This window comes from Trachurus trachurus (assembly GCF_905171665.1).
Source record: "Trachurus trachurus genome assembly, chromosome: 18".
Classification (NCBI taxonomy): Eukaryota; Metazoa; Chordata; class Actinopteri; order Carangiformes; family Carangidae; genus Trachurus; species Trachurus trachurus.
Window position 1 is genome coordinate 8,523,093 of NC_139909.1, and position 225,000 is coordinate 8,748,092.

Genomic DNA, 225,000 nt, shown 5'->3' on the forward strand with positions numbered 1-225,000 from the left:
CATGTCTTTTCTTTTCTTTCTGTTGCTTTAATTTCCAGCAGCTCTGCTCCCGTTTCTCTGTTTGTTTCATTGACTCTGTGTCGACTCTGTTATTTCAGATTTCAAAGATGTATTACAGTCAGACTTCTACAAACACACACACATCGAACTCTCACTTTTTTTATTGCCTTGAGGTCATGAAAATAGAAAACCTATAAAATCAGAGCGTTTCTTCTTTGATGCTGCTTGCAGGAGGAAAAACAACCCACGTAAAGTACATGTGTGTGTGTAGCAAGCACACAAACACACAAAATCAACTCTTAACTGAACATTTATAATTAATTTTATCAATGAAGGCTCAGAGAAACATGAAAGAACCTCCTACACATTTTTAGTTTTACTCCTCGTCCAGGCCAGTTCTGTTGTGTAACGTTATCACCACCACCGACTCCCACACAGAGAAACACACAACGCTCCGAGGACGGAGACGTGTAGGAAGCTCAAGGTTTAAAGTTGGACTTCTGAAGGAGATAACATAAGCGTAAAATGAAGAAATCAGCCCTCTAAATTGTATTATTGTGACAGATTTTAAGGGTTTAAGTCGACAAAGACATTTTGAAAGGTGAAATTTAACATTGACTGAATCCAATTACAGACAGAAATGTACAAAAATGTTTTAACTTTACAGAAATGCTCAACCTTTAGAAAAATGTCTTTACTTTACAAAATGTCCTAATTTATCAAAACTACCCTCACTTGACAGAAATGTTCATACTTTTACAAAAATGTCCTTGCTTTACAAAAATGTGCTAAAATGTCCAAACTTTACAAAATGTTTTCAATTTACTAACATGTTGTCACTTGACAAACATTTGTTACTTTACAAAAATGTCCCAACTTTACGGAAGTGTCTTGCTTTTACAAAAACATCCCCGCTTTACAAACATGCCATCATTTTACAAAATGCCTTTGCTTTACAAAATGTTTTCAATTAAAAAATGTCCTCGTTTTACAAACATCAATTTACTTTACACACTCAATTTTACAAAAACATTATTGCTTTACTAAATAGTTACCACTTAAAAACATCCTTCCTTTACAAAAACATAATTCCTTTACACAAATATCCTTACTTTACAAAAACATCCTTCTTTTACAAAATATCCTTCCTTTACAAAAACATCCTTCCTTTACAAAAACATAATTCCTTTACACGATATCCTTACTTTACAAAACATCCTTCTTTTACAAATATCCTTACTTTACAAAAACATCCTTCCCTGACAAAAATGTCCTTCCTTTACAAAAATATTCTTGCTTTACTAAATAGTTACCACTTAACTAGTGTCCTCAGTTTAAAAAACATCCTTCTTTTCTTTACAAAAACATCCTTCCCTTACAAAAATGTCCTTCCTTTACAAAAACATCCTTATTTTACCAAATATCCTTACTTTACAAAAACATCCGTCTTTTACAAAATATCCTTACTTAACAAAAACATCCTTATTTTACAAAATATCCTTACTTTACAAAAATATCTGTCTTTTACAAATATCCTTACTTTACAAAACATCCTTATTTTACAAAATATCCTTACTTTACAAAAATATCCTTCCCTAAAAAAAGGGCCTTCCTTTACTAAAACATCCTTCTTTTACAAAATATCCTTACTTTATAAAAACATGTCTTTTACAAAATGTCGTTACTTTACAAAACATCCTTATTTTACAAAATATCCTAATTTAAGAAGACATCCTTATTTTACAAAATATCCTTACTTTACAAAAACATCTGTCTTTTACAAAATATCCGTACTTTACAAAAAAGTAATTCCTTTACACAAATATCCTTGCTTTACAAAAACATCCTTCTTTTACAAAATATCCTTACTTTACAAAAACATCCTTCTTTTACAAAATATCCTTACTTTACAAAACATCCTTATTTTACAAAATATCCTTCCTTTACAAAAATATTCTTGCTTTACTAAATAGTTACCACTTAACTAGTGTCCTCAGTTTAAAAAACATCCTTCCTTTACAAAAACATAATTCCTTTACACAAATATCCTTAAGTTACAAAACATCCTTATTTTACAAAATATCCTTACTTTACAAAAACATCCTTCTTTTACAAAATATCCTTACTTCACAAAAACATCCTTCTTTTACAAAATATCCTTACTTTACAAAAACATCCTTCCCTTACAAAATATCCTTACTTTACAAAAACATCTTTCCTTTATGAAAATATTCTTCCTTTACTAAACAGTTACCATTTTACAAGATGTCCGCACTTTACACAAACTCTTGCCTCTGTGCAGACCCTGACCATCCCTCGTCCTTCTTTTAAAGGACACAATTTGCAGTTTTTCTTCTTGTGGAAAAAAAAAAAAAAAAAATCATTGCCTCTGACGCTTGGTTGCGCTGCCGCCGGCATCGTTACCACAGCAACCAGCCATCCCATCCATTTTTTCTGGGCCAAACAGGCTGGATATATAGACATTGAGTGTGACTGCAGTGAGTGTTTTCTCTTTCCTTTTTAAACTTGTATTTCTCCGGGGAGCTTCACTACGATTTACATTCACACAGACACACACACACACTCTTCTCTCAGTTCTTCTTCCCACACTCGGCTGCTGCAGCGTTCAGTCGCTGCTCAAAGGGAAAGTGTTTGGTTGATGTCGACAGGAGTTTTCTTTCCTCTGCACCACAACAGAGACGTTTCCTAAACTGTCAGTTTTATAGGTCTGAATCTCCCCCTGTGCTTTTCTTTTGAACCATTTAAACCCAAATAAACATCCATTCAGTAATAATAATTCACCACTGTATTCATTAATTCCTATTTTGCTGAGTTGTACTGTTGCTTAAAAACACATCATCCTGCACTTCTGCATGTTCACTGATTAAAGGACTCTGAAGGTTATTATAGCAATGAACATGAATCACTTAGAAGTTCACTAATTGAACACAGTCTCTTATTTTCTCTTCATTAGCACCAGATGACTTTACGTTTATTAGGAAATTACGGACCCGTAAAATGAAGTGTCACCTTTCTGTCCATTAATCGTTTAGATTACAGTTATCGTAGAAAATAAACAGCCATATTCTTATATTTTCATCAATAATGTTTCTCATTAACTACCACATATGATGTGGCGGCTGAAAGAGCAAATTCAACATTATGAAACAATGAATATTAATTGATGTAATAAACCACGTGTACTGTACATTAGCTGAGGCTCATGGGAAAGTCTTTAAACTTTTGACACTAGATGAACAGTTTTAAGGTCAAACACAAATTAAAACATCAACAACAGAGAATGAACAAATGACCTGCTAGGCATTTTTTTTATTTTTTTTTATAAAACTCATCTTTATTGATCCATTTTCATCCATCCATCGCCATTTTTCTTCTCATTTCACCGTGACAATATTTTCTGTTTTGGTCTTATAAAAAGCTGAATATGTACATCCTCTTTGTATTTACAGTAATTTACATGATTACACCATCATCATCAACATCATTATCATCATCATCATCGTCGTCGTCAGGACAGCGGCAGCTCTCTCCGGAGCCTCACACCTGCAAAAGGTCAAACTTTCCTGGAAATAACACCGGCCCTGAAATAAACCACTTGTTGCCGGGGGAAATATCACCCAAATCTCTGCTTATTGGCTGGAGGTGTTGCCTGGCAACAGCAGCTTATCGGATTAATATCTGGTAAGAGTAGTTGTTTTTATTTTTTAATTATTTTTATTATTAATATTTCATAAGATGAGGGGAGAAGAAGGGATTTAATCTGGAGCAGAGTGTTAAATCACAGGTGTCTCTATGGAGGCAAAGAAGGGACAAAATACAGTTTATATAAAGTGTGACATTAAAAAACACGTTTTTGTTTTTTTTTAAAGATTACCCTGTGGAAACTTTTCAAACGGGTTAATGCAAGCCACATAAACTCTGTGTGTTTAAATATTTTAATGCTATAAATTCAGTGTATTTACATTTTTAGGCAATAAAGTCGTAGCTTAAAAGAATCTGTCGCCTTTTTTGCCTCCACAGCTTTTTAGTAAAGTGATTTGACCCTCAGCTGCAGGAAAGAAATGACGGTGAACTAATCGTTTGATTCATCATTTCTCTGTAAAATTTACCCCAACTTAGCAAATATTTGATCATTTCAATATTGATTATTTCTAATTTCATACTCTTAAAGTAGGTTTTCGAACTTTACAAACAAATTAATGTGAAGAATAATTTTCTCATAGATCATCTAAAGGTTTTGGAGTTTCTGTCTTGACATTTAACAGATAAAAAGATGAATTGAGACATTAGTCACAGATTAATCAATAGTAAAAAATAATTGTTTGTTGCAGCAGAGAGACAAAGATTCCTCATTATGAGCGAATCATTGGAGCTTGTAGCAGTGAATTAGATTTAAAGTGCAACATTAACGCTGCTCGGTCTGTCTTTAAAAAAAAACAAAAAAAAAACATCTGTAAAGGTTGAACAGTTGCAGATGTGCGACTCCGGCTGAAACTGGATTTTACACGTTTGTAGTTTAGTCGTCCGTCTTTTCTGGATGGAAAAAAAAACAAAAACAACAAAAAACCTTTTTTTTTTCTCTTTTAAATTCCCCAAACTTCACCTCACCAGACGATTTTCCACGTCCGGCTTTACAGTACTGCAGCGGCCGAGACACACGCAGGACGGGACGGCGTCGCTGCGTTCAGGGAAGCGGCGGCGGAGAAACAAAAAACAAACGCTCGGCTGGTTTCGAAAAACAATACTGATCTGAAAATCTTGAGGTTCGCTTTCCGTAACGTTTCGGTCTCAACCAGGGCCGTTGTATAGGGGAGAAAGGTGATGATAACTCTAGGGGCCCATAAAAAACCCCAGTAGTCTAATCTTTGTATGACTGATTTATTCTGCATAAGACCCTGACTAATACTCATAGTACACTGTAAAAACTCAACATCTTTCCAAGAATATTTGTCTTATTTCTTGTCCAAATGTCTCATTTCTAGTCAAAACTAATCTCTTTTCCACTTAAAATGAGACTCATTACCTAAAAATTAACTTGTTTTTAGATAATTTTCACTTAAATTCACAATAAATAGAAAAATCTGCCAGTGAAAGTAAGTTTTTTGTGTTTGTAATAAGGAAGAAAAACTTGCTCCACTATCAGATTTTTTCTACTTATTCCAAGTGAAAATATGCTTATAAGAAGTTAAAAGTGTCTAAAAAACAAGCTACTTTTAATATGATGTGTCTTATTTTAAGTATAATGAGATTTGTTTTGACTAGAAATTACATTTTGACTAGAAATAAGACGAATATTCTTGGTAAGATACTTGAGTTTTTGCAGTGTAATGCTGCATTAGCATCAAAACAAAGAAGGCTAAATAAAAAACGATAATACATACGTAGTCCAAAGAAAAAAAAAGGAAAAGTTAGGGGGAGGGGCCCACTTTAGTATTCTTTAAGGGGGCCCAGAATTCCTAGCAACGGCCCTGGTCTCAACATTGTTCGTCGTCGCCGCCACCGTCCCACGTGTGGTATCTCGAGCCGTCAAAGATTTGGTTCATTTGGATTGGTTGGTTTCTCAACAACAACAACAGCAACGTCCTCATTGGTTCATCAGCAGCAGTAGAAGTCAATGCCCTCGACCCCCCCAACCCCCCACCCCCAACCCACCCTAACCCCAGTTTGGTTACATTCAACCATCATCATCATCGTCGTTGTCCGTTTATTAATCCGCCATTTTTCGTCCATTTTCATCCATTTTCGTCAAACATTCGTCCGTCCACGCAGCTTCGTCAGGTTTCTCTTCGTGACCTTTTTGTCCTTTTTTTTTTTCCTTCTTTTTTCTTTTAAACGTTCTCCCAGAATGCAGCAGGTGTTTTTTTTTGTCCGACTGTCTCTTTCAGCCAATCAGGACGCGCGTGTTGTAACATTCATACCTGTCTGGTCGACTGTCGACTGTCTCTACTTCTTCTTTTTTCTTCGTTTGTTTGTCTTTTTTTTGTGTTTTTTTGTCTCTTCAATCCGTTTCCTTCTTCTTGTCGTCCAGGTCGAAGTCCAGCACCAGCAGTTTGGTTTCCTCCGTCCCGTTCCTGCTGCCGGCGGCGCACACCAGCCGAGTGTCGGACGCTCTGATTCGCCACACCACGCCGCCTGTGGAGAAGAAGAAGTCGTGTGATTGGTTAAAGCCCCACTGTGTAACTTATTTGGCTTTTAATTGAGGTAGACTCTGCATGATTTGTTCAGACTTTTTCAGATTTCTATTGTAGCCTTGCACTATTTTTATTGCAAGTCCCTCTGTCTTCTATTTTTCTATTGTATCTGTCGTATTTATTGTTTCTGGCTGTGATTATTAGCTATTACCTTCCATTAGGACCTAATGTATCCAGTCACGGCAGCTTAGTATTTATTGTATGTATTCATTGCTCTTTACACCTTTGTATATTGATGCTGTTTCTATTGATTGTATGTTGATATTTAATATTTGAATTCCTCACACCCAGACATGTGGGAAAGTGATTGGTTTGTGCCACACAGCCACTCCTATTTAAGATGGCTTCCTGTGGTGGCGCAAACATTTGCTTGAAAAAGGTCTAGCACCGAAACGTTGCAATACAATAAATTCTGCAAGTTGGCCATGTGTGCGGGAACTCTTCTTTTTCCTTTTAATTAGCAAAAATCAAATATTGTTTAATAAATACGTATTTCACTGAAGTCGATTCACACCCACATACTAATGAAAGCTTTCTGGTACCTTAGAATGAGTTGTTACAAGTCGTTACAAATACATAAGTGGGCGACGCACCGAACCGAGGCGGCCATGTTGCATCGCCATTTTTTTTTTACGCCGAGTGGCAGCGTGACCGTAGGTAACCACGGAAACTCAGCGGAGCTGTCGGCTCGGGGAGAAAGTTTTCCAGGTAGCGCCTGTTAAAACTGTCACCACTGTGTAGTGTGAGGAAGGACGGAGGCACTGATGTTGCATTCAGGTGCAGTCAGGCAGACGGCCGTCGGCAAACCAACCGGATGTCATTTTAATCGACGAGAGAAAGACGGTAAAACGTGGGTCAGGTAAACAATACCACATCACCACATAGACGCTTGTTTATCCTGTTACATGCAGCGTCTGTTGTCTGTCTGACATCTGCCCAATTTCACGTGAATGCAACATCAAGAATAATAATTCTACTATTTTGGTTATTTTGTTTTAATTTTGTTTTTTTTCTCTCATTAATTCATTTGTTATTTTATTTCGATAAGATACATTTAATTTTACTTATTTATTTTATGGTGAGGTTCTCGATAAACCCTCCTAGGGTTTCTAACCTCTCCAGCACTGTTTCATTGTAGTTTATCATATATTATCTATTGTATATTTTCTTTCTTCCATGTGATATACTCCTTGTTTGTAATATTTTAAAGTGCAAACAATAAACAAACAAGAATACGTTCTGATATACAACCGCACCGCTAGATGGGGGGAATTCCTACGTATTATACCTTTACGAACTCAAAGAGACTGAGGTTCTGGTGGTTTCTCTCTCTCTCTCTCTCTCTCTCTCTCTCTCTGCTCACCTGATCCCCGGCTCTGCAGCGCCACCACGTCCCTCAGCCAGGCGCCGGTCCGCAGGTCCCACAGTTTGACCGTCCCGTCGTCGGAGCTGGACAGAACCAGACCTCGGCAGAACTGCAGGCAGGTCACCGCCGACTGGTGCTTGTTCGGACCTGAGAAGAGAGAGAGAAAAAAAAATGGCGTCCATGTTTAGACACAGGAAGAGGATGAAGCAGATGGACTGGACTCAGAAGGACGAACGCTCTGTGGATTCACTCAGGGCGGGTTTCAGACAGATATGGCTCTGGTTCTGGAGTCTTTAACCATGGTGCAATAGGTGGAGCCAATGTGGAAGGACGTTACGCAAGTAAAGGAAGGAAGTAAAGGAAGTAAAGACAACAGTGGCAACAGTTTTGCCGTCTCTGTAATCCTTCTTCAGCTTTGTTCTTAAAGTTTATTAATTATTTGTCCAAAGAGGTTCATTATGTTTGTGTTCAAATACACTGCCCGTCCAAAAAAAAAAAGAAAAAAAAGTCACCACTTGGATTTACTACACTAAGCTAATAGGTAAGAGTTGGTTAATTATGGCATGGATGATTATGTTTCAGCTGGCAACAACTGATGCAGTCTCATTTCTTAAACAACCATGTTAGAAGACACGTCCTGTGGTCATGGAAAAGATGTTGATCTGTTTCAGAAGGGTTGAATTATTGGCATCAAGCAAAAACTGTCCAACGCATTATTAAAAACTGAAAGGAGAGTGGGGAACCATCGTCTTCAGGAAGAAACGTGGTCCAATGTGACCACAGAGTCCAAACCATTGAGGATCTTTGAAAATTTAATTCAACTTGGACGGAAATAAATGTTGTGATATTGCAGAAGAACGATGTCACAGCAAATGCCTGTTGTAATCAAAGCTAAAGGCGGTCCAACAAAATATTACAGTGTGTGACTGTTTTTTTTGGGATGGACAGTGTATTTAAACGTATATAAGAACTTATTTAAACGTATATAAGAACTTATTTAAACGTATATAAGAACTTATTTAAATGTATATAAGAACTTATGCTTAACTATTAATTATTTGGTCCGGTGTTTAGTTGGAGTGAGCTCAGCCTTGGCCGTCTCTTATGAATGACTTTACTTTATTATTTACTTAATTCATACAACTTGTTCTTTCTTGTTCTGTTCTGTTCTTGCTCTGTTGCTTGTCTTGAAATTCTGTCAAATATTTAGTTTCCTCCGCAGATTATTTTCCTCCATGTTGTCAGTCGCTGCCTTGATGGAGCAGCATCAACTCTGGTTCTTGTTCTCCTGAGGATGAACCCTGACAGACTTCATCTCTCCATCTTTAATACTTTTTCTTTTCTTTTCTTTTATTTCTTTATGAAACGTCTTCACATCTGTTTCATGTTCTGAACTTGTTTCTGTTTCTGCTTCTCGTTCCCCTGAGGATGAATCCAAACAGAAAACCTGCTGAGTTCAGCCTCTCCCTCTCTCTCCCTCTCTCTCTCTCTCTCTCTGTTATTTTTCACTGTGGGGTCGTTTCTCTCTCTCTTTCTCCTCCTTTTTTTTCTCTTCATCCTCCTGTTTTTTTCCACTTTCTATGATGAATCACCTTTATTTCCCGCTGCCTCTGTTCCCTCGTCTCCTCTGTCTCTATAAATAAAGTTTTCATCCCCACTCAACACATCCCTCCACGCTTTATCGCCCCCTCCCCCTTCTCTCCTTCATCTCCTCGCTCCCTTCCTCTGCTGTTTCCTTCATTCCTTCCTCCCTCGTCTTTCCCATGATGCACCTTTCTCTCTCCCTTTCATCCTCTCCCTCCCATCCTCTCTCTCTTTCTTTCTTTTATCCTGTCATTCTCTTTCTCTCCCTCTTTCTTTCTTTCATTCTCTCCCTCTCTTTCTCTCTCCCTCTGCCACTTTCTTTTTTCTTTTATCCTCTCTCTTTCGCTCCCCCTCCCTTTCTTTCACTCTCCTTTTGTCTCCCTCTTTCTTTTTTTTTCTTTCATTCTCTCCCCTCTCCCTCCTTCCATCTCTCTCTCTCTCTCTTTCTCTCCCTCTGTCCCTCTCTTTATTTCTTTCATCCTCTTCCTCTATTTTGCTCCCTCTCTCTCTCGTTCATCCTCTTCCTCTCTTTTCCTTTCATTCATTCTCTCCCTCTTTCTTTCATCCTCTCCCTCCGCCTCTTTCTTTCTTTTTCTTTCTCTCTTTCACCCTCTCCCTCTTTTGCTCCCTCCGCCTCTCTTTCTTTCATTCTCTCTCCCTCTGCCACTTTCTTTCTTTTATCCTCTCTCCCTTTCTTTCTCTCTACATCTCTCTCTCCCTTTCTTTTTCCTTCTTTCATTCTCTCCCCCTCACCCCTTCTATCTGTCTCTCTCTCTCTTTCTCTCCCTTTGTCCCTCTCTTTCTTTCTTTCTTTCATCTTTTCCGTCTCTCTCTCTCTCTGCCTCTTTCTTTCTTTCTTTCCTTCATCCTCTCACTCTTTCTTCCCCCCCCCCTCTCTCCATCTCTCTCTCACCTTGCAGCGTGTGCAGACACTGCCCCGTCCGGACGTCCCAGACTCGGACCGTGGAGTCGGCGTTCCCGGACACCAGGATGTTTTCCCGCAGCTCCATCCCGCTGGTCAGCGACTGGTGGCCGGTCAGCGTGTGGACGCAGCCGCCTGCAGAGACACGAGGACACGAGGGCGAACGGGCCAATCAGGACTCAGGGCTCATTTAAAGGCACAGTGCGTCGCGTTTTCAAAACAACAACATCAACAACAACATCAACTGACATCAGAGGTGTGACCTCACCGTACCTGTCTCCGCGTCCCAAACTCTGATCGACGTGTCCAACGAGCCGCTGACGACGAAGGCGCCGTCAAACTGTGAAGACGGAGAAACGACAAGAAAGTTTTATATGATATGACCTCCACAATAAAAGTCTGTTATAATAATCACACTTTTATTTTGAAGTTCTCCTATATAACTTTCACAATAAAAGCCTGTTATAATAATCACACTTTTAATTTGAAGCTCTTCCTTCACTGATCTTGGTGTGTGTGTGTGTGTGTGTGTGTGTGTGTGTGTGTGTGTGTGTGTACCTGTAGCGAGTACACCCTGTTGGTGTGTCCCTGCAGTGTGTGTAGACACGCCTCGGTCTCGGGGTCCCACACCTTCACCATGTAGTCGTAGCCGCCCGACACCACGCGGCGCCCGTCGTACTGCACGCAGCGCACCGCCGCCACGTGGCCCGTCAGCACGTGTTCACAGCGGCCGGTCGACACGTCCCACACACGCAGCGTCGTGTCCCGAGAGCCCGACACCACCCTGAGACACAGAGAGAGAGAGAGTTACATCACTGCAGCGTCGGCCAATCAGCTTCCTTCAACTCTGAGTGTGTGTGTGTGTGTGTGACCCAGTTTCATAATGTTGTTATTATTGTATGTATTTGCTATGTAAATGTGAGTCTGTATTTAGCATGTAAATGTGTGTTTACACTTCCTGTGTGTGTGTTTGTGTCTATGCACTGTGTAGATGTGTATGTGTGCGTTTGTCTTTGTAGATGTGTGTGTGTGTGTGTGTGTGTGTTTGGCCTACAGTTGTGTTTGTGTGTATGTGAGTGTGCCCACACTGTAGTTAAAGTGTAGTTTCTATTAATTGTGATTGTGTAGAGACAGTTGGTGTGTAGTTGTGTGTTTCAAGTGTGTGTGTTTGTATTTATTATTGTGTATTTGTTTTAGTGTGAATGTATAATGCATAGTCGGTGTGTAGTAGTGTGTGTATTTACTACATGTGTGCGTTTGTATCACACTTAGGAGTGTGTTTATGTGTATTAATTGTGTTACTGTGTGTGTGTGTGTGGACAATGAATCAACTCCAGTGTATTAAAGTTAATCTTGTTACCACGGTGACCAGCGGTGGGTATGTGCGTCATAAAGCGTAGCCTTCACAGTGTAGATAGAATGTATGAATCAGGTCTGTGGGTCTTCCTGGTAGTCATGGAGACAGAATGTAGCAAAGCAGCGGAGTGTTCCGGAACTCTGCATGTGTAAGAGAAGAGAATGGAATGGAGGAGAGAGGGGTGGAATGGAATGTTACCTGTTGCCGTGGAGATGCATGCAGCGCACGGTGGACGTGTGTCCGTACAGCGTGTGGACGCACTCGCCGCTCTCGGCGTCCCACACGCGCAGCGTCCGGTCCGTGGAGCCGCTGATCACCGTGGCGACCGCCATCTGACTGCACCACACGCCGCCGGTGTGGCCGGTCAACGTCCGCAGACACTGAGAGAGAGAGAGAGAGAGGTGGTCATTAACTGTTTAAAGGGACAGTACGTCACTTTTTTTTCATGTTTTAGTCTTTTTTTCTTTAAGTATTTATTAAAATTCTGGTGTAGGAGCCATGAATTGGGTTTTCTGTTAGTTAAAGGGATAGTTCAACATTTTGGCAAATTGGCCCATTGCCATAATCCCTATAGTCATAGCAGTAGGTTTGTTACCTTTAATTGTCAGTGCAAGCTATTTTTAGAACGGCGGAGCAGAGCCGTGAGCTGCTCAGAGCTACGCTACGGAGGCTCATGGGATTTCTTGGTTTCCCTCATCAAATACACAATCCAACAACTCCACAACGCTCTGGTGGACAAGTTGTGACCTGCACATTCACCACGCTATGAGATAATAACACAACGTTACCAGACAGAGTTGTTTTAGAGGTAAATACAGAGACTGTTGATGAAAAACTGTCCCTGAAGGAAACACACATCAGAGGTTTTGCATGAATTTACCTCTACAACAACTCTGTCTGGTAACGTTGTGTTATTATCTCATAGCGTGGTGAATGTGCAGGTCACAACTTGTCCACGACAGCGTTTTGGAGTTGTTGGATTGTGTATTTGATTAGTTTGATGAGGGAAACCAAGAAATCCCATGAGCCTCCATAGCGTAGCTCTGAGCAGCTCACGGCTCTGCTCCGCTGTTCTAAAAACAGCTTGCACCGACAATTAAAGGAAACAAACCTACTGCTGTGACTATAGGGATTATGGCAATGGGCCGATTTGCCAAAATGTTGAACTATCCCTTTAAGCTTAAGAGTTGTTTTGGTGTTGTTTATTTTGAATATGATTTAGTTTATGTGATCATTTCAGTAGCAGGTCACATCATTATGGGCGGGGTTTAGTACTTATGTTCACCTGTTGCTTTTCCTTTGTTTCAGAGAGAGAGAGAGAGAGGGGCTGAGCGTGGGTTGCCGTACTTTTTGTTGACCGCTATATTTTTTGCTCTTTTTCGTTGTTTTAGTTGATCACTGGGATTACTTTGCTTTAGTTTGTACACTTAATTATGAGTTAACCTATTTTGTGTTTGGTTAATAAACACTTTGATCTTTAGTTCTGAATCTCAGTGAGTTTCTTTTTGATAGTGCATCTGACAATCCGGCCCATGCTTAGCCTCTCAGCTAAGTCGCTACAGCTGGTATGATGACAGGGACTGCTCTCAAAGGAAGTCTCGTTGTATGGACGTGTAAAAACGACAATAAAAGCATCTATCTATGACGACCAATGAAAAGTGTGAAAGCAGCCTGATGATGTCACAGTGATGTCAGCAGCTCTGGCTCAGAGGATGGTGGTGGATCATGTAACAGCTGCATCTCTGAGCCCCGCTCCTCTCCTTTATTCATTTATTTATTAACATTTTTATTCTAATATTAATTAAAAAACTAATTTTGTCTGTAAACTGTATTGTTTCCATGTTACTATTGGATGTACAATGACATGGGCTGGGATGTAGCAGGGATCAGACTCAGCCTCTGTTGAGTTGTTGCTTGTCAAATTACTTCCAATAAATAAAGTTAATACAAATTAAAACAAAAATTCTACTTTATGCTGTAGTAGAAATACTATTGTTCATTTTGTGTTATGTTGGTTATTTTATTTCTACAAGTCTAAATTACTCATATACACTGTGAACATGAGTCACTACAGGTTTTAAATCCTGAGACTGATAAATAAATCCAGTCTTAATTAAACCTGAATTCAGTTAAAACCTCAGAAACATCCACAGCTCTCAGTCATCCAGTTCTTCTTCTGGGAAAAAGCTGTTTTCTCTACATCCAGTGTGTGTGTGTGTGTGTGTGTCTGCAGGTGTGTGTGTGTGTCTGCAGGTCTGTATGTGTGTTACTGCAAAAAGAAGTATGTGTGTCAATATTTGTTCCACTTTCACAGCTGCCCTTGAAGGACACACACACACACACACACACACACACACACACACACACACACACACACACACACACACACACACACTCACTCGAGAGAATACAGTTTCACCTTGGAAGGTGTTGTGTTGGGGGTTGCCGCGGCAACGGAGGAAAACTTTGCCTTGGCAACTGTTGTCCTGGAAGACACTGCAGCAGCTACCGCCGTTAATTAACGTGGCCGTGTGTGTGTGTGTGTGTGTGTGTGTGGTATAGTGTAGCAGCTGTATGTAGAGACAAGAGGAAACACACACACACACACACACACACCATCCCCGCAGGCTACAGATGAGGGTGTGTGTGTTTTTCTTTCTGCAGGGAGCAAGAAGACACACACACACACAGAGCAGGTGTGTCCGGTTCAAGAATGTTTCACCGAAACCAGCGTCTGAATCAACGAGAGCGTTTGTTCTTCTGATGACTCATGATGTCACTTCCTGTGGGCTCAGATGACCTCACACTCTGCGCTCGTTAAGTGGGCGGAGCCACTCGATACCGACGATCGTCCAATCACAGAGTTTCAAACTGCGTCACCTGACCCGTTAACTTCAGGTTAAACCACAAACTGGAAAACTGGATCAGTTCACTGAAGCTGCAACAACCTGATTTTAATTTCCTGCCGCTGCAAAGGCTCATGGGAATCAGGGATGAAACTGTTTGATTCCAACTCACAAGGTCCCGATTCGATTCGATTTCAGATTCAAATCGATATTGATTCATTTAGAGATATTTCAGGTTTGCTCGGTTATGAAAGAGATTTTCACAGAACTAAGAAAGACATACTGTAACTCTGTAACCTGGTGCATTGTCAAAAATATCAATGTTTACATAAAGAATTGGCCCAAAAGCAGTTACGTCAGTGTTTTTCAACCGTGGGGTCGCCTGAAATGTCTAGTAGTTGATCAAAATTACTGGTAAAGGTGCGTTCACACCGGACCTTTTATTTTTGTCGCTGTCGCTCGTATCGCTCGAGTAGCATTTTCGCTTTGATGACGTCATGCCCACTGCCATGTGTCTGTCTCTCCGAGCCCCAGCGATGTCGCTCAATCGCGCGTTTGCATTGACTTAACATTTAAACTCGTCGCTCGTTCGAAAAACAAAAGGTCCGGTGTGAACACAGCTTAAAAATATTTTTTTAACCAATTACAATTCCACACCCAATCTTAAACAACTGTATTCTATACTTTCACTTTCTCGAATATAAATTGAGTTCAAATATGCAATATCTGAGCTGGCGCATCTTGATTGACGGCACAAATTTTAGTGCAGTCACGAGATCGCGGAGTCGCCAGGAATTTGTGATGTCAAAATGGGGTCACGGGCCAAAAAAAAGGTCGGGAACCACTGAGTTAATTACGTTAATGCACGTTTATTTAAAGCAGATATCAGCTTCACGGCCGTTTCGGCTAATGCTGCGTTCAAGGCAGGCTTTTGAAACCGTAAGTTACAGCTTCAAGTCACAACTACGACTTGGTAGCGTTCCAGGTAACCCGTAGCTCGTGTTTTTACCATCCTGTTGTCTGTGAAAGTTCCCTATAACGGCCACTCGTAACTTCCGACCCGTGAACTCGTACCAGATCGAACTGGTATGACTTCACAGGAAGGAAAAACACAAAGTACGAGTTTCTTTGAACGCACCATGAGTTAGCAGCCCCCGCCCTTGTCAGGCATCAATTGGTCCTCGTGCTACGTCACCACATTCACGAGCATCCCTTGGCTGCACACACAGCCCTTCATGCCGTTCTCTCTCCTCATTGGATAACACTTGTATCCCACAAGGAAAATTTTCTCCTCGGGTTACAGCAGAGCAGAGTGACGGAGAGACTCGTGTTTAGGCTGAAATACTTCATGTAAGTGATTGCTGACGGAAAATAGGACTATTTAGGACTTATATTAACAAAAACATTCCACTGATATCTGCTTTAACATGACCCACTACAGAAGTAACCAGTGCAACTCCTTCAGGACAGTTGTGTAGAACTGAACAAAGGAGGAAACATGAATTTGTAAAGATTTAAAAGATCGATCGAAGGATTCTATGATTCGATATCAGATCTTTTCAATAAAAATCGATATGAATGGAAACCCAGCCCCCTTGGTGTTAATATAGAAAACTAGATGTCAGCATCAGGATGTCGTCTTTAAATGACAATTTGTCTATAAAACACGACAAAAAACTGTTGTGTGTGCTCATCAGCTGTGAAGTTCAGAAACATGAAATCAGTAAAATGCAAATTTATGCAGCAGAGTCTAATCAGAGAATCTACTTCACATGGACGAGCTGTGGTGGAGGTACGAAGCTCACACACACACACACAGAGGATATATTCAGTTATTTTTAATCCTGAATCCACTGTGTATGTGTGTGTGTGTGTGTGTGTGTGCATACTGGGCGTGCACGATACCACAATACACACAGTCTAAGTGAAGAGAGAGAGAGTCTTCAGACACTGAGAACCATCTCTTCACCTTCTGCACACACAGGATGTGGATTCAAACAGCTGCTCCAGGCTGAGTGTGTGTCTGTGTGTGTGTGTATATGTGTGTGTGTGTGTATGTGTGTGTGTGCAGTGTTTAAATCGACACACCCTGACTAACACAACTGGTCCGTCTGCCTCCGTCTCTCCTCCTCTCCCTCTCTCCTCTATTCAGACATTTGAGCCGAGCAGTTTTCTGTTAGATCTCACTGACCTACATAAACCTCCATTGTATTATCATTTTCTAATTAAGGTCACATATGAAGCTGCGTCACACACACACACACACACACACACACACACACACTGGACATGACACAGCGAGCCATTATGTGATGGTCGACAGCTCACATCAATTAATTTTCTCTCTTGACAGTGAAAATGAAAACGTCCCACTTTCAAACGATGTCATTAAACGTCTCAAAGAAACGATTCAAACCAAATATTTTGTGTTTTAGGTTAAAAAAAAAGACTAAAATTATCAATTATTTGTCAATATAGTTGCCAAAAGAATATAAAATCTTATCGATCTCCTAAAGGACGACGCGTCCTCACGAGTCGACACAACCTGCTTTTTAATTCTCACCAGCGTGTGGCCACAGCTGAGGCAGCAGAAAGTCCTGATCTACATAATCAATAAGTCTGACTCTGACACACACAGACACACACTCAACGTCCTGCACATTATGTTTAACATGTGTGTATTCTCTTTTTATATTTACTTGGAAACATTTCTTTTTCTGTTTGTGGTACAATTTCATTTTCAACTTTCAACTTTTTTCCCTTGACATATTTGATTTCCGTTTTTTTTATTTTTTACTTTTAACTTTATTCCTGTGACTTTAAGCGTTTCTTTTTCTGTTTACTCTGTTTTTTTCCCATTTATTTGTATATTTCTTCTCTTTACTTTGTTTCTTTTTCTGTTTACTCTGTTTTTTTCCCATTTATTTGTATATTTCTTCTCTTTACTTTGTTTCTTTTTCTGTTTATTCTATTTCTTTTTCCGTTTATTTGTATATTTCTTCTCTGTTTCTTTTTTAAGGTTTTTTGTATATTTCTTCTCTGTTTTCTCTATTTCTTTTCCCATTTATTTGTATATTTCTTCTGTTTTCTCTATTTCTTTTCCCATTTATTTGTATATTTCTTCTGTTTTCTCTGTTTCTTTTTCCGTTTATTTGTATATTTCTTCTCTTTACTTTGTTTCTCTTTCAGTTTATTTGTATATTTCTTCTCTTTACTTTGTTTCTTTTTCTGTTTATTCTGTTTCTTTTCCCGTTTATTTGTATATTTCTTCGGTTTTCTCTATTTCTTTTCCCATTTATTTGTATATTTCTTCTGTTTTCTCTGTTTCTTTTTCCGTTTATTTGTATATTTCTTCTCTTTACTTTGTTTCTCTTTCAGTTTATTTGTATATTTCTTCTCTTTACTTTGTTTCTTTTTCTGTTTATTCTGTTTCTTTTCCCGTTTATTTGTATATTTCTTCTGTTCACTTTGTTTCTTTTTCCGTTTATTTGTATATTTCTTCTGTTCACTTTGTTTCTTTTTCCGTTTATTTGTATATTTCTTCTGTTTTCTGTTTCTTTTCCCGTTTATTTGTATATTTCTTCTCTTTACTTTGTTTCTTTTTCCATTTATTTGTATATTTCTTCTTTTTACTTTGTTTCTTTTTCTGTTTATTTGTATATTTCTTCTCTGTTTAATTTGTTTCTTTTTCCATTTATTTGTATATTTCTTCTCTTTACTTTGTTTCTTTTTCCGTTTATTTGTATATTTCTTCTCTCCATTTACAGGTGTGAAATGATTCTGTGTTTCTTTTTCTGTTTTCCCTTTTTTTGTTATGTGTATATGTGTGTTTGACGATATGTAGTCCTGCTTGTGTGAGTTCTTGTGTGCGTGTGTTATTGTGTTTCACCGTGTTTCCACCTCTCTGACATGGTTTTAACTACACACACACACACACACACACACACACACACACACACACACACACACACACACACACACACACACACACACACACACACACACACACACACACACACACACACACACACACACACACACACACACACACACACACACACACACACACACACACACACACACACACACACACGCTGTCCTACCTTTCCTGTGATGGCCGACCAGACTTTGAGTGTGTTGTCGTCGGAGCCGCTGACGATGAGGTCGCCGCTGAACTGGAGGCAGGTGATCACGTGGTCGTCGTGACCTTTCAACACCTGCACGGACAAAAAAAGCTTTAACGACACTAAGTCCACGTTTACACATCAAACACACACACACACACACACACACTCTGCTCTGCTCGGTTCAGTCACTCTGTGTGTGTGTGTGTGTTCTGTCATGTACCATGGGCTCCCGTGTGTCCCCCTGCCTCCAGTTGTTCTCGATGCGGTGCTGTCGGATGTAGGCCGACTTCCACGGACTGACCGCCGCGCCCGGCCGCGCACACTTCCTACGGCGAGACGACGCACTCTCCGAGATACCTGGAGAGAGAGAGAGAGAGAGAGAGAGAGCTGCATCAATCCATCAAGAGAAAATGAACTTCATCCGTCACAAACATGGACACTTTTAAACGTAGGCTAAAAACCCATCTTTTTAATCTGTCTTTTATGCTATAGTCTCATAGTGATTTTATTCTATTTTACATCTTTATACTCTTTCTTATTGTTATCTTTCTCCTATTTCTATCCCGCATTTTATTCTATTCTATTTTATAAAATGTTATTGTTGTTAAAAGTTGTTATTTTATTTATCTATTTTCTATTGCTATATTTTATTTTTTGTTGTTTTTAATCTTCGTGCATTAGTCTCCATGCTTTTTCTTGTTTTACCTCCTATATATATATACTTTGAACGGCATCTATTTGCTTTGAAAGGTGCTATATAAATAAAATTTGATTGATTGATTGACACTAAACCAGCCTCCTATGAACATTTATAACTCACTATATTGTCGCTATAGTAACAACAGATCGGTGTCAGCCAATCAGAAGAGGGGAGAGGAGGAGACTCTGAGCTTCTGTTTTCTGACTGAGCCAATAAAAATAAGAGCAGATTTCAGAATAAAACACTCAGAGAAAAAAAACAATCGTGCAAAGTGTTCGATGGATGTTTAGGTCCAGGTGGTGGTGAGGGGGCGGGGCTTTGTTGTGACATCACAAAGTGACAGGGAGTCCTGACGGCTGGTTTTTTAAGGCTCAGTTTCTGAATACAGGCTGTGTGCATTTCTCTGTGGACTGATGCTTTGATACTTTCACAGTATTAATATAGAACCTAGAGCTGCTTTATAATCACACTACACATGGACATCTACCTTTATACTGTATGGAGCTTTAACACAAACATCTACCTTTATACTGTATAGAGCTTTAACACAAACATCTACCTTTATACTGTATGGAGCTTTAACACAAACATCTACCTTTATACTGTATAGAGCTTTAACACAAACATCTACCTTTATACTGTATGGAGCTTTAACACAGACATACTGTACCTTTATACTGTATGGAGCTTTAATACAAACATCTACCTTTATACTGTATGGAGCTTTAATACAAACATCTACCTTTATACCGTATGGAGCTTTAACACAAACATCTACCTTTATACTGTATGGAGCTTTAACACAAACATCTACCTTTATACTGTATGGAGCTTTAACACAAACATCTACCTTTATACTGTATGGAGCTTTAACACAAACATCTACCTTTATACTGTATGGAGCTTTAATACAAACATCTACCTTTATACTGTATTGAGCTTTAATACAAACATCTACCTTTATACTGTATGGAGCTTTAACACAAACATCTACCTTTATACTGTATGGAGCTTTAATACAAACATCTACCTTTATTTTGAAGGAGCTTTAACACAAACATCTACCTTTATACTGTATGGAGCTTTAACACAAACATCTACCTTTATACCGTATGGAGCTTTAACACAATCATCTACCTTTATTCTGAAGGAGCTTTAACACAAACATCTACCTTTATTCTGAAGGAGCTTTAACACAAACATCTACCTTTATTCTGAAGGAGCTTTAACACAAACATCTACCTTTATTCTGAAGGAGCTTTAACACAAACATCTACCTTTATTCTGAAGGAGCTTTAATTCAAACATCTACCTTTATTTTGAAGGAGCTTTAACACAAACATCTACCTTTATTCTGAAGGAGCTTTAACACAAACATCTACCTTTATTTTGAAGGAGCTTTAACACAAACATATACCTTTATACTGTATGGAGCTTTAACACAAACATCTACCTTTATTCTGAAGGAGCTTTAACACAAACATCTACCTTTATTTTGAAGGAGCTTTAACACAAACATCTACCTACTTGACTTTTAACTATAAAACACAACTTAATTCTCAAATCATAATGAATTTTTCTCTGTTTCTGAAAATATTGCAACACTTTTTGTGGATTTTTTTCACTCAATTATTGAAATATTACACATTTCACTGTATGAATGAAGCTTTAACTTGACATATACACGACGTAGAAGTACTAGTGGGTGTGACTCAACTCGGTTTACTTTGATCACCACGTAAACGTAAACCCAGCAGCAGCAGCAGCAGCAGCAGCAGCACACCTGACAGGACTTGAAGCTGCATTAGTATGTAACCTGGCTGGCGCTGTGCTGGTGTTTCTACTAGCAGCATTTACATTCTCGGAGAGTAGCGAGCGAGCGCCGGCCGGCCCGTTCCCACCGGTACAACACCCCTAACAGAGTGTTAGTGCAAAATATAAATTAGCCTTAGTATTTATTTATGAAGCCGGTGAGGTGCAGTTAACGCCGGCTTCATTAGTATGGCTGCGGTGTGGCGCTAACGTGAGGTAGCCTCATTGGTATGGCTGCTGAGCGCTGGCAGTGAATCTCGTCGGCTGATTGGCACAAAGCCCGGAGCGAAGCACACACACACACACACACACACACAGAGAGAGAGAGAGAGAGCCTCTGCATTGCGCTGAATGAAGGAGGAGTGACTGGCTGTGTGTGTGTGGCTGTATTTGCATGTCACACTCAGGTTAGAAAGCTCTATACATCCAGTAAAAAGCTCCTGTCTCTATTTGAATCCTGGTTTTCATACATAGACACACCTGCAGCAGCCGGCGTTTGTCCTCTCTCCCTCCCTCCTTCCCTCCCTCTTTCCTTCCCTCCCTCTCTCGCTACCGCACCTCCACCTCCTACAGCTGCAGCTCAACATGCAACCGTTCCTTCCTCTCTTTTCATTTCCAAGGTTTCTCTTTTTTACGAGAAGTTTCATCAAGCCAAAAACACACCGCAAGAGAACCGGATGAGGAGGAGGAGGAGGAAAATATCAGCCTCGAGTCGCCACAATTAAAAGAAAAACTGCATTTCTGACAAATATTTTACGACAAATTCCACCGAAAAACCGACAATAAACCAAACCAATTTATCTCATTCCTCTGAGCCGAGGAGCTCCACTGTTTTCCAAACACCATTAAAAACACATCAGTGAGCCACACACACGATCCTTCATTATCGTGAACACACGCTGCTGTAGTTTATTTAAACTCCCAAAAAAGTCCCACGACGAGCAACAAATGCTCTCTCCAGCCCCCAACTGTGTGTACTCATCATCTGCTGCTGAGAATACACCTCAAACTATTTATTCTACGTCATTATTTTACATCTAAATTCCTACAGCAGAGCCACACCCAACACAGAAATGAAGAAATCTGTAAATCTTCCCATAAAGAAGATCGAATTTTCTTTTTCCCCTTGAAAATGTATCTACCCCTAACTTCCATGAAGGACAGAATGTTTTTAAACCCTATGAATAGTCATTTAGTCAAGGTATTTGGTATTTAACGCATCGATATTAGTTTGTATTTTATGTTTATATATATAAAGAATGTAAACTTTTCCTCAGGCGACTAAATCCACCAAATTCCCAGAGATGATATCGAGGACACGACCTTGGTGCTGAAATAATAAACAAGAGGGAAGTGGCACTGCACAGTAAATGGAACAAAAATCTCTCATCGTTATTCATATCTTCAATCTTCTTTATAAATTGATGTTGAATGCTTATCTTAACAAATAAATGTTGAATGTTTATCTTGAATTTTCACACAATATTGATTTTCTCTCTTTTTAATTGTTTTATGTTGTTTTTTTTCATTCTGTAAATTCAATTTATGTTGAATGTTTGCTTTTTGGAGGACCACTTGACAAGCCCTTAGTTTTTTTTTTGGGTTTCTCCGGCACATTTGCTTTATCTACTGTATACTTTGTATGTTTTTTGTTGTTGTTCCACTTTTTAATATGCTGTTTTATACACTGCTCAAAAACATAAAGGGAACACTTAAACAACACATTGTAACTCCAAGTATATCACACCCGTGTGAAATCAACCTGGGATGATAATTTTGATTTACATTGATCATTTTTATGTTATTTTGTTCTCAACACACTCTACTATTATATATATTGAATGACGATTTTAAACTGCAATATTTCATTAATTGAGCTCTAAGATGTGTTGTTTAAGTGTTCCCTTTATTTTTTGAGCAGTGTAAATCTTTTATGTGCTAATAAATACAATACAATACAATCAGATCAATCAATTCAAAGCCCAACACAAAACAAAAAAGCACAGAGTTAAGACAGAAAACAGCAGCAACAAAAGACACAACAGTGAAACCAGCATTGTGTGTGTTTTGGTATGTGCAGAGTGTTTGTGTTTGTGTTGTTGTTTACCTTCCTCGCGGCACTTCTCCCTCCACAGCAGGTTGTCCTCGGCCAGGATCCTCCAGTAGCGGCAGGTCTGGGCCGCCTGCAGCAGGTCTCTGGGAGCCAGGAAGGTCAGCACGTACAGGGCCAACTGCAAACACACACACACACACACACACAGAGTCCACGTGTTGGTTACATCCTCACCCCGGATCGGTTTGTTTCCTTGTGTCCAAAATTACAAAATATAACAAAATATAACACCAAATAAACATCAGACAATAATAAACACATCTCCAGACCAACAGCAACTGGTATTCTTCAAATAAAACATGCGTTGGGTCGGACAAAATATTGTCTGCCAGGGACAGCATTCGTCTAGTACGGTAGTTCCCAAACTTTTTCACATCAAGGACCCCTAAATTGACACAAAGTAGACCATGGACCCCCATTGGACAAAATTTTGAAGCAAACACCAGAAATACACAAATATTTGTTCTGAGACCGAAGAACATTACTTTGTTAGTCCAATGTACGTTCAAATTAGGGTCAATGGTGTGAATTTGGGGAAATATTGTAGAGAAATTGGTTCAATTTCTCCAAAAACATTTAAACATTTCTAGAAAAAAGTGGTAAAAATTCTCCCAAAAAAAAAGGAAAAAAAAAAAAAAATCCAAAAAACAGTGGTAATATTTCAAAAAAGAAAAAGAAATAAACACTTAAGAATTTTCTAGAAAAAAGTGGTAAAATTCCTTGAAAAAAAAAGTTTTTAAAAAATTCTAGGAAAAGTGGAAAAAAACAGAAGATTCTCAAAAAAAAGTTTTAAAATTCTAGAAAAAAAAGTGAAACAATTTCAAGAAAAAGTTGAGGACCCCCTCAACTTTTAATTTTTTTTTTTCCATTCTAGGGAAAGTGGTAAATGTCTAAAAAAAAAATAATAAATTAGACAATTCTAGAAAAAAAGTGGTAAAATTCCTCAAAAAAAGTTTAAAAAAAATACTAGGTAAAGTGGAAAAAAAAGAAGATCCTCCAAAAAAAAAAAAGGTTAAAAGTTGACGACACCCTCAACTTTTAATTTTTATATTTCCATTCTAGGGAAAGTGGTAAAATGTCAAAAAAAAAAAAAAAAAAAGATTCTCATAAAACAAAACAAAAAAAAAAGTTTAATTCTAGAAAAATAGTGATAAAATTTCAAGAAAGAAGTTGAGGACCCCCTTGAACCCTCTCAAGGACCCCTGGGGGTCCCCGGACCCCACTTTGAGAACCCTTGGTCTCGTTTATGCAGCTCTAAAGGTGTTTAGTGTGTGAACCTCTTTACCTCTTTGGGCAGCAGGGAGATGAAGTCTCTCTGGAACTGCGGCTCGATCACCTGCATCATGTGCTTCACCTGGTTGGTCTCACACCGGTCGATCAGCTCGTCCAGGGCCAGCAGCCGCTCGGGGCCGCTCCACGCCTGGAGGAGGAGGAGGGAAGAGGTGATTAGATCTGTGTGTTTATATACACAAGGATAAGATATATCTAATCATTCTGTTTTCCATTTACTTTTAACTATTTATTCTCATGTTTTCCCCTTTACTTCCCTGTGACTTAAAGGACTTCTGTTTCCATTTATACTTCCATTATACTGCCATTTCTCTAGTAATAACTATTTTGTTTAATTTCTTTTTCCATTTACTTCTAAGCATTTGTTTTTCCATTTAATTTCTAGAAGTTTCTTTTACAATTTGACATTTAACATTTCTTTTTCCATTAATTTTTACGTTTCCGTTTCCATTTACTTTTAATCAGAAACATAAAACTGTGAATGTTGTTTTTTTCCCCCTTTACTCAGTTTCTTTTTCCATTTATTTTTTAATTTCTTCTCTCTAACAATAGGTGTAACCCTAACCTTTTTTATGTCAGATTTCAAGTGTTTCTTTCCCCCCATTTACTTTTAAACATTCCTCTTTCCATGTATCTGTTCTTGTTCTTCTGTGCACATGTGTTTGCCAGGACATAGTGAGAGTTTCTTTGAGAGCGTGTGTGTTCGTTCTTGAGTTTGAAAGTGTTTCCGCCTCTCTGAAATCGTTTCAACTTGTTCCCCCAGCCAGAAAAGAGAGACTTATGTTTTTCATTTGAATGTGCATGTGCATGTGTGTGTGTGTGTGTGTCTGTGTTTGTATGTTTTTTTTATTAGTTACATAAGAGCGGCCTACAGGCGTGTTTCTTCTGCCGCTCTGTGTTGTCGTGCACCCAGCGGAAGATGCTCACACACTCACTTTATACCAAAATGCAGAACATCAAGGGGAAAGCGGGTGCATTTTATGGCGCTGCAGGACGGGAGAGTCTGTTAAAGGGATAGTTCACCCAAAATTGAGTGAAATTTCACTCATTATCTACTCCCCCTCATGTGGACTAAGGGCTGGGAGAAGTTTCAGAGTCCTCCGTGGCTTCTCTGAGTTACAGGGGGTCTCGGCGTAGCAGTGCATGTCCATATGACGGTTGCAAATGGATACCAACTGTCTTCGTAACAAAAAGACACACCAAAAAACATCCAAATACCTCCATGATGAACCAGGAAGACGAGCTTCCGCTACAAAACAAGCTTGAAATATAGACTTATTACATTTTTTTCGGGACAATTTCGCATTTCGGGGCTTCAATACAAGACGGACATTACATACGAGCAGCATGGAGGTATTTGGATGTTTTTTGGTGTGTCTTTTTGTTACGAAGACAGTTGGTATCCATTTGCAACCGTTATATGGACATGCACTGCTACGCCGAGACCCCCTGTAACTCAGAGAAGCCACGGAGGACTCTGAAACTTCTCCCAGCCCTTAGTCCACATGAGGGGGAGGAGATAATGAGTGCAATTTAAATTTTGGGTGAACTATCCCTTTAACAAGGAGTGAAAGATGTGGATTCACTAAATGTGCAACCAGTGTCTCTTATTATGTTGGAAAATACAAAAATTTTATTGAATTTAATTAAAACTACAATGTATAAAACCATAAATCATCCTATTGGCTCCTGTCTTGTAAATGTTGTAGTGGAACAGAAGCAGCTTTAGATGTGGTACTGTGTGTGTGTCCGTGTGTGTGTGTGTGTGTGTGTGTGTGTGTGTGTGTGTGTGTGTGTGTGTGTGTGTGTGTGTGTGTGTGTGCTGACCTGGAACGTGTGAAGCCAGTCCTGAAGGCCGTTGGGCGGCGGACCCGAGGTGACCCGCCGCCTCTGAGCCGAGTGCCCGTTGGCCAATCGCAGGTCGCCGAATGTGGTGGGAGTGGCCGGAACCAGACTGGCGGGACTGCAGAGAGGAGCACGACGGGGCGTTAAAATACCCACAATGCAACGTGACTGTTTTTGGTGGTTGATACTGGGGCTGCACGATACATCGTCTGAGCAACGCCATCTTTTTTTTTTAGAACATGTCAACTTTGTTATTATTTCTTGGCCTGAACCCGGCCAGGAGAAAAAGGAAGCCAGAGACCCGATACGAGTCATTTGTTTATATTTAGCCAGTGATGGGAATAAAGGCCTTATGTAATAAAGGTGTTACTAAACTGTTACTTTAGCGAGTAAGCAAAAAAGTTACTGTTTCCCCTGTTATAACACAGTTACTTATAATAAAATGCACCATTACTTAACTCAAGAAGTCGGTGCAAGTTTCCCTCATCAAACTCATCAAATACACAATCCAACAACTCCACAACGCTCTGGTGGACAAGTTGTGACCTGCACATTCACCACGCTATGAGATAATAACACAACGTTATGAGACAGAGTTGTTTTAGAGGGAAATTCACGCAAAACCACTGATGCATGTTGCCTTCAGGGACAGTTTTTCATCAAGCAGTCTCTGTATTTCCCTCTAAAACAACTCTGTCTGGTAACGTTGTGTTATTATCTCATAGCGTGGTGAATGTGCAGGTCACAACTTGTCCACCAGAGCGTTGTGGAGTTGTTGGATTGTGTATTTGATGAGTTTGATGAGGGAAACCAAGAAATCCCATTAGCCTCCGTAGCGTAGCTCTGAGCAGCTCACGGCTCTGCTCCACCGTTCTAAAAACAGCTTGCACCGACAATTAAAGGTAACAAACCTACTGTTAAGACTATAGGGATTATGGCAATGGGCCAAATTGCCAAAATGTTGAACTATCCCTTTAATATCACAACATAAATATATATTACATGTTAGTTTTTCCCAACATCGTGCAGCCCTATTTAATACTTATGCAGAGGGTGAACTGTGTGTGTGTGTGTGTGTGTTACCTGAGGTAGCCGTTGCCTTTGCAGTGTTTCTTCCCCGAGGGGAACGGCCGGCCGTCTGGACCATGATCCAACTTCCTCTTCATCTGAAGGTCGAGAGACAAAGACACACACACACACACACAGACACACACACACACACAAACACACAAACACACAGAGAGAGAGAGAGAGAGAGAGAGAGGGATGGTGAGGCCTTTGCAATCGCATGGTGACTCACTCTACAGGTCCGTCACGCATCTCGTCGTCGTTGTCGTGCATGGACGAGTTCATTTGTGTCACCTGAAGTGAGTCGGTGCCTTTGTGTTTGTGTTGCTGTTTGTTTTTGCTGCTCGTCGGTTTCCTCATGTTTTAATGAATGAGTTGTTTGTTTATACAGGACGACGTGGCCTCGGCCTCCGTGACTCACTTCAACACGTCGCTCGCAATCTCTTTCATCACGTCACAAGACAAAGATCAACTCCACCGTCGCTGCTGCTGCTGCGAAGATGAAGCTGTAATTCTAACGTTTCATAAACATCCAGATCTATAAAACTCTATAAAACCTTTTAGTTTAAGTCGTTTTTTTTTCTACTTCCTGGTGTTGATCTCCGTTAACTCCTCTGTCCAGCTGCCGTTACAGACCAGACTCTACAATATGTGTTTGTAAAAGGCTGCGAAACAACAAAACCATTATATAATTTATTATTATTAAACAATATCAGAGACAGACTTGGAGATACTTCATTGATCCCAATGGAAATTCAAGTATCCAGTAGTGCAGATGAACATATAATATAATATAATATAAATATAAAGGTAGGGTCAGACTGGTGTGGGGTTTTTGGGACCGATATCGATATTAGGGAGTAAAAACTGATGAATCGTCTAATACTTCACCTTCTGTTTACATTAACACACGTTTTTTTTGCAACAATCCCTCAAATAAGATTCAAACATGTGATAAATCTGTACTGGAGACTCAACACTTCACTGTTTAACAATAAATAACTTTGATTATTGAACACGTCCTCTGTGTGCAGCTCTGCAGTAAACTCTGAATCAAAAGAAAAAAGGTGAAAATCCACAAATGAGTAACTGAGCAAATCTATAGAAACAAAGTGAATGAATGACTTGACTTGACTTGACCAATGACAGGATGCCATTTCTACATTTTCATTACACTTGATCACAACCACTGGAGTTCTAAAATGAAACCGGGAGAAGCTGTGTTTCGTCATATTATGTTGCAATAGCCTACGATGAAAATAGGAAATCATGATGAACTCAAGCATGTTAATACATCTGCGTTGAACAACTTGGTCCAATTTATGCTTCAGGTTACCTCATGTATTCTTCTATAATCATGTAAAAAACTATATTATTCCTCTTTATCATGTTAACACATTTACATTGTACTACTAATATACATTTCTACAATCATGTTTAGGATGAATGATCTTATATGTCCTTTTCGGTAACACTTTATTTGATTTTATCAACACTCATTAATCACATAAGGCTTTATAACAATAAGCATAACACATCATAGAGCATTTTATAATGGCTTATAAGGTCAAGTATTATAATAAGAGTTATAATGCTCTATAATGTGTTATGCTTATTGTAATAAAGTCTAGAGTGTTAATAATGATAGTTATACACATTTATAAGACAATTATAATGCATTATAACTATATTTATAATGCATTATAAATGTGGGCATTGTCAGTGAGTTACTAACAACTATAGCGTATTATAATACCTGACCTTATAAGTCAAGATAAAATGCTTTAAAGTGTGTTATGATTACTGTTATAAAGCATTATGATCATTTCTGAGTGTTTATAACTATAGTTATACAATGCTATAACTGCATTATACCTCATAAGTATGGTTATAATGAGTTATAGAGGATAGGCGTCAAGTAAAGTGTTACCTAATTGGTTGTATAAATGCTGTAATGATATAATTGTTGCAATAATTGTTTGATTTAATGTGAACCAGGAAGAATAATAGTCTTTATCTCTATGGAGACTAATGGGGATCTAAAGGACAATAAACTATAAACAATACATCAGACAAGACGGTTTGTCGTTTTTGTAGTTTTTAAAAATAGGTTCTTATCAGCCACCGTGAGTCTCCGATCAGCTGATTGATCGGTCGCGCCCTCGTCGTCTCGGTTTCATGACAGAGAGAAGAGAGGTTTGACTTCTCATTCCTCACATCAATGAGATTCTTTTCTTAGTATTTCCTGAACCTGGAAGTTTGTTTCAGCTTCACCTCGTCTCTCTGATCCGATCTGAACGTCAGATGTTTGTGGTTTTCTGAAATGTTACAACAGTTGTTTCATGAGGAGATGCAGATAAACTAAACTGTGTGAGTATTGTAACGGAGACGACGCTGGAAACTCCTACGCTGTGAGGGATCCACAAACACATCGACCCAGAGTCTGAATCAGCTCCTCTCTCCCTCTCTCCCTGTCTCCCTCTGCGACTCGCCCTCAGTGAATGAACGCAGGAATGCAGAAAATCGGAGGAATGTCGCCGGTGCAGCACGGGTCTAAAATAGAGCAGCACACGCTAACGGGGCTGCACACACACGCACACACACACACACACACACACACACACACACACTGGAGGCTCTGTGTGTGTGTGTATGTGTGTTGTGTCCTTCTTCCTCTTATCAGTCCAATGCACAGTTGTACTTGTGTGGAATCAAACCTACGATCACACATGGCTCGTCTCTCTGACCTAAACTCATAATCTGCTTTTCATTTTCTGACTTTTCCTTTTTTTTCATGTGTGTGTGTGTGTGTGTGTGTGGCTTTAATACCAGCTGTGGCGTCCGTCTGTGTGGATTTCATTAAACCCAAAAGAAAAAAAAAAAAGAAAAAAACTTGACTTGGGGGTGAAGAACAAAATAAAATGTGTTTACTGTTAAATCCAGACCTGTGAGTTGGAAACACATGTGTAGTTCACTTCACATTATTCCTGCATTAAGACGGATTCATTCATACACATTATTATAGTGTTTCATGCTGCTTTAAAATGTGTATTTCTTTCTTTTTTTTTTTTTTTACAGTGCAGAGAAGCAAAAAGCATCAATTTATTGGTGTTGTGTTCTCTGTGTCATTTCAAAGCAGGAAATGTCGTTTTCTCAGGTTTCATTCATCTGGTTTGAAGCTTCAAACTCTATAAACTGAGGCTTTTTATCTCGTTTTACATCTTTAGTTGTGTTATTAAAGCACATGGAGCCTGAGCAGCACCGGCCCACTGACTGGACATTTGCATTTTCATGTTGCAGAGAAGCAGAGGAGCAGAGGAGCTGTCACGTCTCATCATGGGTTTGGATATGAAGAGGCTATGGAATCTATGATCTGATCACAGTTATTGATCCAGAACTTTTATTCCCAACAAGATTTCAACAGATTTTTTTTACAGTTTGCAGCACTTTTTTCCCCCAAAAAACTGATTTTTCTTGATTTTTTGAGGCTCAAAGTGCAGCAGACAGACACCTTCCACAGAGCCAATAACCAATAATCAAAGACACACACACACACACACACACAGACAGGAGAAGGTAAAGAGAGAGGGATGAGTAGCCTCTCTCTCTCCTGGTTCCGCAGTGGTCCATCACATACACACAGACACACACACACGAATCCGCACACACACACACACACACACGCTCTCCGCTGTCAGAGGAGAAACGCCTCGTCATCCCCGCGACAACCTTCAATTCCTGCACGAACAGCTCAGCTCTCTGTGTCCTGACGCCGGGGAACACGCGTGTCAACCACTACCAAGACTCTCAACCAATCAATCAAACCAGTTTCCGATAATCAATAGCTAATAGCCTACTAGTCTACTCACTTTGTAGAAGATGAGCTTCAAGGTGCCGTAGAAACCCATGGCTGCGCCCCGGTCGGTGAAACCCTCCCGCAGACCCGAGGAGCGTGAGAACAGGAATAAAAAAATGAAATAAAATAAAATAAAACGGGTTGAGGTGAAAACGTTAAATCCACACGTCCATCGATCCGCGACGTCAACAATCCATCCGGTCAATCAATCAATCAATCGGTTACAATCGATAGAGAAGAAGAAGTGTTGTTAATGGATATGATCAGCAGCTACGGGTGGGTTGAGTCCGTGCAGGCAGGGCGCGTGCTGCTGCTGCTGCTGCTGCTCCACTGGAGGAAACTGACTGACTCTCTCTCTCTCTCTCTGACTCTCTCTCTATGTCGCTCGACCTCCAACAGGAACACGCAGGGACATGTCTCTGTCCGCCGCGCGAGGGAGAGAGAGGGGTGGAGCCGCGCGGAGGTGTGTGTGTGTGTGTGTGTGTGTGTGTGTGTGTGTGTGTGTGTGTGTGTGTGTGTGTGTGTGTGTGTGTGTGTGTGTGTGTGTGTGCGTGCGTGCGGACAGACAGAGCAAAGCAGCACGTTCCGATGATTAAAGTTAACAGGAGAATGTTGCGTGTGTCTCATGTTGTGACGTCGCGGTTCTAGAACGGACACACGACACGACGTCGCTCATTGGTCAGCAGCTCGATACACTGTAGCTAACGTTCACATGAACATGAACGTTCCACTGCAGGAAGCTCAGCTGGGAAACATGTTGGGTCCAAATTAAAAATGTATAGAAAATACAGTAACGTCTTAAAGGGACATTGTGTAACTTCTCCTGTTATCTATTCAGGAAAATCGATTATTTGGTTCAAAAGTCTGTTTTTCATTAAAGCAGAAGTAAGCGATCCGGTCGTTTTGGCTAACGATGGAGTTAGCAGTCCCCGCCCTCGTCCCTACGTCACCACATTCACGCGCATCCCTTGGCTGCACACACAGAGAGGACCGCCCCTTTATGGCCTCGATATACTTGCTGCTTGATCAAACGTACGCGTACACGTCGCGTCTGTGCCGGTCTGTACATATACTTGTTGCAGCACTACACAGCCAAAACGCACAATACCGGTGGTCTCCACTTGGGGCAGACAACAGAAATATAAACCGGAAATTGTGAGAAGCCCCACGATCTGTCACCAACTATATTGACAGGCACCTGTCACTATGTAATAGCTTGGAAACATCGAGTTTTGCACCAAGTCTGTCAGCCTCTCTTCAGAAGTTTCCACCATTGCTCCGACAGTGACTGTCTGTTCTGGTCTGATCTCGTCACCGTGTTCATTCACGAGCGCCTCTAGCGGTTATGTCATTATTGCAACTCGCGCACGCGTCGCGTCACCTCGCGTCGCGTCACCTCGCGTCGAGATGTGCGTTCGGTCGCAGCCGACGCATCAAACGGACGTAGGATACACGTGGCAGCCATGATGCGCTCGCGTACGCGTAGTTTACAGCAAGTATATCACAGCCCTGCATGCTGTTCTCTCTCCTCATTGGATAAAGGTTGTAGGATACAAGGAAAGTTTTCTCCTCGGCTTACAGCAGAGCAGAGTGACTGACAGACCCGTGTTTCAGACCAAACACTCTATACAAGTGATTGCTGTCGGAAGATAGAACTATCTAAGACTTCTATTAACACAAATATACCGCTTACTTCTGCTTTAAGTTAAGTCAAGTCTAGCTCAACAACACAGCTCATCCCAGCTGTATCTCTGTTAGCATCATTAGCTCATTCTGTTTCTAACAGCAAAACTCACTTGTGACAAAGTGTCTGTTCTGATTGCAGTCAACATCTCTCCCTCCACCTTTTCCTCCATTATTGACCTCCTGCAGGTTCAATTACCTCCCACACACACACACTGCATCACCTCCTGCTACCACCGGCATCAGTGCTGCCTCCGTTCGAGCAGGAAACCCTCGAACGCAGCAGCCGGACCGTCACACATCACCACTATCAGCACTGATCAATCAGCCCAGATCAATAACTAATTGAGAAAGTCAAACAGCAGCTGTTAACAAGACTGCAGAGAGCACAGAGCAGCTTCACCCACGTTCATGTTGGTGCACAAACTCAACTCTGGAGCGTCTGAACCTACATCTATTATTATTCATCGGCTAATAAACAGAATCAACGGATATCACTTTATTTAGGTGTAAACCGTCATCAGTCTCATCAGGGAGGCATCTGATTGGTCCAAAAACCACTCTGCAACAGGTCGACAAACTCAAAACAGTCAACAAATATATACAAATATTATTTAAGACCCAAACAAAAACACCTTTGAACTTTATTTTTTTAGAAATAAAGTGCGACGCCAATTTCTTTTGGAAAAAATTATCGCATCAAATCAAGATACTAAGGTAGAAATGCATAACAAAAAATGGGAAAAACTTACTTTTGAGTGTATGTATACTAAGTAGTTACTGTTAATTTAATTTTAGTAGTTTCACATCCTTTTTTTCTTGTAGTTCTTTGTTCTTTTGTTTTGTTTTATTTTTCTTGTGTGTGTTTTTTGCTTTTCTGTCCTGTTTTGGTCATGTTTTTGTTGTGTTGTTAGGTTTGCTCTGTCTTTTGTCTTCTGTTTGTCTGTTTATACATTGTATATGCCTGTTCCCATTAAAAAAAACAAACAAACAAATAAACATGTGCATCTCAGTAAATTAAAATATAGAAAAGTTTATTTATGTAACTAATTCAATTCAAAAAGTGAAACTAATAATGTCTTTATTTATTTAATTTGTTTTAATTGTAAAGATTATGGCTTCACATTTAATGAAGACCTAAAATTCAGTATCTCAAAAAAATTGATTATTAAAAAAAAACCATTTTTGATATCATAATGTTCATCTATATTCATTCAATTGAACTTGAACTATTTAAAATGGACTTTTCCATGATATTCTCATTCATAGAGATAAAAAAAAAAGAAAATAATGACATGTTTTTGACCATTAACCAAAATATTTGACAAATTTAAATGACGACTTCCTGTTGACGCTAAAGTAAAAGGTCAATTATTCGCCAAATATTCATCACTGTCGCCTGGAGCCGGAGCAGAGGCAGCGAGACCGGACCGACCGGAAGGATCAGCTACTGGAAGACACACACACACACACACACACACACACACACACACACACACACACACACACACACACACACACACACACACACACACACACACACACACACACACACACACACACACACACACACACACACACACACACACACACACACACACACACACACACACACACACACACACACACACACACAGACAGTAATTTTCCTAAACACACACAGGAGCCCAACAGGGGGTTGAAGGAGGTCGCAGCTTTCTCACAGCTGATTGACCCTAAAGGTCGTCACACTGAAACTCCTACAGAGGAGGAGGAGGAGGAGGAGGGGGAGGAGGAGGGGGAGGGGAGGGGGGAGATAATTGGGAGGTCAGACCTTCACCCACAGCCTGAAGAGACAAAACACACAACACCTCCAATCTGTCTCACCTGTTCAACACCCTCCTCCCTCCCCCTATCTCTTGCTAAACTGCCATGTGAAAACCACATGTTGTAGTGTATGGACTGTATTTTCTATCTAGTAGTTGCTGTAGATGCTGTATAAAGAAGTAGTGGTAAGTACCTGTTTTAATGTGCGTAGTGATATGTGGTAACATCTGGTCATGAGTAAAACATGTTTTAAAAAAGGAAGTAGCGGCGGACACAATGTTGCAGCTTAAAAAAGGGATAGTTCAACATTTTGGCAAAGTGGCCCATTGCCATAATCCCTATAGTCATAGCAGTAGGTTCGATTTTTTACCTTTAATTGTCAGTGCAAGCTATTTTTAGAACGGCGGAGCAGAGCCGTGAGCTGCTCAGAGCTACGCTATACGGAGGCTCATGGGATTTCTTGGTTTCCCTCATCAAACTCATCAAATACACAATCCAACAACTCCACAACGCTCTGGTGGACAAGTTGTGACCTGCACATTCACCACGCTATGAGATAATAACACAACGTTACCAGACAGAGTTGTTTTAGAGGGAAATACAGAGACTTCTCGCCAAAAAACTGCCCCCGACGGGAACGCGCATCAGCGGTTTTGCATGAATTTACCTCTAAAACTAGCCGACAAAGCAGCCGACATTCACCACGCTGTTTCCAACATGTGATCATTAGATGAAGATGTAAAAAAGCTTCTTTTTTTCTTCCTTCGGTGGAAAAAAATCAACATTTCTAAAGTCGTTCTATCTGGATGTGGTTTTAGTTTGGTGTGTGTGTGTAAGGACGAAAATTGGAAGCAGAAAGTCGGAGATGTTGAATTCAGATTTATGACAATAGGAGAAAAAGAAGAAGAAGATGAAGGAGGAATTAGGACCAGATTTGAAGGAAAAGAAAAGAAGGACGTGTGGCAACACAGAGGAAGGAAAGAAGGAAAGAAGTGATGAGTGAGAGGAGTCCAGAGTGTTTTGATATTCATCAGTGGTCGAAACTGATATGACACACACACACACACACACACAGATATAGAGATTTACAGGTTAACAGGGCCAGAGGTCAAAGGTCATCCAGGCTGTGATTATCCTGATTGAGATGGGGGAGGAGGAAGAGGGGGAGGAAGAAGGGGGAGGAGGAGGATGTGGATCGGCGCCAGAGGGCGGGGTCAGAGCAGGTCGGGTGATTGACAGCTATGGCAAGCCGCCATTTTAACATTTAAGCGCCAGACTGGATGTGTGTTGCAGATATCTGTAATTCAGTTTTGCCTCTAGTCAAAAAGAACATTTCCGATATCCGCAACTACGTTCTTCCTATAGGACAAATGACGTCACTTTTGCCATTCATATGTATGGGGTTTGTCATTACAGATATCTACAATTCAGTTGCAGATATCCGCTATGTGAATTGCAGATATCTGTAACTGAATTACGACTAGTACTAATTCCAGTTTGAGATATCTACGATTTGATTCTGACGAGTCATAATTCCAGTTCAAGATATCTTTAATTCACCTCAATTAAAGATATCTACATGTCCCTTTTCAGATATCTTAAATTAAGTTTTGACTAGGCGAAATGACGTTGTAGATATCTCAAACTGGAGTAAGGAATAGTCGTAATTCACTTACAGATATCCGTAACTCACATAGCGGATATCTGTAACTGAATTGTACATATCTGTAATGACAAACCCCATACACATGAACGGCAAAAGTGTCATTGTCCTAGGAAGAACGTAGTTGCGGATATCTGAAATGTTCTTTTTGACTAGAGGCAAAACTGAATTACAGATATCTTGAATGAAAAATCCAACAATTCAAAATGTAATTACGACAAGTCAGAAAGACGTTGTTGATTATCTACGGATAGTCAAACTTAGCTTTTAAATGTTAAATCTGCTTGCCATATGACAGCTGCTGCAGGAGAGAGGTAAAAAAAACAAAAAACAACCAAAGTGTGTGTTTTTGGAGAGGAGCGCTTGGTTTTTACACATTTGCAGCCAAACAAACAAACAGAGCATCAGAAAAAGGCAGCGACGAAATAATTAAAAAGGTTTGATCCCAGGATTCCCAGGCTGCATGCAGGGAGTGAGAGATGATTAATGAGATAAAAACAAAACAGAAACAAAAAGCAGAAAAACAAATGTTTCCCTCTGATCGTCAGGAAACACAGAGTCTGACGGAGTTGAATCGGACTTCAGACGATTGTTTCCTGGCTGCGTTTGCTCGTGTGATGAGAACAGCCAGTTTATTGGTCTGGACACTTGAATTGAAACACATGAAGCCTCGTCCGGAGCTGTTGGACCAGAACGTGTCATAATCGACCTGCAGGTGGTTCTAATAGATGTTTCTCTACCAAATATTAAAAACACATGTCGCTATCAAACAGTCGAGTACGACACCGACACAAACACCTCTCTGACTGGATTTGGATTACATTAGACCAGGCCTGATCCTAATGTCTGGTCCTGAGTGAACGTCTTGAGAAGTTGATGCCATCCAACAACTCCAAAACGCTCTGGTGGACAAGTTGTGACCTGCACATTCACCACGCTATGAGATAATAACAGAACGTTACCAGACAGAGTTGTTTTAGAGGGAAATTCAGAGACTGCTTGATGAAAAACTGCCCCTGAAGGCAACGTGCATCAGCGGTTTTGCATGAATTTCCCTCTAAAACAACTCTGTGTGGTAACGTTGTGTTATTATCTCATTATCTCATCTCTAACGATCACATGTTGGAAGCAGCGTGGTGAATGTCGGCTGCTTTGTCGGCTTGTTTTAGAGGTAAATTCATGCAAAACCGCTGATACGCGTTCCCATCGGGGGCAGTTTTTCATCAAGCAGTCTCTGTATTTCCCTCTAAAACAACTCTGTGTGGTAACGTTGTGTTATTATCTCATAGCGTGGTGAATGTGCAGGTCACAACTTGTCCACCAGAGCGTTGTGGAGTTGTTGGATTGTGTATTTGATGAGTTGATGGATGAGGGAAACCAAGAAATCCCATGAGCCTCCGTAGCGTAGCTCTGAGCAGCTCACGGCTCTGCTCCGCCGTTCTAAAAACATCTTGCACCAACAATTAAAGGTAACGAACCTACTGCTATGACTATAGGGATTATGGCAATGGGCCGACTTGCCAAAATGTTGAACTATCCCTTTTGCAGTGGCCGAGTCTAACAGAACGTTACCAGACAGAGTTGTTTTAGAGGTAAATACAGAGACTGCTTGCTGAAAAACTGTCCCTGAAGGCAACGCGCATCAGCGGTTTTGCATGAATTTCCCTCTAAAACAACTCTGTCTGGTAACGTTGTGTTATTATCTCATAGCGTGGTGAATGTGCAGGTCACAACTTGTCCACCAGAGCGTTGTGGAGTTGTTGGATTGTGTATTTGATGAATTTGATGACGAGGGAAACCAAGAAATCCCATAATGAGCCTCCGTAGCGTAGCTCTGAGCAGCTCACGGCTCTGCTCCGCCGTTCTAAAAACATCTTGCACCGACAATTAAAAGGTAACGAACCTACTGCTATGACTATAGGGATTATTATGGCAATGGGCCGACTTGCCAAAATGTTGAACTATCCCTTTAATGTTTGTGCTCCTGAGTTAAATAAAAGTGAAGTGAAGTCATCGCGACCTCTCGTATATTTAATGATATTTAGATGAAGACTTTATTTTCTTAAACTCTCTTGTTCGTTCTTTTGTTTCTCCTCCTCCTCTCCATATTTCACATGTCTGTCTCAATAACGATCTCTCCCTCCATTCCTCCATCTCTCTCTCTTTCTCTTTGTTTTCGTCTCCACCCAGTCCCACTGTTAACTCTCTCTCTCTCTGTCTCTCTCTCTCTCTCTGGTATGCAGCAGCAGACCCACTGAGTCTGGGCTCGGCCTTGTAAAACCCCAAACTCTGTGTGTTCTGCATTAAAACAGCTGAGTCGTTCCCACACTCCAGAAATGTGTGTGTGTGTGTGTGTGTGTGTGTGTGTGTGTGTGTCTGAGAGCAATAACATCTTAAAGTGTGTGTTGACAAAACCTCTTCTGCATGTATGAGGAAACATGGGTGTGTATGTGTGTGTATAAGTGTGTATAAGTGTGTGTGTGTTTTATCCTCTGAGCTAACTACTGTCAGACACTGGAAACAGAGAAAACCACTTCAAAGACGTACACACACTTCAAAGGCCGAGGCAGATGTGGCTCCAGTGTGTGTGTGTGTGTGTAATGTGTGTATATATGTGTATGTGTGTGTGTGTGTGTTTGAGCCTACGAGTGTGTGAAGAATCAATATGGAGCGCGGATCAGAGGAACGTGTGAAAGATTGATCAGAGCTTCAGGTTTCAGAGACGACTCAACATCCACCGAGTCCAGTTCACTTAGATTCACACACTTACACACACACTCCGACTCAACGACACACACTCACACACACATATACACACAAGGGGTCGGAGGTCACAAACACACTCACTTAACTCTTTTAAAACATAAACTATTGTGAAGAGAAACTAAATGAAACCATCTTTAGATACAGTTAAAACACCTTAAAGGTAAAGTTTATTGTAAAAATCTGAATATAGCCTACTACTAACCCCATTTTATGCACTGGACCTTTAAAGGGATAATCTGGTGTAAATTTAACCTATGGTCTAACGCAGTGGTTCTCAAACTTCTTTACATCAAGGACCCCAGAATTGACACAAATTAGACCACGAACCCCCATTGGACAAAAAATTGAAGCAAACACCAGAATTACACAAATATTTGTTCTGAGACTGAAGAACATTCCTTTTTTAGTCGATATACGTTCAAATTTGGGCCAATGGCGTAAGTTTTTGAAAATGTTGTAGAGAAATTTCTGGAAAAAAGTTAAAAATTCTCAAAAAAAAAAGAAAGAAAAAAAAAAGTTGAACATTTTTCTAGAAAAAAGTGGAACAATTTCCCAAAAATAATTCTAGAAAAACAGTTCAAATTTCTCAAATAAGAAAGGAAAAAATAAGGAAAATTTCTCAATTTGCAGTTTTGCAAAAGTCGCTACAACTAGAGAAGCTAGTGGTCGGCAGACTTGATCTCTTGCGGTGTTGGGGTCACAATGTGTTAGACCATGGGTTAAATTTACGCCGGATTATCCCTTTAAGTTAAAATTTTCCTTAAATTAACGTTTCACTCTTAAAGTTTCCTTAAAACATTCACTCAGGACTCAAAGGTATTTTAATTATCTCAATCTTCTACTTAAGAAATCCCTTAAAGTCAGTTATAAACCAAACACCTTAGTGAAAAACCCTCAGGCTTAAGGAGAAATGTTAATATAAGGTTTGTTATTTTGTGCGACCGACCAGCCTCAGGCAGGCTGAAGATGCCGTTTCCCACGGCAACAGCCTCCTGTCAGCAGAACGGATGCTGTGGTCACTGACGGGATCTAAACACACGGGCCGAGTGTGTTTCCAGGGGGAACGATTAGAGAGGTGCAATGCAGCAAACAACAGGTGCTTCATAAAGCAAATAAACACTGTGGCTGCAGAGTGTGCGTGTGTGTGTGTGTGTGTGTGTGTGTGTGTGTGTGTGTGTGTGTGTGTGTGTGTGTGTGTGTGTGTGTGTGTGTGTGTGTGTGTGTGTATCAATAATGGATGCAGAGAGTGTTGCAGGGATGTAAGGGACTTAGTGCTCATGTATATTTTAATGAGGAGCTCCGTGTGTGTGTGTGTGTGTGTGTGTGTGTGTGTGTGTGTGTGTGTGTGTGTGTGTGTGTGTGTGTGTGTGTCTCAGGGGAGAAATCGAGTGTTAACAATCAGGACAGAGGAGGAGAGGAAGAAGAAGAAGAGAATACGTTTCCTCCCTGCGATGCATCGACACGTTCAACAGGAAGGAACCAAACATATGAGCTGTTCGCAACGTTGAGACGACGTAAATCCTGGTTTTATTTCTGTAACTTTAATTTTCTAAGGTTGTTTTTTCAAAATAAAAGCCTTTTAAACATTGCCTTTTTTACTGTGTGGCCTCCACAGTATCAGATATTTAATCACAACACTTTGAAAATCTAGTTTCCCCTCAGTTTTGCCTCTCAGGCTAAACACACACACACACACACACACGCACCTACCTAAAAAACACTGATACACTGAAATATCGCAATATTTTGTTACGCAATACTGTATCAATATTCAAAAGCACTGAATCGATTTTTTTTCCGAACATTTCACATACAAACATTGAACGTAGTAGTAGTGAACGTAGCTCAGTCAAAAAGGGGGAAAAAAATCGCAATATATGGTGTAATTGATAATATTCAGTGTTACAGTGTCCTCTTCTGTTTATATTATGTTCTGTTATGGTTTGGTTATATTGTCTAGGCACACTATTATACTTATTATTGCAGAGAGTCCAAGAGGAAGCAGGAAGTAACACTCGCATGGGACCTCAATTTGGAGGTCTGCTGATTTTTTTAAATGAAATGCGATGTTTTAAACAGGTTAAGGTCTTTTTTTTTTTTTAATGACACAATTCAATCAGATCACGAAATAAAATTTTGACTCCCATTCACTTACATGGAGATTTTTTCTGAATTGAGGTCCCATGGCGAGCTTCTTTTCCACTTCCGCTTGGACTCTCTATAATGAATTGCGTTATTAAGCTGCTCAGAGCTACGCTACGGAGGCTAATGGGATTTCTTGGTTTCCCTCATCAAACTCATCAAATACACAATCCAACAACTCCAAAACGCTCTGGTGGACAAGTTGTGAGCTGCACATTCACCACGCTATGAGATGATAACAGAACGTTACCAGACAGAGTTGTTTTAGAGGCAGTTTTTTGGCGAGAAGTCTCTACATTTCCCTCTAAAACAACTCTGTGTGGTAACGTTGTGTTATTATCTCATAGCGTGGTGAATGTGCAGCTCACAACTTGTCCACCAGAGCGTTTTGGAGTTGTTGGATTGTGTATTTGATGAGTTTTATGATGAGGGAAACCAAGAAATCCCATAATGAGCCTCCGTAGCGTAGCTCTGAGCAGCTCACGGCTCTGCTCCGCCGTTCTAAAAACAGCTTGCACCGACAATTAAAGGTAACGAACCTACTGCTATGACTATAGGGATTATGGCAATGGGCCAATTTGCCAAAAATGTTGAACTATCCCTTTTAAACTTGTGCAGTGGCCGAGTCAGGAGGTCGGATGAGGAAGGAGCGAGAGAAACAACATGAAGACGGAGATCAGAGGAAGACAAACAGGAGGAGGGAGGGTGAGAACGACGGGACTGAAGGTTTTACTGGCATTCTTCAAGTGTCGCCTTACACACTGTAAAACACAGAGAGAGAGAGAGAGAGAGTGTGTGTGTGTGTGTGTGTGTGTGTGTGTGTGTGTGTGTGTGTGTGTGTGTGTGTGTGTGTGTGTGAAAAGGAGAAAAGGAGAGAGGACAATGAGGAACAGGTGCTGCACAGATACACACGTGGAGCCGCGACACAGACGCTCCCCCTCCCGAACCGACCAATCAGAGCGCGGGAGCTGCCAACGTCAGGTTACCACGGTGACGACGCAGTAGACGACGAGAGCGGAGACTGAAGACTTTTTATTTGTACAACAAGTAGCACCTGGTCCGTCCGTGGTTACAACAGCACATCCGACTGTTTTAATGGATTAAAGGATAATTACCGTTTTTTTTTACAATCTGGACCTTATTTCTAGCATAAAATACGATTTAATCACCCAGATAACTTTGGTGTCAATGCATTAAGTTGTTCCGACGAAATTAGCTCCAGCCGAGAGCCGCGTATATCCGTATAATGCGAGAACACGGGGCAGCAGAATGCAGCCTCTAAATAACACATTATCTGCTGCGAAACTCCTTAAAGCAGCACTAAGTAACTTTTCAACCTTCATAAAATATTTTCATAACTTTTGTGATGATACATCGACTTACAACAAGTTGAATGACACCTCTGTCGTGGTCTGAGGGGGTCTGTATCTCTTTCTCTGGCACTAAGCAGCTTTGAGGAGCATGGTAGGAACCCGGCTCTCACTTCACTTTCACTTTTGCGAGTCACAACAAGGAGGGAACAGGCAAAACGGCACTTTAGCAATGGATTATGTTTGTGTTTTCACTTTGAAATGATCCACTGGAAACAGAAACTTAGTTTTGATGTCTTCTGTTAATTTTAATGCAGGATATTTACAGGGCTTCACGCTAGTGTTCATGGGAAATGGAGTCTTCCTTCAGGCAAAACACTACCGCTTTGGTCCACAGGCGCCGTCAAACTCAACCAAAACTGAAAGTTCTTTAGTACTGCTTTAATTTCATCAATATTTAGTTCTGATAGGCTAGTGCTGTTCCCCTCTGAGTCCGGGGTTAGCTGTTATCAACATCCGGGGTCTGTAGGTTGACCTACTGACCTCTGACCTGGATGATGTCATCTCCGACCACGGCTAACTTGCTACCGCTAATGCTATGGTTCATTTCTGCGTGTTTCCGACTTGTCAGAACAAAATGAGCAGCTGGATGAAGTTCAGCTTCCACAGGCTTCCTCTCCTCAACCTGGACTCACTAAAGCTCCGGCTAGTTGTATATATATTATATATATATAATATAATATTGGTGAAATGAACAAGTTTCGCTGCAGATAATGTGTTATTTAGAGGCTGCATTGCGCTGCCCCGTGTTCTCGCATTATACGGATATACGCGGCTCTCGGCTGGATCTAATTTCGTCTGAACGACTTGTAATGACACCAAAGTTGTCTGGGTGAGTAAAAGATCGTATTTTATGCTAGAAATAAGGTCCAGATTGTAAAAAAAAATGCTAATTATTCTTTAATGAAAGAACTGAAATGCAACGAATCGTCTGCGTTTTCTATCAAAGTGGATGTGATAAAGTTTGGGTATTGATTGACTGATCGACTGATGATTGATTTTCTCAGTGATTCCAGCAGATCGGATGCTGTTGCCACTGACGACTGTTTAGAAACTCTAATATCATGAGTCAAGAACCAAAAACAAAGTGTCTTCAACACTTTAACACTCTCTGAATTGTTCAAGTTAAAAGTTACATCCCATCTGACTGGCACAAAAGTATAGCAACTAACTACTAGGCCTACACACTGCATTAAGCAGAAGGGTCTAGTCCAAAAAAAAAAACTTCACCTGGTTATCTCTCACACACTCACATACACACGCACACAACGATATTGCTCAATTTAAAAATAAAAAAAAAGACGATATGCTTATACACGCATCTCATATCGACGGCTTTTCTGGTCTGATGTTTATCGCCCGGTGAGTTTAGAAACTAGATCCTCCACTTCGTTCATGTTAGCAAAGACAGTTTAGAGCAGTAAAGTAATGCTACCTGTGATGCTAGCGCCTAGCGCCGCTGTTTCTGTCTTCTCCCTCCCACAACAACACAACAACACAACTTTTCCTCCGGCTCCCGACATTGGTCTGAAAACAGCGGTGTTGGGCTAAATGAAATTAGCCCCAATGACCAGAGTAAACCAAGGGGGCGGGACATGACGCCTGTCAATCATTGACCCTGCGTCAGCCCGCTGCTGATTGGTCAGAACCGCTCGGCCTGTGGGCTGAATCAGAGTCCTGCATCGGGTCGGATCCCCGCGGGTATCCGACGGGTACCCCGCAAAAACGGTGTTCAACGGGTGGATAAACTCTCAAATGAACGCGGGTGGGAACGCGGGTCAATGTGTGTAGGCCTACAGAGAAAAACTCACGCGCAGCTGCACGAACCAGCGTAGCAAATCTTTTTTTTTTTAATGATTCGGGAGATTTCCTGATAGTAATAAACGATCTTTGGCCGCTCCTGTGACCGCTCACAGCTTTCCCTTTGGATTTTAGTCTGTCATGGCTTGACCGCGCGGCTTCTGGGTAAAAGCTACAAACACACCGATGGGATCAATGTAAAGGCTGAAGTGTCCTGCTTTCATTAAAAAAAGAATTACGTCGCTATCATTCTCCGTTCCAGAAATAGACGCAAAAGAGTACACCTTTTTTTTTTCTCCGGGGCTATACCCCTGTTATCGCCGGTGATGACAGCTATCTCACGGGCAACGGGTCGGGTAACGGGTCTTAATATTGACGGGCGGGTCGGATCCGGGTTGAATTCAGAAATAATCACGGGTGGGGCGGGCGTGGGTTTCCAAAATTGGACCCGTGCAGGACTCTGGGCTGAATGAATTTAGCCCCAACAGTCGGTCAATGGCGAGGGCGGGACATGGCACCTGTCAATCATCCACAGTCGGACAATTAATGAGAGCAGACTCGGTGAGCTCGGGCTGATTAGAATTAGCCCATTTAGAGATATCCTGTGTTTTTCTTGAAACTATTTAAAGCGACAACGAGGAGTTTCTATTTGGTTATAAAAAAGTCTCATGTTAATGTGGATGAATCTCCGCTACCCACACTTGTTAATGGGCCCATTTTCGATAAATACATCGTTTTGTCTCTATCGTTATTTTGTTATTATTAGTGGTGGTGGAGATGCTGGTCGAGCCGACCAGCTTTCTTTACTTTCGGTTTCGTGGCGAGTCATGAGAATAACGCCGCCGAATCGCCGTTTATGGTCGGAACTACGACGGTATGTGATCGTCTTCCAACCTCTGACTTTAATTCTTGATGAATGAAAACATGAGTCTGTCTTGTGCCGGTCAAAGAATTTCACGGTGCGCGGAGGCTCATAAATGTAGTGTGAAAACGCTTCGCTTTTCCAAAACTCCTCGTTGTCCCTTTAAATGTGGCCTGTCTACGGATCGCTGTGTGAACAGCTCAAGCTCCTGAAGTGACCCGCATGCGCAGTTGATCATTGATGACATCACGCCACAACAGTGTTTATGGAAGCGAACATGGCAACGGCAACTGGTATTGTAGGACTTTATGGCATAATGCTAAAAAAAATATTCATGTCAGATTCGAACCCTGGTCTCCCCACTACACTATCAACCTTGTTCTGATATCCATGTTTTGATTCTGTTCCTGGCTCCCGCCTGTGGCACACTTTTTTTTTTTTCAATCAACTTTATTTGTTATTCATTGACAAAACAGTGCAGCGTGGGTCAGAATGACGTCAAAGTCGCATTAAATGCGACCTGGCTGTTCAGATTGGGGTCGCATTCAAAAAAATTTGATTCGTATCCGATTCAGTACCACAATTAAAAAGTGGCCTAATTCTGATTCGAAAAAGTCAGATTCAATGCGACTTGTGCTGTTCACACTGTCAAAAGCAAATCAGATATGGGTCACATGAGCGAATAATTCAGGATTCAGGCCACTTGTAACTGCAGTGTGAACGTAGCCTTAGAGATATCCTGTGTTTTTCTTGAAACTATTTGATACTGTTGCCACTTCCGATTTCACTAAGACTTATAACAATCTGTTGTATATTATTTAGAGAATATTTTTCCTCATCTTTTGTTGTGTAATGCCGACACCGCTCTGTCTCCTGTCACTCTCTATGAAGTGTCCAGTAGAGGAGACGAGTGTGTGACGGTTCAAACGTTCAAGAGTTCAACCGGACGTTCAACGACGTGAGTCACTGAACCCGTTCGTCCCTCTGAGTCTCTGCTCTGTAACTCACAGATCGCAGGTTCAAAACCTCCGTCCTGCTGACGAGCACAAGACTCCAGGAATGCTGCCGCAGCTCGAGGTATTTCTGTGTGTGTGTGTGTGTGTGTGTGTGTGTGTGTGTGTGTGTGTGTGTGTGTGTGTGTGTGTGTGTGTGTGTGTGTGTGTGTGGAGTGCGCTGACTCGGCGAGATCGGCCGTCGGACCTAACTGGCTGGAATGCTGCCCGGCGCTGGAATGTGACCTTGTGCGCTCACACACACACACACACACACACACACAGATGGGTATGTGGGTGTGTTAAGGTGTGTATGAGTGGAATAAAGACACACCGACACCATTAGGAGATGTTTTTCTTCCTCCTATAAAAGGTCGACTCCACATCAAGACGACTCTGCGCTCAGTTTGTCCTCCGATCGGGGGGCGTGGCCTGATCCCCCGTCGGCCACAAACAAGTCATTCTTCACTGTGTTGTATCTGTTGTGTTGTATTGTGGTGGTTTTACTGCTTTTACGCTCTGATCTGGACTCAAAACGATCAAACACGTTTAATTTTTATGTTTAAAGGGGAACTACACAACTCAACACAACTAACCCTCCTCTCCTTCATGTGCATTTGTTTTCAATGAAGCCGGTGAGAAATCAATCCATGGAGCGGTGGATAACGTTATTTATCATCTACCATGTTACCATTTGTGTAGTCTTTAGAGCCATTAGCCGTCTTTTATTGACAAATTTTACTTTTTTTCTGTTTGAACTTGTTTTATTGGTTTCATATATTGGTATTTTATTGCATTTTATGTATTTAAAGTCTAAAACAAGTTGTTTTAGAGGGAAATGCAGAGACTGCTTGCTGAAAAACTGCCCCCGACGGGAACGCGCATCAGCGGTTTTGCATGAATTTCCCTCTAAAACAACTCTGTCTGGTAACGTTGTGTTATTATCTCATAGCGTGGTGAATGTGCAGGTCACAACTTGTCCACCAGAGCGTTGTGGAGTTGTTGGATTGTGTATTTGATGAGGGAAACCAAGAAATCCCATTAGCCTCCGTAGCGTAGCTCTAAAAATATCTTGCACCGACAATTAAAAGTAACGAACCTACTGCTATGACTATAGGGAGTATGGCGATGGGACAATTTGCCCAAATGTTGAACTATCCCTTTAAACACTGGAGGATAACGGCTGAAATCTGCCCCCATCTCTGGACGTATATGGGCCGGACTCGGGCCGAGGATCACATGATGTTTGATTCCACTTCCTGAGCTCCATCATGGTCAATAGTTTCAGATTTTAGTTTTCCTTGTTTAGAAACAAGGAAATTAAAGTAAGTTACGACTTCAACTGTCCTCCGTCACCACGGCGACGCTGCTAACCAGCCAGGATCGTTCGGTCCCATCTGGAGAGAGTGTCCCACCGTGTTACAGCTGTTTCTCCACTGACGCCGATTAGTGTGTGTGTGGGGGAAAAAAAACCGAGTCACAGGACGGCGGTCACACTGAGCAACATGAAATCAACTCTTCCTGCTACTCGTCCTCGTCGGCATCGGCAACGGACGAGGTCGACGGACAGGAAATGAACCGTGACGCGTTCAGGATCATCCGTCGTCGTTCCTCCACAGAGGAAACACCTCAATCAGGACCCTGTGATGTGTGTGTGTGTGTGTGTGTGTGTGTGTGTGTTCACATACCGGACGTGCCACTGCTGCTCTAATGTGCTTGTGTTCACACCAGTCATCTGACCCTAGCATGATCAGTGTGTGTGTGTGTGTGTGTGTGTGTGTGTGTGTGTGTGTGTGTGTGTGTGTGTGTGTGTGTGTGTGTGTGTGATCTGAGTGAATTATCGAACAGATTGAATTTGTCGACGTAGAAAACTGGTTTACAACAAAGATAAACCTCTGACCTGAGCATTAAACTGCATTAATATACTATAGGCCTAATTCCTGCATGTGTATGTGTGTGTGTTTGGTTAAACTATCATTGTGAGGACATTCATGTTGTTACAACTTCAAAAGGCTGTTTGATGATTCATACTTTCATAATCAAAGGGATAGTTCAACATTTTGGCAAATTGGCCCATTGCCATAATCCCTATAGTCATAGCAGTAGGTTCGTTACCTTTCATTTCTTGGTTTCCCTCATCAAACTCATTAAATACACAATCCAACAACTCCACAACGCTCTGGTGGACAAGTTGTGACCTGCACATTCACCACGCTATGAGATAATAACACAACGCTGATGCGCGTTGCCTTCAGGGACAAGTTTTCATCAAGCAGTCTCTGAATTTACCTCTAAAACAACTCTGTCTGGTAACGTTGTGTTATTATCTCATAGCGTGGTGAATGTGCAGGTCACAACTTGTCCACCAGAGCGTTGTGGAGTTGTTGGATTGTGTATTTGATGAGTTTGATGAGTGGAAACCAAGAAATCCCATGAGCCTCTGTAGCGTAGCTCTGAGCAGCTCACGGCTCTGCTCCTCCGTTCTAAAAATAACTTGCACCGACAATTAAAGGTAATGAACCTACTGCTATGACTATAGGGATTATGACAATGGGCCAATTTGCCAAAATGTTGAACTATCCCTTTAAAGGTTTAAAGGAGCCGGGGAATGTGAATTATACCAACGAGTCTCACAACTATAGAGAGTCCAGTGTGTGTGTGTGTGTATAATCTCCCATATGTGTAGTAATCTAGAAAAAAAATGCTCTTAGATTACAGAGCATGTCTCCCCAGATTAGTGCCCTAGATTCTCAGTCCGCACACACACACACACACACACACACACACACACACACACACACACACACACACACACACGCACACACACACACACACACACACACACACACAGGGTCAAATCAATTGTCCGTCATCAGATCTCATCTCCACGTCGCTGCCTCTAGTGGCCACAGACCAGAACTGCACCGCCACCGCCACACATGAATTAATTAACCATCAGTGTGTGTGTGTGTGTGTGTGTGTGTGTGTGTGTGTGTGTGTGTGTGTGTGTGTGTGTGTGTGTGTGTGTGTGTGTGTGTGTGTGTGTGTGTGTGTGTGTGTGTGTGTGTGAAGATGAGAGTTCCCATAGGAGCAGCAGACTTCATATCCCATGATCCCGATGGAGCGGCGAGTCGTGTGAGGAATCTGAGGAATGTCGACTGCTGCACATTCCTGCACACACACCTACTGTCTGTGTGTGTGTGTCTGTGTGTGTGTGTGTGTGTGTGTGTGTGTGTGTGTGTGTGTGTGTGTGTGTGTGTGTGTGTGTGTGTGTGTGTGTGTGTGTGTGTGTGTGTAGAGAGTAAGAATGTGTGTGTAATAGAAAATGTGGCTGCAACTAACAGTTAAATTACTGTCATTGATTAATTGACTGATTTTGTGTCAGTCACATTTCAGGAAATTGTCGTTTAACTTATTATTACTGTTTCATAAATGAGGCGTTCAAGTACCTTTTGTTGAATCGTTAATGAGAACATCAGATATATATTTAGTCTATGATCAACTCTCACAGTTTAACTCCTCTGAAGTTTAGTTTAAGTGTTGTAATGTACAACCTCTTGCTATTAAACTGTTTAACTGTGTTTACTGAGTATATTAAGTGCTAAAGACATGTACATATGTGAATTATTATTATATTTTCATTTATTCTTATTCCATTTCATCTTATTTATTGTATTCTGTTCATATTCTGCTTTTATTTGAGCAATAATAGTTTATTTATCCATGTATATCACACTTTATGTTGATTTCTCGTACGATTCAAAGATTTAAACTTCCCTCTGGGGATTTATACATTCTTACATTTTATTCTATTTCTCTACCTTGCACAAGCTATGTGATTATTATTTCTTTTCTGCAATTATTTGTTTGATCAAGGTGAGGTCATGTCCTAAGCCTTTCGGGTTTCAGACCTCACCTGCACATTTCTTTTCTTACTAGTAAGAGAGATAAGTAAATGTTTCGTTCTATTTTATATGTGGGAATAAATAAAGTCTAAAAAGTCTGGGGTTCAATAAAGTGTTTCTGAACCTGAACGCAGCACGACGAAGCCTCGACTCGATGCGAACGGCAGCAGGTCATGTGACGCTACTAGTGTCGTTCCATTGTAAAGAGTGAAAGGCAGACAGACACACACTTTCCCCCACACAGACACACACACACACACACACAGAGGGAGCAGGTGGCGTTTGGTTTGTTTGTAAAGACGACCAAACAGCAGACACAATGGCACCTGAATGCCACACACACACACACACACACACACACACACACAGACGCTGATGTCATCGTCCACCACACACACACACACACACACACACACGGACAACACAACAGGTCAGTGTGTAACCAGGCCGTCCAGTTGTTTGGATGTATTATTCTATCTGATCAGATTTTTAATAACGGATCAAATCAAATCAAATCTTGAAAATGAGTCGTTTCAAAACTAAAATCTTTGATCCCAGCAGTTTGGTGGATTCAGGAGCAAAAATGTGATTTAAATTAAACTCAAACTGGTCAAATAAACAACATTTATAATGAAGTATATCAAACATTTATTGATTCAACTGAGTTTTAAACCATTGGCGTGATAAAGTAAATAAAGTTAACGCTCGATTATTTCACAAATGAAGAACTTTTCCCCAACTACTGGATCATTTAATGACATTTATTTATTTATTTTTGACTTATTTTTACTAACGTGCTATGTTTTAAATTGTTTTATTGGTTTTATATAGTGTTATTTTATGTTTATTGGTTTTATTCCGTTACATTTTGTGTCTTATGCCGATTTTATGTTTAATTTTGGACAGCACTTTGGTCCATTGGGTTTTTAAAGTGCTTTATAAATAAAGCTGGTATGGTATGGTATAGTATTTGGAGTTTGAATTTGACACATGGAGAAATATTCACAATGTATTTGACTAATGTGCGGTAAATTTGTTTATTTTTAATGTATTTAAACTGCCAGACCAGATACAAACACCCCATTTTTTAAACGAAATCAACTCTGAGTGACCAGATAAGTCAAAGTCTGGCTGTTTAAAGACATAAAAGAAACAAAAAACAGCACAGAAAACAACACAAACTGCCCCTTTACACATTTACACTGAGCTTTGAACAACTGGGATAAAAGAAAAGACGGATCACGTGACCCTGGACGGAAAAACAAGGAATTTTTTTACAGATTGAACCTTTAAAACAGCTGGGCCGAGGTCGCCCCCTGCTGGCCGCTGCCTCGCTGCACAACCAGCCGATCCTCCACAGCTCAACCCTCAGAGACGATCGATCAGCCGATTGATCCATCGACCAGAATCAATATTTAATAACTCTGAGCTTCAGATTCAACAACAACATAGAGAAGTTTTTCAGAACTTTTCCACCGTAGAAACATCTAAAGTTTAAAGTTTGACCATTTTCTTTAAAAACCACAGAGACTCAGAGAGAGAGAAACACTGTTCTCATGTTAAACGTCCGACTAGAGAAGAATCAATAAGTTATAAATCGATCAATTCAGAAACTCTTCAGCTTTTATGAACTCATTTTGAAACTGTAAATGCTGATCTAATGAATTCACAGTGAGCTGCATAAATACAATAAATAAGACGTATAAATGTTCATTATTTCCAACATATTGATAAAAAAACACCTCGATCGAACAAAGTATTGATAGCTTTCCTTTTTTTTATATATATATTTTGTGTCTTTTCTGTCAGTTCTTGTGTAAAATGTGAAAATAAAAACAAAAACTTTAAAATAATCACTATTTATTTTGGTGTTAAAGGGATAGTTCACCCAAAATTGAAATTTCACACATTATCTACTCCCCCTCATGTCGACTAAGAGCTGTGAGAAGTTTCAGAGTCCTCCGTGCCTTCTCTGAGTTACAGGGGGGTCCGTGCAGCAGTATTTGTCCATATAATGGTTGTCAATGGATACCAACTTTCTTTGTCCAAAAAGACACACCAAAAAACATCCAAATACCTCCATGCTGCTCGTCTGTAATGTCCGTCTTGTATTGAAGCCCCAACATGAGAAATTGTTCAGAAAAAAATTAAATAAGTCTATATTTTAAGCTTGTTTGTAGCGGAAGCTCCCAGTGTTGCTCTGCTGGAATCTCACGCGATTTGCAGTGAACCCTTTTTATCTCATTGCTTTTATTTATTTACTCTTAACTTGTAGGAAATTTTGCTCTTGGTGTTTTTAATTCTTCTTTTTTAAAACTATTTAATTATGTGTTTTTAGTTTCATGTTTTTTACTTTTTATATTTATTTAATGAACTGCAGCACTTTCTGTCGAGCCCAAGCTGTCTCTTGTTTTATGTGTATGTGTTCTTTTTAAATGTCCTGTTTATGATTTGATTGTTCGTTTTCTGTTGTTTGTTTAACTCTCGACTGCAAAACTAGTTTACCCTTGGGTATCAATAAAGTAACCTGAACCCTAACCTGAACTGAGACACTGGGAGCTTCCGCTACAAACAAGCTTAAAATATAGACTTATTTAATTTTTTTCGGACAAATTTCTCATGTCGGGGCTTCGATACAAGAGGGACATTACAGACGAGCACTATGGAGGTATTTGGATGTTTTTTGGTGTGTCTTTTTGGACGAAGAAAAGTGAGCTCGTTCGCTACCGTCATATGGACATGCACTGCTACGCCGAGACCCCCTGTAACTCAGAGAAGCCACGGAGGACTCTGAAACTTCTCCCAACCCTTAGTCCACATGAGGGGGAGGAGATAATGAGTGCAATTTCAATTTTGGGTGAACTATCCCTTTAAAATGATCAAACATTATTTTGCGTGCACCTGCTTCTTTATGGACGTATTCAAACAGGCCAATCACGTGCGAGGCGAGCGGTCTTACCTGGCTCTGCAGGTGCAGCGACGGTGACGTCACCTCCTCCTCCTCCTCTTCCTCCTCAGCTTCCTCTTCCTCTTTTCCCTCCTCCTCCTCCTCCTCCATCCCTCCGTCCTTCCTCTTCCTCTCCTCCTCCTCCTCCTCCTCCTCCTTCTTCTCCTCCTCCTCCTCCTCCTGCTGCTCTTTGACGTCCTCGTCCTCCGTCCGTGTGATCTGATTGGCCGTTTCGAGGTGGGTGGTGCCAAAGGGCTCGGACGGACACGACTCGTCCTCCTCGATGGTAACTATGGCAACTCTGACTTCATCCTCGCCGTCGTCATCGTCGCCTCCTCCTGCTCCTCCTCTTCCTCCTCGGCGCAGCGAGCAGGACAGGAAGGGGGAGGAGTTAAAGGAGGAGGAGGCGGAGATCGGAGTGTGTCCACCAATCAGCTCTCTCCGCACTCGGTCTTTGAACCCCTTCGCCTTCATCCTCTCCTCCTCCTCCTCTTCCTCCTCCTCATCTTCCTCTTCTCTCCTCCTGGATGGAGTTATCACCGTCTCCTCCTCTTCCTCCTCCTCCACTTTAAGCACACAATCCTCTCTCTCCATCTTTTCTCCACTCGTCTGTTTCTTCTGTCGTTCGTCACAGAGCAGCGGCAAAGAGATGCATCCTGAGGAGAGAGAAGGAGATAAAAGATCAATAAAAACACATAAATAATAATAATAACAACAATAAACCACGGCCATCACAGTTCTACTAGGGGTGGGGAAAAAAATCGATTCACATAAATATCGCAATATCTTTTTTGACGATTTTTAAATCGATTTCTTTTTTCAAAAATCAAAAAAAAAATTGAATTTTTTTTTAATATTGTGCAATGTGCATTAGTTAGCCTTTTTTACATACAGACAGTACAGGTTTTGAAAAGGGTTTAAGTTCACTTTATAATGGAGTATGTTCATTTATAGGCTCCTACAGTATTTGTGTGCAGATAAATGTTAAAAATGTAGACTAAAAATCGAGCGAATCTGCAATATCGTAGAATCGCAATTCAAAAAATCGTAGAAGAATCTAATCGGGAGAAAAGCATATCGTCCCAGCCCTAAGTTCTACTGTCTTCTATTGGTAAAATACAGCTGCATCTCAATAAATCTGAATATCAAGGAAAAGTTCCGACCATAAACGATGCCAACTAGCGATTCGCCGGGCAGCGTCCGGGAATCAAAACTAGAAAATGCTGGGCGAGTCGACCACTAAATAATAATATAATTCAAAATAACTATGAAGTCAAAACGATATATTTATTGAAAATGGACCCATTAACAAGTGTGGGTAACGTAGATTCATCCACATTAATATGAGACTCTTTCATAACCAAAAGAAAACTCCTCAGGGTCTCTTTAAAAAAAAAAAATATTGGTCTTTTGTAAAATTCAACTTTTTTTGAGATACTGAACTTTAAGTCTTCATTATATAGCCTATAAGTCATTATAATTGAAAGAAATAAGATAAAGACATGAAATGTTTCATTCTGTGTGTAATGGATCTTAATAAGGTATTAGTTTCACTTTTTTCATTGAATTACTGACATAGCTAAATAAAGTTTTGAATATAAAGGGAATGTCTGTATCTTTTAGCCTTTTGGAGATCATGTCAACTTCCACTTGCTGTTCAGATTAACAGATATTTTGATCAGGAGTGCCTAAACTTTAGCAGGACACTGTAGTGGTAGGCTACATTTTTCTCTGAGATGCATGAAAGTAAAGCTTAGTTTAGTTTATTTCGGTCTTTCGTTTGATACAACAGCAGCAGCAGCTTGCAATAGAAATTACACTCAACATTAGTTAGACAAGGTCCAAGAAAATATGACAAAACAACTATAAGCAAAGGAAACAAAGAAAGAAAGAAAGAAAGAAAGAAAGAAAGAAAGAAAGAAAGAAGCCGTTCAATAGACATTCAGAAGGAACTAAGTAGTCAGTTATAATAGTGTGTAGTGTTTGTAGTGCTACACTGTTACTTTGCAGTATCTCAAAGTTGTTTAGTGTCAGTGAAGTTTCTGTAAGTTTATTCTAAATTTAAATCGCTATAATGTGACTAAACTACCGATACGAGGCTTAAAAAACAAAGTTAAAGTGAAGTTTAAAGTGTTAAATAAAGAACCAAACTGACCTTTTAAGCACAGAAACTTTTAAACTGCAGCTCCTCCGGACTTTAATCTTTAAACACCGGTGTTTCTCTCTTTCTCTCTCTTTTTCTTTCTTCTTTTTTTTCTCCAGAGCTTCAGTTCTTCAGCTCGAAGCTGAACAACAACACGACCTCACGCTGAACTTCTCCGACTCCACGTTTTTTCTTTTTTGCGTGTTTTCATTACAAACTAAAGAAAAAAAACAACAACTAAACTTCCCACCGCTTTGAGTTTTTTTTTTTTGTACCTTCCTCTTGCACATGGACCTTTGTTTGGCGCGTAGTAATGACGTCACGATTACGCGGTTTTCTTTTCTTTTTCCTTTTTTCCAAAACAAACTGTTGATTTCTTCTTAACGACGTCGAAATACAACTGGATGTAAGTCATTTACAATTAAATGTAGTTATAGCTCATAGTTTGTTAGGTTGTAGTTTATTTAACAGCTTGTAATCATATTAAAGATTTTTTTTTTAAGAAGACACTCCAGCTTAATTATCATCTTCAATCCAACAAAGCATAGTCACAATGTCTGCTTGTTAATTAGTTTTGAGGTTACAAAGCTACAATTTAAAGGAGAACAAAAGACAATATTACTTTTTCTTTGTTTCCTTTCCAGTGATGAGTGATGAAACCTACCATTAATATTACTAAGCATTAAGATTATATTGGAACCTGCATTTTGGGCTTAGATAAAGAAACAAAAGCAACAATGAAAGGGAAAACACATGCTCAGAACTGTTCATTATAAATAATAAGTTGCTGTATTGCTTTATGAGACTGTGACTGTATGTAATGTAATGTATAGCTTTGCAGTTTGAGGCAAAATGGCCCTGAAGCGTGTTCATTTGTAATTTCGGACAGGGAATCAACTCAATAAACCATTAGAGCCATAAGACCTGCTCTTGCTCATTTACAGCAGCTAATTAGTGGCAGTGAAATATTCATTAGGGTGTAAAATAAGTGAATATTAAAGAATTGACTCAAAAAATTACGAAAAACACACAACAATGTCAACAAGGAATAATACTTTATTAATTAGTATATAGATTATGTATTTATACATATATTTATCAAATATTACCTACATGTATACATAAATAGAGACAGAAACTTACAAATATCCTCATATTAACAAACTTGGCACCGCAGACTTTTCCCAGTGAGTCAGACACTGTTGGTTTGAATCAGAGACACTTTAAATATCTCCTCGTCTAAACTAGTCACTATTTTTTAAAACTACATGATTCTCAGTGATTTAGCAGTTTTTTTTTAATTTTCTCTCTTTCTTTAATAGTAATTATAATAATGATATAATTTTAATTTCAATCAGGCCAGATGTACAGAGATTCCTCAGCTCGGTTAGTGAAGTTAAAGGTGCAGAATCAAAGAGGAATTTAAGACATAAAACAATGTTGTTTAATCAGAGGGGAGACAGCCAGGAAACACCCTGCTGGGGTTCAGTCACATCACTTAGACCATAAACACTGAAGAAAGGACAATTATCTTTTCTTTATTTTTAAATCTCATCACATATTCATGGATGCATATTTATTTCCTTCCCTTGTAAACCACCAATGTGAAAGCACTCAGAAAACCTGCAGAGAGTCCAGGTATGTAAAGGTTCATGCTTGGATCCCATGAGGCCTTACTTTATTTTTAAATGCGTTATTTTCTCAGGGACACAAAATAATTATTAAAACTCTCTGAACACTGTTGCTTTATGATGTCAGGGAAACTGTCGCTGAGCTCTAGAAGAAAGAAAAAATTGAGAGTCACCTACACCTAAACTTGGCAGATATATGAAAGTGGGTCTGGTTACAAAGTAAGAACTAGCAAACACCAAGAGAAGTGCAGAAATCTGGGGTTATTAATGTTACACAAGTCTCAAGTATATGGCTAAAGAAGTAAAACAGGGATAAAACCACTGACTAATTTATCTATGATATTGGGAATGCTGAAATGTCTCAGTTTCAATAAACACGTCCATGATTGACAAACTGGTAGAAGACATCTTTGACTTACGAGGAGGAACCCTGTGTGTTTAACAGGTGCTACAAATACCACTAAGGCTGTTGGCTTTTAAATAGAGCAAGGCTGTCTTCAAAAGACACATATCAAGTGAGTGCATGTAGAAGAGAAACACTGCATTATTAAGAACAGACTGCAGCAACAGAAACAAGTATATAAAGGTACGAACACCTGATGTATTTCATGTATTCCCCTTGTTTCCAAGTAAGTTTTGAACGTCAGAATAAACCACTTCCAACTGAATTGGCATGTTGACCAATTGTTGAGGGCTAATGTGACTGACTGACGTTAGCATATTGCCAGCTGATAGTGTGTTAGCATCCCTGCAAGTAGTCATGAAGTCGCCAAGCCTCTAAAGACAATAAATTTCTCTTCTGAGGACCCGAGAGTGTCCTTAATGTATTTCATGTTGGAATGCATTGACAATTATCACTTAGATCAACAGTGTTTAAAATGAAAAACACCCGGAGACAGTTTATTCTTCATCCTTCAAGAGCAAATAGCTGCACATAATGTAGTTCTTTCAATTGAAATCTTTGTAACAGTGTCTGTGCTTTGTATTGGAATGTGACTCCTTTATTTCTCCAACTAAACTTGACAATTGTACCAAGGATCGCATCATCTTTCTTCCTTTTTTTTAGTGTAAGAGCCTACACTTCATAACGGAATATATCCACTGGCTTCCCTTTGACCTCCAAAGAACAAAGAAGGAAGGTACCGCCCAGAGTTCATTCATGTTGTGGGATGCATGCAGCCTTATTAGATCTCTCCTGTTATCTCCAGGTCGGCTTTGTGGCTTTGGCAGAGTCTTTAGAGTGGCTGGACTTGTCGGAGAAGCTGCCGCTGTCGTTCCTCCGGTGTCCTTTGGGCGGAGTCAGGGAGTCGTGCGGGGCGAGGGCGAGGGCTGGGCGAGGGGACGCCCAGATGCTCTGAGTCCTCCGCAAGGACGAGTTGGAGAGATCTGAGGGTGATCTGGAGGCGGCGGAGACTCTCATCGAGCCCGTTCGGGTGAAAGGCGAAGAGATACCGGGTGGGGCGACGGAAGAAGATTTAAGGGAGGAGTCCGAGCTCGTGTGGGGTGAATGGGAAGGAGGAACAAGCGTGGTGTTGGTCCGTCTGAAGGAGGACGAGGCGGTGCTTCGGGCAAAACCTGGAAGCGACGATGATAAAGACGTAGAGGCTTTGTGCAAAGGGGTGACGGGGGCACTGATGCTGCCGCCACCGCCGCTTCCTCCGCCTCCCTGTCCTGCCTGAGAGAGAGCTCGCAGTGTGGAGCGACACATCTTCTCCTCCTGCGGCGGTTTGGGTTTCGCTACCGGTTTTCGAATCGACGGCTTCCTCGCCAAGTCCTGGTTCTGCATCTCCCGCGCGGGTGCCGGAGCACCGGAAGTCTTCTGCTCTTTTGAATCCTTGGGGTCCGGGGTCTTGTGGACGCTGGATCGTCGGGCGGATGATCTTTCCACTCGCCGGAGAACGGTGTTGTAAGGGTTAGGGGCGGCGACGGTTAGACCGTTGGGCGCTGCAACGCTAGAAGATCCACGGACGGGAGGCTTCTCAGGGCGAGGAGTTGTTGTCCGGGTGATGTGCACGACCCGCCTCATGCCCTGTTTCTCGGAGTTGGTGAGCGTCCTGACGGGTCTGGATTTGTTAGTCGTGGAGGTGGCGTTTGGCGTTGCGTTGGGTTTCGTCCCGGTAGGTCGGGTTTTTGAGGTAAGGGTGTTCTTGGCGGACGGTTTGGACAAAGGTGCTGGCTCCGTCTTTCCCGGCGCGGTAGAGTTTTTATTGGTCGCAGCTTTGTTTTTACTCTTGACATCCATTGGTTGTCTTTGGAGGGTCGCATCTCTTGGGTCATTGGTGGAGTTTGCTGCTTCCTCCCGTCGATTGGCCGCTTCTTTACCTTCCTCGCAGGCATCTACGGTGAGAGCGGGCGCTTTGTTGGCCGACGCCGTGGGCCAAACCTGAAGCGACGGGTCATCGTCACTGCGCGAGACAGGCACTGGTTGGCTGCTGATGGGTACAGGCACTGGCTTTTCATTGGCCGGCTGAGGTTCTGAGGGCGTGCGATTGCGATTGGCCGAGCCAGAGGAGGAGGATGGTGGCTGGTTTCCTCCCTGATTGTCACTGCGACACTGATCTTTGTCAGTTCGTACGTGTGCGTTGTTGTTGTCGGCGTGTGTGAGTTCAGCGTCAGCCGCCGCCTCACACACACCCGTCACACACCATACAATCACTGGATCCTCCTGCGCCTCCTCTTCATCTCTTTGCACATTGGATTTTTCTACATTCCCAACCTGGGACTTATCTTGGACCTTCTGGACTCGAGCATTGTCCACTTGCTCTTCCTCCAAATCTGTGATAACCAGATCGTCCTGCTGACGTCCACTTGAGGAGGCGTCAAACACCTTCAGCTCAGGCACCAGTGTGCACGTTTCCAAAACCACAGACATTTCCTTATCGGCTTTATCCGTTCTCGAGGGTTCCTCCCCCAAACCAGACTGAGTTTTATGGTCTGAAAGCGTCGTTTGGTTGCTAAGATCGAGGCCGAGTCCATCATCGCCATTGTTGTTGTGGTCAGACTGCTGGTTTGAATCAGAGGTAGGTTTTACTGTAACGTCCTTAGTGGGACTACTGGCATCTGCTGGGGTGTGGTGGCTGTCCGAGCCGAGGTAAGTAGTTGTTTTAAGATATGCGTTTGCCTTTTTTGGACTCCGGGAGGACTTGGGAGGTGACGGAGGGATTTGTGGCACAATCTCGCCTTGTTGAGGCTGCTGGTTTTCGGGGAAGGTGAATATCCTGGCCCTTGGACTTTGAGCCAAAGTCTGAGGCGAGGGACCCGGACTTCTAAGTGCAGGGGAAGCCGATCGAAAACCTGTCCTTGCTTCTCCTACTCCTCCTCCTCTCTGCAGGCCGACTTTGTGCTCAGGGGTCGACATTTCCAGGAGCGTGTTCAGGTCGCGCTCGGCGGCGATGAACGGCGAGCTGGACGGAGAGTTCCGGGAACGTCGTAAACTCCCAGATCGTCCCAGAGCGCTGGGGGAGCGCGGGTGGGGCTTCGGGGTCAGGAGCTCCATCAGCAGCCCCCCGTCGTCGTGTCGCGACATGGCCGCCGACATGTCCGCCTCGCTGCTGCAGCGCAACTTGAAGTTTCCGCCCACCTGCGACAGGGATCACACAAGAGGGAATTCATTACCAACCAAGCAGATTTTGCACTGCAAAAACTCAAAATCTTTCCAAGAATATTTGTCTTATTTCTTGTCAAAATGTCTAATTTCTAGTAAAAACAAATCTCTTTCCACTTAAAATAAGACTCATCACCTAAAAATTAACTTGTTTTCAGATCATTTTCACTTGTTTCAAACTAATTTTCAATTAAAATAAGTAGAAAAATCTGCCAGTGAAAGCAAGTTTTTTGTGCTCGTAATAAGAAACTTGCTCCACTATCAGATTTTTCTACTTATTTCAAGTGAAAATATGCTTGAAAAAAGTCAAATGTGTCAAAAAACAAGCTCCTTTTTAATGTGATGAGTCTTATTCTAAGTAGAATTAGATTTGTTTTGACCAGAAATAAGACAAATATTCTTGGTAAGATTTTGAGTTTTTGCAGTGTGTGTATTTGTGTTTCAGCGTTTGGTTGTGAGTGTCGTCCTACCTCCTCGCCACCAGCCCAGGAATGCCTCTTCTGCTCCTCCTCCTGTAAGCGCCGGCGTCGGTGGGCCTCCTTAACCTCCCTCTCCATGTTCTCCTTTAGAGAGCAGCACAAAGATATCACTATTTAGGTACTATGTTAAAGGAATAGTTCACCAAAAAATGAAATTCAGTCAGCCGACACAAAAAAGGTCCATTAAACTCGAAACAACGTCATTTAGGACATTTTTTTGGAGTTTGGAGTAAACTCTGGACTATATCCCTTCAGGACACTTGGATTGCAGCGGACAAGCAGTAAGGAGGAATATTACAAGATTTTTGTGTAGTTTTATGGACCTTTTTGTGTCGGGTGCTATTGACTCTCATATAAGGATTTCGTTGAACTACGAATCCCCCTCCCGGGTCTCCAGATGCACTTTGAGGAATAAAAAACTACTCCGGAGTATTCATCAGCATGAGGGTGAGTCAATAATGACTGAATTTAATTTTTTGGTGAACTATTCCTTTAATGTTTGAAGACAGGGTACAAGCAAGAAATATCAATATTAAAAGAAAAAGCTTTATTTTACAGAACAACCGTGATAAAAAGCAGTTTATCCTGTGTAATTAGGGTGTGTTGCCAAGATTTGACCAGCAGATATTCACTACATCAACTGTATCAGCTGCTCCCAAACAACAAACCATATGACCGCACATTATATTCCTATCAGAATGACATTTTTAGCAAACTTCTTGAAGGTTTTTCATAATAAAAGCCTTACAGTGCTTCACCAGTTTCTGCATATCCGTATATATATCTGCGTACCTTGACGGCCTGAGTGAACTTGGAGCAGAAGGTTTGGAAGATGCTGAAGCAGTCGTCCAGTCTGAACGCGTCTCTGTCCTCACAGAAGAAGTCGATCAACTCGCTGCCTTCGCTCTTCAGCTGCTGCCGGCTCCCTCGCAGCGCACACAGGGACGAGGCCGCCAACTAAAAAAATAACAGACATGAAAACATCAGAATAAACACCACAACACCATAAAAATAACTGATTTTCCATCCATATCCAAACGTTATTTACATAGAAATATGATTGGGACACTGATCTAAAAATTCCTGGATGTGTCCCTTTAATAGGATCTGAAATCTCCTCTAAACACCACACATCTGTTTGTGCTGCTGGGGTTCAGAGGTGAGTTACCTGCAGGAAGTCGTCCAGTTGCTGCAGCAGCTCCGTGTCTCTCTGGACGTTCTCCTCCAATGAGCGCACGCGAGTCATCAGCCACTGCATCTCAGCGTCCAGCGTTTCCAACGAGATCCTTCAAAAAATAAACAGGAAAAACATGATACTTGCAATATGACGTCTCTGTTGCATTTTAGAGTTTGTAAAACAGCTAAAAAAAAACATTTTTCCAACCAAGAAGAGATGAAGAATTACTATAAAGAGGTTTTAACCCTCGGAAGGAAGGAAGGAAGGATGAAGGGAAAGGAAGAAGGAAGGACAAATGGGAAAGATGGGAGAAAAGAAGGAAGGGGAAAAGGAAGGAATGATAGATGGAGAGAGGGAACAGATTGGGCCAACTGGTTCAAAAAGTAAGGAAGAAGTAATAACGAAGGAAAGAAAGAAAGGAAAAAGGATTGTGGAAAGAAGGAAGGAAAGAAAGATGAAGGGAGGGAACAGATTCATTCAAGGAAGGAAGGAAAGAAAGAAAGAAAGAAAGAAAGAAAGAAAGAAAGAAAGAAAGAAAGAAAGAAAGAAAGGAAAAATGATTGTGGAAAGAAGGAAGGAAAGAAAGATGAGGGAGGGAACAGATCAGGTCAATTGGATCAAAAGAGGAAGGAAGAATAAGTAAGGACGATGGGAGGAAGGAAAGAAGGGAAAAAGGATTGTGGAAAGAAGGAAGAGAGAAAGGAAGGAAGGAAGGAAGGATGGATGGATGGAGGAAGGGAACAGATTGGGTCAATTTGACCCAGAAGGACGACAGGAGGTTTTAAAAACGACCATAAGGACACTCAGAAACACATAGGAGCTCTGCTGTGATGACTATGAGCCAGCAGGGGGCAGCGTTGCAGAACAAATAGTGGCGGTGGAGCGCTGTCTGACCTGGCTGCAGCCTGGATGTGACTCAGCTTCAGAGGAAACTCCAGCAGCAGCTTGTCTTTCTTCTGAGCCTCCTGAAGGAGAGAGAAGAGAGTTCACACCGTCTCCGTTAAAAAGGTTTCCACTGATTTACATAAACACTGCGATCGGCTTCATCGTCGTTAACTGACCAGAGCGACAAAGTGCAGCAGGTTCATGCCCGGTTTGTTGGCTTTGGTGTCGGCCAGAGACAGGAGCGACGACAGCTTGAAGCCCACTGCGTTTCCTGCGTAGCCTCCCTGCAGGACAGTGAACGCAGCAGTTACACACACACACACACATCTGGAGCTTCTGCCTTTTGTCTGCATTAGAGGCACTTATAAAATTGTTATTGGGATACTGCAGTGTGACCTAGGGATGTCACGATTATACGTTTTCCAGGTACGATTATTGTCAGAGAAATAATCATGGTATTACGATTATCATGATTATTATGCACTAATTACATTACTCATTGTTTACACAAAATATTTAAAGTATCTATTAATATATGACCAGTTATTAATCCCCAGAGGAAATGTTTGAAATATTCAGGTCATAAATTGTCATCTGTACCAAATGTTTACGTTTTGGCCAGGCCATGCTTGTAAAAGAGATTTTTTTTATCTCAAGCAATTTGCCTGGTAAAATAAAGGGAAGAAAAAAAAAAAAAAAAGTTTATCTTAGTCGTTTTTTTATTTATTTTTTTATTTTTTTAAATTAAAAATGACACGCTAACATTTAAATTCCTACCAATTCAATGTTACGTTAGTTAAATGGACCAGTATCGGTGCATTTACCTTAATTTTGGCGCACATCTCTTGGTATAGTTCCAACATAATCTTTTTTGGAAAGTGACGGTATTTTAGAATCTTTACGATTAATTAATTGTGGCGTTTAATACTACGATTAATTATGAAAACAAGTAATCGTGACATCCCTAGTGTCCACCTAACTGACTGTGGGGCATTTAGGGGACATTTCAAAGTGTCTTCCTATGTGAGACATTTACAGGGCTTCTGTAAATTGTAGCATGTAGCTATAGTCTGCATGTGAAGCGTTCAGGGACCATCTGTGCATGTTCCATCATTAAAATATAAGGATGGACTTAAATGGATTAATAATTTAAAGACCTTATAATGGAACAAAGAGCTGCGACAGAGCAGAATAATTTGACTTTATGAACATTTAAGCTCATTTAGGGCTATTTCAAAGAGGGAAACGGTTTGTAAATGGTTTAACTAAACAGTCTTAAGCTTTCTATACAGTACCATCCTTCCCTCCTCCTACCATCCTCCATCCATCCATCTCTCTCTCTCTGTTTGTTCCTTTTGTAATTACTCATTCATGCAGTTTTTCCCCACTCACAGCGTTGAGGATGTTTCCAGCCTGCAGCACCAGGTGGAGAACAGCGTGGAGCTCCTCACAACACATTAACTCTGGAGGAGAAAGGGAAAAAGACGACAACCAAAAAAGAAAACATCATTTATTTGCATCAATGGACAGGTCCCAAAAAAACACAGCACCTGCTGGAAAAAGATTAAAGAGAAAGAGAGAGGCAGAGAGGAAGAGGAGAGACATAAACACACAGATAAAGAAGAAAAACATCTTCACACACTTCATAGAAAAGAGTTTATAATCCTAAAATCCCTGAGTGCATCTCAGACTGTGTGTGTGTGTGTGTGTGTGTGTGTGTGCACGGTTAGTTAGCAATTCAGGGAGTTATCAAGTTCACACACACTGCTAAAAATAATCCAGGTGTTAGTTTGTATTGTGTGAACGTGTGCACGCGTGTGTGCACGTGTGTATGTGTGAGCAGGGAGGAGAGTGTTGATGTTTCACACTGCATTTATAATCACCGACGATGGAGACAAAGCAAACGAGCAACAGTGGAAGCATCAGGTTTTTTTTGGGGGGGGGTTTTTGCTTATTGTTGCAGGAAAATCCCCCAAAAACCAACAGTATTTAAACGCCCCATGACACCGGTGTTAAAGCAGAAGAGACATTGATTCATTTTCATGTGATAAAGGTGCATTTTTCTCCATGAACTTGCAGATCTGCATCATTGAGGCTGGAAAAAAGCTGCTGTATCTTTTTATCTGTGTGCAAACGTCACATTTGATGTAAACCTGTTTGTAGTTTTCAAGTCAAAATGATGATGACAAATTGTAAAACTTTTGTAAAGCAGCATTAACAGATTTCTTTTGACATATTATCACTTTTAAAAGGTTTTTACTCTGATTCATGTTTCTGAACAATATTTTCTCTCTTTTTGCTCAGTGACTAGGGTGGTTATTTCTATCCTCTGACTTTAATGGTCAATTCAAACCAAATTGAATTTCAACTCAACCTGTCACACAATAAAACTGATGTAGTAAAATTATTCCCTAAATCGGTAGCTCACTTAAGCTTTAAAAAAAAAGAGAAACAAAGACTCTAGGAACTATTTTTCAGTGGTGGATTAAACCAGATTTGCTTTCAAAGCAGCACAATGGTGAAAATAACCAGACTAAGCCTTTAATTTCCACAGTTACTGAAGCAGTTGAGTATGAGAGCTTTAAACAGCAGGGTCCTGATGTAGCGGCGTTACCTTTGGTGGCAGAACGAAGGATCCTGATGTCTCGCTTCATGCCGTCACACGCCACAGGAAACTCCTCCCTCAGCAGCATGGACTCGATCCGGACGGAGTAGCTGCAGCGAGAGAGAGGGAACTGATTAATGAGCTCACAGAGACAAAGTCAAATACATGTCGCTGGTGTTTTCTTCAAATTAAAAGCATATTCCTCATCTGCTGTTCGGCTTCACGCTTGAGTCTTTTCAGTCTTTGCACCATCTGCTGCCGCAACAAACTCTGAGAGCTTCAGCTCCACAAGACGCTGCAGCATCTGTTTCTAAGTCTCTACTTCCATCAGAGAATCAGTTGACTCTCACAAACTGCTGCTTGTAATCAAGGGGGCAGTTGTCGGTCTGAGAAGTGAAGCTCACTTCCGTGTTCAAAAAACTGCAATCCCCTCGGCTTCCTCTGGGGGCTGGTGTCAGAAAGCAGCATTTCCCCATAGACCCCCATGTTAAAATCGCCGACTTTACATCCTCAGTAAACATGTTAAAAGCCTGGTGTCAGAACGTTTTTTTGTCTCAATCGATAGTTTCTACCCCCGCACACACTCTGAGGGGGGGTGAATTTTTTTTTAACTCCACCGTTTTACTGTTATTAGGTTAAAACTCTGGCCAATTAGGGCGCGGAAACGTTGAGTGACAGGTCTGAGCAGCTCCGTGGACAGCTGCTTCGAGGCCAGTGGGCGGGTTCTAGGGGTTGCACAGACTAGTCGACTAATCGACTAGTCGACTTTACTGCTCCACAATGACGTTTTTAGCTTGACGTCGACTAGTCGCTGATCATGTAACAGTAGGCTACAAGAGCAGCGGCTTGAAACAACAACTGAGTGCGCTGAATGAAAAAAATACGAGCGCCGTCAAGCTGGATGGAACGAGCGCGTACCAGACAGGAAGTCGGCCACAGAAAAGGCGAGAGAATCCGGTCGATTTTCAAAATAAAATAAATGATGATTAAGTTTGCTTGTCCGCCTAGATATTTGTCAGTTGCGGCTGCACACAAGACACACATCCATACACACAGCGCTAGAGACAGACCTGTAGCCTACAGACGGGTCGATGTTTGACCGGAGCGGAGAGAGCAGGAGAAGCTGCTGCCTGACACCAGCGCAGCGCCTATGAGGCGCTGCGCTGCCGCGGCCAGTGTGTCGGGCTGTCGGCAATTTAAAAAAAAAAAACTCCGCTCATATCGACAGCTTTACGTCGCGCACAACGACAACCAACAACAGCAACAACCAACCAGAAAAAAAGCTGTGAGTGAAACTGTGAGTGAGCAGGACTGTGACGGTGACGAGGCCTGTGTGTCATTTTCCTCCCTAATTGTTTAACGGACAGTAGCTACAGTATTATCTTTTGCACTTGTATAGGAGTGCATGTTACAGAAAAACAAACTGATTTACAGCTTGTTGTTTATAAAGCTGCTGTTCTGTGGACTAATTTCTGTGCATGAGCGTCTGTCAGTGAAAAATCTACAGATTGTTGCCAAGCATTTCCCTCCTCCTGTGATTTATGATGGGAAAAATATGAATGACGTCATCAGCGACTAGTCGACGTCGACTCGACTTTCATAACATTAGAGTCGACTTTTAAAAATCTGAAGTCGTGCAACCCCTAGCGGGTTCTCGGCCGGTAAATCCAACATGGCGCTGTTCAGGCCGCCATATTTGAGTCACAAAAACGACTCCCCAAAACCAATGGGTGACGTCACAGATGCTACGTACATAGTTTTTACAGTCTATGGTTGTAATCTGGATCCCCAAAGGTCAAAGTGTTTGTTACCACCAACAAAACCCACAGAGTGTCTGAGTGGAGTTCGGGTGCGGCCTCTCACCTTGGAAGTTCAATCAGCAGGTACACGAAGGAGTCGGCCAATGAGAGCTTAGAGACGTCGCCTCGGTACGACTTCAGCTTCTTCACCTGGAAACCAGAGAGGAGGACACCAACACGCTGGTATGAACGTTCAGTTGTTTGTTTATTCATCTGAATTCACTTTAGCTTCTTGCTGCTAGTGGTCTGGGTTTACCCATGCTGCCTTGCGCGTGCGATTTTATTCGCTCTGCAAGTCAGCCGGGAAACCATGGACCCAATTTTTCCATCAACAAGGGAGCGACTTTGTTGATAGCTTGTTGATCCAACATGGCGGCAGACACTTCGATGCAACGTTAGAAAGTGTTTCAAGTCATTTAGACCGCAAGTTTATTTTGAAAAAATAGCAACGTTTGGCTTTTTTTTCCTCATCGGATTTCTGTCGCTCTACATACGTCATTGGGTATGATTGATACGATTGGCTATAAGCTACGTACAGACACGATAGACATTTATAGCTCTGGGCTTTCGTAAACCACGCCTCAAATACGAAAAAAGTAACGGGTGGTTCCCAGACCGAATCTCAATCTACATTGAGATGAGGTCTGGTGTTTGCCAGGCTATATGCTGCTAGTGGACTAGTGGTCTGAGAACCGCTTCCTTCCAAGTCCACCTGAACCAGAACAGAGTCTGTTGTGGCTTTCAGTGAAACCGGTCTTGTATGGACACATCAAATTCATCTAGTTGTCTTGTTCTGGACTAGCCAATGTCTGATTAGGTCTTATTTGCAACAGACCCCAAGACTGACTTAGACTGCCCACTTTTGAAAAAAAAAAACAAGCCCATAGGTCGTCTGTACAAGCAGCTAACAGTTGAGTTTTATTGTAAGCTGTAGTAGTTATGACACAAGCAAAGATGGAAGCTGGTTGATGAAGACAAGAAGTTGTTGGGTTGGATGTATCGGTCGAGATCAGCTGCTTTTTGCCTGTTTGTTGATCTCTTTGTCTTTATTATCATGATTTCCTTAGGTTGCTCCAACCCTGACAACAAAGGTCCTTAAACCTTGACGAGTAGTTTCTTTAATCAAAAACCAAAGCTTTTCCTAAAACCTAACTAACTAGTGAACCAAACCATGACCACCTGTTTCCAGTACACCTGTTTCCATTGTAGAGGAACCGGTTCAGGAACTGTTCATGAGTCGTGGACTCGTTGGACCGACCAATTGTTGCTACGCCTTTCTCTGTTTCTAATAAAGTTCTGGTGAAGGTTCAGGAAGGACGATCTCTTTGCTTAAGTTCTGTCCAGTTCCTTTGGCTACAGACTCCTGGTCGACACTGTCAATGATATCTGACCATTGAACCTTCGCTTTCGTCGTGTTCCTCAAGCCAATCAATCAATCGTTGGGTCGTTGGACGCCCACCTCCTTCCGATTGCTAACTCCTACCAAAACATTATCAATTAACCTGTTTTTAACCAATAATATCTTTGTATGTGTCCTTTTACCCATTGTTGTGAGTACTTGTGGTATGTAGGGATGTGTGGTACCATTGTGTTGGGTATGTCTGCTCCTGCACTGATGATGTTGAATGGAAAAATAAAGTACTTTTGACTTTTGACTTTGACTTGAACCCATTTGCAGCCATCCAAAGGTTTCCCCTCTACCAACTTGTGTGTGTGTGTGTGTGTGTGAGAGAGTGTGCGTTCACCTCATCTGGCTCCGGCAGCAGTTTCAACAGCTCTCCCAGAGGCTCCGCCCCGTACGGCTCACTGTTGCCATGGCGAATATCGTCTACTATCGTCTGATTGGGCCTGGAGAGGAAAAAAATAATGGGGTTTTACTTCACAGCTTTTTAATGAAAGTTTGTCACTGAGGTACAAGAAAACCAAACAAAGGACACGCGGAGAAAAGGGTTGAAGGTATTTGCGTTGAGGAGCCTCAACCTGTCAATCATCCTGCCTCCCTCATACCTGTATGTCTGTCTGAGTGTTTGGTAAGCAGCACTCGGTCTGAACACGGTGCTATCCATACAACACAAACACATCCAGGAGTCAGGACACCTCCCGTCCGTCCCTCTGGTTTTTACATAACCAAACCTCTGCGGTCTGAAGAAGACGCCATTTTGTTTCCCATGTGGCTGTTGGAGCCACTGGAGACGTAAACGAAGCTAAAGGCTTGTAGCAACCAATAACCTAATAACAGCCAATAATGTAATCATTTTGGCCATTTTAAATGTAATAAAGCCAATAATGTAATAAAACTTTTGAGCTAATAACGTAATAACTTTTTGCCAATAATGTATTAAGTTATTACATTATTGGCTGGTAATAACTGGTGCCGATAATGTAATAATACATAATTATGTTGATAGCCTACAATGCTTACTTCTTCCGTTTGCAAACATATCATTAAGCATGGTAGAAGTGAGAGAGAGAGAGAGGTGAAAGATAGTACATATCTTGGATGACATGACTATGTCATCCACTATACCTATTTGTGATTGGCAAACTGCACAAAACTGCATAAAAGCCTTTAATTTTCAAGAACTGCCGTCATATTTATGTATTATTACTGTATTATTATCGGCACCAGTTATTACATTTTCGAAGGTTTTTTTAATACTAGGCCAATAACGTAATAACGTATTACATTATTGGCAAAAAAGTTATTACAATATTGGCTCAAAAATGTTATTATATTATTGGCTTTATTACATTTAAAATGGCCAAAATGATTACGTTATTGGCCGTTATTACGTTTTTGGTTGCTACAAGGCTAAAGGATTTTCATTTGAGCTACGTCAGTGATGTTTGAAGAGTGCAAATGTCGTTTTTTTTTCTTGCTGATGATGACCAGCAAATCTTCAAAAATCATCAAGCCATGAGTTCAATTCATCTACATTGTGTGACTGTGACATCACCGATGGTTTTTTACTGTGGTTTTGCCCGTTTCTTTGTCATTTTCTATCATCTCACTGTGACTTTTGTGTGTCTGTTTGTCATCAGTTTGTATCTTCGCGGTCTCTTGTTTTTCCTTGAGGTTGTCTTGCACGTCTTTATAGTCATTTTTCTGTCTCTTTGTGTCTTTTTGTAGTCATTTTTTGAATCTCTGTGGTCGCCATTATTCACCCGTTGCCTGTTTTGTATCTCTTTGCTGTCGTTTTTCATCTCGTTGTGGTTGTTTTTGTGTTTTGTCTCTTCGGGGCTGTTTTCCTGGAGCCACGGGGGGATGATACGAGTCACGACCCACGGACGGACATCAACACATTTTGGACTCACATGTCTGCGTGCGTTCTCCACAACAGGCCAGCATCGCCACACCTGTTTACCCATAACACCTTGGGATGAGGGCGCGCGGACGCATCACGCAATCTCTCTCTCTCCCTCTCTCCCTCTCTCCCTCTCTCTCTCTGTGTGTCTGAAAAGTGTTTGAGTTGTGTTTGTGATCAGATTCACCTCTTGAACTGTTTGAGGAAAATCCCGATGTTCATCCCTCGCTTGGAGTCCAGAATGGAGACCTGGTCCAGAGACATAGATGAAACACAGAGAGTCATAAGAGTAATACGTATTAGAGAAACATGTTTCCCAAAATTTGAATCAATGCTGGGGGAAGAACCAAAGAATAATAAATAAGCAGCAGTCTATGTCTCTGCTGCCATAGACCGAGAGACAGGGAATGACACTCGTCAGCTGACACACACATTTGTTGTTTGTTGTTTTATTCTTTGTATTTATACAGTAGACACATTTATTTCTACAGTAATCACAACACTATACTGTAGATGTTGTTTCCCTTAATTGTTATGATTATTATGTACAATGTATGTCATGCCAATAAAGCCATTTGAATCGAATTAAATTGAATTAAATTGAATTGAATTGAATTGAATTGAATTGAATTGAATTGAATTGAATTGAATTGAATTGAGAGAGAGAGAGGTGAGCAGGTGACAGTGTAAAGGTCAGAGCCCAGGTGGAAACTCTTCACACACACTTCACCTCCTCCACACCTTCAACAAACAGCAGCACATACACTTCAACATACACACATACGGGTCGATTAACGTGACCGACCCAAGAGCACCGGCCCAGAGGTCACGGGGTCACACACACACACACACACACACACACACACACACACACACACACACACACACACACACACACACACACACACACACACACACACACACACACTCACCTCCTCTTTGGTTTCTCTGAAGGAGCTGCGGCTCCTCCCGCCCCGGGTGGGCGTGGCCTTGGCGTTTGACTGACTTTCCTTCTGACCAAACAGCTCCTCCACCGTCTGGACGTCGATCTGGTACTGCTGCTGCACGAGGCCCTGAGTCCACAGGTTGGCCCGGCCCTTCACCTGCAACACACACACACACACACACACACACACTTATGTATTTCTATATCCTTTCATAAACACAGGGTTCCCACTCTTGAAATCATTTTCCAGGACATTTTCAGCTGCTACAGTCCGAAATTTGTAGCTGTGTTTATTTATTCATGGTACCTATCCACTGTATTTGTATCATTGCATTTATTGTATTCAGTATATTTTATCCTATTCTAAAGCCTGACCAGGGAGAAAGACCGCAAATTAGCTGAAGCTAGACGTCTTTGTATGCATCACATTTTCCCATTTTTTGTGGCAACGTTGTATGTATCGTCCTTGTTAATAATCATTAAAATAAAACAAAACAGTCTGACAGACATGTTATTACACCGACCATACACTAACACATCCCCCGTCCGTCCCATCGTGCTGTGGAGAAGTTGTAGCTTATTTTGTACATGATTGTTTTTATGTTTATTCCTCTCTCACTCCCAGAAGTCTCATTTAAGGATGTGCAGGCTGTGGCTCTGTGACTTATCTATGAAATAACCTCTTTCATGCTTAGAAATTATTCACAATTTATCACAGAACAACGTAAATATGTTGTTTTTGTTTTTATTAAACCACGGCCACTACAGCTCTCTGCTGCTCATCAATCTGTTACTAAAAGTATCTAGTTTTCTCGCGAGGTATACTTGGAAAAGAAATCCTTTAGTGGGGTCTGAAAAAGTCAAACAGAGCTCTGGTAGCCAATGTCATGATGTGATGAATAATTTTCCAGAACGTTTGACATTTTTTCTAATTTTCCATGCGTTTTCCATGACAGGACAATAGGTAGATTCGGCGTGCTCACTCTAAGGTTTCCACAGTGATGCTCAGGTGCCAGTCCAAAAGGTTCAAAGTGTGAGGGAATCAACAGCACTCTTTCTTTAATATAAGTTGCACAGCTGCAGTACAAAAAAGGACGTGTTTCGTCTAGCAGCCGTCCTCAGCACTGGTTTTGTGGGTGTGTCTCCCTTTTAAACAGAACCAGCTGGTCCAAACCAGTCATCACGGTATACAACCCAATCATAGAAATCATTCAGAGAACAGTGATATATTAGATAATGTATCGTACATTTTTTTTACATGCAACTAGGACAAAAGTGAGCCATCATAAATATCCATATCATATCAGAAAATAGCAACTTTTACGCACTGTGACGAGACAATAGGCTGTGGGCTCGACTATAATAAATAAAATACCACCACATGAAGTGTTAATCGACGATGCTCACCTGCTCCTCTGGTATCGTCTTCCAGAAGAAGCTCCTCACCCTCTTCTTCATCCTCAGCCCTGCGGGGTCTCCCAGCCCAGGACCCAGGGGCAGTAGAGGTGGAGGAGGTGGAGGGGGAGGAGGAAGAGGAGGAGGAGGAGGGGGAGGAGGAGGAGTTGATTTCATCTGGTCGCCTGCGATATCAGAACATCTCAGTGGCGTCGGAGGAGGAGGAGACGTCGGCACGGCGACGGCGACGGGGGCGAATCCCTGTCTCTCATTGGCCGGGGAGACGCTGCCCATCACGTGCATTCTCGCAACTGACTGGACGGGAGCTCGTGGGAGGAGAAAGGGCGGCGGCGGCGACGGTGCGGGTGTGCGTCGGGGTCACCGTGGAGACGGGCGAGCATGGCGAAGAGGAGGAGGAGGAAGGTGACGACGATGATGAAGACGCGTCATCGCTTCAGGAGGAGAGGAGAGGAGAGGAGAGGCTGCAGAGAGAAAGAGAGAGAGAGAGATGAGATATTGATTAGGGCTGCAACTAACGATTATTTTCATCATCGATTCATCTGTCGATTATGTAAACGATTAAATCGATTAGTTGTTTGGTCAATAAAATTTTGAAAAATGTTGAAAAATGTCAATCAGTGTTTCCCAAACCACAAGATGACGTCCTCAAATGTCTTGTTTTGTCCACAAACCAAAGAGAAACTCAGTTTATTGTCGTAAAGAAACAAAGAAACCAGAAATATTCACATTTAAGAAGCTGAAATCAGAGAATTTTGACTTTTTTCTTAAAGGGATAGTTCAACATTTTGGCAAACTGGCCCATTGCCATAATCCCTATAGTCATAGCAGTAGGTTTGTTACCTTTAATTGTTGGTGCAAGATGTTTTTAGAACGGCGGGGCAGAGCCGTGAGCTGCTCAGAGCTACGCTACGGAGGCTCATGGGATTTCTTGGTTTCCCTCATCAAACTCATCAAATACACAATCCAACAACTCCACAACGCTCTGGTGGACAAGTTGTGACCTGCACATTCACCACGCTATGAGATAATAACACAACGTTACCAGACAGAGTTGTTTTAGAGGGAAATTCATGCAAAACCACTGATGCACGTTGCCTTCAGGGACAGTTTTTCATCAAGCAGTCTCTGAATTTCCCTCTAAAACAACTCTGTCTGGTAACGTTGTGTTATTATCTCATAGCGTGGTGAATGTGCAGCTCACAACTTGTCCACCAGAGCGTTGTGGAGTTGTTGGATTGTGTATTTGATGCGTTTGATGAGGGAAACCAAGAAATCCAATGAGCCTCCGTAGCGTAGCTCTGAGCAGCTCGCGGCTCTGCTCCACCGTTCTAAAAATAGCTTGCACCGACAATTTAAGGTAACGAACCTACTGCTATGACTATAGGGATTATGGCAATGGGCCAATTTGCCAAAATGTTGAACTATCCCTTTAAAAAACACTATCAAAATAGTTTACGATTAATTTAATAATGGATTATAGTTCGATTAATCGCTGCAGCTCTAGTTTATATATCGATACATTCGATGTAGGTCAAAGGGGGCGGAGCTACGAGAAGGGAACGACTTGGAAAAACACTGAGTCAGCGCGTGTAGCAAAGTGTAATTAAATAAAAGTTAATTAAACAATACTGAACATTAAACATTTGCTTTGTGAATAACTTGTGTGTGTGTGTGTGTGTGTGTGTTCTCATAGAAACTTCACGTGTTTGTTTTCTCTGTGCGATCAAACAGCACACACACACACACACACACACACACACACACACACACACACACACAGAGGAGGAAGTCCATATATGGATAACATAGTTTAAATTCCTGCACTAAATTATTGAACACACACACACAGACACACACACACACACGCTGGTCCCCCATGTCGTGTGAAGTTCTGGATTCATGTCGACAAGAACACACACTTCCTGTTGCTGAATTAAAGATGAGTGTGTGTGTGTGTGTGTGTGTGTGTGTGTGTGTGTGTGTGTGTGTGTGTGTGTGTGTGTGTGTGTGTGTGTGTGTGTGTGTGTGTGTGAGTGTGTGTGAGACGTTACATAACTTAATCTCACATCTCTGTTTGATCGCCCGGTTTCTTCCGTCAAACGACCGACGTAATCGTGTTAACAACCCTCAGCGTGTGTGTGTGTGTGTGTGTATGTGTGTGTATAGTAGTTGTGGTGTGTTACTGCTGATCCATTTATTTATTTATTTAAATAAACCAAACTCCAGTTTAAACACAGATTCATCCATTTTTATAAAGATATACATGTACATTAATTGAATTAGACTTTATTACACACATTTTATTTAACTAATATTTGTCCTGGTGGTTAATGGTTAATCACAAATGACACATAAAGATAAATATTGTGAAGAAAAAGGTTTTTTTTTCCGTTAAAAATGATTAACTGAATCAATTTTGGTGTTTTATTAAATAACTAAACTGATTTATTTTATTTTTTTAGATGAAAAAACTAAACAAATAAAACTTTAAAATTAGTAGTTTTTTTGCAGGAGTTTGGTGAATGTGGTAGTTTCCTGAGGGACAAAGTGCAGCGACACTGAGAGTTATGTGTTTGTGTGTGTGTGTGTGTGTGTGTGTGTGTGTGTGTGTGTGTGTGTGTGTGTGTGTGTGTGTGTGTGTGTGTGCGTGCTGCCATGCGCTGCCGTGGCAACCGGTCAGAGGGCCACCGATCGTCGTGGTAACAGAGCGGGTTACAGACAATGAAAGTTTGTTTACTTGGCAGACAAACGAAATCAGGGTCACTGTGTGTGTGTGTGTGTGTGTGTGTGTGCGTGTGTGTGTGTGCGTGTGTGTGTGTGTTCGACTTAATATCAAACTATGTCTCTTCACTCATTCCTTCTTCACTTTCTCTGTCGTTTGTTGTCGTTAAATCTCTCTCTTTCTTTCTCTTTTAACATTTTTTCAGCAGCTTAATTGATTAAACTTGATGATGACATCATCCAGTCACATGACTCACAAACTGAAAATAGACCGGGGTGAGGAGGGTCACGACCTGGTTCACACGAAACGCCTAAACTAGTCGTTGTTCCACTGCTGCTGTACCGAATATTACTACTTTTACTACTACTACGACAACATGAACACAACAAGAGACAAAAACAACCACAAAGAGACACGACACAGCAACAAAAAAGCTAAATCATTAAAACATAGAAACAAAAATTACTAAAAACACACACAAAACAGATAAAACCGGTCGAATTTTCCCACTAAAACACTCAACAACTCCCAAAAAGACACAAAAACCTCAACAGAAAAACAAGAAATTAACAAAAAAAAGACACAAACGCACCAAGAAAATACACAAAACAACCAAAAAGAGGAATAAAACACTTGACAACTCTCAAAAAGACACAAAAACCTCAAAAGAAAATCAAGAAATTAACCAAAAAAGACACAAAACCACCAAGAAAATATAAACAACCAAAAAGAGGTATAAACCAAAACATGACATGACAGCAGAGACACTAACTACACATCTGAGACGGACAAAAATGAAAATATTTGACATTTTTTGCTTAAAAACTGAATTGATTATCAGATCAGTTGGTGATTAGGAGTTGGGACATCAATGACAAAAACAACCCCAAAAAAAAAAGACACTAGCCAGCAACAAGGAAGGTAGGCTACATCATAAAAAAAAGACACAAAAATGACCAAAAAGTCATAAAAACTGTTTGAAATTTCCCACAAAAACACAAAAATCTCCAAAGGAAAGACAAGAAATTAACAAAAAAAGACCATAAAAGACACAAAACAGCCAAAAAGACATATAAAATTACCACAATGACTCACGACACGACAGGAAAGACACTTTAACTACAAATCGGACAAACAAAAATGTAAATATTTGACATTTTTTGCCTGAAAACTGAATTGATTATTCAAACAGTTGGTGATTAGGAGTTGGGACATCAATGAACGACTGATTAACTGACTGTCCGCTAGTCACAAAAAGACCAAAATAACCCAAAAAAGACACTAGCCAGCAACAAAGAAGCTACATTATTTAAAAAAAAAGACACAAAATGACCAAAAAGTCATTAAAAACAGACAAAAACTGTTTGAAATTTCCCACTTAAACACAAAATCTCCAAAAGAAAGACAAGAAATTAACAAAAAAGACGCAAAACAGCCAAAAAGACATAAAATTACCCAACGACTGCAAAGACACTTTAACTACAAATCTGAGACAAACAAAAATGTAAATATTTGACATTTGAAAACTGAATTGTTTATCAGATCAGTTGGAGCTGCAGCGATTAATCGAACAATAATCAATTATTAAATTAATCGTCAACTGTTTTGATAATCGAATAATCAGTTTGGATACTTTTTTAAAGGGATAGTTCAACATTTTGGCAAATTGGCCCATTGCCATAATCCCTATAGTCATAGCAGTAGGACGCCGATCAGAGTCCGACTTCTTCCAGCTGCTGTCACGACTTTCCAGTGGCATCGACGCCCAGATGCATGCTGGGATGGAAATCTGCAGTGCACTCATTCATTCATTAGCTGAGCTGAGGCTTCTACGTGCCGACCCAGTTATGATGCCACTGCCTACAATACATCCATCTCATTCCCACAATACCCTGACCTCAATACAGAGAGAGTGAATGAGAGTGAATGAGTAACGTTTAGTGACAGTCATGAAGACTCCTCCTCCTCCTCCTCCTCCTCCTCCTCCTCCTCCTCCTCCTCCTCTAATGACTCCTCTGACAAACTGTCGGCTCATCGTAGTTCAGATAAAAGAGAGAGAGAGAGAGAGAGAGAGAGAGAGAGATGCTGAACGATGGGCGGAGGTCTGGTCCGACCGGATGTTTGTGGTTCCATTTGTGTTTTGGCCTCAGATTTGTTCTTGTGTGAAAAATCGATGGTAAATAATTAAAGGGATAGTTCAACATTTTGGCAAATTGGCCCATTGCCATAATCCCTATAGTCATAGCAGTAGGTTCGTTACCTTTAATTGTCGGTGCAAGCTATTTTTAGAACGGCGGAGCAGAGCCGTGAGCTGCTCAGAGCTACGCTACGGAGGCTCATGGGATTTCTTGGTTTCCCTCATCATGCACGTTGCGTTCAGGGACAGTTTTTCAGCAAGCAGTCTCTGTATTTCCCTCTAAAACAACTCTGTCTGGTAACGTTCTGTTATTATCTCATAGCGTGGTGAATGTGCAGGTCACAACTTGTCCACCAGAGCGTTGTGGAGTTGTTGGATTGTGTATTTGATGAGTTTGATGAGGGAAACCAAGAAATCCCATGAGCCTCCGTAGCGTAGCTCTGAGCAGCTCACGGCTCTGCTCCACCGTTCTAAAAACAGCTTGCACCGACAATTAAAGGTAACGAACCTACTGCTATGACTATAGGGATTATGGCAATGGGCCAATTTGCCAAAATGTTGAACTATCCCTTTAACTCAGATATCTATCTATCTATCTATCTATCTATCTATCTATCTATCTATCTATCTATCTATCTATCTATCTATCTATCTATCTATCTATCTATCTATCTATCTATCTATCTATCCAAGGTTGCTTCAGCAATTTCTTCACTTAATTCAGCATTGTTTCAACAATTTATTCAGCTCATTCAGCTTTCAGCATTCAGCCGTATTTTCCTTCAGGAAACGCATTCTCTTCTCTAGTTTATTTTCATGTACGAAATCAATCATTAAATTGTCTTTGTGTAGCCTGTAGCTTCTTTGTTTTTATTGGACAGCGATGAATACGACACCATGACTTCAGAGCAACGACAACATGTCAGTGAAAGTGTGCAGGACACACACACTCGTTTGTTCTCACACACACAAAAGTCACAGCAAACCTGTTTGAGAAATAATGCAACGACAAATATTTACACTACATATTCATCTGACCTCTGCTCTGCCACACACACACACATACACACAGCATACAAGCCTTTAAGTAAACACACAACATGACCTCACACACAGGGCCGATGGTGACTAATCACTAACGCTCTGCTCCGAGCCTCTCTCTGATTGGCTGACTGGTTTCTAATTAAAAATACAGCAAATGTTTAGGTTTAAACCAAATCCTGCATGTATTGGATGGCGTGCGCAGGTGGGCGGGGCTTGGTGACAGCTTCGTTGTGACATCACAAAGTAACCGTATGGCGCTTTAATATAAAGATCTGCATGAGACCTTTGCAACATTTCATATTAAAGTCTGTTTCTATGTCACATTTTGCGCTATTTAAACCATTTTTTTCACCGTTTCCAAAGAGATAATGCGATAGATAAATAGATAGATAGATAGATAGATAAATAGATAGATAGATAGATAGATAGATAGATAGATAGATAGATAGATAGATAGATAGATAGATAGATAGATAGATAGATAGATAGATAGATAGATACTTTATTAATCCCGAAGGAAATTCATCTGTCAGCTGCTCCAAACATTCTTAAAGAAAAAATACTTGCAGACAGATGTAGCAGCAATATATATATATAAAATAGAAAAAATAAAATATACCTTAGATCAAAATACAGTTTCTAAACGTAAATAATAGTAAAATGTCAGACAGACCAGAACACGTCACCTCAGGGAAACCGTGATGGATGATTTTCTGTTATTTCACAGATTAATCTATAAACCGGCAGATTAACTAGTAATAAAAAATAATCGTTGGTGGAAATTTTCCATGATGGACGGACACGGCGGTGCAACTTTTCCTGCCTATGAATTCGTCCTCTGTCTGCAAACCACAAAACCGCCACCTGTGACCTGCAGGAGTTTTCAGGTGAGTCAGCAGCGGACAGGTGTGTCCTCTCCTCTCGGTGAAAGGACGTTACTTTCAGGTCTGCTCTTTTTTTTTTCTAAAATACTACTGGACACAAGCTGTGTTTGTCAAAGAAGGAAACCCTAACCCCTAAAAGCAGCACATCAGCGCAGGTGGTTTCAAAGAGTTAATTCTTATATGAATATGTAGATGATTATTTAACCATATGGGTGTAAGCGAACTTGTGTACTCGAGATATCACGTGCACAGACATATATGTACATATACTTTAGTTTTTTCCTTTTCCTTTTTGCTGTTTCTTTTACGTCTATAAGGGCACAACATGGCAAGCATTTGTATTACTTAGCCACATCATATTGTACCCATACTAGCTTTTGTCCATTACACTGATGCTACCTATGTTTTGTGCAAAAAAACGTGAAAAATAAAGTTTAAAAAAAAAAGAGTTAATTCTCAGAAACAAGAGTTAAAGCAGAAGTAAGTGATATTTTTGTGTTAATATAAGTCTTAAATAGTTCTATCTTCCCACAGCAATCACTTAGAGTGTTTGGACCGAAACACGGGTCTCTCAGTCACTCTGCTCTGCTCTGAGCCGAAGAGAAAACTTTTCTCGTATCCTACAAGTTTTATCCAATGAGGAGAGAGAACGGCATGAAGGGCTGTGTGTGCAGCCAAGGGACGCCGTGAATGTGGTGACGTAGGGACGAGGACCAATAGATCCATGACGAGGGCGGGGGCTGCTAACTCCATCGGCTGACAAGACGTTATGGTGCGTTCAAGGCAACCCGTAACTCGTGTTTTTCCGACCTGTGAAGTGGTACCAGTTCGATCTGGTATGACTTCACGGGTCGGAAGTTACGAGTGGCCGTTATAGTGACTTTCACAGGTAAAACAGGTCGGAAAAACACGAGTGGGTTGCCTGGAACGCTACAAAGTCGTAAGTTGTGACTTGAAGCTGTAATTTACGGTTTCAAAAGCCTGCCTGGAACGCAGCATTAGCGAAAACGACCGGATCGCTTACTTCTGCTTTAAAAGCTCCTCAAATTCATTTAGAAAAATATAGTAATTCATTGATGTGAAAAATAAGAAATGTACTCTTACTTAAAGTAAATTTAAAAGCATGCAATTTGGATACTTAAATACCTTTAATTAAAAGCAAGTACTTTTTTACTCTCAAGTAACATGTCGACTGAGCTACTTTTACTTGTAACAGAGTAAATTTTGACCAGTAGTATTTGTACTCTTACTCAAGTACTGGGGTCGAGTACTCTGTCCATCTCTGTCCAGACTCACTGAGGGTAAAACACCACCACCACCACCACCACCACCATGATCCTCCTCCAGCCCGCTGCTGTCACTCATCTTAATGCTTTTTTCCGTCAGTTTAGGCCTGAAGTTTCTCCAGTGACTCAGTGGAAAGAAAAAAAAAACAAAGCCTGGGTTTTTTAATATGAAACTAATATGAAGGTTTTGGTCGAGCCGGGACAAAATAAATGCCGGTTTGCTGCACATTCTGCTGAAGGAAGGAGGACGGAGGACGGAGGAGACACCCAGACCCGGGTTTCTAATCCCCGGTGGTTGACACTGAGGTCGGACTCAGATAGTTTCCAGCCTGAGCTGCTCTGTGACGTCCGACCGCTGCTGCCAATACAGCAGCAGAGGCTCTGCAGGTGACAGGCTTATATAATAATAACCACTCATCAATTATTCCCACTTCTCATTTAAATGAGCTCCACGTAAACAAAGATACACAGCGTATAGTGTGTTATCAGGCCTGTGTTTAACTAGAGGGCATTAAGAGTTGGTGACTAACTACTGTACCAGTCTTAAAGGGTTCAACAGTTGGATAAATCTGCATTTAAGGTTTTAACAACTGGTTGAATCACCTGGTTTGGACCAGTTCAGTGTTTGTTAACTCCATTTTATCTGATAATAACGATCAGTATCAAGTCAATCATCTGAATAATGAATAATGTTTGTTTCATGAGTATTTCTCCAGAACTGCAAAGAGCAGCTACATGTATTTGCTGCTTTTCTCAGCTTGTTATCTTTGCAAACCTGAGTATTTGTGGACAAAACCTTCAAACGAACCAATGATAAAAGCAACTGTATAGTAGCAGGCCTATATTACATGATCTACTTATGTTTTCCCTTCTTTAAACCAGACTTATTCAGAAGATTTTGGATGTTTGGATGTTTTAGCTCGATTTCTCAGTGTGAATTTTTGATTTAAAACCATTATTTCTGAAATATGTGACTGTCTTGGTCCAATAGGTTTTGAAATTGTACTGTAAATGCCGTGGTTATAATGTTCTATTCATAGACAAATGTGATAATTTGATGCTGTGAAGGAACAAGTCTCCGATTTTTAGATTTTCTATGTAACACATTTCCTTCCTTTGTGCCGTTCCTGTCCATCAGAGAGGAGGCGACGGGCTGAAACAGTGAACAGAGACAGAAAAGAAGCTGTGACCAATTATAACTATCACGTCACTGTCACCTCGTCGGAGCAGAAAACGTCTGATTAACAGCTCGACAGCGTTGTCGTGACGAACACACAAAAAAAGGAAAAGTGCTCCACAGCAGCAGGATTTACAGCCTGTTCATTTCCCTCCCTCTGGTGATTTCTTTAGGTTTACAGGCCGACTGGCTGTTGCTCAGCAGTCTGACAGATTAGCTCCCACACTCTCTCTCTCCAGCAGTGACAGATCTCCTAACGCTTCAGTCGGAGGATTACAGCGGCGGGTCAGCAGACCGCACTGTCAGCCTGGAAATATGGGAAAGAAAGCGGATGAGCAGAGAAACCCTGAAACTCCCGGAGCTCCTCAGAGACGATCCAAAAAAGCTCCAGACACAACTCCAGTGGGAGATGAAGATAGAAAGTCTAAACCTGGAGTTAGGATTATTTCCAGAGGTCAATGATAACATTATGAGAAACTAACCAACAAGGTTCTCTGGAAATAATCAAGAAACCACTTTAAAAAGCACTGACACAAATAATCTCAAGCTATTAATGGAAATTTTCGTTGATGCTCCAAATAAGAAACTACCCAGAAATCATCAATCAATACCAAACAAGGCACCGCCAATAAATATTTCGAATAACCTTTCCATAAATTACCAAACCGTCCAAGAATCAACCCATCAATTACCAATGCATGTCCAAGAAAACCATTCAAGAAACTAGCAAAATAGATATCAGAGAGTCCTTCCATTGACTACCAATGAATAACCAATAACCTAAGAGTTTATGCAAGAATCAACCAATCAGTCACCAATAAATACACAAGAATGTTCCCATCAATCCACAATGCCTGAGTAAGAAACCAATCTGCCAATAAATATCCAAGAGTCTTTCTATGAATGACCAACAACCCATCACCGAAACCATCCAAGACCATACCAATCAATATCTAAGACAGCATCCAACAATCAAACCATTAATCACCAATAAATACCCAAGAATGTCCCCATCAATCCCCAATGCCTGAGTAAGAAACCACCCAAGAATCTGCCAATAAATCGCCAATAAATATCCAAGAATCTTTCTATGAATGACCAATAACCCATCACCGAAACCATCCAAGACCATACCGATCAATATCTAAGACAGCATCCAACAATCAAACCATTAATCACCAATAAATACCCAAGAATGTTCCCATCAATCTCAAATACCTGACTAAGGAACCACCCAAGAATCTTCCAATAAATCACCAATCAATAATCACCCATTTGTTACCAAAACACGCCCAAGAAACCGTCCAAGAATCAACCCATTAATCACAGATACAGGACTGAGAGACCCTCCGTGTTGTGATCAATAACTGTCTCTGTACATAATGTGACTCGGGCTGAACAGAGCCGCAGGTGCTGGACTCACTGAACACTTTTCTCAGTCGTCGTGGAGACCCCAGTAAAAACCCCCCGAGGATGAGGAGAAGGAGAAGGAGGCCTCCGACTTATTTACCAGACAAACAATAGTAAACACACGTGTGGGTGGAGGGGGGGATGGGGAGGGAGGACCCCCCACACTGATGAGGCTCTGAGAAGCATCTGAACTGGTTTTTAAGAAGCACTGGCATCAAAAAAGACACCTTGGTCCTGCTTCGGTTCTGCTTTAAAGGGATAGTTCAACATTTTGCCAAATTGGCCCATTGCCATAATCCCTATAGTCATAGCAGTAGGTTCGTTACCTTTAATTGTCGGTGCAAGCTGTTTTTAGAACGGCGGAGCAGAGCCGTGAGCTGCTCAGAGCTACGCTACGGAGGCTCATGGGATTTCTTGGTTTCCCTCATCAAACTCATCAAATACACAATCCAACAACTCCACAACGTTCTGGTGGACAAGTTGTGACCTGCACATTCACCACGCTATGAGATAATAACACAACGTTACCAGACAGAGTTGTTTTAGAGGTAAATGCAGAGACTGCTTGATGAAAAACTGCCCCGACGGGAACGCGCATCAGCGGTTCTGCATGAATTTACCTCTAAAACAACTCTGTGTGGTAACGTTGTGTTATTATCTCATAGCGTGGTGAATGTGCAGGTCACAACTTGTCCACCAGAGCGTTGTGGAGTTGTTGGATTGTGTATTTGATGAGTTTGATGAGGGAAACCAAGAAATCCCATGAGCCTCCGTAGCGTAGCTCTGAGCAGCTCACGGCTCTGCTCCACCGTTCTAAAAATAGCTTGCACCGACAATTAAAGGTAACGAACCTACTGCTATGACTATAGGGATTATGGCAATGGGCCAATTTGCCAAAAATGTTGAACTATCCCTTTAAGACTCTTTAAAGCTCGACTGAGTGACTGATGAGTCTTTTCTTCAGCAGAGGAAGCCAAAGAGAGAGAGAGAGAGAGATGAAGTTTACTGCTGTGTTTTACAGTCGGGGAGGTGTCAGGCAGACAGCTGGCTGAGCATCGCTCGTCTCTGGGGTTACCATGGAGACAGAAAGCCAAAGACCGACACAGACACAGTCCTCTGAACACATGTCCTGTATCTAAAAACGTCATCCAGTGGTTTCCCCACCGGAGGATCCAGGTGGGACAGTCGACAGCTGATTGGAGGTTTAAAGATGCTCTAAAAATGTCCACAATCATATCAAAACCTCATCAACCATCATCACCATCATATCACTTTGTAACGAAAACATCAACAAGGACGAGTTTCACCTGCTGATGATGTCGTTACGTAACTGTTTAATTTAGCGGCTAAAACAATTAAAGGGATAGTTCACTCAAAATTGAAATTTGGGAGAAGTTTCAGAGTCCTCCGTGGCTTCTCTGAGTTACAGGGGGTCTCGGCGTAGCAGTGCATGTCCATATAACGGTTGCAAATGGATACCAAGTGTGTTCGTAACAAAAAGACACACCAAAAAACATCCAAATACCTCCATGCTGCTCGTCTGTAATGTCCGTCTTGTATTGAAGCCCCGAAATGCGAAATTGTCCCGAAAAAAATTAAATAAGTCTATTTTTCAAGCTTGTTTGTAGCGGAAGTTCGTCAAATTTGACGAACCGGGAAGAGGAGCTTCGAGAAGCTTCCGCTTCAAACAAGCTTGGAAAATAGACTTATTTAATTTTTTTCGGAACAATTTCGCATTTCGGGGCTTCAATACAAGACGGACATTACATACGAGCAGCATGGAGGTATTTGGATGTTTTTTGGTGTGTCTTTTTGTTACGAAGACAGTTGGTATCCATTTGCAACCGTTATATGGACATGCACTGCTACGCCGAGACCCCCTGTAACTCAGAGAAGCCACGGAGGACTCTGAAACTTCTCCCAGCCCTTAGTCCACATGAGGGTGAGTAGATAATGAGTGAAATTTCAATTTTGGGTGAACTATTCTGTTAAGACCAGAGGAGCTTCATGTGGTTTGAGGCCGGTTCAACAATCAGGAAACTGAGACTTCGGCTGCTCATCTTCAAAAACACAATCAGCCAGATCTTTCCACACTTAAAAATGTCTCTCTTTCTTTATTTTTCAAAATAAAAGCAGCTTGAAGACCAATCAGAGTCCAGAGAGGTGAAATCTCAGATTGAATTAGACGCTTCTGTGTCTCGCCTCCGAGCAGTTTTGGTTCACACATCATCAGATTTCCTAGACAGTAGTGTGATGATGCCACTTGTGCAAATCATTAGAGAATTAGCGAACATATTAGTTTAATGAGCTGCTGTGTAAACTATTCAAACTTGAAAGTTCAGTCAGTCGTGCATGGTGAAGCTGATCTGCCCTGCAGCGGCACACGCCCTCCTCATGTTCACATCCATGTACGGTTAATTACAGCTACATATTTATGTGCTAATGTGACCTCCAGATAAAAAAAAAACGCCTGGTTAAAAGTAAAACTGTGATATTTCCAATGTGATGACCTCATCTTTTCTCATTTTCCCATCACCTGTATCAGTGGAGTTTCTGTCTGAGCTGCTTGTGTTGACACATGTCAGGTGAAGTTCAGCCGCCCGAGGCCTCGACACCTGCTGTGATCCAGCAGGAAAACAAAGAAAACATCCAGCTCTAATGAGTCTCTCTGCATGTCAGCAGGCAGAATGACTCATTTACTTGATTTAATTGAATTAATAGTGGACATTTGCTTTTCCGATTGATCACAGAAGCTCTCAACTCATTGGGTTTTGGACTGTCAGTCAGATAAAATGAGACTTTGGAAATAGGCTAATCGCTTGAACTATAACTATCATTATTTGCATACCGCACAATTGAACTAGAAAACAATGTTACAGCTCCACCAGACTTAAATATAGGCTACAAGTGAAAATGTGAGTGGAAAAGTACCAATAAGCAGCACAAAGACGGAGCCACAGGAGATGAAGCACTTCATGGTTATTTAGAAACAACAGCTCAGTTTAAACTGCTGGTAATATCATATTGCAATATGAGGAACAGTAGGGATAAGTAGAGGAAACATAAACTGCTGTAATAATCATTAGCCTATGTGAATATCAGATTAATATTACAGCAAAAAAACATGTCAGAAATCACGTTAATAGACATTATATGAGTATAAACTGCATTATATGTAGGCTAACTGTCAGACAGGTGAACAAACATTGGTTTACAGATTATCACTGAGATCATAAAACCAACCTGAACTGACGACATAAGAAGCAAACCTGCAGGAAACTCCCAGAAATGTTATTTAATTCAATTTAATGAGTATAGGCTAAACAATTACTATCTCAAAGTGTCATCAAAACCACAAACAGCGTCCAACTAAACCGATACATGAACCATAGAAACGCCACAACACAGGTTAAAGTTGCTCTGGATGGATGCGCCTCAAACGCACCACTGAGTCATTTTACAGCGCGAACCTGCGGAGTGAAGCGGCTCCTTCACTGACAACAAACTGAGTGTATGTGTAGCCTATGTGTGTATGTGTGTTTATGTGTGTCGGTGTGAAACTCACCGCAGACAGGAGGTCGGTGTCGGTGTCGGCGGTTCCGCTTCGGTTCCAGCGCCGAACTGAGGATCAAAATTCAAAGGTAAACAAACAAAAAACACACATTTATTAATCCAGAGTGACTCCCATCAGCAGCAGCAGCGATCGACACACTGCTGCGATCTGCTACACACACCGGCTGTGACCGAGTGAGAGTGTGTGAGGCTGAGTGCATGGTGGAGAGAGAGAGAGAGAGGGAGGGAGGGAGGGAGGGAGGTGGGACCCCAGTCCGCCCGCCCACGCATGCGTGATCACTCAGGTGGAAGAGAAAGCGCTTTCTCCCGTATACACGCCCACCTGCTAGGATACAGGCACACACACACTAATTTAACACACACACAAATAAATGTTGCATTAAAGCTGTAGGCTACAGAAAAGAAAATTGAATTTGATTCCACTGTGGGTCCTAACATTAGTGTAATAGGAACTCATCTATCAAACGATGGAGCCCAAAGTTTGTGCAAAATTCTATTTTTGATTAAAGCAGAAGTATAAGCGATCCGGTCGTTTTGGCTAACTTCCTGTCAGCAGATGGAGTTATCAATCAATCAATCAATCAAAATTTATTTGTATAGCACTTTACAATAGCCAGACGGTACCCAAAGTGCGTTACATCAAGGCAATAAAATAATAGCCTACATAAAAACCCAAGAAAGTGCCACAGTGCTGCAAGAAGACACAAGAAAGTGCTATAGTGCTGCAGGGTGTTAAAGGCCCTCTAAAGGTGCATACAGTAGAATCAAAACAGGCAAAAATACGTACACTTAAGAGCAGGACTTCCCTAGTCAGAGTTAAATGCTAATCTAAAAAAGTGCGTCTTTAGCTTCGATTTAAAAAGGCTGAGGTCAGTAATGGTGCGAATGTCGGGTGGCAGTCTGTTCCACAGCCTGGGAGCTGCAACAGCAAACGAACGAGCGCCCCACTGAGTTAGCAGTCCCCGCCCTCGTCCTCTACGTCACCACATTCACGCGCATCCATTGGCTGCACACACAGAGAGGAACGCCCCTTTATGCCGTTCTCTCTCCTCATTGGATAAAGGTTGTAGGATACAAGGAACGTTTTCTCCTCGGCTTACAGCAGAGCAGAGAGACTGACAGACCCGTGTTTCAGACCAAACACTCTGTATAAGTGATTGCTGTCGGAAGATAGAACTATTTAAGACTTATATTAACACAAAAATTCAGCTTACTTATGCTTTAACACACATACACAAATAAATGTTACATTAAATACTGTAGCATCCACAGTGTGTGTGTGTAGACTAGCTGTGTTAGCGACCCCAACTTTACAGGGACAAACATTAAAGGAGAAGTAAGCGGAATGTTTTTTCCTAGTGCTGTGCGTAGCCTGATCAAACAAAAGTCGCACATTTAATTTTATTTTTTTATTTTTTTATTATGCTCCTGCAGGCACCAGTGGCAGGCACCTTGAACTTTGCACTTTACAAAGTATGCAATTTCTTTTATATGTACTGTACTTTTCCTATGTGGCCGCCAGCCTATCCATGCAGGCAAATTGTCCATTTTTATTTTATTTTATCTAGGCTATTGTATCTGTTTATTGATTGTTTATTGGTAGTCTATTGTCCTATTGCCTTAAGTGTTCCTTTTTGAGCTCTCGCAAACCCTTTTCCAATGTGGTCCCCTTCCACAAATGGCAAATAAACTGACTCTGACTCTGTTTGTGTTAATATAAGTCTTAAATAGTTCTATCTTCCGACAGCAATCACATATAGAGTGTTTGGTCTGAAACACGGGTCTGTCAGTCACTCTGCTCTGCTGTAAGCCGAGGAGAAAACTTTCCTTGTATCCTACAACCTTTATCCAATGAGGAGAGAGAACGGCATAAAGGGGCGGTCCTCTCTGTGTGTGCAGCCAAGGGGGCAGTTGCATAGACAGTTGATGTTTAGTTTTATGTATGGCCTAGACAAATCAGAGAATCACATAATTGAGGCCCTAGTAAGTCCCATTGAAAAGCTGCTACCGATTCACTTCTAGGCTAAGGTGGCATTGGTGCAATAGCCTGGTATATTTTATAAAATGCACACTCTTGTATTTTTGTACTTTCTTTTATTTTTGTACTATTTATATTCTATGTTTTGTGATATGGACCTGTGTCTGAAATAAAGCTTAGCCTATATATATTAGCTTATATAAACTGAAGACGATGCGCGTGAATGTGGTGACGTAGGGACAAGGGCGGGGACTGCTAACTCCATCCGCTTACAGGAAGTTAGCCAAAACCACCGGATCGCTTTAAATACTGTAGCATCCACAGTGTGTGTGTAGGCTACATGTGTAACCTACGTTGTGGGGACCCCGACTTCACAGGGAAAAACATTAAAGTCCCCGTATTGTCGCTGCACAATTAGCCTAATTAGCTACTTAGATGATTTTTGTTTTCGTCAAAACTTTATTGTACCAAAATATGTACAAATTATATCAAAAGGCACATATCGATCCACTGATTGATTATTAAAGGCCTCATTGAAAACAAATACACACGACCAAGGCGGGTGAGGAAACCAGCAGAGAAGTGACTGGACTTGCAGATTCGCTAGGCTAAATGATGCAATTTATAAATCGATAAAAGTCGTATTTTGATCAACATTACATCTGAAATTAATAATTTCACTCATAAGCCGTGTAATAAGCGGGATAATGTAGAGTTAGTCTGTGGTTATGGAGAAATAAAGACTATAAGACATCCTTCATCAAAGCCCATACAGTCTAATGATCATAGCTGTGCCTCAGTCCCTAGTTGGTACCCAAGATGGCGCTCACAACAAGAACGTCACGTGACTGATAAGCATCTATTGCTTTTTTCTTTTTTAACAATACATTTCCATCTCAATTAATTCATTTCTAAGGTGAAGTGGTGATGTGGTTATATTAGCATATTAGCATTAGCACAGTGTGTGTTCCTATGTAATGTCCTCTACCATGATGACTTATATAATTTGAGTGTGTGTGTGTGTGTGTGTGTGTTTGGCCATGATAAGCTCGACCAGCCGCGCCCTTGGCAAGAAAAAACGGTCATGTTTCCCTCCACACACACACACACACACACACACACACACACACACACACACACACACACACACACACACACACACACGCACACACACAGGCCTACACAATTATTGTTTCATGTGTCAGCAGTTTTCCATCACCTTATTAAAAAACAACAACAAAAAAATGGAAACACCATAAATAATAAAACCGTTAAAAAGGTTGCATCAATAAAATTAAAAATTAAAAAAACATTCAGACACCAACCAGCTGTTTAAGAGTAGGAACAGTCACATGCTAGCTGCTCTCTGAATGCTAACATCACCATAACATAGGGTTAGCTAGCGAAAGAAAACAACTCATCATCTTGGGGCCATGAGTTATTCAAATTAAACAACCAAATTTCATGGAAATCTACATATTTAATAGCTGGGATATTTCATATTTGGAAAGAAGACACTGACATCAGAGCTAAAATATAATCAATAAAAGTGACATTAACACAACAGTGCTAAAGAATAATAACAATTGGACACAGTACGGTTAAAAAAAAAAGTAAGTGGACAACAAACCTTGTCTTACCCTTAGCTGACCTCTGACCGTTGTAGTCTGTACTAAGAGATTATACAGTCCAGATGACAAGTTAATCAACACCTGATCTACAGTAGTTTCTGTTCAAAGATGAACTTCTTAAAACAAAAACAAAAAATAAGAAGTAGTCTTAGACCACACCGAGCATCTCTGTTGTGAGAAACTATTCTGCTGTTGAAATGTTTGGGAAAATGAGCCTGGATGCAACAGTAGAATCAGGTTTTGTGTGTTGGTGTTGCCAGGTGAATAATTGCCCCTCTTTAGAGCAATCAGAGCAACAGAACCACAAACAGACCAACCAGAGTCTTATTCTACAGTCGCTGCACTGATCCCCCTCTCCATTTAGAGACAGAAACACACAGGCTGCATACTAATCCTGAATCTGTTGTGAATCTATATCTGAAAATAACACCAGACATTATTAATACACTTTGTTTTTATGTTCTGTCCAGTGGTGGGAAAAGGGATTATAGGCTATCTTCCAAAAAATAGTAAAATTGGTTCTGATTTAATGTAAATAATTATAATGTGACCATTATCTGAAATAGAATAGAATAGAATAAAACTTTATTGATTGATCGCCCAAGGGGGAAATTCAAAGTGTTGGAGCGGCAGGAAAATATACAACATAGATACAAAACGAGACACACAAAAATGTATCAGTGTCAGATGGCTGTAGGTACAAAGGAGCACCTGAACCAAAGAGTTGGCTTCTTTTGTTTTGTTTTTTTGAAAGAAAAAAATGAATGCTCTTTTAATTATCAATGTACCATCAGAAACTCTATTCTCCATATATCACAGGCTTTTATATTATATATATATTCATATTTTGGTTTAGGGCATTGCAAGGTTTTCCCAAGAATTTTTCAAGGAGACAAATTTGGAAAGTTATGGACCCATGAAAAGAAGTCGCCTCAACACCCTAACTTGGTTGTTAAAACAAGAGAGGGACTAAAAATGAAACCCACTGGAAAGTCCCTAAAACATGTAAACCAACAGATTAGTACAGTCACCCCAGTTTATATGTGGCAGGCTGATCCTGTTTGGGGGGAACAGTTTCAGTTATTATTCAGAAATCAAACCCTTAAACAGTTTTTTTTTTTCAAATCTCCCAATATACGTATTTATTTGGCAGTTTTTTGGGGTCATACAAACATTCAACAAAACGTTCAAAACATCCGACAATGTTAAAGCAGTTTATTATTCATGTACATTTTGGTCCTATATCACAGGCTTTTACATTATATATATTAATATTTTGGTTTAGGGCATTGCAAGGTTTTCCCAAGAATTTTCCAAGGAAACAAATTTGGGAAATTAATATAGACCCATGAAAAGAAGTTGCCTCAACACCCTCACTTAGTTGTTAAAACAAGAGAGGGACTAAAAGTGAAACCCAATGGAAAGTACCTAAAACATGTAAAGTAATACAGTCACCCCAGTTCATAGTTTATAGGTGCAGGCCGATCCTGTTTGGGGGGGAACAGTTTCATAATTATTCAGAAATCAAACCCTTAAACAGTTTTTTTTTTTTCAAATCTCCCAATATACGTATTTATTTGGCAGTTTTTTGGGGTCATACAAACATTCAACAAAACGTTCAAAACATCCGACAATGTTAAAGCAATTTATTATTCATGTACATTTTGGTCCTTGTTTGGCAATTAAAATGAAAAGCAAATCCTCTTTACCCTTTAGCGCTACATTTTTGGTTTTATAGATAAATGGACTAGAGATCCACCTGAGACTGATCTAAGGTCAGCCGTCGTTCAGGTCAGACTGGATTTCAAAAGGAAAACTAGGCAACCACAAAAAAAAAAACAGCCACTGGAAAACCCCCCAAAAGATTGATTCTATTCCCTCTGTGAAAGTCCCAAACTTTTCTTCAACAGTTCGATCTCCTCCACTGTTTCAGAGAAGAGATTTAGATTATATTTTTGTTTTTTGTAAAACTCTTTTTAGTAAATTGAAAATAATTGAGAAAAAATAGAGTTACTCTCTGAAGACAAAAACTTATATTAACAAAACAACCCAAAGACATATGGTGTAGAACAGACAATAACAGCCCCTGTGTGAAAGAAAATGTTTTTCCAATGTTATCCCAAAGTTTTCAACTCGTTTTCTAATATCCAAATTTGCCAGTTTCCTCTTAAAGAAACAACAATTTTTCCATCTTCAAATTTAGTGGAAATTCCCTTTAAGGCTCAATCTAATACAGGTGGGGCAGTTTTATAGGAAAACAAAGAGATAATTGACAGAAAATATCCTATTTTAAGACAGAAGAAGGGCTTTGGGACATTATTGCACAAAAACATCCACACAAACACACAAACACAAACACACATTCATAGGAAACAGTTCAAAAGGAGTCAGTTCACTGAACATTTCAACACATTGTATCACAAGAAGAGTTTATAAGGCAGATGGTGCTTTGGGGTTTAGTGCAAAGAGTGCGAGAAAATACAATACAGTGGGTGGATAAAATAACATGAAACTTCACATTATGATGTAAGATAGTCGTCAAATTAAAAACCCAATCAGACCGAACAGAAGCAGGACCTTTTAGTACCTGCGCGAGCCGTTAGATTGCATCAGATTGTTAATAGGACGAATTGCCTTGTTGTTTACAACTACTTCCGGGTAGAAAACCAGCATTCGAACAATAGTGACGGACGATAGTTTCGCTATATATATCGAATTTTTCATGTCACTATATCGCCGTTTAGACTAATCTGATGTTTGTAAAGTCTATAAAACCAATGATTGGACAAACATTACTATTTACGTGTGCACATTTTTGTGATTAGTCATGGTTATCATAGATTAGCCGGGCTAACGGTTAGCTACCTGTTTAACTTTAATAACTCAGTGACTCAATAAACGCTCCATGAAAAAATATTTTCTCCAGCGGATATCTGAGTTACAACTAGACTGAGCTAACTGGAGTAGTTTCATGTCGTGTCCGACAACGGGAGGGTTTTAACAGCTGACGTCCTGGTGTTAGCTTAGCTACCGCCGTCAGCTTAGCTACCGTTAGCTGTCCCTGTCAGCTGCAGCCACTGATGCTTTCTTGACACCGTGATTCCCCCAAACTGAATAAATACAACACATAGCAACACAAAACACACACACAGAAATAGTAATGTTTCTTCAATCATTTCAGATTTGTCTAAACGGTGATAGGGCGTGAAAAAATATGATATATATAGCTAAACTCTCGTTACTATTGATCTCATTCAAATTACGTGCTGGTTTTCTACCCGGAAGTAGAATGTAAACAACAAGGCGATTCGGTCTATATAAGGTGTTTCTGTTATTTTGTCCACCAACTGGAAAAAGAGGAAGAACGAGAAGTTAAGTTTTGTTCTTACATAGGAAAAAAGGCAGCACAGTAGCTTTTTCAAACTAGACAAAGTATTTGAAGGCTATTGTCATCTGAAAGGTTGGCTACAACAAACGTTCCTTCTACAACAAATAAGGCAACATCATCGGCGTATAGTGTCATTTTTGGTTTTTCTGCCTGAAAGTCCGTCGTCATCAACCAGCTTTTATTTACCAATGAACAAGACAACGTTCACGCTACTTGTTGGTCCACATTAAGTAGGCTGGATCCCCTTACATCATTGATATCATTGGAGATTGTCTCAACTGTAGTCAACATGGTGTGAATCAGCTGTCAGGTCTTGTACAAAAGACTCAAGCCTTTTTTTTTGGTCTTGTTGAACTACAAAAAACCTGAGAGGGGCCTCTTTCAACTTACAAGTAATCCTCAACCAAAAAACAAACACATTATTCAAAGAGAAGTTTTCCTTTTAGCAAATAACTTCTGGCATTAACTTAATTAGCGACATGTGACAGTCGGTGCATGGCTAAAAAAAATGAGATTGAGGAGTGATCAAACAACAGAACTGGCTACAGGAACCAAACCAAGGAACTAACCAGCCCTTATGGACAGTGATAGTGAAGCTGTTTTTTTCCAGCAGTGGAGTGTCGAGGCTTTGAGCTTCTGACTGCAGCGACTGAGGATTTTTAAAAGTTCAAAGAAAGGCTTAGTAACTCACAGGGGATTAGATGGATTTACTCCCCAACACACAGCGACAGAGGCAAGGAAAACCCAGGAGGGGCACGTACTGTACTGTATGTACTATGTATATGTGGGTGCTCGTTAAACGGGTCAGAGGAGACAAGTGCTGAGTATCTATGACACAGAAAGAAACAGAGACTTGTTGAGAACCTTTTGTCTTTGGGTAATTTCAGATCTTCTGCTTTAAATGATTCTGCAACATTTTGAGACTTGAGAAGTGTTGAAATTCAACCTTTTCCAAGACTTTCAAGACCTGCATGAACATCACAAACCCAAGGAACACTCTCACATCCCCAGTATCTAACATCCTATTTCTAGTTTTTACAGGTACAGCCCAAACCTTTGGTATAAATAAACTACCATCTTACCTAACCAGCTATCGGAGAACTTTACATACACTTCAATATTTCTACTCCACAATTATTCCCAAATCAAGCATCTCCCATTTTTTTTCCCCACCGATAGAGTCCACTGATCCCAAAACACCCTCCAAACCCACGTCTGTCCTCCGGCCAACTGTTCACTGCAAAAACCCAAAATCTTTCCAATAATATTTGTCTTATTTCTTGTCAAAATGTCTAATTTCTAGTAAAAACAAATCTCTTTCTACGTAAAATAAGGCTCATCACCTAAAAATCAACTTGTTTTCAGATAAGTTTCACTTGTTTCACACTAATTTTCAATTGAAATAAGTAGGAAAATCTGCCAGTGAAAGGAAGTTTTTTGTGCTTGTAATAAGAAACTTGCTCCACTGTCAGATTTTTCTACTTATTTCAAGTGAAAATAAGCTTGAAAAAAGTAAGATGTGTCAAAAAACAAGCTACTTTTTAATGTGATGAGTCTTATTCACCTAGAATTAGATTTGTTTTGACTAGAAATAAGACAAATATTCTTGGTAAGATTGTTGCTTAGTTGGGTCAACTCTCCTCCAGCCAGGAGGAGCCGTCCACGTCCGGGTTGCTGAGGAGTTCGCTGGCCTGCTGGATGTTCTGCTCCAGGAAACCGTGGCAGGATAAACTATGAGCTGCTACTGCGCTGTGCAGCAGCCACAGCTGGTTATGGAGGACTTTAACCTGTGGGCAGAGATGGATGGAAAATTAAAGGGATAGTTCACTCAAAATTCAAATTTCACTCATTATCTACTCACCCTCATGTCGACTGAGCTGTGAGAATTTTCAGAGTCCTCCATATAATGGTTGTCAATGGATACCAACTTTCTTCGTCCAAAAAGACACACCAAAAAACATCCAAATACCTCCATGCTGCTCGTCTGTAATGTCCCTCTTGTATTGAAGCCCCGACATGAGAAATTGTTCCGCCAGTCAGTGCAAATCACGTGAGATTTGCACTGACACAGGCAGAGCAGTGAACCGAGACACTGGGAGCTTCCGCTACAAACAAGCTTATATAGACTTATTTAATTTTTTCCTGAACAATTTCTCATGTCGGGGCTTCAATACAAGACGGACATTACAGACGAGCACTATGGAGGTATTTGGATGTTTTTTGGTGTGTCTTTTTGGATGAAGAAAAGTGAGGCCCATTCACAACCATTATATAGACAAATACTGCTGCACGGACCCCCCCGTAACTCAGAGAAGCCACGGAGGACTCTGAAACTTCTCACAGCTCTTAGTCGACATGAGGGTGAGTAGATAATGAGTGAAATTTGAATTTTGGGTGAACTATTCACCCAGAACTCTGATCCGTCGGTTCGGTCCCTCTCACCTTGTTCTCCTCCAGCAGTTTGACCTTGACGGAGAGGTCGTCTCTGATCTTCTGGTACTTCTCCCTCTGGCTCTGGAAGTCTCTCTGGGCCACCTCCAGTTTGGGCACCGTGACCGTGTCTCGGGGTCCGAGGTTCAGCTCCTCCAGGTCGACTCGGTACGCGTCGTACTCAATCCTGATGATTGTAGGTAGTACGTATGTTTTTGATTTTCATTGGTCTGTATTTCTTTGAGGGCGAATTCACACCTGTGGTTCGTTTGCTTTGTTCTGATTTAGCAACTAAACCGATACAACTGTTGCATTCATTTTTTTTTGGGCTGTTTGTGTTCAGACGCCAACAGTTCCAAGCAGTCCGAAGATGTAAATAAATGCCATGCGCTAACAAACTCTTCTCTTATTGGTCAGAACTCTTACCTGGAAGGAGGAGGAGGTTACCCAGGAAAAATAAAAACTAGGGCTGGGACGATATGCTTTTCTCCCGATTCGATTCTTCTACGATTTTCTTGGATGGAGATTCAATTTAAATTGCGATTCTACGATATTGCCAATTCTCTCGATTTTTAGTCTGCGTTTTTAACATTTATCTGCACACAAATACTGTACTGTAATAAATTAACATACTGCATTATAAAGTAAACTTAAACCCTTTTCAAAACCTGTACTCTCTGTATGTAAAAAAAAGGCTAACAAATGCACATTGCACAATATTAAAAAAAAAAAAAAAATTTAAATAAAAAAAAAAGGAGAAAAAAAAAAAAATCGTTTTTTGAAAAAGAAATAGTCAAAGATATTGAGATATTTATGTGAATACATTTTTTCCCCACCCCTAATAAAAACCATGGAAGAGAGGTCTCAACGGGCCTGAAAATTAAAATCCGACCTGGTCTGAACCGAGGTTGAAGCCCAGACCCGACGCAATTCCAATCTTTTGTGGATATTTTTTGCCAAAATCCGACCCGAACACAGCAAAAAAACAAAAAAAACAAACAAAGAAAAGAAGCCGAATGGAGTGACCCGAACTCGGCCTGAATCGGGCCAGTCCGAACCAGTACGCCTGGCTGTTGAGAACCACTGAAGACCAACAGCGTGTTGTGTCGACCACCTCTTCAAGCGATCTCGGCCCGTTTGTTTTGTTCCGCATCCGAGCGCAATTGTTGTGTTCACATATGAACCAAACGAACCGATCCCTGTTTCGGAACAACGTCTCCAAACGAACCAGGTGTGAAAACGCCCTAAGATTCAACATTTTACGAAGTTCTTGAGTTGTTTTGGATGTCTTTAACGTTGTGTACCTACATGTCCTTGGCTTGTGTTTCTACCCACCTGGCGGCCTCGTACTGTTTGGCGTTGAGCATCGTGTCCTCGATGGTTTTGTTGACCAGGGTGTTCATGTCGGACGTGAAGGAGTTAATGGCCGTCGCCAGAGTCTCGCCGCTCTTGGACAGAAACTTCTGAGCGTCAGCGTTCACACCGAACTCCACCTGATTTACACGTTAGATGTACGTATATGAGTCTTGTGAAATTGTCTCGGTGTGGTGTCAAGAAAACTTTCCAGATCCTCCATAGAGCTTTTAATTGATGAATAAAAATGGATAACCAAACAAAAACATGTATAAACGTATAATTAGTTATGATTTGGCTGCTACTGATGACCTCATTAGGCTTATTTATTAATAGCAGTGTTAGAATTAGCATTTCATATTAACCACAGAAGGTGCACATTAGATTTGTTCTTTGTGTTTAAAACATTCAGATCTGATTAAATAAAGGTCACGTCGACTCACGTGGAGCGCCGGTGTTTTGACGCTGAGCTCGGTGAAGGCATCTGCGAGCGTCTTCTGCGTCACCGCGAACTGAGCGAGCTGACTGGCCAGCGTCTGCGCCAGCTTGGTCACGTTGTTGTAGCGCTGCCGGTCGTCCTTCAGCAGCTCCAGCCGAGGCTCCAGCTCCAGGTCGACGGTCCGAGACCCACGGCCGAGCTTCTCCGACAGCGCCTGCCTGGTGCACTGCAGAGAGACAGAGAAACAGTTACTTCTGATCCATCAAAATGAGTCACAGTGACCCAAATTGCAAAGTTGAGATTTTGGTATCAATGGAAAGATTAGTTAGTTAGTTTTCATGAAGAACATATAAGGGGTGGGAGAAAAAATCGATTCACATAAATATCGCGATATCTTTTTTGACGATTTTTAAATCGATTTTTTTTTTCAAAAATCGTTTTTTTTTTTAATTTTTTAAAAAAAAATTAGATTTTTTTTTTGAATTTTTTTTAATATTGTGCAATGTGCATTTGTTAGCCTTTTTTACATACAGAGAGTGCAGGTTTTGAAAAGGATTTAAGTTCACTTTATAATGGAGTATGTTAATTTATAGGCTCCTACAGTAGGCTACATTTGTGTGCAGATAAATGTTAAAAATGCTAAAGACTAAAAATCGAGAGAATCAGCAATATCGTAGAATCGCAATTTAAATCGAATCGCCATCCAAAAAATCGTAGAAGAATCGAATCGGGAGAAAAGCATATCGTCCCAGCCCTACAAAATATGCTTTTACTGTCAATACTATTGTTCTGCTTGGGAAAGATTTTATTTTTAAAAATCAAGGAGAGCTTAATTTGAGATACTTTATAGCATTTATTAAACATCATTATTTATTAACAAAGATATTGCCAAAAAAACAAGAAAAATAGTGCAGAGAGAAAAAGATGGGAAATCCTCGCAATAACAAAAACTTGGGATGAAGATTCAATATAGTTTATTGTTTTGTATGTTTTTGTTTTTGGGATTGTTGTTGTTTCTTTTTATGGTGGCTGTAGAGTGAATTATTTAATCTTTTATTTATTGAGTTATGATATGAATTCATGGTGCGTGTAAAATATGTAGTATGCACTTACTGATTATATGGTGGGATTAAAAAAAAAAGATTAGAAAATAAGCTTTAAAATGACACCCTAGTCAAAGTCATACTTTTGATGGTTTTCAAGATGTGGCCATTTGAATTACGATCTTTCACTCTTTTATTCCGTTCTAAAACCTGAGAAAATTGCAGTTAAAGTTTTTGCCAGTGACTCTGGCATCTGTTCCTGTACCACGTGATTACACGCACCCTATACGGTCCCTTGTTGTCATAGATGCACCATTCAATGACCCTCGGAAAGCGGAGAATCTCACAATTCCGATGCTTTTTACAGCTCGTTTCTATCATAAACGGTTCAGAAGTTGTCATGTTTTGTTGATGTTTTGTAAAACATGTGCAAGCGTTGTGTCGATGCTACGTTCGGTTTAGCATCGATGCTACGCTCTGTTAGCGTCGATGTTACCCGGTTTAGCATCTGTTTCTTTATCCGTCCCTTCTTGTCATAGAGGCACCATTCAATGACCGTCAGAAAGCGGAGAATCCCGCGATTCAGATGCAGTTCACAGCTCGTCTCTATCATGAACGCTTCAGAAGATATTTCGTGTTTTGCACCGATGCAACGCTCATCTTCAGAAGGTTAAAGTTGCAAGTCAACTTTAATCATCATTTACGTGCCTTTTCTCAATTATCTGGACTGTGTAACTTTGGGAGATTGTTTTTGAATGTCATTGCTTTGAAATTAGGGTAAAATATTTTTTTTGGATTTTCTATGGGTTTTCCACGTTATCAGCTGATTATCTAAAAATATAACGTTGCGACATCCGACTCATTTTGATAGAACGGGTCACATTTATTGATTATCTGAGCCTGGTTTGATTCCCGCTCACCTTGTACGTGGTGATGCTCCACCTGCGAACTCTCTGCAGCTTCTCGCTGGCGGCGTTCTTGCCGTTGCCTTGAACGACCACAGGGCCGCCTTCTGGTTTCTCTGGCGTCACTGGGAGGTCTGGAGGAGGAGGAGGTCAAAGGTCAACACGGACAGTATGTGAAATAAAACCACATTAGAAAACTTTTTATTTTATTTTTTTACCTTCGCTCTGCTGCGTTTCCTCGGCTGGAGAGCAGGGGGCCTCGTCGACGGTGTGGTTACAGTTACTGTTGGTTTCCTGTAAAGAAAAAGCAAAGGAAGAACATAAAGTAAGTTTGGCGTCCAATCAGCTTCAAGATGACGGGACCATTCTACAACATTTAAAGGTCCAGTTTGTAAATAGGGGGGGAAACCGTGACATCCAGCGTTCAGATTCTAGATCGCAGGGCTCATCCCTCCCGTCGGTAAAGTGACGGTGGCCTCCAAGGACAAAAATCACTGTTTACCACGACTGGGAGTATTTCAGGAGCATGGAGCGATGAGGTGAAGATCTAAACCACTTTACGATATGTCTGCTGTTTCCTCCTCCTTCTTCTTTCCTTCCTCCTTCTTTTCCTTTGGTTTATTTATGAACGTGAAACTCTTGAAACGTGTTCTCTAACTGCCTGGATTTTCCCTTCAGGCTGCCGTACAAACATGGCGGCGCAAGATGGAGACACATGTATATATAAAAGAATAATTATAAGGCTACGAAAACCAAACAGATTTCCTTTTATAGCGATTATACACTTATACAAATATATTCGTGGGTAGTTTATTCACATTTTGCCAATAAACCTTGACAATTATTACATACTGGACCTTTAAGAGTTTTTCCTCCGTCAATGTGAGGGTCAGAGGTCAGAGGATGTTGTTATGATGCCATGTAAAGCCCTTTGAGACAAACTGTTAGTAAAAATGGGCTATACAAATAAAATTGCCTTGCCTTGCCTTAATTCTTTAGACATTTGTTCCCCCTTTTTGGCCTCTTCTGCTTCTTTATTGTCTATTTTTGAATCTTTTTGGCTCAGGACTCTTATTTTGAAAAACTCAGATGTTGGACCTCTCTCTTAAGAAACTAATTTCCAGTAGTATGGAGCCATTTCCCTGACATTAAAAGTTGGCATTGAAAACAGAATTTGGCATTGTAATAAAAGTTGTATTGACACTGAAACAAGTATTGGCATTGAAAAATGTTGGAACACAGGCATAAAAAATACAATATTTTATTTGGATTTAAAAAAAATATATTATCATGTAGTTTTCAATGTCAGTCTTCAGATTTCTTCTTCATGTGGATCTTTTTTCAGTGTGTGTTTTTTTACACTGATTTTTTCCCCCAGTCTCACTGGTTTTCAGTTTCAATTTTATTTTATTTTTTTCGGTTTCAATGTTCTTTTTTTCAATGACAAGTTACTGTCAGGGTTTGGGCGTGGAGGGGAGGGTCTGAGGGGAGGGGCTAGGGACGCATGAAGAAGAAATCTGAGGACGGACATTGAAAACTACATGATAATATATATTTTTTTTAATCTAAATAAAATATTGTATTTTTTATGCCTGTGTTCCAACATTTTTCAATGCCAATACTTGTTCCAGTGTCAATACAACTTGTATTACAATGCCAAATTCTGTTTTCAATGCCAACTTTTAATGTCAGGGAAATGGCTCTATACAGTAGCAGGCGAATAAAAGGCTGAAAAATCCCACCCTCACTCTTTTTTCTTTTTTTTTTTGCCTTTCTGCCCTTGAGCAAGTAAAGTCGTCTCGTCTCCCATTATTCCAGACTGGGAGCGGAAATTTCCAGCTGCCCTCGAACGCAGCACGAGCCTCAGCTTCCTGGAAGAGCAGCATCACCGGTACCCAACACAGCACAGAGGTCAAAGGTCATGAGTCAAAGCAACCGTCCGTGACTGACAACAACTACACAACTACACACGGAGAGAGGAGAGGGATCGCCGTGGGAACCGGAGCCCACGGCGGCCAATCAGAGAACCCGGATCAAAAGGTTGCGACGTGGTTGCCACAGAGACGATGGCGCCCTGTTGTGATTGGTGGCGGCCGGGGGGGAAAAAAAGGAGGTCGGAGGTCAGTGGAGCACTCAAGACAGGAAATGGTCACCTGACGCAGATGAGAGGTAATGACACACACACACACACACACACACACACACACACACACACACACACGACTATCACAACTAAAGGTCCGACCCCGAACATGAACTTAAACCCTGATTTAAAGCTTTACTTTACCTTCAAAGTAAGAGCGTTTGAACACACACACACCTGTGGATGAATTTGACTCAAAGTTGTTGTGTCACATTGAATGGACAGCGAGGCATGTAGTGACGCAAAACCACACACACACACATAGACACACACACACACACCTTTGCTCTTTCTAAAGGTTATAGTAGCTGATGTGAGACAGGGAGGCTGCTGGTTCCTTCAATGAGCTCTTAAAGGGACGGTACAGATAAAAAAAAACTCTTTAGGTAATAAGATGTTTGTGTTAAAGTTCCTTCAAAATAAAAGTAAAAAAAAAAGAAAGAAGGAAGGAAGGATGAAGGAAAGGAAGGAAGAAAAGAAAGAAGGAAGGAAGGACGAAGGGAAGGTAGGAAGAAAAGAAAGAAGGAAGGAAGGACGAAGGGAAGGAAGGAAGAAAAGAAAAAAGGACGAAGGGAAAGAAGGAAGTAAGGAAGGACGAAGGGAAGGAAGGAAGGAAAGAAAGAGGGAAGGAAGGATGAAGGGAAAGAAGGACGGAAGGACAAAGGTAAAGAAGGAAGGACAAAGGGAAAGATGGGAGAAAAAGAGGAAGGGAGGACGAAGGGAAAGAAAGAAGGAAAGAAAGAGGGAAGGAAGGACGAAGGGAAAGAAGGAAGGAAGGAAGAACAAAGGGAAAGAAGGAAGGTCAAATGGAAAGGAGGGAGGGAACAGATTGGGTCAATAAAAGTAGATGTTTGCGTTAAAGCTCCTTCAAAATAAAGGTAGATGTTTGTATTAAAGCTCCATACAGTATAAAGGTAGATGTCCATGTGTAATGTGATTATAAGGCAGCTCTAGGTTCTATATTACTGTAATACTGTGAAAAACCAGCCGTCAGGACTTCCTGTCACTTTGTGATGTCACAACAACAGCAGCTGAGAAGAAGCTAAGAGAGGAGATGTAGTAAAAACTACACTTTCATTCTTAAAAAACCACAGATAAATTTAAAATGTTCTCGTGTCGATGAACACTCGACTGAAAACAACTTCCCATCAGCTGTTTCACCTGTTATCACCTTCTGTCCACACAGGTGAGTCAGCTGATGACATCACCGCACTGCGACCGCTCCTCGTACCTGCCCTCACTCCATCACTGTTAACCACAACAATGGTCGTCTTATCACTCACACACACACACACACACACACACACACACACACACACACACACACACACACACACACACACACACACACACACACACACACACACACAGTCTCATCCGTTTCATCCACTCGCTGTCACTGTTTATCACCACGCTTTGCTTTGCTTTTGTTGTCGTGACGACGGCTGATAACATTGTAAGGGGACGACGTTTCTCTCCTTTTATTTGACCAGGTTGCGTAACGCGTGGCTCTGTTGAATCTGTGATGAATCGGTGACACGCTCCGGAGGAAACTAACGAGTTTGTAACGACGCTCGTCAGCTTTAATCGACTGGTGTTTGCACCTGTAAACACACCTGTATGTAGAGTTATGATGTCACAAATTACCAGTGGTGGATGGTAATGGAGTAAATTTACTTGAGTACTGTACTTAACCCTCCTGTTGTCCTCCTGGGTCAAGGAAGGAAGGACGGCAGGAAGGACAAAGGGAAAGATGGGAGGAAAGAAGGAAGGAAAGATAGATTGAGGGAGGGAACAGATTGGGTCAAAAAGGAAGGAAGGAAGGGAGGGAAAACGATTGTGGAAAGAAGGAAGGGAAAAAGGAAGGACAGAAAGATGGAGGGAGGGAACAGATTTGTTCAAGGGGTGAAGAAGGACAGAAGAAGGGAGGAAAGAAGGAAGGGAAAAAGGAAGGAAGGAAAGATGGAGGGTCAATTGGATCAAAAGAGGAAGGAAGAAGAAGTAAGGATGAAGGGAAGGAAAGGAGGAAAGAAGGAAGGGAAAAAGGAAGGAAAGAAAGAGGGAGGGTCAATTGGAAGGAAGAAGAAGTAAGGACGAAGGGAGGAAGGAAGGAAGGATTGGAAAAAGGAAGGAAAGAAGGAAGGATGGAGGAAGGGAACAAATTGGGTCAATTTGACCCAGAAGGACGACAGGAGGGTTAAGTAGGCTACATATCCAGAGGATTTGTACTTTACTTGAGTATTAGATTTCTTTGGTACTTATTACTCTTACTTGAATACATTTCCAAGACAAATATTTTTTACTTTTACTCGAGTTAATTTCTAGGAAGGCTGAAAAGTACTCGTTACTTTCAGGACTGCTTTTTTTTTTCTTCTTTTTTCTAAAATCCTATTGGACACAAGCTGTGTTTGTCAAAGAAGGAAACCCTAACCCCTAAAAGCAGCACATCAGTGCAGCTGCTTTCAAAGAGTTCATTCTCAGAAACAAGAGTTAAAAGGTCCTTAAAGCAGAAGTAAGCGATCCGGTTGTTTTGGCTAATGCTGCGTTCCAGGCAGGCTTTTGAAACCGTAAATTACAGCTTCAAGTCACAACTTACGACTTTGTAGCGTTCCAGGCAACCCACTCGTGTTTTTCCGACCTGTTTTACCGGTGAAAGTCACTATAACGGCCACTCGTAACTTCCGACCGGTGAACTCGTACCAGATCGAACTGGTACGACTTCACGGTCGGAAAAACACGAGTTTCCTTGAACGCACCATAACAGTCCTCGTCCCTACGTCACCACATTCACGGCGTTCCTTGGCTGCACACACAGCCCTGCATGCCGTTCTCTCTCCTCATTGGATAAAAACTGTAGGATACGATAAATGTTTTCTCTTCGGCTCAGAGCAGAGCAGAGGGACTGAGAGACCCGTGTTTCAGTCCAAACACTCTATGAAAGTGATTGCTGTCGGAAGATATAACTATTTAAGACTTATATTAACACAAATATATCACTCACTTCTGCTTTAAATTCATTTAGAAAACATTATAGTAATTCATTGATGTGAAAAATAAGAAATTTACTCTTACTCTTACTTTTACTTAAAGTAAATTTAGAAGCATGTAGTTTTGGATACTTCAGTACCTTTAAAAGCAAGTACTTTTTTACTCTTACTTGAGTAACATGTCGACTGAGCTACTTTTACTTGTAACGGAGTAAATTTTGACCAGTAGTATTTGTACTCTACAGATTACGTTACGGTTTTTCTTTTTTTTAACGCCGTCTCACCGTGGGAGGAGTTTCTTCCTCTGCGGCGTCGGACGCCACGGTAACGTCTCCTCGCTGCTCCATCTCCTCCATCATCTTCTCCTTTTTTTACGTCTTCTTCCTTCAGAGATTAAACATAAAACATGTCAGTTCACAGATCATTACATTTACACAAAGGATAAACATTGTGTTCAGACCGTTATGTAAAATGATGTAACATGAAAATGATGTTTACATGTCTCTTTATTCACGTTTCCAGCTATTTATTTTGAGTTTAAACATGATGTAACATTTAACAATTTAAATAGTTGACACTGTTTTATTGTTTAAAGGTTTGTTTTGTATAAATCTATAGAGTTTTACTAAAAAAATAGTGGAAACAGGAAAAATATCGAACGCATCCTCTTGTTATTTGGTGGATTGTGTCTGATAAAACAGTGCATTACTGCATTATTGTGCATCGTATCACCAGATATTAACCTGATATCCAGGTTTCAAATCATTACTTTCTTAATTAATTATTGTTTACATAAAATATACAGAAAACCGATGGGAAGAAGGTAAATTATAGCTCAAACTGACACAGTCAAAATATTAAATTTTGTCTAAACGACGTCTAAAACACAAAGATATTCACTTAATTGTGATCCATGATGAGGAAAAACATCAATTCACATCTGATAAGATCGTATCGGAGAAATTTTCTTTAAAAATTCAGTGCAATTATTAGTTTGATGTTAATAATCTTGAGAAATTTGATTCATCGTCTAATTGTGGTTTTGTAAAATCAATAATACACCTGTAAACTATTATAATTCACCTGTAAGTTTATTATATCACCAGACACAGTTTAGACCAGTGTTCACACATGTTTATACACAACTTGACTCTAGAGTTCAGTTTGACCTTCGTGTGAACGGTTCAGATCAACGTGAATCGACAGCGACATCTAGTGGTTAAAACCAGGAATCACTCAAACTGAAGGAAGTTCATGATGTCGACTCGTTCTTATCGTTCTACATCGTCAGTAGCTGGATATTTTTTAGTGTTTAGTTTCAGACGACTGAGGAAGAACTTTGTAGACAACAACACACAAGAAACAGCAACACTGAAACCAGACAGAGGAGTCAGAAGGGAGGAAGGAAGGAAGGACGAAGGGAAGGAAGAAAGAAAAGAAAGAAGGAAGGAAGGAAGGATGAAGGAAGGAAGGACGAAGGGAAGGAAGGAAGAAAAGAAAGAAGGAAGGAAGGATGAAGGAAGGAAAGACGAAGGGAAGGAAGGAAGAAAAGAAAGAGGGAAGGAAGGATGAAGGGAAAGAAGGAAGGAAGGACAAAGGGAAAGAAGGAAGTAAGGAAGGACGAAGGGAAGGAAGGAAGGAAAGAAAGAGGGAAGGAAGGATGATGGGAAAGAAGGAAGGAAGGAAGGAAGGACGAAGGGAAGGAAGGAAGGAAAGAAAGAAGGAAGGACGAAGAGAAAGAAGGAAGTAAGGAAGGATGAAGGGAAAGAAGGAAGGAAAGAAAGAGGGAAGGAAGGATGATGGGAAAGAAGGAAGGAAGGAAGGAAGGACGAAGGGAAGGAAGGAAGGAAAGAAAGAAGGAAGGAAGGAAGAAAAGAAAGAAGGAAGGAAGGACGAAGGGAAGGAAGGAAGGAAAGAAAGAAGGAAGGAAGGAAGAAAAGAAAGAAGGAAGGAAGGACGAAGGGAAGGAAGGAAGGAAAGAAAGAAGGAAGGAAGGACGAAGGGAAGGAAGGAAGGACGAAGGGAAGGAGGGAAGGAAGGATGAAGGGAAAGAAGGAAGGAAGGAAGAACGAAGGGAAAGAAGGAAGGACAAAGGGAAAGATGGGAGGAAAGAGGAAAGGGAGGACGAAGGGAAGGAAAGAAAGAGGGAAGGAAGGACGAAGGGAAGGAAGGAAGACAAGAAAGAAGGAAGGAAGGACGAAGGGAAGAAAGGAAGGAAGGACGAAGGGAAGGAAGAAAGAAAAGGAAGAACGAAGGGAAGGAAAGAAGGAAAGAAAGAGGGAAGGAAGGACAAAGGGAAAGAAGAAAGAAAAGAAAGAAGGAAGGAAGGACGAAGAGACGGAAGGAAGAAAAGAAAGAGGGAAGGAAGGATGAAGGGAAGGAAGAAAGAAAAGAAAGAAGGAAGGAAGGACGAAGGGAAAGAAGGAAGTAAGGAAGGACGAAGGGAAGGAAGGAAGGAAAGAAAGAGGGAAGGAAGGATGAAGGGAAAGAAGGAAGGAAGGACAAAGGGAAAGATGAGAGAAAAAGAGGAAGGGAGGACGAAGGGAAGGAAAGAAGGAAAGAAAGAGGGAAGGAAGGATAAAGGGAAAGAAGGAAGGACAAATGGAAAGGTGGGAGGAAAGAGGAAAGGGAAAAGGAAGGAAAGATAGAAGGAGGGAGGGAACGATTGATTCAAAAAGGAAGGAAGAAGTGAGGACGAAGGGAAGGAGGGAAGGGAAAATGATAGAAAGAAAGATGGAAGGAGGGAACAGATCAAAGGTCAATTGGATCAAAAGAGGAAGGAAGAAGAAATTAGGACAAAGGGAAGGAAGGAAAGAAGGAAAGGAAAAAGGATTGTGGAAAGAAGGAAGGATGGATAATGCAGAAGAAACTAAAAATATGCTAAATGGTCATTAAAATCCATCTAACACTCAAACTGCTGCATGGATTTTCAAAATAAAAGCCCGGACAGAGTCGTCTGACTTCATACGAACCAGATTTAATTTACCAGCCTGAAGCCGAATTAAAACTGAATCAGACAAACAAGACGAAGACGCTTCAACCTTCACACCAACGATGACGCCTGCAGCCGCTACAACCAGCAACAACACGGACAATTATAACCTGGCAACATGAATAATTTACAAGTCAGGGCGAGATTGAGCCCTGTTGCATCATCAACACCATTAAATACAAACAGAGTCTCTGTAACCAGTTGTAATGATAAGGCGTTTACCAAAACTTTACCACTTTCCTGTTAAAGGTAATAAATAGTTCCTCTGAAAACTTTTTTTTTTTTTTACAGCGAGTGCAAAGTACACGCAGCTTATCTTAAGAGTGAACTTTGACGTAGCTGTAATTACAGATCCAGGGCAGGTACGACGGTCCGGTCTAGTCCCACCCAAAAAAACAAAACAAAAAAAACGCCAAAATCGCCTTTGTAAAGAAGCGGTCTGGCAGTTCAGAATAAATCTGCATTAGTTTTCAAACACATTGTCCGAACAACACAAAGGCCAAACATGAGCATCTTCTCTAAATCCAATAATCCGGGGTTCCTGGTAGAGAGCCATTACAAAAGTATGCGCGTTAGAGCTGCAACAATTAACCGATTAATCGCACAATAATCGTTTATTGAATGAATCGTCAACTATTTTGATAATCGAATAATCGGTTTGGGTAGTTTTTTTTTAAAGAAAAAAAGTGCAAAATTCTCTGATTTCAGCTTCTTAAATGTGAATATTTCTGGTTTCTTTGTTCCTTAATGACAATAAACTGAGTTTCTCTTTGGTTTGTGGACAAAACAAGACACTGACTGACATATTTCAACATTTTTTAAACATTTTATTGACCAAACAACTAATCGATTAATCGTTTAAATAATCAACAGATTAATCGATAATGAAAATAATCGATAGTTGCGGCCCTAGACGGTGTAAAAACATATATCAATACAATAAAATATCGCAATATTTAAGATTATTACATTTGTATTACGCGGCAAGAGTGTTTAGTGTTGTATATGAGCCTCCGAGTGATGGTAATTCCTTTGTTCAGATTGCAGATTGTGAGTTTTTCCATCAAAAAAAACTATTAATATAATAAAAGGCCACTGGAACATGCAACATAACATTGTTTGTCATGAAACCTGAACCAATGTTACCAATGGTCGGTAAGTACAAGTAAGGACAAAATAAAACCATTGTCCTCATGTTAAATATCGATAGTCTTTCAGGAGGATTTATTACGATATTTTAGTGTAGGCCTATCAATATTTCTCTTCCAACTCTGCTTAGATGGTACATCTCTAAACTGTTTCATAAAATGTTAAATATATTGAGATTTCTGCAGATCTGCCGAGAAAAAGACAGTGGATTTCTGCACCAAACAACACAAGTAAAGAAGAGACTTCCTGTAAATTTAGACTAGACCTTATCAATATCATCTGCACTTCTGCTTGATAACAGGAACATGAGTTTTTTTTTTTTTTTACAGAACAGGCTCAGTGAAACGTGTCATTTGAATAACAAACTATGAACCAGTGAAGAGCTGCAACAGTTTGTCCACTATTCCACAGAAAATGTCATTGATTTACAATCATTTTTGATTGATTTATAGTTTTTCAGGCACAAATCTGACAGAAATTGATAGATTTTAGTGTAAACAAGGTGAAAATGTGATGCTTTTATCAATAATGTTTGGACATTTAGTGCACTCAGGTGTTAGTTGGACATAAAACTACATAAGTCTGCTTTTATAAAGGTTTTAGTGTTCAGCTCTTATATAAGTACACCGATGTTAATGTTATTAGTGCAGCTCAACCCACAGCCTCTAAAATGGCAATAAAGTGGTTTAATTGTAGCTAAAAGAAGCAAAATCTTCGATATAAAGTGATTAAAAGGTGATTTTAGATCAATAATCGGTCGATTTCTGTGCATAAAAGATGAAAGTAAAAGGTGTTTGACGGTAGTTGAGGTGAGACCGGTTCACAACAAACACACAAAGGTGACAACACATTAAAACCGCTTCTTTCTTTTTCTTTTTTTTACCTTCACGGCGTTAAAAACAAAACTTCTTCTTCCTCCTCTTCTTTGTCTTTTAAACGTCAAACTTTTCCTCCTGTTCCCGCCTTTAACTCCTCATTTTGTTACATTTATTAAACAAACTGAACGATAGAAAAGAAGAAAGAAGGGGGGGAAAAAGTTGTGAAGCTAAAAGCTGCAGAGAAAAGTCAAACACACCCGGAACTGTTTCCTGCTGAGGGAGCGCTCCATGTGGCGGCTTGTTCACTCCGGAGGGGCGGAGCCAGGAAGCGGCTTCTCGCGGTCTCAGAGCGACGGTGAACGGAACTCCGCCCCACACGGGCGGTGCCGCGTTACAAAACAAGCGTCTCCTAATTTTCCTTAACTAAATGAAGCTTAAAATGAATACAAAATCAATTTAAAGGCGTAAAAAACACTTGAATATGTTTATTTTAGTCAGGATTTTCTTAATTTTCATGTACATAGCAAAGTATTTTTTTGATTTCAGCTTGTATATTAATTGTCTATACATTAATGTTTTTTTTTAATGGTATAAAGTAAACACGATGATTAGAAAGATTTGAACTCCTTTGACACCATTTAAAAGTGTAAAGTTTTCCTATTGTATAACATATACATATAATTGAAAGAAACTATAATTAATAAACTAGAACCTGCATTTAAGACGGTTTCAATCACTAAAATTTGATTTTGTAATTGTAAATTTCCTTTCTTCTTACAGTAACTTGAAGTTGAATCACTGGATTTTAATGACCACTTGAGGGCAGCAGACAATCTCTTTTAGAAACCTCATCCAAAAGTAAAACTCTTTTTGGGCTGTTTGTGACAACATGTAGGCTATATATGCTGCAAAAAATCATTCACACATACTTTATATGTTTAATCATTAAGATTTTGATGAAGGTTTCTAAAATGTAAAGTATTCAGTAGACACAATGGACTTTTTAAAAATATATGTTAAGTTAAGTGTTAAGTTAAGTTTATTTCATGGATTTTAATTGAATAAAAATGTTACTCAAAAGCACATAACATAAGTTAAATATGTATAGAGAAGATGTGTGACCACAGAGACAATGACGAAGAGGGGCAGCAACTTCTAAACAAAGTGCAGTTTCCTGTGAAACCCAGAAGAGGAAACAATTATTGAGGTGTTACCTTTGTTCCTGCTGCCTACTGCTGCTTTCACATTGAAACTGTAGGCTATACCTATAAGGCTTTACTATTTTAGAATTAAAACATTTTTATTCCCATCCAGGTCCAGATGTTATTTAATTTCTCTCTTTAACATCAAAGTCAAACTGTTAACGTGTCACAATAGCTTTGTAATGTTGATATATTGTAATAAACGACCACAGCCTGGGAAGTGCCATCAATAACATCAGTCTTTCTGCTATGTGTTTATATTATAATGACGTATAAATTCACATTTAATCAGTGTAATTGATAAATATTGTATGTTTGATAACCACGGATACAAACTTAAACAGACAAACTGCCACAGCTGAACCCCCTCCCACACACACACACACACACACACACTTCCTGTGAAACCCACCGCCACAGAAACAGCGAGCGCTCCGACTCGGACACCTACGATGCGTCACTTCTAAGAAACAAACAGAAGATGATGATTCAACTTCAGCTCAGCACTTTATTTTTACATGTCAGCGAAAAACTGAATACTGAAATTCAATAGTATTACATGGCTGCTACTTCGTTAAAGGGACATTGTGTAACTTCTCCTGTTATCTATTCACGAAAATCGATTATTTCGTTCAAAAGTATGTTTTCGAGGAGGAATGGAGCGTTACACTGATGCTGCATTCACCTGCAGTTGGGCAGACGGCCGTCGGTAACAAACAAGATGTCATTTTAGTCACAGAAGTCCAGAGAAAGCCGGTAAAACATGGGTCAGGTAAACAATACGACATCGCCATGACAACATACTGTCACGTGTATTGTTTTTGCCTCGTGCTGACGGACCACTGGTTTACATAGAGGCTTGTTTATGCCCTTACCTGCAGCGGCTGTCATCCGTCTGCTGTCTGCCCAATTTCACGTGAATGCAACATGAAAAATACGATTGAGTTGCTTGCGATATACAACCGCAACGCTAGATGGGAGGAATTCCTACACAATGTCCCTTTAATAATAATAAAATAGAAAAATACAGTACAATGAGACAGTTTGAGGTCACAGAGAGGTCGGTACGTTTATGAACCAGCAGTCTGAAGCTTCCTGTCCAAATACGTCAAAAACTGAGACGGTCACATGACAGTTTTCGACATTTAAAGGAGCATTATCGCAAATACAGCAGTAATAGCATAAAATAAGATGAAATATGCAAAAGATGGGTCGGGGGGAGCCATAACTAAATTTACAAAAAAAATCGCCGACAGTATAGTGTCCGTGGGGCAAATGCAGCATTTGTCTTTGTTATGATCCAAGCCGGCCCGGCGCTTGCTGCATTAAAATGCACTCGGAACTCGCAAATCGGACCCCCGAACCGGACAAATATGCAACAGTAAGTAATGTAGCAGTGTTAGGCTGCTCACAGTCACTGAATCGCTGGTAGAACACTTTGTCTCCACGTCCCTGTGTCTTTCTTCAGCTGTCCTCTCAGCGTTATTAAGGAGGAGGACGTTTCAGTTGCTGTTGTTGTCGTTGTTGTGGTTGTGCGCGACGTAGAGCTGCCGCTTCCACTAGCGAGTTTTCTTTTTCCCGCGATTGCACGTTCATTCAGCCTGGTGAGGGAGGAGGAGGGGGGGGGGGGGGAAGGAGGGGGGGGGGGGGAGGACTAAACGAGGCTGCTCTCTCTCTCTGACAGCTGCCCACTTGTTTATATCTGATAAGCTCCGCCTGGCTCCATCTAGTGGCCGAATTAAGGATTTGGATTTGCGATAATGCTCCTTTAAACAAATTTCACGTGTCAACATGGACGTCAAAAGATGATGTGGACCAAACTGCGTCCCGTACACTGCTCCTCCTCCATCAAGGCCAGAAGAGTCTTGGTCCTTTATGAGCTACGGTGTCTCCGGGGCAACGTGATCAACGTCTGGTCTTGACGACGACGACGAGTGATGTCACTGGTCGTCGTCATATGGCTATTTCCATGATGACATCGTCAGACGGTCGCTGTGTTTCGTCGGCCTGCAGCTCTGTAACACGAATAAAACAACACATGATGCCAAACTGGAAGACAAAGACAAAGAAGAAGAAGAAGCAGCAGCTCGTACCTCTCCTCCGGTCTCTGTAGATGAGTCCCAGGACGACGGTCGACAGCAGGTACGGCATCGCCACCACCAGGTGGCGCAGGACGGTGGCGGTCGACATCAGAGGCTCCTCCTGGTCACCAGGGGGCGCTGCAGAGAGGAGCGAGTCGTTGGTAGTTTGTTTTGTTCTTTTCTTTTCTTTAAAGGTACATTGTGTAGGAATTCCTCCCATCTAGCGTTGCGGTTGTAGATCACAAGCAACTCAATCGTATTTTTCATGCTGCATTCACTCGAAATTGGGCAGACGGCAGATGGATGACAGCCACTGCACGTAACGGCATAAACAAGCCTCTATGTAAACAAGTGGTCCGTCATCAAGAGGCAAAACAATACACGTGACAATATGTTGTCATGGCGATGTCGTATTGTTGACCTGACCCACGTTTTACCGTCTTTCTCTGGACTTCTGGTTTGTTACCGACGGCCGTCTGCCCGACTGCAGGTGAATGCAGCATCAGTGTAACGCTCCATTCCTCCTCACTGCGTTACCACGGAACAGCAAATTCAGAGCTAACCGGAACACTTCAGTTTGTTGATGGGGGGGGGGGGGGGGGATTACTGATTAAAGGGATAGTTCACTCAAAATTGAAATTTCATTATCATCATTATCTACTCACCCTCATGTTGACTAAGGGCTGGGAGAAGAGTCCTCCGTGCAAAAAGACACACCAAAAAACATCCAATTACCTCCATAGTGCTCGCCTGTAATGTCCCTCTTGTATTGAAGCCCAGACATGATAAATTGTTCCGTAAAAAATTAAATAAGTTTATATTTTAATCTTGTTTGTAGCGGACGCTCCCAGTGTCTCAGTTCACTGCTTTGCCTGTGTCTGTGCAAATCTTGCGTGATTTGCATTGAACAATTTCTCATGTCAGGGCTTCAATACTAGAGGGACATTACAGGCGAGCACTATGGAGGTATTTGGATGTTTTTTGGTGTGTCTTTTTGCACGGAGGACTCTGAAACTTCTCCCAACCCTTAGTCGACATGAGGGTGAGTAGATAATGAGTGAAATTTCGATTTTGAGTGAACTATCCCTTTAATGAAAAACATACTTTTGAACCAAATAATCGATTTTCCTGAATAGAGATAACAGGAGAAGTTACACAATGTCCCTTTAAATAGTTGTATCCGTCAGATTCCTCCTGACCTTTGACCTTCACCCAGCTGTCCGGTGACCCTTCCCCTCCTCCTGAGATGTTGCACCTGTAGAGTCCCTCGTCAGACCTGGAGATGTTGCGGATGGTCATGTCCCCCGTGGCGGAGCTGCTGCCGATGAAGACGCCATCTTTGTAGAAATCGGCCGAGACGGACGTTTCACCTTTGGTCCGGCAGCGAAGCGTCACGTCGTCGCCCTCGGCAACGGGACGGACCGGACTCTCCAGGAGCACAGCGCCGTCTGGTGGAGACAGTGGTCATGTGACCCCGTTTATTTTTTAAGTATGTAAAGGGATAGTTCAACATTTTTCACCATAATCCCTATAGTCATAGCAGTAGGTTCATGACCTTTATTTATCGGTGCAAGTTGTTTTGAGATCAGCGGGGCAGAGACGTGAGCTGCTCAGTGAACACAATGGAGGTGAACGGTGCAGGTCCCTCATCAAACTCATCAAATACACAATCCAACAACTCCACAACGCTCCTCTCCTCTCCTCTCCTTTCCTCTCTCCAATCCTCTTTCCTCTCCTCTCTCCTTTCCTGTCTCCTTTTCTCTCCCCTCTTTCCTTTCCTCTCTCATCTCTTCTCTAGTCTCCTCTCTCCCTTCCTCTCCTCTTTCCTCTCTCATCTCCGCTCACGTCTCCTTTCTCCTTTCCTCATTCCTCTCCTCTTTCCTCTCTCATCTCTTCTCTAGTCTCCTCTCTCCTCTCCTCTTTCCTCTCCCATCTCCTCTCTCGCCTCCTCTCTCCTTTCCCCTTTCCTCTCCTCTCTCCTCTCCTGTCTCCTCTCCTTTCTCTCTCTTCTCCTTTTCTCTGTCCTCTCCTCCTTCCTTTCCCATCTCCTCTCCCATCTCCTCTCTCCTCCCCTCTACTCTCATCTCATCTCCTCTCTCCTTTCCTGTCTCCTTCCCTCTCTCTCCTCTCCTCTCCTCTCCTCTCCTCTCCTCTCCTCTCCTCTCCTCTCCTCTCCTCTCTTTACCACGCTATACCATGTATGTAACATTACAAGACGGAGTTGTTTTTGAAGCAAAAGCATAAGTAGTTCAGAGTATTTGCTTCATCTGTTATAATGTTACATGATTATCTCATAGCGTGGTGAATGTGCAGGTCACAACTTGTCCACCAGAGCATTGTGGAGTTGTTGGATTGTGTATTTGATGAGTTTGATGAGGGAAACTTAGAAATACCGTTCACCTTCATTGTGGTCACTGAGCAGCTCACGTCTCTGCCCTGCTGATCTCAAAACAACTTGCACTGATAATTACTGTGAAGGTCATGAACCTACTGCTACGACTATAGGGAGAATCTCCCAAATGTTGAACTATCACTTTTATTTAACACATTTGTAGAACTAAAACCATTCCAGAGAAGTTTCACATCTTCTCTCTGGAGCATCAGGTCGGTGTCAGCCAATCAGAAGAGAGTAGGGATCTAAGCGTCTCTTCTGATTGGCTGACACACAATGAATCATCAGTGTCCAGAAAAACTCAACCAGACTGCATTTTGGTTTTGATTAAAAAACAAAAAATCCGTAAACCGCAATGTAAAAGTGAACTATATAGGATCAAATTAGGGTCAAAAAAACTTTATCAGTACCAGTGATAGTGACGCTGACGGTGCTGATGTTGATGTTGTTGGTGGTGGTGTTACTGTTGATGCTTCCTGGTCCAGTTTCACACCAGTAGACTCCAGTGTCTGTGCTGGGGTAGGCTGGAGAGACACGACAGGGCGACGGACACGAAGTCACCTGAAGGAAAACCACAAATAAGTTGCAGGTGAACGGTATTTTACACATAAACATCATCATCATCATCATCATCATCGTCCCACACAAACCTCTCCATCTGTCGCCCTCTTCGTCACTCTCCACTGAGTCCTCTCCTCCTCCTCTTCTTCCTCACAGCTCACATAGAAAGTGCCATATTTAAAGAACTGTAACCTTTTAGGGTTCAGAGAGACTGAGGAGGAAGAAATAACACACATTAACTGATCTAATGCGAATATAAACCACAATATTATAATAATATTTATTCATTTGGTCGATTAAAAAAAAGAAGAGACTGACAAAATGCATAGATTGGTCAGTAGCCTAATCCATGCAACCAAAATGTGTAGGCTGAAGCAATAGCTTATTGTGCCTATACCCTTTGTTGTACATAAGCTTTCCATTTACATAGGGAAAATAAAGAGCATTAAAACAAAAACAAACAACTATACCAGTATTATAATAATAATACTGTGTGAACTCACTCTCAGCTCCCGTTTCACCAGACTCCAAGGAGTTCATCACTAAATCTGAACGAATATCAAATGTCAATCAAGATTATCATTATAAAACAAAATATCACAAATAATATGGCAATAAAATAATATAATATAAAATGGTTGTTAAAAAACAAAACAAAAAACATTGTGGTTCACAAACTTTCAACAAAAAAGTACCATTTTGATTATAATTATTATTATCATCATTTTTTAAGCGTTGGTGTTTTGTAGTGATTCATGCAATCACAATCAATTCAAATGCATAAAAGAAAACACAATGTACATTTTGCATCGTTGTGTTACTTACAGAGAAGTAGAGAAAGAGCTGCCGCCTCCATCCTAACCTGCTGCAGACTGAGAGAGAGTGTGACAGAGAGAGTGTGACAGAGAGAGAGAGAGAGAGAGAGAGAGAGAGAGAGAGAGAGAGAGAGGTGGAGACAGACCACAGTTGCACAACCTGCAAACCCCATTGTGGTTACAGTAATCAATAAAGGTGGGTTGATGGTATAATTAATAATAGCTTATATTGAATTATGACACATTGATTAGCCAAAACACTGGATAGTTAAAAATATTTTCTTCCATTGTTTCATTTAACCATCAGTGAAAGTAAAAGGTCACAGATGAGACATAAAAGTTGGTGGGGGGTCAAAAGGTTATGAGAAATGTATGTAAAGTGTATTTATGTACATACATCATCAGAAAATACATATGTTACTACATATTACATGAATTATCAGCAAAATACTCCTTGAAAACATATCCTGAGGGAAAATACTACAACATTTCCATAAAACCTGTAGGCCTAATAGTTCTATAATAAATACATCAAACAGGTGCACACATTTGAGATAAAATAAAAATAAATAGATAAAAAAAACAGTTTTAAAACATAAAAAACTCGTTAAGTCGTTTAAAACTATATTTTCCCACCTTTATAATGCTAAAAATAGTGATTGTTTTACGATTGTCCACCTGTAGTTCTGTGTTTTCACCGTCATTCTCGCGACATCTTGTGGCCCAACGGGAGCATCGCAGCGAGGACTGCGGAACTCTCGCGATACTTGAGCGCGTCCAAAGGTTTTTCCCATGGACTCCAGTCAAAACAAACAGCGGCGGTTGGAAAGTTGGTTTTAATCCCAGAAGGAAGGAAAAAAAACTCGGTTTTAAAGTCGGTAAGAGACACGGACGAAGCAGATAACACGTCGAAACGTTAAGATTAAACCCTCTTTGTTTCATTTAAAGTAGTTTTATCAAGTTAAACGTTAATTTTATTGCAGTTTTTCCGCTCGTTTCAACGGTTTATGGAGCAGAGAGTGAGTGACAGGTGTTTTACCAGGTTATTGACCGATATCGAAACTATAACAGAAGTTTGTTTCCTTGTTTAATCCTCTGTATTATCAGGCACTATAATATGTCACGTGTATTTACATGTGAAAGAATAGCCTATATGACTTTTAATTTAAAATGTAAAAATGTTATAAACTGTTACAGCAGCTGGACATGACACCCTGATGAGGAAGAAGATGGCAGACAGCTGATGTGTGGTGGAGAGGAGGAGGAGGAAGAGGAGGATGAAGATGAGGAGGGTGAAGAAGCTGAGGGTGAACCGCAGCCAGCTGCTGTTTCTGTCCAGAGAAGAAGGAGGAGCAACATCTGGAAACTTCCAGAGAGAAGGAACGCTGCGAGTCGGACGACAGGACAGAGGTCACACACACACACACTGGGTTATCCTGTTTCATTTTAAAACCTTTATTTATTCAGAGAAGCAACAATTATCAACAAGTTACACAATATAGATAAATAGATAGATAGATAGATAGATAGATATACAGATAGATAGATAGATAGATAGATAGATAGATAGACAGATAGACAGATAGATAGATAGACAGATATACAGATAGATAGATAGATAGATAGATAGATAGATAGATAGATAGATAGATAGATAGACAGATACAGATAGATAGATAGATAGATAGATAGATAGATACAGTAGATAGATAGATATACAGATAGATAGATAGATAGATAGACAGATACAGATAGATAGATAGATAGATAGATAGATAGATAGATAGATAGATAGATAGACAGATAGATAGATAGATAGATAGACGGACAGACAGACAGACAGACAGACAGACAGACAGACAGATAGATAGATAGATAGATAGATAGATAGATAGATAGATAGATAGATAGACAGATATACAGATAGATAGATAGATAGATAGATAGATAGATAGATAGACAGATATACAGATAGATAGATAGATAGATAGATAGATAGATAGATAGATAGATAGATAGACAGACAGATATACAGATAGATAGATAGATAGATAGATAGATAGACAGATATACAGATAGATAGATAGATAGATAGATAGATAGACAGATATACAGATAGATAGATAGATAGATAGATAGATAGATAGACAGATATACAGATAGATAGATAGATAGATAGATAGATAGATAGATAGATAGATAGATAGACAGACAGATATACAGATAGATAGATAGATAGATAGACAGATATACAGATAGATAGATAGATAGATAGATAGATAGACAGATATACAGATAGATAGATAGATAGATAGATAGATAGATAGACAGATATACAGATAGATAGATAGATAGATAGATAGATAGATAGATAGACAGATAGATAGATAGATAGACAGATATACAGATAGATAGATAGATAGATATACAGATAGATAGATAGATAGATAGATAGACAGATATACAGATAGATAGATAGATAGACAGATATACAGATAGATAGATAGATAGATAGATAGACAGACAGATATACAGATAGATAGATAGATAGATAGATAGATAGATAGATAGATGAATTTATTTGTCCTTTACAAGGAAAATTGTTTTCACCATTGCGTACAGACCTCTTTTACATACAGTCTATGGTACAGACAGCCTCGAGAAGTGCAAATTACATTCATTTACATACATTCCCCCATCTCATACACCACAAATACATAGGGACATACAATAGGGACATAAAACATATAACATATGAGACCCCGCACCCCACATTTACATGTACATTCCTCATGGTTATATTTCAAAGGAGGTTAAATCGAAAGCAACTGGACTTAGTTATTTGTCTAACTAAGTCCAGTTGCTTTCGATTTAACCTCCTTTGAAATACTATGACCTGGGCAAATGAGAATATGCACCGGCTCTCATGGTTATGTTCTTTTCATTGACTTGTTTAGTTCAGCTATGGCAGATGGGATGAAGCTTTTGTTGAATTTTATTTTCTTCCAGGCCAGCGTTCTGTACAAACAATATAATGATACCGAATCCATAAAACAAAGTCAGAAACTAAAGCACGTTGAGCAGACACAAGGAAAAACAGCTCATAATTAACAGTCACAGCATCAGGGAAGACAGGTTTAGTCATTATAAAAAATAAACTCCACTGAAATATTCTGTTATATTTTCTGCTGCCTTGCTCAGCGGCTCCTCAGCGCTCTCCGTTTCCTTCGTCTATTTCCGTCCTCTGACTCAGTCTGACTTTAGTTCCTGGAAACTGTGTCTCTGTGTGATACACTCAGGACTGCAGCTCCTCTTCCTCCAGATGTTCGTTTCATCCACAGCTGCTCAAACTTACCGTATACTTTCCTTACTGGCTTGCTTGAGTCATTGTTTAAAAGGGATGGTTCAACATTTTGGCAAATCGGCCCATTGCCATAATCCCTATAGTCATAGCAGTAGGTTCGTTACCTTTAATTGTCGGTGCAAGCTGTTTTTAGAACGGCGGAGCAGAGCCGTGAGCTGCTCAGAGCTACGCTACGGAGGCTCATTATGGGATTTCTTGGTTTCCCTCATCAAACTCATCAAATACACAATCCAACAACTCCAAAACGCTCTGGTGGACAAGTTGTGACCTGCACATTCACCACGCTATGAGATAATAACACAACGTTACCAGACAGAGTTTGGAGAGGGAAATACAGAGACTGTTGATGAAAAACTGCTCCCAACGGGAATGCGCAACAGCGGTTTTGCATGAATTTCCCTCTAAAACAACTCTGTCTGGTAACGTTGTGTTATTATCTCATAGTGTGGTGAATGTGCAGGTCACAACTTGTCCACCAGAGCGTTGTGGAGTTGTTGGATTGTGTATTTGATGAGTTAAAGGTAACAACAATTAAAGGTAACGAACCTACTGCTATAGGGATTATGGCAATGGGCCAATTTGCCAAAATGTTGAACTATCCCTTTAAGTAATACTGTTTTATAGGCTGGCAATAAATAAATAAAATAAATGAACAAGCAGTAAATAAAGTTGAATAAAGTGACTGATGAACTCTCTCTGTCTCTGTGTCTCAGGTCTCAGTGAGCGGTTCTGTCGCCTCAGAGGAAACATGCTCTTCATCCTGAAGAAACAGGTCAGACTCAACGTTTATTATCAACAAGTTCATAATAATTGACCTTTATAACTCATTGATTCCATCCAGCTGTTTTACTGTATGACAAACATCTGTGGATTATGACACAATGTTAAAACCATTTCCTGTCCCTGTAGGAGCAGACAAAGAGACACACACTGACCACATGTGTGTGTGTGTGTGTGTGTCAGTGGTTGCGCTAGACTTTTTCGTCGCTGGTCATTTTGACTGACGGGGTCATAAAAATTCCGTCATAATCTATTTTTACCGGTCACTTTATTTAAAAAAAAAAAAAAAGATAACAATGCCATATTCAATTGCATTCAATTTTAATTCATATCAAGTCCAAACAAATTGAACAGAGAATGCTCCGGAGCAGAGTCTGCGTCAGAGCACATCTAACTGTGGGTCATCAGTGAATGCGGGGGTCACTTTCTGCCACTCAACATCTAAATACAACTTAAATACCTGATGATGACATCAGTTTTCTGTCAACAATCAACATGCTAACCCATGTGTTATACCAAAACATCCAAAGGAGCATGTTTTCACATAGGCATCACATAGTGCACTGGCGTTAGCTCTCTCTCTCTCTCTCTCTCTCTCTCTCTCTCTCTCTCTCTCTCTCTCTCTCTCTCTCTCTCTCTCTCTCTCTCTCTGTGTGTGCCTCTCATTTCTCTTTTACGCACGCACGCACGCAGCCATTGCGCATCACTGAAACAACTGAAGCTATAGACCACACAGCCAGATGCAGCACAAATTCAGACAGGACCAAACCCCACTCAGCTTTAAGTGTTATAAACAATGCCACGGCGGGCTAAATACATTAAAAGAAGGCTTAACGTTACCTTTGGAAGAGTTGTGCGCGGCGAGTGTGTGAAACGGTGATGTCCTACCCCCACCGCTCTACCTGTACCGAGACACACCGCTGTGTAGCTACAGCTACGTGACTTAACAGCTGACTACTGTCGGTCCCTCGGACACTGCAGATGAATCTCGCCCGTTAAATCATTATCGACCGTCATATTTGCACTGACACGACTCCCAGTCAACATTTAATCCACTTGTAATGTTTGGAGTTTGAATACTGCGGGGAAGCTTTCTGTCTTCTTCTCTGTTGTTAGTGTTTATGTGTGGCAGCACTAACAGCGCCACACACGCTCCACACAGGCCTGGGGTATGTACTACAGCGTTTTCTACTGAGCGCACCAGCCAGCTGTTAGTTTTTTTTTTTTTTTTTTTATCTAATTCTCACTGTAGTGACTTTGTGACATTGTATATGTTTTATAACGTTATCCACCGTTCCATTTATTGATTATTCCTTCATTGTAAACAAATGCACATGGCCAGACAGCCATGGTGTGAATTGCAATCTGTCAAAATGACGGATGGCCTCAAAATTTTTCCGTCACCGTTTTAAAAAAACGGTCAATGACGGAAAATATCCGGTTAACGCGACCCCTGGTGTGTGTGTGTCTACCGTATGTACACTGTGTCTTTATATATTTAACAAAACTCTCTAATATCTGTCTACCGGTATATATTAAACTCTATTTGTCCATTAACGTCTGCAAAACATTCCCATCGGCCCCAGCTGTGCACTGTGTGCTAACAGTTAGCATGCTAAGTTAACACACAAAGGATGGCGTAATACAAACATGACACCTGCGCATCGTTAGCATGTTAGCGTTGTTGTTGTTGTTGTGCGTGTGTGTTGCCATGGTGACGTCAGCATCTGGACCTTCTTTTTACAGTCTATGATCTGGACTAGAGAGCTGCTAGCATGGCTGTCGACTCCTAAACAGCTGTTTGGTGGCACTTTGTGTTGCATTGATTGTGTGAAAATAGCTGTATACACTTTGATTTTGATTTTTAAATTAATTTATGATGATCTTTTTTATGATGTTATGATATTTTTAGCATATTATTATGGATGTATGGCTGTATATTTAATTACTGAAGGTTTTTTTAATTAACTTTTCTCTCTGAACTGCACTTTGTTTAAGAGAAACACTATTTCATTTCTCTGTACTTGTGCTTGAGAAATGACAGTAAATCAGTCTAAGTATAAATATTATTGGTTTATACAATATAAGATTATTATTCTTGATTATTGGTATTTTCTATAAATAAACCTGATAAAAGTGTGTTAATACTTTGCAGGGCGGAGAGCTGGACGAGGTTTTGCTGCTGGAGAGATGTGAAGTCCTCAAACCTCCTGACGACAACAGACGACTGGTTGTTCGTATGTCACACACACACAGTGACACACACACACAACTTTTTTAGTTTAGGTAAATGTGATAAAACATGTGAGACATAAAAGTCGGTTGGGGTCAAAAGGTCAGATGTAATGTGTATTTATGTACACACATCACCAGTGAAAGAATAAATTACATTATTATTACATTATCAGCAAAAAACTGCGACAACATTTCCATAGAACTGTTAATAGTTTTATTAAAAATACTACATCAAACAAGTGCACATGTTTAAGATTGATTAAAAATAAATAAATAAACAGTTTAAAAACATAATAAACTCATTAAAATTAAAACGTGTGTGTGTGTGTTCAGGCTTCGAGAGCGGCGACCCTCCTGTGCTCCTGCAGTCCAGCAGCTCAGCGGAGTGTGTGTCCTGGCTCGTCGCCCTCAGAGACGCCAACACGGAGACTCTGAGGCGACGCATCACACACCTCAACACACTCATTAACACACACACAGCCTCCCGACACGCACACACACACACACACACTGCTGCTGCTGCTGCACTCTGCACCAGGGGAGAGACGGGCCGGCTGGAAAATGCTGGCGGCTCAGGTGAGTGTGTGTGTTCTAATTATCACTTTATCCATCAGTGTTTTATCACACATACTCTCATATTACTGTAAGGGATAGTTCAACATTTAGGCAAATTGGCCCATTGCCATAATCCCTGTAGTCATAGCAGTAGGTTCGTTACCTTTAATTGTCGGTGCAAGCTATTTTTAGAACGGCGGAGCAGAGCCGCGAGCTGCTCAGAGCTACGCTACGGAGGCTCATGGGATTTCTTGGTTTCCCTCATCAAACTCATGTAGTAGTAGTAATAGGTTTATAATGAAAGTAATGGCAAATAATGAAAGTAATGGCAAACAAACACTACATATCTCCAAAATCAGGCAGGTTTCCAGGATGCCAAGTAGCCTACCCATCTTAATGTAACAATAGCCGATGAGAACCGGTGTCAAAAAGGGAAAAAGGAGGGGGAAAAAAATCGATCACGGACTTTCATGATCGATTACCATGGCAACGAACGAAGCTTCGAAGCTTCGAATTTTTTGGGTCAGCCCTACTGGTAACGTTGTGTTATTATCTCATAGCGTGGTGAATGTGCAGGTCACAACTTGTCCACCAGAGCGTTGTGGAGTTGTTGGATTGTGTATTTGATGAGTTTGATGAGGGAAACCAAGAAATCCCATAATGAGCCTCCGTAGCGTAGCTCTGAGCAGCTCACGGCTCTGCTCCGCCATTCTAAAAATAGCTTGCACCGACAATTAAAGGAAACAAACCTACTGCTATGACTATAGGGATTATTATGGCAATGGGCCAATTTGCCAAAATGTTGAACTATCCCTTTAAATATCTCCAGTGTGTGTTGATGTAACGTTGCTCTGTGGCCACAAGGTGGAGTCGAACCTGCTGTTAAAGTCTCTCCACTGCACCTGGCTGTCGGTAAGTAACACACACATACACACACTCACACAATGCAAACACACACAATGCAAACACACACACAATGCACACTTGACTCTCTCTCTCACAGAGTGTCGAGGTGTGGTTTCTGCGGCAACCGGGGTCCATCTTCAAGTGTGTGTGATCGACACACACACTCACACAATCAGGAAGCACTGCTGCTCCGAGATAGAGAAGGTACTACACACACCAACACACACACACATACACACTTTTACATACGGCCATGTCACTAATTTATTTCTCTTATCATTGTTGTGACTTGTGACTTGTGTGTAGCTGTTGTTGTTGTTGTTGTTTGGACATTTTCAGTTCCACACCGTCGCTGCTTCCTCTGAGAACCAAGACTCAGTTTTTAAAGTTCATCTCAGACTCAGATTCAGGTGTAAATCCGGTTTTAAAACAGTTTTTCACTTGATATTTCAGGTTTGGTTTAAAGAGTAGAGGATGCGTTTTGTCGACGAGGGTCCTCACAGCTGTAGGAAAGTGTGTGTGTGTGTGTTTATGTGTGTGTGTGTGTGTGTGTGTGACCACTTCCCGTTAACTCAAGCTGTGGGGACATGAAATTTGTTTGCACAGTCACAGTGGTGAGTCGAGCCAAATTTGATTTACATTTCAAATCAGCCTCGGGAGGCCGAACTGTTTGTCACAACGTTGCAACAAGAACGACTTTCACGAAACAAAAAAAATCTTAAAAAAAAAAAGAGAGAAAGAAAAAGAAGAAACAGAGAAACGTGGAGGATTTACAGTGGAAACAACCAGGATGACCACAGTGTAGAAAAAAACAAGCCCACACACAATGTAAGTCAATAAGAGACTGATGGTGGTAAAGTTGGATGTGTGAAGCTCTGTGGCCTTTTGAATCGTTTATTTGTGTCTCTGTTGACACTGTGTTCATGCAAACTGTATAGTAATAAAGTAATAGCAAGCTTAAACTGTCTTTAATCAAGAAAACAGCTTCTTTATGTGATGTTAAACAGCAGTCCTTCTTTGCTACTGCTACAGCACGTTAGCATTAGCAGCTGTTAACTTGCTAGCTTAGTGGAAATGTTGTTGAGTTTTTTTTATTTGTTTATTTGAAAAGGGAAGTGTACATTAATAAAACATTGTAAAAAAAAAAGAGGAAGTACCTGAGTTAATATTGAGGCTAATATTCGGTATTGGTAGTCCCTAAGAACCACAACAATAAAATGCCACATTTTAAAATATATAAAAGGTAACACATTATTTACACATCACTATGATGCTCTTATACTCAGCATCAGTGTTAACATTTTTGTTTTTTTACTCACCTCTTTTCTTCCACTGAAGTGAGCTAACCAACTAGCACTGTGCTAGCTAGCTAGCTAGACTCATAATTTTCCAATACCGAGTCACTGCAGCGTCTTAAGCTAGGCTAACCAGGAGAAGCAGCTGCTCAAAAGACACAGGTCACACAGCCTTTGTGGTTGGTTGCCCAATTTCTGTCACGACCAAGGGGGTGGATCTGACTACACGCAGGCGTAGCTCACAGTCGGCCATATGAGGACGGGCAACTTGCTCTGACTCTGGCTGCAGTTACAGTGCAGTAGATAGGTGATCCAGTCATCTGCACTTAAAAAAACGATTCATAACTCTGTGAAAAATAAATCAGTATGTATTACTTTAACTATTTGCATAATGTCACTATAATGTTACTTTTACAAAAAAAAATACATTATTAAAATTATCCGTGATTCTAAATATGCTGCATCATAACTGCATAAACGTTCATAAAAATCAAACCGTTTTGAAATCGGACAAAAACTGAGCAAGTTCTAGTCATTATAGCAGAATATGCACCATAGGCTTAATGCTCTGAGGGAGAGAGTTGCCCGTCCCATAATGGCCGCCCTACTGGCTACGCTTTGTCATTGGGAAACAGCTGCGGGTGAGTCATCTAGTCTTCTTATATATATCTATGGTCACGACCTGTTTGCGCATACACGAACGAGCTGCCATCTTGGACAGCTACGTACGGCAACTCCACTTGGACAAACGGAAACAACTGATGGTACAAGTGCAAGTCTGTTTAAAGTTCTGTAAATTGATAATACTGACATAAAAAAAAAAAAAACAACAACAATAAAAAAGCGACAGTCTGTTTAACTGCCTGATTTTCTTTGCACATGCGCGATCGTAACCGCCATCTTGGACAGCTACCTACGGCATTCATCATTTTAACATCATATACAGTATTCAAAATATGAAACATCAAATAAAACATTAAAAGCAGAGAGAACAACTCAACTCTAATGAAGTTTGAGCCGCAACCACAACCTTTTGTCTTGTAAAAGTAATAATGACATTTAGCTTAAACGTTAGCAAAACCGCTACGTGAACAGCTGCTGATGCTAACGTAACATTGTGTTTGTAGCAGCAGCTTCACAGTGAGAGATGTAAAAGTGTTTGTTGAGTGGATGTTACTGTAAAGCAGCTCGTCTGGTGATTGGTCCTCGAATCAAGTTGATTGGATGAAAATGAAACAATTAACGTTTTTAAGACGAAAACACAGGAAGTTGAATTCTTTTAATATCAAGTTTAGTTTGAGCGAACAAACGACGAGTTGAAACTCAGGTTAGGTTAAACTTAGCTGCAGGAAATGAATGTAATGTCCTCTCTCTGTGTGTGTGTGTGTGTGTGTGTGTGTGTTTTGCAGGGACCGGATGAGAGAGCGTTTGTAACATCTGTGTGTTTCCATGGCGACTACCCTCTGTACCATCACAACAGGATCAAAGTCACAGTTTACCGCGCAGAGGAGCCGGCATCGCACAAACCAGTGAGTGTGTGTGTGTGTGTGTACTGTGTGTGTGTATATGTGTGTGTACTGTGTGTGTGTGTGTGTGTGTGTGTACTGTGTGTGTGTGTGTCTTAGAGACAGAGAGAATGTGTAGATGTGTCCACAAAATTGTGTATATAAGAGGATTTGTGGATATATACATGTGTAAGACTGGCAGTGGTAGCTTTTCTACACACACACACACACACTCTATTTCTCTCTCAAGTCAGTTAATCTCGCTCACACACACACACACACACACACACACACACACACACACACACAGAGAGCGAGCGAGCGATGGGAGGGTGAAACGAGGACAGCTGCAGAGAGAAAGTGCGTCTGTAGATAAATGGATGTTTCCGTTTTTGTCTCTTTTTTCATTTCTGCCAAAAACTCCAACGGCCGAGCAAGCGACCGACCGACCGGCCCGCCAACCCGCGGCATCGCTAATCTGCATATTTCCCATGATGCCGATGTGTGTGTGCGTGCGGTTTTTAATCCTCTAGGCCGTGACGGAGGAGGAGGAGGAGGAGGAGGTGATGGAGGGAGCAGAGAGAGACTCTCGGCCGGTGTGTGTTAGTCTTTTGATCCGGAGCAGAGGAGGCGACCGGAGCAGGAATTGATGGATTATCGTGTTCGGACATGAGCCGGTCCTGCTCTTCTTCTTCCTCCTCTTCCTCTTCCTCCTCCTCTTCCTCCTCTTCTTCCTCTTCTCTGCTTTATTTTTCCTGCTTGTTTCTTCTATTTAAATCCATCATGAGCCACAGAAACAGTCTCTTACTTTCTGCTGCTGCTGCTGCTGCTGCTGCTGTTGTTGTTTCATTCGAGCTTAAAGAAGCTTTAATGTCAGCGGTGCGTTCAGGTGCAGGTGGGAAATTCCAGGTCGGTGTCGAATCTACTCAGAGTAATCAGATTACTTCTTGTCGTAGCAGGTAAATCTGAATCCTGTCACTTTTCGTCGACTTTTTTTTACACATTTAGATCTGTGACTGAGAAGTTATTGATCTGTATTGATCTGACAGGTTATAAACAGTGTGAAAGCAGCAGCTATCGGATATTTTCATTATTGATTGATCGTATCTGTTGACTGTTTTGTCAATGAAATGTCACAAAGTACAGTTTTGTTGACATTTTCCAAACAGTTTGTCGTCACTCCAGACAGCAGAAGGATTAAAAATGTCTCGGGGCAGTTGATCGATCATGAGCTGATCGACTAATCGCTGCAGCTGTGATTAAAACAACACGACAAAAAGCTATATAAACCACCAGTTAGGAGGTCAGGGATCAATATCTGATGGAGAAACTCTGAAGTATGTGAAGATTTTTGGTGGAAAAGACGGAGAGAAGAATTTCCTCAGTTTCATTTTATTGATTTTTTTCTCTTTTTCACCATCGAGTTGTCGACTTTTCTGCAGTTTAAATTTTTTTTTTTATAGCCGTTCTCCTGCAGCTCACTGGTCTGGGATCTGTTTTTTTTATTTTTTATTATTGATTGTCGTTGTGAAAGAGAAAAAAGAAAAGACACTAAAGAGTTGAAGCAGTTTGTTGAGAAGAGAGAGAAACTGATGCTGCTTTAAAAAAAAAGGCCTGAAGTGAAGTGTGTGGCGATGCAGCGAGTGATGATGTCCTGCACCAGGTGTTTCTGTCCGCCAGGGGACAACGGCTCCTCTGCTGGACAGGTAGGGGAGTGCATACACACACACACACACACACACACACACACACAAAAACACACAAGAACACACAAACACACAGAGTAGATGTTGCGATGCGTGTGTCTGAATCAGTGTAGTTTGTGTTTGTGTCTGGGTTTGATGGGGATTAACATGTAATCTTAAAAGCCTCTTTGTTTTGCCCAAGAACTCAATGAGACAGATTAGCTCAGTGTGTGTGTGTGTGTGTGTGTGTGTGTGTGTGTGTGTGTGTGTGTTATTGCCCAAAAACCCTCGGATGCAAACGAGGAAATGTGGCAAGCGAGCGTCTCAATGTCCTGTGTGTTTTTATGTGTGTGTTTGTGTGTTTTCTGTTTCACTTTCACACCGCTGCTGAGACTTTTATTCTGAAATTCCTCCTCCCAGATACCAGTTCATTCATCGACTCTCAGTGGATTTAATAGGGAATTAATCAAACACAACGCTTTTGTTGAGCGATTAATGTCTAAAATATTCTCCTGCTGCGTCTAAATCTCAGATTGTGAGGATTCATTGTTGTTAGGGGTGGGCGATATGGCAAAAATATCATATCACGATTTTAAAAAAAATAAAATAACGATCTCGATTTTATCACGATCTTAAATCGAAAATTGAAAAACAGACAATTTAGGTCAAAGAGCCTTTCTGAACAGATTTTAATGCGCTCTCTGCACAGCTCCACTACTTCCTGAATTTAAGGCAGCTCCTTTATTCCCTGTTTTACATTATTGGACAAACTGATTAATCCAGGCGTGACTGGATTAATCAGTTTTTCCAATAATGTAAGACAGGGAATAAAGGAGCAGCATTAAATTCAGGAAGTAAAGTGGAGCTGTGCATAGAGCCCATTTAAATAGTTGCAGTTTTGCCAACATGTGCAAGTAAAATGAACAAAAGGTAGCTTTTAGACAATAACTTTATTATTATTATTATTATAATAAAGAGACATCAGCGTCTTTAGATGTTAAAAAAACTAAGAAAAACAAACGCACACCTGGCAGAGCGCTCGTTATCAAGCCATCTCTTTGACTTCCTGTTTCTTCTCTCGCTGTGACTTTCAGAATAAAAGCAAAAAGCACACCAACTAAAAAAAGGAAGAAAAACAACTTCTTTTGACTGTCTTTGAAGTTTTGTACAACATGAAATTCAGGACACGTCACCTCGGCCTCAGGGAAATCACTCAAAATGCTTCTTTTTTTATCCCCCATAATGCACATTTTCAGGGGGCGTTCAAGGACTTTCTGAGAGTCTCTTGGCAACTGCCGAGTTGTGAGTGTCAGTTCTTGGACGCATTTCAACGCACCAGCAGTTGTGTGGACGTGAAGGACGGCCAACAACTGTGATGTCTGACTGTTTGTTTTTAGACGGGACGGGTCTGTAAATATCCAGGACTTTTTTTTTTTTTTTTTTTTTTAAGTGATATTAAAAGCATCAGACCAAGGTTTTTATAGTTTAAACATTTTCATTAGTTTTTATTTTTATCTTGTTTTTCAGTTAGCTTTTTTTAGTTAGTTCAATCAGTGATTAAGCAGTTTTAGATTAGTTTTTATTTTTGAGGAATTGACTAGTTTTTATTTCGTTTTTATTAACTTAGTCTTAGTCTTAAAAGGGAAAAATCCCACAAAATACAGGTTAGGGTTAAAGGGATAGTTCAACATTTTGGCAAATTGGCCCATTGCCATAATCCCTATAGTCATAGCAGTAGGTTTGTTACCTTATATTGTCGGTGCAAGCTATTTTTAGAACGGCGGAGCAGAGCCGCGAGCTGCTCAGAGCTACGCTACGGAGGCTAATGGGATTTCTTGGTTTCCCTCATCAAACTCATCAAATACACAATCCAACAACTCCAAAACGCTCTGGTGGACAAGTTGTGACCTGCACATTCACTACGCTATGAGATAATAACACAACGTTACCAGACAGAGTTGTTTTAGAGGGAAATTCATGCAAAACCGCTGATGTTTTTCATCAAGCAGTCTCTGCATTTACCTCTAAAACAACTCTGTCTGGTAACGTTCTGTTATTATCTCATGGTGTGATGAGTTTGATGAGGGAAACCAAGAAATCCCATGAGCCTCCGTAGCATAGCTCTGAGCAGCTCACGGCTCTGCTCCGCCGTTCTAAAAAATAGCTTGCACCAACAATTAAATGTAACGAACCTACTGCTATGACTATAGGGATTATGGCAATGGGCCAATTTGCCAAAACGTTGAACTATCCCTTTAACTCTAACCCTTATTTTGTGGGATTTTTCCCTTTTAGTTGCTTCCCATAAAATGTTCCCATCAGTCCTCATCACGTTACATTCACTCTAATCTACCTGCAGTTCAGTTTTTTTTTAGTTCATTGTAGTATTTTTGATTTTTATTTCATTCACAAAATTATTTCTTCACTGCTAGTTTTAGTTTTATAGTCAACTATAATAATAACCCTGCATCAGATGCTGTAAAATCCTGCTCTGTGTCACTGTATTTGAACGCAGCACGTCACAGAGAGGTCGTTTATGATTTGTTTTATTTCACTTGACTTGACGCCATTCAGAAATACTCTGTGTGTGTGTGTGTGTGTGTGTGTGTGTGTGTGTGTGTGTGTGTGTGTGTCGAGTGATTTGAGTGCTTTTCACTCGTCAAGGTAATCCTCCTCTGAGCTTCTGATTATCGTCATAGCAACGGAGATTTTAATGCCGTCGCTGCGTGGACTGACTGTTGGTGCGTGGCCTTGACCTCAGGGATGATGATGATGATGATGATGATGACGATGATGACGAGGAGGAGTGTGTGTGTGTGTGTGTTTGACAGAATGGGTGGTTCATTAATTAATATTACAGTACATTAAGAAGAAGAAGCTTAAAAATGTCGTTAAGCTCCTTTTATGTAACTCGGAGCAGGAAACGTCCTGAGCGTGTAATAATAATAACTCAGGGGCGGTTTTTATTTTTCAGGAAACGGGTCGGTGTCATGTGACCGTTCCTGTCGTCGTTAAGTTAATTACATTTTTCTGACGGAAGATGAATTAAAATCCAGATAAAACAGGGTTTGGTTTGATGACGCAGCAGCAGAGTCACACATCGGAGGAGGAACTGAACAAAACAATCTTAAAACTAAGGGAAAAAGTTGCGGTAACACTTTATTTGACGCCTCTCTCTATAACCATAGTTATAATGGGGTATAATGCAGTTATAGCACTGTATAACTATAGTTATAAACACTCATAATGCTTTATAACAATAATCATAACACACTATAAAGCATTTTATCTTGACTTATAAGGTCAGGTATTATAATATGTTGTAGTTGTTAGTAACTTGCTGACAATACCCACATTTATAATGCATTACAAATATATTATGTGTTATAATTGGGTTATAAACGTGTATAACTATCATTATAAACACTCATAAATCACATAAGACTTTATAAAAATACACATTATAGAGCATTATAACTCTATTATAATACTAAGACCTTATAAGCCATTATAAAATGCTCTATGATGTCTCTATGATGTGCTATTACTGCATTATAACTCATTATAAGTATGGCTATAATGTGTTATAGAGATAGGCGTCAAGTAAAGTGTTACCGAAGTTGCCTTTCTCTTTTCTTTTCTTTTTTTTAAAATGTGGTGTAAATAAAGGTTGTTTCTTTAGGATAAAGTTCAGTTGTGGAATTTGTTGTGGAAACATGAGAGTCGACTTCAGAGAGAGAGAGAGAGAGAGGCAGGAAAAGGTCCTCGCCCTGCAGACAATCGAGGGGCCGGCTCTCCTCTTTTCCTCTGTTTCATCCTCCAAACAAAACCAGATGTAAAAGGCATCAACCTCCTCCTCCTCTGCTCGCAGCGAAGAACAAAACACCTCCCGTTAGCTCCTGGATGTTAAAATGTAAATGTGTTGTTCAATCAATCTCTCTCCTACTCTTCTTTCTCTTTCTCTTTCTCTTTCTTTGTCTTAGAGGAGCTTCCTGGGCTTCACCTCCTTCTCCATAGGAGATCTGCTCAGGTCCAAGGAGCCGCACATCTCCACCAGCCTCAGGTAAACACACCTGTCACCTCTCTTTATAAACTAGCCAGGGATGCATCAATGCAATTTCAGCCAAGAGACGCTAGGTGGAAGGCAGAGAGCCTCCATTTAACCAGCACTAGGACTCTGAAGCTGTTTAATTAAAGGGATAGTTCAACATTTTGGCAAATTGGCTAATTGCCATAATCCCTATAGTCATAGCAGTAGGTCCGTTACCTTTAATTGTTGGTGCAAGCTATTTTTAGAACGGCGGAGCAGAGCCGTGAGCTGCTCAGAGCTACACAACAGAGGCTAATGGGATTTCTTGGTTTCCCTCATCAAACTCATCAAATACACAATCCAACAACTCCAAAACGCTCTGGTGGACAAGTTGTGACCTGCACATTCACCACGCTATGAGATAATAACAGAACGTTACCAGACAGAGTTGTTTTAGAGGTAAATACAGAGACTTTTGCTGAAAAACTGTCCCTGAAGGCAACGCACATCAGCGGTTTTGCATGAATTTCCCTCTAAAACAACTCTGTCTGGTAACGTTGTGTTATTATCTCATAGCGTGGTGAATGTGCAGGTCACAACTTGTCCACCAGAGCGTTGTGGAGTTGTTGGATTGTGTATTTGATGAGTTTGATGAGGGAAACCAAGAAATCCCATGAGCCTCCGTAGCGTAGCTCTGAGCAGCTCACGGCTCTGCTCCACCGTTCTAAAAATAGCTTGCACCGACAATTAAAGGTAACAAACCTACTGGTATGACTATAGGGATAATGGCAATGGGCCAATTTGCAAAAATGTTGAACTATCCCTTTAAGGTACAAAGGTAAAAGTGAGTGAAAATTACGTTTTTTTGTCCGTAATGAAGATTTTTGGGGTTTCCTTTCCACACAAGAGGAATAAACAACAGAGAAAAAACATCGGTATCAGCCAAATTGTTATTTTAAACATCGGTATTGGTATTGGCCCAGAATTTTACAATCGGTGCATCCCTATTATAAACTCTTTGTTCCTTTAAATCCTCCCTTAAAACCTCCACAGTATGGGCCAGTTTCCTGCACCAAGTCTCAACCCACTGGACTTTAAAGACTTTAAAGTTTAATTTTGTCTTTTAAAAGCAAGAACCACCCAAAAAACAAAACAAAACAAAAACTCCAGGATGAATCACACACTCCTTTTAGGTTTTTTTTTTTACTTCACACACCTTTCACCACCGTCAACATGCACATGCTCTGTGAGTTTATTTCCTCTTTTCTCGTACGTTAAAGTGAATGAAACGCAGCTCACAGAGGGAGACTTCACACACAGAATATCTGGGAAACGTCACCTGATTGGACGTTGCCTGGATACCTGTCGCCAGAAGAGGAAGTGTGATGGGGAGGAGGAGGAAGGAGGCGGGTTTGGGGCGATGTGGCTCCATCTCCCTCACACACACACACGGGCAGACAGAGAGTAGAAATACACAATCTCTTCCTGTTTCTGCATCACAGCGTCTTCAGAGAGACAGAGGAGAGAGAGAGAGAGAGGGGCCAGGTGTGTCTGTGCTGACATGTTGCATCCAGGTGTGTCTCTTTCCTAATGCATACCTGAGCTGCAGAGTTTGGTGCAGCTGCAGCTCTAGAGAGGATCTACTCAGCTTAGCTTTGCTCAATCTTTTTTGTATTATCTCTGACATGAATGATCATCAGTTACAGTTAGTTTGTCTTTTTTGTTATGTTTTAAATTATGGAAACCAGTTGGCTTTGTCTTCCTGCTTTGTTTGTTTATGGTTAACTTTGACTTAACTTTGCTAGTTAGCTTATTTCTGGTTTGCTTTACTCTTTTATTATATGCTTTGTTTCTGTTTCATTTTGCTTTGTTTCCAGTTAGCTTAGCATTTATTCTGCGTGCTTGTTTCTGATTTTTTAGCTTTTTCTCGCCAATGTTTGTTTTCAGTTAGTTTTGTTTAGCTGGGTATTTGGGTCTAGTTAGTTTTATTTACTAGCTACTGCTTACTGCTTACTAGCTAGTTCTACGTAGCTTTGGTCATTTTCATGTTCCTTGTGAACATCTCTTGCGTGTTATTTTGTTTCTAGCTACGCGAATTATTGTTGGTGGCGCTAGTTAGCTTGTTTCTCCTAGTTATCTTAATTTTTTTTGTAGTAACATTTTTTACTTGGTTAGTTTTTCCTGTTAATCAATCTTGTTAGCTATGTTGTTAACTTTTTTTTGTCCTGTTTCATTTTGCTTTGTTTCCAGTTAGCTTAGCATTTGCTAAGTGTTTCAGTGTGGCTTAACCATCAGTTTTGTTTGTTGTTAGCTTTGTTCTGTGTGCTTGTTTCTGATTTCTTAGCTTTTTCTCGCCAATGTTTGTTTTCAGTTAGTTTTCTTTAGCTGGGTATTTTGTGTCTAGTTAGTTTTATTTACTAACGTTAGCTGTCTTCTACGTAGCTTTGGTCATTTTCATGTTCCTTGTAAACATCTCTGGCGTGTTATTTTCTTTCTAGCTACGCGAATTATTGTTGGTGGCGCTAGTTAGCTTGTTTCTCCTAATTATCTTAATTTTTTTTGTAGTAAAATTTTTTACTTGGTTGTTTTTCCTGTTAATCTATCTTGTTAGCTATTTTGTTAACTTTTTTTTGTCCTGTTTCAAGTTTGTTTTTCTTATTAGATGTTACTTATTTTTGTCTTGTCGAGGTAGCGTCATCTTGCTAGTTAGCCTATCTTTATTTCCATTTAGCATTGTTTTGCTAATCGTCTTAGCTTCACCATATGAGTTTTTTGTTTGTTTGTAGTCAGCTTTTCTTGTATGTGTCGTTGGTCTGTTTTTTTTTAGCTTACCGGTAGTTTTTTAGCTTAACCTTGCTAATTTTCTTGTCGGTAGCTGGTTTTGTCTCGATAACTGAGCTCAGGTCTCATGATGTCGTACAAACTTAAGTTAATTCTCTGCAAGAAGAAAGAAATTTGTTTGTTTTCCCACAGCGGCAAGAACAAGAACAAGGTTCAGAACATTTCATACTTCACGAAAAACTCAAGCACAGTCCACTTAGCACGCGCTAAGGGACTGTAACCACGACAACAATAACAATGGCGGAGATGGCAGTTTTTTCGTTGATTGAGGAGGAGGAGGACGAGGACGATTTATTCATAATATGTGCGATTGCAGAGGAGATGGAAAGAAAGAGACAACAGAGGCGGCACGTCTAACCTCTCAATATGAAATATAATATAATATTTTCGCATTAACCCCGCCCACTTTCAAATTCTGACCAATCACACAATAGTTGTTGGACTCCATACAACAAAAATGTCTCCCAAACTGGGGCTGCAAGAACAAAATGACGTCATTTTGTTCTTGGATAGGATAGGGGCAGGAATGTAAACATCCTCGCTGGCGCTCACTCGTCCTGCAGCAGCTTCCAAACATTAAAAACTCTCTTGTTCTTTTCTCTTGTTTCCTGTTTTTTCTTCTTCGTCAGGACGATGGACGGAGTGAACGAGGTCGGGGAGGTGAAGGTGTCGCGTCTGCAGGTGGAGGGAGAGAACGACGACAAAACCACACCTGAACACAAGGTAGAGGAGGAGGAGATGCTTTTCTTTTGCTTTTTTCTTTTCTGCATAATTTATTCTTGTGTATTTTTATTTTTTACTTTATTTTTTCATGGGTTTTTTTGTACAAATTAACATGGGCAGCATCAGTGTGCATCAGATTGCCGGATTTCACCTTTCCGTTTTATAAATATGTATATTCTTGTGTATTTTAAATAATATTTTGTATATAACAGCACATATCTTTTTTTATTTATATATATATTTTTGTACATTGTAAATTCTTTATATTTTTATTCCTTACTTCTTTTACATATCCTGTACTCTTTGCTGCTGTTAATTTCCCACACGTTGGATCAATAAAACGTCTTCTGTCTTTTACTGCATCTTCACTCTGGACAGAGTTGCACTTTGAAACTATTCTGTGTTTTCTTCTTCTCTGTTGTTGAATCCTGGTTTAGTTTCACTTTTATCCTTATTTTCCTTCTCCTTTATATCGTCTCTCCGTGTCTCTCCGTCCTCCTCCAGTGTCCTGCTCTGTGCGACAGTCTTCACGGCTCCGTCCACGACAAAGAAAACAGTCCCATGATGAGAGCAGGTGAGGAAACACAACATGTTTCACACATTTTAGTAACTTTTTACATCCCCTCCACCTACAAATATATATATATATATGTGTGTGTGTGTGTGTGTGTGTGTGTGTGTGTAGTGCTGTGTGCTCAGGTGTGTAAGGTGTACAGGTTTCAGACGGAGGACCAGCGGTGGCTGCTGGTCAGGGAGCAGCTGTCGGAGACGCCGCTCTCTTTCTCTTTACCCAAACAGCTGCTGAGGGCGCTCATACAGGAGCACACACACAGGTACGAGCGTGTGTGTGTTGACTTGTCGTCTTGGTACATTCAGTACAACATTTATTTCCACATAATTAAAGGGATAGTTCAACATTTTGGTAAATTGGCCCATTGCCATAATCCCTACAGTCATAGCAGTAGGTTCGTTACCTTTAATTGTCGTTGCAAGCTGTTTTTAGAACGGCGGAGCAGAGCCGTGAGCTGCTCAGAGCTACGCTACGGAGGCTAATGGGATTTCTTGGTTTCCCTCATCAAACTCATCAAATACACAATCCAACAACTCCAAAACGCTCTGGTGGACAAGTTGTGACCTGCACATTCACCACGCTATGAGATAATAACACAACGTTACCAGACAGAGTTGTTTTAGAGGGAAATTCATGCAAAACCGCTGATGCGTGTTGCCTTCAGGGACAGTCTGGTAACGTTGTGTTATTTTCTCATAGCGTGGTGAATGTGCAGGTCACAACTTGTCCACAAGAGAGTTTTGGATTTGTTGGAAAGATAACAAACCTACTGCTATGACTATAGGGGTTATGGCAATGGGCCAATGTTGAACTATCCCTTTAATTGATCAGTAGAGAAAGACTCATGTTGGACGTTCATTTGAACTTTAAACATTGTGAAACTGTCATGAATGAAACTTTTTTTCAAGAAATTTCCCAATAAAGGCCTTGCAGCCTTTTCTACACAGTCATGTTGCAGTTCATTATTTACTATATTTAGAAAACACTTCCGTTTAGAAAAAAGAGAAACTGGAGATTATATCACGGCTCTGTTTTGGTGCCGGTAGTTAAATGTTCCTGTGACCCAGTTACTATTTGAGACGGTTTCTCACTCATCATGTTGTGTTTTGTTCATATAAAAAGGGACGAAAGTGACTCTGTTACACATTTTAAAAAGAAGCTGAATCAGAGAGTGAGTTATAAACAAAATAGTGCAGAGCGCCACCTACAGAAACAACCCAGTGAAGGTCAAATACTGAGTCTAAACCTGTTAAATAAACTAATAATAACATCTTCAGTTGATTTATGTCACGTTTATTATCTCAACTTCTACGTTTAATTGTTTAATAATATGAAAATTTAAGATTAAATACAATATTAGATACCAGGTTTGACTCATCTTCACCTCTCGTCTCCGTCTCAGGGTTCAGGAAGTGAAGCAGCTCGGCGACCTCACGCCTCACTGGGACGGCCTCCGCCACGACGTCATCACCCACTGCAACCAGCTGATTGGCTGCTACCAGGACACGCTGGCCGAGCTGGACAAACTCTCAGGTGAGGTTCGCTTCGTCTTCTGTCTTCTGTCTCTTTTTTATCCGACCTTACATGTTCGAAATAAAGGCTTAAAGGGATAGTTCACCCAAAAACCCCAAATTTCACTCATTATCTACTCACCCTCATGTCGACTAAGGGCTGGGAGAAGTTTCAGAGTCCTCCGTGGCTTCTCTGAGTTACAGCGGGGCTCCGTGCAGCACTGTCCATATGACGGTTGTGAATGGGGCTCACTTTTCTTCGTCCAAAAAGACACACCAAAAAACATCCAAATACCTCCATAGTGCTCGTCTGTAATGTCCCTCTTGTATTGAAGCCCCAACATGAGAAATTGTTCCGAAAAAAATGTAATAAGTCTATATTTTAAGCTTGTTTGTAGCGGAAGCTCCCAGCACTGCTCTTCCTGGTCCGTCCAAATCTTGCGCGATTTGCATTGACACTAGGGTTGTGCCGATTGGCGATCCAATCGTCTATTGGCGATTGGAAGGACGATCGCCGATGTTTTGTTTTCTTGGCAATTTTACACACACACACACACACACACACACACATACTCGCTACTTTTTTTATTGATCCAATGCGCAATCTGTTTGTTTTGTTTTAATGAAGCCGCTTCTCTGGCTGCTTCCAACAGATACTCTGTCATATGACTGTGTTTCACCAATCAAATGCAGCCAGCTGGCGACGTCCAATCAGACGGAGCCAGGTAGTCATATGACCGCACACAAAATCTCTGTGGTAAACAGGATGGCCACTCCGCCTGAAATTTGAGGAAACACGTTTAGCTGGTGTTGTGGCTGTGACTAGGCTGCCGACGCCAGCCCTGTTACTGTATGTCACAGCCCGACGAGGTGTTCACTGATATGCCACAAATAAATTACGTCCGCCATGAATAGATTTTTCGGCTTTCGGCAACGCAATAGCGTTCCGTTTATTGATCATAGCGCGCTTTCTCACACACAGAGAGAGAGAGAGATCGCCCCAATCCCCCGGGCGATTGGGGCGATCTGAGAATGTCAAAATCACCCAACACTAATTGACACCCAGTTCCTCCACCTCAGATTCTGGCAGAGCAACACTGGGAGCTTCCGCTACAAACTTAAAAGACCTTAAAATATAGACTTATCTAATTTTTTTCGGAACAATTTCTCATGTTGGGGCTTCAATACAAGGCGGACTTGTCTTTTTGGACGAAGAAAAGTGAGCTCCGTTCGCAACCGTCATATGGACATGCAGTGCTGCACGGAGCCCCGCTGTAACTCAGGGAAGGCACTGAGGACTCTGAAACTTCTCCCAGCTCTTAGTTGACATGAAATTTGAATTTTGGCTGAACTATCCCTTTAATGAATAAATAAATAGTTGACGGAGTTGAATAAACGCTGTTTTTTCCTGCAGTGTCGTCCTGCTTCAAGTCCAGCAGCAGTAAGTCGGACCGACACCTGCAGTTTGTTCCCACCAACCTCCACTGCCAGAGGATGGAGGTCACCAACCCCGACAGATCAGGTTCACACACACTTTCACTTTGTTACAGTTTAGTCACAGTTTATTTAAGACATGAGACTGTTCATTAATGTGGTTGTTCCAGTAGCACAGTATCATACAAAGTAAAAAGTAGAAGAATATGCAAATATAAGATAAGATAAGATAAGATAGGGGAAATTCATTGTGGGCAGAAGTGCAGACCGCAGACTGTATCGCCATACAAACAGACACAACACAGGAAACACATATATACACACAGATATAGAGATATGAAAACGATATAATAAGACATACATATCGTTATGGAATATATACAATTTATTTTATTATTATTTTTGTATTTAAAACTATACAGTTTTTTTATTTTATTATTATTTAGTAATTTATAAAGCAAATTTAAGAACAGCCTCAGTCGACCAAAGTGCTGTACAGTCAGAAAATACAATACAGTGGAAACGGCTTCTAGTGATCATAGAGTCAATGTGAGCAATATAAGCTGTTGACTATTATAACCGATTTTTTATTATTTCACTTCATTTTTCATGCAGAACATCATCTAAATGCCATTTGTATAGTTCCTCAATGAGAAAAATGTAACGAAACAGACAACTTCAGCATTTACTGAATTTTATTTCATGTTTCTTACATGGTACAGTCGTTTTCAAATGCTTTTCCAGAGGCAAAACTCAAATACTGAACACAATACAGCACAGTCATGTAGAGCTTACTGTGGTTAAAATTATAAACAGACAATTGCCTTTAACATTGTTGTGCAGTTTAGTAAAAAACAGTCGGCCTGCTGTACGTCTGTGCAAATCGGCAAGGAGTCATGGGAGTAAGGAATAAAATAAATACACGTACTGCAGTTTTAGTTAATTTTAGTTTCTTTCTTTCTTTCTTTCTTTCTTTCTTTCTTTCTTTCTTTCTTTCTTTCTTTCTTTCTTTCCCCCTCTTTCTTAACCCTCTTTCCCTCTTTTCTTTTTAAAATAGTTTTTGCTCATGTTTTCATTCATAAAACGACCAAAATGAACACTATAAGCGGATTTCTTGATTACTATAAATGAATTATTTAAACAGCATTTGTATAGAAATGATTCTGTCTCAAGCCTTTTGATCCATATAAGAGGTTTCCACTGTAAAGTTAATCATAGACACTAAATAAAAACAATACAAGGAATAATAAGAAGTCAATTTAAAACAGATTTAGAGTAAAAGAGAAAGTAAAAAAAGGCTTGTATCACTCAGTGTGTTTCCTGTGTGTGTGTGCAGGTGTGTGGTACGAGGTGATAACGTTCGGAGCTCCGGCCGACCACCATCTGGCCTTTAAACATGGAGGACTGAAGAAGCTGCTCAACAAACACTGGAGAGACAGGTCAGCTCTCCTCCTCTTCCTCCTCCTCTCTCCTCCTCTTCCTCTCTCTCTCTCTCCGTCCCTCCATCTCTTCATATTGTCGTCCCTCCTGGTTAATCTCTGTAATCTCTGCTCTGTCAGGATTAGCGGTGCTGCTGTATTGTAGATTACCACAGATACATCGAGTTATTTGATGCAGCCGCTATAGGAGGAGAAACACAACAAGATCTCGTCCTCTGATTAGTTTTTATATTAAAACCCAAAATGTTTACAGATACAGAACAGCCAGATGTGACGTTTCAGACGTACTATTATTCTCATTTTTATTTTATTTAGGGAATAAAAACATTTCTTGAGTCTAAATGTTACTGAATCAGTTTACTAGAGTTACAATGTGACTGTTTATATTATTATTATATAGTAGATTATTGTGACTAACCCATTAACGTCTCAGCAGCATCGTTGATACAGTAAAAGCACTCTGTGTAGTGAATAGGTTTGTGTTTGTGTGTATGCATATGGATATGATATTTATGTTTTATATAAATACAGTATATGTATTTATTTAGTGTGTTTATTAACAGTTTCCACATTCAACACATTCAATAAATGCAAAATCTAAAAATAATAATTATTCAAATGACTAAGAGTGCTTATTTCAGTGTAAATAATATTAAATAACCACTCTTAGTCAAAATTGAAAAACATATTTGATATGTTTTTCAATTTTACATGAAAAAATCTGAATAGTTTCAAATGAATTTTTTGTAAATTGACACTTTCAGCTAAGCTTTTATTTACTTTAATAAAACATCAACTCCTTTTGTTAAAAAGTTGTTATGTAAACGTAAAAAGTGGGAAGTTTTCTCACTTTTTCTTTTACTAACAGCACAGTTTCCCCGTAACTTTACATTTTAGGAGAAGAAAACGTAGGGGTGCAGGTGCACACTGTAAATCAACTTGCAAAGCAAATATTCACATTTCCTTTTCATTCCTGCTCCTCACACACATCGTCCTGACACCTGTAATGACAGATTATAGATCGTTTGAGTCGCCTCTTCCTTGTTTCACCATTAAAAAAACACAGCAAATTTCCTGGTTGGAAGTAGATGAAAAACTTACCTGCACTGTCTACAATTTTAGGGGCAAAACACACCACTTTGTGTTAGACTGGAGCCCTGGGAAGATAGAAACAATACTCATCTTTAATAACAAGTTCTTTAAACCTTCCGTCCCTCTGTCTCTGTGTCTCTGTGTCTCCATGTCTCCGTGTCTCCAGCTGCGTGTCCTACTCCGAGGACGAGAGCTGCCGGGCCAGGGAGCTGCTGTCCAGCGTGGCCCAGCTGCAGCCTCTGGTCTTCGGCCTGGCCGAGGAGCTGCTGTCCGTCTCCCTGGAGCTCAGCGCCGCGCGGCTGCAGCAGGTGCTGGACGAGCTCACACAGCAGGTGAGACACAGGGGACAGAGGACATAACCATGGTTACAAGGGATTTAGAAGTAAGGTCAAAGTAATCCAGAGTATTCAGAATACACAGGGTTCCCACGCCTCCTGGAAAATCTGGAAAACCTGGAAAATGGTTGACCAATTTTGCAGTCATGGTAAACACATGGAAAATGAGAAAAAAAATCATCAAATGTCCTGGAAAATGATTTATCACAGCTACCAGAGCTCTATTTGACATTTTCAGACTATGCCACTGTAAGGATTTTGTTTCCAAAAAAAAACAAAAAAAAACATGTTTGTGCTGTTCTATGATAAATTTGTCATAATTTCTAAGCATTTAAAGGGATAGTTCAACATTTTGGCAAATTGGCCCATTGGCATAATCCCTATAGTCATAGCAGTAGGTTCTTTACCTTTAATTGTCGGTGCAAGCTATTTTTAGAACGGCGGAGCAGAGCCGCGAGCTGCTCAGAGCTACGCTACGGAGGCTCATGGGATTTCTTGGTTTCTCTCATCAAACTCATCAAATACACAATCCAACAACTCCACAACGCTCTGGTGGACAAGTTGTGACCTGCACATTCACCACGCTATGAGATAATAACACAACGTTACGAAACTGAGCCGTTTTAGAGGGAAATACAGAGACTGCTTGATGAAAAACTGCCCCCGACAGGAACGCGCATCAGTGGTTTTGCATGAATTTCCCTCTAAAACAACTCTGTCTGGTAACGTTGTGTTATTATCTCACAGCGTGGTGAATGTGCAGGTCACAACTTGTCCACCAGAGCATTTTGGAGTTGTTGGATTATGTATTTGATGAGTTTGATGAGGGAAACCAAGAAATCCCATTAGCCTCCGTAGCGTAGCTCTGAGCAGCTCACGGCTCTGCTCCGCCGTTCTAAAAATAGCTTGCACCGACAATTAAAGGTAACAGACCGACTGCTATGACTCAGTTTACGGCGTAAAAACTCATGTCTGTCAGACTGTAGCAGCTGAAAATGTCCTGGAAAACGATTTCAAGTAAAGAGTGGGAACCCGGATACATTTACTTTACTTGAGTAATCCAAGGGAATATGTTACACATTACATTTCAGGACATGTAATCAGTAATCTGTAGTGGAATACACACAGACATGAACTCTCCGTGTCTCGTCTCGTCCAGACCGAACATTTCGTCCATGCCTTCAAAGACGAGCTCAATGTGGGAACATTGGGAACACTGGGAACACTGGGAACATTGGGGACACTTGGGACAATGGAAACATAGGGAACACTGGGAACACTGGGAAGATTGGGGATACTGGGAAGATTGGGAACACTGGGAACACTGGGAAGATTGGGGATACTGGGAACACTGGGAAGATTGGGAACACTGGGAAGATTGGGGATACTGGGAACACTGGGAAGATTGGGGATACTGGGAACACTGGGAAGATTGGGGACACTGGGAACATTGGAAAGATTGGGGACCCTGGGAAGATTGGGGACACTGGGAAGATTGGGGATACTGGGAACACTGGGAAGATTGGGAACACTGGGAAGATTGGGGATACTGGGAACACTGGGAAGATTGGGAACACTGGGAACATTGGGGACACTTGGAACACTGGGGACATTGGAAAGATTGGGGACCCTGGGAAGATTGAGGACACTGGGAACACTGGGAAGATTGGGGACACTGGGAAGATTGGGGACACTGGGAACACTGGAAACATTGGGAACACTGGGAACACTGGGAACATTGAGGACACTGGGAACACTGGGAAGATTGGGGACACTGGGAAGATTGGGGACACTGGGAACACTGGGAAGATTGGGGACACTGGGAAGATTGGGGACACTGGGAACACTGGGAAGATTGGGGACACTGGGAAGATTGGGGATACTGGGAACACTGGAAACATTGGGAACACTGGGAACATTGGGAACACTGGGAACATTGGGAACACTGGGAACATTGGGAACACTGGGAACATTGGGAACACTGGGAACATTGAGGACACTGGGAACACTGGGAAGATTGGGGACACTGGGAACATTGGGGATGAAAATAAACTCTCCGTGTCTCGTCTCGTCCAGACCGAACAGTTCGTCCACGCCCTGAAAGACGAGCTGGTGAAGAGCGCCCTGGTGGCGATCCGCAGCCAGAGCGCGGCGTGCCGCAGCAGCAGCCACGTGCACAGCAACGGGCTGCTGTGTGAGAGCGCCGCGCTCGGCCAGGACGGGCCCACGCCGCCGTCGCCATCGCTGCTGGGACACCGGGAGGACGAGTACGACGAGGAGGAGTGGGTGAGTTTCAGACAGTTGGTTCACATCAGCAGCAGGGCGGCGGGGTTGTTTAATATAATATTAATATAATATTAAACAACCCAATATGTATAATAATAGGGGTGGGTATTGCCAAGGACCTCACGATACGATACGCATCACCATACTTGTGTCACGATACGATATTGCGATATCCAAATTTTGCGATATATTGCGATATATTGCGATATATTGGGATATTCTACGATATTCTACATAGTTCACTGAAAAATGTAAAAGGCATTATTATGCATCTTAAAATCCGAGTTGTATGTACATCAGACGATAGTGATAATTTATGGGACAAACTGAGTCAAAACAATGTAATTCAAATTATCCATGCCATTTTATACAAGTGCAAGTTACAACAACATATTTGCATGTACAACACACTGTGTGAGGTAGCAGTACAGTGACACCTCGCGGAGCAGAGGTGCGGAAGTCGTACTGGATTTACGTCTGAAACATGATTTATTATTTGAAAAAAAAAAAAAAAAAATTGAATTTTTTTTTTTTTTTTTTAAATCGATATTTAAATATTGAATATCGATATCGTATCGCAGTATAAAGTATCGCGATATATTGCCATATCGATATTTTTGCCCACCCCTATATAATAATAATATTTTTAAATTTAAATTTAAATGTAATTAATTCTAATATTTTCAATTTTATCTATCTATCTATCTTTTTTTAAATCTAATATCTGTTGGAGCCTTTATTCTTTTCCCCCTGATCCCCAAGACCTCAAAGATCAGTTACAGTCGTACAGAAAGTATTCAGACCCCCTTCAGTTTTTCGATATTTGTTATTTTGCAGCTTTATGTTAAAATATTTTTAAAAAATCCTCATCAATCTGCACTCACCATCCCATCATGACAGCACAAACCCCGAATTTTAGAATGTTTTGCAAATAAATTAAAAAAGAAAAACTGAAATATCACGTATAAATCGATGTAACATTTTATGTACAGTATAATATTTATACTCGATTGTGCATCACACGGCCGAGGTTTTACAAGGATTTAAAAATAAATTATAGCTGCCGCGCAGCGATGGGTCGGGTCCGGGCTATTTTTTGGCAAGTTTAGGCAAATTCTGAGCAACAAACAGGAGAATAGGGAGACAGAACAGTTGACTTTATAATGTTCATTTTGCACCAGTTGAGGATTGAACCTGCACCTTCTGGAACCAAAGACCGTTGTCTATCGCACTGAGCTAATTGGCAAGTGGCAGTGCTATGGTCACTTCACAAAATGAGTAAGTCATTCACTGTCGTGCAGGCAGATTTGAAACCACTGTAAAAAGAAAAATCAGTTTTGCGGTAAGATTCTGATATGTATTTGTCGAACATCTACTAAGACTCTAAGATTTTGTACATTTATTTCACAACGTCCACCTGGTATTTTCATGTGTTATCATCATCACGCTTGCTGGGGCTTAAACCCACATCTTCTGACACCAAGAACCAGCTCCTAACTCACTGAGCTACTTGTCTTAATGCAAGACCTGCTGTTTCTCTTCTCAAATAGACTCAGGGAGTCACAAGCCAGGCAGCAGGTGTCAAGGCAGATTTCAAAAATGGTAAAAATGTCACAAATTCTGTTAACTAAACAAAAATCTGATAATACATAAATTGCATCATGACAGCATGGAAATGTTGGTGATTTGTTTTTAACGATAAGTGTTTTGCTTCACAAGAGAAAATGCCACTCTTACATTGACTGCAGTTGTTCCCATGAGAGCAGAATTCGAAATGTTCTCAAAAATTCAGTTTTTGAGATAAAATTCTGATATTTGCCAAACTTCATCAACCATGACTCCAAAATATTCTCATTTTTTTCAGGAAGATTGAAAATGTATTTAGCAAGAATTGGATAGTATATGTTTACAGTCAAACATTTTCATGCACTGTAGGCTCAATTTTTGATAAATCAAAAATCCGAGAAACAAGTTTTGTGGAGGACGGTCTGGAGATGCTCTCTAGCAAGTTTGGCATCAATTGAGCAAAAATTGTGGGAGGAGATACATTTTAAAAGTTTTAGAAAAAAAAAAAAAGAGTGATGGACTTGTACAGAGTTTAAGTGAACAAAAGTTTCAGCAGTATTGGGGTGACATTTTGGTGAAAGTTGCATGTACTGTTGGTTTTGTAGGAATTTTTAAATGTGCTTGTGTGCCCCCCCTCCTCCCTCCTTGGAGTTGAGTAAATCTGGCATGGGGTCGGACATTTCTGTAAAGTTTCGTGAGTTTTCGCCCATGGGAAGGTCACAGCAGCAGAAGCCTCGACACCCAACTTCTGAACTCCAGTGACACCTTGAGCTTTGGTTGATGGCATCATCTGTCAAGTTTAAATCATTTCTGATCTGAGTTTAGAGAGCTGGTTTTGAAACCAAAGTCAGTTGTGTCCCAAGTAACAAGGAAAACATGGTGTAGCACTGAATTAGTGACTGCCAAAACTAGTTGCATGTTCAAAAGCCAGTAGACAGTACATTTGTCATGCACACAGTCACAAGGCTTTGACCAGCTTGAAATTCTTCAATGTGCTTCCCCATAGGTGTCACTTTAAAGGTCAAAGAGCAAACAAGCCAAAGTACTTTAAGAAGATTTATTGGTTCAGAAACATTTGTTCTTGTCCTGGAGCGAGCCATCGCCTATACCTTAAAGACAGGAAGAAGACAACATTAGGACATGATCATCAGAGCTACATGTCATTTGTGCCAAGTTATGCAAGCTTACCTTGTCTCTGTTGTAGCCCATGTGCCTGCCAGGTGCCTGTGCAGGGCGTCCATGGGAAGGCCCAGGTGAACCTGCTGCAGCTCCTTTTCCATAGGGAGTTATAGGAGGTCCTGCTGCCTTCACGCTTTGACGGGGTGCAAACTGACCTTTGATGGGCTCGGCCTGTGGCACAGATGGAGAGTATTGCGGGTAGTGGTCTCTCACATAGTGAACATCTTGCCAGTGGTCCCGCCCCTGCTCAAAGCTGCTGCTGGCGTGAGTGAATGTGCCGGGGGGATACTGGCCAGTCAGGAACATGTAGTCGTAGTGAGGATAGAAACCCCAGCCGGGGTAAGGCTTCGGTCCGGGCATCGGGTAAGGCGGGCTGCTGTGGCTTGGTCCAGGAGAGTTGTGAACAGGAAGTGGAGGGGGCGGTGGCAGTGGGGGCTGGAAGCCCGTCTCCTCTGTCTCACGCTCGAAGTCACCGGCCTCAAAGCTGTGCTCAGAATGGGCCAACTCTCCTGCCTGGTACAGAGGTTCAGGTGGTGGAAGAGGTGGACTAACGTAACCTGAAGCAGCAGCAGCAGCAGCTGGCCTTGCCCCACCGAAGACTGGAGGTGCAACAGCCCATTCAGTTTCTGAATGAGACAAGACCACAAGAGTTATTTGACCTGGCAATTGAAACCATAAAGCCAAGCCAAAACGTCTAGAGACATGACCTTTAAATATTAGTCGCAGCTACCCAGTAGTCTACTTGCCAACAATGAGTACCCGGAAATGTTGAGTACCCCAAAGTTTTATGTTAGAAATATACAGAGGTGGGTAGTAATGCGCTACATTTACTCCGTTACATTTACTTGAGTAACTTTTTGGAAAAATTGTACTTCTATGAGTAGTTTCAAAGCAGCATACTTTTTACTTTTACTTGAGTACATTTGTGAAGAAGGAGCGGTACTTTTACTCCGTTACATTGGGCTGATTCTGCTCGCTACTTTTTTTTTTTTAATCGATCCGTCTGCCGCATGGTCTGTTTTGTTTATATGGGGAGAGCAATGATTTAAAGTCGGGACTTCCCTGAGGCTCTGTGACTATCACATGACTGCATCTCACCAATCAAATGTAGCCACTAGCGACGTCTACTCCGTTTCACCAATCAGGCAGAGCCTAAGCCATCACATGACCGCACACACACTCCCCGCGGCAAACAGGCGGAAAAGAGCACAGAAACAAAACGATGGCGACGGCATGCAATTCCGAAGAAGCAGAAGGGGAGGAGGCACAACACCCCTGGCCCCACATAAAAGAAATGTTCACACTCCAGGCAACAAAAAAAAACAGCTACATTATGCGTTGCCATTTGTGTCTTCCGAAACAAGTGGAGGTTTCAGCCTACCAAAGTTCAACTTCGAATTTGCGTAAACACATTGCGGTAAGTAGTACTTTCCCCCCCCCCCCCTCTTATTTTTTCCCGCTGTCTTTGTAGGCTGACGTTAGCCCTGTTTATCAGAAATAACTGTAAAATTAGGGCTGGGCAATTTAACTCAGTCAGCCAGTCCCTCCTCCTGCTGGAGTCTCTAGCGCGAGGCTGTGTGCAGCCACAGCCACGGTGCTCCGCTTTGATCTTTGCTCAGCTGATAGTTACTGTAACGTTAGATCTTCACATATCTTCAGCAGCTGCAGGTGTGTAGCGTTATTTTGGAAGGAAAATGTATTTTATTTCATCTATTTAAATATTTTACATATTTTGATCATCAAATGGAACTAGTTTTTATTTTAATTTTATTGTTTTAATACATTTTTCAAGTAAGGGCTGATGTTAAAAGTGTTTGCACAACAAATGTTATGGCACTTAAGTTCATATGGCAGCAGAACATTGAAATAAAAGTGCACTTTACACTACTTTTGAATTCATTATTAGAATACACACACACACACAGAGAGAGGTCACAGACAAAAGTAAAGCAGAATAAACCAAGTGAAAGCTTGATCTCAGTGAATACAACTTAAATTAAATGTATTTTTAGTAACTCTTTTTTTTGTGTTAGGCCCTACACATGTATGCAAGTATATAAGTATTTTTTTTTCTGTCAACAGAGGGTTCACCCCACCAAACTGACCAAATACACAGACCTGATAGAATCCCACCGAAAGAGAAGATCGTCTTCTGCTGAGGAACCTCCCACCAAGAATGCAAAGATCACAAGTTCCTTCACTGTCCCTTCACGGCGAGTAACACAGGCAACACTCGATAAGCTTGTGCTAAATTTTGTGTGCCAAGCCAACCAACCATTTTCTGTTGTTGAGGCACCATCTTTCAAAACCATGATCGAAAGCTTGCAACCTCAGTGTACAGTTATAACAAGGAAAACATTATGCTGTAGAATACAGGAAGCTGCGAAGACAATAAAGAGCATAGTTATCAAAAAGCTAAAAGCTGTCAACCATGTTGCTACCACAACGGACTGCTGGTCTGCCAGACAGCGTAGTTACTTAGGTGTCACCTGCCACTGGATAGACCACAACTCTCTGGAGAGGCACTCCGCTGCATTGGCCTGCAGACGCCTCAAAGGCTCACACACATTTGATGTCCTTGCTGCAGCATTGGAGGAGATACATTCCGAATACCAAATCAGGGACAAAATTACCAGGACAACCACAGACAGTGGTTCAAACTTCATAAAGGCGTTTCGAATATATGGTGTACACGGGAAAGAGGACGAGGCCACTGATGGACAGGAGGAGAAAGACTTAAACATTGATGATGGGTCAGAGGATGAAAATGAGTTGGAGGTGGAATATCAAGACGTTTCTGCCATTTTGGATGATGACACTGGACTTGAGTACCAGCTTCCAAAACACCAGAGGTGTGCATGTCATCTCCTAAATCTTGTGTCAACAGTCGACACCACTGTTACAGGAACTACCAATGAAACATACAAGAGGTTGTCTCGAGCAGCTTTTGCAAAATGTAATGCTCTGTGGAATAAAACGAGCAGGTCAGCCACAGCAGCTGAAACTGTGGAGCGAGAGTGTAAGTTGCAGTTCCTCCGACCAAACCAGACCCGTTGGAGCTCCCTCTTCCTCGCAGTTGAAAGGATTGTGCGCATCCAAAAGGAGCAAGGAGAAAAAGCAATCCGCAATGTATGCATGGCACTGAAGATTAAGATGTAAGTTGGCAGAATTTAATGTATGTTAATCCATCTCTCTTAAGTTCAATATCATGCAATGTAGTTTCTTATTAACCTATTTTATTATTGTATTTGTATGTTCATTGAACACACAATGAACAATAAATATATGTATCAGAACTTGCTAAAAGCTCATTTTGATCTTTTCATCTTTTACAGGCTCAATACAGCTGAGATGGCATTTTTGACAGAGTACGCTGCAGTGATGAAGCCTGTTGCGATGGCTCTCAATGTCCTCCAAGGGGAAACATCGGCCCACATGGGCTTCCTGCTGCCAACACTTCATCAGCTGCAGGACAAGCTGAAAAGGTTGCAGGCCTCATGCAAAATGTGTGGCTGTCTCATTGATTCCCTGCAGCGTGGGATCACAAAACGCTTTGGAGACATCATGCAAGAGCCGGAGTTGATTGCTGCGGCAATTTTATTGCCAAAATTCAGGACATCCTGGACTACTGACGATAACATCATAAAAGCTGGTAAATGTACATGTTAATCAATTCAAGTGTAAATCAGTAGTATTGTACAACACCTCTGCCATCAATTCTGCATTTACAAAGATAAGAACATATATTTTTAATTGATATTGTCAGAGAAATATTGATTTAACCATATTTTTGTTGAGATTGTGAGGGCTGTAACTTTATTTTGTTAACAAAAACTGAAAAATGATGACAAGCAAGAGTTATAAACACAGAGGGTTTTAATATATAAAAAAAAAACAGCAGCTTAGCAGACTATATATTAGATGGGTAAGAAAAGTGTACAAACCTAACTCTTTTGAAAACTATTTATCTTGCCACAGGCCTCGACTACATCAGAGGGCACCTGGGTTCCGACTTGGAGCTGGATGAGGAACCTCAAACCAACAGCAGTCATTCAGATGAGGACGATTTCTTTGCATCCATGGGAGAAGGGCAATCAAAGACAGGAGAGCTAGAGAGGTACCTCTCCTGTACGTCACCTGGAGGTATGGACCTTCTCCATTCTTTTCCTGAAGTGAAGAGGCTCTCACTAAAGTTGAATACAGCCCTCCCAGCGTCTGCCGCCTGTGAGAGGCTGTTTAGTCATGCAGGCCTCCTGTACACAGCTAAAAGGTCACAGCTTCAGAGTGAAAATCTTGAGAGCCAGCTGTTGTTGAAGATTAACGGTCACTTTATGGAGTGAACATGCACTTACACACACCTACATACACACAGTGTTATGAATGAAGGAAGGAAGGAAGGAAGGAAGGAAGGAAGGAAGGAAGGAAGGAAGGAAGGAAGGAAGGAAGGAAGGAAGGAAGGAAGGAAATGTATTGGTCACTCAGAGACTGCCTTGTTGTTGTTCTTGTTATTCATTGTACAGTAATCTCTGCAGTGCCTATGGAGCCCACTGTTCTGTGTTGAGTGTTCTATGGTTTTTAGAAACTTGTTCTTTGTAACCTCAACTGTACCTCTACTATTGAGCCCATTGTTTTGTTATTAATTTATTTTTATTTTAATGTATTTTTTTTATTTATGTTTATTTATTATTTATGTTATTATATTATTTATTTATTTATTATTGTTTATTATAAACTGTTTCAGTTGTCTAAGGGAATTCTCCGGCTCTGAAAATGATCATTGCCATAATATATTTTTGTGCATGCATCATGTGCATTATTTGACATTATTTGACCTGATAAATAAAAGAGGTTACTCGACAGTTACTCTGTACTTGAGTAGTTTTTTCACCCATTACTTTTTACTCTTACTCAAGTAACACAGGGTGACAATACTTTTTACTTTTACTTGAGTCATATTATTCTAAAGTAACAGTACTCTTACTTGAGTACAATTTTTGGCTACTCTACCCACCTCTGGAAATATATAGTATGGGTCCCCAGTATTCAGAAACTGCCGGATGCTAACTTATATATATATTGGGCAATTAGCACAATTAGCATAATTGCCTATATGGGCAATAGTTCAACAAAATTGACTTGGCTGATCTGGGCAATATTAGTGGGGTTTTAGGGGTTATTGATGATGCTGAATCCATTTCTGACATTTTCAAAATCCAAAATGGCTGTCTAAACCGGAAGTGACCAGATTGAAATCCATCAAAATCGGCCCACTGGCGGTTAAAATCTGGTCACTTCTGGTTTAGACAGCCATTTTGAATTTTGAAAATGGCAGAAATGGATTCAGCATCATCAATAACCCCTAAAACCACTCCAATATTGCCCAGATCAGCCAAGTCAATTTTGTTGAAATATTGCCCATATAGGCAAAATATGCTAATTAATGCTAATTATGTCAATTGTGCTAATTGCCCAATATATACAAGTTAGCATCCGGCAGTTTCTGAATACTGGGGACCCATACTATCTATTTCCAACATAAAACTTTGGGGTACTCAACATTTCCGGGTTCACAATGGGGCCCTATGGGCTGGCAAGTAGACTACAGTTGCCTACATGGCATCAAAACTCATGTTTACAGTAGTTTCTTTCCACTGTTGTCCACAAAGTTTAACATTTGTTACCTCGAGAACCAGGGTGATGAGCAGCTCCTGGGGGTGCAGCGCCAAAAGGCCGTCGCTCGCTGCCGTGTCCTGACTCAGCAGGTCCTGAAACAGAGCCGAATGCAGCAGGTGCAGCTGGCGCTCTATGAACAGCAGGCTGAGGTTCAGGTTGGTAAGATCCTCTGGAGACAACTTCAGCAGGAGCATTGTACGACGCATCTCCAGGCGCATAGGAGCCAGAAGAAGCGCCATAGCCATAGTCGTTTGTGTGACCACCACCATAGAAGCCTGAGGGGTCGTTGCCTGAGAACAAGAAAGGTTCATCAGAAGTGAATTTAAACAATCATACAACAGTTTAAAAACAGGGACAAGTCATTTACCTTTTTTGACAGGGCCACAGTGTACACTCACAGCCAGCAGAGCAAAGAGGGAAGCCCTGAAACAGTTTTAAAAACAAGACAACAGAATGAAAAAACTTCACCAACAAGAAAACAAAAGGCTACACAAGAGTCAGCACTACTTACCCCCAAAAAACCTGTGCAGACATCATATTGAAAGCCGACACTGAAGATACAGTGAACGATGGAGGCTTATAAAGGATGCTAATGAGCTAACCATGAGCAGCTGCTGGTCAGTGGCTCCAGTGAAGGCGGAGCAAACAGCATCACTTCTAAACGAGGATCAGGTGCTGTCTTACCTTCCTTCACGCTGATACATAAGGAAGAGCGTGATTGTGTGATTGATGTGATGTTTGACCATATTTTCTCTTGATATTAACAATGGTTTGTTTGTCCCAGAAGGGCAATTCAGTTCTTACAGTCACCAAACTTAGCAAGACAAACATTTATACATATATACAACTCAAACAAGGCAGCAGCACTGTATGTGGCATGTGGTATGTGTTAAAATATGCAAATGAGATAGAATAACCAATTTAAAAGAAAAACAGTCAGGTAAATAAATTAAGTGTATTGCACAAGTTTGTTGCACTGAACTAGAGTAAAGTGCCTGAGTATATTGCACAAGGGAAACCTACTTTGCATTTAGAAGCTTAATGGCAGATCATTGTAACATTGCTCCACAGGGGGGGGGGGCATGAATAAGTCCAAATAGAGTATATATGATTAAAGGCGCCAACCTGTAGCTGCACCAACTCCTTGTAGAAGAAAGATCTGATTTAAACCAACCAACCAAATGACACCTCTGTCGTGGCCTGAGGGGGTCTGTATCTCTTTCTCTGGCACTAAGCAGCTTTGAGGAGCATGGTAGGAACCCTGCTCTCACTTAAGTTTCACTTTCACTTTTGCGAGTCACAACAAGGAGGGAACAGGCAAAACGGCACTTTAGCAATGGATTATGTTTGTGTTTTCACTTTGAAATGATCCACTGGAAACAGAAACTTAGTTTTTATGTCTTCTGTTAATTTTAATGCAGGATATTTACAGGGCTTCACGCTAGTGTTCATGGGAAATGGAGTCTTCCTTCAGGCAAAACACTACCGCTTTGGTCCACAGGCGCCGCCAAACTCAACCAAAACTGAAAGTTCTTTAGTACTGCTTTAAGGAATGAAACTAAAATCTGCAGGACTCACAGCCACTGTGGTGGACAGTCTGTCATCTGTTGGCAGTCTGGGTATGAGTTGCCATGTTGTTACTTCAAGTACTGAAGTTTCATCAGGGCCAGAATAGTCTGGGGAGAAAAATCTCTGGCAGGGTTTAAACCTGGAATTATAGCTGCTGCGCAGCGATGGGTCGGGTCCGGGCTACTTTTGTGCAAATTTAGGCAATTCTAAGCAACAAACAGGAGAATAGGAAGACAAGACAGTTGACCTTATAATGTTCAATTTGCACCAGATGAGGATTGAACCCACAACCTCAGGAACCAAAGACCATTATCTATCGCACTGAGCTAATTGACTAGTGGCATTTAACAGTGGCTTCACAAATTGAGTAAGCCATTCACTGTCGTGCAGGCAGATTTGAAACCACAGTAAAAAGAAAAATCTGTTTTTGAGGTAAAATAATGATATGTATTTGTCAAACATCTACTATGACTCTAAGATGTTAGGAGCCTTCGCACATGGTCCAGTCCAAGCTATTTGGATTTTTAAATTTAGAGGCTTGCTGTGATGCCACCATCAGTACAACTGTCTTGTGTTTCGTGTTGAGGACAACTGAGATTTTGATCTGTCATCATCATCATCATCACCCTTGCTGGGTCTCGAACTCACAACCTCTGACACCAAGAACCAGCTCCTAACTCGCTGAGCTAATTAGCTGGTAGTGAGACCTGCTGTGTAGCTTTATTTATCCACTCAGGTGAGCCAGTGCCCGGGCAGCTGTTGTGATGAAATGGTCAAAATTTCTGAAATTCAGTCATCTAAACAAAAATCTGATAATACATAAATTGCATCTTGACAGCATGGAAATGTTGGTGATTTGTTTTTAATGATAAGTGTTTTGCTTCATAAGAGAAAATATGATGTTTATAAATTCCACTCTCACATTGACTGCAGTTGTTCCCATGAGAGCAGAATTCAAAATGTTCTCAAAAATTCAGTTTTTGAGATAAAATTCTGATATTTGCCAAACTTCATCAACCATGACTCCAGAATATTGTCATTTTTTTTCAGGAAGATTGAAAATGTATTTATCAAGAATTTGATGGTATATGTTTACAGTAGTATTTACAGTCAAACGTTTTCATGCACTGTAGGCTCAATTTTTGCTTAATCAAAAATCAGAGAAACAAGTTTTGTGGAGGACGGTCTGGAGATGCTCTGTAGCAAGTTTGGTGTCAATTGAGCAAAAATTGTGGGAGGAGATACATTTTAAAAGTTTTACAGTTATTGAAAAAAACAGAGTGTTTAAGTGGACAAAAGTTTCAGCAGTATTGAGGCTACATTGTGGTGAAGTTTCAACACTGTAGCATCTACCGTTGGTTTGGTAGGAATTTTTAAAGTTGCCCGGACACTAATTATTATTAAGCCTTTATTTCGAAAATTTAAGGTTGTATAAAAAGAGACATCATCAACAGTCTTAACACGCTCCTTTCTTTCTTTCTTTCTTTCTTTCTTTCTTTCTTTCTTTCTTTCTTTCTTTCTTTACCTCATTTCTTTCTTTCTTTCTTTCTTTCTTTCTTTCTTTCTTTCTTTCTTTCTTTCTTTACCTCATTTCTTTCTTTACCTCATTTCTTTCTTTCTTTCTTTCTTTCTTTCTTTCTTTCTTTCTTTCTTTCTTTCTTTCTTTCTTTACCTCATTTCTTTCTTTCTTTCTTTACCTCATTTCTTTCTTTCTTTCTTTCTTTCTTTCTTTACCTCATTTCCTTCTTTCTTTCTTTCTTTCTTTCTTTCTTTCTTTCTTTCTTTCTTTCTCTCCCTGCTCTCTCTCCCCCTATGTGTGTGTGTGTGTGTAGGACAGGGCGTGGGCCAACGTCGCCAAGAGCCTCAACTGCATCGTGGTCATGGTCGACCGGCTGCAGGGGCGCGAGCAGCAGCAGCAGCAGCAGCAGCAGCAGCAGCAGCAGCAGCAGCAGCAGCAGCAGCAGCAGCAGCAGCAGCAGCAGGGGTCCACGGGGGAATCGAACTCTCACTCCGGTGTGACATCACAAAGCATGACTCAGCGTTTTTTTGTTGTTGTTGTTGTTGTGTTTCTCGTCCTCACTCTGTGTGTGTGTGTCCTGCAGCGTCTCCTTCCTCCTCCTCCTCCTCCTCCTCCTCCTCCTCCTGCTCCTGGCAGGAGCAGCTGCTCCCCCTGGTGGTCACGCTCCGGGACTGCGTGCGCGAGGCCGTGGCGAAGGCGCGCGCCGCCATGACCTTCGTGATCCTGCAGGGCGCCGTGGCAACGACCGTCGACCGGGGGCCGGCCAATCAGGTCGTCCAGAGGAGACACGCCGTCTTCAGCCAGGCGGTGAGGGAGGAACCGATCAGCTGATCACTGATCAATCAATCAGTTAGTCAGAAAAACTGGATCCATATGATGTGAAGGAATCGATCAGTTAGATCGCTGTCAATCAGAGGATTGATTCTTTCTACACTTTGTTAAAGTCGCCCCCTCTCTCCCCCATCTTTCTTTATTTCCTTCCTTCCTTCCCTGTCTCTCTTTCTTTCTTTCTTTCTCCCCCCCTCTCTCCCCCCTCTTTCTTTCTTTCTTTCTTTCTTTCTTTCTTTCTTTCTTTCTTTCTTTCTTATGTTTTCTTTCTTTCTTTCCTTCCTCTCTTTCTGTCTTTCTTTCTTCCCCCCCTTCTTTCTTTCTTTCTTTCTTTCTTTCTTTCTTTCTTTCTTTCTTTCTTTCTTTCGTTCCTCTGTCTTTCTGTCTGTCATTCTTTCTTATGTTTTCTTCCTTTCTTTTCTCTGTCTTTTCTGCCTCTTTCCCTCCCCCTCTCTCTCCCCCCTCTTTCTTTCTTTTTCTCCCTCTCTCTTCCCCCTCTTTCTTTCTTTCTTTCTTTCTTTCTTTCTTTCTTTCTTTCTTTCTTTCTTTCTTTCGCTCCCCCTCTCTCTCTCCACCTTTATCCCCCCCGCCCCCTCCCCCAGCTCTCAGCTCTGGTCTGTGGCTTCATGTTGAAGTTCTACGGTGGCCTGGAGGATCCAGATTTCCTGCTGCAGCTTCACTCCGTCGGAGTCTTGGCTCAGTTCGAGAGTCTGCTCAGCACCTACGGTAACACACACACACACACACACACACACACACACACACACACACACACACACACACACACACACACACACACACATACGACGACAAAACTGCCCCTGGTTGGAGACAAACACACACTCAGTTTTAAGGTCTACTGTGTGTGTGTGTGTGTGTGTGTGTGTGTGTGTGTGTGTGTGTGTGTCAGGTGACGAGGTGGGGATGCTGGAGGACATGGAGGTGGGCGTGTCCGACCTGAGCGACGTGGCGTTCACCGTCACCGCGGCCAAATCGGACGAACCGGACGAGCTGCTGCCGACGCTCCGGGGATCATGGTGGGAAGAAACACACACACACACACACACACTCAAACACACACAGTAGACCTTAAAACTGAGTGTGTGTGTGTGTGTGTGTGTGTTTGTCTCCAACCAGGGGCAGTTTTGTCGTCGAGGTGCCGTTGCCCCCGGAGACGTTCGGGTCGTTGCCGCAGGAACTGAAAGAGGGGAGTTTGATACGAGTTCATCCGGTTCTGTTCAACATCGGCATCAACCAGCAGCAGAGTCTGGCTGAGAGGTGACACACACACACACACACACACACACACACACACACACACACACACACACCACCACCATCCGTCACTTGAAAACTTATAAAGTCTCATAAACTATTTGATATTTTATTTCATTGAAAGACTATTTTGATTGATTTGAATTGAAAATCACTGCCCAATCATTACCCAACATAAAATACTCTTTAAGGCTGAGGAGTTGTGATGTTGTTGAGAAATAAATATACAAATTTTAGAATTTTTTTTTTTTTTTTTTTACTGGCAAAATTATTTTAATTACCTTAATACACAGAAAAAGTACCGAAAACAGCAAACACTCAATCATGGAAGGGTTAACTCCTATTGGAAACCATTGAAAAGTAGGCAGATTAAAATTGCTTGTAAGGAAAATTTGAATTAACTTACATATCAGAAAAATGGCGTCCGTGATAGAAGACCGACGTGGCTAAAGAGCGATTGAACGGGCATTACCTGACCCTGACTTTTAAGTGGTGAAAAATCATTGTTTTGGTCAGTCACAATAGCTAGCTAGCAAACTAACTACGCTAGCTAACGTTAGCTACCAGCTAACGCGTAATCTCTGCCGATCTCCTGTTTCTCCTCGCAAAAATTCACAAAGTTCAAAAGACGTTAGCAAACGGTAACGTTACAGTACACCTTTTAACCACATCGAAAAATTTAAAAGTAGTAGTTTTTGCCAAAAATATTGCTGTCTACCTCGCTCGTTTCATACGGTTTCACCCCAGGGTTGAATCTGATTGGTGGATCAGCAGACCAATCAGAAGGCCAACAAAGGGTGAATTAAGTCCTCCCTTTGCAGGACGTTATAATAAGCTGGTATAGGTGTACAATGAGCTAAAAAAAACAAAACATATTAAGAATTTGATTATAAGAATCTGTGTGTGTGTTGTCAGGTTTGGAGACAGTTCGCTGCAGGAGAGGCTGAACCATCAGAGCTGTGAGCGTCTGAAGGTTTACTGCAGCCGACTCAGAGAGATGCTTCCTGACACAGGTGAGGCTGACCGGTGATGTCACCGTTTACAGCAGGGCTATTCAATTACAAATTCAGTGGGGCCAGATTTTAAAACCGAGACCTTAAGCTGGGCCGGACATTTTGAGCGGTCAAGAAGGTTATGACAAATGAGGGGCATTTTTAAAACCCAGCATTAGCTATTAAAAACAAATCTACACAGCCAGAAAAAAGAGAATAAGTCAATAAAAGTAGTATAGTAGTAGTAAATGTTTAGCTGTTAATGCTTTGAATTGGAGGTTTTTTTTAGGAACTAAAAGTTTCCTGAGGCCTACTGTCTGAGTTTCCACTGAGGTTTACAGCAGGGGGTTATGTAAATCACTAAATGTAGCCTAGTCTTAAAATTAGGCCTAAAGATGAACAAATATTTATTTTCTAACATATTTTGATTGGTGAAAAACAAGGAGCAAAAAGCCATTTGGGGCAAATTACTCTGGGAAAGTATTTGATTACGGATTATTTCTTTGAAAAGTAGCTATCCTAATCAAGTTACTGTTATTGGTTACTTCATTCAAAAAGAAAAAAAAAGGACAACGGAGCGTGGCGTGCTGTCACTGCGTGGACAGTGCTCATGTGGGGCTGAAAGGAGTGGAGAGACTGGTGGACGGTTTATTGTTGGCTGATGGGAGGGCTGAGGATCGGTCAGCTGCTCTCCAGAAACACCGTGTCGTGCCACAGCGGCCCGGTGGGGAGTGTGAGGTCCGTCGGTCCCGGACGGACGGGGAGACTTGTCTCTCGCTGACCTGTAGCACCACAGCACCACGGAGGGCAGCCTCGGCCTCGGCCTCTGCGTCCGCCGCGGCGAAGCCTCCCGCTCCGTGACGAGCGGCTGTGGCCCGACACGGTGTTTCTGGAGAGCAGCTGACCGACCAAGCCTCGGTTCTACCGGTAACTTTCAAAACAACGCACTGACTGGGTGGGTGGGTTGCGTGTTGCTAGGCTGCGTTGAGTGGTGCATTCACTGTCTGAACTGCAGTAGGGATTTTGAGTTCTCGCAAAACGTGTTTCCCTCTGTGTCTTTTTTTTTTTTTTTTTTTTGGGAGGGGAGGGGGCACGAGCCGGGCCACTCGGACATCGGGTTGGGGCCGGATGTGGCCCGCGGGCCGCCAATTGAATAGCCCTGGTTTACAGGCTTTACACCGATCTCCGATCAGTGAGTTTAAATAAACCGAAAACTGGTCACGATCCGATCACGTGAGGGAGCAACTCGTCTATTTAGATCACCTGTTTTTAGCCCCAAACCGACTGAGATGCAATGACATCTAGAGGCCAGATAAAAGTTCAAAGTTCACAAACCAACTAATGATTCAAGATTCAAAAAACTTTATTGTCCATCACATTGTGACAGAGCTCAAAACATAAACGTAAAGCAAAACAAACACGTCTCATTGGTTTAAATGTGTTGTTTTGAGCCCTGTCACTATGTGATGAATAAAGTTTTTTGAATCTTGAATCATTCGCTAGCGACATCATCACTTGCAAACATTAGATTCATGATGATCTCTCTCCTCCCCCCTCTTCCTTTCTTTTTTTCTCCCCCCCCCTTTCCTCCCCCTTTCTTTCTTTCTTTCTTTCTTTCTTTCTTTCTTTCTTTCTTTCTTTCTTTCTTTCTTTCTTTCTTTCTTTCTTTCTTTCTTTCTTTCTTTCTCCCCTCCCCTCCAGCTGGGCTCCAGTCTCTGCCAGACTTGTTGTCGTCTCTGGATCGCTGCATCGAGGCGAGGAAGAGGAAGAACGTGGAGGTCCTGTGGGTCGCTGCCATGGTGACGACAGCTTCTCTTTCAGTCGTTACAGATGTTTGTGCTGCTGCTGCTGCTGCCAGATGTTAACAACTGACCCGTGTGTGTGTGTGTGTGTGTGTGTGTGTGTGCAGGTGTGTCGTAGAGTGAGCGGCGTCCGCCTGACGAGCTGTAAGAGTGCGAAGGACCGGACGGCGATGTCGGTGACGCTGGAGCAGTGTGTGTTGCTGCGGGAGAGACACACACTGAGCCAGCAGCACTTCAGCACCGCACTGGACTGCATGAGGAGGTGTGTATCTGTGTTCTCCTCTCCTCTCCTCTCCTCTCCTCTCCTCTCCTCCCCTGTCCTTCTTTCCTTTCCTTTCCTCTCTCCTTTGTCCTTTCCTTTCCTTTCCTTTCTTTTCCTCTCCTTTCCTTTTCTCATCTCCTCTCCTTTCCTCAGTTCCTTTCCTCTCTCCTTTGTCCTCTCCTTTCCTTTCCTTTCATTTCTCTTTTCTCCTTTCCCTTCCTTTCCTTTCCTCCCTTTCCTTTCCTTTCCTTTCCTTTCCTTTCCTTTCCTTTCCTTTCCTTTCCTTTCCTTTCCTTTCCTTTCCTTCCCTTTTCTTCTTTCCTTTCCTCCCTTTCCTTTCCTTTCCTTCCCTTTTCTCCTTTACCTTCCTCCCTTTCCTTTCTTTTCTTTTCCTTTCCTTTCCTTTCCTTTCCTTTCCTGTTCTCCTTTACTTTCCTCCCTTTCCTTTCCTTTCCTTTCCTTTCCTCCTTATTTTATGTTGCTGAACATTTTCTGTTTAACTTCTTTTTCCGTTTCTTTTTCCACTCTCCTTTTTTTTTTTTTTTTACTTCCTCTCTTATTTCCATCACTTTCTTTTTTTCTCTTTTCTCCTGTGTCTCTTTCTCTTCTCTCCATCACCTCCCTGTCACACACACACACACACACACACACACACACACACACACACACACACACACACACACACACACACACACACACACACACACACACACACACACACACTCCTCCTCCTCCCCCTCCAGGTCTCGTCTGTCCTGGGGCCAGATGCTGGGCTGTTATGCCCAGCCGGGGCTCACTGTCTCTGGGTTAGAGCCGGGGTGTGAGTGCCCCTCTGGGCTCCAGGGCTCCTGGCTGCCGCTGTGCTTGGCCCCCAAAGCTCCCAGAAGACACCTGTACCCGGTGGCGTTCCTGCTGGTGACGTCCCACCTGCTGGTGCTGTGGCTCATCCTCAGCCTGGTCATACTGCTGGCCAAGTACCAGTAGACCAGGCAGACTGGGAACACTGGGAGCACTGGGAACACTGGGAACACTGGGAGCACTGGGAACACTGGGAGCATTTGGAACATTGGGAATACTGGGAACATTGGGGACACTGGGAACCCTGGGAACATTGGAAACATTGGGAACATTGGGAACACTGGGAAGATTGGGAATACTGGGAACATTGGGGACACTGGGAACATTGGAAACATTGGGAACACTGGGAACATTGGAAACATTGGGAACATTGGGAACACTGGGAAGATTGGGAATACTGGGAACATTGGGGACACTGGGAACATTGGAAACATTGGGAACACTGGGAACACTGGGAACATTGGGAAGATTGGGAATACTGGGAACATTGGGGACACTGGGAACATTGGGGACACTGGGAACATTGGGAACATTGGGAACATTGGGAGCACTGGGAACATTGGGGACACTGGGAACACTGGGAACATTGGGGACACTGGGAAATTTGGGAACATTGGGAGCACTGGGAACAATGGGAACATTGGGAGCACTGGGAACATTGGGGAGACTGGGAACACTGGGAACATTGGGAACACTGGGAGCATTGGGAATCCTGGGAACACTGGGAGCATTGGGGACACTGGGAACATTGGGAACACTGGGAACATTGGGAACACTGGAAACATTGGGAACACTGGAAACATTGGGAACACTGGGAACATTAGGAACACTGGAAACATTGGGAACACTGGGAACATTAGGAACATTGGGGACACTGGGAACATTGGGAACATTGGTGACACTGGGAACATTGGGAACACTGGAAACACGGCTCATAAGATCTGATCGTTGACAAATCTGTTTGTGCTAGTGGTTCTTTGGACCAGGCCCAATGTTATTGTTTGTTTACTGTTATTTATTTGTTATTTGTAACTTTTATTTATTATTTTATAATTTGACTGTTTATTGTGTTTCTTCTGTTCATTTGATTTTGGTAACCCTTTAATTAACAGGCCGTTAATTAAGTGATAATGTCAAGAAATAGCCAAGAAATTACAATTAATTGCGGAGTAATGTCAAGAAATAGCGAAGAAATGACAATTAATTGCATAGTAATGCCAAGAAATAACCTAGAAATAACAATTATTTGCATAGTAATGTCAAGAAATAGTGAAGGAATAACAATTAATTGCGTAGTAATGTCAAGAAATAGCCTAGAAATAACAATTAATTGTATTTCTGGGCTATTTCTACACAATCAATCGTTATTTCTTGACATTATCACGTAATTAGGGGCCTGTAAATTAAAGAGTTACCATACCTTTTTTCTTTTTCTTTCTTTTTTTGTTTGCACTTGCTGTCGGTTTCTGGTCTTAATGACAAATACCTTACATCTATACTTAACACATGTATGTCTGCACCTGTGTGTGTGTGTGTGTGTGTGTGCAGGGACGGCTGCAGGTTGGAGAACGTGCAGAAGAACGTGGGCAGCAGGAAGTTCGCCTTCAGCAGCGTCCAGCTCCTCACCTTCCCCAAACTGTACAGACCACCGGACGGCAGCTATGGATGAACACACACACACACACGGATGTTTGTTTAGCTCCTGTACAGTTTGTTTAATGATGAATGATGTTTGTTTTATCAGGTTAAAGTGTGTGTCATCTAATATTATATGAATGTACATGTTATTTTAAGGAGCCTGTGTGCTGCTGACAGAGGTTGCAGCTGTTTGATTTACAAACATGTTTCTGCAATAAATGAATACTTGAGTCTTTCTTTAATGTCAAATTTTAATTCATTAAGTTGATTATTAGTATGATAATAATTGATACTTGAGGCCGATGAGCTCCTTGATTTATTCCAGACTGTGAGAAACCAAGACAACTGTGATTATTTCCAATTAAACAGACATTTATTGAAGAATATGCAAACATGGTGGTGAAAAAAATCTTACATTTTAGAGTTTAGAGCCACTTTGAGACCTTATAAGTTCAGTATTTATTTTGGTTTCTGCTGCAATTTAACAAGGAAATTTGTAGTTAATCAAATTGCAGTGAAGTTACTGTCACTTCAGTGGATCAAAATGCTGTTGTGGCTCAACAAAAATAGCAGAAATTCAAAGCTGGACTGCATTTTTTTTTTCAAAGGTTTTTATATTTTCTACCACTTTAAGAGAGAAATAATAAACTTTACAGGACAACCCCAAGTATATAAGCAAAAATAAAGATGATAAGAGTTTAACTTTGATTTAAAGTGAATGTTATGATCAATATTTAAATGTATCTTTTTTAAATGCTTCATTTTCACTGGTATTGGAATATTCTTATAATGTCGTAGTGCTAATTTTTACTTAATTAACAAGTCTTGTATCATCGTTGAAGTGGAGCAGCGGTTCTTCTGCCGGCCCGCAGAGTGGCGCTGCTCGCTGCCAGTGTAAACAGAGCTGACGCGTTCAGAGCGGAAGTTGCACATGTGGCATTTCAAAATAAAAGAATAGTCGCGCATCAGTGGGATTCTAGTACGTAATGTTGTGTTAAACTTTATTACGGACTCGGGTCCAGACACCAGACAACACAATACATTTAACAAAAGATGATGAAAGCTTAACGTTCATATTTAATAACATTCATAAAATAAAAATTACTAGGATAGAAAGAGGATCTGTACCAATGGGCATGATGACTGGTATTTCATGGGTAATTTTATATTAATTAAATTTTTTTTAAAAGCCCTACATGATGGTAGCTGGCTTGAGGGATGGATGCAACTTATTTATTTGATCTTAATGCAAATAAATTAGTAAATTGTCTTTTATAACAGGAGATGTGTTCAATTTTCTCTTGTTTTCATTGTATCAAACAATGTACTATTTTTTTGAGAGACAGAAATTGGAAATATTTGATATTTCGGCTGAAAGATGAAAATATTTAATATTACATTGTGGCTTTCCTTCAGCCATATGAGAGGCTAGAAAGGTGGGTGTTCTTACGAGAATGAAAAAATAGATGTTTCCGTTTCAAAAATAAAAGTTTATTAAAAGAAAATTCAATTACATCCATAACATCATTCAACAACACTAGCTGCTAGTAGTTCCCAGTGTATGCTTCATGTGTCGATTGTGTTGTAATGTTACATAGCTACATAATTATACATGATTATTTCATAGTGTGGTGAATGTGCAGGTCACAACTTGTCCACGAGAGCGTTTTGGAGTTGTTGGATTGTGTATCTGATGAGTTTGAGGGACGGTCAGTTTTCCCTGAGCAGCTCGCGTCTCTGCCCCACCGATCTCAAAACAACATGCGTCGAATCGATAAAGGTAACTGACTATGACTATCGGGATTATGGCAATAGGCGAATTTGCCCAAAAAATGTTGAACTATCCCAAAATTGAAATTTCACTCATTATCTACTCACCCTCATGTCGACTAAGGGCTGGGAGAAGTTTCAGAGTCCTCCGTGGCTTCTCTGAGTTACAGGGGGTCTCGGCGTAGCAGTGCATGTCCATATAACGGTTGCAAATGGATACCAACTGTCTTCATAACAAAAAGACACACCAAAAAACATCCAAATACCCCCATGCTGCTCGTATGTAATGTTTTAATTAAATAAGTCTATATTTCAAGTTTGTTTGTAGCGGAAGCTCCTCTTCCTGGTCCATCCAAATTGGACGAACCAGAGGAGCTTCCGCTACAAACAAGCTTGAAATATAGACTTATTTAATTTTTTTCGGAACAATTTCGCATTTTGGGGCTTCAATACAAGACGGACATTACATACGAGCAGCATGGAGGTATTTGGATGTTTTTTGGTGTGTCTTTTTGTTACGAAGACAGTTGGTATCCATTTGCAACCGTTGTATGGACATGCACTGCTACGCCGAGACCCCCTGTAACTCAGAGAAGCCACGGAGGACTCTGAAACTTCTCCCAGCCCTTAGTCCACATGAGGGTGAGTAGATGAGTGCAATTTGAATTTTGAGTGAACTATCCCTTTAAAGCTTTTCAGAGGAACATCTGTGGCTTTTATTTTGACGAGACGTTAACCGGATGTGTTGTGGCCCAGTCAAAACAATGCAGCTTATCGGGCCTGCGCTGCGGAGCTAACAGGGAAATATTCTCCATTATTAACCTAACAAAAAAGAAAAGAAACAACAAACACCACCCCGGTGTTTCACTTATTCTTCATCTTCTTTATCTTCGTGATTTGGTCTCGTTGTCCCCGCGGTTCGTTTCGCCTGGAGCCGTGTGTGTGTTTGTGTTTGTGTGTTCACGCTTCTCCCGTGGGTGTTTGTTGTTTTGTCCTCGGTGACGGCGGCTGCAATGGAGGCAGCGGCTCTACCGGCGGAGCGGAGCGGCTGAAAGCACGGAGAGAGGAGGAGGAGGGCGAAGGATAGAAATAAAAACACGGAGCGAAGAAATGAGGGGGTGAAAGTGAAAAGGAAAAGTAGAAGAAAAGAAAAAGGTGGATTAAAATTGAATAACCCCCCCTCCCAGCTAGGTCTGGTCGTTGTCTGGTTAGCATTAGCTGCTTTTCGTCTGTTAACTCCGAATTTTTCTAGCGGAACCGGAAATCACAAAATCCACCAAAGTAAAAGTGTTCACCAACATAAAACGTATAAAATAGACATTAACTTGTAATATAATAGAAGCAAAATGTGAACTTAATTGCTCTTTGGGACTTTCTTGTAAATTATATTCCTGAAATTCCTTATTCCTGAAGAGTTTCACCGCATTTTATTAGCTTGGTGCTTTTATTTTGACAGAAAGGCCTCTCTGGTCTCTCTCGCCCAGCAGCTTCCGGTTCTTACCAAAACAGCAGCGAGTGGAGAGAGGAGGAGGAGGGCAAAGGATAAAAATAAAAACACGGAGCAAAGAAATGAGGGGGTGAAATTGAAAAGGAAAGGGAGACGAAGCAAAGGCGGATTACAATTTATAACCAGGTCTGGCGGTTGTCTGGTTAGCATGGTGGAGTAGGTAGTAACCGTTACCCCGGCTACTCCGACCGACCGAGCCTCCGCTGCTGCTGCTCTCTCCCCGGCCGGAGGCTCACCAAAATAAAAAACGTATAAAATAGACATTAACTTGTAATACAATAGAAGCAAAAATGTTAACTTAATGGCTCTTTTTGGGCTTTCTTGTAAATTATATTCCCTAAATCAAAGAGTTTCACCGCATTGTATTAGCTTGGTGCTTTTATTTTGACGGAAAGGCCTCCTCCTTGTCTCTCGCCCAGCAGCTTCCGGTTCCTTACCAAAACAGCGAGTCAACGGCCCCAGACTGCACGGAGAAGAGGAGGAAGAGGAGGAGGGTGAAGGATAAAAATAAAAACACGGAGCAAAGAAATGAGGGGGTGAAATTGCAAAGGAAAAGGAGACGAAGCAAAGGCGGATTAAAATTTATAACCAGGTCTGGCGGTTGTCTGGTTAGCATGGTGGAGTAGGTAGTAGCCGTTACCGACCGTTACCGCGGCTCCTCCGACCGACCGAGCCACCGAGCCGCCGCCGCCGCCGCTGCTGCTGCTCTCTCCCCGGCCGGAGGCTCAGCAACCATGGCCCCGGGCTCTCTGGTGGCGGCCTGCCGCAGCCTGGCCCTCTCGACGTGGCTGCTCTCCTTCTGCTTCGTCCACCTGCTGTGCCTGGACTTCACCGTGGCCGAGCGGGAGGAGTGGTACACCGCCTTCGTCAACATCACCTACACGGACCCGGCCACCGCGGAGCTCCGCACCGAGAAGACGGAGTGCGGCCGCTACGGGGAGCACTCCCCGAAGAGGGACGCCAAGGGGGCGGTGGTCCTGCCCGCGGCCCCGAACGACCGCCAGGCCTGCGACCCCAACACCCGCTTCACGCAGCCGCTGCCCGGCGCTGCTGCTGGTGGTGGTGGCGGGGCCTGGATAGCGCTGATCGCCCGGGGAAACTGCACCTACAAGGACAAAATCCGCCACGCCGCGAGTCACAACGCCTCGGCCGTGGTCATCTACAACGTGGGCGCCGCCAACGTGAACGACACCATCACCATGCCCCACTCAGGTAAGGTTATTATGGTATATATATAGGCTATACCTGGGTTACATCTGACGGGGGTAATGCGCAGTTTGTTGTCCAAGAACCAGTGCTTATATTATCTAACACTGTCATTTAAATTATGGGATGTCATATGTGTGCATTAAGCTAATATTGTTGTGGTGTGTGTGTGTGTGTGTGTGTGTGTGTGTGTGTGTGTGTGTGTGTGTGTGTGTGAGAGAGAGTCTGTGCAAACCCAGTACAATATATCTGCATATGCAACAGTGACTTATGCCAATCGTTATATAATGATAATAACTTCAATTTATCTTTTTAAGGTCTCTTTACAGTGAAAAGCAAAAGGTTATCTAATGGTTGTGGTCATATTTTAACAGATTCACAGAGAGCTGATGTGTTTCTGTCTCGGTGCATCATTATAAAGATGATTTACTTTTATATTATATTTATTTTATATTTATATTTATAGAGTTTGTTGAACAAGATGAAACATTTGACCTGGGATTAATGTGCAGTTTGTTGTCCAAGAACCAGTGGGTCAATGCTTATATTATCTAACAATGTCATTTAAATTATGGGATGTCATATGTGTGCATTAAGCTAATATTGTTGTGGTGTGTGTGTGTGAGTCTGTGCAAACCCAATTACAATTTATCTGCATATGCAACAGTGAGTTATTCCAATCGTTATATAATAATAATAACTTCAATTTATCTTAGAAATACAAGGTTATCTAATAGTTGCGGTCATATTTTAACAGATTCACAGAGAGCTGATGTGTTTCTGTCTCGGTGCATCATTATAAAGAGGATTTTCTTCAATTTTATAGAGTTTGTTGAACAAGAAGAAACATTTGACCTGGGATTAATGTGCAGTTTGTTGTCCAAGAACCAGTGGGTTCATGCTTATATTATCTAACGCTGTCATTTAAATTATGGGTTTTAAATTATGGGATGTCTACGTGCATTTCTTTCAACTAATATTGTGTGTGTGAGTCTGTTCAAACCCAATACAATATATCCGCATATGCAACAACAGTCACTGTTGTTAGGGTTATTTCAGTGAGTTATTTCAATCGTTATATAATAATAATAACTTCAATTTATCTTAAAAATAAAAGGTTATCTAATAGTTGTGGTCATATTTTTACAGATTCACAGAAAGCTGATGTGTTTCTGTCTCGGTGCATCATTATAAAGAGGATTTTCTTCGATTTTCTATTTTGTTGTATAGAGTTTGTTGAACTAGATGAAACATTTGACCTGGGATTAATGTGCAGTTTGACAGCTGATAAGGTCCAAGAACCAGTGGGTTAATGTTCACATTATCTAACGCTGTCATTTAAATTATGGGATGTCATATGTGTGCATTTCCTTAAACTAATATTGTAGTCTGTGGTGTTGTGGTGAGTTATTTCAATCGTTATATAATAATAATAATAATAATAACTTCAATTTATCTTTCTAAGTTCCCTTTACATGTCATATTTTAACAGATTCACAGAGAGCTGATGTGTTTCTGTCTCGGTGCATCATTATAAAGAGGATTTTCTTCAATTTTATAGAGTTTGTTGAACAAGATGAAACATTTGACCTGGGATTAATGTGCAGTTTGACAGCTGATAAGGTCCAAGAACCAGTGGGTTCATGTTTATATTATCTAACACTGTCGCAGATGTCACATGAATGCAAAATTCATGCCATTTGCACATTATTTCTTTGTCGTCCATATCACAAATGCCAACATAAGAGATATACCACTAAGTATAAAAGTAGAAAGACTACAATAATATAATAATACAAAAAAAACTACAAAATTAAAAGCTAAACACATTATTATGAAAAATAATAATACCTTCAATTTATATAGCACCTTTTAAAAAGCCAAGTTATGGTTGTAGTCGCATTTTAACAGATTCACAGAGAGCTGGTGTTTTTCTTCCTCGTGCATCATTATAAAGAGGATTTTCTTCAATTTTATAGTTTGTTTAACAAGATAAATCAGTTCATGATTTATTTGCACATGCAGCAGTGAGTTATTTCAATTATTAACTAATGGGTTTTAGTTAAATTTTAACAGATTCTTCGCAGAGAGCTGATGTTTTTCTGTTTTGTGCATCACTATAAAGAGGATTCTCTTAAATTTTAACAGAGTTTGTTGTTAAACAAGATAAAAACATTTGCAGACAGTGTTTATTTGGCTGCAGTCGGTCGGTGGGATAAATGTGATTTTAAATCCAGGAGCCTGCATCTAAATTTTAATTTTTTAAATTTTTTTTGTCATATTGGTGCGTGTCGTGTTATAAAATAGTGAAAAATGTTTAAAATCATTCACAAAAAGCAGGAAAATCTCAATTTCTAGAAGCTGAAATCAGGAAATATCACTCAGATATTCAGAGTGAGTGAGTGAATTTGCTTCAGTGAGAGCTGAGGAATTTAATTAAAAATCTTCCGTGTACCTAAATAAGACAAACTGTGTAGGCGGCTGAAAGCTAAATCGGGATTATGGATAATTAATAATCATGATGAATAATAAATTGGCTGCTTTGTCTTTTTACACAAGTGTGAAGGGACCAGTTTGGAAACCGATCAGCAGACTGATCAATAACGACGACACACACACACACACAGCTTCGTCTTTGTTTTTATTTATTCATTTATTCGCATGTTAGTCGAGATGTTGCTGCTGCTGTAGTCGTGGTTACGGGGGAGCAGGGACTCCCAGACCCGCTGCAGCCTCGTCTCCGCTCAGAGAAACTCCGTCATGTGACGTGGAGTTACGTAACGAAGCGACTGAGCAGCAGAAACACGGTTGTTGTGTTTCCACACGGCTGCTGCTGAGGGAGGAGGCCGACTGACTCCCAGATGTTTCACTCACAGCTGGAAACCAGTTCAGGGACGGACAGAGAGACACACACACACACACACACACACACACACACACACACACACGCAGTCGCTCCATGTGTTTACTTAAAGTGGACTTTCTCATGCCGGAGCTTCACGTCCCTGATGAACTCCATGGAAACCTGTGATTGGACGCCGGTGTTGACGTGATGTCACCTGACCCAGAAACTGGACCAGATCAGGATCTAGATCCAGTCTGATCTAGATCCACGGTCTGGTCCAGATCCAGTCTGATCCAGATTAACAGTCTGATCTAGATCCAGGAGGGAGGAGACAGGAAAGGAGAGGAGAGGAGAGAGGAGACAGGAGATGAGGGAGGAGAGAGGAGAGAGGAAAGGAGAGAGGAGAGAGGATCCACACAGGGGTAGACAATAAGGGAAATTTGCTTTTGAAGATCACTGGCCCCACCATTCTAACTACTGGCCCAGGACAATAGACCGAATCGCCTTGTTGTTTACATTCTACTTCCGGGTAGAAAACCAGCACGTAATTTGAATGAGATCAATAGTAACAAACGAGAGTTTAGCTATATATATCATATTTTTCACGCCGTATCACTGTTTAGACAAATCTGAAATGATGGAAGAAACATTACTATTTCTGTGTGTGTGTTTTGTGTTGCTATGTGTTGTATTTATTCAGTTGGGGGGAATCACGGTGTCTAGAAAGCATCAGTGGCTGCAGCTGACAGGGACAGCTAACAGCAGCTAAGCTAACGGCGGTAGCTAAGCTAACAGCAGGACGTCAGCTGTTAAAACCCTCCCGTTGTGGGACACGACATGAAACTACTCCAGTTAGCTCAGTCATGTTGGAACTCAGATATCCGCTGGAGAAAATATTTTTTCATGGACCGTTTATTGAGTCACTGAGTTATTAAAGTTAAGTTAAACAGGTAGCCTAACCGTTAGCCCAGCTAATCTCTGATAACCATGACTAATTACAAAAATGTGCACACGTAAATAGTAATGTTTGTCTAATCATTGGTTTTATAGACTTTACAAACATAAGATTAGTCTAAACGGCGATATAGTGACATGAAAAAGTAGATATATATAGCGAAACTCTCGTCCGTCACTATTGTTCGAATGCTGGTTTTCTACCCGGAAGTAGTTGTAAACAACAAGGCGATTCGTCCTATAGGTATCGATCCCCATATTAACGAAAAACAACATATCCCAGCCAATTCCTGCGGTCTCGCCATCGAGGCTGGAACTTTCTTATATACCGATACCAATACTAGTAAATTTCCACGATTCTTGACAATTATTCGATACCACGGTTTAAGAAGGACAAAAAAAGTGCTTCTAAATTCATCAGGCTACTTTATTTAATAAATAAATAACTGTTTCACATTAGACTTGTACAGTATTTAGCCTCCACTGTGGTTTAACAATGAAGTAAAAAGAGAGTTAAAATGGTAAATATGCCTCAACACAAACATGAAGTTATGTAGTCATTACTTTTATCCTCCAAGTAGTTCAATGATACAACTGTTGTTCTCATTCATTCACGTTTAGGCTGTTTCCACAGATTGGTGCAAAACTGACTCATTGGATCTCTTAGCACTAATTACCAAGACGATTTGACAGTTATCATTTCAAACCACAGGGATTTAATGTGAAATTAGATTTATTTATTTACATGTTATATTTTTTTTCAAGGCATTATTTTCACGTGTTTGGAGCGTTCTGGTGGCCCTGACGGTTTGAAAAGTACGTCCAGGCCACCGGGCCATTTATATTGTCGACCCCTGCAACAGTCTGATCCAGATCCAGGAGGTGAGAGGAGACAGGAGGGAGGAGGGAGGAGACAGGAGAGGAGAGATGAGACAGGAGAGGAGAGAGGAGACAGGAGAGGAGAGAGGAGAGGAGGGAGGAGACAGGAGAGGAGACAGGAGAGGAGAGATGAGACAGGAGAGGAGAGAGGAGACAGGAAAGGAGACAGGAGAGGAGGGAGGAGACAGGGGAGGAGACAGGAGAGGAGAGATGAGACAGGAGAGGAGAGAGGAGACAGGAAAGGAGACAGGAGAGGAGGGAGGAGACAGGGGAGGAGACAGGAGAGGAGAGAGGGGACGAGAGAGGAGACAGGAGAGGAGAGAGGAGAGGAGGGAGGAGACAGGAGAGGAGAGATGAGACAGGAGAGGAGAGAGGAGACAGGAAAGGAGAGAGGAGACAGGAAAGGAGACAGGAGAGGAGGGAGGAGACAGGGGAGGAGACAGGAGAGGAGAGATGAGACAGGAGAGGAGAGAGGAGACAGGAAAGGAGACAGGAGAGGAGGGAGGAGACAGGGGAGGAGACAGGAGAGGAGAGATGAGACAGGAGAGGAGAGAGGAGACAGGAAAGGAGACAGGAGAGGAGGGAGGAGACAGGGGAGGAGACAGGAGAGGAGAGAGGGGACGAGAGAGGAGACAGGAGAGGAGAGAGGAGAGGAGGGAGGAGACAGGAGAGGAGATGAGACAGGAGAGGAGAGAGGAGACAGGAAAGGAGACAGGAGAGGAGGGAGGAGACAGGGGAGGAGACAGGAGAGGAGAGAGGGGACGAGAGAGGAGAGAGGAGAGAGGAGGCGAGAGAGGAGACAGGAGAGGAGAGAGGAGGCGAGAGAGGAGACAGGAGAGGAGGGAGGAGACGAGAGAGGAGAGGAGAGAGGAGACGGGAAAGGAGAGAGGGGACAGGGGAGGAGAGAGGAGGCGAGAGAGGAGACAGGAGAGGAGACAGGAGAGGAGGGAGGAGACGAGAAAGGAGAGGAGAGAGGAGACAGGGGAGGAAACAGGAGAGGAGAGGAGAGAGGAGACAGGAGAGGAGAGAGGAGAGGAGACAGGAGAGGAGAGAGGAGACAGGGGAGGAGAGAGGAGACAGGAGAGGAGACAAGAAAGGAGAGGAGACAGGAGAGGAGGGAGGAGACGAGAGAGGAGAGGAGAGGAGAGAGGAGACAGGGGAGGAGAGAGGAGACAGGAGAGGAGACAAGAAAGGAGAGGAGACAGGAGAGGAGGGAGGAGACGAGAGAGGAGAGGAGAGAGGAGAGCAGGGAGGAGACAGGAGAGGAGAGAGGAGACAGGGGAGGAAACAGGAGAGGAGAGGAGAGAGGAGACAGGAGAGGAGAGAGGAGGGAGGAGAGGAGAGAGGAGACAGGAGAGGAGGGAGGAGACGAGAGAGGAGAGAGGAGACAGGGGAGGAAACAGGAGAGGAGAGGAGAGAGGAGACAGGAGAGGAGAGAGGAGGGAGGAGAGGAGACAGGAGAGGAGAGGAGACGAGAGAGGAGAGAGGAGACAGGGGAGGAGAGAGGAGACAAGAAAGGAGAGGAGAGAGGAGGGAGGAGAGGAGACAGGAGAGGAGAGGAGAGAGGAGACGAGAGAGGAGAGAGGAGACAAGAAAGGAGAGGAGAGAGGAGACAGGAGAGGAGAGAGGAGACAGGAGAAGAGAGAGGAGACAGGAGAGGAGACAGGAGAGGAGGGAGGAGACAGGAGAGGAGAGAGGAGACAGGGGAGGAGAGAGGAGACAAGAAAGGAGAGGAGACAGGAGAGGAGGGAGGAGACAGGAGAGGAGAGAGGAGACAGGAGAGGAGACAGGAGAGGAGGGAGGAGACGAGAGAGGAGACGAGAGAGGAGACAGGAGAGGAGACAGGAAAGGAGAGAGGGGACAGGGGAGGAGAGAGGAGACAGGAGAGGAGACAGGAGAGGAGGGAGGAGACGAGAGAGGAGACGAGAGAGGAGAGAGGAGACAGGAAAGGAGAGAGGAGAGAGGAGACAGGAGAGGAGGGAGGAGACAGGAGAGGAGAGAGGAGGGAGGAGACAGGAGAGGAGGGAGGAGACAGGAGAGGAGAGGAGAGAGGAGACGAGAGAGGAGAGAGGAGACAAGAAAGGAGAGGAGAGAGGAGATAGGAGAGGAGGGAGGAGAGAGGAGACAGGAGAGGAGAGAGGAGGGAGGAGACAGGAGAGGAGGGAGGAGACAGGAAAGGAGAGAGGAGGGAGGAGACAGGAGAGGAGGGAGGAGACAGGAGAGGAGGGAGGAGACAGGAAAGGAGAGAGGAGACAGGAGAGGAGAGAGGAGACAGGAAAGGAGAGAGGAGACAGGAGAGGAGAGAGGAGACAGGAGAGGAGGGAGGAGACAGGAGAGGAGAGAGGAGACAGGAAAGGAGGGAGGAGACAGGAGAGGAGAGAGGAGAGAGGAGAGGAGACAGGAGAGGAGGGAGGAGACAGGAAAGGAGACAGGAGGGAGGAGACAGGAGAGGAGAGAGGAGACAGGAGAGGAGAGAGAAGACATGTGAGGAGAGAGGAGACAGGAGAGGAGGAAGGAGACAGGAGAGGAGAGAGGAGACAGGAGAGGAGAGAGGAGATAGGAGAGGAGGGAGGAGAGAGGAGACAGGAGAGGAGAGAGGAGGGAGGAGACAGGAGAGGAGGGAGGAGACAGGAAAGGAGAGAGGAGGGAGGAGACAGGAGAGGAGGGAGGAGACAGGAGAGGAGGGAGGAGACAGGAAAGGAGAGAGGAGACAGGAGAGGAGAGAGGAGACAGGAAAGGAGAGAGGAGACAGGAGAGGAGAGAGGAGACAGGAGAGGAGGGAGGAGACAGGAGAGGAGAGAGGAGACAGGAAAGGAGGGAGGAGACAGGAGAGGAGAGAGGAGAGAGGAGAGGAGACAGGAGAGGAGGGAGGAGACAGGAAAGGAGACAGGAGGGAGGAGACAGGAGAGGAGAGAGGAGACAGGAGAGGAGAGAGAAGACATGTGAGGAGAGAGGAGACAGGAGAGGAGGAAGGAGACAGGAGAGGAGAGAGGAGACAGGAGAGGAGGGAGGAGATAGGAGAGGAGGGAGGAGACAGGAGAGAGGAGAGAGGAGACAGGAAAGGAGAGAGGAGGGAGGAGACAGGAAAGGAGAGAGGAGAGAGGAGACAGGAGAGGAGACAGGAGAGGAGAGAGAAGACATGTGAGGAGAGAGGAGACAGGAGAGAGGAGACAGGAGAGGAGGAAGGAGACAGGAGAGGAGAGAGGAGATAGGAGAGGAGGGAGGAGATAGGAGAGGAGGGAGGAGACAGAGGAGAGGAGGGAGGAGACAGGAGAGAGGAGAGAGGAGACAGGAAAGGAGAGAGGAGACAGGAAAGGAGAGAGGAGACAGGAGAGGAGAGAGGAGACAGGAAAGGAGAGAGGAGACAGGAAAGGAGAGAGGAGAGAGGATCTCCAGTCTGATCCAGATCCACAGTGTTTCTCATTAACTTCTGGTTAATTAGTTGATTTTTTCTCCATTTTAATAAAAAAACAAACACAAACAGGTTTTAAACGTGGAGTCGGAGCCAGAAACTTTTTCCTACGACTTTAATTCTTTTAAAGAAATGATGACGAGCTGCACTCGAACACATCACATCTGTCCGTCCAGCTGTGATGAAGTCACTCGGTCAGATTCTTCCTCGTAACATCCTCACAACAGCTGGAAATCAATCGATCTAATTTGGCTTTTTATTATTCTCACTCGTGTCTGTTCACATCATCTTCTGTCTTTAATTATCTCATTTGATTCGTCCTCATTTTATTTTACGATCACATTTTTATTGAGCTACATCTCGTGTGTGAAATCAGCTTTATAAATAAAGTTTATAATGTTAAATTCGAGTCAAAATCACAGACTAGAAAGCTAAATCTTTCACAGCTGCTGAGTGATGATTACTGCACTGATCTAATTAATTAATAGTAGTGAGCTCGATCAGAGCTGATTCTCAGTCTCGACACAGTAAATAAAGGATTAACTTTATTTTATCTGATAATAATTCTCTTTCTGACTCCTCCACCTCCGATTGTTGTTGGTTAAAACGTGAATTTTATTTTAGACTCGTTAAGAAAAAAACGACGTTAGTTCGGTTGATCTGATTGTGAAAATGTGTGTGAGGCCTCGTCCTCCTCTGACCTGGACGCCGTCTCTTACATAACTGTACAGAGCTGCTGCTGCTGCTGCTGCTCGTGTCTCTGCTGTCGCTGCCGAAGCTCAGACGATCTATCAGTTCATTATTGATTAAAGGGATAGTTCACTCAAAATTGAAATTTCACTCATTTATCTACTCACCCTCATGTCGACTAAGGGCTGGGAGAAGTTTCAGAGTCCTCCGTGGCTTCTCTGAGTTACAGCGGGGCTCCGTGCAGCACTGCATGTCCATATGACGGTAGCGAACGGAGCTCAGTTTTCTTCGTCCAAAAAGACACCAAAAAACATCCAAATACCTCCATAGTGCTCGTCTGTAATGTCCCTCTTGTATTGAAGCCCTGACACTGAAAAAAATTAAATAAGCCCAGCTGTGAACTGGGTGTCAATGCAAATCCTGCGAGATTTGCACAGACAGGCAGAGCAGTGAACTGAGACACTGGGAGCTTCCGTTACAAACAAGCTTAAAATATAGACTTGTTTAATTTTTTTCGGAACAATTTCTCATGTTGGGGCTTCAATACAAGACGGACGTTACATACGAGCAGCATGGAGGTATTTGGATGTTTCTTGGTGTGTCTTTTTGGACGAAGAAAAGTGAGCTCCGTTCTCAACCATCATATGGACATGCAGTGCTGCACAGAGCCCTGCTGTAACTCAGAGAAGGCACGGAGGACTCTGAAACCTCTCCCAGCCCTTAGTCCACATGAGGGTGAGTAGATAATGAGTAATTGAAATTTCAATTTTGAGTGAACTATCCCTTTAACTGATCAGAACAAATCAAATTGTCTGCTGCTGATTGATTTGATTTATTCTTTTATTGCCTCTTTATCTGGGATGTTTTAACATGTTATAGATGAAGTCTGTGTCTGCAGCTCTGCTCTGCTGTGGCCGGTCGGACCAGTGAGTCCAGAGCTCAGCGTCGTCGCCCGGTCGGCTTTTCACCCGTCAAAGAGAGTTAATCCACGTAGAGCGTAGAATCAGCTGGTTTCATCATTCCTCTGCTCAGAGGGAGAGAGAGAGAGAGGGGGAGAGATATGCTGGTGACCTGATGGAGGAGAAATCTGAGGGTGAGAGAGTGAGGAACCTGAGAGTGAGAGAGTAAAGAACTTGAGAGTGGAGAACCTGAGGGTGAGGAACCTGAGAGTGAGAGAGTGAAGGTGCGTTCACACCGGACCTTTTATTCTTGTCGCTGGCGAGGAGTTTACATAGTAAATCAATGCAAATGAGCGACTGAGCGTTTGGGGCTCCGAGAAATCACTCTGTCGCTCGAGATGAGAAATCCCAACTCTCCGGCCGTCAGTCGCTTGTTGCTCAGCGCTGATTGGCTGCCGTAATTAGTTGTAACTATGACAACTACTGAAATCATGGAAACGTATGAAACGTAATACAACTCCGCCGGTCCGGCAGAGCAAAGCCGGCCTGACGTTGCACGGCGCTTGTGGGACAATGTCAGCTGTGCTGGACCGGATCGGATATCGGCTCCGATATTCACTAATTAGCTGGATCGGATATCGGATGAGTGAGGCCGATCCAGTCATTTATTTTTTATTTTTTATTTTACGTGCAGTAAACAAGACAAGACAGTGACAGTGATAGACAAACAAGATGACAAGAGACTCATTACGTGTGTGTGTGTGTGTGTGTGTGTGTATATGGGTGGGTGCGTAAGTGTGTATGCGTGTGTATGCACGTGTCTATGCATGACATAAGATAACATAAGATAGCATAACATAACATGACATAACATTATTCAACAACATAACAATATTCTTTTTTATTAATATCATACACAGCAATACAGTTACAGCGATCTAGTGTTATTTATTTCTTTTTGCTGCTAATGTACACTTGTTATTTGTTAATAAATAATATTAAGTACATTTATATCTGTGTTAAATTGTTACCTGTTTTTAACAAGGCTAAATGTTTATGTCAAGCCTGATGCCTTCACTCACATGGCGAGGTATACGGTTCATTCATTCAACAGTAGTATCAAATCGGTATCGGGTATCGGCCGATACGTTCATCCCAGGTATCGGTATCGGATTGGATCGGAAAAAACTGTATCGGTGCATCTCTAGTGCTGGACCAATACAAACGGGAAGAACAGAGCGACTCCGGGCGAGGTGAAATTCACTGGAATCGCTCGAATGACGTCATTAGAGCGATCTGTTGAACTGTGCCAAATTGACGAGCGACTGCAGCTAAGTGACAGCGATTTCTTTGGAGCGACACGAGCGACAGCGACAAAAATAAAAGGTCCGGAGTGAACAGCAGCCTGTTGTTTACGTTGTGGATCCTCTCAACTATAGAAGTTCAAGTGTTTGTTTCACATTGATCCCATGGGATTTATTTTTAGGCAGAGACTAATCGATTTGTTAGAGTGTGTGTGTTTCTCTCTCTGTGTGTGTGTGTGTGTGTGTGTGTGTGTGTTGTTGGGTTTGAAGGGAGTTCAGTTCTGGCCTCGGGGGAGTTTGTCCAACCTGTTTCCTGCAGAAACACACACACACACACTCTCACTTCTGTGGAAACATCTCTGTAGTTAATCACCACCCTGTCGCCGCCGCCTCTCCACGTGTGTGTGTGACTGATTTATTGTAAACTTGTGTCGACACGGCGACGACTCATTCCTCCGGCACCCGTTTGCAACTAACTAACAAAGGAATCTTTTTTTTTTTTTTTTCCTCCCAGTGAATTTACAGCTTTAAACCAGATCTTTAAAAAACAGTTTGTGAGTTAAACATTAAGAAAAAATAGATCTGAGAATTAAACTTTAACTTGTGAAACTGAAGCTTTGGGGTGAAATGAGTCAGGCCTCGGTCACAAGGAGAACCTCAGATCTACACACACACACACACACAGACACACACACACACCTCGGGCTTGTACAGAGTGTGTGTTTGTGTTTGTTGAAGGTCGGTGTTGTGATGTAGCTCAGAGGAGGAGGAGGAGGAGGAGTTCACGGCTCTGCTGACGTGTCCTTGAGCAAGACGCCGAATCGTTTCCAGCTGCAGAATCCGACCTTCAACCAACACATCCTGAATTCCTTCGACTTCTTCTTCTCCATTCATGGATTACATGCATTATATTACATGATTACATATGATAACTTTTCTCCTTTTCTTTCTTTGTCCACATAACACCATGAATGGAAAGGAGCAGAAAGAAGAAAAACGTATGATACCTATAGTTATAAATACATTAGCATTAAAGGGATAGTTCAACATTTTGGCAAATTGGCCCATTGCCATAATCCCTATAGTCATGGCAGTAGGTTCGTTACCTTTAATTGTCGGTGCAAGCTATTTTTAGAACGGCGGAGCAGAGCCGTGAGCTGCTCAGAGCTACGCTACGGAGGCTCATGGGATTTCTTTGTTTCCCTCATCATCAAACTCATCAAATACACAATCCAACAACTCCACAACGCTCTGGTGGAGTTGTTTTCGAGGCTAATTCATGCAAAACCGTTGATGCAACTTGTCCACCAGAGCGTTTTGGAGTTCTTGGATTGTGTATTTGATGAGTTTGATGAGGGAAACCAAGAAATCCCATTAGCCTCCGTAGCGTAGCTCTGAGCAGCTCACGGCTCTGCTCCACCGTTCTAAAAATAGCTTGCACCGACAATTAAAGGTAACAAACCTACTGGTAAGACACATAATTCGTCTATCTTTAACTATCTTTAAGCACAATTCTTTTCTCTTTTAAACATCTTCTTAAACTGAGATATGATTATACAGATTTTTAATTCCTTTCTTTGTCAATCCCACAATTTTATACCGGCAACAAAAATACACATTTTTTTTAAAGTCAACTTAGCAAACGTCATGTTTAAAATCTGTTTAATTTCTATTCATCGTTTCAACTTTTACCAACAACCAGGGACGACAGATGAACATTATCCATTACATAGATGTAGAAACTGATGTGTTGATCAGATTGCACTGTCCTGGTTCAATAAATATATAAAATTAAAAAACAAAAAGGTGTTTATTATGATTGATTATCGTCAATAACTGATCTGTTGGTGCAGATCAACTAATTTGTGAAGCGTTATATATAAGGAGCTTTGACGTCGTTGTGTTTCATCTTCACGGTGGAGAGACGGTCTGAATCCATCACGTCGGGGTTGACGGTGTGTATTTTTAGCAAGTGTTTCTCCCGTGGGTGGGTGTGTGGGTGGGTGGGCGAGGAGCTGGTTGTCATAGCGATGGGGATTCAGGAAGCAAAGATGAACAGGCGATGGAAGTGTGTGTGTGTGTGTGTGATAAACAAACTACTCAACAGGTTTCTCTCCTCCTCCCTCCTCCCTCCTCCCTCCTCCAGGTACGGGTGAGGTCATCGCCATCATGATCCCGGAGCCGAAGGGCCGCGAGGTGGCGCTGCTGCTGGAGCGCAACGTGACGGTCACCATGACGATCACCATCGGGACGAGGAACCTGCAGAAGTACGTGAGCCGGACGTCGGTGGTGTTCGTCTCCATCTCCTTCATCGTGCTCATGATCATCTCCCTGGCCTGGCTCGTCTTCTACTACATCCAGAGGTTCAGATACGCCAACGCCCGCGACCGCAACCAGGTGGGTGGTCCACCGCGTCACAGAAACCACCTTTAAAGGGATAGTTCACCCAAAATTCAAATTTCATCACTCATTATCTACTCCCCCTCATGTGGACTAAGGGCTGGGAGAAGTTTCAGAGTCCTCCGTGGCTTCTCTGAGTTACAGGGGGTCTTGGTGTAGCAGTGCATGTCCATATAACGGTTGCAAATGGATACCAACTGTCTTCGTAACAAAAAGACACACCAAAAAACATCCAAATACCTCCATGCTGCTCGTATGTAATGTCCGTCTTGTATTGAAGCCCCGAAATGCGAAATTGTCCGGAAAAAAATTAAATAAGTCTATATTTCAAGCTTGTTTTGTAGTGGAAGCTTCTCGAAACTCCTCTTCCTGGTTCGTCCAAATTTGACGAACCAGGAAGAGGAGCTTCCGCTACACTTATTTCATCTTTTTTGGGCCAATTTCGCATTTCAGCACGTCAATACAAGACGGACATTACATACGAGCAGCATGGAGGTATTTGGATGTTTTTTGGTGTGTCTTTTTGTTACGAAGACAGTTGGTATCCATTTGCAACCGTTATATGGACATGCACTGCTACACCAAGACCCCCTGTAACTCAGAGAAGCCACGGAGGACTCTGAAACTTCTCCCAGCCCTTAGTCCACATGAGGGTGAGTAGATAATGAGTGCAATTTGAATTTTGGGTGAACTATCCCTTTAACATGTTGGATCAGACGCTTTTATGATCTTTTAAGATGTTAAACAGGAACTATGCAAGATTTTTACCGCAATTAAACAGCTTCAGAGTAACTCTTTTTCCTGCAAGTAATTTTGAAAAAGAGACATCATTTTCTTTTGAGTGGTCGATTCTGAGCTTTTGCCCGGCGAATAAGCGCATCAACCAATCAAAGGAGGCACATCGTGACCCTGCACCACCCTGTCTTGTTTGACAAAGAGACACAAACATTACAAAGACAACAGGTCTGGCTAACGTAAGCAAACCGGTGTTGAATATGTGAGGGATCATCAACGAGTAGGTGTGTGTGGTGGCGAAGGACCACCCAACACGAAGCAAAACCTTTGTTTATAATTGTTGCGACTGTCGCATATTTGCGTCGCCACCGGTATGAATGGTTTTGATGCAAAATATTCCCCCCCTAATATTTTGCAGTTTCATGTCTTTAATTTGTTCTTTATTGTGATGGTTTAATGACTTGTTATTGGAAGAATGGAGCCTCTCTGCCTCCAACCTCGTGTCTCTTGGTCCGAAAACCAACCTCTGCAAGATCCTCTGACCCCGTGTCCCAGATTTCGTCTCACGACAAACATGGACTGCTTTTACAGCACAAACATGCTCTGTAATCCATAATCTCATGTTAAAGGGATAGTTCAACATTTTGGCAAATTGGCCCATTGCCATAATCCCTATAGTCATAGCAGTAGGTTCATTGCCTTTATTTGTTGGTGCAAGCTATTTTTAGATCAGCGGGGCAGAGAAGTGAGCTGCTCATGAAATGAAATGGTACTTTCGCCTTTCGCTCAAAACTCAAATGCACAATCCAACAACGCCAAAATGCTCTCATGAAGAAGTTACGACCTGCACATTTGCCACGCTGTGAAATAATAACGTATATATGAAGCAAATACTCTGAACTACTTGCGATTTTGAAAAAGAGCGACCAAACAGCGAAAAAGCAAAGATTTGAAATCCAATGTTAAAGTAAAAGCACTTGTTTCTGTCAGAGTCCTGAGATGTTAAAAGTCCAAACCTGAACAAAAACAAGATCAAACTGAACAATAAAAACAAAAAACCAGAGTTCAACGTGACGACTGAAGTAAAAATATAATTGAAAATGTAATTAGACGTCGTCCTCAAGGAGTTTTCTTTTCTTTTCTTTTAGATCTGATTAAACCGTCACATTGTAATGAAGTTATTGGACGAGTCTGTGTGAAAACTGTGGTGTTTAATTTGTACCAAAGGCTGCGTTCACAGTCACACGTCTGTTTTAGCTACAGGCTTTTAGCTGCTGAACAGACTCTTAGAAACTCTGGTGTTGCAGTTGGTGTCACTCTGCTGACAGGAAGTGAAACATCTGATGAGTCGTGATCGGATCGGCTTCGACTGTCGATCAAAGGACCGTAGATAACGTTGCTGTCTCGTCTTGTAGCAGACGATCAGATAAAGTTTTCCATTTTGAAACCACAGCTGTTTGTGCAACTTAACCAACAGAGCAGAGAAAACAACCTGCTTCCTGATTACACAACATTTTAAAAACTGACTTAAAGGGATAGTTCAACATTTTGGCAAATTGGCCCATTGCCATAATAATCCCTATAGTCATAGCAGTAGGTTTGTTACCTTTAATTATCGGTGCAAGCTATTTTTAGAACGGCGGAGCAGAGTCGCGAGCTGCTCAGAGCTACACTACGGAGGCTCATGGGATTTCTTGGTTTCCCTCATCAAACTCATCAAATACACAATCCAACAACTCCACAACGCTCTGGTGGACAAGTTGTGACCTGCACATTCACCACGCTATGAGATAATAACACAACTTTACCAGACAGAGTTGTTTTAGAGGGAAATACAGAGACTGCTTGATGAAAAACTGCCCCTGAAGGCAACGCACATCAGCTGTTTTGCATGAATTTCCCTCTAAAACAACTCTGTGTGGTAACGTTGTGTTATTATCTCATAGCGTGGTGAATGTGCAGGTCACAACTTGTCCACCAGAGCGTTGTGGAGTTGTTGGATTGTGTATTTGATGAGTTTGATGAGGAAAACCAAGAAATCCCATAATGAGCCTCTGTAGCGTAGCTCTGAGCAGCTCACGGCTCTGCTCCGCCGTTCTAAAAACAGCTTGCACCGACAATTTAAAGGTAACAAACCTACTGCTATGACTATAGGGATTATGGCAATGGGCCAATTTGCCAAAATGTTGAACTATCCCTTTAACTGAATGAGGAAGGTTGAACGACCTCGGTGTGAGTTTAAAAAAAACACTCTGTCGCCACCATGATGTTGTCGCTTTAAGGACGTCCTGCTAACCGGGGTCCTTGAACGTGACACAGATGATGAAGTCTGTGTCCAAATAAACACAACCCAGATTCTCCGTGGTGTTTACAGAGAAACCAGGTCGCTCTGGTAACCACCGCCATCGATCATGTGGCGCAACCGTGCAACCGATCGTCAGTAAAAAAAGGTTTTATTTATTTAAAGTTCATGTCAACGGACTGAAACAGACACAGAGACTCTGCAGGCTGGTTCTTCTCAAAGGGAGAAATCAGCGTGACAAACAAACGGTGGAGGTGTTTTAAAGTGCGACTGTGGGTTAGGGTTTTTTGTGTGTAATAATTAATTGCCGTGGCGACAGCGAGGGGATTAATGTCAGTGTGACGAGTCTGTGTTGTTGTTTGATTCAGACCCATGAGAAGCTGAACGCTCCCAGAGGAGGAGGCTGCTTTTAGTTTTGTTCTGCGGTCTGTTGAGATAACGTCAACACGTTGATCTGAAGTGACAGCGCCGTCGTCGCCACGGCCGCCGCCGCTGCCGCTGCTCGTCGTGTTTTATTATCAAGAGGTGAAACCACTGATCTCAGGAACTCCACAGAGCGACGCTGGTGTGTGTGTGTGTCAGGGTTTCCGGGCCTTAAATGGCATTAAAAGGAATTAAATTAAATTCTCAAAGACATTAAAAAATTGATAAAAAAAAATGTATTGATTCATACAGTGAGATTTTGATATCATTACATCCAGAGTAGTAGAGCAGAGAAATAGGGGGATTATACAGTTAATCTACAGTAAAATCAGGGTATCTGCGGGGTCTTAAAAAGTATTAAAAGGTGATAAATCAACTTGGGGAAAATTAAGACCCTTAAAAAGTATTAAAAAGTCTTTTCACAACTTTATAAAGTCTTAAATTTTCAAGGTATTTTTTCTGAATTAGCTGTCCAAGAGTTTGAGTCCTAAAAAACATTGTGAAAGTGTGTGAATTTATTCATTTTATTAAAAGCCAAAGATGAACCGGTACATAAAAAAGAAAAGGAGATTGTTGTTTTGGTTTTTTGAGAGTGGAGCAATGTTTTTTTTGTTTTGTTTTTTGGATAAACTTTGCCTTATCTCAGCCTATTTTGAATTCTGTTGCATCATAGTGTTCTATAGTCTTTATCACAAACTAAAACTGTTAAGTTAAAAGTGTCACTGATGTAAATGGTTACAGCTTGAAGTGGCGGTGAGGTGTTGAAAAATATTGAGAAGGTCTTGAAAAAGTCTTAAAAAGGTATTAAAATTAACTTCAAGATTCCTGTATATACCCTGAAAATTAAACGTGGGTGAAGAAATGGAGAATTTTCTAAATTTATATTTTTAGGTGGTGGCAGGCTACTGTTGACTTCTCTTCTTCTTTTAATCGCTAGCGGCAAAAATCGGAATCAGCAGGTCACAGCTTTTTAAAAATTGGTGATTGGCCAGAAAATTGCAGTCGATGCACCCCTATTGGTGTGATAAACATGCAGAACCAAGTAATTGGGTAATTGTGTATGTGTATATAGGTAAGTGTATGTACGCACACGTATAGTATTTGCAGTCACAGGCATTAAAAATGTTTGAAAAGGCATTAAAAAGCATTAAATTAGATTTGCTGGTACCTGCAGAAACCCTGGTGTGTGTGTGTTTATTGTTTTTCCCACCTGAGACTAAATCTGTCTGTCATCTCTGCTCTGCCTCCCTTTTTTTTTGTTTTTTTGTTTTGTTTTTGTGCAGCGTCGCCTTGGAGACGCGGCGAAGAAGGCCATCAGTAAGCTGCAGGTGCGCACCATCAGGAAGGGCGACCAGGAGACGGAGGCCGACTTCGACAACTGCGCCGTCTGCATCGAGGGCTACAAGCCCAACGACGTGGTCCGCATACTGCCCTGCAGGTAAAAAAACCCTGCCCTCTGATTGGCCGACTGATTTCTAGAGTCATCCAATAAAAAACCAGAGCAGATTTCAGAATAAAACACTCAAAAATCCTGCAAATCCTGTTGGGAGGGGCTTGTTGACTGCTTTTGTGACATCACAAAGTGACAGGAAGTCCTGACGGCTTTATAATCACACTACACATGGACATCTACCTTTATTTTGAAGAAGCTTTAATACAAACATCTACCTTTATTTTGAAGGAGCTTTAATACAGATATCTTCCTTTATTTTGAAGGAGCTTTAACACAAACATCTACCTTTATTTTGAAGGAGCTTTAATACAAACATCTACTTTTATTTTGAAGGAGCTTTAACACAAACCTCTACCTTTATTTTGAAGGAGCTTTAACACAAACCTCTACCTTTATTTTGAAGGAGCTTTAACACAAACCTCTACCTTTATTTTGAAGGAGCTTTAACACAAACCTCTACCTTTATTCTGAAGGAGCTTTAACACGAACCTCTGACTTTATTCTGAAGGAGCTTTAACACAAACATCTACCTTTATTTTGAAGGAGCTTTAACACAAACATCTACCTTTATTTTGAAGGAGCTTTAACACAAATCTCTACCTTTATTTTGAAGGAGCTTTAATACAGATATCTGCTTTTATTCTGAAGGAGCTTTAATGAAAACATCTACCTTTATTCTGAAGGAGCTTTAATACAGATATCTGCTTTTATTCTGAAGGAGCTTTAATTCAAACATCTACCTTTATTTTGAAGTAGCTTTAACACAAACATCTACCTTTATTTTGAAGGAGCTTTAATTCAAACATCTACCTTTATTCTGAAGGAGCTTTAACACAAACCTCTACCTTTATTTTGAAGGAGCTTTAATTCAAACATCTACCTTTATTCTGAAGGAGCTTTAATACAAACATCTACCTTTATTTTGAAGTAGCTTTAACACAAACATCTACCTTTATTCTGAAGGAGCTATAATACAGATATCTACTTTTATTCTGAAGGAGCTTTAATTCAAACATCTACCTTTATTCTGAAGGAGCTTTAATACAAACTTCTCTACCTTTACGGTTCTGTATAAAAAGCTCTTTAACTTGTTGAACCCTGTGGAAACTGCAGCTCTGTGTGTGTGTGTGTGTGTTTTTTTTTCTTCACCTTGTCGTCATGTGACGCCACAACGAGTTCAATGGAAGCTGTTTGCTGTTGTTGTGTTGTGTGTCGTTGAACCTGAACAGTCTGTTTTCTCTCTAACCTGCGATGACCTCGCCGCAGATTGTCTGACATTATCAGATGAGATTAAGTTAAAAAAAAAAAAAAAAGAGAAAGAGAGAAAAAAGAGAGATTCATGTTTGTTCAGATTCTTTCGTGCCTTGTGTAACTTCACCAAACGAAAGCAGCTGTGAACTTGATTCTCCTCCAGCGGTTTTCTATCTGTGTCTGTGTGTCTCTCTGTGTGTGTGTGTGTGTGTGAACGCAGACCGACACCAGAATAATTGATTCCACTGTTATTTTTTTCCTCTCTCTCTCTCTCTCTCTCTGCAGACATTTGTTCCACAAGAGCTGCGTGGATCCGTGGCTGCTGGATCACCGCACATGTCCGATGTGCAAGATGAACATCCTGAAAGCCCTGGGCATCGCTGTGAGTCTGAGAGAGAGGGGGATCATGGGAGAACAAGGGAGGAGGACGAGAGGAGGAGGAGAGGAGGAGGGGTGGCGTTTAAATGTTTACCAGACACCGATCTGTTTTTGTGAAAATCCAAAGGTTACAGTTCTTCCTCAACGCTTGTGATTACAGTCATAACGCTGGTGGCTTTTTAGACAGAGAGAGAGAGAGGAAGGAAACTCTTTAAACTTAACAAGCAAAAAACATCAAGACCAAAAAAAAAGCTGCTTTAATGTGGGGAAACGCTGTGAAACCACAAGTCTGAACCGATCCAGAGCACACACACACACAGAAAAACAAAAAAAAAGCAGCTGCAACCGCGGTATGAGGAAGCAGAGAGACCTTCAGACTGTGGAGAAATGTCAAGGTTGTGTAAGGAAGAGGAGCAACATTAAGGTCAGACAGGTGGAGGAGGAGGAGGAGGAGGAGGAGGAGGAGGAAGAAGAGGAGGATGTTCAGCTTCAACCCACTTTCTGTCCCTGACCTGGTTCTGTCTGGAGAAGCTTCCTCCCGAGACACAACACGGCCCGACAGATGCAAATAACAAGAGCTGCAGACCGACTTTATTTATTTTACCAGCAGCAGCACAGATTCCCCCCAACTTCACATTTTTTAGACGCAAAATAAGCAAATATTCACATTTCCTTTTCATTCATGATCCTCACACACATATTAGTTTGCCACTTACAATGACATCTGATTACAGATACTTTGAGTCGCTCCTTTCATGTTTTACCATTGTTATTAAGGGATAGTTCAACATTTTGGGCAAATTGGCCCATTGCCATAATCCCTATAGTCGTAGCAGTAGGTTTGTTACCTTTAATTGTCGGTGCAAGCTGTTTTTAGAACGGCGGAGCAGAGCCGTGAGCTGCTCAGAGCTACGCTACAGAGGCTCATGGGATTTCTTTCTTGGTTTCCCTCATCAAACTCATCAAATACACAATCCAACAACTCCACAACGCTCTGGTGGACAAGTTGTGACCTGCACATTCACCACGCTATGAGATAATAACACAACGTTACCAGACAGAGTTGTTTTAGAGGTAAATGCAGAGACTGCTTAATGAAAAACTGTCCCTGAAGGCAACACACATCAGTGGTTTTGCATTAATTTACAGCTTGCACCGACAATTAAAGGTAAGAAGCCTAATACTATCACTATAGGGATTATGGCAATGGGCCAATTTGCCAAAATGTTGAACTATCCCTTTAACAAAAAAAAGAAAAAAAGCAAAGTTACTGGTTGCACATGCGCAAATAGATGAGAAATCTCACATTTTCGGGCCACATTTAGCAGCAGAAATGTTCCTGAACTTTCTACGTGTTGTAAAACATTCACCAACTTTATTTTAATCTTCTACTTTTGCATCTGAGTGTTTGGTTTCCGTCGTGCAGAAACTTGTCAGTCAGAGTCCAACCTGGGGGAACGGGTTTATCTGTTATTTGTTTGTGATTTATTGATACTATTAGGCAACGCAAGGCAGCTTTATTTATAGAGCACATTTCATACCAAGGGGAAACTCAATGTGCTTTTACATAAAAACATACGGTAACACTTTAGACTAGGGAACACATATTCACCATTAACTAGGTGCTTATTAATGTGCATATAAGTAGCTTACTAGCTCCTTATTAATTATTAAGCACGTATTAACACCTTATTCTACATAGCCTTATTCTACCTCTATTACACCATGAATTAAGATTTTTCCTCATATTAACTCCTAATTATCGCTTATTCATTGTAAAGTAATGCATTAATGCTACTAATTCAGAGTGATAAAGGAAGAATTACTGTTCTTGTGCTACTGCCCCAATAACCCACTGGTTATTCACATCATTATTCAGAAACAACAATGCATTAATTTACAATGAATAAGCCATAATTAGGAGTTAATATCAGGAACAATCTTAATTCATGGTGTAATAGAGGTAGAATAAGGTGTTAATACGTGTTTAAGGAGCTAGTAAGCTACTTATATAAGCACCTAGTTAATGGTGAATATGTGTTCTCTAATCTTAAGTGTTACCCATACTATTTTTATATTTAAATAATAGCCCAAATAGTAAAAATTGGAAATATTAAACATACCATTAAAGGGATAGTTCACCCAAAATTGAAATTTCAAGCTTGTTTGTAGCAGAATCTCCTCTTCCCGGTTCGAGGAGCTTTGAGAAGCTTCCGCTACAAAACAAGCTTGAAATATAGACTTATTAAATTTTTTTCTGGACAATTTCGCATTTCTGGGCTTCAATACAAGACGGACATTACATACGAGCAGCATGGAGGTATTTGGATGTTTTTTGGTGTGTCTTTTTGTTACGAAGACAGTTGGTATCCATTTGCAACCGTTATATGGACATGCACTGCTACACCGAGACCCCCTGTAACTCAGAGAAGCCACGGAGGACTCTGAAACTTCTCTATCCCTGAACTATCCCTTTAAGGAGATAGTAAGCTACTTATATAAGCACCTAGTAGTGAATATGTGTTCCCTAATCTGAAGTGTTACCCATACTATTTTTAAATTTAAATAATACCCCAAATAGTAAAAAGTGGAAATATTAAACATCCCATTAAAAGCAAGAAAAAGAAATGTAGAGAAAAAAAGAAGTTGTATTTTCCCTGTTGAACGTGTCCTAACCCTCCTCCTCCCTCCTCCAGCTGAACGCCGACTGCCTGGACGACCTCCCGCTGGACTACGACCTGGCGCTGGGCGGCGTGGGGGTGGGGGGGGTCGGGGGGGTGGGGGCTCTGGCCCTGGAGGCCGTGGTGTCCGGGGCGTCCAGCGACGGCACGCTGAGCGAGGCCGGGTCCTCCGTGGTGCTCGACCCCGGGGTGAGGCGGGTCGGACTCCCGCAGGACTACCAGGACCCGGACACGCTGAGAGACAGCCCGCTGACGGCCACCACCGACACACACACAGGTAGCACACACACACACACACACACACAGGTAACACCAGAGATGGACAGAGTACTCGTAGTAAGTAAGAGTACAAAGTAAAAGTAGCTCAGTCGACATGTTACTCGAGTAAGAGTAAAAAAGTACTTGCTTTGAAGGCAAGGCAAGGCATCTGTATTTACTATATAGCGCATTTCATACCAAGGCAACTCAATGTGCTTTACATAAAGACAAAACATAAAAAAAAAAAAAGCATAAAACAGAATGAAAACAAACACTAAAAACAGAGTTAAAAGCAAGAGCAAATAAAAGTAAAATAAAATAAAATAGATGAAGTTTAAAGTTCTTAAAAATAGCTTGTGAAAAGAAAAATGTTTTTAACCTGGATTTAAAAGTGCTCACAGTTGGGGCTGATTTCAGTTCTGCTGTACTTAAGTATCCAATAGTACATGCTTTTAAATTTACTTTAAGTAAGAGTAAGAGTAAATGTCTTATTTTTCACATCAATGAATTACTATATTTTTTTCTAAATGAATTTAAGGAGCTTTTAACTCTTGTTTCTGAGAATGAACTCTTTGAAACCAGCTGCAATGATGTGCTGCTTTTAGGGGTCAGGGTTTCCTTCTTTGACAAACACACACAAAAAAGAGCAGACCTGAAAGTAACGAGTACTTTTCAGCCTTCCTAGAAATTAACTCGAGTAAAAGTAAAAATATTTGTCTTGGAAATGTATTCAAGTAAGAGTAATAAGTACCAAAGAAATCTAATACTCAAGTAAAGTACAAATCCTCTGGATATGTACTTAAGTTGTACAGTACTCAAGTAAATGTACTCTGTTACTGTCCACCACTGGGTAACACACACACACACTGAGCTCTGGCCTCTGGTAGCAACATGAGTGGAGTCAGACTGACCCCTAGTGGCGATGCTGTGACATAACAACTCATAGACACACAGTTGTAGTCAGTGATAACGTTCTGTTAAGACTGAATGTCAAATGGTGTAACCACAAAAGAATTATAAACATTAGATATTTCATCCATCTCCAGTGGATTTAAGTGTAGTTATAAAAACTATACTTTCTTCTGAAAACATTACATTGAAATAGATTTTTTTTTTAAACGTATTTCTATTTTCTAGATTCAGATTTTGATGAAAAAATAGCGGTTACACCTCTTGACATTGGGTTGCATCACGTCATTGACCCTTAAATCAAACTCTTCTGTGAGGAGCAGCTGAAAGACTTCAACAAGAACACGTTATTTTGTTTTATTGATTATTTTTGATAGATCATATACACACCATAAATAAACTATAGTTTTACAGTGAAAACAGGTAATTCTACGATCTCAGGATCAAATATCTCTAAATTTCCTGAGGGTTTGATCAACTCATTAATCAAGTATTTCCCTTATTTAGCTAACAGACTAACTTTTTTTTTTTACTAGGAGCACATTGGACCCTAACTTAATAAAAATTTCTGCACAAGCAGAAAATTTTGTGGCACACACCGTAAATTGTCTGGCAAAGCAAATATTCACATTTTATTTTCATTCATGATCCTCACACAGATTCTTTGAGTCGCCCCGTCCATGTTTCACCAGTGGTAAAAAAAACAACAACAACCAAAAAACAGCAAATGTACTGGTTGCTCATGTGCAAGCAGATGAAAACAGTACTTGCAATGTCTCAAATTTTAGGGGCAAAACGCCTCCATTGAGGGGCAGACTGGAGCCCTGTTACAGTTACCTTTGTTTAAAGCTTCCTGTTTAATTACAAGTTCATTTTGTAAACCACACCACAGAATTTATAACCTGAACTAGTAGTAGAAAATATTTGCACACGAAGTCGTTTTTTTTTCGCCCAAAATTGCCGCACGTTAAAAAATAAATTCATGTCGTCCTCATGTTGTGTGTGTGCCTTAGATATACTGCCAGCTGCTGTTCAGGATTAATTGGATCATGGAGATTTGTCATCTTCTTTTTGTTTTTATAATTTTCTCTTTTTATTTTTCTATAAGTAAGAGGACTTTTGGAATTTTGAAACGGAAAGTAAAAACATATAGTAATAAAACACATCAGACTCAGTGTGTAAGGCGTAAAAACACATAGAGAAAAACAGACTTGTTGTGCCGAGACCTTAAGTGAACTACTAATATACTAATGACTCATTTATCAGTTCCTCATCTGCTCCCGTAGTGTAACAGAAGGATTTCCTTTCTTCAGCTCTGGTCTTCAGGTTCTGTTGAGATCCAGCTAATCCAGATCTCCCTCCTCCCTCTTACAGGCGAGCTTCAGCCGATGGCGAGCAGCGCCTCGGTGGCGTCGCTGGTCATCGCCGTGGAGACGGGTCTGTCGGACGAGGAGGGGTCTATGGAGCAGACTCAGCTGGGGGACAAATCCTGAGAGGAGCACAACCAGAACCAGAACCAGAACCAGAACCAGAACCAGAACCAAAACCAGGAACTGGGCCAAACAAACAGACTTGGATCAGGTTCAGATTTTTATCCAGACTTTGTCCAGAGAGCGAGAGCGACCGACTGAAACCCGACTGCACTACACCGAGTCCGACCCGAGCTCCTCCCGGGCCCTGGTTCTGGTCCTGGTTCTGGTTCTGACCGGTTCCAAGTACAAGCTAAAGCCAGAACCAGCACCAGGGTCTGACAGGGGTTTTTTTTTCCCCCTTTTGGGACAAAGCTTTGCCAAACCAAACCAACTTTTCTGGACTTTCAGACTTGGGGGATTGGGAGTTTTGACACCAAGTTGAATAAATCTGTGATCTGGACTCAAAGAAAACCGACCGACCGACCGACCGACCCGCTTTGGATTCTTTTTTCTGTTTTTCTTCCTGGTCGCTCGTGGATCTAAGACCAAAAACCTGCCGGACTAACGTGGTTGTGGTCCGGTTTCTTCGGTCTTTGGACCTTCAGCAGATGTTCCTCCACTGGGTTCGAAGTCAGTCGACTCGACCTTACCGTTGTCTCGTTGCGTGCAGATGTTTTAATCAACCCACCACATCTGCCCCATGCTCTTCCTAGAAATAGATTAATCCTGATGAGCGATGGGGAAGTGAAATAAAAACCGACATTTCCTTCATTCCCAGTCAGTGTTGTGGAACTGGTCTCCACATCTGTCTCTCATCGGCTTGACGGACCTTCAGACCTAAGGACGGAGCAGCGGAGCTATAGATAAAATCCCAGGGGACTCATTTATGTATACTCCACGGATCATGAGGTCGGTCAAACTCGCCTCACGTGGACCGACAGGGTAGAACCTGAGGAAAGAGGGAAATGCTCTTTAAAAAAGGTCATTGATCTCCTTCCTCAACTGATCTGGAGAAACAGACTTCCCAACAACGGAAAATGACGCAATATTGGGACTGTTCGCTTCTCGTCCTGGTCTGGATTCGTGAAAGAGTCTTTTTGGTTAATTTAGCTCATTTTGGTTTTTCTCTGCTTCATGTACATGCAGGACTTCTGTGGTGACTGACGAAGACTTTTTTTTTGTTTTGTTTTGTTTTGTTCTGTTTTGCTCAAATGTTGGACTCATCCTGGCAGTATTACAGCTACAGTATTGAACAGTTACTATACACAGTATTTTGTTTTTTTTTCTCTCGCTCTTTGCCTGTCTGTATATTTCTAGGCCTCTTTATCTTTACAGCAGTCTGACAGCGTTCGTTTTGGATGCTTGCTTTCCTCGACTGTCGCTCCAGACAGGGTTCCTATGTATGTGTGAAGAACAGGCGACCCAGAGAAAAGCTCCTGACACTCTGCAGGGCTGTGCCGAAACCGACGAGGTATGACGGAGGTTGACTGCGACAAATTGTACAGCTCAAGTTTCAGAATGTACGAACCGTTCAGGGAAATGGAGGAGGAGGAGAGCTTTCAGCTGCTCCACCTCCTGCTCTCCCGTTGGAATCGGTTTGTTTATGTGGTGAAAGAAAACCGATCTGTAACACCAGGCAGACACTGTATCCTGTTAACACAGTTTAATCAGTACTACTCTGTAGAGATCAGAGTCCGTATTCACAAAGATTATCATTCTAAAAGTTGAGTTGCTCTTTGTGACGAAATTCTAAGAAATTTTTTAGAATTAAAAAAAAAAATTCTTGGAATTCTAAGAAAATTCTTAGAATTCTAGGAATTCTTAGAAATCTAGGAAAAAATTCTGTAGAAAATACTCTGTAGAGATCAGAGTCCATATTCCCAAAGATTCCTTGTACTAAGAGTTGAGTTGCTCCTAGTGATGAAATTCTATGAAAATTCTTAGAATTAAAAAAAATCTTGGAATTCTAGGAAAATTCTTAGAATTAAAAAAAATCTTGGAATTCTTGGAGAATTAAGAAAATTCTTAGAATTCTATCTTAGAATTCTAGGAAAATTCTTAGAATTAAAAAAAAAAATCTTGGAATTCTAGGAAAATTCTTAGAATTAAAAAAAATCTTGGAATTCTAAGAAAATTCTTAGAATTCTAGAAAATTCTTAGAATTCTAGAAAATTCTTAGAATTTAAAACAAATTCTTGGAATAAACAACCAATCACAGCTTCTAAAAGAATAAGTCATACTAAGTAATGGGATCAACCACACCTACAATTTTCTGTCCCCTTCTTGCTCACAGTTGCTCTCAGCAACTTCCTGAAGTGAAGATTCCTTGGTCAGTGGTTTTAGGCCAAGTTAGGAGAAGAATCTCTGTGGACACCAGGTATTTGTCCACGTCCCCAACAATGTTAAGACAGATGCAGCGATGCGACTCTGAACAAAACTAAAGACCGTTTTGTGATGACGGATGCCTTTCAGTATGTTGATAATTCCGATTCACAGAGTGAACACTGCCAAATCCTGAATTTTAACCCTGGCTCAGTCCGTACAGTGTCTGCCTGGGCTGCGCTACAAGATGCAAAGACTTTCCTGACCAGTCTTCCACCGAGTCTTAACATTCGGTGAACGTTGTCCGAACTTCCTACGACAGTCCTCTTCTTATGCCATGTAGGAACCCTGAATATAGAGTTGCCTTGTTTTGTCGTTTCTCTGTCCATCCATCCGTGTGTCTGCCTGACCACACGTGTCCCTTAGTACGGCCTCGCGCTGCCTCTCTAAAAACATGTTGACCTTTAAACCCCGACAATCAAGTCATGGATCTTTTACCTGCGAGTCAGAGATCCTTCCTCTGAGCTGAGGCCTAAGAGGCGTTCAGACCTACGACCTGTACACTGCAGTAGGTGTTAGCTGCCATTAACATTTCCGTCACCAAAACCAGCCGTGACAGAAGTACCCGAGCTGTCGACGTAAACACCAGAGCTGTAGGACGAGTTTAGCGAAGAATCCCTCCCTGCTTTAGTGAGTGCAGTTCGCTCCTGGACGTGACGCGCAACAGCTCAAAGCCAAACGTGTAAATATAAAAAATGTATATTCCACAAGTTCACTACTACGCCACATGGTGTCGCTGTTTGCCAAACCGGTGTTTGACTGCGTTAAGGCTTCGGTTATGGTGTCGCCGGCGCCGTGAGCTTCCTGAAACAGAGAGAGATAAAAGATTGTCGTCTATTTTGATACCAGAGGAGATGTTTATTTTTGTAATGAAGACACCCAGCAGCAAAGACTGATTTCCCCTCCCGTTCCTCCTCCTCTTCTTCTTCCCACGGCCTGACGATACTCAACGGGAATATTGATCAGGCAGATTTAAGTGTTGATTATTTGTGTAATTGTACATACATAACAGTATGCGAAGGGCCCTGGCAATGCGAAACCGAAACTCATTGTAAGTTTGTCCGTAAACATTTTGGGATCTGTTGATGTAGCCTTGACGAAAACCGCGACTCTGATCAGAAGCTGGATGACCAGAGCTCTGACGGTTCTGTTTCTGTTCTTTCCCGCTCTCTCTGGCGGCGAAAACCGAGAGAATTAAGTTCAAAAGAAGAACACTGTACCACTCTGAGAGAAATGACAAAAAAAAACCCTACTGTCATATTTAACACTATATATATAACGATATACGACACAGAACTGATCGGTTTCAGTGGTGAGTTCAGTTCAGTTTTTTGGTCGTTAGCGTTGGTGTCAAATCGAAAGAGTTACGAAGTGTCACTGGTGTTTGTGTTTCCAGTCCAACCAATTTGTTCTTTTTATCTCTCCGACTGTCAGAAAACAGTAAAGACTGTAGTTTTTTTTTGTTTTATTTTTGAGGTTTTTTGCTTCCTAGGATTCATCTTTCCTCACCGTTCAGTTTCAGTTTCAGGGCTGAGGACCAGTCAGTTACCAAGTATATAACAAACAAACACTAGTTCATTTTAAAGCTTCTTTGCTGTAATATATGAAGATGATGACTCTCATGTTTGCCTTGTCTTGGCCAAGTTTCAGTGAAAAAATGTTTTAATTAAAGTCACTTCTTTTGTGCCGTAAGCTTTATTTTCAATTCATTTAGTTGAATTTCATGTCGTTTTTCACCTTTTGCACTGTTTTCACTGTTGAAAGTGAACTTCCCTCTACCCTCCCTTGTAAAGACCGAAGCTGCTGTGGCATGCTGGAGCCCCTGAGGTATCAGCAAAAAAAAAAAAAAAGAGAGAAACCCAGTCCTAACCCCCCACCATACCGCATTAATACAGGCCAACAACAAACATTTCAGCAATCTTAAGTATTTCAGCTTTACAGTTCCCCATTAAAATAAGTCCTAGTTCATTTTTATGTCGAGATCTAATGAGAATTGGAGCTGTCACTCTGTCATCACCAAGTAGGAAACTGTGAAAATATAAATGTAGTTTTTCATCTCTGTTCACAAGGTCCAAATAAAAGGTCTGTGACACTAAATTTGTGCATCAAAAAGTCTGACGTCAAAGCAAACTGCATTCATGAAGGAAATCTTCTGTCAGTGTTAAATTACGACTTAAATACCTTGTGAATATGAGTGGCACTATATAATTATAGGTGTTAATTATAATATTGTGACTATAGCTTACCATATCTGTAAGATATCATAATTGGATACCTGTATCGTAATTGTGAGATGTGAGATTTGTACCTCACAATAATAATCAATCAATTAATAATTGAGTAATTATACAGATCTTGTATCTTCATTATGAGAGAGAAGTCATAACTACAAGCTATGAAAGACTTGTTAATATGACTTCATTTCAAGAGTTTATTATTGACAGATCGCATCTCAAAAGGTTTAAGATATAATTTTCTAATAATTAAGAGCTACAGATTATGAGATCACGGATTCTCCTTATTATAACTGATATAAGAAACGATCTTATATTTATCACACATTAAGTGACACTTATCTGACTTGGACGTCTTAATTTTCTCATCTTTCTTATCTAATAAGAATCCATCGGCCTTTCATTGTCCAAGAATGAAGCTATAATTGGCTTCTCCAATGTCTTTTTCCCCCTCAACCTGCTGGGGACCCTCATGTCACTGCGAGTAATGACGTCTGATTGGTTCTTCTTTGTTCCTCCCTTTTCCCTCCTTCCTTCCTTCCTATTCATTAGATTCACATGACGTCACTGTGTTTCTGCGCCGCCATATTTGTGTCCGAATCAGGGCAATCTGGGCACAGATCACAGCGTCACGTTACCAGAACAAGTGGAGTAGTAGGAGGAAATCAGCAAGAGACCGAAAATTGACGTTATTTGAAAGATGCCAGGATTATATTGTGCTGTTGACTGTGATAGCAGTCGCCAAAATAACCCCGGACTGCAGTTTTATTCCATCCCAAAAGACGTAAAATATATGCGGAATAAATGGTTGACTGCAGGCATCTATCAGTGGCAGCGTCACGTGGGCTGTGACAAGTCTCACACAAAGAGGGGATTCACTTTTTTTTTTATAACATGGATATATTGAATTCTGCATTTTGATTACTTTCTCATTAATTACTCACTGATTCTTCATTTAGGGTCTTTTATTTCTGTATAACAGACCGTTGCTAAGTAAAACGGGCCGTTGCTAGGGACGCCGCTCTGATCAGCGGAGCAGGGCAGAAGAACTATCAAGGATTTTTACCTTGTGTTTCATTTTTACCAACTTCAGACTAATTGTGATGTTAGAAAAATGACTTGTAGCTTGTTAGAGGGAGAGTGGAGGCTCTCTGCCTCCCTCACCGCTGCTGGAAACCAAACCTGCGATCAGAGCGGACAGAGCGGACGGGTCAGCGGTGTCACAGCTGTGACCAGCTGTGTCTGTGCCACCGCGAGTCCGTGACACTAGTGCCGTATCGTAATCTCTTAAAATGACAGACAGCAGGACGACATAAATGCGCACATCGTAACATTTACATGATAATTCATCAATCTACTGATTGATTATCAAAAGCTCGTTGAAAACAACTACACACGAGTCGACCGAGAGGAGGGTGAGGAGCAAACAGCGGAGAAGTGACCGGACTAAGGACTTTGATCAACATTACGTCTCAAATTAATTAATTAATTCATAAACTGTGTAATAAGTGGGATAATATAGAGTTTGTCTGTTGTTATAGAGATATAAACCCAGACAGGATGTATGAAACCCTGTCATTTTGTCAAGAAACTGTCATTTCCATCCTGCGGTTTGCATGCTGTCATATGAGGAGACCTGTCAAATCGGACACAAATATGGCGGCGGTCCCTTCGACGCGACGTCACTGCAACCTATGAATTGGCCAGTTGGCTGTTTCACCCCCCTTCGGATGCTGTGTTTTGATTGGTTGCTCAGCCCCTTTTGTTGATGCACTTTAATACTGTTTCTCTGGAAGGTTCTTGATGCGTCTTCTTGTCTTACCCCCCCTCCCCAACATCTACTTTCACCTTCTACTCCCTCCCTCTGTCTTTTCTAATTTGTCTTAACTGTGATTTTTTTTTATTTTTCTATCTCTCCCGTCATTTCCTTGCTTTTCCTCTCACTTTGATTTCAATGTTGAAAACGTAAGACGGTTGTTTTGTGTCAAAGGATCTGGAAAAGCAAGGAAAAAAAATACAAAACAAATCTATTTGTTGGCCGACTGCCCTTTTCGCCTTGTAGCAACCAAAAACGTAATAATTTTGGCCATTTTAAATGTAATAAAGCCAATAATGTAATAACCTGCCAATAATGTAATAACATTTTTGAGCCAATATTGTAATAACTTTTTTGCCAAAAATGTAATAAGTTATTACGTTATTGGCCTAGTATTAAAAAAAACCTTTGAAAATGTAATAACTGGTGCCGATAATGTAATAATACATAAATATGACGACAGTTCTTGAAAATTAAAGGCTTTTATGCAGTTTTGTGCAGTTTGCCAATCACAAATAGGTATAGTGGATGACATAGTCGTGTCATCCAAGATATGTAGCCTACTATCTTTCACCTCTCTCTCTCTCACTTCTACCATGCTTAATGATATGTTTGCAAACGGAAGAAGTAAGCATTGTAGGCTATCAACATAATTATGTATTATTACATTATCGGCACCAGTTATTACCAGCCAATAATGTAATAACTTAATACATTATTGGCAAAAAGTTATTACATTATTAGCTCAAAAGTTTTATTACATTATTGAAACGTTATTACATTATTGGCTTTATTACATTTAAAATGGCCAAAATTATTACGTTATTGGCTGTTATTACGTTTTTGGTTGCTACACGCCTCATATTGTAGTTCTACATTGTAGTTTCTGATCAGGAAATCCTTAAAATGTTTATTCAGCATCGTTGTTGAACATATATTTTAAGTAATTGACACATTTTGCATTTAGTTGTAGAAAAGACGAAGAAAATAAGGGAAAGAATGAGCAGAACAAAAGACAAAACTGAAATGTCAGATCCTTCCAGAGAGACGGGCGAGAATTGTAGAGTGATCAGGTGTGTTTGTAGCCGCGGTGACCTCTCGGCTGCCGTGGCAACAACAGGATGTGACGTGGTTGTCGTGTTGCGTTTCTACGATAGTTAATTGTTTTTTTTCCAGAGCGTCTGTTGTTTGATTGTTGTTCGATTGTCCCGTGCACGCCAACACACAAAGTACACACAGCCACATAACATACGTGTAAATACAAGGCGGTGTGATGCCATGTTGTTTCTGTGTTTCAGTTGTTGCACGTGTTCTGATTCAGGACAGAATTTAAATAAAGTTTTATTGCAAGTTTTTGTTTTTATTCCAGCCTGGTGTTTGTGTGCCATCTTTGAAAATACAAGGGGGACATTGTTCTTGTTTTTTACAGTTCTAGAAATAGTTAAAATCCCATCAGTTCAATAAACATTAGTTCATGTTTTCTGTTCAAAGGGCTTTGCAAGTTTTATAAATGTGGAACAAATCGTGGCATTGATGCTAATTAATGGTTTTCCAATAAATGTAAAAGTTCTCATTCAGAAAATATTACTCCTGAGTAGGGATGTCACAATTACTTGTTTTCACAATTAATCATGGTATTAATAAACGCCACAATTAATTGATCGTAAAGATTCCTAAATACCGTCACTTCCCAAATAAGATGATGTTGGAACCATATCGGCTGATGTGCGCAAAAATAAAGGTTAATGCACAGATACCGGTCCATTTATCTAACCTAACATTGAATCGGTAGGAATTTAAATGTTAGCGTGTCATTTGTATAAAAAAAACACACAAAATAAAACAAAAAATGATTCAAATAAACGTAAACATTTGGTATAGATGACAATTTATGACCTGAATATTTCAAACATTTCCCCTGGGGATTAATAATTGGTCCTATATTAATAGATACTTGAAATATTTTGTGTAAACAATGAGTAATGTAATTATATTTTGACTATATTTGATTTTACACATTTATAGTGTTGTGAAATTAATTAATGCATAATAATCGTGATAATCGTAATACCGTGATTATTTCTCTGACAATAATCGTACCAAGAAAATTTGTAATCGTGACACAAAGATGAACGACAGTGAAGTGTTTATTGAACATCTAACACATTCATCTATTGACATGCTACAGCTACACACAGTTTATAAACAGATACATCTAGAAAATGTCTAATAACACGGACAAATCAGTATTTATAATCATCTATTTGTGACAGAACAGTGGAAGTTTATATGAAAGATGAGGGCTAAGACAATGTTAACATGTTTCACTCGTTTTCAGTTTAAGGAAATTGCAAGTAACAGAGAAGATGGTGACGTCATGGGTATGTTGTGTTTTCTTATTTTACGTTGAGCTACCAAGCTAGCAGTTGGCTATTAGCATCATCAAAAACAATAACTAAATAAGTTGTAGAACCTTTATTTTGTGCATTTATACTTATTGATTATTGTCACTAACTCTGCAACACCTAGTTAACGTTCTGGTACTGCACTACATTCTAGCTACTTAGCATTTAGCCGGACTGGTGTCAATGGTGTTACTTTGTTCTCCTTTGCGGTTATATTTAGCTGCTGTATTATGTTGTGTAAAAAGTTCACTTTACTTAATTTAAATGTTTAAATAATGTAAACTGAAAAGATAATGTGTAAATTGGTTGTAGCAAAGGCTAGCTCGTCTACTAGCTTGAAGCAGCCAAACTGCAGTCACTGCACTTATGGTTTTATAATTTCACTTCCTGCTTTTTGGCTTTGTAGTGCTGTGCTGGTCACATATGATATGACTATGTTGTACATCAAAACTTCATCTCAATATTTCAAAGTGATTTGATCGGTTTTGAATTAACCAACGGGAGCAGTCCAGAGTCGCCACACCACTGCACTCAGCAATCGAAACTAGACTTTTTCAGCTGCTGATCAATGTTGAAGGTGGAAGAAAGAAATGGAGATCTGTTACTGGTCCTCAGGGGAAATGAAGAAGCAGTTCGTCTCTGAATCTTTAGCTTGTTATTGCTGGTCTGAAAGAAAAAGAGGGGTTTTTTTTTATCAGGTAGATGATTTTGAGGGGAAATTATTATTGCTATTGCTAGTAAATACTGAATCTGTGAGTTCTACTCGTACAGATATTAAACCTCATCTTACCTGCAGACCTCACCGTGTGAAAGAGTTGGAGCTACAGAAATAACACAACATTTAGTAGGTTTCTGTGAGTCAGACTGCATCAATCACTGGGATGTATTTAAAGGGACAACATCGGCAGAACGAAAAATTCTGTGACAATAAAAAAGTCTCATATTAATGTGGATGAATCTACGTTACCACTTGTTAATGGGCCCATTTTCGATAAATACATCGTTTTGTCTCTATCGTTATTTTGTTATTATTAGTGGTGGCGGAAATGCTGGGCGAGCTGACCAGCGTTTTTTACTTTCGGTTTCGTGGCGAGTCATGAGAATAACGCCGCCGAATCGCCGTTTATGGTCGGAACTACGACGGTATGTGATCGTCTTCCAATTCTTGATGAATGAAAACATGAGTCTGTCTTGCGCCGGTCAAAGAATTTCACGGTGCGCGGAGGCTCATAAATGTAGTGTGAAAACGCTTCGCTTTTCCAAAACTCCTCGTTGTCCCTTTAATTTCAGTTACAGTCATTTTGTCATCTGAACATTTTACCTTTTGGTTTCTTTTCTGGCTTCAGCAAACCTGTGTCTCAACAGGAAGGAGGCCACGGCCTCAGCCACCTGCACACAAACAGGGTTTATATATATATATAGATCAACTATACAGAGGATCCACAGAGCTCAGATTGACAGTGTATTATGGTCTGTTTTCTCACTTTGTCTGGTTTGTCTTCTTGCACTGCGTGGCCACAGGGGGGCAGCACCTGCATCATGAATTTACCTGAGAAGAGAAAACGGCACCTCAGGGACACACTCTGAACATCTCTGTGTCTCTGTTTGAGGTCATTTTTGTCAAACACACACACACACACACGCCCACACACACACTCCTGGGCTGTCACTGCCAGCGCGGTTGTTGACTGACACAACCAGATGTCCCTGGAGAGGAACTGCCGCCTCAAGGTGTGTGTATCCGTGTTTATCTGAGGGCCAATGCAACTGTCCCCGGGGACGACCGAAGACGTCCTTCACCTTTTCCTTCACAGTTAGTGCAGAAGCCCAGCATGAAAAGAATGTCAGCTATTCCCATTGTGTCACACAGTGTTTCTCTACTTCCACCACATTCTGCTTCTCCTAGACTACATTTCCCATCAACCCTCCCTGCTAACTTCTCCATTACGACCAGCAATCCCTAGAGCTGAGGTCCAACAACCCGTCCTTTCGGATGTTGCTATGTTGCTTTCTGAAGCAAGACAAATACGAGGTAAACGTTTTTTTTTTTTAGTTTTCTTGTTTTTTATTTGCCACAAACATCTTTTTTTTATGCATTAAAGGGATAGTTCACCCAAAATTAAAATTTCTCATGTCGACTAAGGGCTGGGAGAAGTTTCAGAGTCCTCCGTGCCTTCTCTGAGTTACAGCGAGGCTCCGTGCAGCACTGCAAATCGCACAAAGATTTGCGCCGGCGTCAGTAATCGCACTGACGCTGGCTCAAATCACGTGAGATTTGGATGGACCAGGAAGAGGAGCTTCCGCTACAAACAAGCTTGAAATATAGACTTATTTAATTTTTTTCGGAACAATTTCTCATGTTGGGGCTTCAATGCAAGAGGGACATTACAGACGAGCACTATGGAGGTATTTGGATAGTTTTTGGTGTGTCTTTTTGGACGAAGAAAAGTGGTGTCCATTCGCAACCGTCATATGGACATGCAGTGCTGCACGGAGCCCCGCTGTAACTCAGAGAAGGCACGGAGGACTCTGAAACTTCTCCCAGCCCTTAGTCGACATGAGGGTGAGTAGATAATGAGTATAATAAATTTGAATTTTGGGTGAACTATCCCTTTAACTTGTCACTAAAACAAAAAAACTAAGAGATTACGGTTGCATTGAGTCAACACCCTACCTTGCATCTGGCCAATAGACAGGTCTCTGTCCAGCCGGCCGATTCCTGGAAAGTTAAGCATAAGCCATTTGTGAAACACTGAAATAATTCACTCTACTCTAAGACAGATAGCAAAAATAAAACTGGCATTAAAATAAATTATGCATAAATCATGTAATAAAACCAAGAGGACAGAAATGCAGAAATGTAATTTTAAAAACCTACCTGCCAAAAGCAGGAGTTTGGGCAGGTTGCAGGCCAGGAAGAGGTTGGAAGTTCCTCTGAACCAGCCGTCCCAATATTTTTCTGACTTTGACAGATCTATACGCCACTTGTACACACTCTGACAGTAAAACACGGTAACCCTTTAATTTGCAGGTGGTTAATTACGTGGTAATGTCAAGAAATAGCCAAGAAATAACAATTAATTGCATCATAATGTCTAGAAATAGCCTAGAAATAATGGTCAATTTCATAGTAATGTCGTGAAATATAGCCGTGAAATAACGATTGATTGTGTAGAAATAGCCCAGAAATAACGGTCAATTTCAAGGACTTGGTGGAGAAAAATTCTGGCCTTTCCCAAAAAATTCAAAGCATGAAAAGCATGTGTAATCTTTAGCTTTTATGAAAAACAGGACATTACTATGAAATTGACCGTTATTTCTAGGCTATTTCTTGGCATTACCACGCAATTAATTGTTATTTCTTGGCTATTTCTTGACATTGTCAAGTAATTAACAACCTGTAAATTAAAGGGTTACCAAAAACACAAAGATGAAGATTTCTTGAAAATTATTGAAATAGCAGGGGGGGGGGGGGGGGGGGCATTAGACATTTTGATGTTTGCAGACATGTTAGATCATGATATCTGAGTGTAGGAGTTGTGGTTTGGGTGATATATGAAAGTCAGTCGAAGTTATAGAAAGAAACAGTGGCAGCAGCATATTTACAAATTAAGGTAACAGAAATGAATGTAAGTCAGTGATGTCCTTTCAAATCAGTGTTTGCTATCAGAGTCTATTAACATCGCATGTAGAATAGAGGTTAGCAGAAAAAGGGCTCTTTTGCAATGATATGGTTGATGTTAATGAATGTAAGTCAATGGAAAATGACTTAACCATTAGTGTTTAAGTGCAGTTAAGTGAGTTTTTCATACCTGGCCTTCGCTGAGGCTCACCTTCGAGGTGGCGTTCTCTTTGTCGTTTACGTAGCTCTGATCGTTGAACTCTTCGTTGTGTTCAACAACCACATCAGTCACCGGGCTGGCCTGCTCCAAAGCGTCAGCCTCCTCCACCTCACATCTAACAGACATTAATAGTGCGGAGAGAACAAATTATCATAGCAAGTTAGGATGGGGTTTAATGGACCTGAGGATACCTCACCAATCGGAGTTTATTGTTTATTATTAAGATCCCCATTAGCTGCAGCAAAGCCACAGCTATTCTTCCTGGGGTCTAATAATATCAAATAAACAGTTGAAAACACAAAACATAAACATTATAAAAATTAAAAACAAAAAAAAAACAAGTGAGCGATATGCTTAACCTAACAAAACAAAAACAGAGTAAGTGTTTACGTTTCTTAACTGTGCTTCATTCATTCTTCGTTATATTAATTGTTCACATGCTATTACCCACATTTCTACATATCATATGTATACATCATTACACATCACACATCATACTTGTATATACCTTAATTCTACAGAATATACATTATAATAACACATCATATATCCATCGAAATATACTCCATATATAAATATACCATGTTGTTTACCATGTTGTCTGGAGTTGGCTTACCGTTTGATCTGACCGACCATCGAGACTCTGGCAGACTCCAGGTTCCTGATTTGTCCACTCTTGACACTGAATGAAGCAAAGTGGAAAACGGACTTGTTAGAAGCTCTTGAGAGAATATGAGAGTAAATGTGGCCATAAATTCTCACCTCCATTCTATAGCGTGGTCCATAGACTTGAAGGACTTTGGTCTTCCCTTCAGGAAGTTCTGTATACTGTGGAGTGCATCCATTGCACTGCCTGCAGGAGGAACAGCGAGAATATTAATTAGCATCTAAATATCCCAATTAAATACTCGGATCTACTACTCAGATGAATCTGAATTGACCTACACCTACCCTCTACGACGTCTATGGCCACCAGACCCACGGTGGTCGGTACCAGCATGTTGCTGGCTGCGTACACGGCGATCGCACCGCCAACACCATGGCCCATCAGAACGATAGGGGGAGGTGTCTCACCATAGCAAGCTCGAATCACATTGGCTACATCACTGAAGGGTTGGGGCAAGTGGACGGTAGAGTGGGAACAGAGTGTAGAGTAGTTGTTTTGGTTGTATGGAACAGTGGGACTGGACAAATTGACACCATTTACAGTGAGTGCTGGATGCTGTTACCTGGACATAGTTTGAGTTGAGAAGTCATCTGACTGGCGGACCAGGGTAGCACCTTAACAGAAAGAAGGATCTTAAAATAATACAACTAAAATTTCTTTATAGCAGCTCAAAATATAAACACACTACACGTTTGTCCCTTAAAGCAGAAGTAAGCGATCCGGTCGTTTTGGGTGACTTCTTGCCGAGTTAGCAGTCCCCGACCTCGTCATGGATCTATTGGTCCTCGTCCCTACGTCACCACATTAACGCGCATCCCTTGGATACAAGGAAATAAAATAAAAGTTTTCTCCTCAGCTTACAGCAGAGCAGAGTGACTGACAGACCCATGTTTCGGACCAAACACTCTATGTAAGTGATTGCCGTCGGAAGACATAACTATTTAAGACTTATATTAACACAAATATTCCGCTTACTTCTGCTTTAAATGGTATTTTAGACAGATCAAACCCATAACCACTGATACAAACGGTTATGTGTCTGTATCAAGCCTCACCATGACCCCGGAGGTCCATGGCAAGTACCCGGCAGGCTACTCTGCTGGCAATGGCTGTCTGCAACACAGAAAAACCAACCCTATAGCTATCAATGGTCAATTGGTCGGCCATTATTTGAATCAACCAGACACTGATAGAACAGATACTCACAGTGAAAACGGCCCAGGACAGGGCTGAGTGTCCTCCGCCGTGCAGCAGAACCAGTAGAGGTCCATCACTCCCGGCTTTATAGATCCTGAAGACGTCCCGGCTGTCGGGTGGCCCCACGCTCACATCCTCCATCTGGTCAAAATACTCCCGCCATGACACCGGCGAGTAGTCGAGCTTAAGGCCAACCTCACTGGTCGACATGTAGACACAGAAACACACACACAGTATGCTACCTCTATAAACCGTACACGTTTAGCAGGATTATACCCACTACAGGAACCATTATCCGCCAGTTATTGGCGCCCTAGCTTAGCTAAATTGGAGCAGAAAAAAAGCAAGTTGTGTCAATTTAAAAAAGTAAACATTTACTTAATCATTCATACTATAATTCTAGCAGCTGTTATTTTCAATGGTCAGATGACTAGCTAGCTCTTTAGAGAAGCCACAAATGTCCGCTATGGTAACTAGCCTGTATGGAAGTTGGAAATGGGAAGTTATTAGCCGACCATGATGCTTCATAATTTAAGCATCATCCTATTGTTTATTCTGAGCAAGTTCAGCTAGTTTAGCACCTAATTTCCACCATGTTTGAATCTTAGCAAGCTTGTTTAACATTTAATGACGATAATTCTCTTCAGAAAGAGTACAATTAACTGTTTCCATATAAAGCACCTGGTGGGTGAGAAACCTGCAACAGGTCAGTTAATGGTGATGCTAGGAAAACAGACAAGGTGCTGACAGCAACTAGCAATTGAACAAATTAGCTATTCAAGTTCTGTTTGCAGTTTTTCGGACCATGCCTCAAAACAAATCTAAATAAGTGACTTACTGCTCTGTGTCAAAGTTCTCCTCCCACATGCTGCGTCTCAGCAGGAAGACGTCCGACCGATGGCTGGTTATCTTCAGTCTGCTGTGTTTTCTGTGTGTGGATCAGTTGTGAGTGTATTTATGTGTCTGTCTAAGTAAGTAATCAAGCAGCTTTTCCTTAATAAGAACTGTACAGCAAAAAGAGCTGCTCCTGGTCCTGTCCACTGGGTGCCTCGTCCATCCACCAAACAACAAAGGGGGTGGCTGTTGACTGCTGGTGTAAGTACGAACACACACGCAGATAAGACAATACCTAGTCATCTGTTGTTGTCAGGTAGCATCACTGCTTCAGAAAACTATTGGTCATGACGGCTAAAGAGGGTGGACATAGAAGCAGATGGACAGGGTTAAGGGTCCAAACTCTCTCCTTCTTAAATGTGTCGAACATAGAATCACTTACCGCAGCAGCCTCAGCTAGATGTTGACATAACTTTTAAGAAGTTTTTGTCTTTACTAACCAGGCTAGATACAATCTTATGCTCTAAGTCTCATCGTCAGGGTTTGTCCACAACAAATTCCACTGGATTGAAACAGTTGTATCTAAGCGTAGTGGCTGGAAATCACAGCTGATGAAAGATCACTGGCTACATTTTTGTACCTTTAATGCATTTTTTGTGTATTTATTGATTGTCACAATGTAAAAGTAACACCTCTCCTTCAGCCTCACACACTAACAGCCCTCAGGTGGCAATGACAGACACCAATAGTATCCAGGTAACCACCAGTGTGCTGTTGAGTCATTCAGAAAAACCACAATCTGTTACAGCTAAGTACATATGTTGATAAAAGCACACACTTTCCATTTGCCATTACAGTGGATTAAAATGACAGAATAAAAAAAAAATTAAAAGAAGAAATACAATAGAAAGATGATTACATACATTTCCCCATCACTTCTGGGTTTGTAGTTTCAGAGAGCTGAGGTGAAACCTCTAAAAGAAGCTTGGGTGTCCAGCGAGGAGATGAGTTTGCTCAGTGGGACTTTGAACTGTCTCTAAAGCTCGTTTTATGTTTATCCAGAACGCTCCGGTGTGTCCGGCCTTTGGCCAGCTCAGGTAGGTGCATCTCTTCACCAGACTCCTCATACGGATGAATGGAGCAAGCTGCTGGGCCGGGATGTCCTCCAGAAACAGCAAGATCAACACATCCTCCTTCTCATCAAATAGACGATAGCTGTAGACGGATCAGAACGCCCAAATCCTTGAGTCAGATCTGGTAGATGAAGGCATGAAGTAAAGTAAAGAAAGGCAGCACCCTCACCTGGCCATCTGGATCTCCTTGGAGCACCACTCGCTCTGCAGGTAGTTCTGACTGATCACACTGATGGTCTTCCTGCTGCTATAGATGGCGTCCGTGATGTTGTCTATGATGGGCTTACCTGTGGAAACAGAAACATCTTTTAGTAAAACAAGTGCCTACATTAATAGTCAGGTAATAGTAGTCTAGCTTTTTTGAAGTGGGGTTGTATGAGGCACAAATGGTCGTTAAGTATAATATCTGCAGTTGAAAGGTCTCTGCTGCCCACTGAGAAACACTGGCGCATCGTGAACTTGCTGCAGTTGCAAGTTCAGAGTGGCCAAAATGGGATGTGAAATCCATCTTATCTTCAATCTTACTGCTGATGCCGAGAAAGAGGAAGAGAGGACGAGAAAAGGGTATGTGTGGTGAGGTCTCATTGCTGCTCTGTGGCTTTGGCAATACAAGGGTCAAATATAAAGTGAGACAGTGTTTCTAATTTGGACAGTTCCTGAAACAGGTTGTCTATGAGGCTTGTGACTTTATTTTGAAACTCTAACTCTAACTCGAAACTTTAACTTAGCCAAGTCAGTAATGCCCCCATCATCAACGTGTGAAATTTAGTTGCATTGAACTTGTAAACCTATGATCTTTGAAAATCTTCTTAAATCTGTCCTTGTGATTATGTTGTTTGAGGCCACAGGCTGCCAAAAACTAGTGTCAGTCATGTGCTCAATGTGTTGCAGCTGATATAAATCACCCTATTAAGTTCAGACTGGTCAAATGGGATGTGAAATTCATCTTGTTTTCATCTCATTGCCAATGCTGTGAAAGAGGAAGAGAGAAGGAGACAAGAGTGTAGTGTATGGTGAGGCCTCATTGCTGCTCTAATTATCTGTACCTGGTTCGAAATCTCTGTGGTGCAGACAGAGTCTCCAGCCCTGTTGTTCCTCCAACACTGGAAGCAGCTCTCCGTAGACCCAGGCCTCATCGTGAACGTTATAGGACACAAATGCATCATACTGGTAAGGAGTGCCCTCCTTCCTCTTCTTCTTGTCATAGAGGAAGGCCAGGAAGAGATAGAAGGCATAGGCAAGGTGGTACCTCAGGAAGTGGTAAATTAAGGATGTAAGGAGAGTTAACAAAACCAGAAAAGAGCTGGAAAGGAAGCAGAAGAAGCTAGCATCTAGCCAACAGGAGCTGATGTCAAAGTCCAAGAACTTGTTCCCCTGTTGGCTCACAGGGAAGGCACAGGTATACTGGTGGCCATTAATAACCTGTGTCTGGCTGTTGCTCAGCACCCACTGGTTGAAGCCAGAATTGGAGCATTCGCATGTCAAAGGGTTACCACTCAGGTCGAGGTATGTCAAGGCAGGTAGGGACTGGAGGACATTAGCACTGATGATTGACAGCTCATTGTCACTGACTCTCAACCAGCTGAGTGCCTGAAGGTTGGCATGAGTCAGGAAATCTAAAGACCTGAAGTTATTGTTGGAGATGTCAAGTGCCTGCAGGTTTGGGATTGGTGAAAACAGTGCAGGGTCTAAAGCAGACAGTTCACTGTTGATTATCTGAAGACCCCTCAGTTTGGGGGTGTATTTAAATGTGTCTAGGTGAATTGCCTTCCTAAAAAATTTGTCTGTCCATAAGTACTCTAAGGATTTCAGACCCTTGAACAGATCTGGTGAAATTTCACCACTGTATGAATCATAAACTTTCAGTGCAAGTTTCTTCAAGTTGGGTAAATTAGAAAAAGGTGGCTCAGAGTTTTGTTGAGAGCTCTTCTGATCCCAATGAAAGGAAAGATGTAGCAATAGGTTTTCTAAGAGTGGTAGTCCTGTGAAAAACACTGATCTATACATATTAAGTGACACAGTGAGAGTTTGGAGGTTATTAAGTCCCTCAAATGCCCCATCGTTCACATTGTAGTATACATCTGATTCTAAATTTAAAATAGTGAGGGAAGACAGATTCCAAAAGTCTCCTTGCATGAGCTTTAAATGACCATTATTTTCCAAATTCAAAGATTTTAGTTTACCTAAATTAACTTTGAAGGTATTGTCACAATGAAAAAGGGCATTTTTTTCAACATTTAGGACTTCTAAATCATTCAGATTTTCAAAAACACATCCTTGAAGTTTAGAAATGCGATTGTTATTGAGATAAAGTTTTTTTAACATGGTCAAATTTTGGAAGTCGAGGCAATCAAGCACACTTATGAAGTTGGAGCTCAGATCCAGCGTTTCTAGTGTGGAAAGCCCTCGGAGTGCCAGCGGTAGTTTAGGCAGTTGGTTACTGTGCAAATCCAGAAGCTTGAGCTGTGTTACTGATTTAAGTGAATGCTGTGATATCTCAGACAATAAATTAGATGATAAAGTAAGTTCACTGAGATGAGAACAAGACCGTAGCAGGTTATCGTCTATAGTGCTAATTCTGCTGACCGTTACTGAAAGGGCTCTCAGAGAAGGGATTTGGCAAGCAATGTCTATGAGGCCTTCATCTACCCACTCTTTCATGAAGTACAGCGTAAGTTCTTGTAGAGAGTCAATGGTCTGCAGAATCTCTCTGTACGTCTCAAAGCTAATATAAGTTCCACTAAAGGTCAAACTAGTCAAGTTCTGCAGAAATGTCTTGTTTGACACATCCCACTCGAGGTCACTGCTACACTTGCTCAAGTCAAGAGACTGCAAATAAGGGAAGATGTCTTTTGTGATGCTGAACTTCTTCAGCGGATTCATAGAAAGCTGCAGTACCTTGACGTGTGAGACGTTGAGAGGCAGGTCGTCTGACTGAAAAGAGGTGAACTTGTTATACCCAATCATCAGCTCCTTTAAAGTTGGTTGTTTCAAAAGTTGAGCAATATCTGTAATTTGATGTAGTTGGTTTGAACCCATTACTACTATCTTTATGTTGACCAGGAACTGGAAGGCCACAGGCGAGATGTAAGAGATTTGATTGTCATCGAGAGACAGTGTTTCTAATTTGGACAGTCCCTGAAACATGTTGTCTGTGAGGTTTGTGAGTTTATTTCGATCCATGATAAGAACATTTAACTCAGTCAAATCAGTAAAAGCCCCATCTTCAATGTGTGAAATGAAATTGTATTGAACTTCTAAACTTATGATCTTTGATAATCCTTTTAAATCTGTCCTTGTGATCTTTACAATGTTGTTTGAGCTGAGATCTAAACCTGTTGCATTTTGGGGGATATCATCTGGAATAGCGGTGAGATAACGATCTTTGCATTCAACAAACACATATTTAACAGAATAGGCAACTGTGCAGTTTTTCAGCGAGAAAGCCAGTGAGGGATGAGGGAGGCAAGACTGAAGACAGAGAAGTAGCAGAGACCAACTTCCTAAATGCATTTTGACTTTTAGTGGAAAATGCATATTCACTATCTTGTGTAACTTGATGGTTTTTTTCCTGAGAACAGCACATCTGAGGAAGCTAAAATAAGAAATAAAGAGAGAGAGTTTGGTGTATCAATGGTTTTGTGACTTTTCCATATCAAGGGCAACTAAAATGACGTAAATTATCATCGAGCCTCATTTGGTAAGATTTTGTCCCAGGTGGGGCGGTGCGTGGCGCAGTGGGTAGAGCGGCCGCCCCATGTAGAGGCTACAGTCCTCGCCGCAGGCGTCCCCGGTTCGAGTCCCGCATCGGGCAGACCTTTCCTGCGTGTCATTCCCCCTCTCTCTGCCTCCCCATTTCCTGTCTATCTCTACTGTCATCACTATCAAATAAAGGCAAAAAGCTGAAAAATATACTTTAAAAAAAAAAGATTTTGTCCCAGGTGCCCTTTTTAACCCAACAAGGACCTCTTTGTAAAAATTTGAACAGATGATCTTACAGTAATAACTAGAGGATCCTTATGGCTTCTTTTAATCCCGTGACTTTAGCTTCAGCATACCTACTCGTTTTGCTAGTGAAATGTTTTGACAACACAACATTTTTTATGTCTATGCTTTGAGACTTTTCCTCTGGTGCAATCATCTGATCCAAATTTGAAAAAATACAGTTTTATGTTAACACATTGATTTAAAATAATCTATGAGAAAAGGCACTGTAAACACATTGGACAAATATCTATTGTATAGCACAAAGACATATATGAAAGTAAAAAGTTAAAATTGTCACTGTTGATTTATATTTTCTTTTGTATTTTATATTATAAGATCTCCTTATAATGAAGTATTTACATATGAACTTACCGTACTTGTCTTCTGCCTGTATTTCGAGGTTGATGATAAACTTTTAAATGAAGATCACCCCCGCGGACACTTTAGACCCCATGGCATGAGACTGAAAAGAGGAAGAGCTATTTGTTTCTACTTCAAAACTTCGTTGAGATAGAGATCAAGGAAGTAGTATCTGCACTAGAGCCTAGTCATCATTTGCCCTTTGTACAGCTGCAATTGCTTGACAGCAAACACTTTAGTCAAAGAGTTATAATTTGTTGTCTCATAATATGAATATTTATTGTCTTTTGTGTCTTAGACAATTTGGAAGCTCAGATTTGTTGGTTTGTCTTTTTATGTCAAAAATGTGACCTAAAGGTTTGTGGAAGACAAAGAAAAGAAATCAAAAGAGGACAAATGTAGAAAAAGTCAAAGACGAAGAGGAGGAGGAGGAGGAGGAGGAGGAGGAGGACAGCAAACATGATGATGATGATGATTGCTGGCTGCAGGCCCCTTCTCTCCTCCCTCTCCCTCCTCCTTTTATTTATTCATAAATGCATCCTCTGGTTAAGCAACAAGAACAAACGAGGGAGCAGCTGACGCTCTCCACTGCCGCTCAGCAGGCAGTCGCCAGAGAAAGATGGGATCTCCACACCTCTGTTAACCGATGTTGAGGTTCGTCATCTCTGAATAGGAGACTGAGAGAACCGGAATAAATGAGATGTGATGCCTTGTGTATTACTGGAGTTGACCTGTGATATGAAGCTCGTTACTGAGGGGGCAATGGTTTCATACTGAGGTAGGTTTTTACCAGGTTTTTTTTAATTAATCCTTTAACATTTAGCAAGAGACTTACAGTGTACCAGGCTTGCATGCTATTGCTCATCTCTGATGAAATAATTAAAACTCTCCTTTGACAGATGTAGTGTGTGCTTATTGATCAGTGCATTGTTAAATATCAACTTGGCTGCAGCTTGATTTTATATCTTCTTTGTGAGGATTCATTGGTTTTATGATTTTGAAATTCAGCATCCAGCAGTAAGCAGCACAATTTTGGGTGTCAGTGTCAGACTTCAGTCATACATTTTTTTCAGGTCATTATTTTATATGTATGTATAGAGATTTAATTTTGATTCATGGGTAGTTTTTCTGTGCTTGCTATTATGTATTAACTATGGCCTCTTTCTAGCACTGTAATATTTTATTTGATTCAGTTTTTTAATTTATTGACCATTTATCTCTCCATCCTTGCAATCAGGTGCTGAACCTCAGTTTCCAAGTTCTACAAATTTCCAGCTGTTCTGTGATTTCTACCGGACACTCACCATAATCATGCAATCATCCCCAAGTATTCCTGAGCATGAGAAAGAGGTTGTCCAATTGGAGAGCCCCATTCCAGAGGAGGCAAGTTTAGCCGATGCCCTCGGCAACACAATTCCCAATGCCAACTGGGGGGTGGAGCCTAACTTCAACCTAAACCTCAATATGACTTCGCCAAGCAATCCCCGCACTGCCACAGAGAATATTCGGTTGCAAGGAGGAAACAAAAAGCCCAATGGGGATAAAGGGAGTGGGAAACCTGGGGCGAAAGGAGATGACATTTCAGCAACTGGGAAGTCCATAAGTATCTTGACCACCACTGAGGCATCACCAAGGGAGAGAAATGATCCATTACAGCAAAAAAGCAAAATACCAGCTTTGTGTCGGCCACAAACAGCAGAGGCGTTGGTGAACAGCCGAGGAGATCAAAGGCTGAAATCCCCAAACCAGAAACACACCTCAACACTCAGTCCCACAACGCACACACGAAGCAACGTGGCAGCAAGTCCAAAACCATACCGGGGGAATCAAACAACAATTTCTGCAAGTCACAAAATGACTGAAATCAAAACACAATCATTGGGAGTAGAATCTGTGAGCATCTCGGGCCCCCGACCGTATACTGTTCAGACCACTAAAATGCCAACAGAGACCACCAACAAAATGACAGTGAACTTGAACCCTGAGACACAATCATCAAAAACTGTTCCTGTGAGCCCAAAAGGACAATTGAACATTATCAGTCCAAAACTGGCTAGTCAAACCTCAACAATAATGACCAAAACCCCCAAACCAGATCCAGCAAACATTAGTACAAAGTCAGGTGGTGACCCACGGACCGAATCAGCACTTCTTAGCACCAAGACCCTTCAACTGAGTTCTGTTAGTCCCAAACAATCTGCACAGAGAAAAGCAACCGGTACCAAAAACACTACCATGTCAGAGTCTAAGGAGTATCTTGATAGTAAAGAAGCAAGTGCTGGGTGTGGATCCAAAACCAGTTCAAATTCCAAAGTCACAACAGTGACAAAGGACAGTTTGGATTCCAAAACCAGTCCTGATACTAAATCCACAATGGGTTCCAGAGATAGTCTGGATTCTAAAAGTCATACTGCTTCCAAAACCAGTTTAGGATCAAAGGACAGTTTGGACTCTAAAAATGGATCAAATTCCAAAGTCAGCCCTAACTCTAAGTCCAGGATGGGTTCCAGAGATAGTCTTGATTCTAAAATTGCTACCGAAATCAAAGCAAGTGCTGGACCTAAAATAAGTCCTGACTCTAAGACAGCTCTGGGTCTGAAATCTGGCGCCGGGCCAAAGGATGAGCCAGATCCTAAAGGTCGAACTCCTCCAGACTCTAAAACCAGTTTCAATCTTAAAACCAGTCCAGGTTTTAAACTTGATCCTGAGCTGAATCTCATCTCTAGCTCTGACGCCATTTCCAATTCCAAACCTGGTCCAACCCGGTCAACGTCAAAACCTACTCTAATGGCTTCTGGTTCGAAGACAGAATCTATTTCCCCATCACCCGCTAGAACTCTTCTGTCTAGGTCCAAAGACAACAACCTCAAGGCTGGAAGTTCCTCAACTAAACCCAGTCCAGATACTAAAGATGGATCAGATTCTTCCAAGACTGTAACTGTTCGATCTAGTTCAAGGTCAGCTCTGGAAGATTTGTCCTCCCACTTGGCACCCTCTCCTAGACCTGGCTCAGCAAGTAGGAGTCCTGGACCTGATCCAAGTAATTATCTTCACACACAAAACATCATAATTGTCTTTTTTGTGCTTTTGTTGTAATTCTTGACCATATAATGTTATGACTTCAGAGCTGTCACCACAAACACTAATTTATTGTTTTGGTTTATTGTACATTAGTGTTTGATTTTGTTAGAATCAACATGGTGGTGGCATAAATCTGGAGTTAAAGCAGAAGTAAGCGGAATGTTTGTGTTAATATAAGTCTTAAATAGTTATATCTTCCGACAGCAATCACTTATAGAGTGTTTGGTCCGAATCACGGGTCTGTCAGTCACTCTGCTCTGTTGTAAGCCGAGGAGAAAACTTTCCTTGTATCCTACAACCTTTATCCAATGAGGAGAGAGAACGGCATAAAGGGGCGGTCCTCTCTGTGTGTGCAGCCAAGGGATGCGCGTGAATGTGGTGACGTAGGGATGAGGGCGGGGACTGCTCCATCGGCTGACAAGAAGTTAGCCAAAACGACCGGATCGCTTACTTCTGCTTTAAGGTTACTGATTCTGGTTAGAGAAGAAAAGGTAGAAGAATAAAATGTAGTCTAAAAGGTGTTGCTCAACAATTCCCATACTACAGAAAAGATAGAATTAACCTCTTTCTTTGTCAGTCATGTTTTTTTTTAACATTTGTTTCTTGCTTCCAGGTCCTAGTGTGATTCCGGGCGCACTGGCTCCTCTGGCCACCTCCAGCCCCAAAACCGGAGCCACTGTTGCCTTGACAACAAGGGGAGGATCCACATCAGGGCCCGAAGCATCCATTGCAATGCAAATGAATCAAAGCAGCATGTCCTCTAATACTGCTCTGACTCGAGGTCTCACCTTTGACTCCATCAGCAGGACGCCAGCGAAGACGGATGTTAGGGCTGGGGAAGAGCATTTGAAACTGCCGGAGACCAAAGCGACAGCTGTAGGACCCGCGGTGTCTCAGGGGGGCGTGCAAGGAGCAGGTGCGTCTGACAATGCAGAGTGGTTGCCAGAGGACAACAGAAGGATATCGGGCATCCCGCTGAGCAAACCGGTTCATCTGGGAGATAAAAATGCCATCAGTGCCGGTAGCAACATCCCATTGTCGAGGGCGATGGCGGGAGTGGAGAGTAAGAAAGAAGAGAAGACGAAGCAAGAGAAGGGAAAACAGAAAGCTGATCTAGGGAGTTTTTCTTCACCCCTCTGTCCTCTTCCTGCTCCATCTACTGATCCATCGAACGCCAAGAAGGTCAGGGAGTCAGCGACCATGACTGACACCAGTGAGATGGCTGGTTTGCGGGGAGCGGAGCAGAGAGAGGTGGGTATCCAGGTGGAGGTGGAGGTGGTCGAGCGCTCAGCCTCCACCAGCCCCGGCCTCCACAGGGAAACTCCCACCCCCTCCCTGATTTGCTCCCCCAGCTGTCAGTCGGGTAGTTCGACTGTCTCGCCAACAACAGTCCCGTCGTTTTGCTGCATCCCCGCCGGCAGCCAGCCTCCCTTCCAGCACATCTGCAAGATCGACATCGAGCTGCGCAGCCAATCGGTGCTTCCCTGCGTTGCGGCCGACAAGGCGAGTTCCCTTCCTGCCTGTCTGCGCACGTACAGCTTCCAGCAGAGCCCCGGCCTTATGTCGGGGCTACGACTCGGACAAACACAGGACAGAGAGGTCAGTGCTGAGAGCATCTGGGAGGATGAGGAGGAGGACGAGGAGAAGATAGGGGGTGACGAAGAGCGGGAGGGTAAAGAAGAACCCAAAACAAGAGAGCAAAAAAAAGAGGACGGGGACACCGAGGACAAGGAAGAGATGGTGAAGCCACAGCAGGTGGAGTGGGATGAGCAGGGGATGACGTGGGAGGTGTACGGCGCCTCGGTGGACCTGGAGTCCTTGGGCTCGGCAATCCAGTCCCACCTGGAGTCCAAGATCCGTGAGCAGGACAAACACATCCGGACCCTGAGGAAGTCCATCTGCTCCGACAGCAGCCTCCGAGGATACAGGATGAAGAAGCGGAAGAAGAAGAAGAGGAGAGGAGGGCTTCTGGGATGTTGCAAGAAGGCACCGGCGGTGGCGGATTGAGCTCAGAAAGTTCAAAAGCCGTGTTTCCACTGCAGGAGTTCCTGGTAAAAGGAGGGGGTAGGAACTTCTACAGGAACCGTCCTCTCACTCGGCCCTCTCGGTGGCCGTTCTCCACTGCAGACAGGACCCACAGGGCTCTTATGGCAATGTGCAACAGTTTCGATCACCGCGAGGTCGTTGTGCAGCGTTTTTTTTTTTTTTTTACTGCTCTTGTTAATGTTTTTTTCTGTCATTATAGACGCTTTCTTAAAAAAAAAAAGATCGCCTATTTCGCCTATTTTACCACAGGCCTACTGCTACTCTCGTCTTTTACTGAGTTATTCTCTCTTTTTTCCGTCCGTTTTTCCGTTTTTAGTAACGTTTGGTTGTAAAAATGCAGCTGATTTTGGAGCTTTCTCTTAGCGTCACATGATCCTGCTTTGAGTCTGACCAATCAGCACAGAGTGAATCTCAAGCCCCACCAGGACTTCTTCAGGGCCGATCCGAGTACCGACCCCCAGGCAGGGACTCCGTTCAGCCCCGTAAAGGTTCCTGTAAGCGGCCCTGTGGGGGAGGTTCCTGCAGTGGAGACATGCACCAACGGGGCTGGCCCTGTAAAATTACCCCGAAGTTCCTGCAGTGGAAACGCGCCTAAAGTATTTGTTCCCGAAGGCCAGATGCATCCACAGTACAGTATGCACACACAACACATGGTTCACTGCACTTTCCTCCTCATATTGTACCCACATGACGTTTGACGGACCTGCATGGACTGTATTGCACTGTACATCACTGATTCATGCAGTCAAGACTTCGGGAGATGTTTCCGAAACAAATTTTCAGAAAGAATATCACATTGGGCCATCATGGTAAATCACTAGAGCTTAGGGCCAAAGGAAAGGTTGTATGTGGGCACTCCTAACTCCACCGCAAGAAAATTATTATTATTATTTCAAGTAAAATCAGTAATGTGAGTCAGTGAGAGCGTCAGTATTTCAGTTTATGGTTTTGCGTTTTAACAGCAGTGGTTGTTGAAGTGAAGCAGAGAGGACAGAAGCTCTCTACTCTTCACCATTGATGAATATTTTATCCACTTCCTTTCTTATTTTATTTTATTTTTTCATTTTTTTTAATACAAAATGCAGCATAAAGCACTCAAGCGCTGGAGTAGTACCCAGAAAGCCACGAGTGAGAGGATTATTTTCTCAGATAGAAAGCATGTCACTTTACTTCCTCTACCTCCCCCCTCTCCCTTCTCTCTTTTCCCTTTGCTCCCTCTCTTTCCAGGTCACTACACTTTTGTCAGTTGACATTCATTTTCTGCAGTGGCAAAAACCTACTGGTAAGGGGTGACACACCAAAACTTTTTTTTAATGCTTGGTTAAAAACGTTTTAGTTTGCTTTAAAACATTGTAACAAACACGATGTGATGTTAGGTGTTATTCTGTATGCACTTACTTATCCTTTTTTGGCTTTGACAACCCTCTCTCTTTCATATCGTCATCTTTTAGGCCTCTGTGGGACAAATGTCCTCCTTCGAACACCATATTAACTTTCAGTTCCCCCCTCTCTCCATTTTCTCTTCGCTCTTTTCATTTCCCCTTCCTGTACTCACAGATTTCCTTACCTGCCTCATCTCACTTCCCAGCCGTTATGCCTCCATCTTGACCTCTCCATCCATCCTCCTCCACCCTCTTTCATAACCGCTCCTCCTCCTCCTCTTCCAGCTCCTGTAGTGGAGCCATGTTGTTAATGGAGCACCGGATTGCTTCTCTGAATTATTCAGACACATTAAAGTCACGCTCATGTTAACAACAGAGTCTCTCCGCCATGTTTTATTCAGCCTGAACTTACGATACACTGAAAACATGCACGCACACACACATCTCAGTAAAGATGTTGTTTAATTATCCTTGAGAACCAGGTTGACTTTGGCTTTCTGCCTATTATTAATGCTAATACTGATAAAACACTAGTCTTTATCTCAAACAAAATAGGAAGTAAAAGTGAGTTGAAGATAAGTGGGTTGATAGAGGAGTGCAGTGTTGCTGGCTGATCTGTGGAGGGAGCTGCAGGACCACAGTACGTACAGTAGGACTGTGTTGCATCAGACAACTTAAAGACCAAATGTAATCTTGCAATATTGCATCATTGCTTAAAAGGTGGGACTAACTTTACCTGCTTTATACTGCAGAGTAGGATAGAGCCTATTGATTAACTTTTACATTGACAACCTGATACTGCAAAGTAAGTGGTAGCCTAACTACTGCTGGAAAGTAACTTGATTATTTTATTGTCCTAAGTACAATTTTAAGATGCATGCACTGTGCATTCATATTTCCATTTAAGCTTCAACTCTACTACATATTAGAAACATTAGTAGGCTATTTAATTAGATAAATATTAAAAAAATATGATCAGTTTATTTGATGTCTTATTAGAGTTGTTATTATTATGTTCATAATGATTTGGTTATGAAAAATGCAATACAACACTGACTGGGAACTCTCTCTTCTCTGATTTGATCACTTTTGATACTTTACATTTTAGTAAGATATTGAATGTGTGCAACTTTACCGTGTGTTGGTAGTTTTGTTTGGCTAAATGAATTAAAATTAAATACTGTAGTTAATGCGTTAGATAAATAGTAAAGTTTCCTTTAACTGTAGGTTACGCCTTCTAGTAAATCACGTAGTACTAGTAAGTACTAGTACTTCAAAATTATACTTGAGTTAATATAGGCCAACTCCATTTAAAGTAAGACACTTTGCTTTAGGTAAGTAAACTTAGATGGTTTTAAAGTCACATGAGTTTGTTGTAAAGAGAGAGACTTGACGTACCTCCATTGTGACCTGGCGTGGCGCCAAAAACGAACACACCCCTGTCGAACGCTGCCGTGTTTGGTGATGACGTCGGCGCAGCTCGGGCTCTGATTGGACAGCCGCGGCTCCGTTTAAACCCCCTCGAGCGCAGTCCCCCTGGAACTCAACTTCCACAGCGCGTGGGCGACTGTCGGCTCTAGGCGGCTACTGCTGCAACAACTCTGGACACCTGTTGCCACGGAAACAGCACAGGCGGGAAAGTCACCAATAAAAGGTACGTTTTTAAAATAAAATAAAAACTACAATAACGCCATTTTAATCTTCTCTTCTACTTTAGTGCGCTAACAGTGATTGTCATTGTAATTAATGGCATTGACCTTGTCATAGTAACTCTAGTAACTGTCTTCCCTGTTGTATATTTAGTAGTTAGGTGCTGTCTTGTGCTGTTAACTATTTAGTTATTTTTTGGTTATTTATTTAGGTTTTTTAATGCATTTACCTTCCCCTACAACTTTTTGAGCTGCATACTCTCTCTTGTGGTTGTGGTTTCACCTCAGGCGATGACACACCTATAGAAATATGTGTAGGTAATTGAGCAACATTTTCTATTACAAAACCCTGCCAGAGAGAGCTTATGTAACTCACATCCTCAAAACTCACATGAAAACCTCTTAATGTCACAAAATGTACATTTCTTTTGAGAACGTAGGCCAATCCTTTAACCCAGTATGTCTCTTTAGTTTGTTTTAGTTTAGTTTTTTTTTCGTTTTTTTTCCCCACATTTTATGCAATATTTTGGTCTGGTTATGGTCACATTCAAACTAGTGGTACATACATATAGTAAATAAACATGGTTGAGCAGCAAAATTCTTTATTTTTAAAATCTGTTCGCAGAAAAAAATAGAGAAAAAGAATGGTTTGTTGTTATCTGAACTTCTGCCATGGTTGTATCTGTGGTCAGTTTCTTGAGCCCCTTAAGTGTGGACCCAAATACGCATGTGCATTGTTATGTTTTGTCAACAGCAAGGGGTCACATGTGTGTTATAGGTACACACTGTTCTGCAGCTCATGTAAAGGTTCTATGCACTGATTACATACAGTAGCTACCGCGTCAGCAGCATGCCTGCACCTTAGGGCTGTAGGTACATCTATATACCTGCTGCTGTCAGTGGGTTTGTAGTATTGATTGCAAACTTGAACCTACTCACTTTTATTTAATCTGGCAAACAACTCAAAACTGTTATTGACACTAGTGATGGCCTGGCCAAATGGCA

The 225,000-nt window shown here is 41.4% G+C and overlaps 10 protein-coding genes and 1 long non-coding RNA gene across 14 annotated transcripts in view; 3 read left to right on the forward strand and 8 right to left on the reverse strand.

Moving 5' to 3' along the window:
• Window positions 1-5,733: 5,733 nt before the first annotated feature.
• LOC311002114 (F-box/WD repeat-containing protein 7-like) lies at window positions 5,734-31,392 on the reverse strand. Its single transcript, XM_083993355.1, has 13 exons — window positions 31,112-31,392; window positions 27,258-27,340; window positions 26,157-26,292; window positions 24,325-24,459; window positions 23,034-23,157; window positions 18,635-18,771; window positions 18,391-18,504; window positions 11,640-11,821; window positions 10,643-10,868; window positions 10,358-10,424; window positions 10,076-10,219; window positions 7,576-7,725; window positions 5,734-6,153 (listed from the first exon to the last, which is right to left on the reverse strand). The coding sequence occupies exons 1-13, from the start codon at window positions 31,148-31,150 to the stop codon at window positions 6,020-6,022; spliced, it is 1,671 nt and encodes a 556-aa protein (XP_083849481.1). The 5' UTR covers window positions 31,151-31,392; the 3' UTR covers window positions 5,734-6,019.
• Window positions 31,393-58,006: 26,614 nt separating this feature from the next.
• On the reverse strand, window positions 58,007-73,436 carry LOC311002101 (uncharacterized protein; the record flags this gene model as incomplete). Its single annotated transcript, XM_083993332.1, has 13 exons — window positions 73,016-73,436; window positions 71,595-71,765; window positions 70,850-70,911; window positions 69,103-69,205; window positions 67,422-67,507; window positions 65,568-65,668; window positions 64,346-64,416; window positions 63,130-63,237; window positions 62,963-63,033; window positions 62,060-62,177; window positions 61,684-61,848; window positions 60,883-60,975; window positions 58,007-60,388 (listed from the first exon to the last, which is right to left on the reverse strand). Exons 1-13 carry the CDS (start codon window positions 73,304-73,306, stop codon window positions 58,007-58,009), a joined length of 3,822 nt encoding a protein of 1,273 aa, XP_083849458.1. The 5' UTR covers window positions 73,307-73,436.
• Window positions 73,437-95,885: 22,449 nt separating this feature from the next.
• Window positions 95,886-110,691, reverse strand: LOC311002123 (arfaptin-1-like; the record flags this gene model as incomplete). The annotated part of the gene is made up of 8 exons (XM_083993366.1): window positions 110,579-110,691; window positions 105,839-105,938; window positions 100,643-100,718; window positions 100,440-100,558; window positions 98,481-98,702; window positions 98,020-98,177; window positions 96,697-96,871; window positions 95,886-96,041 (listed from the first exon to the last, which is right to left on the reverse strand). The coding sequence occupies exons 2-8, from the start codon at window positions 105,911-105,913 to the stop codon at window positions 95,886-95,888; spliced, it is 981 nt and encodes a 326-aa protein (XP_083849492.1). The 5' UTR covers window positions 105,914-105,938; window positions 110,579-110,691.
• A 2,872-nt stretch (window positions 110,692-113,563) lies between these two features.
• On the reverse strand, window positions 113,564-117,599 carry LOC311002129 (uncharacterized protein). Its single transcript, XM_083993374.1, has 7 exons — window positions 117,575-117,599; window positions 117,253-117,297; window positions 116,839-116,960; window positions 116,599-116,749; window positions 114,996-115,244; window positions 113,809-113,934; window positions 113,564-113,730 (listed from the first exon to the last, which is right to left on the reverse strand). The coding sequence occupies exons 2-7, from the start codon at window positions 117,287-117,289 to the stop codon at window positions 113,669-113,671; spliced, it is 747 nt and encodes a 248-aa protein (XP_083849500.1). The 5' UTR covers window positions 117,290-117,297; window positions 117,575-117,599; the 3' UTR covers window positions 113,564-113,668.
• Window positions 117,600-118,347: 748 nt separating this feature from the next.
• LOC311002105 (type II inositol 3,4-bisphosphate 4-phosphatase-like) lies at window positions 118,348-165,547 on the forward strand. 4 transcript variants are annotated; one of them, XM_083993345.1, is made up of 26 exons: window positions 118,348-118,442; window positions 118,762-118,974; window positions 121,642-121,700; window positions 123,864-123,945; window positions 124,277-124,519; window positions 125,363-125,410; window positions 125,502-125,608; window positions 128,109-128,228; window positions 133,873-133,952; window positions 137,390-137,483; window positions 137,988-138,057; window positions 138,169-138,316; window positions 139,457-139,587; window positions 140,980-141,087; window positions 142,336-142,438; window positions 143,697-143,862; window positions 145,942-146,151; window positions 157,971-158,151; window positions 158,241-158,464; window positions 159,088-159,211; window positions 159,396-159,522; window positions 159,623-159,763; window positions 160,676-160,773; window positions 162,454-162,551; window positions 162,662-162,816; window positions 165,223-165,547. In XM_083993345.1, exons 2-26 carry the CDS (start codon window positions 118,842-118,844, stop codon window positions 165,341-165,343), a joined length of 3,171 nt encoding a protein of 1,056 aa, XP_083849471.1. In that variant the 5' UTR covers window positions 118,348-118,442; window positions 118,762-118,841; the 3' UTR covers window positions 165,344-165,547. The 4 variants fall into 4 exon arrangements, with proteins under 4 accessions (XP_083849471.1, XP_083849468.1, XP_083849469.1 ...); XM_083993342.1 differs by lacking the exon at window positions 165,223-165,547 and adding an exon at window positions 163,560-163,935; XM_083993343.1 differs by lacking the exon at window positions 165,223-165,547 and adding an exon at window positions 163,560-163,935 and having other exon boundaries at window positions 118,389-118,442; window positions 118,765-118,974.
• LOC311001486 (uncharacterized protein) lies at window positions 148,821-155,315 on the reverse strand (the record flags this gene model as incomplete). Its single annotated transcript, XM_083992574.1, has 5 exons — window positions 148,821-148,826; window positions 148,906-149,522; window positions 154,578-154,859; window positions 154,937-154,992; window positions 155,254-155,315. 5 exons carry the CDS (start codon window positions 155,313-155,315, stop codon window positions 148,821-148,823), a joined length of 1,023 nt encoding a protein of 340 aa, XP_083848700.1.
• Window positions 165,548-168,288: 2,741 nt separating the features above from the next.
• rnf150b (ring finger protein 150b) lies at window positions 168,289-196,711 on the forward strand. Its single transcript, XM_083993359.1, has 6 exons — window positions 168,289-169,801; window positions 182,925-183,175; window positions 187,922-188,076; window positions 189,628-189,724; window positions 192,417-192,678; window positions 194,943-196,711. The coding sequence occupies exons 1-6, from the start codon at window positions 169,324-169,326 to the stop codon at window positions 195,059-195,061; spliced, it is 1,362 nt and encodes a 453-aa protein (XP_083849485.1). The 5' UTR covers window positions 168,289-169,323; the 3' UTR covers window positions 195,062-196,711.
• An 804-nt stretch (window positions 196,712-197,515) lies between these two features.
• On the reverse strand, window positions 197,516-202,769 carry LOC311002143. Its single transcript, XR_014596219.1, has 3 exons — window positions 202,271-202,769; window positions 201,283-201,651; window positions 197,516-200,115 (listed from the first exon to the last, which is right to left on the reverse strand). It is a non-coding gene; the product is annotated as an uncharacterized lncRNA (long non-coding RNA).
• A 1,847-nt stretch (window positions 202,770-204,616) lies between these two features.
• Window positions 204,617-210,390, reverse strand: LOC311001844 (protein phosphatase methylesterase 1-like; the record flags this gene model as incomplete). The annotated part of the gene is made up of 13 exons (XM_083993023.1): window positions 204,617-204,638; window positions 205,139-205,206; window positions 205,302-205,366; window positions 206,492-206,536; window positions 206,696-206,813; window positions 207,630-207,774; window positions 208,276-208,341; window positions 208,422-208,508; window positions 208,607-208,765; window positions 208,889-208,940; window positions 209,382-209,439; window positions 209,533-209,722; window positions 210,362-210,390. 13 exons carry the CDS (start codon window positions 210,388-210,390, stop codon window positions 204,617-204,619), a joined length of 1,104 nt encoding a protein of 367 aa, XP_083849149.1.
• A 941-nt stretch (window positions 210,391-211,331) lies between these two features.
• On the reverse strand, window positions 211,332-215,003 carry LOC311001845 (uncharacterized protein; the record flags this gene model as incomplete). The annotated part of the gene is made up of 3 exons (XM_083993024.1): window positions 211,332-211,572; window positions 211,660-211,777; window positions 212,537-215,003. The coding sequence occupies 3 exons, from the start codon at window positions 215,001-215,003 to the stop codon at window positions 211,332-211,334; spliced, it is 2,826 nt and encodes a 941-aa protein (XP_083849150.1).
• An 8,876-nt stretch (window positions 215,004-223,879) lies between these two features.
• The window catches only part of ppm1ka (protein phosphatase, Mg2+/Mn2+ dependent 1Ka), an 8,463-nt gene continuing 7,342 nt past the window's right edge, over window positions 223,880-225,000 (forward strand). The window contains exon 1 of the mRNA XM_083993365.1: window positions 223,880-224,000. The gene's annotated coding sequence lies outside the window, so the exon portion shown is untranslated. The remainder of the gene's footprint in view (window positions 224,001-225,000) is intronic.

Excerpts from the sequence above, each read along its gene's own strand:
- LOC311002114 (XM_083993355.1), bottom strand. The coding sequence starts at position 31,150 with ATGGGTTTCTACGGCACCTTGAAGCTCATCTTCTACAAA. Across the intron at positions 10,869-11,639 it reads ATGCATCTCCACGGCAACAG|GGTGGTGTCGGGCTCTCGGG; the intron begins GTAACATTCCAT and ends TCTGTGTCTCAG. Across the intron at positions 6,154-7,575 it reads GCTGCAGAGCCGGGGATCAG|GCGGCGTGGTGTGGCGAATC; the intron begins GTGAGCAGAGAG and ends TCTTCTCCACAG.
- LOC311002129 (XM_083993374.1), bottom strand. The coding sequence starts at position 117,289 with ATGAACTCCTTGGAGTCTGGTGAAACGGGAGCTGAGA. Across the intron at positions 115,245-116,598 it reads CGTCAGCGTCACTATCACTG|ACGGCGCTGTGCTCCTGGAG; the intron begins GTACTGATAAAG and ends TGTCTCCACCAG. Across the intron at positions 113,731-113,808 it reads CTACAGAGACCGGAGGAGAG|AGCTGCAGGCCGACGAAACA; the intron begins GTACGAGCTGCT and ends TTCGTGTTACAG.
- LOC311002105 (XM_083993342.1), top strand. The coding sequence starts at position 118,842 with ATGAAGATGAGGAGGGTGAAGAAGCTGAGGGTGAACCGCAGCCAGCTG. Across the intron at positions 121,701-123,863 it reads TCTTCATCCTGAAGAAACAG|GGCGGAGAGCTGGACGAGGT; the intron begins GTCAGACTCAAC and ends AATACTTTGCAG. Across the intron at positions 158,465-159,087 it reads ACGCCGTCTTCAGCCAGGCG|CTCTCAGCTCTGGTCTGTGG; the intron begins GTGAGGGAGGAA and ends CCCCTCCCCCAG.
- rnf150b (XM_083993359.1), top strand. The coding sequence starts at position 169,324 with ATGGCCCCGGGCTCTCTGGTGGCGGCCTGCCGCAGCCTGGCCCTCTCG. Across the intron at positions 169,802-182,924 it reads CATCACCATGCCCCACTCAG|GTACGGGTGAGGTCATCGCC; the intron begins GTAAGGTTATTA and ends TCCCTCCTCCAG. Across the intron at positions 189,725-192,416 it reads TGAAAGCCCTGGGCATCGCT|CTGAACGCCGACTGCCTGGA; the intron begins GTGAGTCTGAGA and ends TCCCTCCTCCAG.